Source organism: Chelonia mydas, chromosome 11 (genome assembly GCF_015237465.2).
Source record: "Chelonia mydas isolate rCheMyd1 chromosome 11, rCheMyd1.pri.v2, whole genome shotgun sequence".
NCBI classification, from domain to species: domain Eukaryota; kingdom Metazoa; phylum Chordata; order Testudines; family Cheloniidae; genus Chelonia; species Chelonia mydas.
In genome coordinates this window covers 62,054,910-62,343,267 of record NC_051251.2, presented here as the reverse complement: position 1 = coordinate 62,343,267, position 288,358 = coordinate 62,054,910, and the positions used below count along the sequence as shown (strand labels likewise).

Here is a 288,358-nt window from a genome sequence, read left to right as displayed (position 1 = left end):
CAAATAGCTTCTCCAAAACAAAAACAAAGACTGCACAAAACATAAAGGGACAAACCTGCCCTGACATACGCCCTCTCCAACACCAATAACTTGAAAATAGCTGATATAGGGATTGCTTTTGTAATCTAATTAATAAGACCCATAGCAACTACTACAAAAAACAGCAGTTCTTCGATAATGATAATTCCTAGCCCTTTTCAAAAGAGGTCAGCATCATTATCTACATTTTACAGACGGGGAAACTGAGACACAGGGAGGTGACTTTCCAAAGTCACCCAGCACGCCAGTGGCAGAGCTGGGAATAGAACCTGAGTCCCACTCCAGTGTGCTATCCTCTAGGCAACACTGCCTCTCACTTTTAAAGTGCAATATGATTGGTTTATGGCCAGATCATAGAACCGTAGGGTTAGAAGGGACCGCAATGGTCACCTAATCTAACCCTCTGCCAAGAGGCAGGATTTGTTGTGTCTAAACCATCCCAAGACAGATGGCTATCCAGCCTCCTTTTGAAAATCTCCGGTGAAGAAGCTTCCACACAACCTCCCTAGGCAGTCTGTTCCATTGTCCTACCGTTCTTACAGTTAGCAAGTTTTTTCTGAGATTTAATCTCGATCTGCTATAATGTAGTTTGAACCCATTGCCTCTGGTCCTGCCCTCTGTGGCAAAAGGGAACAACTTTTCTCCATCTTTTTAATGGCAGCCTTTCAAGTATTTGAAGACCGCTATCATCTCTCCCCTTAATCTCCTTTGTCAAGCTTAAACATACAGTTCCTTCAGCCTTTGCTCATATGGCTCGCATTCCATCCCTTTGATCATCTTTGTTGCTCAGCTCTGGATCTTTTCCAGTTTCTCTACATCCTTTCTATACATTGGTGATAAAAACGGGACACAGTACTCCAGCTGAGGCCTAACCCAGTAGAGCAGTACTATCACCTCCCGTGACTTGCATGCTATGTCTCTATTAACGCAACCTAAAACTGCATTTGCCTTTTTTACAACAGCATTGCATTGCTGACTTACGTTGAGGCTGTGATCCACCACAACTCCCAGATCCTTCTCAGCAGCACTGCTGCCAAGCCAGTTTTCCCCCATTCTGCATTTGTACATTTGGCTTTTCTTCCCTAAGTGTAGCATTTACGTGTCTTTGCTGAATTTCATTTTGTTGTCTCTAGCCCAGTTCTCCAAATTATCAAGGTCCCTCTGAGTTTTAGCTCTATCCTCCAAAGTATTGGCAACCCCCCCTCTTCCCGCCCTACACCTTTGTATCATCTGCAAACTTGATAAGTATGCTCTCTATATCAACATCCAGGTCATTAATAAAGATGTTAAACAACTGGACCCAGAACAGATCCATGTGGAACCCCACTTGAGACCTCCCTCCAATCTGACATTCCATTAATAGTTACTCTTTGTTTGAGAAAAAAGAAAAGGAGTACTAGTGGCACCTTAGAGACTTTGTTTGAGGTTGTTTAACCAATTATTTATCCACTTAATGGTAGTTCTGTTGAGTCTGCATTTCTCCAGCTTACTGATCAGAATGTCACGTGGGACTGTGTCAAAAGCCTTGCTGAAGGCCTGGTATATTATGTCCACCGCGTTCCTCCATCCACCAGATCAGTTACCCTGCCAAAGAAGGAAATCAAGCGGGTTTGGCACAATTTGTTCTTGGTAAATCCATGCTGCCTGCTCGTGATCACCCCTTCATCCTCCAGCTATTTGCAAACAGAATGTTTTATACATTTCTCTAGTAGCTTCCCAGGTATCGAAGTCAGGCTGACTGATCTATAGCTCCCCAGCTCCTCCTTTTCCACCCTCCTTTAAAGATGAGCACCATGATAGCCCTTCTCCAGTCTTCTGCGACCTCTCCTGTCATCCATGAGTTTGTAAATGTTATTACCAGTGGCTCCCAGAGTTCTTCAGCTAATTCCTTCAGTACCCTCAGGTGAACAGCATCCAAATCCCACTGATTTGAATTCATTCAAATTGGTCAGAAGATCTCTGACTTGTTCTTTACTAATCCCAATCTGCATCCCTTCCTCTTTATTGTCTATGGTAACTTCTCTAGTAATCCGATCACGTTATTTTTTGTGAGAAGACTGAAGTAAAGTAGGCATGGAGCAGCTCTGCCTTCCTATCATGTTACCAGCTCACTCTCTCCGCTAAGCAGCGGACCCACACCATCCTTGATCTTTCTTTTTTGTCTGCCATATTTGAAGAACCCCTTCATGTTGTCTCCAGCATTCTTTGCCTTGGCTTTTCTGATTTTGTCCCTACATGCTCATGCTATTCCCATGTATACTTCCTTGGCGACATGCCTCTCCTTCCATTTCCTGTATGTATCCCATTTGGTTTTTAGATCGCTAAAAAGCTCCTTGTGCAGCCACATTGGCCTCCTGCAGATCTTCTTATCTTTCCTCTGCGTTGGAACAGCATGATGTTGAGTCTCCAGTACTGCATCTTTTAAGAACTGCCAGCCCCCTTCGACTCCTTTTCTTCCTAATTGGTCTAGCCATGGGACCTTGCCTACTATTTCTCTGAGTCGGTTGAAATCTGCCTTTCTGAAATCCAGTGTCCTTGTTTTGCTGTTCTCATGTCCTCCTTTCTTGAATTCTATCAGATCATGATCACTTCCTCCCAAGTTCCCAATCACCTTCACATTTGCAACTAATTCATCCCCACTGGTCAAAACCAGATCCAAAATGGAAGACACCCTAGTTGTTTCCTCAACTGTCTGAATCAGAAAGCTATCCCCTCTCTTGCTCCTATCCTATTTAAGTCAATGGTGAAACTCCCATGGTCTAGAACGAGAGGTGGCTCTTAAAGCAACTGTTTTTCTCAGGAGAATGAAATTGGCTCCCTATCAGATTCTGAATCCCAATGTTCCATTTCCTGGGGCTTTTGATAGTTCACCTTGTTTTACAGAGTTGGGGGGGGGGTTAGGGTCAGGGCCCGATCCAACTCCCATTGAAGTCAACGGGTGTTTTCCCCTTGACTTGCACAGGAGCCAGATCAGACTCTCTATGGTGTTGCATTGAGTGCAAATCAAAGAGAATCAATATATTTCTCCTCCCAGCCAGAAAGGTTTGTTTTTACAGGTTGCTTTTACCTCCAGCCCACCTGAGTGAGATATCATGATGTGTTGCCCTGGAGAGTAAAATGATGTCAGAGATAAAAGCAACCACAAGGTCACCTGTTTCCACGAATCTAGGAGAATATATATGAGGTGACACGTCTCTCTCTGTTCTCTCCTGGACTCTGCCTCACTTTATCTCGGATTTCAAAAATCAATATGAATCCACTGCGCACACAGAGATCTCTCTCGTGCTTTATAGAGCTCCAGTGGGAATGATTACACAACAGGTCTAGCCTCACTTCTGTAAACTCACTCTCAAGTCAGGGAAGTGCAGAGCAAGAATGGGCTCATGGCTACCACATACCGCTTGCATTACCTCTTTTCCTCTGAAAGAACAATCGTCAGGCTAACATATTTACCTCCTGTTAAAGAGCAGGAGGGAAGCTGGTGACCTGCATTTTATAAAATGATTTCCTGCCCCCCCCCTTTCCTTGTAAAATAATCTCATAACATTCCCTGTGGCTTTAATAGTAATAACCAATTACTCACTGATGGCAGCAATTGCTACTGGTAGAAAGGGCAGGGATGACAAACTGCAAGCTACCCTTCTGAGCATCGCGCCGGAGGAAATGACAGCTCAGCCGAGTTCCACCAACTGGCAAATTGACATTAGAAGTCAAGAGTCTACCCCCATCAGAGAGTGAATGGGAGCCTGAGGCTCCAGGTGAAGGAGGCGCAAAACAGGTGTAGTCCAATGGCTGGGGCACCGGTTAGGACTTGGTCAAGCTGGGTATTATTCCTGGCTCTACCGGCGACCTTGGGTAAGGCTCCATTTCTTCTCCCAGTGTTTGTCCATTTAGAAGGCAAAGCCCTGGTCCTCAAAGGAATGTGGGCATCGAACTCCCATTGATTCCCATGGCAACTAGGTGCCTAAATACCAGGGCTTATGGTCTTTGTGGCCAGGCCTGTCTCTTATTCTGTGTTTGGACAGTGCCCAGCACAATGAGGCCCCAATCCTAGCAGAAGTGTCTAGGTACTACTCTCGTTCTACTACTCCTGATGTATCCATCAGCCTACTCAGACCCGTCCCCTCCACTTAAACAGGGGCTTAAACAGGGGCAATACATTCTCCTGAGAGTGCTTTACGCTCAAGGCAGAGTTTCCGCCCACAGGTGCAAGGGAGTGTAAAATAAGGCACTGAATACGTGAGTTTGCAAACGAGGCTGCCGGAGGTTGCACTGGGGGGTGTGGGGGAGCTCTGCCGCTGCTCTGTAGCTTGAAAGGGAGATGCTCTCTCTCTCCGCCCCCCTGCCCGCTACACACCATTGAAGAACGCTACATTTGAGCTGAGTGCTGGGCTCTATATGTAGTGGGCAGAGGATAGGTGAGGACAGGTCCATCAATGGCTATTAGCCCAGACTGTCAGGGATGCAACTCCATGATCTGGGTTTCCCTAGCCTCTGATTGCCAGAAGCTGGGAATGGGCGACAGGGGATGGTTACCTGTTCTGTTCATTCCCTCTGGGGCACCAGGCATTGGCCACTGTCAGAAGACAGGATACTGGGCTAGATGGACCTTTGGTCTGACCCAGTATAGCCGTTCTTATGTTCTGACCCTACATACAGGACAAAATCAGAGCAAAACAAACCATATAAACACATGTTCCAGCCTGGGGCGCTCCAGGCAGACAGACACACAGATCCATCCTCTTTTCAGTGCTGGTAATTAGCCACCTCAATGTGGCCTGCTAGGTACAAGGGGCAGAATGCAGCTTGCTCCTTACACTTGGAATGACACTTCCGAAATATGGACTTTAATGGCAAGCTGGCACTTTGAGAAATGCCACCCTGTTACCCCACAGCACAGAGCCTCCAGATCCTCAGAGCACCCAGTGGAGCTACGCTGCTTTACACCAGCTGAGGATCTGGCCTGTGGCATGAATAAACGAATGTGGATTTCCCCTTTCCTCCCTACACATCTCCCCCTTGATCTTGTTACTGGGCTGGCACCCTCATCAAGTGTGCATTTTTGGCCAGGTTGGGTATTTTATTTGCTGTACCTCTCTATCAGGAAGTCTGAAGAAAGACTTTATAGGCTAGTGCCACGTCTATTAAACCTGTGTGCATCCAGCGTGACTTCCTCTGACAGACAAGCCCGGAGCCTCTACTTTCTTTGTCGCACTCGAAAATCTCCTCATTAATTCTCACATCCATGCTGCACCGTGAGAGCCATGTCTTCAGCAGCTTGTTATAAGGGACAGCAGAGGAGAGAAACCCCCCCAGAGGATGTGGAAACAGCTCAGTAATAGACTCTGGCAGCTCCGGACTGGAAGGCAGGTTTTAGTCTGAACACTTTGCATATCCTTCATCTCAGAGTTGTTTAGAAAAAACCAGCAGCGTTGTTTTAACCTCTGCTTCCTTGAGAATTCCAGCCTTTCAGCAGGCAGCGAGCGGCATACTGATGCTTACTGTCTCGCCGTGGTGAGAGCAGCACACATCAAACATTGGTCGGTGTGTATCCTATCTATGGAGTAATGCCACCACTTTACATAAGGCCGGGGCTGGTGATCAAAAAAGTGTGACCCACCAGAGGCGCTGTCCCGTGACACCATCCGCTGGGACCTGCCAATGTTCCTTGATTTTACTGCAATATTTCCTATAAGTTATCTGTGAGTCAACTGGCTTGGTTGTTAAACGTATGAAATCACAGGCATGCACCATGTAAACAATTCTACTTCCTCTTTGATAACGACCTTACAGTACCTCCTAATGCATTATTTCCCACCACCTTTGCCACATGGGAATGAGGGGCCAGGAAAGTTGCCAGGGGACTTGATCTGGCTTCCACTGAATTCAATAGTGACCCAAACAGCGAGAGCAGGATCAGCCCAGCAGTAAGACAACTACTGTTTATGAGCCTATCACAGCATTGCCATATCAGACACCATATGTTACCTAGATTGTAAGCTCTTTTGGGGCAAGGACCATCTATTCATTATGTGCCTAGCACGATGGGGCCCTAATTGCTGATGGGGGCTTCCAGGCACAGCTACAATACCAATGATCACAGTGACTCTGCAGCGGGGATGGCTGAACCAAAGAGCTGAAATAAGAGCCAATCAGAACCATCCCCCAAAACTCAAACACAACTGTTTTTGCGGGTTATTATTATTTATTGTTCGTATGGCAGTAGCGCCTACAGGGCCTAAGGAAGTGCTCCAAGCCCCACTGAGCTTGGCACTGGACACATGTAGAACAAAGACCGCTGCTACCTCTCCCAGGGAGAGCCAGAAACATTCAGATAACTTGGATAAACAGTTTTAGTTCTGGTTTCAGAGTAGCAGCCGTGTTAGTCTGTATCCGCAAAAAGAAGAGGAGGACTTGTGGCACCTTAGAGACTAACAAATTTATTTGATTATAAGCTTTCGTGAGCTACAGCTCACTTCATCGGATGCATACAGTGGAAAATACAGTGGGGAGATTTTATATACACAGAGAACATGAAACAATGGGTGTTACCGTACACACGGTAACGAGAGTGATCAGGTAAGGTGATCTATTACCAGCAGGAGAGAAAAACCCCAAAACAAAAAAACCCCAACCTTTTGTAGTGATGGTGAAGGTGGGCCATTTCCAGCAGTTGACAAGAACATGTGAGGAACAGTGAGGGGGGGGGAAGGGGGGAAATAAACATGGGGAAATAGTTTTACTTTGTGTAATGACACATCCACTCCCAGTCTTTATTCAAGCCTAAATTAATGGTGTCCAGTTTGCAAATTAATTCCAATTCAGCAGTCTCTCGTTGGAGTCTGTTTCTGAAGTTTTTTTGTTGAAGAATTGCCACTTTTAGGTCTGTAATTGAGTGACCAGAGACACTGAAGTGTTCTCCGACTGGTTTTTGAATGTTATAATTCTTGACGTCTGATTTGTTCCATTTATTCTTTTACGTAGAGACTGTCCAGTTTGGCCAATGTACATGGCAGAGGGGCATTGCTGGCACATGATGGCATATATCACATTGGTAGATGTGCAGGTGAACAAGCCTCTGCATGCATCCGATGAAGTGGGCTGTAGCTCACGAAAGCTTATGCTCAAATAAATTTGTTAGTCTCTAAGGTGCCACAAGTACACCTTTAGGTTTTAGTTCTGACTTTTTTGCTCACCCTTGTACTTCCTAGTGTTGCATTGGGCTGGAGGTAGACGTATGGCAAGGAAGGACGTTCTTGCAGTATTTCTGGTCTGGCGGGAATCAGGAAGTACTTGATATCTCTGGAGAAAGCCTGCCCTTACCTGGTTTACAGACTGGTCTACAGACCCAAGTGGTCTGGATAGTAAGACAAGGTTCAGATAAGTGAGTGAACCTTTTGGTGGGGAAGAATGGATCAGTGGTTAAAAGCTCAGGACTGAGGCCCTCAAGTAAGCCATATAAGCTCTCTGTGCTTCAGTTTCCCCAGTTGCAAAATAGAATAACGCCATGTTACTGATGGACAGATTCAATCCATCACAAATCAGTGTTGTAAAGTGCTCTGAGATGACTGGATGGAGGATGCTGTATATGTGCAAAGTATTATTATATTATTATTCTAACCCATTTTTTGAATCTCATCCGTTGGTTGCCTGCATTCATTTCTAAAACCAAAACCACAGAATGACTGTGCCAAAGCCCACTGCAGTTAATGGAAAGACCCTCACTGAATTCCATGGGCACTGGAATTAACCCGTATTAAGGAGTTTATAATTTAACATAATGGACCAGATTCACTGCTAACTTACACCTCCACTGAGACAAAATCGGCAAGGTAGTATCTTTTATTGGACCAACTTCTGTTGGTAGAAGAGACAAGCTTTTGAGCTCCACAGAGCTCTTCTTCACCTCTGGGAAAGGCAGTCAGAGGGTACATCTACACTGCAATTAGACACCTGCAGCTGACCCTTGTCAGCTGACTTTGGCTCCTGGGGCTCAAGCAAAGGGCTGTTTAATTGTGGTATAGACGTCCAGGCTTGGATGCAACCTGAGCTCTGGGGTCCTCCCACCTCACAGGATCCTAAGTCCCAGGCTGAGTCTGAATGTCTACACTGCAATTTAAACAGCCTCTTAGCCCGAGCCCTGCGAGCTGGAGTCAGCTGGCATGGGCCAGCTGTGTGTTTTTAATTGCAGTGTAGACATATACAGAGCGTCACAGCTAAATACAAAATGGAACAGATTGTTTAGCATAAGTAGTTAATGCATATTCTAAGTGATATTTCAAAGTGAAGTGGCCCATTAATGTCTGCAGTCATAAGTAAAAAAAAAAAAAGCTTGAAAGCTTGTCTCTTTCACCGACAGAAATTGGTCCAATGAACCTCACCCACCTTGTCTCTCTAATATCCTGAGACTAACATGGCTACAACAACATTGCAACCTCCACTGAGGTCAGTGGGCTTATAAATCAGCATCAAATCTGGCCCAAATCAGCAAAATTCCAACTAAGAATTTGTTAAACTCAACAGGTGTTTTGGGATTGACTTTGATGCGATCAGGATCAGGCCAATCCTGAAGTCAATCCTTCCTTCCTTCCTTCCAGGATGCCACTTGGTTCACACATTTTACTTAGGAGTCAATGTCACTGCAAGTGATCTAAAAACCCAAGAGCAAACTAAGTAGGAAACCCGCTCCAGCCTGGCTAAAAGTTTTAAAAGGGGCAGAAATCCCTTTTTTCATCCACCCCACCAGAGAGAGTTTCAAACCCTTGTGATAGCCTCCATCGTCCTGTCTACCTCACATAAAATATCAGGCCAGATTTCCAGCTGGTGTCAATCCATTGCAGTCAAAGCAGCGGCACCTCCACCTATATCAGCTAAGGATCTGGCCCAAGGTGCGTTAGCTGAATCCGTTATTTAGTAACACAGGCCTAAGACGCTTGCCCGGTCAGGGTGGACAAGTCAAATATCTGTTAAACATGTTTTACCAAAATAGCGCAAAGCCATGCTACAGAGCAGATGCAAAATGAAGACTACTGAATCCAACTGAAGTGAAAGGGGGGAACCTTAGGGTGTAGGAACATCATTAGCTGAGCTGGAATTTGGCCAAGACGCTGGGGTAGTGAAAAGCAGTTCTCCAAAAGTGGCTGTATTTTAGCTCCTGCCTAGACTAAGAAATTAGAACCCATAATTCCCCAGAGGTGCAAGTCCTGTCGGCCCCCAGAGTGAAGGAGGAAGCCTAGCCAGGGATCAGTTTTATTGCTACCACCATGTCACCTAACACAGTGGTAAGAGCATCTGAGTCACATCGACTTTGCGCCATGTTCTGATGTCCCTGATACAAATGCAGCCACAGAGACGCAGGCTGATCTTAATATGAATAACGAGAACAGTTACAATTAGATGAGCTAAAAAGCAATTATAAGGCATATAAACACTTTAGGGCATATAATCCAACCATTAATAGATGGCAAAGTTATTCTGTCAGAGCTCAATCCTATGAGGAGCTCAGCACCCTCCACTCCCATTGACGACAGTGGGAGTCAAAGGAACTCATCACCTTCCAGGATCAAGCCCACACTGTATGGTTGGTTTTAACCTTACATTGAATCATCTGTGCCAGGCCTCTGTCAGAGACAGAGGGCACTGAGCTAGATGGACTCCTGCTCTGGTCTGGGCTGTACCTCCTAGGGGCACACTCAATGATTTGTGATTAGTTTGCAAAGTCTGTTAAGCTCTTTGGATGAACTGAGCTAAGATTACGGGGTTAAGTGCGTTCAGTCTTACCTCTGAAGGGTGCTCATTTCCTGCATAGCAATTAGAGCCTTAATGTTATTTTGCCATTTCATTTTCCATGGTTCAATGATCTGAAAGGTACAGAAAACCAATTATGCCCATTTTAGGAATTAGGGAAAACAGGGGAACCTCATTATGCCACAGAATGGAAGTGACCTGCAGTCTGGGAAGGATTCTGCCAACCATTTTGGTCCCTACACATCATGTGGCAGCATGTAGGGGTGACAGACTGGTCACAAGGGGTTGGGAAGCAAGGCCCAGCTCAGAGGAAATACCGTAGGTGGAGCTGGGGCAGAAGAAAGTGGATTCTGGTGGGAGCGGGGGCAGCTCCTGATTGCTCCAATTTATACTGAAGGTCACACCAAGTACTAGAGCAGCCAAGCATCCCAGGGCACAAAGGTGACTGAAAGCTACCTTTCACCTTCTTTGCCTTGGGCTGTGCCCTCTGGGCAGCACCTGCTGGAAGGGGAGGACAGACTCTCAGCCTTCGTTTGTTGACAAGTCTCCAGTTGGGACCCGATCTCTCAGCAAAGTAGAACAGAGGGTCAACACACCAAGATTTCAACCTCACTGTCTCTCTCCCTCTCCTATCTCCGCCTTTGTTCAGCACAGCCGAGTAGGCCCTTTTCTCCCTGGGAGAGCAAAGGCAAAACAGCTACCTAGGCACTGGGTCAGAACATGTACTTTCGGTTAGGGAAATCAGGGGCTGGCAAAGAGGAGCTTATGCAAAGTGGAACCCGTTTGTTTTCCAACGAAAGGTTGTGCCCCAGGGTGTGCACTAATCCTTTTAAAGAGTTATCGCTCCGGCAATTTAGCAAAGACTGAAGCAAGGATACAAAACATACCCTCAAGAAAAGAACCCTGGAGAATAGCAGATGAAAGTCTCCATATCCGCAGAACAATTCCAGAGATTAAACAGAAGGGGCAACGAAAGGTATATGGAGAACACACGCACGCACACAAATACATGCAAAGCAAGCAAACTCCTAGAACCAAAGCCAAGCTATACAAAGGAAAAAGCTGTTTTCAAAGAGGAAAGAAGAAACTGCAGCCTCTCATCCCATCAAATCCAGGCCCCTTTGCAAGGTGAAACACCGGCGGTGTGTGTTGATTGAGTGAGGCTGGATGCACCATACAAAGAAGAGGCAACAGTTTACCTCCATGCTGCAAAAACACCTTCACTTATGGCTCCCAGAGACCCAGAAGGTAGCAGGCTGCCAGTAGCCATAGCAACTAGCTCAGACATGAAAGGGATCTCATGCAAAAGCCCAGTGGCAGTGGATGGCAGGGGGTAAAGCTGGTAGAGAGGCAGTGCAAGTGAGGAAAGCGAGTGGCCAATAGGAATGCAGTCCCAAATCCCATGGGAGAGGACAATTCATTTACAAAGTGTCCTGCTCATAGTTAAAACTGTCTGAAATTTTTCCACTAAAGCAAGCAAAGCAACCCTCCCGCCCCAAATTGATAACAAAAGCATAGTTAGTCAAAAGCCTGATTAAACTAACAGCCTGGGGCTCTACCAGGGGACGTGAGCTCCAAAGGTGGGATCTTTCAGCTGCAAATATCCTGCTTCTACCATCCTCGAAATTCTAGGATCACGTGTATCACAGTGGACTTCCACTGTGACGGCGGATCACGGAGGAACAATCCTTTTAGTAACCAGATCCCAGACAAGAGGGTTTTAAGGATTGTCACCTGCACCTTTAACTGCATCAGGAACAGAACTGGTAGCCAGCGAAGAACAAAGAACACAGGTGTTGTGAGTGCTCACAGCAACCCAACCCACTGCGTTCAGCTGTTAGAGGGTCCGTGAGGGCCACCCCAAGGAAAGCATGTTCCAGTTCCCCAATCTGAAAGTGGCAAAGTCATGCTGCAAAAGATCACAGTCTGCTGGCAAGCTGCACACGAGATGAAGACACTATCAGCCACCACGGCTGCCCACCTGTGAAGCAGCAGGGAGGCACCCTCAAGAACCACCAGCCTGGAAAATCCTAGAAAAGGGTAGCCGTTCTACAGTGCGATTCCCTACAAAGTTGTGCATAGAGAAGAGTGCTAACTGCACCCCTTGGAACTGCCCAGATACGACATATTCTGGATGAATTCATGTGTGCGTGCCCCACGATGAGCCCAATCCAGAAGTCTATACTATTAATTATTATTATTATTAATAGTAACACCCAAACACCTGGTGCTAGGCACAGTACAAACACATAGTAAGAGACAGTCTCTGCTCCAAAGAGATTTCAACCTACAAAGACAAGACAAAGGGCAGGAGGGAAAACAGAGACCTGCCCAAGCTCACACAGCAGATCAGCGCTAGGGATAGAACCCAGGTCTCCTGATTCCTAAGCCACGGCTCCATCCAGTGGGCCCAACTGTTTCCTAATTTTCCTCTGATTAGGCAAAATTCCCACTGATGTTCATTTGAGATGCTCCCCAGTCAGGACTGCGAGACTGGCCCTTCTGGGTTACAAACAAGCGAGACGACACATGCACACAGAGACATATGTCCAGCCTGCATGCTTTGTTCTTCAGAGGAGCTGTCCAAAGGAAGCCCCGCATTCCCTGCGGACGTTGGAAAGTTCAGGGGCCCTTTCGGACACAGAACGAGGGCCCAATCAGATTCCTCTCTCATACAATCTCACCTTCCACCAATCTGAATGGGGACAGGGCCATCTGAAGAGGACACAATGGTATTTAAAGAGCTATCCTGGAGAAATACCTTCAATTAAAAAGCAGAAGGTTAAAATTATGGGCCAACAAGGATTTCCCTGCCGTAGAAAACCAGATTTCTCGCAGTGCCCCCTCTGCCTCCACCCTACCATCTGTCCCAAAGACAAGGGTCAGAAAAGAAGAGCGTGAATTGTATCCCAGCACTCAACATTGCTAACTCCCTCTTGGTCCGGTCTAGCTCAGCTGTGCAGTCATTCAAATCATCACACATTTTAAGAGAACGTGTTAGGAAACTTGACATACCAAACTACCCTCCCATTCACCGAAATGCTAAGGGGTGGGGGCGGGAACTATAAAGTCCATCAATAAAGCCCTTCTGACAAGAAGGGGAAAGCTATCAAAACTTAGAGGAAATTAGGGACTTCAAGGGCCTGAAGAAAACTGCTTGGTTCTGGGAAAGGAAATTGTCTCTTTTATGGCTCTTTACTGTTTATTAGTATTTTGGTAAAAACTGCAGCTGTTCAGATGAGATTTAGAGACGTGGAACACACCCGCGCTGCAATCAGATAGCACTTAATCAAAACAGCAATGCCTTCCCAGGGTCTGATCCTCTCTCCAGCACCTTGGGCAGCCACTTACACTGTGCAAAGATGCTGTAAACAGCTGCCAGATCAGAATTCTCCACTCACACTGACTGATGACAGCATTTTACACCCGCTTTGCACAACAAGAAATGACTGCACCAGCGGAGAATCAAGCTCATAGTGTATGCAGAGTGCTTTTTATCCTAATGGGCCCCCAATGGCCCTCAGTCCTGGAAAGGCGGTCCACACATGCAGACCCATGCGAAGATTCACTGACTTCAGGCAATAAGCGCTTGTGGGTCCCTTTGCAGTATCAGGGCCGATATACATAGAGCATCTCTGAATTGCAGCCACTTCTGGGATGGAGGGGGGCATTGGAGAAGATTAATGATGCAGACAGCAGCCCTGCATATGTGGAGGAAGGGCAAATTTTGGCCAAGACACGTGGGCAAACTCTTACTTGTGTGGAAAGTGCCATGGGATCATTTCTGGCCACGTAGAGCAGACAAGATCTCAGGCTTTAAAATATCATCATGAAAACTCACACAGTGTAAATGCACAGAATTCAGTTTATTTCTTAGGAATGATGCACAGCTAAGTGAGAGCAGCCAGGATTCAAAAGGGCCATCCCAATGTAATGATTAGATCTCCAAGAATTGAAACCTAAACTGGTAACAAAACCAATATCCCATCCAGGAGCTTATACCATACTCCTCAACATAACATCCCGGTTCTTTATCTTCATGAACCAAATCACACTGCACCCTTGCTAATCCAGAGTAATACAACATAGGTGCAAATGTCAAAGAGCCTCACAAACTGGAATTTCATAGCATCCAACTGAAACATACCCCAGTGCTGCTCCAGGGCTCAGCAATGCCAGGCTCCAATGTGCATGAAAGATCAGCCTGAATAAAACACCAGGAGCCTGAAGAGAGCTAGAGAAATAAGAATTATTATTATTTGTGTTACAGGAGCAAGCCAAGCTTGCCAAGCTCAGGGCACTGTTGAGGAGGCGCCATGGCTTAGACCCAGATCCTCACAAGTAATGAAGTGCCCAACTCCCACTGAAATCAATGGAAGTAAGGCACCTAAATACCTCTGAGGATCAGTGAATAGGGCACTGGGCAGGGACTCAGGGGCTGGATTCAATGTCCAAATCTACCACTGGTTTCCTGGGCGATCTTAGGCTAGTCACATCCCCTCACTGTGGCTCAGTTTCCCCATGTGTAAAATGGGGATAATGATACTGGCCTTCTTTGTAAAGCACTTCAAGCTAGACTGACGAAAAGCGCTCCGTAAGAGCGCGGGATTCTTATTATGGTACAAATAGTAAGAGGCAGCCCATTCTTGTTATAGTGTCAGAGGTTGGGGTGGGGCCAGTAGTTGCTGCCTGAGGTGCCAGAATGGGAGATGAGGCCTTCAAGTCGCCCTCTGTCCTTACCCAAAAAACCAGAGGCACCAAGGAAACACCACCCCCCCCTTCAGGACTAAAAGCCACCGTTGCTCTTGGGTGCCAAAAATGCAAACCCTTGGCTGTTGCATGCCCAGCTGTCCCTACCTTCTGTTTTCCTCCTGACACAGTTTTCAATATAGAAGTCTGTGGGATATTGAAAATGTAGGGGCAGCATAAACTACAATGACTTTTCCATCAAAATCAACGGCGCAAACCGCTCCCATTGCCAAAGCGGTCATCCGATTCGCTGAGGATCAGACAACGCAGCTGGGCAGGGGCGCAAGGGGTCATGGGATGTGCCCTAAACTCCTGAGCAGCCCCCTGGACCTTGGGTCTCCATAAGGGTATGGAGGCACTGTGGCCCAGAGCCCCAAATGTATTGCACCTAAATACCTTTGGGGCTCTGGGCCTGTGAGCCCACTAATTCCACATCCACAAGCAAGGCTTGGTGGAGGCAGTGAGGCCTAGTGCATAGAACACTGGGCTAAGACTCAGGAGACCTGGGATCTTTCCCAGTTCTGCTACTAGACAGCTGGATGACCTTGGGCAAGTCATGTTCCCCTCTCTGTGCCTCAGTTTCTCCATCTGAATACTGCCTCCTTTGCTGAGCACTTTGCGATCTACCGATGAAAACTCGTCTGTTAGAGTTAGGTGTCACTCAGAGTGCTGGGAAGTGTGGCTGGATCATGGGAGGAGCAGTTACACTTTGCTAATGGTAGTGGCCGGTAGCAGATTACCACCCCTGAAGCTAGGGTGGAGCAGGAAATGACTCCTTCCTTCACTGCTCCTGAGTCAGTACTTTGCTGGTGCATTTTACACAGGGAAGGTTGTGTAGGCTAAATGGAGTAGCGTTAGTTCCAGGTTCAGACATTTCCAACACTGTCAAAGGATAACCCCCATCCAGCTTTAAGAGAAAGCTTTCGGAACCAACGTCTAAACAGAATATCCACAATGCTGCAGACAATAAAAATTAAACACCTTCCTGGAAACCGTGGAGTGATGCCCTTTGAATCATTTCCAGGCAGGTGGCCAGAATCTTAGCACAGATCTTCACATTAAGGCTTAAGGCCAAATTCTGCCTTCAGTGACAAGCATGCAGTCCTTCTGAAACTCACAGGAGCTGCATGCCTGTATCTGATGGTAAAGTCTGGCCTTTAGTAACCATACAGCCTGACAAAAGACTGCATGCTAGATTCTCAGCTGGTGTCCAGCAGTGTAGTGCCCTACTTGAGAGCAGCCTTTTCCAGGAGAATGGAGATATAGTCATTTTTCCATGCACGGCGTTAGCCAGAGAAGTTTGAAAGAAATAAAATCAAAACAAATAATGACGATCCAAAGCAGAAATCCCTGACGAAAGGTAGGGCAAGAAAGTGAAACTGATCATTACCGTATCACAGGAGACTCCTATAAGGTCATCTGTCAGTAGGGATTGACAGCCTGGAGCTTAGAGCAATTTATCCCCAAGCCATAAAGGCCAAATTCTGCTCTCACACCAGTATAAATCTGGAGTACCCCAGTGCAAATCTGCAATGGAGTTAAGTCAAAATGGAAATCGTCCCTTTCTGAAATCAATGGTATTACTCCAGATGGGCATGGGTGTAGGTGAGAACTGAAACTGGTCTAAATGGAGGCCTGGAATACAGAAAAGATCCTCCCTTCCTTTTAGAAATGGAAAGTGCTGAAACAAAACCACAGGTTAATCATTGTGAAAGAGGAAGTCCTTAGCTCTGGGGGGTCCAACTGCTGAGCACCTTGCTTGTTATTAAAATTGTAGATACGCACGATTATTAAAAAGCCACACCTGATTCAAGGCTCGAGTGTAAAATGTAAAGTGCTTTTTCAGCCCTGGAAACTCTTAAATCAGTAGATAGAAATGGAGACTTGAATAGTCCAAATTCTGCAAATTCAGTAGTCTTCATCTTCTGTACCCTTAAACAGGCCACGTACAGCCTCATTACAAGTTTCTTGCTCTGAAATCGTTTTCCAAAGATGATCCGTGAAGGACAAATGCTCACTGAAAGCTTTTCTAAAACAGGTTTTTCTTGGTACAGTAGCCGTGGAACAATTGCCTTGTCTTGTTTCCTACCATATTTGACCCTCTTGGGTTGGGATTCTTTCTTTTCTTGTCCTTTCATTAGGATCTTTACCTGACATGTCATTCCATGCGCTCAGAAAATCTGTCACTACTCTGGGAGACCAAAGAAACCCTGGAAACTGATGACTTCTATCCTCAGAACACCTCCAGCACAGATACAGCCAGTGCAAAGCTTTTCTTCTCCTCTGCCAAATGGGGTGGTTCTTTCACAATGGGCTAGTGAATGGAGAGAGAAAGGCAATGCTTCTTTTCCCACACAGGCCTTTGAACTATCAAACTATCAAACTGCTATCAAACAGTAACTCACCATCACCAATGAACTGTGCAGGCTGCAGAGGTGAAAGACTGAGCACTCTTTGATCAACTCCACAAACCATCCAACGATTTTTCAAAACGAACCCACAATCTAAAAGCAGTGTGTACTTTTGCAGTGCCAAAGACATTTATTTGTATACAGTCCCCCAAGCCCACCATTGCTCCTGGTTATTATTTATAGAACCCAAAGTTACATCTCCTCCAAACATAAATTTCAGCTACAGAATTATTGCATTTCATGTGAAGTCAGAGCTAGAAAACAGCATTCCCCATAATTTGGCCCTGATGGAGACAAAACGCATGCGAAATTAATTACTGCCAGACAGCTTACTTTATACCTAAACATTACTGTGAATTACACTTAAGGGGCCAGATTCTCAGTTGGTGTAAATCAGCACAGCTCCACTACAGTCCATGCAGCTATTCTAATTTACATCATCTGATAATCTGGCCCAGGAACTGGTGTTGGGTTGCAGAGATAGATGGTGGCTAAATGTGTTCATCTTATTCATGTAGGGGCAGAAAAGTGGTGATGCAACTGTTGCAAAACCAGATGGCCTGAGAGCACAGGGCAGCATCTGTGGCAAAATCTGTTTATGTTGAGAACCATTCCAACTCCCAACTCAAAGGTCCCTCACAAAAGGGCACTGGAGGGAGCTCTGCCCGCTGACTGATGGTGGGATATGGCCCTGGCTGTGCATCTGATGGGACTCACGGGCCCTTTGAATTTAAGAGAGACAAAGAGAACATATTTCTTCTATTACTGGAAAAAACCCATCATCTTTAAATTAGCACAGTCACACTTCTGCAATCATTCCAAAAGCAGAAATGCAACTCTGCCCAGCTCCAAGAGCAATTTGGGGAAGCTGCCATCACACTAACCATTTACGGTCAAATAGCTCACTGGCTAACCCAAACTAGTATGCAAGGGAGATCAGGTAACAGCTAAGCCTGGTTAAATGCTTTGATGAATCTCTAATAAATACATGTACATTTATGGAGGGATTCCAGCCTTATTAACATTCAGCACTCCTTCCTTCTCAAGAGGCTGCGTTATCCTTGTCTGGGCTAGATACGCACAATATACACAGGCACTGGGCACGTGTCTAAAACTCACTCCCAAGTCCTTCATATTCCAACAGATTTCACACACCGGCTGTAACGCTGTTTAGTCTTCCCCTCTCACCCCTTACAATTTACACGTCGGTTTGATGCGCCCTCGCTCAATCAACTGTTGACTGGGAATTTTTTTTGACAGATCCTCCCCCTTCAGCGATCAACAGGGGAAGGAGACGCGCAGGGGCGCTCACCTGGTGCTCCAGGCAGCGCGGAGTTAGCCAGCTGGTGAGCAGCACCGCAGATGTAGTTAGACCTACGGGACAGGGTTAATCAGAGAGCCTGGATTTAACCGCCTGCTTTTCTTCTCTGATTGCACTGAATGTCTCTCTTCCACTCTCTGCACCATGTTCTCCCCTTGCCCCGGGAAAAGGTCCCCCCCCCGGTGGCACGATCCAGAGAAATGCTGACAGCCAGCCCCCCCCCCCCCCCCCCGGGGGCGGACTAAAAGAAACCAGCTCCTGCTTCCCTCGGCGCAGGGAGTTTTGCCCTCCCCTGCCGGCTGCGCCTTGTGTCTGAAAGGGCAGCGTTTTTCCGCTTGCAATGGTCACTAACGAGCAAGTCCTTCTCCCCGAAACCTTTGTGGCTTTGCCATTAAGATGCCACGCTAGGCTGCGGATTGCAGAGCCCCTTTGTGGGACGGGGAGCGAGGGGGAGGGCGGGTCACGCCTCTGTTGTGGGTCCTTGTGTGTGCACGCTGCTTGCCTAGCTCGCTGGGGAGCCGGGCACCGGGAGAGCTCCGACCCGCCGCGCCGCTTTACGGGCTGCCCGTAGCGTGCGGGGCTCGCTTCGCGAACCTCCCAGAGCCAGGGCCCCCGGCCCTCCGCCACCCCCTCTCCGGTCCCCAGGCAGGCGCGCGCAGCCGTGCGCCCCTTATATAGCCCTCTAAAAATAGCTCGCCTTACACTGCCTTGTAGGGCAGCGGGGAGATCAGCCCCCATCCAATCCGCAGGGCCCTTCCGTGCCAGGCTCCGCCTCCGGCCCCTTCTCTTTGGCCCTCATTGGGCTTCAGTGACTTCATGAGCTCCCCCCACCACTCCCTCTTCGCCTTACATGGTCACGCGTTGTCTTAATGGACAGCTTCCTTCAAGAGCTGACGGCTGCGCGGAGAAAAGATGGGAGGGGAGGGGGACGAAGAGAAGGGGGGGGCTCTGAGCTTGCAGGATTGAGGGGGGGGGATTGGCTTTGAAAGGGGGGGGACAATGGGGGCTGAGAAAAAAAGCGATCGCGAGAAAAAAAAATGCAACCTCCCAAAAATAAAGAGCAAAGATTGCATTGAGCAGCGAGCAGCAATGCAGAAATAGATGGCAGTTTCGTGTCAGGGAGTTTGCATTCCCCCTTCCTGGTCCAAGAAGTGGAGTGATTAAACCCCTGGAAGGGACTTGCATTTACTACAAGTGGAAGAGTACCCCCGCTTTTGCTGGCTGCTGTTTGCACTGTACATATTGGGTGCATCTAGCCATTCTCACTGAGGGTTTTTTTTTCCTCCCCTCTCTTTCCTGAATTGATTTTTTTTTTTTACAGTGTGACAGAAACAAAACAAAACAAAAAAAGGGACATTGGATCTATTGTTGTTTTTTATGATCACAAACAAAACCCCACCACAAACAAACAAACACAAAACAAAACAAAAGGGTTTTGCTCAGCAGCAGCATGGATGTGTTGGCTAGTTATAGTATATTCCAGGAACTACAGCTTGTCCACGACACCGGCTACTTCTCAGCTTTGCCATCCTTGGAGGAAAACTGGCAGCAGGTGAACCATTTAAATTACTCCTGTAAATCTTTTAAGTGCAGACAGTCGGTGCGTCGAGGCTGCATTTCTGATTTTATTTTATTTTTCTTTAATACTTAATTTGGAGGTTTTTTTCTGTGCGGGGCTAACACCTTAATATTTTTTTTTTTTTTGCAATTAGAGACAGAGCCGTCCATTCAAAGCTGTCTGCATTCAATCATATAAACACACCAGGCAGTATCTCAGATCCGGTGAAATTCTTTGGGTTTTGTTTTTTATGATTATCTGTAAAGCTTAGTGATTTTTTTTTTGTTCTTTGCTCACTTGTTCCAGCCAGTGTTGACAACTGGCAGCTGGTGGAAGCTGAATAGATCATTCTTTTTTTCAGGTAATTAGTATATGTCAATAAAAATCCTACCTTAATTTAGAGATGCGCTGGGGGTGGAAATGGTATCAATAGCAAAATACAGTCAGTGAAATCTGGAGTAAGAAAGATGACTTCTTTTTGAATTGTTCTGGACAGATGAAACTTGTTTTTGTATCTTAAACTGGCTTAAGACAATAACACTTCAGGCTGGTTTCAGCCACCAGGGTGCATTGAGACACTATAGGGTTAATATGCAGAAGGAACTGGAGTACTTCTGAAGGTGGCAATCTGGTATTATGGATACATTAAAAGTGATGGGTGACATGTCTAAATAATATCAAGGGGAAGAGTAGTTTGTAGAGAAATGGGCAAGATGTGTAAAAGTCATGACCAGCCCAAATGCAAACCGACCCTAAATAACTATCCACTGGGATACTGGAGGAAAAAATAGGGGACTCCTCATTATAGCAGGAGAAGAGCTAAGCTACTGTTTTGCTGGATGTGATTACAGGTTAGTCAGATTGTCAACATTCTGTAAATTAGTGTCTCTTAAAAAAATCGACAAGTCTATATGAATGGTCAGGTGTGGGCAGAATGGCATGTGGCGCTAATGTAACTTACATACCCCACAACAGAAGCAGGTTAAGACTAATGAGGGCTGGATTTCATTTTGCATTGATCCAATGCAATATTTGCCAGCACAAGGCTAGTGTGTGTTAGTTCTCTAGTAAGTGGGCGGTAGGATTTTTTGTTTTTGTTTCTGGGTGGATGATAGGACTCCAGGACAATCTGTGGCACTGCTACCTACTTGGCTGTGCTTGGATACTTGGGAGATTTACCTAGTAAAATTATTTTGGCTTCAGCTTTCTTTTATGAAAGGCTTACTGGCAGCCACAGGGCAAACATTTTCAGATTTCATTCGCAACTGGACTGTCCAACTTTGCTTAATACTCCAAAGGGGGAAACACTTTTTTGTTATTAATATTCAGTCTGCACTTCAGTGATGGTCACATCTGGTTTCCTTTAGACTTTTAACATGCTAAATTAAACTGAAGCGGTTAATATGATTTCATTTTAGAATCCCCATTTAATTCTGCATTGTCCTTGCTGTTGAATCAGTTGCATATTAATAACAGTCTAGACAGTTCAATGTGAGATAATCTGTTGACATAGCCAGCATGCCTAAGGCAGATACTGTATGTGATACTTTGTCTACTGCTGCCTGACTTCATACAAGGAAGGGAAGCATTTCACTTTCTGCAATAGTGTATCAAAGCAATCCTCTTGTGAGAGCTACATTTTAAAGGAACACCATCACTTAAAAAATCTAGCCAATTTTTAGGAAAGGAGCTAAAACCTTTTTCACGTGCTACCTCTTCCCCCCAGTCCCCTGGCCAATTCTTGTTGTTTTATAGTACATCCTATTTTTATAATGTTTTTCCTCCCCTGTTGCTGTGTGAAGTCTCCACGCAAGCAACTGGGGGAAACCTGGCTGACACAGGGAACAGTGAAACTGAGTGGCGCACAAGGTGTAAAAATGTACAAAGTAAACCAACTGAAAAAGGGAGGTGTTTTTTCTTCCTAATCTCTTTCAGGGGTAATCTCTTTCAGTCATAATCTTAGGTTAAAAAGCTTTCGTGTGTGTGTGTGTGTTTTCCATTTGTTTCCCTTTAAAAGTGGTAATCTGGAGACCTTGATTTTGGGAGACAGCTAACTAGTAAAGTCTGTCTTTTCCTCTCCTCTTCCTGGGCAGTAATCCATTCCATGGAGCCCCCCAAGAATGTAAAGTAGCAGCCTTAATTTTAAATGAAAGCTCTTGAATTGATCATTCTAACATCTTCAAATGAAAATCCGGTGCGATATAAATACTACAGTAACGATCCAGAATATTACCTCTTCCACCAGCAGTGCAGCAGTGTTTTGGAAGATTATTCTAGTATCGTTTAAGAGGGCAACAGTATGGTTGTGAGGGTGAAGGGCAAGATTCTTTATCACATTGTCAGCAAAAGTTGTTTCTTGTTTAACATTCTTATAACACTCGTGGTAGAGAGGTTAGCTTAGAGGGTGCCAGTTTAAAAACTCCTTGTGAGTGATATCTCCTTCTATACTATAAAGACACATCTGGGCTGTTGATAGTGTTACCCTAAAGCTACCTGAAATTGTTGACACAGCCTTCTTCCTTTTGTCCCTAGTTTGGCCTAGTGTTTTGTGGCTGCTTGATGAAGTGTACAGTAGGGACAGTTGCATGCAACTGCTAGTGTTTCCGATTATGAAATGTGCATCACTAATTGCAGTGACAGCTCAGGCTGGTTGCTAAACACTTGCATGCACTCAACTGATCTCCCCTCCTCCTCCCCCGCAACAGAAGTGAGAGGAAGTTTCGTATCTGTGCTTCTCTTAATTAGTGTTGGAAGTTAAAATAGGACAGTCATTAGACAGCCCAACCTGTAAGTGCAAAGTGAACAGATTTTTGGTAGGAGGCGATTAAAAATGTATTTATATGTGTGGATTTCAAGGGGGGGAGAACATAGCTTGAACTGTAAACATGGGAAGGCTTGTGTGTTTGAAATTTAAGATGGAATCTGAAGATACTGTGTGTTTAGGTGATTTTCATGTACATTTTTATGTGGGGGTGTAATCTTTGGTACCTAATTCTTGTTAACTAATGTTGCAGTTCCTTAAGGCCTGATCTTTTGGTCAGGCAAAACTCCCCTCAGATCAATGGGAATTTTGCCTGAGCAAGGAATGCAGGATCTGGACCACCAGTTACCATGATATTGCTATTGCACCGACAATAGATCTGGTAGGGGCTCAGAATGTTTAAAAATCAGGCCCAGGGTGTCTTTCAACTGCCTGGTAGCTCAGACGGATTCTGTAAATAGCCCGCTAGTGTGTCGCTGTGGCTCTCATTTGAACCCTCTTCCTTGGTATCCATTCCTATGACTTAGGAGCCTGTTCAGAGGGGGAAGCCTGAGCCGGCATGAATCCTCCCTGCCTGTCCTATGCTGTAAAGAACGCTGGGTTCACGTGCACTGTTACGATGAGGTATTCACCAGCTGTGGCACTCTTGGAATAGCGAATGAGAGCTGCAGAGGGTGTGAAAAGTGTGTTTCAAACAATAAAAGGCCAGGAGGTGCCTTTGATCCACAGCATGTTACCCCCAGTGGAGGGAAGGGGTTCGGAAGGATCTGCCTGATCCTGTGAAGACAAAGGACTAGGTGAGCTGTGTGCAGAGGGGATCATCCACTAGCAGATGTGCACCTCCATAGGAAGGAGGCATCCGCTGCCCCATGACAACCACCCCTTCCTTCTTTGGGCCTTAGGAAGAACTTCCCAGGGCGCAGGATCCACTAGTGGGGAAAGAGTCAGGGAACAGCCTGGGGCTGCATTCCTTTTTCTACAAGGCCCCTCATCCCCTTAAAGGAGCACCCCAAGGGATAGCCTCTGGCGTGGAAGACTTTGGTAATGCGACTAAAGTGGACCCCTGCTGTCAGAGATGGGGAGCCTGGAGGATGGGCTGAGGCACAGGGTCTCCATGCTTATGGCCTCACGCTTCCAGGAGAATTCTGCAATTAGCAGAGTTTGGGTGTCAAGCCCTTCCCATTCTCCCAGGTTTTGTCAGGGGTGGGGTCATAGATCCTGTTGGCCAGGAGGACTGGAAACAGGATCTCTTCTTCTGATAAAAAGAAATATGGTTCCAAACATAGGGGCTGATGCTTATACTCTGATTTGAATTCCTTCTCTCTGGGATGATTCATTAGTTCTTAGACGAATTAAGTTTTGGTTCCTCTTACACTAGAACAGGAAGAAAGGATGAGTTGAGACATAGGACTGGGACTCAAGAGATCTGGGGGGAGGGTTGGCTCTGCTGTAGACACCCTTCCTCTGTCCCCCAGTGTGTCCTTGAGCAAATCTTTGTGCCAATGTTTTCCTCTCTGTTAAATGAGTGATGATAATACTTAATAATACTCACTGGGGCATTGTGAGGCTAAATAGTTTAATACCAGGAAAGTGCTTTGAGATCCTTGTGCTGTGTAAGTGCAGTATTTTATTATGATGTGACTAATCTAGCAGAACTCTGTTAGTTGTTGATTCTGATTTATATTTGGCAGATGGGGTCAGTTTCAGGCCTGAAGGAAAAACTTCCACTGCTACTGGAAAGGAATAAATTACATTGTAGAATGTTCCTACCTCCCCACTGTCCTCATTGTTCTAGTTTAATGGCCACTGCATAAACTAAACCATCTCTTCTAATATTGCTATTTCATCTTGGTTCCAGTCACAGTGAAACACATTTCTAAGTGCTTATAGTACATCAGGCCTCCTGAGGATAACTTGCAGAAATGGTTGACTTCCAAGAACAGCCATATGTGTGATGCAATGTATTTGGACTGTGAGCCATGTTCAATACCGGTATACAGGCTCACTGTCTGCTAAATGAACTGAAAACAGGATCCTGTAACCCCCCCCCGCAAAAAAAAATTACAAAAAATCAAATCAGCAAACTGGAGCCACTGTTCATATCATTTTCTGCGTCCCTTAGTTACAGAAAACATTGTTTTATGTTATTACTTCTTGGCATTTAGTATTGCTGGTATAAATGTGTAGAGACACAAAGGAGACCTGCAAACCCCATAAAAAGGGTAAAATAGCTGATTTAATGTGTGACTTGGGTGTGATCTTCACATTGGGTAAATGTATTTCTTTTAATAGTGTAAGTACTAAATAAGAAAATATTTTCTATTATTTAGTATAGTTAAAAAGATACAATTACAAAATGCATATTTTTTTTAAAGTGGAAGCTCATGGTCATGAAATCAAATGAGTATTTGTGCTTTTAAAAAAAATAATATGGAAACTATATATACATATATATACACGTACACACATACGCATACACACACACACACACACATATATATAAGGAGTACTTGTGGCACCGTAGAGACTAACAAATTTATTTGAGCATAAGCTTTCGTGAGCTACAGCTCACTTCATCGGATGCTTGCAGTGGAAAATACAGTGGGGAGATTTTATATACACAGAGAACATGAAACAGTGGGTGTTACCATAGACACTTTAACAAGAGTGATCAGGTAAGGTGAGCTATTACCAGCAGGAGAGAAAAAAAACTCCAACGAGAGATTGCTGGATTGGAATTAATTTGCAAACTGGACACCATTACATTAGGCTTGAATAAAGACTGGGAGTGGATGTGTCATTACACAAAGTAAAACTATTTCCCCATGTTTGTTTCCCCTCCCTACTGTTCCTCACACGTTCTTGTCAACTGCTGGAAATGGCCCACCTTGATTATCACTACAAAAGGCTTTTTTTCTCTCCTGCTGGTAATAGCTCACCTTACCTGATCACTCTTGTTACAGTGTGTACGGTAACACCCATTGTTTCATGTTCTCTGTGTATACAAAATCTCCCCACTGTATTTTCCACTGCATGCATCCGATGAAGTGAGCTATAGCTCACGAAAGCTTATGCTCAAATAAATTTGTTAGTCTCTAAGGTGCCACAAGTCCTCCTTTTGTTTTTGCGGATACAGACTAACACGGCTGCTACTCTGAAACACATATATATATGTAACCTATTGTAATATGAGATTGTGTATATATACATACCCATCTCTTTCTCTCACTCTCAATACACACACGCGCACATACACAATAAACACAGACTACAAAGAGGTACTATCATTTTGAAATGGCAGCAGATTATCAGTTCCATGCAGTTATAGCTTCACATTTTGGCTTTTCAGGCTGGAGGTGAATTGTCTTTAATATTTTTCTGTATATTGTTGAATCCTTTGAGGCCTTATTACATGGTTCTCCATTGAGGGGAACCCTATTCTCTATTAGCACATATTTCACAGGGACATGGGGAGGAAGCAGCTTCCATTTAAATCTGTAACTATATAAAGTTATTTTAAATTCTTTGTTATAGAGAAGAAGGCAGCTTGTTCATCTTCTCAGGAGAGTACGGCATTGGGGTTCAGTAAATTAAGTGACAGAGTAGAAGATACAGATTTTATTCCAGGTTAAGTCTGTCGCACTTGGACAGTTGGCCGTCACCCACAAAGGGGGTAATTCAAAGCCAGTTGGAGTCCATGAGAGTTTTTCCATGGACTGCAATGGACACTGGATCAGGACCATAAAGCCAAACCAAACAGGTGATAATGGAGCTTTGTAAGAATGGTGGTGCTCTCACTCTCTCTCTCTCCTTAACACACACCGTCCCCCCGGTACTTACAGGTGCCTTATGACTATCATCCTATGCTACAGCTTCTTCTATAAACCTGCAAAACATACCCACTCCATCCTTTCTAATAGGAGGGGGCAGGCACGGCCTGGGAACAACGAGCGTCATTTCTGTGATTTCTACCCCCTGCCTTGAAACTTAAAGTGCTCCCAGAAAGTGTCCATTTCCTAAGCCTCCATTAGTGTCTGCTAATGATATCAGCCGTCATCTTGGTTAGAATGAGTGTGTATTTGGGGTCAGGACTAAGGAGTTCAGTTGGCCCAGTAACTAAAATCTGTTGAGGAAAGAGCTCCTTCTCTCCCCCACCCTCCCCTGATTTTGACTTAGTTGGAGAATGCGTGTGTTTAACCCAAATGTTTTGTAAAGGGGCGCTATGCCCTTGACCCTACAGTGTTGAAGTTAACTGCCTTTCTGTCGTGGGCTTAATTTTTTATACATTCTTTGCACACTGAGATTCTCAGATAATTACATGATTCCACGAGCTGGAGCTTTAAGAAAACACACCACGTGTTCTGAGACTCAGTGAAGTTACCCAAGTTGGCAACATGGCAAGAGACAGGTTGTAAGCCCTTGGGGCAGTGCCTACAACCTACGGAAGAGGGAGTGGCAGCAGATCAGGCCCTGTGTAGACTATCAGCCATTATATGCCCAACATTAGCTTGTAAGGAAGGATGGTCCAGTGGTGAGTGTGAGAGCCTGTGTGAGGCCTGTGTTCAATTTCTGCTCCACCACAGGCTTTCTGTGTGACCTTCGGCAAGTCACTTAATCTCTCTGTGCCTCAGTTCCCCATCTGTACAGTGGAGATAACAGCACTGCCCTAGCGCCCAGGGGGGTTGTGAGGATAAAGACTGGGAGGTGCACAGACACTGCAGTGATGCAGACCTGAGATAGCTAGCTCCTTCTGAGACGTACTACACTATATGTCCGGTGTTTAATTTTCTATGTCACTGATATCTGCTGAAACTGTGGGACAGCTCCCCGTCTCTAATAGCTCTCAGCAGTGCTCACAATCTTGCCTCTGGTTAAAAAATTGTTCTTACATGTAAGCTTAATACCCCACCTCCACTGCCCCACCTCCCAGAATTTATGTAATTAGTCTATGACATCTTAGAGGAAACAGCAGGTAGAATAACTTGACATAAATTTTGCAGAGAGGTTGAGCTATAAAGGAAGGTGGTGAGTAGGAAACTTATGTCAGACCCCCAAAAAAACCAGTCTATTGATCTTTCAACATGCTGTGGTATTTAAAGTTTTTGATTGGGATGGGTGCTTACTTTCCCCCTTTCTGTAAATCTAAGGTACCCCCTTCTAATCCAGAACGGTTCCACACCTCGACACTCTTGTATGTAATTGTCTGTGCACTGCATATATTGCTTAGAGAGAGCCATAAGGGCACATATGGCATTCTCTAAAACATGCAAAAAGATAAAGGATGTAATTTTCAAAAGCGCTTAAGTCACTGAGGCTTCTAAGTCTCATTGAAAGTCAACAGTAATTAAGCACCTTTAAAAATTAGGACTTTGGGTAAATACTTAAATCACCCAAGTCACAGATTCCAAGGCCAGAAGGGACCACTGTGATCACCTACTCTGCCCTCCTGTCTAACACAGGCCACAGAACTTCCCTGAAATAATTCCTGTTTGAACCAGAGCTTCTCTCTTAGAAAAACATCCAATCCTGATTTAGAAATTCCATGCCTTGAAGAGTTTAAAGCTCCGGACCCGCAGCTGAATCGCCAAAGCTCTGGGCAGCCTTGGATCCAACTGCAGAACAGGGGCCTAAAAATCATAAAAAAAGGATACACAGGGGAACAGTTCTGACAGAAACCCGAATTGAAGAGTAGTGGCAGAGCATAGAAGGGCCTTGTGGACAAAATGGATTTTCAGGAGGGATGTGAAGGAAAAGGATATTGGCACACAGAAAATTGTTCCAAGATGTTCCAATAACTATCCGGATTTATAAATTCTTCTCTTATGTACAAGTATCCCAAGGTCAGTGTCAAAGGGGCAATGCCATCAAGTCTGTATGGCCACGAATTTAGACTTAGCAAATAAGTATAGCTCTTACAAAGCCTACTATCAATAGAAATATTCCCATAGGAAGCAGCCTTTTAAAGAAAAACAAAACAAAACAAAGAACCCAGCCCAGCTGCTGTTCTTGCAGGGCCAATGCGGCAGTGTTCCAGCCATGTTAACTGAAAGTGAAAGTGACTACTGATGAAAGTGAAAGTGCCTTGGCTGGTTTTTGATTGCCCTGCTGGGAGAAATGTACCGAGCATGACAAGTAAATTAGATTTTCAAAAATGCTTCCGCTTCTAATAAGCTAATGCGCTGTTAGGAGTTTGGTTTTAATCATGTGACATTTAAATGGACAATGCCCCTTTCCATGTGCAAGCAACCATGTGGAGCCCTGCTCTTTTGGGCTCCCCGTCCCTGCCAGGTTCTGCAGTCCACTGACCGTTCCTCACCCCCACGCTAGATCGCCAGGAATCAACTCCCCATCCGATTTTCTGCTGCTAGTGGGAACGAAGAGGGAGGCTGCTGATTGTCTCACTTGACTCCCTACCCCTTTTCCTGGAGGCTTGGGCCCAGTTGTCTGTTGCCCTGCAAAGTGTAAGGCTTGGCTCTGCGTGAGGCTTCCACTTTCATGCCAGTTCCTTCTTGTCCCTAATTTAGGAACCTGCTGTCCCTGAATGGTTTGAGGTTACTTAGAACCTTCATGCTGGTTCTCTTTCAACCGTGCAGCGGGAGATGAAAAGCTCCCGGTTTTCGTTCTTCTCCTGCAACTGCACAGTTGTTTTACCAATGCATTGGCCAAAGCATAGCTGGCCCTACAAGGCTTTAATTCAGCCACTGAACTGGTTAAAACTTGTTTGTAACGATATATTGCCTTCCATGTCAGGCTGGAAAACGCACACTGCTCTGCAAAACCATCCCCCTCAACTACAGCTACTAAGAGCTGCCATGTGAGTAAGGAAGTATGAAAAAGGGTGGTTGGAGGTGAGGGAAGGAAGATATGGAAAGCATCAAATCAGAAACTGCTTTGTCTCTGATACGTTACCAGTGGAGAGGCTGCCTTCACTGTCTAATGGAATTCCTATGTAGTGCTTGTTTGGCGAAACCTTTTGCATTGTTGTGTGGATTGGATGGGTAGAAAGGTGTGCTGTGAATGGCTTTTGTTCTCTCTTTTTTTGTGCATTTGAAAACAAGTAATTGGGGAAGCAAAGTGCAGTGGTCAGAGTGAATAAGATTGCTTCAGGGTATATAAAAACTGAGCAAGACTGGTTAAACCACTGTCCCTGCCTAGGGCTTAGAGGAGATTAATACCAGTTTAGAGAACTCTATACCTTGCTACTCTTACCAGAAACTTACCTCCCACTCCAATACTGTATCATGTGTCAGGGCCCCCCAAAGTCATGAGATTAAAAATGGGAGGTTCTTCTGCTTCGGAGCCCTTTGTGTGTAACTGGGTCATGTTTGCAGGCTTTTCTGCACAGCCATGAAAGCTAGAATTGTATTCGTTTCTTAGAAACATGAAAGCTGATATTCTCACATAACCACATACCTCTAAGAGCTGGCACTTCAAGAGAAATATCACATAGTGTGAGATAAGCAATAAAATTGCCCGAGTTGGCAATACTGCATGTCTGCGCAGTACGAGAGCAATGGAGCTGCGACGCAACTTAGAGGTTGCCTGTGTCTCGGCTTGCGGGGGTGGGGTGAGAGGTGGATGGGTATGGGGTCAGTGTGACAGTGATTTAGGTGCCGACTGAAATAGCTTATAAAAGCCCTTTTAATGGCTTCTGTGGCTGGGAGCTTTGGGATAAGTGGATGTCACATGGTTCTGTACAAACTAAATCTAAAGAGGAATCTACCTAGTTTCCTATGAAAAAATATGGCATATGGGAAAGTCCTATAGAATAGGAAGTGATAAGCTTCCTATAGGTTCTCTTTAAACTACGCGGTTGAATTTAAGTGCCATATTCTTTCTCTAGAAGTTTATTTTTAAAAAGGTGATTACTCCGTAGGCTTTTCGAGTCATATCTAGAGAACCCTTCAGGTTTCACCTCTGTGTGGTTCTACAGGATCTTTCCATACAGAGTCAGTCTCTTAGCCTAGGTACTGATCCCGCACAGTTAAAGTTAATGGGAGCTTTGCTATTGGCCTCAGTGAATGTATGATCAGCCCTTTAGGTCCCAGGTCAGTAAAACACTTAAACATTTGCTTAACTCCACTGACTTCAGTGGGAGTTAAAGCATGTGCCTCAGTGCTTTCCTGAATAGAGATGTTTCCCTGAATTGGAGCTCTAGGAATTATGATACTTCCAGGTGAAAGAATTCTGTCCACACAGAGCCATGTGAGGAGGCTATGCTAATTGCCTCAAATTCAGTTTGGGCTATTCTACAGCAATTCTTTCTGGTCCTTCTTTGGCTAGGATGACATTCTCTATGTTCAGTCAGCCCTGGTTTTCCACTTTCACGAGACTGCTTTATGGTCTCAAAGAGTGACTCCTGTATTGATCTTTCTTGAATGATAGCAGATAGGTTTCAGGGTACCCTGATTAAATATTCTGTGTTAGATGTGCTGGCTTGCCGTAGGTGTTTCTGTTTTGTTTTTATATCTGATATAAGCCACAAGTGTTTTGAGAAAGAGCAGAGAAATCAAAACGCCAAGTTGAATTCTGATGTGAGGAGTTCACCACTCCAAATATATAGTCTCTAGGTTACTGAAGGAAAGGCAAAGGGTGCTTACTGATCTACATAAAGTGGTATTTGAAATATTTTTTTCCTAATACTGGCCAATGAAGAAGGGTATTACAAATGCCTTGTTCTTTTTAAAGAAAAGAATTTGGTGGGGGAGGATGATGGGAAGACAGGCTGAGGTTTTCATCTTGAAACACCTCAAAGGTCCGTTGTTTTTATAAAGGGCTGAACCACCCACCCACTTTCTGAAAGTGGGAGCCATTTTTAAGTGGTCTCCAGTTGGGTATTGACAAAAATCACTAATGTCTTTGGAAAACCACAGCCATAATATTTAGGAGCTGACTGAGTGTGGAAAGCCCACTGCAGTATTAGACACAGAAATTATCAAGAACTTCATTGCAAAATGTTGCTACCTGAGCTTTTTGTCCAGTCAGCTTCAGCCTTGATTTGCAGGGATCCTCAACTCAAATCCCATTTACCTTTTCAGCTAATCTGTATCTTCTCTTGAATCAAATTTAGAGTGTAAATCTGGCTAGTTACACAGGTGGGACCATTAAACTGAATGCATATTCGTCTTTACACTCGGCTTTTGACTGCAGTGGCCCAAGGTGCAGGCCGAATGCCATGAAGCTAAATTATCCATTGGGTTACCTCACCTCCCTACTGTAATCGTGTAAACTATTCTACTGTGCTTTAGCAGGAGAGTACATCTTGTAGTAAAACTCCATTTTTTGCTATTCTTAAAAGTATATGCTTAGTTTTGAGACCATATCCTTCTTTAATGTCCACTGCCACCATTGGGACATTTCATCTTAGTGTCTTGAACACTGCTTTCAAGAGTGAATAGGACGTTGTCATTTAGAGACCCTCAACTTTGGGACACTTTCTCTTGCTGACTCCCCATCTTCAATGGTGAGCTCTGCCACATTGCACATCCTCTTTCGTTCGTTCAGGTTTTTGCCACTACATTGTTGTTACAGTTTGTTCAACATTTTAGGCCAGAAGAAACTTTAATAAAGGGTGGCACATTTTCATCTCTTTTCCCCTTCTATATATTTGAGGGGAAGTAGTCTCACGCAGTCAAGAGACCTTGGACTGGTCAGTTATGTATCATTCCTTCCCCCCCCCCCCCCCACACACATAAAATAGAATATTAATACCTACTCTGCATTGGGGTTTTGTCTGTATGACTCAGTCAGATCCTCAACTAAGAGCTTGTCTACATGGACTAGATGGGTGTGAATTCTAAAGTGTACCAACATGCTAGCTGGCCCATGTAGACCATGGTCATTGCTGCCCCACATAGACAAGCCCTGATCGATTTCTGTGGCTCTACATCAATTTCCATGGACCTAGGCTGATTTACATTAGGCCAGATCCTCACCTAATGTCTGTCAAGTCATTTGAGACCTCTCTGTAGAAGGTTCTATAGAAAAGCAAAGTATAATTAATCACAGCACAGCAACTAGGTGCATTCATTCTACACACTATACAAGACACTGCGTAAATAAAAATGGGGCAAAAATAATATGCCCATTTTAATGATTGTTTATAAAGAATATAGAAGTTCCTGGTCTTCCATAAGTATTATTTCCAGTGGCATTTTGGAAGGAAATAGAGAATGAGAGAATAACTTAATGTTGTCCATTGACCTTTAAGTCACATCTGACCGTTTTGGCTTATTTCTAGTGAGTATGGCCTTAGGAATTCTACAATCATCATCCGCACCCTTTTAGCTAACAAATAATGGGAAGAAATATATACAAGCAAGGAATTTTCCTTCCAGGAAAAAGTGGTAGCTCGTGAACTTCCCTCTGTAAAACAAATAGTGTAGTATGTTTTTCTTCCTGTGATGAAAATATGGGGGGAAAGGGATCACATACACACAGCATACCCATGTCCTTCTCCCACGTTGGAAGGGTGGGGAGTTATCTGAGGTGTACATTGCATCACTTTTGAAAGGGATACATTTTTGTGCAATCAAAACCAAATCCCAAAGTGCAGAACTTGTTTCTTCTCTCTCCCTATGCCCTTCTAATTGGTGCTTCCTTTCTCTACAGTCATCACCCAGCTCCTTCCCCAGCTGGGTTTCAGCTTTATTTAAACCTGGCCCACTGTCCAGATGCAGCCAGGTAGCATAACAAGGCCCACCTTAACCCTTTCCTTGCCTGTGTGGGGTACACACCTCATCATGGGCCTTACTGCAATTCTCTGGCAGGATGTGCAGGACAGTAGGTGAGTCAGGCCCACTTGGAGGCACCTCTGCACTCTGCGAGTGTGGTGCAAAGGGGCCTTGGTGTAAATGAGAATCAGGATTTGGATTTATTCCAGGGTGGATAAAAATCAATGATTTTTTTAAAAAAAAATCAAAAATCAGATTTTTTTAAATTTAAATCGGGATTTTTTTGATTTTGATAAAATGCATCAGCAGTCATCCCTCCATAATGCCAACTATAACCAACTTAGAGCTAAGGGTGAACCATTCAAGAAATATACATTTGCTGCTGATATTTTAAAGAAAGTCACACCAGTGAACTGGTGGAAGTCACTTAGGCACTTGGATTCAGAGACTGTTGAAGTGGTAATCTCACTTTTAACAGCAGAAGCTTCTTGTGCCGGTGTAAAAAGAATATTTTCTTACGTTGGACCAATTCATGCCAAATTGAGAAATCGTCTGGGACCTGAAAAAGCAGGAAAGCTTGTTTTTCTTTTCCAGATTATGAACAAACAGGAAAAAGAAGATGAAGACGACTGAGTTAGCTGCAGAAGGCAATATTTTAAGTTTCTCATGTTGACCTGGCTGACAGTTGATTTAAATTTTTTTTTTTAATATTTCCATGGGAAACATTTAACTATTTTAGTTAAAAACAATTTTAACAAAAACAAACCTGATTTTAAAAAACTTGAATTTTTAAATTCAAAAATTTCTATGCTTGTTTTGTTAAAATATGATATGTTTGCTGTTGAAGAAAAAAATCCAGAATACAATGCTGTTGTTTTAGTTAAATAAAACAATTTAAATGCCTGTCTGGTGATGTTCTCTTCCTAATACAGCATGGCAAGAAAATCCTCCAAATATTAATGATTAACCTGTTGAATTGGAGATAGTTCACCTCCCAATGACTTCACAAATATCTGCTTCAATTACCTTTGGTAAATGAATTAACCAAATAATCATTCATTTTCTGATATAGATGTAAAACTAATCTGAAAAGTTTTCAAAATAAATCACTTTAAAAATGTATAGTGTGTATCTTCTAAAAATGAAACCTACATCTATCTCTGAGTTGTGAAGAATCTGTATTAAGGTTATAACAACCAACAAGAATGCACTTTTACATAGAAATCCATGATTAAATCGAGTCTTCCTGACTAGTGATTTAAATCATGATTTAAATCAAATCCACCCTGATTTATTCTCAGAAGATGTAGGGGATGGTGGGTGTGCGCACGTGCGTGTCCACACCCAATGTTTCATTTATAAAATCAGTGTCAAGAGAGTACATTGTATAAAGCATCTGAAGTGGATCTAGAAGAAAACCTTTTAAGGAAAACCCATGTTTATATCCAGTGGGTTTCGGATTAAATCCTGATTCTTTAAAGTCAATAGGGAGTCTTGCCACTGATCACAGTGGGCTTTGGTTCAGGCCTGAGGGCCTCTTCTGCCAATGGTTAGAGTTTGGCCCAGACGATGAATACGTATCTGGAATAGGCGAGGGTTCAGCCTGGCTGATTCTGAAGGCAAATGAGCCGGGAGCATGCAATGTGAAGGCCATATTGTCCACTGCCTTTAGCCAAAACTAGCGAACAGCGTACCCACCCGTAGGTCATGTGTGTCAGGGCTGCAGGATTGGGCCCATAAACAGTGGTGCACATGTATAATTTTTTTATTCAGATCACAGAAATTGAGCTGGAAAATCCCTGTTACAATCATCTAGTCTTCCTGCCAATGTGCCATTCCTTGCTGTACACAGACAATACTTCATCCGATCTAATAGACCTCATTGTTACAGGCTGAATATCAGAAAAGACTACTTCCCTTTCCTAAATTGAATCAAATTTCTCCTATTTATATTTCCTTTTACTTCTCTAAAGAATTCCACTGCCTCCTTGCAGTTCAGACCGTTCAAATCTTTATAGACTTATGTCTCCATTCTATTAGCTGTTGCTATACATAAATTAGCTCTCTCAGAGACCATCTTCTTGTTAAAGGACTGTGCAGTTCTTAGCACCATTGGGACCCTGATCCCTGACTGGTGACTCTAGTAGCTATTGCAATACAAAGAATAAAGTGTCCCCCCAGCTTCCTAATAATTCCTGTTGCACTTCTCTGGGCACCCTGCAATTTGCCTATATACCTGGCTTGTATTGAGGGTCACAGAAGTGAATGTAATATTTCCAGGTGACGTTGTACTAGAGATGGCTCCTGCTTCATAACGTGTGTATGAGAATGCATCCCAAAAATTAAACGGACCTTTTTATTGCCATCTCCCATTGTAATCTCACATCTTTTTGGCTTTTAGGTCTCTTTCAGCATTACTACTGACTGGCTCTCTCCTTCCCCTTGAATATGCGTGGCTCAGATTCGCCGAGTCTCCTCCTAAATGTATTAGTCTGCATTTTTCATAACTGAATCTCACCTACTTATTTTCTGCTCATATCTCTGCTCACTCTGTGGATCCCTTTCTATAATCCCTTCACAGGCATCATTTAAAGACAACGCTTGCTTTTAAAATTTTTCTCTGCTTTCTTTGTTTTCAAAGAGAGCTTTATATTAGCTTCCTTTGGTTTTTAATTTGCGTGGAGCATTAGACGCTCATGTGTTCTCCGTTTGTTTGTTGTTTGTTTTAAATTTAGGGATGTGGACTAAAGTAACTGATCTTTTTTTTTAAATGTCAATTGCTTCCCCCCCCCCCCCCTTAAGACAGAAAGGATCATGAGGAGGGCAAAGTCACATCTAGTACAGATGATATCACTTGTAACGTCCTTGCAAGTAGCCAGTTCTGAATGCTGACCACTGATAGCAGATAGTGGACAATCTCAGGGCCTAAAAATGTGACTTGTGCTGGTTGACAGTCACTTGTGCTGGTTGACAGTAGAGGAGCAGGGTTCCTGGTGCTAGAATTTTTGTTCCTCCCATACCAACATCAGCAAGTTGACACTGGACGTACCCCACTGCTTTGCATGTTTCTGCTTGGCCTTTTTGACAGGTGCAATAATGCGTGTGTGTATATATATATATATATAACTAGACCATTGAGTAGGATACCTGAATCTCCGTGCCAGGATTGAGCGGATCTGCCTTCTTACTTTATCTAGAGGGTGGAGGTGGGGTGCAGTTTTTAATTCTGCTACAGTGCCCTCCTAGCTGACCAGAGAGCAGAGGAGAGATGCCAGTATAAAGGTGGTAGCTGATGGCTGGGATTGCCAGAAAATCCAGACCCGGGAGCTGAGGATGTTGTGTGACCTTTGCCTGAATATTAAACCTCCAGAGTCCTAGACCACTAAGGCCCCGAGAAAGCATTGGGCAACTGTTGTTTCCGAGAGTGCTGCTCCTGCATGAACTACTAAAGGCTCCCTGCATGGCACTGCTAAGCCTAAAATACGGTAAGATGCAAACAGAATACAATAAAGACTCTGTTTCAAGCTAGCGCTTTGGATGTCATTGCTGGGCAGGCATTATGGACCTGATCCAGAGGCTGCTGAAGTCAGTGGAAATCTTGGGCTTTGGATCAGGCCTGACAGAGATGGGACTAATCCTGATCCAGCGGCCCTAAGGAAACATCTGAGTTTGCCAACAGCATAAAGTGCCAGATGTTTTGAGCTTTGAGCCACTCTTTGTTGAGGCTGGCTACTAACTGCAGGCAGTAGAATCTCCTGCCACACTAGTCTGTCTGTTCCTCTCGAGGAATTTGGGCTGGTTGCTATGGGGGCTTGCAAAAGATCTTCCCTGTTTTTAGGAAGATGTAGTACCAGTCTATCCTGTGTGAGGTGCAACCAGATAACACAGGGGTTGGCATCTTAGACTTGTGACAAAGCAGCAGGACCTCACTGAATAATTAGTGCACACCTTTGGCTAGATCAGTGGAGTGATGCAGATTTACATTAGCTAAGGATTTGGCCATATCTAATTTGGACACACAAACTGTGGTCTGTCCCCTCTTCTCAGCAAAGCTTTGAGAGCAAGTCCTCTGTTCTAGGGAGATCTCAAGGATACTGGTATATCGGGAAGTATTATCAGAATCAAAGCTAAAGTACAGCTGGCAAAGTACATCCTGTGACGGATTATCCTTTTGGGTTTGTTTTGTTTGCATTCCCCTACTAACCTGCAAACTTCAGCCCTCTTCAGTGGGTCTCCTGCTGATGAGGGAAAATTAATGCAGGTCTAATATGAAATACTTATACTTGAGATGTTAATTTAACAGAAAGCTCTTTCAGGGAATGATCTTGTAATCATGCAGAGCATCTACACTGGATTTTTATCTGTGCCAGGCACAGGGATTCTGTGAATACAATTCGTGAAAGACATGCCATGTGTAGGAATTACCTAACAGTCAAAGCTACCGTTCCTATAGACCAGGACCATCGTGCAAACAATAATGCAAAATGATTTTGTTAGCACTAAGGATGCCAAACAAGTGGCTTAAACACAGAGGGAGCGTGTGTCATCCTCATAACTGATTGGCATGACTGCCCTGGTCCGCATACTGGGTGTTTCTTACTATTTAACTACTGACTGGGAGAGATGAAGACCCAAGGAGATGCTATAGGTCCAATAATCCAGCCAGTCAGTAACTACTGTACTAAGAAAGGCCAGATCCAAAGGTAAAATGCAAAGAACATAATTGTGGTTGAAAGTTAAGATGCACGTTGGCCTGGATGCATAGCTCAGTTTACAGCAGTTAAAGACCTGTAGCAAAGCAAAATTTCATCATCGCTGATCCATTAGATTTATGGTTTGGTTCAAGAATGCAAAGCAATGAAATCATGTGATCGCCTCATGTGACAATCTGGTACCCGCTTACCACAGAGAGCACACAGGGGTGCTGGAATAGTTTTTATAGGCAGGGTGCTAAGAGCCATTGAACCAAAGTGGAAACCCTGTGTAAAACAGAAACCACTTCAATCCCGGGGATGCGGCAGCACCCGTAGTTCCAGCACCTATGCCTTTTACCCTGTAATCTTGCAAATCAAGCTTGGCTGGAATGCTCTTGCTGTCAGTTCTGCAATCAAATTTTCCAGGACCAGTGACAGCTGTCTCAGGAGAGATCCCCTTCCCCCACTGAACGCGCTTTTGGAAATGGCTTCTCCAGTGCCCAGGTTTGACCGCATTCAGATGCCAAGCATTCTTGTCTAATATAGAGATCATGCTTAGCATTCGCATCATGTTTTTCATTCACTGATCTCAAAGCATTGGGAAAGCTTCATTATGCCCATTTTACAGGTGGGGACACTGGGGCAAGTCATGAACCTCTATGTCCTGTTGTCACACAGTGAGTCAGTGATACAGCTGGGAATAGATCACAGTCTCCTGACTCCCAGTTGTAATTAAATTATTTTTGTAATGGTCACTCTTGGCAATTTGGTTCCTGAAGCGTGGGCTAGCGGCTGAAATTGTGGCTGCAGTTTTGGCAGTAGGTTATGGGCCAGATCCCCAGGCAGCAGAAATCAACATAGCTTCATTGACTTCAGTGGAGCTCTGCTGATTCACACCAGCTAAGGATCCGGCCCTAATTTATAAACTGTGGGCAGCTTCGTATAATTGGTTTAATTTTTGTCTGTCTAGACACTTCTGAAGCCCCCATCGCTGGAGTAACCATGTCCCAGCAGCTGCATGAGAGAACCATGTGGGTCTAGTGAAAGGTGCTTAATGAACGTGTTGCATAGAGGCAGGGCTAGGCATGTATGCGTGCACACACTAGCTAGACTTTTTACTTTCTCGTTTGGGTTTTGAAAGTCTTCTCTGGGGAGGGGTCTCCGGTAAGAACCAGTTCCCTATAGGAGGCAAATGAATATCACAGCCCCCTTGTAGTTTTTATCCAAGTTAGTCTGAAGCAAGGAGGGCTGGTGCATAGCTAGCGCTTTCTGACGTCTGGCGTGAGGCCTCTTTCCAGCAGCAGATGAAATACTTCCCTGGTTTTGTCTTTAAGGCTCTTCACACCTTGCTGATCTGATAATTTACCATGACCCTGACCCCTACCTTCACTCCACCAGCGGTCCCACTACTCACCGCCCACCAGTCAGCTTCCTCCTACACTGACCCTTGTGTCTAGGGGCAGGCACAAGAGGAGGGCAATTCCCTGGTATAATCTGTACAGCCACTTCCTTATCCTCCTTTAGAGACTTGCCAGGGCCCTGAAGCCTACAAAACCTTTATGTCTACTGCTGATTATGAGGGATTGTCTCTCTTCCCGTGCCATACTCTTACTAATTTCTCCATTCCTCTCCCTACCTGCAGTTATGAAGTGTAAAAACAACAACAAGACATGTAACTTACAAAGCTGTGCCGTTTTTCCAACATATTCATTTGCTTGTATGATGTCACCATCAGCTGTTTTGTGTCTTTTAGGCTGTAAGCCCTCTCGGACAGGGCCTGTCGTTTATCTTTGTGCAGTGCCCACCACAATCCAGGTTGGCACTATTTGAGCGCTACCATAATATGTTTACTGCTAATAATAATCCCCGTTGCATTTGACCCAAGCCCTCCAGAATAATGGGAGTTGTTGTCAACTGTCATGATCTTATTGTGAGTCTAGTGATATTTGGTATGTCGTAAAGCGTCAGCTCCTGGAATCATGTGATTCCTCAAGACTCTCAGTCTTACTTTTTGTAGGTGTGGAGGAAATGTGTAAGTTCTTAGCTGTCATGGTTGCAAAAAAACAAACCCACCACTTAAAAACATGGTCGCCCAAGCCTCAGAAGGCAAATTAAAAAAACCCACAATGTTATTATTTACAGTGCTGTGATAGCCGTGTTGGTCCCCACATACACCAAGAGAACCTGCCTCAATCCAGGAAAAAAACCTCAGACTGCACACCCCTAGTTGCCACACACACCCCCTTTCCCCCCAGAACCCATACAGGGTATCATTAAACATTTACAAGCAATATTCAATGGGGGCCACATCCTGAAAGATATCTTTCCCTCTCCGGCTTTAAAACAACCCCCCCACCCATTCATGCTCAGAGGCAAGCTCCCCACTGACCAAGACGCACCACGTCAAAGCAGCACCAGCCAGAGCCATAACATGCAAAAGCTGCAGACATATCTTCACCATTACAATGATCAATACCCTCTCCCCAGCCCACCTTTCAATGTCCCGGGGTCCTAAACCTGCCTGTCATAGATGGTGTACCTCATCCAATGCTCTAAATGCCCAAACAACAACTATGCGAGTGACAGACAATCACTACACACAGACTAATAAAAAGACAAGAACACCACATCACCCAGGGGTAAACACTTTTCACAAAGCGGTCACTCTATATCTGACCTCTCAGCCCTTGTCCTCAAAGGAAACCTGCAAACCACAGAGGGATAGCTCAGTGGTTTGAGTATTGGCCTGCGAAACCCAGGGTTGTGAGTGCAATCCCTGAGGGGGCCATTTAGGGATCTGGGGCAAAAAAAAATTGGGGATTGGTCCTGCTTTGAGCAGGGGGTTGGACTAGATGATCTCCTGAGGTCCCTTCCAACTCTGATAGTCTATGATTCTGGTGCACCTTCAGGTATGAGCCTGGGCACTTAAATTCATAATTTTGCTCGACATTCAAAACCAGGGCCTCAAAGACACTGGATTTATGGCTTATTATACCAATATGTATGCCACTAATCTCCCCCCCCGTCCCCACTTTTTTTGTCCTACAGCTGCGGAAGTGTTAACTGCCCATTCCACCTTGAATGGTCTTTTGCAACGTGTTAACGCCTTATGCTAAATAGTCTGTTCCACCTTGTATTTAGCTGTGAGACACTGATTAAAATCGTAGAATCATAGGACTGGAAGGGACCTTGAGAGGTTGTCTAGTCCAGTCCCCTGCACTCATGGCAGAACTAAGTATTATCTAGACCATCCCTGACATGACTACATTTCCCAGACCTGAAGAGTTCTGTGGAGCTCAAAAGCTTGTCTCTTCCCCCAACAGAAGTTGGTCCAATACAAGATATTACCTCTCCCAGCTTGTCTCTCTGACAACAATATAATTTTTAAAGCCCTGGTGATTTTTACGCCAGCGTTGTGATATTTGGTGGACCTGACTCAAGATTTCGGAGCCCTTGGAGCTTAGCAGTATTGGCAAAATTGGGCTCTCCCAAAAAGGAGCTTGCGTATGGAGGAGGGGAGGGAAATGTCATTATGAAAAACCGAACAATTTAAAAATGCTTTTTCCTTGGAGACTAGCCATAGTAATTTTCTTCCCCTCTTCCCAGGTTCAGCACCAGCAAGCACTCCTGTCCTCTCTCCTAGTATTGCAGTGTTAATGTTGCTGCTGTATTGATTGAGTCGGTCTCCACTGCCACTGGGGACTGTGGCGGGGGGGGGAGGGGGGAGGAATTGTTTTTAGTCTTAGCCCTGTGCTTCCTCAAATGCATTTTTTAGCCTTTTCTTGGCAAAAGGGCATTTTGAGCTTTTATTTTTTTTAATTGGGTGGGGGTGCCCCATTGTCCGTCGGACGTCTCATCCACACTTTCAGGTAACTCCCGAGGCTGCTCCCACTTGAATTGGCCAGGTCTCAACTTGAGGACCGCTTTAAAACCAGCTCTGATTCTGTGCCCTTGAGAAGCTCCTCAAGGAGCCTGTTAGTGAGCACTGTCGGCTGCTGGAATGTGGATAAACACCGAGTTACGGGAACAGGAGAGGTTTCCTCTTTGTTGTTTTGCTCCCTTTCGAAGCAGTCAGAAAAGCAGAGTGCAAGAAAAACATGCCCAGGGTGGGGTTTTCCCTCCTCTCCCCAGGCTGCTATTCATGACCTTGTTAAGCAGCTTGGTCTGCCTCAGACAGCGTAAGTGGTAATTTTAAGTGTATGGAGAAACCAAATGTGGCTTTTATTTTTCCATATGACAAATTGCCCATCGCTGGTTTTACTTGCAGTACATTTTGAGTTGTCTCTGGAGAACGCAGTCACCTTGAGGGGGTATTTATGAGGAAAAATGACATGAGAATTAAAGTTCTTAACACTCACATAAAAATAGCTTTATCGCAGATTTTCGACTCCAGCCGGGATCTTGCTTCCAGGAATGGATGATTTTGTAAGGGGAGGCTGGCACAAGACAACTCTTGATGCTGCTTTGGCAGATGAAGTGAGGGGCGGGGGTAGAAGGGAGGAAGGGAAGGGAAAGTATGGCTGAGACATTAAAAATGAAGGTGATGCGCTCCACATGCACATTGCGGATTCCATGGCTCTTCTCATACGAGCAGATGTTTTCTCTCCTACTCTTTGGCCAAAATCCTCCCCCAGGCTACCTGTTTCCTTCCCGTAAAAGATATGTAACTTCCTAGCCAGGGAATGTATTTGTCCCCTGCTCATTATTAATGATTATATATTTCTGGGGTTTTCCTTAGCTAAGTACATCATGATGCTGTTTGCCTCACAGTGCAACTCCAAGGCTTTCTGTGGCTCCCACATTCTCTGCTAAATATATCAGTGAAGCAGGGTTCATGGAAATATTTTATAAGAAAATCTGACCTTTGTGTGGTAGTTTCCAGACCAACCACCCCCTAGTGGGAAAGTCCCGTGAGTAGAACAGTGGATAAGGAGGTGGGAGACCTGGGTTCTGTTCTCTGGTATCCCCATTTGGTCTTAGGAAAGTCACTTAAGCCAACGTTTAAGACTGGGCACCCAGCTTGAGGCACTTGGACCCTGACTTTTGTAGGTGCTGAGCACCCACCATTCCAGTTGGAGTTAAGGTGCGGTGCTCCTTACTTGTGAAAAATCAAGCTCTTCTGGGTGCCCCAAGTTAGCCACCTAAAACTAGAGGCACCCAAAATTAGACTCATTCCAAACATTCCAAAAATGGCCATTATCCATGTCTCACTTTACCCATCTGTAAAATAGGGATAATTACAATTGTTCCACCCTGGAAGGTCCTTGATGTCTACAGAGAGACAGTGTTGTAAATTATTGTTGCTGCCACTTTTAACATGCTGCCTTAGGGAGCCTGAGAACAGATGTGAAGTCTCTTGTAACACACAGGAGGGCTGGATAGTGACAGATATTTATTTCTGGCCCCCATTATATGAAGTAGGCAAGGTTAGGAGTCTAGTGGCGACTGTGGCATCTCTTACCTTAGAAGAGCGGAGATAAATGGAGCAAGGCAACTTAGTTGCAGGCCTAACTAGGCCTATGGTCTGGTTTGTGCCTCCTGCCCCTAATATGAGCTTTCAGCTGTGCCATAGCCAATCTAACAGCTTGCAGAAGCTGCAACTAAGCGATTTCCCCTATGTACAGGGACATTGATGTTGACACTCTCTGGGTGAAATCCTGGCCCACTGCAGTCACTGGCAAAACTCCTATGGACTCAGTGGGTCCAGGATTTCACGCTCCGACTCCTACTGGATTCTGTGCGGATTCAGGCTAAATTCATTGCTGTTCCCTGCCATGAGTTAGGGATAGCTTGTCCCTGGCTCTTGTGCGTGACGGCCACCATGGCTTGAACTGGGACCTCGAGAGCAGGAAGCACGAGCCGCTACAGATCGAGCTAGAGAGCCAGACTCTCATCCTCTGTGGATCAGGCACAAAGGGGAACATGTAACACACACTGACCAGGGGGCGACATGAGGACGGCGCAAGGAAATCTCACCTCCTTTGGATGCCTCCGTTGATGGGGCTGGGCACAATTACAGGCCCTGTGTTCTCCTGAGTGTAGGAGCTGCGGTCCTCATAGCACCCTCTGAGGGTATGTCTACAATATGTGCTGGATGGACGGGCAGCGATCGATCCAGTGGGGAATCGATTGATCACGTCTAGTCTAGACGCGATAAATCGACCACCGAGCGCTCTCCCGTCGACTCTGGTACTCCACTGAGCGAGAAGCGTAGGCGGAGTCGACGGGGGAGCGTCAGCGGTCGACCTACTGCAGTGACGACACCGCGGTAAGTAGATCTCAGTACGTTATTCACGTAGCTGAAGTTGCGTAACTTAGATCGATCCCCGGCCCTAGTGTAGACCAGGCCTCGAGTTTCTGCACTGCCTCTTACGCGGATCTGTGCCTATCAGTCCTGGTGCTCAGATTGTAAGCTCTCTTTTTGTTCTGTGTTTGTACAGCACCTAGCACAATGGGGTCCTGGTCAGTGACTGGGTACGGCAATACAAATAAATAATTATGATGGATGCCCAGATGGATGAAATAGATGGATCAGCAGGAAGCCAAGATTTTCAACAGTGACGGGACAGTGGGAGGCTCTGTATTTGGATGCTCAACTGGAGACACCTTAAAGAAACTGCCCTTTGAAAGGGTCTCAGGTTGGGCACCCAGAGTCACTCATCTCTCTTGAAAATCTTGGCCCGAGCACATAGGACAATGATAGCTAGAGGAACCCGTGAACTCTGATCTTGGCCTTTCATTTTAAAATGCATTTATTTTATTTGCAATTCTGGGGCTTCCCACACCTCCTGTGCCTAATTTGGTTACTTCATTCCTATTTGGGTAGTGGAATATTTAAGAACTTCAATTCTTCCATAGTACTCTGACATTGTAATGGTGTTTTTGGAAGCTGGGCCCAGTTAATATTAAAGTATTAAGGGCTTCCAGAAATTTTACATGCCAAGGATAGTGCTTGTCCTGTGGTCCCTGTGCTGTGCGTCTGCTGGAGTCAAGGTAACTTTCGTATGTTTATATCCAAAATAAAATTGCAGCTCTTGAAAGCTGCAGTTTGTACTTGGGGAAAATGATGTTTGTGTTTAGCGGGGCTGTACAAGAGCGTGCTACCAGGAGTCTGAAAATGTTTGTGATGACAACAGAGTCCGCTTTGGGGGCTATTAAAAATGGCTTTAACTGGGCAGTACTGGTGATAAACAGAGTGTCAGAGAAATATATCTTGCCAAAGAGGTCCCCCCACCCCAAACTATAGACTAGATCTGTTTAGAGAGAGAGAGAGAATACACTTCCACTCTTCCCCTTGTAATAAGAAAACACAATTTGCAGATATTCCTTCTCACAATTACATCAGGGGCTTCGGCCCTGTCTCAGAAAGATAAAGAGGGGAGGAGTAAGCAAAACTAAAAGAGGGAAAAGCCAGCTTCGTGTAGTGGAGAAATAAACAGAGGTACATGGAAAACTAGGGGAAATGCAGAATTTAGTAGGAAGTTTACAACAATTGGAAGGACTAGAACTATACAGAGTATGATGTATGTATATTTTAATAACACATATACAACACACTCTCTCTCTTTCCCTTGATCATAAGTAAGAGAAGTGGGTTGCCTTTGCTTGCTTTCTGGGGGGGGGTGAGGGAGCACCCGTGGACGGTAGAACAAGGCAGCCATCCCCATCTGCACAGGGTCAACGGTTAGCGACGATGCTCCTGCACATAAAAAATGAATTCAGTATCAGAGGGGAAGATTTAATTGCCTAAGCAGCAAGCTGCAAGATTTTGGATTCCCAAGAGCAACATGTTCAAATTCCAGCAGCATCAGCTCAGCCTTTTGTCTCCGAAAGAGAGACTCTGAGTTCCAGGCCGTTCGCAGGGAGCAGGTTTCTTAGGGACCTGAGTGACAGAGAATCTTTGTGCTCTGCATGGACATTAAAGAGCCTGTGATACTGATGTAAGAGTTGAGATTTGCCTTTGGCCAGACCCTCCTCCCCACAGTGTCTCCGTGCTATCCAGGGGCTGCGGCTGCATTTCCATTTTCAGAGGGTGGTGTTTTGTGACGTATTCTGGGATCCTTTGGGATGAAAGGCACTATTGTGCGCGGCTGTGTCGTTTTGTAATATATTTTGCAGGTATATTCCGCAATAAGCATAAGAACAAGCAAAGGTGGCAGGGTTTAAGAGATGCAGTGACCCTCACCTAGACATACTTCTTCCAGTAGGGCAGCATCTGAGAAATGGTCATTCCTACAAGGGAAGATTCATGATGGGAGCGGCCAGTGGGGAGGGGGAGGAGGTGGTAAATAAGATCAGAGAGGTAGAACAGAGCAAGACTTTGTGGGGGGGGGGGGGGGGGGTCATGAAAACGCAGGGGGAAAAAAAGCTTCTGACTTGGAGACAGACAGTCAGCCCCCCCCCCATTGACTTGGCTGTGCTCATTAGGAGAGAAATCTCTAAAATCTTAGTGTCAGAGCTCCTTTCATCCTGGATACGCCACCACCCGGCCTTCCTTTCCTTGGTCTCTCTCCTAGGCATCCTGCTTCCAATAAACCCAAGGACTCCGTGTGCTAGTCTGCTGCCTCTCCTACTGTATTTCTTATAGGGGCAGAGAAAGCGGGGAGCGTTCCTGGGGCAGGCACGTAATAATAGGTTTATCACAATGACATGACAAAGCCCCAGCACATCAAGATGTCTTGTCTTAACCACAGGAGGGTATGCAACATGGGCACCAGGAAGTGCTGGCTTCCAGCAACAAGACGTTGCATCCCTTCTAGATTCTGTTTTTACTGACTGCTGCTATTCATGTTGCACTTAAACAGCACTCTCTCATTGGTAGATCTCAAAATGCTTTATAAACGTGGGTAAGGCCCCACAGGCCCATTTCACCAATAGCATATGGAGCTGCACTAATTTACATCAGCTGATGATATGGCCCAGATTGCTGAAGTGGCTTGTTCAAAGTCATCCAGAAAATGAGTGGCAGAGCTGGCAAATGGAACATGGGTCTCCTGACTCCAAGTCCCATGCTTTAGCCACTGGCTGCAGTGCCTGCTAGACAGTACATTAACAGAATAGCGATGAGGCACAACTGAGAATTAAGCAATCCCTAGTTAAATGCTTGGCAGGCCAGTCCTGCATTGTGGGTGCACCACCGCCAGGATTTAATAATTGGGCTCAATTCACAGAGGGCTGGAACTCGGGAGCAAAATTCTTTATAAAGCAGTTTTAAAAGAGAACTACTTGGAAAACAAACCTGTACAACAACTAGCATCAAATGCCATACAAAGAGAAGGAAGAATCAGTTAGACGGTGGCCACGCACAGGTGATGAAATCTATGACTGGCAAGTGACAGTGGATGACGTGCATGTGCAGGTCACCTTGTGAAATCAGGACGTGCAAACTGGTCCCTGTGTCTGTAGTTGTGGCAGGGGAGGGAGGGAGGGAGGTTGGGGGGTAGAAGGGAGCCATAACATTCAAAACCAGTGTGTGGCTGCTTTTATGTATTTCCTGTTTTCCCTTTTTGGTAACACTGGCATTAGTAAAATATGGGAGATTTACCATCAAATAGAATCATTTGTTCTTTTACAGGACATGCCAAATTCTGCCTTCACTTAGATCCACCCAACCACAGTGACTTTTTATGTGTCTAACCAAAGGCAGGATCTGGTTTGGAATGACTAGAGGCCACATGCTTGGCTGGTGTAGGTGGGAGCAACTGGAAGCAGTGGGGTGTTGCCCAGTTACACCAGCTAAGGATCTGGCTACCTTTTCCATCCTTTAAAAAACAAAATCTGATTTTTTTGCTCAGTGTAAACAAGTTGGAAGCTTGAAACTGTAATCTGCTTTTTCTGCACCGAGATTTGTGTTTTATCCCCATGGAATACACATTGTCTTGCATTTGTGAGATAGCTAATGGCTTTAAAAAAAAATTACCACCACAAATTACCCAACAGATAAAACCAAAAAAAGGCAAATCATTAGCTTTTTTATTGATTTTGATCTAAGAGTTGTTGGGCTGTTTGAATCTCTAAGCTGAATTCAGACCATTGATCTTAGTGTAACTGGGGTCATAGTTTGGCTCCTATGTGTTTGTTATGATTTAGAAATGGTATAAATGCTCTTCATTCTATTTGTCCTGACTGTGTTCCACAACACATTCCTCTCCTTCCCCCTGCTTCCTGTTTCCCAGGCAGGTCCCCCCACCTCTTCCTCTCAGCAGCCAAAAATAATACAGAAGTGAACAATTTTTTGAGCTGAAAGATTTAACAGTGAATGGGCATTGTAGGAAGAGAGGACTCACCTAGTGGCTAAGTTGGTGTAGCAGCTCTGTCTGCTGTAGCGCCCCCTGCTGACAGTAATGCCATCCTGCGGTAGGTTGCCTCATCTTGCGACTCAGCCCTCCAGTCGGGTCACATTTTAGTTCCACATTCTTTCGTGGTAACAGAAAGTCCAAACAACTCCACAAGACCTCGTGTCAGGTCTCCGGCCCCTGACTCTGGGTGCAGCAGTCCTTACACCCCTCTCTCTCCAGGCTCTGAATTGTCCCCCTTACATCAGGGGGCTTCATACTGCCTTCCCGTGGCTGGTGAGGGAACCCAGGCCCACCCTCTAGGTTCCAGTCCAGGGATGCTAAGAAAGCAGCCAAGGTCCACACCGTTAGACACCTTGCCGCTGCCTCCCTGGACTCCTTCCTACCGTTCGTCTTTCCCTAGGCCTTTCCCCTCAGTCCCTTCCTGGGTGCTTGGTAAGAAGCAGCATCTTCCAGGGTACTCCTCAGGGGTCCAGTTCCTACCCTCGCAGCAGGATCAGCCAGAGGCGCTTACTCCAATCTGTGTCTTCCAGACAGCTCCATTTTCTAGTGCCCAGAGAGGGACTGTAAAGTTCTTCCCTCTCCCTCTACAGCCCCTCAAACTCCAGTCCAGTGGCTCAGGACAATCCACCTCTAGCCCCAGGCTTCACTGCTCCTAGTTTCAGACTTCTATCAGCCTTTAGTTACCTTTCCCCTGGGCCTCCTCCCTTGCCTTTCTTTCCACTGCCCTCTGCTCCTGCCTTCCTGAAGCCCCAGCTGGGTTTGATCACCAATTGTGCCCCACACCCCTCCAGGTGCCACCCAGTGGCCTAATTGGGCTCCGGCTCCTGTTAACCCAAAGTTAAGATTGGAGAAATCAAACCTTTGGGTTAGGAATTTCAACTTAATGCTGCTCCTTGTTGATACACCTTAAAACTAGAGCAGAGGAAATAATTCATATTAATAACTTTAGTTACGCCTCATATTTTGAGTTTATTCATCAAACATCTTCTTGAGTTTTTAGTTTATGGTTTGAGTGTGACTATTCGCAATTTTGAATACAGTGCAGAGTGAAATCTTAATTCGCATATGTATGTTAGTTGATGGGGAGGAAATTTAAGCTACTCATGGATGTTAATTAACCCACTCTAAATAGTACATTCTGAGTCTGTGAGCCAGTCCAGAGCTATCCACCAGCATGGGTTCTTGCCCCACTTGCACCATGTGGGTAAACCCTATTGTGGGATCAGGACCTGGAATATGGCTCTACTTTCTAAAGTTCTCAGCCATCAGCACCATTTTTATTTAATCCACTTCTTACGGCATTTTTACTGTGCTCCCTGGGACCTGATCCATTGAGTACAGTGGGAGCTGGATTGAGCAATTGTTAGAAGCTAACTGTCTCTTCTGACTATTTATAACTCTAAACGAGAGATGGGCCCAAACAGGAAACAACACTGAAATCTAAATATTAACAAATGTAGGTGAAGTTTGCAGCTAGGCCTAATTTTGCAGCTTAAGGCCATGTCTTCCACTGACACCGAACCATTCTGGTTTGTTACACAAATAAGAGGATTCTTCAACAAAAGTCTAACACTGTATTTCCTCTCTCTTATATTATCCTTATCTAGCTACCTGCAATCTATATTACCCAGTTGTGCTGGTATGTAAGTTTGTGTAGGAAACTCTTGTTTGTATTGTATATTTCTATGCTGCTATTTGATGGTTTTCCTGGCTTATGCAGAAGGATAGCATTAAGGTTGAATGCTCAGGTGTAACTTTTGGAAGTTCTTTACTTCTGAATGCTTGCTATACTGACATTACTGGTATTTTTTTTTTTTGTTTGTTTTTTGCATGGAATTTTTCTTGTTTTCTTTAAAAAAAAAATCAACAAAAATACCCTTGGCTATTCTGTTTACAGAGTAGCAGCCGTGTTAGTCTGTATCCGCAAAAAGAAAAGGAGTACTTGTGGCACCTTAGAGACTAACAAATTTATTTGAGCATAAGCTTTCGTGAGCTACTGTAGCTCACGAAAGCTTATGCTCAAATAAATTTGTTAGTCTCTAAGGTGCCACAAGTACTCCTTTTCTATTCTGTGTAGAGTCTGTCCATTTCTTTAATCCAAAGATGTTTATCCAGATACCTTTGAAATTCAGCCATCCTTAACCAAAGCATCTTCTAAGCTTGGTCACACCCCAAAGTTATATATATTTTAATGAGCAAAACTGGCGTAGCCATTTGGAACAAGGTTTGTTAGATTGTTAACTCAATGACCAGGTTTTGATATGGCTTGATTTGGGATGGCCTGCATTTGGTAGGATCTAGGTTCTGACTGGTTTCTAATTGAGACACTTGGAGCATCCTGGGTTTAGGACTCATTGGCCAGATTCTCCCCTGGTATAAATTGGTGTAGCTCCATTGAAATCCGTGGAACTTTGCCAACTTATGGCAGCAGAATATCTGGTCCTTTGAGTTTATTAGGATCCTTGGAATCTGGGATATCCTTGGCTACATCCTGAAATTATGTCGCCACAAAAGACAGAAAAACTGTATTGTGAATGTGTAAAATGGTGACTCTCTGTGCATTAATTAAAGCTGCAGAACTGGTTTTATTAAAATTTATCTTGACTGCCTTAAGTGTCAAGGAGATCTTCAAAACAAGCCAAGTTTGAAGTTTCTGGTTTCAGCATCTTTATGTTCTCATAGATGCCAAAAATTCTGTTTGCAACATCTGGGGAAAGTATAGCATTTTAATTGTGATGGGAACAGATCAGTAAAAAAATGTGTTTTTTGCAGTTGAATTACACAGTGGCTATTTTTGCCAAACATATTTCCTTGAAAGTTCACCTTTGGGGTGGAGACCATGCAGGGAAAATTTTCAGCGCAAAAGGAATTTATTGTGAGCAATAAACCCTGTATCCTGAGTGACACATTAGATCTAAACGATGCAGCAGAGATCACAGAATTATCCAGCACTGCCTTTCTCCTCTGACTTTGTTGCCATCTAGCCCAGTCCAATCCAATCAGTGTCATTCACTGTGAGTAGATTATTTTGATCATAGAATATTAGGGTTGGAAGGGACCTCAGGAGGTCATCTAGTCCAACCTCCTGCTCAAAGCAGGACCAATCCCCAACTAAATCATCCCAGCCAGGGCTTTGTCAAGCCTGACCTTAAAAATATTAAATTAAATTTATTTTATGCCCTCTCAAATGTTATGCTTTCAATGGGCTGCAGATTTTTGCATTGATAATTAAGAACTGCACTATAGGAGCTGCCAAGAAGAAAAGCTTGAGGTTTTGGCAGCTGGGTGAGGGACAGATGATGGCTTTTGGAACCCAGGAAGTCATGATCGCCGGTGTTGGCTTATATTATTCAGGAGGTGGTTATGCCTTTTGGTAATAGGGAGGAGAGGCATCTTTTTAACTCCCTCTTTTGGACAGCAGCAGAGGGAGATTTTGCGTTTTGGGAATGGGGGCTTTGCCTAGAATTCCTCATCCCCCACTCCACCCACTGGCTGCCCCACTGTACTCCATTCCAATATCCGCCATTGTGGCCCAGAATGAGAGAGCTACATTAGCTCGATGCTACTGCCAATCTGATCAGCAGTGAAGTAGTGTATGTGGGCACTTTACACTGTTGTGATCAGACTGCAGGGGATTTTACAGGTTTCCAAATGATTGTTTCAGGCTGTCTTCAGATTCAGGCAGATGTCTCCGTTTTCACATTCTGCAGGCTTTCTTTGCAATCATGAGACTTGTGCAGTAGTTTATAGACGAGGCCTTTTTTACATGCAACTGAAAAACAGGAATTAGAAGGGGAGTTGGAAATTGACCTTAACTAGAGCAGGTGCTCTAATAAACTCCCCTACAGGAAGAATCCTTGTAAATAGTGTAAACTGAGTCTGAAGTTCAGACCTGCAGATACAGCACATTCAACATTTTCATTTTCTGTCACAGCCTAATCCAAGTACCAAATTTATTAATTGGTTTTTGGATAACTTCCAGGTTCAGTGCTTGATGTCCCATTATATGTGCAGTAAAATGGCACTTAAAAGTAACTAGCACATTCCAGATAAGAGAACTGCCTATGGTCTGCTAGAAAAATTCAAAATCAAGATGTAATAAAATATAGTGTCAATAAAACAGAAGAATCAGCTGAACAGAGCGAGTAGGTCCCTTATTGAGTTTCTGTCCTAAATTCCTTGTCGGTATTTGGGCTTTTGTTAACCCAGTACTGACCTTTACCCACCCCATCTCCCTTGTGACTCCCACTCCCAAAACAACTCAGACATTTTTAAGTATTATGAAGATTCCACAGATGCTTCTGAACGGAACTTGCTTTCTTTGAGGGCTCAGACATATGGGCCAAATTCTAATGTGTTACCCAGCTGTAAATGTGGAGAAACTCCATTGCCTTCACTGGTGTTATCTGAGATATACGCTGTTGTCACGGAGGTCGTGTCTACGCATGGAAAGTTAATCCGGAGTAAGATAGGGTGTGAACTTAAAGTGGTCCAACCATTCATAATTTAACTCCAGGTGTGGTTGCTCTTATTATGGAATAAAGATGTCCACAATCAAGAACAGCTCTTCTGGAATAATTGCCCATGTAGACAAGCCCGTAGAGTGCTATTGGGGCAACAGGGTGGGATTTGACAGTGTTCTGAGTTTACCTTACTCTGCTCCCATTGATGTCAGGGGTAAAAGTCCCTTTAACTTCAACAGGAGCAGAGTTAGGCCGGCATGGAGCACTCGTGAAAATGGCACCCATAATATCTCATGTAAGTTCCAACTCAGAGACAAGCACCAGGGCTTTTCTGGCTTTGTGCTGTACAGGCCAGAGTATACTGATGTGTTTCAATAAATAATAATTGTTCTGTATTGAATGAGAGCCAGAGGTAAGGCACTACATAAACTAGGCAGCATATGTTTCTGGATTGATATTGGATCAGTGCTAATACAGCTTTAGGTAGAATCATAAAATACAGACCAGATCCTCTGCTGGTGTAAAATGGTATAGTGAAGTAACTGGAGCTGCATAGGTTTACACCATCTGAGGATCTAGCCCTACACATTCAAATGGAATACCAAAAGTATGCAACACCTGCATTCACTTGGGTGTTATATAGACCACACAGTATTTTAGGATCCGTTTTAAGGAACCAATTGGCACTGGTAGGCATCTGTGTGAGGGCAGGCAGGGTTCTGTCTGGAACGTGAGGGTTCCTAGCATGTGATGTTCAGAAAGTACTTCCCTTGCAATTGTATTTCAATGGAGAAATCGGGCTGAGGTATTTTAGGAAATGGCCACACGCAAGATTGCTGTCCTCTGTAGCCAGCTCCTTGCGTGAGTATGGAGCCTAGTACAATCACATCCTGTTTGTCACCCGTAAATCATCCTTACTTTGAGCTGGCTGAACTGTGAAGCAAGGTGCAAAGAAAACGATCCCTTGTTCATTGGGGCAGGTGGATTGAAGCCTTGGGTCACTTTTTATCCCTAGCCTGAAAAATCACTCTGATGGCAACCACTGGTCTCTGTTCGTATTGCGTACCTGATGTGAGCTATTTTCCTCTTCGAGTGGGAATCTTCAGAGTCTTTATTGCTGTAAATCATATAGATGCTTGCTGATGTTGGCTGCTGAGGTCCAGTAGACTTCCTGCACTTCAGAAACCTGAAGTACACCAGACAGACCTCTCAATGGGCCTTGATTATGGACTGAGTTATTCATTCAGGACCTGAATTCCCCTCTGCCCATAAAAGCATACTCTTGCCATTTAGAGACAGTCTGCTTATCCTAAGGGATTGGCCATCAAAGAGAGGACACTTCACCTATATTATGGGCGGGCAAACTTTTTGGCCTGAGGGCTGCATCGGGTTTGGAAATTGTATGGAGGGCCAGTTAGGGGAGGCTGTGCCTCCCCAAACAGCCGGGCATCGCCCGGCCCCCACCTCCTATCTCCCCCACCCCCGCCTCTCACCTCCCATCCAACCCCCCTGTTCCCTGATGGCTCCCCCAGGACTCCTGCCCCATCCAGCCCCCCGCCCCGCTCCCTGTCCCCTGACCGCCCCCAGAACCCCCACCTCTGACGCTCCCCCCCCCCGCCGCCCCATCCAACCCCTCCTCTCATTCCTGACTGCTCCTCTGGGACTTCTTCCCCATCCAACCACCCCTTCTCCCTGACCGCCCCTGGAACCCCTGCCCCTGACTGCCCCCCGCCACCCCATCCAACCCCCCCCTTCCTGACTGCCCCCCCGGGACCCCTGCCCCATTCAGCCCCCCCGTTCCCCACCCTCTGACCGCCCCGACCCCTATCCCTGCCCCCGCCGCCCCGCTCCAAACTACTCTGTCCTCTATCCAACCCCCCTGCTCCCATGGCGCTGCCTGGCGCACTGGTGGCTGGTAACGCTACAGCCACGCCGCCCAGCTGGAGCCAGCCACACACCGCACAGCACAGAGCACCGGGTCAGGCCCAGCTCTGCAGCTGCCCCAGGAGCTCACAGCCCCGTTGCCAGAGCATTGCATCAGCGGCGCAGTGAGCTGAGGCTGCGGGGCAGGGACCGGGGGGCAGCCTCCTGGGCCAGGAGCTCAGGGGCTGGGCAGGAGGGTCCCGCGGGCTGGACGTGGCCATGGGCCATAGTTTGCCCACTTCTGACCTACATCCTGTCCAACCAAGGTTCAAAATCAGCCCAGCTCGGAAGTGAATGAAAGCCGCCCTCTGATGGCTCTTCAGAAGATGAGTCTGGTAGTCAGTCCAGTTCTCAATGGACGGTCAACATCACACCAGCCACCACCACAAAAATGACAGTAACGGGTGCACTTGCCGGCAGGGCAGCCAAGGACTCAGTGGGCATGGAGACAGAGGTACCCTCTTACCTCGAGAACTGGTCGATAGGATCAGAGCTCGGCATCTGACTCCCTTCAGGCCCTTGGACGATCCCACTGTGTTCATCCAGGTCAAGGCTGAAGGCAGAGGCTGGACTTCATGAGCCTAGCAATTAAGAACAATAACAATGCATTGTGAGGGGGGTGAAGGAAAGTGGCTTGTTGTTTAACAATTCGACAAGCGAGGGCAGCAGCCAGAGCCATGCCTCCTCTAGTGACTTGGGGTAGAGAGGAAAGTCAGGTAAGGTATTCAGCCTGAGCAGAAAAGGGCGTGCGGGGTAAAGAAACTTTGTTCCTGCACCAAAGTACCAGCTCTTAGCAAAGGCAACAGCAAGTAGGACTGTGATTGGGGGTACAGGAAGGAGGATGCTGGAGTTCTCTCTTGTCAGACCCCTTTCTTTTTGTTAACGGCTTTGTCTCTAATGCTGATTAGATGGAGGCCTTTCTTGGCTCAATGTTTTTTTTCCTATTGCCTTGGTGGAGGGATGAGGGTAGGAGTTGGGTTCCCCCCTTTCTTGCCCATTATATTGTTTCTTTTTCCTGTGGTTGTTTTCTTTCCCTCTGTGGGGAGATGGGCTCCTTTGGCTGGTTTTGGATTTCAGAGGCAGAAGGCAAGACATGACCAGCTGGTGTCTTGAACTGACACAGGTGCAAAGACGGCGGGGGGTGGGGAGCCAAGAATAATTACAGGTTTCTGAAGCGTCAGGCCTTGCCTGAAAAGGGCTCGCCGAGAAACTGCTCTTTATGGAAAATTAGTGGTGAAGCTGAAAAACTGTCAGGACCACTATTGTTGTCATGGTGGGGGTAATCCTGCCTTAAAGGGACAGTGCCTTTCTGTTCCCTCTGTGGGAAATGAGAAGAGAGGACACAGCCTTTCCAATGTCAGCGCAATTGAAATTTCATGTGACTTGTCATTGGATTTAATGGCCTTGTGTCTCTGTCAGTGTCTCTTTGCTGGAACCTAAGATTATGCTCTGTCTCTCTCTCCAGAGCTTTTTATTTATTAACCCCTGAATCTCTGTGTCTCTCCCAAGAGACAGTGGGTAGCTGGAAGAGAAAGACAAAATGAAACAAGCAGCAGGGCTGCTGACAAACTTGTTTCTTCTTTCCCTAAGGGGGGAGATTTTTAAAGGAGCCCACCTCATTCAAAGTCAATGGGAGCCGGGTGCCTGACTCCAATGTGTGCCTTTTGAAAATCTGCCCCCACTACCTGTTATTATGCATCTGGAGAGATTTGGGATCCCAAACTGGATCCACTGCCTGCAGTTCCAGGATCCTAGTTTAAATAAAAAACAGGCCTCCTCTTTTCTGAAGGTGCCCTGCCCTCTTATTGTCTAGCAAATGCACGAATAGCCCAGGGACAGTAGCTTTTGTGGTCCGGTGCCGCAGATTCTAATCGTGATTCTTGCTGCCTCGGGTTTCGGTTTGCTGAGAGAAGTGGCAGAGTAGGACTGTGAATGACAGGCTTATAAAATTGTTGCTGGTGCCCACAACAGCAATATCCATGGGATCTGTAACTGGTTCAAGAAACAGTTGTTCATCGTGCAGCTGATCAATGCTCTCTCATTAGTAGTGCACATTTCTGCTGTGGCTTGTATGATTTGTCAGTGAGTGGGAGGGGAAGAGTAAGTGAATGTCCACAGACTGGGGCCTTTCCCGCAAAAGAAATCCTCAGCATTCATTTAAAGGGGGAAGGCTGCAGCAAAAAACCATCTCCGACAATCACACGTAGCCAGGGAAGTTAGGCAACAGCAACATGTGACGCTCTTACAACTTGCCCAAGTGTTTAATGCTGACTCCAGGAGTTTCAAGCTTCCTCTTCTCCTCCACAAGCAGAAAAACCTCAGAGGATGAAATGGGCGGATGTTCCAGGGGCTGATTTGCATTGTGCAGCAGGAAATGGGAACCCTTCCAAAGAAACTAACTGAAGGGGGGGGGGGGAGGGGAAGACAAATAAGCAATTTCTTGACTCCTGAAACAGGACCGTCAGCGGAGCCACACATCACAGAGAGATGACAGAAGTCTCAGGTTCTTAGCATCTGTCTTGTACCAGATTAGCTTTCATAACGTTATTCTTGGATTTTGCAAATTATCAAACCTGAGGGCCTGGTTTCAGCGCTTCCCGGCCACTGTACTTCAAATGCTAACTGAAAAATAAAGGGATCAGGTGATAGTTGCAGTCTCTTCAGTTCCTTGTGGAATGTAGCACCCCCAGTGGCAATAGAAACCGAGACCCCCAGTGTATGCCAGGAGTTACCCTTCCAGTATCTCCAGAGACAGGTGCTCTGAGGTGAGAGCAGTAGCCTGGGACCTGGGAGATTTGGGTTCAATCTCCTGCTGCACCACAGACCACCAGGTGTGACTTTGGACAAGTCATTTGGGGTCTCGGTGTCTCAGATGTCCATGTGATAAATAGGGATAATAGTGCTTCCCTAAAGAAGAGGATAGTTGTGAGGATAAATACATTAAAGATTGTGAGGCACTCACATACTAGTGTAATGCAGCCCATGTAAGCAGATAAATAGACATGTAGAAATAGCCTGTGTCTACACAGGGAATTCGCCCCAGTTTCAGCAGCCAAGGTATCTGTACCAGTGTAGACAAGGAAAGCCTTTGTATGGATGCAATGATTTGCATGGGTGCATGAAATGATTTATATGGGTCCAACTGCAATAGTTGCTCAGATTGGTGCTAATTCCTATAGACCAGGCCTGAGAGAGCTTTATGAATAACTGTGCTTTATCCTCTTCTTTTAACCTTTCCCCCTTACCATCCTACCGGGTGGCAACCAAAGTCAATAGAAGTACAATCATCTCTGTGAAAAGGGCATGTGCTCTTTTTGGAGCAAACCTATGGGATCAGACGTTTACTCAGGGTCCAGGACTCGGCTCAGAGACATGGTGTGCGCGTGACTCGAGCTCCACATACGATTAGCCAGGCCCCTCTGCAGTCAGCAATGAAACAATTGACAAGATTGCTATCTGAACAGTCACTAGAGTCAGCATCCCAGTGAGAGGACAGCATTGGGGCCAGATCCTTGGGCTCATGTAGATTAGTACACATCCATTGACTGCAGTGGAATTACACTGATTGGGGTCAGCCGAGTGTCTGGCTCAGCATTTCTGTTTATTTGCAGATTCAGTGATTGTGTGTACACTAAGCATAATTACAAAGCAGTTCCTGTCAGGGCTACTGGTGGGAGCCTGACCGTGGGCAAGGCTCTGGAGGGCAGTCTCCTTTTTATAATCATTTTTTGTTAGACTTTCTTCAAGGCAGGTTCAGCTAAATGGGGATGTTGACTAGAAACGTATCCAGCTGCAAGAGCCTCATTATGCCAGGGTCCTGTTGGTGCCAAAACCAGTTGGAATATTTTGTTGTAAACCTTGCCCAATATAGACAGGGCTGTAAAGACAGCATTGGATTAGATTTCCTTTGGAAGATGTTATTTTGAACCATTAGACTCTAAACTGTTTGGACCAGCGCCCAGCACCAGGGGGTTCTTATTCATGACCAGGCTCATAGGCACTATGAGAATACAAATAAATAATAATAATAATAATAAGAGAGCCACAAACCCACATTTTAAAAAATGGAAGCTCTGCCTTGTGCCAAAGCTCCTGATGGGGCTGCAGGGAAAGTGTTAGGTACTGGCTCAAACCTTCCCCTATCCTACTGTACACAGCCAGTACAAAATACAGAGTAAGGCCAAGACTTTCAAAAGCAACTAGTGATTCTGGGGTATCTCAGGTTTTGGGTGCCCAGCTTGACACAAGGGTCCCAATTTGCAGAAAGGACTGAGCACCCGGCCTCTCTGCCGTGTCTCAAGTTGGGCACCCGAAATCATTAGTTACTTCTGAAAACCCTGGCCCTCTGTTATTAGTGGCGGACCACACCATGTTCAAACCCGGGAGAATTAGTGCTTAGCACTTCATTCTTCAAAGTGCTTTTACAAACTCTGTAACTCAGAACACCCCAAGTGGTGGATAAGGAAGTAACACCTCCATTTTATAGACTGCAAACCTGAGGCAGAGAGAGAAATGATCTGTTAAAGACTAGGGGGATAGAGGTCAGAACCAACTAAGATTTGATCTGCCGAGCTCGTGGCTCCAGCCCTGTGCACAGAGAGGTAACACAAAACACACAGTTATGTAAATGATATCCATGTGATAGACTGCAGCGCTATGTTACTATTTGTTATGCAGTTTGAATGCTTTACCTGCACTATGCCCATGGCTCCATCTTCAGGCCTCTAAGCTGCTTCATACAGCGACCATTTAAAAACAAATTAAAAATGAATGGCCTGCAAAATATTTCCTCCTTTCCCTAGCCATGACATTTCTCCCACAAAATTATATGTGAAATAGGCAATACCCATTCCTAGATCCATGATGGGTTAAAAGTAACTCAGACACTTCCCAGAACTATCAGTGGGAGCTCTTTATACCCCTGCTGATGAGACCTTTATACCATGAAGCCAAGAGTCTCTCACCTCTCTTCCTGTTTCGGATGGTTTGAGGCTTTTATTTCTGGCCCAGGTGTTGAAAGGTATTGGATTTACAGGCTTAGATTTAATTGGGCCTCCAACTCCCATAGACTCCTTTGAAAAATCTCACACTAATAACCCAGCCTTACCATCTATGGTAAGAAAGGATGTGGACAAACTGGAGAGAGTCCAGCAGAGGGCAACAAAAATGATCAGGGGGTTGGGGCGCATGACTTATGAGGAGAGGTTGAGGGAACTGGGCTTGTTTAGTCTGCAGAAGAGAAGAGTGAGGGGGGATTTGATAGCAGCCTTCAACTACCTGAAGGGGGGTTCCAAAGAGGATGGAGCTCAGCTGGTGGCAGATGACAGAACAAGGAACAATGGTCTCAAGTTGCAGTGGGGGAGGTCTAGGTTGGATATTAGGAAACACTGTTTCACTGGGAGGGTGGTGAAGCACTGGAATGGGTTACCTAGGGAGGTGGTGGAATCTCCATCCTTAGAGGTTTTTAAGGCCCGGCTTGACAAAGCCCTGGCTGGGATGATTTAGTTGGTGTTGGTCCTGCTTTGAGCAGGGGGTTGGACTAGATGACCTCCTGAGGTCTCTTCCAACCCTAATCTTCTATGATTCTATGATATGAACATGCTCTCTCAGGGATAATTTGTAGAGGTTTCAAAAATGAATTAGGTAGATGATTTGTCTCATGCCAACTCTTGTAGATTTAGAATCAAGATGCGAACACGGCCAGGCTTTTCAGGTAGAGGAGTGTGAAAAATAGCACTAATTAAACTCTGTAAAACTTCCCAAACTATTTCTAACTATTTTCTGTAAAAATAAGAATACCTGAGGGTGTGATGTGCTGAAAGGCTTTATTGGCCCTCATTTGGCCCCTTTTAAGTCAGGTGGTCATCCCGACCTCAGGGTGAGAAAGCCTTTGCACCACAGCATTATGTCCATACTCATAGTTTGTAAAAGAAAGGTGATGGCAAGTTTTGTGCAATGGCCACCTTAACTCCACCATAATCAAGTTTTTTGTAAATAATGTGTGTGCTTGTTTAAGTAAAAGCCAGGTGTGCTCCACTGTACAGGGAGCCAGAAAAACCTCTAAAAATGACCTAAAGTAGCTAGAGCAGTGCTTTGGATTGGGATAATTTTGGGGGTGAAATCCCACATTTGTGTGAAGAAAGATTAAGCAATTCTCTGGAAATGTTACTTTTTAAAAAACTGATGGCTACCTGAAGCTGCTCAGAGGTTTGGCTTGTTAGAATAATTCCATGTGCAGACAGATTAGTGGGCAGAGTGCAGGTGAGGCAATCAGAAAGTGCACTGGACACTCTTCCTATGGCTCTGCAGTTTATCACATGCATTGCATCACAACGTAGTTCCAAAGCTGGTCTGTATCGCAGGAGTAGGTTTATCTCGTTTCTTTGTGCATGACCACTTTGGTGTGTATAAATGTTATCTCTGAACTGTTCTGGACACAGAGAGATTACCATGCCTAGCCTCCTGCCACAGCTGGGGGTTAATGCTGAGATGGGTTTTTAATGATGGTTTCTTTCCCTCCCTCCCCGTCCCCCCTGCAGACATGCCTTGAGTTGGAACGTTATCTTCAGACGGAGCCAAGGAAGATCTCAGAGAACTTTGGCGAGGATTTGGACTGTTTCCTTCACACCTCCTCTCCTCCAGGCTCAGAGGACAGTATCCGACGGCTGGACCCCATCCTGTTTCCAGTGGAGACGAGTACATGCGACAAAAGCACCAACATGGACCTTATCCTCTCACGAGACAAACTGCTGTCTGCGACGTGCCTCAGCTTGCAGCCCACCGGTTCTTCCATAGAGGGTTACGCTGCTGTCAACCAGGCCCAACTCAACGCAGTGACCTCATTAACGCCCCCTTCCTCTCCTGAGCTCAGCCGCCATCTGGTAAAAACCCCACAAACTCTCTCCGCAGTGGACGGCACGGTGACGTTGAAGCTGGTGGCCAAGAAGGCATCGCTCAGCTCAGTCAAGGTGGGAGTGGCGGCGGTGGCAACAGCAGGCACGATAAAGAGCGGGCAGAATGACGGTGAGCAAGGAGGGGCAGGGGCCGAGGCATCCCCGGAAAACAAGAAGAGGGTTCATCGCTGTCAATTTAACGGGTGCCGGAAGGTTTATACAAAGAGCTCCCACTTAAAGGCTCATCAGAGGACTCACACAGGTACTGGTGTAGGATGCCTCTCTCTCTCCTTGTTCTCCTGCCACCTAGCCATTACGGTCTCCTTTTATTTCTCTTTTTTAAAAGCCTTCCTCTCTTCCCAAAAGTCAAAGCCTCTAGCTATGAAATGGGGGCCGCGGTGGAAAAATGTTGTAGGCCTGCATCTGTGTCTGAAGAGAAGGGGGAATTCATGATTTACCTGTTGTTGTCTTATGTGTCGCAGAGATCTGCTTACCGGGTTCTGGTGCAAAATCGGTGCAGGTTGCCTAAGGGAATGGGATGCCCAATTCCCATTCAAATGGTTGTTACTGAAATATGGGATTTGGATGCCTCGTTTCCACAGGTGCCTTGTAAAATTTTAATTTCAGTCAAGTCTTATTTGGTTGAAATGGAAAATATTGTAGGTAACTTTAAAAAAAAAATCCAAAGATTGTATTCTAAATCTGAAAAAAAAAATAGAGAGAGAGAGTGTGTGTGTGTGTGTGTAAGAAAACTGGCTGGATACACTCATAAATTCTGGCTCTGTTTGGCTGCTCTAGTGATGCAAAGGAGCCAGAATGTACTGGTGAATCTATCTGAGCGCTGTGTGTGGGTATGGGGAAAAGGGAACAAGAGATTAGGCTGTAAAGAGGGAGATTAGGTGGTTGTTTTGGGGAATATTTAATAATGGGGTGTGTGAGTTTCACTGTGTAAGCTATTTGCAGCATACCAAATTGGCTTAGATTTGGCGATTGAGAACCCACAATCCCCTGTCATCTGTTTATAGTCCCTAGAAGCTTTTTGGTTGGAATATTCATTGACAATAATAACTGTGAAATCGACTAGTATCACTGCTTTGTTCTAAGCTTCACATGTGATAGGCGACAATAAATTCCCATTAGCACTATCTTATCATGTGATTATTCTCGTTTCCAGAGGGATTGCTGTAATCAGTTTCTTCAATTTTACATTAAAATGTGTGGCCTCTTACGATAACTGCACATTTAATTCACGATTGTATCATACAAACGGATTCCTAGACGCTAGGTTGGTCCTGCAACGTGAAAAGAAGCACGTTGGACCAGTGCAGTAAATCAAACAAATCTGTGGATTGTTGAGAGCTGCATCCATCTTGCTCCCAGTAGCATTTAAGAAGTTACATGGTGTAAAACATAAATCGTAATGTAAAAATGGATTTTTTTTATCATCAATATGGGCATTCTGTATGCTCCCAGTGGTGGGAGCCATGTTGCCACAAGTAACCTCACTTGTGACCCAGCCAATGAAGGAGTAGCCCCATCAATGTGCGCTTGAGCAGGAGGGTAAATGTTTTACCACCTCTGGCATTAGGCTCCATTTTGAGAATACTTTGCAGTAAGACAGACACCGTCACCATTGTCAGACTACATATATCAGTCAAAACGCTTACACTGGAGAGAGTGCCCCCACCAGAACCATGAATGTTAAGCATGTGTGTTTCAGATTTGAAACCCTGATCTCTCCAGAGCCAAAGCCACTGTAGCTTCTGCTCTAAAACCAGAAGTGAGCTATCTTCTGGATCCGCTTCAGATGTCACACAGGTTGGCAGAGAATGAGACACATTTCACAAGAAAGGGCTGACCTCATGAAATTTTCATTATTGAAGATTGGGGGGCTTGCAAAAGTTACTGATCTTGTGAAATTTCCACTGTTTGGAATCAAAATCTTGCAAGAACAGCCCACCGCGTTTTTGATGCTTTTGAACTACAATGTCGACCTGGTTCAACATTAAGCCTGAAACTCCAAACCTGTAGCCAACCAAGATCATTGCCTCAGCCCATCTGTATTTCAAATGTTTTATAGTTTATAGGTGGGGAGAAGTGTTTCTCACTATGGCCTTGAATCTGGAGAGCCTTACCTGTGCTGAATAGAGGTCCTAGCCCACAAATCATCCCATTGGCTTCAGTGGGTTTACTTGTGGACTGAAGTACCAACAGGTGTAAACAAAGATATCAGAATAAGATCACAGATTATTTCTTGGCTTTCGGAAGAGGTCCTACTTGGCTTTCACAGAGAAAGGCCAGTGACAGAGGTGGTTCTGAAAGCATGAAGAATACCCAGCTGGGGAACTTTCTCCACGAATGTCCTGCCTATGCTACAGATACAGCCCTAGTGGTGGACTCAGTTACATCACAGCTGTCCCCAGGAACAGCTGCAAAGCACAGTTCTGTTGTGCCGTCGCGGTGGGACGCCTCACTTCATTTTAAGAGCAGTGTGAAAGCAGTGGGCATGGTTTGAACCTTCAGTGCATTGTAACAGGATCTCCTTCCACGACTGCATATGTAGTATGATCAGGAGCTTAAATCCGATCACTCTGAACAACAAAGCTAGTGGTTCTAACACAAGGAGAGAGTCAAACTGCCTCCAAAACAGAGACAGTAAATGTTAGAGGGGAGTGGCTTAGGACATTCTGGGCTATATATTGTACACGGCTCAAGCTGTCTCCTCCCAGCCCCAACACCCAAGATTATAGACAAGAAGCAGTCATCTCGCTTGGTTCTTTGTTTTCGCATGCAGCCTGCTTGGATCTGTCATCGGTATAATGTTGTTGTTGATTGTGAATGTGGCCGACAGTGCCAATGGCCACTAGCCACTTGGCTCAGTCAGTAGCTGAACTAGAGGATCTGAAATGATTGCAAGATATTTTACTTTGGCTGGTAGCTCGCTTGTGAGTAATACAAGAGCCATTTGCCAGTTACTGCGCTGTGCAGAAAGGGCAGGATGGCGCTTACAGACAAAGAGTTCTCAGTATGGGGTTCAGACCAAGCAGAAGGAAGATCACTCAACTCGTGTATAAAGACAACATGCCGGATCAAAAGGATTCACTCCTTTCCATGAAAATTAAAACCATGTCTGTTGGGGGAAGACTTTTATTCCTTTTCGTTTGTATGTAATGCTGACCGGACACTTGGCTGGCTTTCTTTAGTGTGTGATGATCCAAACGGAGCCAGGCATGCTACAAAATGATAGCAACCCACTAGATCTGACTTTTTCTTATATAGTGTGTTTATATAAGCAGTAACATTTAGAGGTTTCCTGTCAGGATCAGGGTCGCAACGTGCTAGGTGCTATACAAACTCCTATTATTCTGCTGCACCATATGTAAGATTCAGGAGATTATTATATGGCACGCTTGATGCAAGATTTTCACTATGAAATCATCAGCCTTTGGAAAGGGATGAACAACTATCTGTATAGAAGAGAACTTAATTTGGAAGGGACAGTATAATCTGAACAAAACAGAGGGGAATGGGAAATACGGAGTAAATGGAGAAATTAAAATGGAGGTTGTACAGACTGAAATGGGGGAAGCCAAGCAGTGGGTAGGCATACGTGTGTGACAGTGAACTTTATACGGCAGGAAAAGGTGAGCTGGGTGTCGGGGAAAGACGTGCAGCTAATGCGGGAGTGAGGTGTGGAATCTAAATGGAATAAATGGAGTCGGGCTGGCTGCAGATGTAATCCAGCCTTAACACATTCAATTGCACTTAATCACATAGCAGACATCAGCGCAACGACAGTTTGTTTCTTTGGGAAACAGGGATTTTAGCCCAGTCTTAAATGCACGGAGCTGAATTACCAATGTAGCGGGGAGCAGAGGGGGAGCTAATTGGAATGCTCAAAAAAAAAAAAAAGTCATCAGCCACCTCCTAAATTAAAAGGCAGGATATTGCTGGCGAGGGTCTGGATGCAAACACATCTAGAAATGAGCTGGCACATGACCTAAAGAAGGGTTAGTCACCACGATTCATTTTGTCCCTAAGCTCAGAGGCCAGTGGAATAGAGGTCCTATAAAGCTTGTCGTATTGGACTTCCTTGTACTAATGTGGGGTGGAGGGGGGAGTATAATGATGGGATGGAGTCTTTCTGGCCAAAAATAAACACCACTGATGGACTTGCAAGGAATATCCTTAAGTTGGGGATTTTATTCAAGATGACCCTCTAATAAGTCCTGCTTGGGACTCCTTTGAGTGTCTTTTGGGATGTTCTGGGGACTTCAGGATTTTTTTTTTCTTTTTAAAATTGGGATCTGGTGAGATCTAACTTCCCAGTGCTTTCATTTCCTCCGGTATCTTAAGGGCTTTAAGCAGTAGCCTTTCTCACATTGTCTTCCCATTTTACTATATAGTGTCTTTTATCCAAAGTGCTGGGTAAGAATAACCAAATCCAAACAAACCAACCACTGGTGGTCCTGCAGGAGAACAAATTATTAGAGTTACAAGAAGAAGAAAAGGGAGACATCAGGTCATTGGAAGCAGCATTAAACAATAGGAAGGGATAAAGGCTTCGAGATGGGATTTAAGATAACAATGGGAAAGAGATTCCAAAGAGGAAAAGTATAGTATTTCGAAATGGCAAGAGAAGAAGGAATAGTGGTAAGAAGAGAGAGAGAGAGAACGGGAAGGAATAGGAAGTCAGGGAATAACTGGGGAAATAAGATGATTTGATAGCAAGACCAGTGATAGCATTAGCGTGTGAAGTAATATCTACATTGTACTAATGAGATAGTGCAAGTGGGCAGGAAGCCAGCCAAGCAAGAGGAGAAAGATATGAATAGCCAAGCAAAGCAAATTGGGGGAAAGAAATTTGGAAGAGCTGCGCAGGCAGCATGGAAGAAATCACGACCGGAGATGGCCTGCCTTTGGCCCAGGATTACTGCTGTGCCAAAAGAAAGAGTCACGGCTTTATGTGATGTTTAGAAGATAATCTGCAGGGGCTAGCAGCATGAGAAGGGGAAGGGCAGGAAGGGAGTCCTTGGTCACAGATAATTCCAGGCTTTCCTATGTGTGACAACAGAAACAGTGGGCGCACTTCGCGGGAGGAAATCCTTTCTGGGTTAGATTTACTTTGGGGTAGTTGGGTGTATTTTTGCATTGCTAAACTTGAAGGGTTTTTTTGTTTTTTTGTAATTTGAAGAGAAGTGAAACTAGAGTTCATCTAGACTGATTAAAATGAGCCTAGTCTGGGTTTTCCCTTTCTGAGTCTGTTTAATGTTCAGCTAGTTTTGGAAAAACTTTGCCATTTCACTTTTGAAAGCGCCCAAGTCTTATGTCTGTGAGAGTTGTGACTGTGGAAATGGGCCCTTCAAAGGTACTAGATCATAGGAGAAGATCTACATAGACGTAAATTACCAATAGATAGTACTTACATTTTAAAACTTTTTCTTTATCTACAGACCAGCTGCAGCACCATGCAAGGTCCCCCATGTGACACGCCAGTCTGCTTCAGGGGCCACCTCTAGTGTCCCTGGGTAGCTATCTCCATAGTCATTCAGTCCTTGGTCTCGGCTGAGGCAGAGCAGACAACGGTGTCAATTACGTGGACAACAATTCTCAAGTAAGGGGACTGAGCCCTTATAATGAGACCCTCGTCTCATTTCACATGGATCTCTATATGACCATTGGCTCATAGTTGTTTTTGGTCACTGCTGTCCTGAGCTGGATTAGGAATGGTGGCTGAGGGGTGAAAGAATTTCTCCTGAGCCAGTGACTTCTCTGAAACACCCGTTCATTCTGAGAGGACCAAATCCTGTTGTCATACAGATGGGCAGTGGGAGGAGCCTTGTGTGGAACTGAGGAGTTTTTTTTCCATAGAAGTCTGGCGACTGGGTGTAGGGAGGTCACTCCCTAGGTTGTGCTTAGCGCAATGCCATGGGGCCTCGTTGTTTGCTGTCACACAGGTCGGCTTGGGACCAGGACCTAGACAAGGAAGATAATTCCTTTGCCCTTCCCTGTGACCTGAGGGGCATGGTGCTGCTGGAGATGCTGACTCTTGGAATAGATGACCTCCAGTGGTAATCTATGGTCCCATGGCACTTTCTGTAAAGGTAGAGATGCTAACCCTGTGTTCCCAGCCATAATGAAGTTCAGGTAATTGCTTTCTGCTTGCCTAAGTTCTCCCTGCAGTTTCAATTCACCTCCCATTGTGTAGTGCGATTATGCATTGTTGAAGAGTTGTGTTTCTCCTGCAGTGTAACTGCATTTCAGTTTGTGGTGCCTCTGTGTTCACATACCCACCTTACGAAGGTGATGGGAAGCTTAATCTGTGAGATCACTGGATGCAAAGATGCTACGGACACAAAAACTAGTTGTGTACTGTTAAGGTTCCACAAGATTCTCTAATATAGGAGCTGGGGGACAGAGCATGATATCTACTGAGGAGATGAAGAGCATTTAATGAAAGTATGTGCCAGTAGTAGGGGATAACTTTGGCTTTGGCAAAAGAAGAGCTGGGGCTGGAGAAGGGGAAGCAATCCTTTGAAGAAGAAACTTCAGCAAAAATAAGGTCACGGAACCAAGTACAGCATCACAAATGGAAAATACAGATACCAACACCAGCAGCTTAAAAGCAGAAGAGATGAGTAAGTGATCCGGCCAGGAGAGAAGGGCTAGATAGCAACAACATTCCTGAACCTAGTAGGAGAAGAGTAATGGGATACAATAACTTCTGCAAAAAGAAAAGGAGTACTAGTGGCACCTTAGAGACTAACCAATTTATCTGAGCATAAGCTTTCGTGAGCTACAGCTCACTTCATCGGATGCATTCAGTGGAAAATAATTTCTGCCTAGACAATCAAATACCTAGCAAAGGGAAGTAATGCACTGTGCAGCAAAGCTAAGGGGGAGATTCTGATACCTGTACTCCCTTTGAGTGGCACCTTACTCCTTGAGCCATCCCACTGAAATCAATGGCACTTCCTGCAGAGTCAGGCGGCATTCAGCAGCAGTAAGGATATTTGAATCTGGCCCTAAACTGTTTCTCTGCATTGTTTTTTCAACAGAGGATGATGGAGAAATCTCTACTCTGGCAATGCTTTTCACACCTAGCAAAGGTGAGGACCAGCCAGAGATGGAAACAACTGAAGTTGTTAAAATGCAGTCACAGTTACATCACTGACTGGATGTGACTGATCTGAGCATTTCAGAGGAAACCAAGGTTGAAGCATCTGAGCCACTAACAAAACGGTGTGCTTGAAAATGTGCCCCATGTATTGTGTCCACACCGAACAGAGGCCTGAGGATGACTGCGGGTAATAGAGAACTGCGCACCTTACGTTAGCACCCATTGGGAAAATTAATTTAAAGACAGATAAAGGACCTGGATAGGACGGGGACAACCAAGCATTGTTTTTGTAAGTTATAATTGTGCCTTTCTAACCTGCTGCAGCTGTTGGAGAGTGCGATCAGGACATAAGGTGACCAGATGTCCCAATTTTATAGGGACAATCCTGATATTTGGGGCTTTTTCTTATATAGGCGCCTATTACCCCCCACACTCTGTCCCAATTTTTCATACTTGCTATCTGATCACCCTATCAGGACAGAGTCTAGAACCAGTGGGGATCATTTTATTTATTTTTCAAGAAGCTTATCCACGTGCAAGGAATTTTGATAAGCTATAATGTACTGTAATGGATTAAAAATGATTCAGAGACAGGGGCTTCCATCTAAGGAGAGTTTAAATAATAGGCTAGTCAGTTTGGAATGGAGAAGGTAGAAGCACAGAGTACAACCCAAATTATCCAGACTTCTCAGAGGGCATGCAAAAACCTTTGTATGACTGGGGAATCAAGCCTAGCAGGCTTAAGTCTTTCTCTGCTCACAGTCATCTTTATATGTTACAAAGAAGCCCAAAGGGCCATAAATCCAATTGTTTTGCTTTGCAAATCAATTTTAAAACAGATGAGAATATTTTTGTTGTTGTTGCTACATCTGATTAACTCGTGCCACTTATTGCTACAAGATCTTGAGGCAAATGGCTGTGTACAAATGAAAAACATTAGATATTTATGGGCTAGAGTTTTAAAGTTTAAATCTGTGTTTAGGCATGTAAGTGCTACTTTAGACAGCTAAACCTTTAGTTAGGCACCTAACTGTTAAACTCATATTTGAAGATTGGGCCCACAATGGAAAACATCTGCAGTTCTACCAGCTAAGATAACCCTTATAAGGGCTCGTGTTTCAAGATAAAAGCTGATCACCAGCTGGGTACAGAACGAACTGTCCCCTCATGGTATAATATTGCACAATTAGAAGTATAATACGGGATTTTACACCTTTCCCTGAAGCATCTGCTCCTTTACCTCTGACAAAAACAGGATATTGGGATAGCTGGACAATTGAGCAGTCCTAGTAGGCCAATTCCCATGTCCATACATGATTATTAATGCAGTAGAGACTTCTGGAAGCAAAATGTTATTTAAAGGTGGATGATTGTATATAAATACTTGTGTATTTAATAGAATGTGTCTATTTTTGTTTAGTTTATTATATGTTGAATTAGCAGTAGACACTATGGCTGCTTGCATAAGCTTTCAGTCACCTTTTAGTTTGCAAAACATTCACCTTTTCAGGTGTTTGGTCTTTACCCAGTGGGAGTGGTTGGTTGTTTTGAAGTTTGGTTGTTTTTGTAAAAGTGGCAGGAGTAATGGGGAGGGACAGGGCAGGAAAATAATTTCCCATTAGAAAACAATTTTTAAAAATTATAGCACTGTAAGGACTGGGGCTGGAAAGTTGGTATTGGTCATGGAAATAGCCCTTGTGTAGAAGACATACCTTTGAGCATACTTAGTGAAAACTGGTTTGGATTTACTGAGTTATGATTCATTGAAAATTGCTCTTCACACATGTGCAATACAATTAGTGCAATTTTATTAGCACTTTGAAGTGTTGTTCAGAGTACATTGAATAGCAGTCTTTTCATTGACTTTGTGGGCTTTGGATCAGGCCCAGCAAGTGGGTATTATCACTATAGATAAATCTCCCCCCCCCACCCCCATCCCATATCATAAGGTCGCCAACCTTAAAGTTTTTAAAGTCATCAAATGATACATATTCTTAGTGCATTTGAGTCGCTACTTATCATAACATAGTTAATTACACTTGATGGAGTTAATTACTCCAGATGATTTATGAGCTGGTGTTCTCATCTCCCTTAGAACTGAAGAGAGTTAACCATGCCTGTTTCCAAAATCCAGATGAAATATTGCAATTCCTGACATAAACTTTCCAGCCAATAGTTTGTTCATGTTGAACTAACCCATCTTAAATTGGCTTGCACAATACACTGTAGCAAAAGACTACAGCATAGCATCATAGTAGAACTATTCAACATGTTTTTTTGTTCATTCAAAAATAGCCTTTTTACTTTTTAAAAAATCAGAATTTTTTTGGACAAAACTGAAAAATGAGAAATTCTGGGGAGTTTTTCATTTTTCCCTGTCTCCTTTTTCCCCCCTTCTCCTTTTTTCCTCCCTGTTTTTCTGAGGCAAAAGTAAAAAAGGGGGTAAAAATGAATACAAAAAAATTTCAAACAAAAAAAATGTTCCTTTTTCAAAACCTGCTGCACAAAAAAAGAATTAAAAACGTTAAATATTTTCACAAAAATATGCTAACCATTTTTCCAGCAGCTCTAATCACTGATAAGTCTTCCTATGTTGCCTGGAATTTCCCAGAGAATCTATATGTACAAAACGAAAGTCCGCAAACTATAGATCTTTGCCACAGAGTTGTGCATTGTGGAAATTTATGGTGCGTGTTATAAATAGCCCTTTTCATTACTTGCTCTTCAGTGTAACTTGCAAAAAAAAAAAAAGTCTATTGTGGGGTCCTGGAAAAATCTTTCAAAGTGAATTGAAATCTTTGAGTTTTTGCCCCCTGTCCCCCTTCATCTGTTTATTTTGCTGTGGTTGCCTCCTCTTGAGCTTTTAGAGCTCAACTGAATTTGAAACTAAAAGCTCTTATTAGAGGAGATTTTTTTCTTAAGTTCTTCCAACCTCTCTGGGGACAAAAATAATGGCAGCTTGAAGCAGCAGAGAATCAGTAATTAGGGCAAACAGCAATGCCTAGCATGACTGGGGGAAAGTATGAGGAAAGGAGGAGAAGAGTGCAACAGACAGATTTGTACAGCCTGTTACTAGGAAACCACATCAGCATTAAATGCAGTGTGCTAATTGGCTAGCAGTCACTGCCAGGGTACCAACCTTGGCCTGCTACACAGCTGTTTCTGCTCTCTGGTTGCTAGGCAACTGCATCCACTCCCCCCTTCCTCCCCCCCACACTTATTCTAGAGCCTAATTGGCTACTTTTGCTGCTGGTGTTGCTGCTGGGTACCAGTCTGGGCCTGCTGCTCTGCTGTTCTCCCGAGGGGTCTGAGGTGGGGGAGGATATGTTGGCAATTAATGGAGCATAAGTGCAAATTCTACACAATGTCTGGCACCTGTGTCCCCAGTCCTGCTCTTTAAACTAAATCCTTCTGCTCTGAGCACACATCAGAACCTGGAGCATCTTTCTTGGCTAAGCTTATTAAAATATATTTAAAAGAAAATCAGAAGTTAGAAGGCTTTATGGATCTTTATGGGAGAATATACATGGTATTCCTTAGGCTGCTTTGTGTTCAGCGTGCATGTCGATGGACAATGGATATTTATTAAATGCTTCTTTGCAAGGAGGGTAGAAAATGGAATGTTTTCCTTTCTTTGAAATTAGTTACATGCTTTGAACCTTGTTGGTTATACACCTGTGTGTGGGGGGGCGGGGGGGAGCGATGTGTATGTATATAGAAAATAAAGTGGAATCAAAATAATTTATTTTCATGCACTGAATGACTACGTGCAGAAAACTGCTACGGGCTTTGTGTGTGAAAGATTCTTATTGGGCCCTTAATTTCTCTTTCCCCACTTCTAAAATGGGCATGAATATACCCACCTTTATACAGGCAATTTGAGCTTTTTGGATGAAAAGATCTATACCACGTACATGTAAATCAGTATTAATTTTAACATGTAATCATCCCTATTGACCTAAAAAGAGTCACAACCTTGTCTCGTGTATTTGACACTCCTATCACATTATAATGTCCGTTTGCTTTGTACCATCACCTTTGAGGCGGTAGTTATCTTTCTGGCTGGTGCCAAAATGGTAATGAATAAAACAATTCTTATATAGGCAGAAAAGAATGATGAAACAGTTAAATACTCTCCAGTACTCTCTAGTCCTTTGTATATTTAAATAAAAAGTTATTTTCCATTTCTCAGTAAAAAAAAAATCAATTAGAGAACGAAAGTACGTTAAGAGAAGCTGAAATTGATTTTATAAGTAGTTTCACTTTTACTTAGTTGAGGAGAGGCACACGAGTTGCAGGACACAGAGGGTGTGTCTGTGTCTTTTCAAGAGACTTTTCCGTCTCAGCTGTGTGAGCCATACAATTGTAACTTGTAACTCCTCACCTGAAACTGTGGTTGGGGAGCCGGCAAAGGATCTTGGACTACTCCAAATCTGTCTCTAGAGAGACTGGGGTTCACAATAGCCCATGCTCCATCATGGCGTAGAGCGCGCACAGTGAAATGAGAGGTGGGTAGTGGTGGTGCATAGGGCACTAAGAGGGTTATTATTAAGCTATGAGTCTTTTGAAGGAGTCCTTGAAATCTGTCATCCTTTCTGCAACATGCTGATGCTGAAGATCACTTGGCATCTTTCATAGAAATAAAGGTTTGACCTAGTGTCCTTGGCCAACAATGTTTCCTATTGTGCAGCGTGCCGGGTATTCTGCCCGATTACTACCCTTGCCCCAGCAAAGGCTCTGTTTCACTGGTACGCTGTGTATGTAGTTTGTAAAGCACTCTGGGATGAAAGCTAAATGTAAGATACATGTAATGTGATTATTGTATTAGGCTTCTTATTGTGATACAATAGGCTTTTGTTATTAAGACAAACTGTGAGCAAAACCAAATTCATGTATTACACATCTCCTCAAGGCAGTGTGGGTCGGGAACCATTCACCACTGAAATCCCAACCCCATCCCACCCCCATCTGGAATTCTCGTGTTACTTCCTGTTTCACTAAAGCAATCCCAGAATGCGTTACTCTGTGACCTATGCCTTGGATTGCCTGGGTTTCACTGACACAGACACTTCTGCTGTGTGATGGCCCATTCTAGGCTACTCTCTGTGAAACAGCAAGTACTAAGGATTTTGCAGAAGAGATGGGAAGGAGAACTATTGAAAGGTTCTCTAAAAAGTCAGTGAGGCTGCTCTGGTCCTGATCCTACTCACATAGCTTCCTGCTGCAGGCTCGTTCTCCTGAATTCTTCCCCGGCCCCCCCCCCCCCCCCCCCCCGAGTGTGCTTAGGGGAAGAATTCAGGAGAACGAGCCTGCATTTAACTCCATATTCAGTTTTGCTTTGCAGTTCACCTTTGACTGTCTCTACAAGGAAGCAAGTGGAACACAAATTTCTAGCAGTGACTCTCAGCCCACGCAATCTCTTAGCAGCTCAGGCTTTTGAAATTGTTTTTTTTCCCCCCCGACACGTAATCTCATTTTATCTCCAATTTGTAAAAAGGGAGGGAAATAGAATTTCCAGTTTTGTACCAGTTACAAAAATGCACAATTGTGGGTCCTGAAACTGTGTGAAAATAAGTTACAGTGGAAGAGCATATGCTGACTTTATGAAGGTTTTCTAATTTTATGTTTTATGTTTATGACTTTACATAGTATTGAAGAATGAAAGTGACTTCATTTTTTTAAAGTTTAAATGAAGTTCAAAATGTACGTCATCAAGGATCTATTTCCCCCTCCCTGCATTCTTAAAATATTTTGGCTGACTCAGCAACACTTGAGGAGAGTCTCCTTATTGTCTCACAGGGGAGAACTGAGAGAAACCATAAGGGACTTATGCCTGGATGTTGCAAAGAGCTCAGTGTGCGTGTGGACCCCATGAACGCAAGGATCTTCCTGCATAGATCGGTGTCTAATACTACTTCAAATAAATGTCATAATTTCACAAAAGACGTTGCAACCAAAATATTTTGACAGTTGCAGTGTTTGGGGCAGGGGAAGAGGGGGTGCACACTCATTCCTGGTGTATTAATTTATTATTTTATAAAGTTACACGGTGAAATCCTAGCCCTGTTGAAGTCATTGGGAGTTTTGCCATTGACTCCCGTAGAGCCAGGATTTCACCATGTACTCTCTTATTCACACGTTTCCTCTATTAAAACAGAAGAGCACATGGAATTCATCCCTCACCATTTTTTTCCACCGTTACCACTAATGAGATCAGAGGGACACCCCACTCCCAGACACCCTTTGTGGGACCAGTAGGCAAGAGAGGCTTTTAATTTTATCTACAATGGGTAAGAGAGTAAAGCAACAATGAAAAGATACAGTTAGTTCTTATCCTTTGTGCACAGAGATGCTCATGGAAATCTCTCCCTATCCCCACCCCCACCCTCCCATTTTCCAAATTGCTATATGGAGGGAGCTAATCTCTTTTAGGTCTGTGGGGCAAGGATCTCTTTTTGACATGGCTTTAAAGGTCACAGGCACTTTTGCCTTTCTGTTATGCCACACGGCTGACTGTAAGCAAGCAGGCTGCCTGGGAGCACAAAGGAGCGCTGTCTGACGTTTGGCAGAACATGGCTAATGTTACGGAGGAAGGGAATCTGAAGACAAAACCGGACTCTATGCTATGCAAAGACAAATTGGGGACAGAGCCCCTGGAGCACAGACAACAGAGATATGTAGCATGCCACCCATACATGTATTCTAGACAGGCCTAACAGAACTACTGCTGGCCTCCAATAAGCTAAATACAGCACTCTACATTCTGAAAGCACTTGGCAAACGTTAATTAGACAAATCCAGCGTCAGTCATAATGCCCACTGATTTCAGGCAAAGACTACAGTATTTGTTAACAACCCTTCTGTTCTGCAGACGAGTGGACGTTAGGCTGTCTGTACCTGCCAGTTTTGAACAAGCGTCAGCATCTCTCACTCTCTCCATAACGTATGCAACAAATGCACAGCCACGCAGAAACACATCTGCCTTGCCGTCTCCATTGCGAGCGAGGCATCTCTTCTCTTGCAGCCACACAAGCTAAATGATTTTCACCATGCACGTTACCCCTCACACACACACACACAAAATTTGTTACTATGGTGTGTATTGCTTTTAAAAACAACATGTTAGTTGTCCAGTAGAGCAGCAGCTGAATGGTCCACCATCAGGGACAAGCCCAGAATATGGGGTGTCATTTCTGGGTGTCCACTTTCTATGCCAGTGGAGACCCAGGGCAGCATGCAAATCTTGCCCTGGATCTCTAGGGGAGAGCATGTAGGCTGTAGTAGACTTGAGGGCAGTGTTTGGGTGAGCCAGCATTGGGGGCAATGCCCGAGCCACGGCTGAGATGGGCATGGGAAGCACCACCTTGCCCGTGATCTAGGCCCTGATGGAAATGAAAACCTTGAATAGCTTTTTGAGCGGAAAATTCCTTTTTAACAAGTTTGCCTCAATGTGTCTAGCTTGTTGCAATCCAGCATGTGCTATGTTTGTTCTGTTTTCTCGTTGTTACCAGCCGGCGGTTTCTTTAGGATTTCTTTTATTTTTACTGTCTAACCAAATATGGCTGGGACAAACACGCTGCTTAGAAGAGAATTAGGGCATCCTACATACTACAGCACATATAACTGTAGGCATGTTTCATTGGCCTCTTTTGCCTAGGTCTTGCAGCACACGAGGGTCCTGCTGTTCCAAGGCCTTGTGCTCTAGAGCTGCGGAGGAATGTTACCTGGACAGTGTGGTGAATGTTCATGATTGGCTTAAGATATCTGGGCTCTGTTATATGCACTCTCATATGGTGTTCGGGGGGAAAAAAACCACCACCACCTGCCTAGATTGAGTTGCAGGGAGAATGTGATTGGAAATGAAAATCCTGCTGCCTCTTCTTTTTTGTTTTTTCCTCGAACCCTCCCCCATCCACTACCTTTTATTCTTTAGGGCCTATAGACCGTGATTGCTTGACTGATGGATCGATCTGTGCCTTGGCATTTCTCCTCCTGCAGTCTCATGTAGGGTTTCCTCTTCTAATAGGAACGATGCAACGCATCCTTTTATGGGTTTTGCTTTTCAAACTTGAGTGGAGGATAAAAGGCTTGAATTGCTGAACTCTGGTAGATATCCCAGCCCATTCTCCTCTCCTCTCCGTGCCAGCTTTCCACTTTATCTTTGGAGCAGCAGAGCCTAGCTTGTAATCAATAATGTTTGGTAAATGACTAGTCACAGAGAAGCTTTTCCTACCCATACTGGGCCAAATCAGTTCCTGGGGTAACTCTGTTGCTGTCAGTGGAGTTACACCAGCAATGAATTTGATCCTCACACTCTGACTTGTCCGGTTTGTGTACTGTGTCGCTCCTAGTTTTGGACTATAAACTATTCAGATCTCTCTCTAGTACCTGCTGAATATACTCTGTGGTAAATACATGACATGGGGAGACCTGACACGCTATATTTGGTATTTAAATCTGCTGAGAGAGATTTAAAGAAATGCCTTCTTAGCAATTTTCAGAATTTAAAAAACAAAAACAAAAAAAAAACAATTTTCCCTCCCTGCTTATAATTCCCCCTTTGAGGCTTAACAATGAAACCTGTTTCCTCCCTGTGTTCTCGCTCATCCCCACCTCCCCTAATGCCGCCAGCCTCTTTTTATTGCTGGGCTGCTCAGGAGGGCTGGGCATGGTGCCATGGCTGCAATGTAGGAGAAGAGCATTCACACATTTATTCTGAGGAGATGTGGTAAACGTATGCACACGCCCACACTTTGCAATCCTGTAGAGAGAGGGGCCGTGGGGGTGGGGGAGTTTTGGACCTTGACAGCATCCATTAGTTGGGGATTGGTCCTGCTTTGGGCGGGGGTTGGACTAGATGACCTCCTAAGGTCCCTTCCAACCCGGATTTCTATGATTCTAAAATGTTAATGGCCTTGGAGTACCGTCCTTGAGGTCAGGGGTGCTACACCAGAGCTGCATTTGACCCCCAGAACCTGGTTTGTGGTATCAGATGGGGAAAGCGAACACAGCGGAGCGGATTCGGCACTGACTTCCCACCCCTGCAGCCCCACTGACTTCAAGGGAATTGTATGAGAGAGAGAGAGTTCCATGTGGGATAACAGCTGATAAACATATGGTCGTAAAGGTGCTAATCAGTCACAATCGCCTGTGGGATTAACAGATTTAAAGAGAACAGTTCTCCTCTTGCAGCACCAAAAATATCATTTGCACTTTATAATCAACTAAGCAGGTGCATCTAAGTGGGGATACAAGACGTGGGGTCTTGGTGGGAGGAAATGCGAGTGCTACCGGGGGGAGGGGGGTGAAAGGCAACTCCTAAAAGCCAGAACTACAGCAATACTTTTTGTTAAATGGTATTTTAAGCACTGTGGGTTTAATTACATGTGCAGTTGTACGCCTATTTGCCTGACATGCATGGGCAATCATGATGTCTGTGCACAGGACTAGCCACTTGCATGGGCAGTAACCAAATTTGTGCACACAACGCTGACTCAAGGAACTGAAAACAAGCCTACGGCAACACAGCTGTGGGGGTGTTTGGGTTTTTTAAAAACAAAAACAAAAAAACACTGACGGGTTTGAAATATTTCTTTCACCAAGGTAGCGTAAGAATGTAAGATGTAATGAAGTTGGGGCCTGATCCAAAGACCATTCAAGTTGATGGAAAGTTTCCTATTGACTTCAGCGGGCCTTGAAACAGGTTCAGAATGGGCAATTGCTTTTGGGAGTCTGCCATAGATTTGAAGAGTCTGAGTGAATATAAGTCATTGGTGCATGCGTGCTTGGCAACCAGGTGTGGGGCAAACGTGTGGGAACGTCAGTGGTGCTCGTGCCCTATGTGGCTAACTGGGAGGCAAAGGCCTGGCTGGCTGGGTGTGGGGCAAAGGGTGGGCAGGTTTAGGCAGCAGTAATTTCATTGCAGTGCTGATTGATCTCTCGTCCCCCTGCAGGTGAGAAGCCTTACAAGTGCTCGTGGGAAGGGTGCGAGTGGCGTTTTGCACGAAGCGACGAGCTCACGAGGCACTACAGGAAACACACAGGGGCAAAACCCTTTAAATGCAACCATTGTGACAGGTAATGCAGCCTTCTAACTCTAGTGTTCAAGCAAATGTACTGCTGGTGAAAGAGAGCACACTGCCAGCTCTCAGGGACCAAAGTCTCTGGCTTTCCACACGGCACACAGCAGCCGTGCCTCTTTTCTTACAGTGCATGGCCCATGTTTTTTTGCCCTGAAACCCCTCTCTTCCTTAGTGGCCAGCAGGAGTGTCAGGCGTGGCGGGGGGTTCTGGGAAGAGGAAGTTTGTCCGCTAGCATCTGGGCTGGGACCAGCAACTAATTTCTGTACCCGGTTTTCCTTATGGATGCCCCTAAAGCAGAAGCATGGACTCGAGGCCAGATTGTGGTCCCATCGAAGTCAGTGGGAGTTTTGCCATTGACTCTGACTGGAGCAGGATTTGGCCCAATGCACAGCTTTATTCAGCAAAATCTCGCTTTAATGTGCGTAAACTCTACCCAGCCTGCTAGCTGCAACAACATCTTGGGCTTTCCCTCTCCGTGATCCCATGGGACTTGGGCAACAACAAAAGCCTGAATTCCCAGCTACCCTCCCTCGCTTACAAAATTGTGGTTGAACTCCACCTCGTGGCTTCCTGGTCCCTGACAAAGAAGTCACCTGAGGACAGTCAAACCTCACAAACCAGTGGGTCAAGGGAGTCAACACAGCCTAAGATGGAGAGTGTGTGATGCTCACAGAGTCTCACATGAATGGCGAAGGTACCCAAGATCTAGAACCAACCCGAGGGGGCTGACAGCATTTTCCCTTTTCTGCGTGTTAAATCTATCACTGGTCCTCCGGTTCAGTTAACTGAGCACACAGCCCTTTGTTTGCCTATAGGAAGGGAGGCAAACAAAGGGCTGTTGTGGGGGCCGGGGGGGGAACGACAGTTCCTGGGGAAACAAAGGGCAACATTTTCAAAAGTGCCTATGTGATTTAAGTACATCTGAAAATTTTACCACAAGGATTTTGGGTGAAATCAAAGGAGCCCTGACTATTCACATTGACTGAGAATCTAGTCCTCTTGTCTTTAAATCACACATGTGTCTTTAAATCACCTCCATTTTATGTGATACTGTAGATTTAATATTTGGTCATCTGTCTTTTTAAGCACCTAGATCCAGGGATAAGTACCCAAAGCCAGATTTTCCAAAGAACTCCCCGTCCAACAGCTCTCATTTGGGCAGCTAAAAGTGAGACGGGACTGGGTTTGCCTAGAGAGCTGTCTGCTCAGCAGCTGTCATCCAGAACAATGGGAGCTGCTAGCTGCTGATTCCTGTTGAAAATCTGGCCTCTTAATTTAGGTGCCTGAATGGAAGCAGAGCTCTTTTGAGAATCTGGTCCCGGTTGTGGTTGCTGAGCATTTTTGAAAATCTGGCTCTTTAAAATAAACACATAATTGGGGTGGAGCAAGAGAGAGACTACACAAGGAATCACATCTGACAGTACTGACATTATCAGACAATAACCCTTCCCCCCCAAAACTGGAGGCTGGCAATGCCCACGGTGAAGGCTGGATCCAGTGTAGGCATAATCAAATAATGTGCTTGCATCTGAACATGTTATCCAGCTAATCCTATTTATATATATTTTTAAGAGGCTTAAGAAAATTACCCGTCTTTTTAATGCAGCACTAAGGTTCTCCGTTATGATAAGAAAATGGTTTGTAATACAATAGAGTTTATAAAGCCTGTGGGCACACCAGACTGGCCAAGAGCAAGCATAGAAAAAGGATACATAGAACATAAACAGGGACACATCCTTTGATGAGAAGGAAATTTGATCATTTGCACATCCTGTCTTTCCAAGATCCTCATCCTCCTCTCTCCCTCCCCCCTGCCCCCAACCAAGGGCTTCCTCTGTCTTTTATCCCTGGATTATCTTTTGTTTGCTCAGAATGATAAAGGATAAACCAAGCACAGACCCTCTGGAGTCTTGCCTTTTTATAAGCATCTCTGTGAAGTAGAAGAACATTGGTGTTCTTTATTTTTATTGTAAGAGGCTGCTTTCTGCTTGTCTTTGCTCTTTAAGAGCCAACCAAGTCCCTTCCCGCCAATCCCTTAACCCCCCAATAAACAAACCACCCTTTTTGGTTTCTGTTGCAAAAAGACAACAGTTGTGATCATTCAGATCCAAGGAGATCTCACCACTCACTATTAACTCAACAATCTCCTTTAGTCATTTGTTACATGTCGAGTTGGAAGAATAATACCTCTCTCTTTTTATCTAAGTGTTTTTTTCTATAGCAGCCACCATCACAGTGTCTATTTGCTGTTTTATTCAATGAATTTGTTCCCTTAAAATTGTCAGTTTTCCCCCCGTTCGACCAAATCTGTGGCTAGGTAAAAAGTATTCAGCAGTTTAAACTGATCATATGTAGTGTAATCTGTCCATCAATTTCCTACCACCCTTTCACTAGGTCTAGTTTGGGAAGCTCAGGGACTCACTGTGTTCAAAGTGGTTCAAAGTGATGGCTCCTTTACTTCACTGGGCCAGCTTTGACTTAACACTTCCTTTCCTTTCTCTTCCTCTTTCCCTCTTCCCAAGTGTGCTCACCGCCCCCTATTCCAGGCCTGTATTCAGGCATGCCCTTAAGCACATACTTCAGTCCATCCGTATTCAGGAAAGCATTTAAGCATGTGCTTCAAGTTAAACAGGTGCTTTCCCGAATTAAGGTCCCAGATAGTGAGAATCCCATTTCTCCACCTCTAAACTGCTCCCTCTTAGATTTCTTTTTAACTTCTTCCTTTTCACCCTCCACTGACGACAGAAGGGTCCTTGCCTACAGTAAACATCCTGGTTTTCTGAGCTTTAAGTAGCCTTAGGTACATCTTTCAGCAGTGTCGGTGTAGTGTAAACCAACTGCATACCACTCTTCAGAGGTGGAGGTGAGTACTTTGGCAATCAGAGCATGAAAATGGTGATCGAACTACTGGTAGGGGGAGCATTTATGTACGTGATCCATCAACGAGTCCATTAAAAACCCCTCTTTCAGGGCTGTGGGTTTACACCACGAGCCTTTTGGACTGTATTCATGCTATCAGCCTAGAGGACAATTTTTAAAACAACCCCTATAGGTCGATTCAGGTGTTATAACTTTTAGTGAGAAAAGGAAGTGGGGGTGGGGAGACAGGAAGCTAGAAGTCTGTCACTTTATTTTCTCCCTCCCCAAGTGCGTACGCATGCGCACTTTCTCCCTTTTTCAAACAACATCGGTGGCTTCTTTTTAAAGCACCAAAATTTCAGGTGCACACAGTCTTTGGTGTAAACGGAGGTGCCGAGGGCACGCTCCAGGACCAATGACTTCAATCAGTTTTGTAGCGGACCTTTGGCCTTGGGTGGAAACACAACTCTCTTTGTCATGAAAGGGGATTAACAGCTGAAGTTCCTTCTGGAAAAACAGGATCCTTTAAAATGAAGTGTTTAGTTTTGCCCCCACGTCTTACAGGACACAGATCGTATTGTTAATTTTGGTTGGCAAACTACCACTGATGTGAGGAGCAGCATATGTACAGCTAGTGGTGTATGCTTTGGAGGCAGCCGGGAAGAAAGCAGAGGGAGCTGAAGTAGCCTAGAAGGAGATGAAAGAGTCCACAGGGTGGTTGAGGCACCATGAACGTGTTGGTTATTAGTGTTGCTGAAGAATTAGTTGAGAAGCTTTTCAGAACCATGGGTGACTTTACATACCCTATATCAGAACACCTGGGTGAGCCATGGCCACAGCTGTCACATGTGTTCAACTGAGGGAAACGTGATGTAAAACTCTTCAATTTTATTTTAATATATATATGGGTATCCTCCTTGACTGCAAGCTAAGAGTCATGTGCTCCTCTCCACACAGCTGGAGGGGTAGGTAGATTGCTAAGAGGACCAAATCTCACTGGGCAGGGATCTGAGCAGAGGAAAAAGATGGCTGAACATTATGTTCTCTTCCCATCCCAGCTGCCTCCTCTTGTTGCTCTGCAGATGCGGAGATGAAACCCACCAGCTTGTTTGGAAGCAGGCAGTTTATGTCCATGCAAGCCCATCAGGAATGATGATATTTTTATGCATCGCAAGCTGTCCATGCTAGGAACAATGCAGGGACACATGCAGCCTTTCTGAATCCTGGGAGGTAGTACGTGCTGGGCGTGGGTACAACATGCAGCAATGCCATAGAGCTGGAAAAGTTGTGGAGACAGAGACCTGTCCTGTAGAAGACCAGAGATCTACAGGATTTATCCCTCATGGATCCCTATTTCCGAACCTATTGAGGACAACTGTCCATTCTGGGCCAACCCTATTGCCAGCACCAGTTCCAAGAAGGGAAAATGTGGCCGGACCTCAGCCACTTAATAGCTGCAGATGCGTCTTGGGCTTTTTGATGGTAGCATTTAGCTGTAATATTTTGTGGGGACTTACATAAGAACAACCCTACTGGGTCAGACCAAAGATCAATCTAGCCCACCTTCCTGTCTTCTGACAGTGGCCCCTGCCAGGATGCTGAGCTAGATGGACCTTTGGTCTGACCCAATGTGGTTGTTCTTACGTAAGTGATCCATTCCCTGTCACCCATTCCCAGCTTCTGGTAAACAGAGGCTAGGGACACCATCCCTGCCCATCCTAGCTAATAGCCATTGATGGACCTCTCCTCCATGAATTTATCTAGTTTTTTTTTTACTTTTTTTTTCCCAGTTGAAACTGTCCTCCGCCTCTAGGAGCCTCCCGAGTAGATGAAGCTAACTGAATTACTAGCTGGGAAAGAGCCTGCAGGATTACTCATGTATCATTTTATGAAGTATAAAAATATATTGGAGCAGAACATAAGGTTATTAATATGAAACAAACTTTTGGTTCGGTTATTAACATTAACAAATCTTGCCATGTCAGTGACTCAGCAGACTTTTAATCAGTATTGCTTCTGGTTATCAGCAGGCATCTGAGAGAAGCAGTGGTCAGGTGGTGGTCTTGTGGCTGGTCATAGTTTAAAATGCCAGCTGGTGCCTGTCTTCCTGGCACCCATACTTGTTTTGGCAGCCGTAATATCCATAACATGCTGCTTTCTCCATTAACCTGATGAGAGAGATAGCTGTCCAAGGACATATTTGGTACCCTTCAGCTGGACAATACTAGCTGCGGTGAGCCTTCTGTATCAGAAGCCCACTGTCCATTTTAAGTCTTTCCTCTCTGTCTCTCCCTCCATTCTTAATGCACATACGTCACCCTGGAACGTGAAAGAATGCCGGATTCCAACTCCATACCATTCTAAAATTATTCTTTTTAAATTTTTCCTACTCTGCTTTGTAAAGAAGCATGGACCAGATCCTCAGCTGGTATGAGTCAACACAGCATCATTGATTACACTGGAGCTATGCTGATTTACACCATTTGAGGATCTGGCCATATATGTGAAGGTAGTCTTCTTGCAGATTTTCTGCTCTTACAATATTTATCATATTTGCTCACCCCTGCATACAAGTAGTAGTAGGCGCACAGAGAATCAGAGAGTAATGGCAAAAGGACAGACGAAGTGCACTACACCAGGCCTTTGCCCTCTGATTTTCATGATTCTTTCTTTGCCTCATGCTGAAGGCACCGATGGGACCTGTTGCTTTTATCATAATTTATTCTGCATAAATCTGTTTGTGTGCACAACAAATTCTAGCAACAAGCTTTAAAAAAAAAAAAAAAGCGTTTGTCAGTGTTTATTTTGTAATGTAGCTTTGTGTGGCACTGCATGAATTTTCAAAGCATCACAGACAGGTTAATTCTGGAAGTGGCCTGCCACAGTGTACACTGGGCTAAGATTCCGGCAACAAGCAGCAAATGTAATTTGTGGTGGATTCTTTTTATCATTACTAAGTATAACTTAGAAAGTATCTTACAGGTTTGGATGTCAAGAGTGAAGGCCAAGATATTCAAAAGTTCCAAGCGATTTTGGGCATCTCAGGTTTTGAGGGCCCAGTCTGAGGCATCTTAAAGGGGCCTTATTTTTCAGAAAGTGCCAAGCACCTGCCCTCTGGAAGCAGTCCTCTTTAAAAGGGATCACTAGGCACTTCTGAAAATCTTGGCCGAAGGCTGCTTTGTATATAGTGGCATTTGGGTGGTCGGTGTGAAAGCAGTTGCTGCTCTCAGTCCAATTCCTAGCATATCACATTTGGCATTTATGTTCTCTCTTCCTTGCTGGAAATGTTAGCAGAAGGGTCAAGGATCGAATGGCCATGAAGAAAGAATTGCCCATTGTCCTCAGAAATTCAGTCACAGTGAATACACTTTGGTGGAGCAAAGCACTGTGTTAATGTTGTGATTGGACAGAGGTTTTCATTCTCTAGGGCTCTCATTCGGAGAGCCTTTCATAAGCACTAACATGCATCTACATTTGTACAAGTGCCAGCATGTTTTGCATGTGGACTAAAGAGAAGATGGCCTTGGGGGATAAAGCCCAGAACTGGGAAGTGAAAGACCTGGATTCTGTTGCTGGGTTTGCCAGACTTCTTGTGGTACCTCGAGCAAATTCCTTATCTCACTGTGCCTCAGTGTCCTAATTTATAAAATGGGGATAATGCCTAGCTTCCTCTCAGGGATGTTGTGAGACTACCTTCATCAATATCTGTATAGCACTCATTCTCAGACAGAAGGCTCTTTGGGCCAGATTTTCAACAGAGCTCTGCTTCGATTTAGCTACCAAAATGAGCAGCTCAGCCCTCAAATCTGGCCTCTTATTTTGATGCCCAAGGGGGTGCTGAGGTCTTTTGAAGATATGGCTACACGTAAGGGTGCTGAGCCCTTGAAAAATCTGACCCTATAAAATATGCAAAATTATTTAGTTTTATTACTACAGCTACTTAGTTAATGAGTTAGCTTGCCCATTCCCCAGTTTCTGACAGTATGAATCTAGTGGGGTTGGGCTGAGGGGAGAATAATCTGCTAATGGATGAGCCAACATAGCTACTTATCTTGAATGGTCACCTTGACTTTGTGACCACATGTGGCAGGTTCCAGGGAACTGCTGTAAACCTGGGTGAACATTGTTCTTGTGCATGATGATAGAGGAGCAGAAAGGCCTGTTTTTAAAATCCTTATTTTGTTTGTTTTGCAGGTGTTTTTCCAGGTCTGACCATCTTGCCCTCCACATGAAGAGACACATCTAAGTACCTAAAATCCATCAGCATGGCATAGATGTCAGCTGAGCTAAAAGACATGGCATGAAGGGTGGAACTCAGTTATAACCCGCTGCCTTGCGGAAGAAGAGAACTTGATCACATGTAAACCTCTGTACACAGACCACACACTCACACTGTCATGCACCCAACTATACTTAAATACATACATCTGTTCTTTATGCCTTGCCCCAGCTGGATGGAAGAAGGTGCAGGAGAGGAGACCGGGTAGAGGTGAAGTCAGTAAGATAGAATAATTGCTTACAGACTTCATCACCCGTGGATTTGTTTCCAGCTATTGCCAGTAGAAATCAAAGTAAAATGGAAGAGGCTTCTCTGCAGGTGGACAGCAAGTAGGAGGGGCTTATTTAACTCGCTTCTCAATGCAACTCCATAGGAGAATAGGTCGTCTTGAAGTTGCATATTTGTAGCACTAACTTTTCTTTTTAAATAGATGGGGGGGGGGGAAAATAATGACCTAGAAAACCAAATCCCAGTTTGGTAGCCAAAATTAACCTCTTGGTTCCTTTGTTCTTTGTCTGAGAATTCCTAATGCTTGACACGTCAAACTTCTCACAGACACTTTGATCTGTCTTGGTTTTGGTTCTTCCTAGAACTGAGCTATTAAGATCCTTTTAAGTCAATACCAATGGCCTTAATGGCAGTTGACTGTGGAGTGACACCTGTGACATATACATCATCTGTTTGGCCTGAGTTTATGTAGACTTCATGGAGGACGATATTTTTGTTTGGGTATTTTTGTGTTAACTTTTTTTTGGCTATTGCATGCCCTATGCACTGATAGGGATTATGGAAGCTGCTGGCATGACTGAAAAGCGGCCAAAGGAAGAGTCCCTGAAACACCACGTTATATCTCCATAGGGATCACCTTATTGCCATAGCTAGGACTTCTTGTTTGTCTAATGAAAACTTGAAAAGCTCATGTGGAAGCTTAGACATTTTATCTTTTCTCCATGAACAAGTGATCTTCAGAACTCCTTTTCTTCACCTGCTTATCTGTCTTGGACTGGACAATCAGGCATGACGACAGATTTCCTTCAGCACCATGTGAGCATGTTGGCTACAATCCACAGTGATTGACAAATTGTGTTGCGTGTTCTTGTTATTCTATTGACCAGTTTAAAACATTGACTTTTAATTTGTTGAAAGAGCACCTGCAAACATTTATTTTCTAAGCCTAACTTTTGGTTAAGCATCTTACAAAAAAAAAAAAAAAAACCCGCCAAAAATACTACTCTAATCCCAGAGTGGGAAGGTGAGAACCTCTTCCAAATAAAGTGGCTTCATTCAGCATTAATCTTTTAAAGGAAAGATCACAGTCCTCCTTTCCCATTCGTCAAGGTGATGGTATAGCCCACGGATATTAAAAAAAATTGTAAGAATATTTAAAGAGTGAATGAAGGGTTGGCTTTTGTGCACAGCACTGAGGATTTTCCAAGTGATTGGTCTGGTATTGGTAGCACGGGTCCTATTCGACCTTCAGTCTGTACCATCCAGGATCAATGGAAGCCTCACGCTCACCCTTGAATCCTGTAGATAATTTGACCGTCTTGGCTCAAAGTGGACTAAATTTCTTGTTAAAAAAAAAAAAAAGTAATATATATATATATATATATAAATACAACTTGCATTTATAGCAAGTTGGCACTGGCCCTAACTCCAAAGACTGCCTTTAGGACCATATAAAATGGCCTATGCAAGCAGGTGGGGTGGTCATTGGACAGGTTGTATATTTTGTATATTCTAGGACCCTCCCTACAAGACATGTCTAGAAATGAAACAAAATGGCATATGGTCCACAAATGGTTGCTGCTCTTTTATACTGTACTAGCCAACTGCCCTCCTTTGACTGTTTTGACTCATTGACTGTTAAATATTTCCCTTTTGGGATGCAAAACTGAACTCTTAACAAAAAAATCCATAGCTGTAAAACGTAAGAGCAGTCAGTGGAATAATTGGTACTTGCGTTCTCCGCATCTGCGCAACCTTTGTTCCAGTCAGAGAATGAATCTACCTGAAAGATGTTTATTTTGCTCACAGTTTTTACAAATACTGACTGTCAGTTGGACACTTTGGTGGGGAATATGATATCTGGTCCATATGGCATGAGATATGGACCAAAATCTAACCATCTTTTTGGGGGGCAATGATGTAAACAGTGAAAAAAGTAAGAAAAAATTGAGTTTTAGTCCAAAGATTTAAAACTAACTATACTATTAAAAAAAATTACTGGAGCACTGCTTGCTGACAATCTCGTAGTTCTCGACTTCTGTGTTTGCATACTTCTTATGGCCATTCCATCCAGGAGTTCAATTGGGTTCTGAGGGCCCTACAACCCAACTTGTGTTTGAATATGTGGAGCATCTTACCAGGATGTCTCATGGGAGCTTGAGGATACTTGAACCTCAGCTGCGTGAAACTATAGAGCATCCATTTAGTGCATTAGATAAAAATTTAGAAAACTCTAGAAGACGTTCCTATAGCATCCTACAGTACATGTGCACATACTCACCACTACATTAGGCTATGAACCTGTATAAATGTTCTCTTCAGAACTCTAGGTAATCCTGCCTCTAGAAATGTTACTAATAGTCCAGAAGACTTAATATTAAGGGCAATTTAAGTACAAGGCTCTATTTTAAAAATGAAAAAAAAATGGAGAGAAAATATTTGCTTCCTCTTGTCACTTGAGGTCTTGTTAACATCTCATTTAAAATATAGCAGAACAAGGGCCCTTTTGATAAATATCAAAAATTTCTGAAATATTTGGAAACTCTTTCGTTTTTACAGATAGGCCTGAATCAAAATACCCCAAAACCACAGGAAAAGGGTTCAGAATCCAAACCAAGACCTGGATTTCTCAGTTGGGCCCTGTCTGTGATGGTCCTCTAACTTTGAAAGAGAAATTTGGGGTTTCGGGACCATCACTGATATTTTTCAGAGACGTTTGTAGTCTGCGTATATTGTGTCTCAGCTCAGTGCACTCTGTCAGTCATTTATAGCAGAAAGTGCACGTTCTAGTCTCAGGGGACAGTGGGTAAAGCAAACAGTTTGGTCATAGTTACGATTTTTCAAAAGCAACTAGGGATTTTGGGTGCCCAACTTGAGACAACTTAAATGGGTCTGATTTCCATGCATTGGTGCTCAGGACTCTGTAGAAAAACCAGGCTCCTTTTAAGTCGAGAGCTCAAAACCTGAGGCACCCAAGATCACTTGCAACTGTAGCAGAAAAACATGGGCTGGGACCCATGAAAAATGGGAAAGAGCTAATCCTCTCTATAAGGCTGCTTTGGGAACCAAGTTATCTAGCAGCTTTTCAAAAGAGCCTTAAAGAGAGGGCTTTACCCTGTTTCCCTTCAAATTGAATTCATGCCCATTTGCAGAACAGAAGACATAAAATGACCAGACATGGCTTCCAAGATCATTGGGGATGGGAACAAATTGAGACACAAGTCCCACAAAAAAACTGATGCCTACAAACTGGTGGAAAAAGAGCACAGAGGAGGAATATGAGTTTCTCTGAATAGTGATGTAGCATTAGTCTGGAGAAGAGCAAGCAGGACACACTTCATATATTAGGACACTGGGGTACCTGAGTTATTCTGGATTTACACTGGTGTAACTGAGCAGAATGTACACCTTAATGGGGTTCTGCTTCAAAAAATGAGTTAAAGTTTCATTATGAGGCTTTATTTTTTCTTTCAGTTATTCCATATCAGATTTTCTTAGTGTAGGTATAAAAGCCGGTTGTCTCATAACTCAGTTTGGGATCGGACATGCAAGTTGGGTTTCCTTCTTTCTTTGGGGTCACCTTTTTGATCTGTATCCTCAGCACTCCTGTCGTGTCTCACTGTTCCCATATCAAGCATGGAGGGCCACAGTGCCATGTTTTTAGTCACTTTTCAGAGTAACAAAAACAACCCTCAAAAGTGTACATATAATATACAAAATGCCAGACAATTCCAGCAATTCGAGTGAGAGCCTAGCAAATACTTCAATCCATTACCCCAGAGGTGCTTTACTCCAGTGACCAGCATTCTGTCTGTTGAACTAGAGAATTACATCCTCAATGGTTAGAAAACAAAAGGTGGATGTCATTTGCTATTAAATTCCATGAATGAAATCCTAGCCCCATGTCAAGACTCCCATTGACTTCACTGGTGCCCAGAATTTCACTTTGTGGGGTTGAGTCTTCGCTCTATTAAACTGGTGTAACAGAATATAGAATCACGCCTAGAGACCTCTATTAGTTTCCTCCTTATTAAATTCTACAGGACTTTTCTATTAGGAGAGAAGTCTTGGAAAAGAAAAAAGTTATGGAAGTCCCAGTATGACTGTCAGCAGACATTACTGTACCATGCAGCCTATGTCTTGGGTCCTTACCCACACATTGGAGTTAAATTACTTTAGATCTAATGTAATTTACATCACTGTGCATATGCACATTAGAATACTATCTTTCTTCTCATTGGCAGCAGGCTTCACTGGAATCTGATTTTATTTTATTTTTTTAAAAGGTAAGCACCATTTTACTTGGTATCCTGAAACCACTGACCAAATATGGGAGAAGAGGGTAAATTGGAATGTAAAAGTGGGACACACTTCGTTGCTTTCAGGATTCTGTGTTTAATTTAAGCTAAAAGCAACTAACCTTTGATGTCCTGCCTAAAACGGAGACGATGGATGAATATGATGGCTAGTGTGACTGAATACACCTTCTCTGTGACTTGATCACTATTTGCAATCTCAGAGGCTCTCTCTCTCTCATTGTTCCCCAATTTTGGGCATTTTTGTTTCTTTAGCATTTTTCAATACAAAGATTGCCCTCCTATTTAAGCTCTTGGGATCTTTGCTTCTCTATGTACCGAAGAGATCATAACAGATGCTTGCAATATAAGAAACAAATCAAGCTTGTTTGTTTCCTTTTCTCCCCTCCACCTTACATGTGTCAAAAAGTATAAAAAAAACATATGAGGGGGAAAAAGTTTGTAAATAATTTCACTTTCACAAGGCCAACCGCCAGTGGCTCCAGGGTTTTTAAATCACACTTTTATTCATGCCTCAACACATCTTGATTCTTGGTATCCCCATGCTGTGCGATTTTGTATTTTTAAGCTTTCATATTTGTGGGCAAAACCTCTAACCCAACACTCCCTTAAAATACATTTTGTTGGTTTCTGGTAGATCATATATTTTAAAAAGAACGTGAAAATAACTCTATTCAGTATTGGCTTGAAAAACAAAAACATGAAAATCCTCTTCTTCCTAAGATTTTACACCCATTGATCGAAGAGCCTTGCCTTCTCTTACTAGCATTATTTCTAGTCCCTTGGAATGATGATTTCACAATGAAGCTAAAGAGGTTAATCTTCCAAGTGTTGCATTAATAATAACAGGGATAACTTCTGCGATCTTCCTCAGCCACAACATCTCAGTGGCTTCAGTGGCAAGTTTTGCCCGTGTAAGAACTGCAGGAGTTGGCCCCCCCACACACACTAAGGTCTCTCTTATGTAGTGAAACTTTTCTCCCTTCTTTGAGAAAGAGGTCAGTATATTCAGAAATGTGGTGACCATCTGCCTTCTGTACCACCTCAAAAGTGGACTTACCTAATCGAAAACATTCAGAAGCAGGTGTTTTCAAACAGGGTTTTGTTTTTGTTTTTTTCCTTAAAGCTTATGAATAGCATTTTTTATGTAAAAATTAAAGTTGGACTGTTCATAATTTTCATAATGAAAGCATTTACTTGTAAGTGTTTGGATTCCAACTTCTGTGTACTGCCAGAAAACAGGTTCTACCCCCTCTCTCTGGGTGTGTATGTATAGCACATACCTACATGGAAGAAGAAATTGAGCTACTGACATTTTCAGTGTGGTAGCCAACTGTGCCTATTGCCTTTGGTTTGGGGAGGGTGCTCACTGTTGCCAGTGCATTTTAGAAATAGCGTGGGTTTACATAGGAAGTTTTCAGCCGTATTTGTTGCTGTGTATTGTGAGCTAGTAAGCTGCAAACTAGGGGGCGGGAAAAGGAGGGCTCAGACTATACCCGGAGAGTAAAACGGAATGGAGAGAGATGACATTTTTAGCCTTTATCTTTGGACTGTAGAGAAAAATAAAAACCAACACACAGTCCCAAAAAAGCCTGTTGGCTGGGGGGCTGATCCTTAGCTTATATTTTAACCCATCTCTCCTGTAGTTTAGAACACGAGCCCTACAGGCCCTGAGAGTAGCTTGAAACACTGGTTTAAACACTACTTTGTTACTGGGGCCTTGTCTCTACCAGACAAGTTGCACCAGTTTTATAAAATCAAGCTAGTTAAACGAATGAAAACGCCGCTACATAGGTGCGCTTAGCCTTTGCTCAAGTCTGTTTAGTTTGCATTGGTAACTTTTAATTAATCAATCTTAACTGATGTAAGAAACAGCTAAGCTATTTTAGGTGCATTTATATTAGAGGCTGGCTCTGGTTTAACTAGATTGATTTTTAAAATCAGTCCGATGAACTGCTGTAACTTTTCTCCCATAAAACAAGGCCTTCGTATTTCTGCTCATTTAAACAGGAAGTAAAAAATAATATGGCCAAGATATTTTTCTTTTATGGCAATGTTCACTTTCTGCCCCTCACTCCTTGGTTAAGCTCTTTCTTGGTCCCTACTGTATCACTTTAACAAACAAACAAACAGTACAAGTGCTCCCCCTTTGAAACAAAAACACCCCTCTCCCCCACAAACAACATAGCTTGAAGGATGTTCATTTTGCACTATAATTTTTCTTTTGCCAGATGTGTCTAACAAGTGCATTTGGAGATGCCCTCGGTCACATTCTCTCAGGCCTACTCTGGTATTTCTAATATATCACAGAAGTACCCAATCTTGTAGCCCTCAGTTCTGCCTTTTTTTGACATTTTATTTTTTTTAAGCTTTTTATAAATATATATATATATAAATATAAATATATTACTTTGTCAGTTTTTTTGCTGTACAAAAAGTCTTTAAGATTTAAAAAATATTATTTGTATTATATGATGGTGGTATGTTAATGTTACAAAATTATTAATGAAGAAAAAATTTATTTTTGTTACTGGTCTGTTTCATAATTCTTTTTTAAATTGGTATATTGTAAGATATCTATGCAAAAATGTTATGTGATGCATTTTTATTTAAGAATGTAATATGTGTAATAAACAGTAGAATGTGTTTGGCCTGAAAATGGTCAGTGTGTCCTGAATGTTATTTCGTTATTGGAACTTTTCTGAATAAAACCTCTCCAGATAATAAGGCCTTAGCACTGCAAACACGTACACAGAATCATAGAACCGGGACTGCAAGGGTCATCTTGTCTAACCACCTGCCAAGAGGCAGGATTTGTTGTGTCTAAATTATCCAAGACAGATGGCTCTCCAGCCTTTTTCTGAAAGCCTCCAGTGAAGGAGATTCCACGACCTCCCTAGGCCGTGTGTTCCATTGTCCTACTGTTCTCACAGTTGGGAAGTTTTTCCACGAGATTTAATCTAAACCAGCCATGCTGTAGTTTGAACCCATTGTCTCTTGTCCTGCCCTCTGGGGCAAGAGAGAACAATTTTTCTCCATCTTTTTTTATGGCAGCCTTAAAGTATATGAGTGGTCCCACTGAAATCAGGATCAGGAACTAAATTATCTACTTTGTTTTTACTTTAGACCAGCTGAGTGTCATTTACATACATGCCCGGTTTGGGAGACTCACCCTAAAGATATTCCCTTGATTAAAAATGTTCCTGATCCTCAGCTGGTATAAGTCAGCATCACTCTGCTGGAGCTATGCCAATTGACACCAGCTGAGGATCTGTCCCATGGCATTTTTATAACATACAGCACTTGCATAGCACTTTACATCTATACCGGTCCAAACATTTTATAAAGGAAAGTAAATATTATGATCCCCTTTTACCAGGGGGTCAGAGTCACAAAGAGATTCAGTGACTTGCTGAAGGTTGAACAGCTCAGTGACGGAGGCGGGGATAGCATTGAGGTCTCCCGAATCCCAGGCCTGTGCTCCTGTCTATGGAGCACATTCCCTCTCAAGGTGCTATAGAGCAAAATTTACATCTCTGCTCTCACTTAGTCTCTCTTTTTTTGTGGCTGCAATTTTGCAGGCACTATTTAGTTCACTTGGATGTCCCAGCCCCTGACTGTACCAACAAATCAAGTTCTTGGATGGCCAACGACAGTAATAGTGGACAACACAAATAATAATTGGCATAAAATAAAGAGGCCAACTTCTTAAAATCGGTCTTGAAATCCTTTATGTTTATGCTGGTGGAAGTGTATATTCAACCCCACCTGCCTCATTGGGAATTGCATGCACTCATCCGATGGGCTGGTTGGGCCCCTATGATGCAATCTATCTGTTTTTCCTCCCTGGGACAGCATAGCTCATTACCCCAGGGAATTGCTAATAGCACGATTAGTGTTAGACACTTTGGACCTGATCATCCAGTCAGTTGCGTGTGAACAACTCCCAATGACTTCTATGAGATCCCAATTGGGCTTCAGATGTTGGTAGTACATCCATGGCTTGGTTTTGATTTCAGTGATATTGATCAAGACTGATGTAAGTCCTCTACAGTCATATCTGGGGGAAGACTAAAGTGGGTAACCACGGTGTTTCCAATACCCATGGGGGGTAACTATTGAATGAGCACTGTATTATAAACCTACATTTTTAATAAGGGCTTCTGGTGAAACATAAAAATGGTGGGTGCTGTGTGTTTTTGGTCAGAGAAAAGCTGTCATTTTAAAGTTCCACATAGACTTATGGGGCTTGTGAAAAGAGGTATTTGGGGGTGGGACTGTTGTAAGCACTCAACACTGATTTAATTCTTTTTCCCATTTAGGTCAATAGTGAAACTCCTAACGACTTTCATGGAAGAAGAGCTAATACTGAGCACTTCTGAAAATCCTGCCAAAGGTTAGGAGACAAAGATTCTCCTGGGTGGATAATCAGCAGGGCTTACTTTGTAATGAAATGGGTGCCAGGGCTCAAGCAATTTTTTCCCATTCATAGCTGATGCACCAAGCCAAAAGATGCTAGGGCTATGGACTGCCAAGCCTAGAGATGCCGGGACTCAGCCCTACCACAAATTAAGGACTGGTAATCAATATGATGGCACAAGTCAATGCTTCATATTTAATGGTGACCACTACATGTCCTATATGGGAGTATATTATTAGTTACACTTCTGCCAACAAAGAATGCAACACTTGTTTAAGTGCTGAGGTTGCGTTCCTTTCTCTCTGCTGATCAAATAGTAAACCTGATGTTGCTTTAAAAAAAGCCATTGTATGTTAAATGAAACATTTTCTTATAGTAAGTGTGAAATAGTCTGAGTACTTTGACATCATGCCACAAAAATACAGAGCTGAAAAACTTGTCCATTTATTATAGGTGGAAATACTTGTATTATGTGGCTATAATTATAGCAGTGTACATAATTATTCCAAATGTCTACAATGTATGGAATTATAACCATATAATAAACATTTTATAGCATCTTTCATACAAACCTTATGCCCAAATCCTTAACCTCTCTCTCTCCCTGGGTGCTGTGGAAGTTTTGGGTTAAGTAAGCGTAACCGTCATCACTAAAACCTTTGGTGCAATTTGACTGACTTCTGCCTGCCTAGCCTGTAATAAAGGACAGAGCCAAGCCTTTGACTAGTTTATCAGATGCAGAACTCTCACTTACAGGTAAACATTTTAATAATTTTGTTCTTTAGGAACTTTCAGAAAATCCTATCCTTTACCTTATCATATTTCATTTCCTTTTAGGAGCCGCTACATACTTACTCTACAAGAATAGCAGTCACACACTTCCCTGGACTTAAGGCCAGGAAAGCTGATCATATAAAGAAACATCTTCCCCCTCAAGCTGTTCAACTAACAGAAAGAGAACAACAGCTTCCACTCCTTCAACAGCTTCCACTGCCATTGCTCTTCCTGCAGAGGGGCAAGTACCAGTACTACATTCTCCCCATTTAAAACAAAAATCTGCATCCACTGATGCTAGGGTCAGTCCCCGCCTTGTTTCCCACCCAGATTAGAAGGGATACCCTCCCTCCAAATACTCCTCCAAGGCACATCAGCTGGAATGGGGTGTGGTGAGAGCTGAACTGGTAAGGCTGTTCCTTCAGGCTAAACGAATCCAATCAGCTCCTGAATAAACTCAGCCTCTTCCTAGTCATGACTCCAAGACTACAAGGCTATCTGGTGGACAGTACAAAGTGTCATAGACGGCTGCCAGCTTGCATTTGTTTTCTAGAAAGAAATTAGTCTAGATCTGGTTGAAACAAAATGTGGGGATCGTTTTGCAAAAGAAAATGAAGAAACTATAAAAATGAGTGTGTTACTTTTTTCTACCTTTTTCCAGTCGAAGGTTTTCCCACCAAAAAAAACAAACAAAAAAAACATTTTGAAGTATTTTGAATTTTTTTTTAAAAGATAAAAAAAAATAAAAAAACCTCCTTTTTCAATGAAAATTGGACCAGGCTCCCTCCCCGGCTTTCCAAAGACCCTCCACATTGCTGAGTTAAGTCAGTTCTCTCTCCAGCCCTGTCTGCTGACACAGCATTGGCATGTGTGTCTTCATCGGAGTGTAGGGAGGCAACTAGAGTCATCAGAGCTGTGAGACATGGGGGCTCTCGAGGGCAAGGGGTTGCCGATTTGCTTCGTTTCCTGATAACGCTATTTTGCTTCAAACCACGTAGGAGGTTTCCTGAGTTCAAAGACCTTTCCTTGGCATCCAACTGAGCAGATTCAAATTCTTTTATTGTTTACACTGGTTGGCTAGTGTCTAAATTACCGTATAGAAGTACCAGCGCAGGTTGTAGTGGGTCTAATCACATGGATTCACAGCTCCTCAGTGTTTGTTTTTTCTTCCGCCAAATGCACTCAGAAACTTGATGACACTCACCAAAAGCTGCTATATTTCATCTGGAAACTATCCCATATCATAAATCCCTATCTACCCTGTGGGGTGGGAAGGAGTAGCCTCAAACTCAGCCCGTGTTCCCAAAGCAGCACGGAGTGTTGACTTCAGGCTGAAAGCCCAAACCAGGCAGATTTCATCTGGTCTGGGGCTCATTATGAAGTTTCTGAACATTATCAGTGTACCTCAGGATTCAGGATACATCCCCCCCTTAGTATCCAGCGGTTCAGAGAGAAATAATTAGGAAACATTAGGAAATTCTCCCCGATATAAGGACATTGATGGAAAGTTGCTTAATGACAGGGCCTACATTTGGTGGCATGATTCTCCTGTCACTCATCCTGGCGTAAATCAGGGGTAACCCCTTTAAAGTCACTGGAGTTAAAGTGGTATAAAACTGGTATGAGCTGGAAAAGAATCTGCTAAGGGGATTTTAGCCCAGTCCTTACTAGGCTGAACAATAGTCCAGTGCAGAGTACGTACTCGAAGGGAAGTATGGTTAGAATAGAAGCCTGAGAGTCAGGAGACCAAGGTTCAGGTTCCTGCTCTCTGCCCCTCCCTCCCCGACAGACACTTCCCCTGGGAACTTAGAAAGTCACTTAAGCCTCTCTGTGCCTCATTTTCCCCTCCTGTACAATGGGGATAATAGCACTGCCCTACCTCACAAGGCGTTGAGAGGACAAATTCACTAAAGACTGTGAGGTGTTCGGACACTATGGTAATAGGGCCACATAAGTACTGCAGATGGAGTGTGCTAAATGAAGCACTATTTAAAAACTGAGGTGGAAAAGTATTTTTGGATGCTCAGGAAGGATTTCTGAAAATAGGCGGCTTCCTACTCTCCAAAAAACTCCACTTAGCTTAGGAAGTAGAAAGCTGGGGCAGAGTTGGGAGTCAAAATCTTAGCAAAAAGGGCCTTGAGTAACAGAATCTCTCTGAAAGGCCAAATGCAAATCTCTCTCCAATGCCTTCCTCAGACCCTGCAAGGATATGGTTAGCGGAGGACACAGGAAGAGATCTGCGATAGCTGAGCTAATCTGGAAAGGGGAAGATAAAGCAGCCCTGGTAATCGGAGCAATGATGCATAGCACTGTGGGAAACGTTTATGAACTCTCCGAGCGCTGTAGGGGAGGAGTAAGGGTTCCTTTTACCTCTCCATCTAAATTCAAGGTAGTAGCTCCCGGACAACTCCATCAACACACACAAAACCCAGATCACCTCAGTCATCACTTTATCCTCGGGTGAGCAGATTAGAATGCTTTGCTTGTCTACATCTGGTCTTCTCAATGTTTCTCAGCTTCAAGTTTACCGTGTTGGTCTCAGGATATTAGAGAGAGACAAGGTGGGTTAGGTAATATCTCTTATTGGACCACTTACTATTGATGAGAGAGGACAAGCTTTTGCGCTCCACAGAGCTCTGGATAGCTCGAAAGCTTGTCATTTTCACCAGCAGAAGTTGGCCCAATAAATGTTATTAACTCACGCACCTTGTCTCTCGAATTCATCTTAATCTCACTTGGACGTGGCTCATCCCTTGCTGCCATTGAGTGAATTTCAGGTTTTTAATATTGCCTGGAGAAAGAATACGTTGGTACTTCTGCCTGACCTCTTCAATAGGCTGTTTCCTTCAAGTTTAAGGGGCTCTTCTTACAGGGAGCACATGGGCTACCAAGAAACAATGAGCACGATGACCTGGTCACAGTCTCCACAGCTCAACAAAGAGAATGATGCATTGGTGAGTCAGTGTGACGAGAGCCAAAGTGTGTATGTGTGTCAGGTAAAGCAGAAGACTTAGCTGCTTTGTCCTAAAAATAAAGAATGAAGGAGGGGCAGATTTTCACAATACGTGTACTGTATCATTGGGCCATTAATGAATGGTGAGTTCTTCTAAGTGCCTGGGTAATTAGACATCACTAGAAGGAACTTCCCTATGGGGACACTATCCATCTATGTATTTATATGGCCTTCATCCTCATCATAGTATCTGATTACCTCACAGTCACTAATGGACGTTACCCTCAAAACACCTGTTTCAGGTAGGGAAGTATCATCCCCCTCTATAGGATGGGGAACCAAGGCACAGTGTAGATTAAGTGAACCGTTCAAGGTCGCACAGGAAACCCATCGCTGAGCTGGAAATTGAACCCTGGTATCAGTCCAGTGTTTTATCCACTGGACCAGCCTTGCTCAGGTGTGGTACAGCTGTCAATCTTCTCTCCTCCTCCTCAGCATTCCTCCCTCTCTCCACACTGAAGGGCACACACTTCCCTTCATTCCCACCATAACTAGCGCTCAGTGTCGCGAGTTAAAATTCTTTTGTTGCTCAGAGATCCCTTCTCTATAAAGTTAATTGTTTTCTTGGCAAGCCAAATAGCATTGCCTCTCCTGGGTGGAAATGTTTACAATTTTCTTTGCTAAGCGCTGGGGTTATTTTTTCCACATTAGAAACCTAATTTCCTGTGATTCTTGGAGAGTACAGGCAGGAAGAGGGGTCAGGAAGCTCAGCACAGAGTGAGGCAGTGATTAAGAGAGAGGGCTCGTTTGCTTTCTCTCCATCCACAACTACTGGAAGGAGTTTTGTATGTTCCTGACCCGATAGCATTTTGCATTTCCCCAGTTAAGGGCACCACTTTGTAGCCCCTCACATAGCAGGGCCTGGGCAAAGGCAGAGAAAACAAAATACTAAATCGCACCCCTCAAAATTTAAAAGCAAGAGGTGGGAGAGGGCACGTATTATCACCCCCATTTCACGGACAGGGAACTGAGACACCAAGATCCTGAAATTTATTTCGGCATGTATCTGCCTCTTTAGGAAGCAAAGTCCACCATTTAGGCCCCACTGACATTTTCAAAACCGCCCCGCACGCTACCTAACCCCATAGAGGCCTGAAAGTTTCTGCTGGTGAACTTTTGCAAAGGCTGCTAAACCCCTATGCCGTCCCACAGCTAACGAGCAGCTCTAAGCCCTTGCTCGCCCTGAAGCAGGATTCTCGGGGGAACACCTTTCTTGCCAGCAGAGCCCAATCCTAGAGGTATGTTCAGAGCATACCTAAGGCCCAATATCTGTCAGACCCAGCAGCAGGAGGGCCAGATGTAGCCGGGGGAGGCAGCAACACAGCATGGACACAAAAGAGACAGTTGGACAATGCAGGGAGAGAGCGAGAAAAGTATCGAGCAGAAGACGGAGGTTGTTTCAGATGCTAGGACATGGGCTTCCTAAGCAGCTGGCCTGGCTTAGGTGCCTAACTCCAGGAGAGTGTGTGTGGCGGAGGATTCCAAGTGAAAGGAGGCGCCTCTCTCGGTCCCATCAGACGGGCACCCGAGGTCGGCCGCTGAGGCGCCTCTCCCCACCCCCCTCCTCGCCACCTCAGGGAACTCCCTGTTCAGCTTGCTGGCTTCTGAGGATCCCTTTCTTGGGCACCTAATTCTCCCCACATATTCTATGGGGAGCCTGGGCACCTGGCTGAGGATTCCACTCTGGGTTAAGTGTTGCAATGCTGAGCAGAACAATCCCTCAGTACCTTTGGGGATCTGGGCCAGAGAGATTAAACGACCTGCCCAACACCACACAGGGAGTTTGTAGCAGAACTGGGTGGACTGAACCCAAGGTCAGTGCCTTAACCACCAGACCTCTCTTCCTCCAGCAGGAAAGCTATTGAATTTGCGGGTGGAGGGAAATTACTACGTGGTACATTGAGTCTTGGGGGGGTCTGATCTTGCCTCTCTTGTACAACCAACACTCCCTCACTTCAAACGCAGGAGCTGGCCCTGATCGTGCTGGCTGGTTTGGGGAAAAGCCTGAACTACTCTTCTTAAACTAACTGGAAATCTCTGCAGAGGAAGCAAGACCTGTGACGCAGAAGGGGAAACAGGAAACACAGGTGAAGCCAATCTTTTCACGGAACGTGGAAATCATGCCGTTCTCTCCCTGCGCAGCCATTTGTTGACCTTCCCCCCCCCACTTCAGTTTCTTGCAGTCCCTTCCTGCTGCAAAGCCAGCTGCGCTTGTTGCCGAGTCTCGAGTTTCTCTTGCAGGGTTGGTTACTAAATAAATTATAAAAATGCTGCAGTTGGAAATATTCTTCTCGGCCGTGATTGTTTTCAACCCCTTAGCTGCTGGTCTCTTCGTCATGCTGACATGCCGGCGCTTTACAATGGACACAGCTGCTATCTCCAGCAACACAACCTGGCATACCAGTTGCTAGTGAAAGGCCGGCACATACAGACACTGGCGGACTGCACGGCTCCCACAGGCTTGCCGTTATTCTTACAATTGGAAGCAATTGTTGGCCTTTTAATGGGGACCACTGCATGTGAGGGAGGACACAAGAGGTGTATGGGGAGCTCAGCCAGAGAGAGCAGGTGTTACCCTTAGTACCTGTTGCCCCAGGGTTGAAAGGTGACCTGTCAGGGCCCCTGATACACTCAGAAATGCGGCTCTGGCCTCCATGCATGGGGTCCTCTATAAGCTAGCTGTGCCAGACCCCAGCAGTCAGGCTTGGGATTGTCTCCTTCTTTGTCTTGTGCTTTGAATTAAGAGGCAAAGAGGAGGGAAATCCAGAAGGAGGTGTGGGAAAGAGTGGGGGCAATTACAACAGGAGGGCAAACAAAACATCCGGAGGCAGCGCAATGTGTTATCAAGAGACAGAAGCAGCCCCTGGGCAGTTGCTGCTTAGCCAGCCTAAGGGGGCTGTTCTCCCTTTGATGTTAGTAGGAATTGTATCACGCACATACCAAGGGGAGAACATATCCCTAATTAATCAGTAATCGCTGGCAGCAAGTCCATATGTCAAAAGGGGTTTGGCCAACCCCCTCTAAAAGACTTAATTTCCAGTTGGAAAAGAAACCAGGAGGAAGCTACAAGTAAACTGCTTATATGTTTGTGTCAGAACAGGTTGTCCAGCATGCTTTCAACACTGGGCACTCTATTTTAAAAGAGAAATAGACACAGCTCAGACTCCAACAGCTTCAGGATTTTTTGCAGCTGTTGGGCCAGGGAGAGGAACGAAGTGAAAATTAGAGAGAAAAGATCATGCACAGATTTAGAGACAATGAGACCTCTGCAGAATTTTGTGGTGAAAGAGTGGATTAGGACTCTGGAGAAACGAGTTCAAATTCCTAGCTCTGCCACAGATACCCTGTGTGACCTTTGGCAAGTCACTTAATCTTTCATTGCCTCAGTTCCCCATGCCCTCCTCCATTTATGTGCTCAAACTCAGCTAAATGAAATAATTCCCCTCATATTTACAACTCCAAAGTCACAAGCTGGTAATATTTGCCTGAGACACCTCACCTGCTAGCAGATTAGTGGGTTCCATTGCCTCACTAAAGTAGGTTGCTTGTCACCTCACCAGAATATAAGGTGGAATGACTTGCTAGAACAAGAAGATCTAGGGTGAGGGTTGAGCAATAGAGAGGGAGGAACCCTAGGAGGAACCATGCCTGGAAAGAAGTTCTGAGCTCTTATTTGTTGTTATTTATTTCCGTGTTAACAAATCCAAAATTCCAGGAAGGGTAAGTTTGGAGTCTACCTGGCATGCGAGTTGTATTTGACAGCAGTTTGGGAAAGGCACCTCTCACTACCCACTCCAATTCAATGTATTTAAAACATGTATTAGAATGCTATTCATTGTTTACATAGCCGCCTCTGACACTATTTTGGAGGAGAAATTTCAGTCATTCCTGTATGTTTTTTTCTAAAGAGATCTTGTAAATAATCACAGAGAACTCACTGTTCCAATTGAAGGATGTTTTCCTTCATGCACCTCTGCTCTTTTTCTGTCTCTTATGATGAACTGACATTGAAAACAAGAGCTAACTGTTGCCCATACACCCTCCCTCTTGTGAGGTTTTGTTTTTGTTTCGTGTGTGTGAATTTATTGCTGGTGAAAATGCGAAGAGTCCCTGTCCAGAGAAAAGAACCTTCCTGATACCTCCCCACCAATGTGCATCTGCCTTGACCCAGAGCCACCTCCTCTAGGATTGAAAGGATGATTTAATCTCCATTTCTAGTCAGTCCTTGTCTTTGCTGCTTTGACTGCCTAACTATGCCAAGCAATGCCAATTGCGAAGGTAGATCCACATCCAGTAAGGGTAGGTTTACTCTTCTGGTGGTGTGCAGAGTACTTATACTAGAGGCCCAGCTAGCTCAGGTATAAACAGCAGTGTAGCACTGCTTAGGTGGGCAGAGTGCCCTACACACCTGAACCTCAGGGTGTGTGCCCTACATGGCTCTCTACATTCTCAGGCAGTACCTCTGATGGTCATACTCATAGAATATCAGGGTTGGAAGGGACCTCAGGAGGTCATCTAGTCCAACCCCCTGCTCAAAGCAGGACCAATCCCCAATTTTTGCCCCAGATCCCTAAATGGCCCCTTCAAGGATTGAACTCACAACCCTGGGTTTAGCAGGCCAATGCTCAAACCACTGAGCTATCCCTCCCCCCAGTTCTTAGCAGTGTAGCGTTCCATTGCCGACTCATGGCCAGAGCCTTTCCCCACTGCCCCTCCCCTGCCAGCAGTGAAAGGTTCCAGCAGCAGGAACCTGCCATTGCTTTTCTACTCTGCCTCCCCAAGCCAGAGCCTTTCACTGCCAGTTGTAGCTACACACAGGGTAGCCATGCAGAGAGCATGGACACAGCCTGGCTTTCACTGTGGCATGTAGCTAAATGTACCCTACACGCCGACAGAAGTATAGGCAAGCGTAGACAAGGTCTAAGAAACAGTCTGGAGTTACCAATCCATTTCATGTGTGTAGGACACCAATCAGCTATCAGATAGTTTACAGATGGTCACAACCGTCAGACTCTAGATTCAGCCTGGAGACGTGGTTGTGAAAATCCCTGTCCCCTTTTACCTCTCCTCCGGGGCTGCCATCTGTCCTAACATTTACAGGACAGTACAGATAAGATTATGAACTCATACAACATCCTGGCCTCCTCGGGCAACGTCACACCATCAAAATGTTGCCCTGGATGATATCAAGAGAGGTGAGATGGCAACACCATCTCTAGCCTGGTTTCCTGTCTCATTCTCCCACCTCCACTCCTACCTGCAGCAAATGAAGAAGGATGGTACAGTGGTTATATTAGTCTAGGACTTATGAGTTGGATTCAATTTTCTGCTGTACCAGAGACTTCCCACATGGCCTTGGGAAAGTCAGGTGCCTCAGTTTCCCACCAGGACAATGGGGATAATGCGACTGTCTTACCTCACAGGAGTGTCATGAGGATAAACACCTTACAACGTGAACATGCTACAGTAAGGGGAGCCATATAAATATACTGGACAGAATGATACCCCACCTCTGACTTTTTCCATGCCCGCAACACCCTCCCCCAAGACCGGCTTCATTCATATCCCTCCTAAACACCTACTCCTTTGTTGACTAGAGAAACAACTTAATTTACCATAAAATAAGATTAAAGTTAATGGAAACATCAGGATATGCAAATACGACAACTCAACAACCCTATTCCTTCCCCATTTCATGCTCTCTATTGTTTGTTACTGTCACTTGTTGCATCACATCTAAAAGCTTTGCTGGGCAGTGACAGTATCTTCGTGTGTGTTCTGTGAAGTGCTTAGCACGCTCTCACAAACTGTGTACATGATAATAAACCTACTTGTGCACTATCCTTTCATATGACAGCTACAGACAGCAGGGAGCAGTGGATTGATTTTGGGGCTGGGAGCTCTTGAGTTTCAATCCCAGCTCCTGCCACCAATCTGCTGCATGGTCTTGGGCCAGTCATGTGGCCTCTATACCTCACCTACAACATGGGGATGAATATCTGCTTAACAGCAGTATTTTAATGTCTATACAACGCTTAGATGATGCTTTACAAGTGTAGAATCATGATTCCTAAGCCTAGCTTCGATGCCTATTTGTTTGTAGCTGTAATCTATAAGTAGATCTTTGCAGAATTCACAAATCTCAATCTGCACCAGAAACAAAACATGCACCCTGCTGCTTCCATGAAAAGCTTGGAGATCAACAACTAATGCATCTTGTCCCTCCTAGGTAACAAAGAAGATTAATCGCTCCTCACATATGTGTCACTTTCCGCAGCATGTGTGCGGCACATACTTGCCTCAGGAGTGCTTGAGCACATCAGTGTATGCTTCAATCTTTCTCTTTCCTAGAGCATCCTGGGTAGCAAGTATTAAAGCTCATGGGCATTCCACGCATATGGGAGAGGAAGAGGAAGGCGGAGGACTTTGGCAGCTATTACTATGTTGGGTTTTTTGGGGGTGGGGGCTGGGGGAGGAAGTGTGAAACCATCTCCAAGGAGAGGGAGAGAGAAGTTCAATTATTGCATCTCTGAGCAGCTAGATACAGTTTTCAGGTGCGAATCAGAAGCAGAGCTCCCATCTCTAAGAATTGTTGCTAACCTGGAACCTGATCCAAAACCCACTGACAACAAAACGAACCAATGGAAAGTCTCCAACTGACTTCAATTGATTTTTGATCAGGCCCATAATTCTTGATGCTGAATACTGAGATTTTCCTTCCTCGTACCAAGCTTTTCCAGCTTTTTTGGGGGCATAAAATAAAAACAAAGAGCAGATAATTTGACTTAACTCTCTCTGTATGCACCCATGATCCTGGTCCCCCAAGCAGCAAGTTCTTGTGAAGACTCTGCTCTTCTGCACAATTCTGATTTTAATAAGAACAGCTGGAGACAGAAAGCAATGTTTTCTACAGGGACCACGCAGGGCTCAGCATTAATAATGTAGCAAATTAACAACATCCTCCAAGTACTTCTCCCTTGGGTGATGGTGACCCAGTGCGCTGAACTGCCTACAAAATTATGGTTTATGGCTAGAGTTAGATTCCTTCCAAGTGTATTTATAGCAAATGCTCCAAAATGGTGCTGAACATACTTTTATTCCACATATTTCCATGTGGCAATAATGAAGGACATCTTTTCCAAGCATTACAATGACTAGGACATGTTTTTTAATTCACTCTACCGTGAGTGGTTTTCTTCTCAGCTTGTGGGTCACTAATCCCCCCTGCCAGTGAAGCTGTGTGAAATCTTTCGGGCAAAACCCAAAGCCATGATATTCTCCTGGAATTCATGTAGATTCTCAAGCTGAGAGAGGCCTTGGGACAGAGCAGTGGTTCTCAACCTGTGGCCCAATCAACACAGAGCTGCGGCCCATGTGACATCCTCAGGGCCATACAGGTAGTATTGGATGCGGCCCACAATGGTAAATAGGTTGAGAACCACTGGGATAGAGTGAGGCACTGACAGAGTGGCCACAAGGAAGTTTGGAGTGCGTGGGCATTCAGAACTGAGCGAATGGGGCTGCTCAATTAGTTGTTAATGGAACTAAAGAAACTGCCATTTTTTGTGTGAAATTAAAAAATAAAGTCTGTTTTTCAATTTAAAAAACAAACAAACAAAACAAACAAACAAACAAACAACAAAAACAAAAACCCAAAACTGAAAAATGTTAGTTTCTAAAAACCATTCTGGTTAAAAAAAATAAAATAGTTTATTTTAAAAATGTTTGAATTTCAGCTTCAGCTCAGGGCTGATAGGCTAGCCTTCTGGGAAATGCTTTCAATTTCACCCACAGGGTCAGCTTAGACACAGGGGAAAATGAGAGGTAAAGTGCATGGATGAGAAGATAATTCAATTTCCCCCTCCACCTTTTGAGTGGAACAGTGGAAAAAGGAGGGGGGGGGGGGAAGAGAATAAAGAGAGACCCCCCCCCCCCCACACACACACACACTTTCAAAATTCCTTTTTTAATGAAAAATGTTGAATACACTGAAAAAGCATTCCTTTTTGCAGAAAAAAATAATAATAATAATAATAATTTCAATGTTTTCCAGATTTGTTTCCACAAAAACTCTACCACTTTCCAACCAGCTTCATGGAGATGTCAATAATAGCATTAGTCAAAACATTTCACATCTGAAACATTTTTAATTTTAAAAAGTCCTATATTTTGACCAGCTCTAGGCTATCGCTGCTCAAAAAAAATGGTTTCAAAATTCATGGATGATAAAGGGAAAGCATTACTGTGTGTCCCCATTTTCAACAGCTTTAGTCAGTAATATAAAGGCAACCGTGTACCCAGTAATGAGGGATAGGAACAAGAATGGCAGCTGACCTTGAAAAGGGAGAGGTGGACTGAGACCATATTGTGGAAAAGTAATAAGGAGCCAGACAAACATAGTTGTTTAAAAATAGATACATAGTCAAAAACAAATATTGTACATGTCTATAAATCAGAAACATAAAACTGTTAACAGGTTAAGTAGTGTGCCTGGCAATGGAAGAGGAATTTGACATAACGGGCATTTCTGAAAAATGGTGAAATGACAAAAATCAATAAGCTATTGTAAGACTTGTCTAAACTGGACACCAAGGACAGATTAGGTCATAGAGGTGGGAGAATAATGCTAGAACTGAAAGATGCCATAGGAGATAGCATTTCTGAGTGGTAAGACTAGACAGTTGAATGTGTATCTGAATCATGTTCAAAGTACTAACTCTCACTGAGCCACTAAATAAAACAAAAGCGTAACTCTGTTTGACGTCCACTGGGGAAAAGTCATGCCAAGATTTAGCATGATGATACTCAACTTTGGTAAGAGGAATCTAAAAACGTAGATGCTAGTCAGAAAGATCTTACAATTTCAAGTGCGAACATTCACTTCCGTAGGCTCATGTTGGAGGCTATTTAAGTACCCCCCCCCCCCCCCACAGTCATAGGCCACAGGAAAAAAAAATTAAAAAATCAAGAGTGCAAGGCCTGTCTTTTCAGAGCTCTGGCTCTATCTCCACTGATTCCCTCCAGACATGGGGAGCCATTATTTACATCTGCATCAAGGGCAGCACATAGCCTGTTGTTTGCATCTTGTATTGACTTGGGCTGTAGAGGGTTAAAGTGAGCAGGCACTAGGCTCCCACCCCCGCATTACAAATGAGATTTTGTTAGAAGGGATTCTTCCTACCCTCGTTCCCATTATGTGGCCCCTGAACCAGAACACTATCCCATTAGTGATAGTCCAGCTGTCTCCCAGATGCTGGCTGAGAGTGTATAAAAGAGTTCCATGCCATCAGGAGGTATATACAAACTACATCCACCATCCTACAAAGTCTCACTCACGATTAACTCACTCTGAGCAATCCTACTGCAGCCGATGAGTCCTATTGAAGTCAGTGCGGCTACTCACAAATGAGTCAGGTTAAGCCTTTACAGGACCAGGGCCTGTAAGGGTAAGTCCGCACTGCAACAATTCCACCCCTCCCCACCGACATGGCACCAAGCCTCAGAGCCTGGGTCAGGTGATTTTGGCTCACAGGGCTTGGGCTCTGGGGCTAAAAATAGCAGTGTAGACACTCAGGCTAGAGCCCAGGCTCTAAGACCTACCACCTCCCCTTGCAGGTTCTCAGAGCCTGGGCTCCTGCCCTGAGCCTGAATGTGAACACTACCAATTTTATAGCCCCCCAGCCCCAGCCCGAGCCTGCTGACCTGGGCTCCGAGACTCGGTACAGCAGGTTTTATTAGTGCAGTGTAGACATTCTCGTAGAGTACATACAATAATCAATGGGATTAGTCACCTAGGTCAGTGCTTGACAGCTGTGCAATATGGTCCCAAATCTTCAAATTAAACTAAAAGAACGTCAAGTAAAATCCCACAGCATGAGCTATAACCGCCTTCTCTCAGCTCAGCCCCTGAGTAAACAGATGCACTGGGCACTCTCCGGCAGGTGGCCAGCAGACTTGGGCTCTATCAGGCCACATGGGGAAGCAAATTTCAGAGTTAAGGTCATTGTAGCCAACTCATATGAGTAATGATTGCAGGTGATATACACAAACCAAGTGGGGACTAGTGAGTACTTGTGCTATGTATAGACTTCCAGGAAGTTTAATATCTTTTGTAAAAAAAGAAAGTAAGACAGGAAGAACAGAAATAGAAGTAGCAAAAGTTTAAATTAAAAAATCCTGTAAAATTACTTTCCCCCATTCTAGAGGTTCCACTATTAGTTTCTATCAAAGTGACACACAGACAGGGGCAATATTTTCAAAAGTGACTAGTGTTCTGGATGTCTCGTTTTGGGTTCCAAGCATAGGTGCTGGAACCAGGGGTGGAGGTGTGGCTGCACCCCGGCTTGAAGTGGTTTCCATCATATACAGTCTGATTCAATGGCTCTCAGCACCCCCACTATACAAATTGTCCCTGGTTCCAAGTGAGATTCTCCTGGATTCATGTGGATTCTCAGCCACGTGCCCAGTGAGTAAGCCATTATCTCCAACCTGAGACACCCTGAAGAGTGACTTTTACAAAGAGCTGAGCATCTGCCCTTTCCTAATCAGTCTCCTTTAAGGTGGCTCAAGTTGGGCACCTCAAAAAAAATAATTTGAGAAACTCAAAATCACTAGGCACTTTTGAAAATCTTGGCCCCAGAAATTTGAATCTAAAATAGTCATTTTCCTCCAATGATCATAGGGAGTGATCATGCTTCTTTGAAAATCAGAGGCAAATCTAACAGTGACTCATTGTCAATAGGAGCAGGCTCTTGATGTGCAATTAAAGAAAAGCCTTCCTTTTTATTAAGTGTATTAAAAAGCACTGGAAACATTTTCCCACACTTTAAAAATGTCCAGAAGAAATGTACTGTGGCAAGTGTCCAAACGATGGCCAAAACCACCCAGAGATGATTCAACTTTAAAAAAAAAATGCCATGCAAAAATGTATTATTTGTTAGTCTCTTTGGTGCTAATTTATGGCTTTCCAAAACATACTACGCTGGTGTATTTATAGAAAAAGAACATCCATACCAAACTCAGATCCTGGGTCAGTATGTATGCATATTTAGTTCTCAAGGTTACAGTGAACTTGAAATGATTTAGAAACACAAATTCCTCTTTAAAAAGCTGGGAACGTGCTCTTGTTATTATAACCTATTCCCTAACTTACTCTTTGAATCAGTTGTCTCCACTGGTCATCCACCCACCCACCCACCGTATTTAGCAATGTGAAAAGAGAAACTTTTCAGAGATCCATTGTACACAATGGGGGAGGGGGGAGAAGCTCTATAGAGCTAGAGAATGGAAAAAGCACTTAAGGCTCCACTTCAGGAAGGCATTCCTATTCTCCAAGGGCACTAAGACATGTGCTTAAAATTAAGCACATGCTTAAGGGCTTCCCAGATTCAGGGCCTTAAATGGGATCTAGAAGGAAATGGCATCCCTAGTAGATAATCCTGTTTCTATTTTCTGAAGTTTCTTCTAGTTAAGTTCTTGTTAATTTCCTCCTTCTGTCTTTGCTATTGGACAACAAAGCCCATAGCCATAGGAAAGGACAGATCTAGGCTCTGGTAGCCAACTGTTGGTAGCACATCTGAAATTTTCCTGCAACTGGTTAGCTTTTTGCTACAATTCCCCTATTACTGAGGAATCCAGAAGGAAGGGTCTTTGTCGCACAGGAGCTGGTCTTTATGTTTCTGATTTTATAAATGCAATGAAAGAGATTAAGAACAGACCATCATTTTATGCAGTCATTTTTGCTTACAAGCATTTGGTGATACAAAATAGTCATTAAGGGCCTGATTCTCATTTACATAAAGGCCTTTTTACATTGCTCTGGCAGTATAAAGGGCCTTATACTCACTTTAAGTGACGAATTACATCAATTTACCAATTCCATCAAATTATGGAGGGGTGTAAAGGGACCTTAGTGGCAATGACAACCAGGCCATGAATCTCTTATATTAGGGCTGCTAGAGTTAAACAGCACATTAAAACAACCAAGGTGGCGCAGGATTCTAGTGTAGCTCCCAGAAATTCTTTCTGAGATGTCTTCATTATTCAAGTCAGAGTCTAGATAAAAGTCAACAAGGAAGACCAACCAGTTGATTTTGACAGTCAATCTGGACCTTATTCTGATCTCATTTATCCTGGGGTAAACCAAAAATAACTTCACTGAAGTCCATGCAGTTAGTTACACTAGTGTAAAACTTGGGTCAGATCAAAATTTGTCCCAGAGACAAATCTGCAAGGGTTGCTACTGGAAGTGTTATCAGCTGCAGCAAGGTCCAGGTGAACATGTAGCAGAAAAAGACATGACAGGCAGGAGGGCTGAGAGGGAGAATGTGCGATGACTCAGATAAATAGTTTATCAGCTGGGGAGCTGTTCAAATTCAGATGATTTTGTTGGTTAATGCTGGACCATCAACTTGACTGTAAGAGGAAGCTTTGGCAGAAATGAAGAACAAAAGGAAAGTTGCTGAGTGCAGCTATGATCTTGGCTAACATATTGGGGACCAAACCGGGGACCTCCAGAGCTAAAAGTGTGAGCGGCTACAGCTTAAAACGAATGCTCTCCCATTGGAGCTCTATAAGACTCATACCCTCAGTGGCTTGGGCACAGAGAGGGACCCGTAGCCCACACTGACCAGTGTGTCACAATGATCATCATTTTAATTGGCAAGATGAGTTCTTGGTCAGCAGGATCTTGGTAATGTCTCATATAAAATGTAAGTTTTTGCCCAGATCTGGCAAAACTCTTCTCAGATCCACACTTTGGATTTTAACTCCAATATTCTGGATGGGGTTTCCATTCATGCAACTTGAATTTCCATGCATGTAAGGAGAAATGAATATTGGACTCAAGGCTTCCTCTCAGATCAGCTTGCAGAGGAGTGACCTATTTTAATTGCCCATGGAAAAATGCCCCCCCTCCCCTTTTTACACACACAAGACCAAATTCAGCCCTTTGGAACACAGAACATTACAGTAAGCAAAGCAAAGCAGGAATTGTGAATAACCTGTAGTAAATCCTATCCTTTCAGAATTGCAGCTTCTACGTTCAGATCTGGCTGTGGGAAGACCTTGGTGTGGGTGTCTAACTCTGTACATCTGAAATAGATGAACACTGTTCCACCAATACCTAGTCCTATATTGGGGTCTAACACCCAAAGTACTGATTTCTCACAATGTTCTTTAGTTCTGGCTTCCTTCCAGACACAGAAGGGACTCCCTAGCCATTTCATTACCATAAATTACAGTGATCATCTGTCAAACTGGGAATAGCATTATCTGAAACACAATTACGTATATACAAAAGACCAAGGGACCAATGGAATAATCTGAAGTACTATTCCATGGTGGTGCATCCCAGACAACATATCAAAAATACCCTATTGCAAGTAGGATAAATACCATGGAGATCCCGTGCTGTGGTTTGCATGACGTTTAGGGTCAATTCAGACAACTTGACCAAACTTGCAGGCATAGGAAGTCTCCAAGGATGCACCCAGCAGTAGCAGGTGGTTTACTGCTCATGCTCTAGGGTTACATGGCAGAGCCGTGTAGTAATTAAAAAGATAAGCCTTTTAGGAATAGGTAAGTCTCATTTATCCCTGGCTAGAGCTTATAGCTTCTCCCTCCTCCTGTTCGATAGGAAACCTCCATCCACTATCCTCTTCATTCCCTCCACAATAAAATCAGGCAGATCTGTGTGTATTGTTTATTCTTTCTCTTGCAGGCAATGGAACCCCCACAGCCAGCATAAAAGTTTGGGGCACATTTGTCGTTTATTTGTTTACGTTACAGTAGTGCCAGGAGAGACAAATCAGGATGGAGGTCCCCGTTGTGTGAGGTGCCGTGCAAACACATAGTAAGAGACAGTCCCTACTCTAAAGAGCTTACCAGAGTCAAGACAAAAATGCTGCAAGTGGCTGGAACAGTCAGAGCAGATGGAGATGGGCATGAGAAGACGAAGGACCAACATGGTTATGCAGCCTCTCTCTGGCAGTGTAAAAGGGCCTCTAAGTGGGTATGAATTCTGAGCCACCACCTTTGAAAATCCAGACCCCTTTCAAAGGTATCTTCAGTAGGGTAAGAATAAAAAAGAGGCACCCAAATCAGTAGTCACTTTTGAACATCTTGGCCTTCAGTCTTAGCAATGAAGTTACAACGGTTTTCACTGCAAAGTATTTAAAAAAAAGAAAAGAAAAAGCAGGTTAATTTGCCAGATACTTTCCACGTGTATTAAATACAAAACTACTACAGCATTGTCCCAAATGAATTATAGCCTCTCAGACAATGAGAGCTCTAGGAAAAAAGAGCAAATATTGACACTGCAATAATGTTTGCCCAGCAATCAGAGAGCTGTATACAGCACTCAGTGCATCTTTGTTACAGGAATCAATTAGGAAAATGGAGAATTTATATCCTCCAATTAGAAATATATAGTAAATGCTGCCATTACTGAAAATGTCCACTCTGCACCTCATTTTGAAGCCACACATTTATCTGATGCTTAGACAGATCTCTGTGTTAATGAGTGTCTAATCTACAGCATCTCAACACCCACACCTTATATCTGAATATGTTCTCCAAATCTGAACATAGAAAGTACCTTACTGGGCCAAACCCACTAGTTCAGTATCCTGCCTCCAACAAGAGCCAATACCAGCTTCTCCAAAGAGAGAAATCCTGCATTAGGAAGATCTGGAATCACCTGCCCCCAGGAGTTGTTTGCTTGTATCCCCAATAGCTAGAGACTGACACATGAAATGGGCTCTCACATTCATTCTCCTCCTTCCAGCTATGATTTCCCTCTCTGGGTACTTGCTGACTAGTGTAAAAGGATCCATTCCATAGACAGGTTTCAGAGTAGCAGCCGTATTAGTCTGTATCCGCAAAAAGAAAAGGAGGACTTGTGGCACCTTAGAGACTAACAAATTTATTTGAGCATAAGCTCACGAAAGCTTATGCTCAAATAAATTTGTGTTAGTCTCTAAGGTGCCACAAGTCCTCCTTTTCTTATTCCATAGACAAGAATTTTGCCATTTAAAAGTTAAGGGCTAGATTCACGAACACACACCAGCTGTTTTATACTGCTCTGGCAATGCAAAGTCGTCACTCACAAGCTCACTTTAACGGACCAGCAAACTGGGTTTATCACTGGTTGGTGTTGCTGGAGTGGCTCAAAGCAGCTAGAGCGAGCTGGTAAATTTGACTCCAAATATCCAATGAATGAAACCTGGTTACAGTAGTTCACACCTAGTCTGCAGATTGCTCATTATAGACTAGATGAGATTCAAATTCCTCTCCTTTTCACCTGCGTACAGTAGTTACTCTGGATTTATAGTGGTGGATCTGAGAGCAGACTTTGGCCAAATGAGAACCGCCAAGTGAAACTGAGCCATTTTTACCAAGTCAAATCTTAGTGACACAGGAGTCAATTGACTTCAGCAGGACTAGAATTTTGATCTATTGACTGTATATTGCTGATTGATTCTCTCAGTATCCTCAGGTATCACGACTTCTATAATTCTTCTACTGCATCTTCTGTAGTTTGTCTCTACTCTTCATAGAGCAAACATTTACTGAGAAAAATGAATCTAGCGGGGCTGTTTTTTAGACCATAGTTCTTTACTGATAGCATCGTTACTGTTTTTGGCAGCTGATTCACTGGGAGATGTTACACAAGGGGTATTTACAGTATAATGAGATTCAATGGAGTTGAAAGATAAAGTTCATTAGCCTCACATTTAAGACTATTAGAGCAGAGATGCGGTAGTGAAACATTCGGTCTGTCATTTACACACTGTGTCTGGAAAGCAAACAGCCTGGGTTCTCTGGCCAGTTAATGGCTGCCTTTTGAGCCTCCCAGCTTGCTTTCATTTGCAATGGGGTCCGACTTTGCAGAATGGAGATTGATGGAATCGTTTGGCAGCGTGTCAGCAAGTGTGCATAACCTCTGCTCTGACCAAAGTTACTAGGAGAATGACTAAGAAAGGATTTGAGCTAGGGATGGTGCCAGTACCGTAGTGACCAAGCAGTTGCTAAGGATGTGATTAGCATTCGGATTGCAGGAACTGGAGAGTTAATTGCTATGTCCTCATTCCATTTCTCAGGGGGTTGGGGGAGGGCGGAGAGGAAGATACCTGTTTGCCAATTATACAAGGGGGGGCGGGGGAGGGAAGAGGGAGATTTTTTTTAATGGCATCTGAAGCCAGCAGTACAACACTGAACATCCCATTTGTGAAAGCTAAAATACGTTATTTATCCAGCGACAGCAGTGCACAAAATGTTAATGAGCCTCTATTATTTTAAAATTTTCATTGCTCTTTCTCACACACTTACTTCCCTTTAGATGTCTGAGGGGTTTATTGTTAAATCTGAAATTCAGCCATTAAGATGAAGAAGGCTCACGGAAATGAACTGAGATGTCTAGTAAGAAGAAAAATGGTAACACGAAGATGAGGAGGTTGGGGGAAAGAAAGAGTACGCCCAGGGTAATAGAGATTAATCTATCTACGGCCTCAAATAAAACTGATTGAATTTAACACGTTAGGTTACCGTTAAAAAGCCAAGTAGTTTCAGCCAGTGTAATAGAATTTCAGATTATCATGGGGAGCCATTTATTTATTTTTGCATTTGAGAGTCATTTAGTCAGTCCCTTATGTGAGTGAGAATACATTGATTTTCCCACTCCCTGCTGTTGTGTGTTCTATTAATACCACACTCGTTGAAATAGATGGGGGCACTAGAAACTATTTGGCGCTGAATTGGTTTTCCAGATTTTTGATGCAGCTGTTTTTATGAACCAGTCCAAAAACCCTCAGGCAATTTTAATACAACTTCTAGTTCTACTCCCCCACTTTTAACAGGTTGGGCTTAACTCGGCAAACAACCACCTCAAGTATATAAGCGTCCATGTAACTCATAGGATGCCTTTTAAACTTCATGTGAAATGGAGGTGATGTATTTCTGAAACCTGCCTAATCAAATAATAGGCTGCTCAGAAATGACCCAGCTCATACTGCTCTTCTCAAGCACAGAAGCGAGGAACAATTTTAAGACAATGTAGATAGACTATGAAAGGGAAGTGAGTCTAAAATAATAATATAATTTATTGTTTGTACTGCAGTCAGGAACCAGGGCTATATAAACACAATACATTAAATTAAAAAACAAACAGGCCCTGCTCCAAAATGCTAACAGTCTAACCATACGAGACACACTATGTTAGGAAAACACAGACAGGCGGGAGGTCAAAGTACCCATGAAATGATCCTAGTTGGTATAGTAAAGGGAGGCAGCACCATTTAGCCAATATAGCATGGGACTGGGAGTCAGGAGGCCCAAGTTGTACCTGGCTCTACCGTTGGTTTCCTGGATGACCTTAGCTACATTAAGTAACCAAGCCTCTCACACCCATTTCTAATTTCTGGGTGTCTAGGAGCAACACGAAGGAGAAAACCTGGAATCGTGTCTGCCCCCGGAAGAACTCCAGCCTATACTATTCGCTTCCCTCTTTTGTCAACACTAAATTTACACATGCTTATGTTTAACCCACAAAAGCATGTGCCTCTCCCCGCTCCCTGCCTGCCCAGCAGAGATGCTGAAAAGCCACTAAAGGCGTGGAAGGACTCATACTGGAGGACTGCCTCCCAACTCTTCAGTCGGAGCTATTAGAGACATTGGGGCAGATTTTCAGAGATAGTCAGGCACCTTGGAAAATCCGGCTGTGCTGTATGTACTATGCTTATCTGAGGCGAGGGTGTTCTATGGGTAACCAATTGCTGTAGAAAGCTACCTAACGTAAATCACCCAAGAGTGAGTACTTCTAAGGGGCTTGAACTCACACAAGTTGCTGTATGCCAAAGACTCCAATGGGAGCAGGACTGAGTCCAAAAGGAGTACCTTTTCTCACATTAGCAGAACTAGCAGGCACAACCCTATTAGCTCTTAGAATAGGCACACAAAAATAAAAAAATGTGGTCCTCCATCGGTGACTGACTCCATAGCTCAGGAGGACTTTGACTCTGTTCAGTGCACCCGTCTCTGCTATTACCTTGCCTTCCCATCCTTCCCCCGGCCACGGGTCGGCTTATTCTCCAGCTGCGTATTGTCTGTATCCTAGACTGGGAGCTCTCTGGGACATGGACTGGCTGTGTGCTATATGTTTGTACATGCCTTGTACAACGAGGCCCTGACTTCTGCATAGGGCCCTCAGGAGCTAGGTCAATAGAAATATATAAATCCACACACCCATCTCTCTAGCCACCCCAGAACCCACCACCCTTCCATTTAAAAAGAAGAGAATGGCAGGAGGTCACAACTCTTATGTGTAACACCCAAGTTGACAACCCATGATGTAACACACTGCTATGTTTCCAATACACCATTATATGCTTTAGCCCTGTTGGAAAGTGTTTTCTATCTTTCTGCTTTTGCTTGATCATATTATTGGATACCTACTGTTTTAGTGTGCTCTCTATCAATGGAATGGGAGCATTTTTGGAAGTACAATAATAACTATTTTACACAATGCAGACAAATCAATAAAAGTGTTGGTTGTTTTCAAAAATGTGGACAACTACTGGATTGTAAGCAGATGTTCTATAAAGGGTAACTACAGATAAAAAGCCACAGAGGCTTTTGTGCTGGCTTAAGCAAATAGATAAGCAGACACAGACTTCCTGGAGAGAGGAAATAAAAAAAGAACAATCACAGGTGGCAAAAGAAAGTAGCTAGAGATTTGCAGGGAAAGCAGGAAATTAGGGACAGATATGCTGGGACCAATCCTGCTTCTCTTAAAGTCAATGGGAGTTTTGTCACCGCTTATAATGAGGGCAGGATCAAGACCATAAAACATAAACCTATACAGCATACTTGTGATGTGCGTGTATTATCTGGTTTCTTCAGTGCTTTATTAAAGTCTAGAAAGTGCGACCGGTAGATTATTTCATAGTTCTTCACTAGAAATTTAGCGAGCATGTTTATTTTGACCTTTGGTGCTATTAGCAAAACCACAAACATCACCTTACTGAATTATTTGGTTGAGGGGGCCAATATTTTTTTAAAGAAGTTCTGCTTCCTAATGCCACGTCTTGTTCTTAAAGCCTCCTCCCTAGTTCTCAGGCTGCCCCCAAGACTCCAGCCATTGTCAGAGTGTGAGACAAAGAGCAACACACCAAGAATTTAAAAATGGGGGATTAAAATTAGGCACCTAAACCCTTAGCTAGCTGCCTAATAAGTGATTTTCAGACATGTGAAACACCCAAGAGCTCCCATTGAAGTCAATGTATTTGGGCCTTTTGAAACAATCAGGCCTCAGTAAGAAACACCATCACTGTAGAGGAGGAAGCTTCAAATGATAGGGTGGGGAGGGTATTTTTTAAGCTGCATAATGTTTGGTTTTGTCTTTCCAACAACCTCAGGGTTTTACTCTTGGTTTCTCTTCAGAGAAGTGTAGTCCAGTGGATAGGGCAACAGACTGGGACTCAGAAGCTGTATTCCCAGCTCTGGCACTGGACTACTGGGTAAGCTTGGGGAAGTCAGGGCACCTCTTTGCCTCAGTTTATCCATCTGTAAAATGGGGATAATTGTACTGGCCTCCTTTGTAAAGCACTTTTAGATCCACTGTTGAAAAGTGCTACTGTAAGTGTTAGGTATTACTTATTAATTACTATATTATACTTTGATGTTAACATCAGGTGCCAAATTCAGAAGTGATGGTGAGTATGGGTAAGTTAGATTCATGCCGATCTCTCCCATACAGTAACTTAGACTCTCTTTACACACCTTTTGACATCAGGAGTGGGTGTAAGTAGCGCTAAGCTGATGTTTGTTACAAGCCAAGCAGCCAAAAGAAGCTGTAAATTAAACTAGGCTCCATCCCACCTTAACTCACACCTTCCTCTAGCTCCTCAATGCATATGTTATACCAGCTTAGACTCCCTTACACAGGGGTAGAGTGGCTCTCAATAGGCCTAAGGGCGTTTCACTGTGAGTGAGAGCGCCTACATCACCGTCAGGGTGTTTAACTTACAGGTCATCTCTGAATTTGTCACTCTACCTACAGATCTGTGGCCACTGTTACAAGACAGCTCTGGCTGTACATCTCTACAAATATTTAACAAAAACTGCCAATAGATGGCATTAACGACTACGTAGCATAGTTCCTGGGTTTTGTAGACCAACATACTTGTTACATGCCCGGCAAATGGCTTTCTTCGCACAGCTCTGCACCGTAACGAGGGATGTTCTTTCCAAAAGGCTGGCTTGTAGGAAGTGCTGAGTGATCTCACCTCCCCCCACGAGAGTGCTCAGCACTTCATGACTCAGACCCATGCTGACAGGATTGGGTCTTTTTTAAAATTCTGTGTTATAATGAGCAATCTCCCAGCAGCAAAGCAGGTAGGAAAGAAGAAAAAAAATCCAGCAAGGCTAATACTGAAACAAGAGGAAATCCCCGTGTGAGTCAGTATTGGAAAGGGAGTTTTCTATCCTCTTAAGCCACATGATACTTACTCAACCAAATAAGCTGATCAAGACTGTTAGGTATGATCCTGTAATCTACTGTAGGCCTAGGATATAGGACAGGTCTGAAGCTGAAACCATAAGAGAGCTTTGCTATAATTTGCTGTGAACACAAGGCAGTTTCATGGTTGCAATGGGATGGCTCTGTTTTTAGGGGCTGGCAGATACACGCTCAGACCTGATTCTGATTTTACGCTGCAGTAACTCCAAGGACATTTCCAGCCTGGCTCCTGCTTTACAATGGGTGTAAACAAGAGCAGAATCAGGCCTACAACATTTTAGTCATTCTATAATGGCCGCAGCGGTTTGGTTTATTGCCCCCTATTTGTTTGTTATGGTTTCCTATTGTCTCTCCCATCATGTGAAAACTGTGAGCTCTTCTTCACTACACAGAGGAATAATGTCTAGCGCAACAAGGGACTGATCTCTGGTTGGAGCCCCGTTGTGTTACTGCAATACAAACTAGTACTATAGTGTAACAATGTAATAAACACCCTCCAAGCGTTAAGTTTCCATGAACACAGACTGCTGGAGGGTCATTATGCTAGTGTAAGGGTGGGCAAATTTTTGGCCTGAGGGGCACATCTGGGTATGGAAATTGTATGGCAGGCTATGAATGCTCACGAAAGTGGGGGTTGGGGTGTAGGGTGGTAGTGGGGAGGGTTCCGGCTGGGGATGAAGGGTTGGGGGTGCAGGAGGGTGATCCAGGCTGGGACTGAGGGGTTCGGAGGAAGGGGTGCAGGTGGGGGTCAGGGGTGCAGGCTCCGGGCAGCACTTACCTCAAACAGCTCCCAGAAGCAGCAGCATTTCTCGCCTCCCCCCCACCCCCCGGCTTCTACGTGGAGGCACGGCCAGACGGTTCTGCACGCCGCCCTGTCCGCAGGCGCCGCCCCTGCAGCTCCTACGTACAGGAGCAGGAGGGGGGACATGCCACTGCTTCTGAGAGCTGTGCAGAGCAGGGCAAGCCCCGGACCCCATTTCCCAGCTGGAGCGCAAGCGCTGGATTAAAACATCTGGAGGGCTGGATGCGGCCCCCAGGCCGTAGTTTGCCCACCCGTGCCAGTGGCTGGATGACCGTATGGAAGAGCCATCAGGTACATCCCAGTGCACACAGCATCTCTATCACTACATTTTTGTGTCAGTTGCCTTCCATGGATGACATATCTTCACAGCAAAACTTTTCTAAATCATCACCTGAAGGACTGAGACCTTATGTTATGCTGAGAAAGATTTGTGCGGGACAGAAGATTGTGTCTTTGCTGAAACGGCTTAGAGCAATTTGTCTGCGCTGAACTGGGGGGACATAAAACAATATTCAGGTTACAATCTGTTTGTCCTGGCATCCTTTAGAGCCTTGCCAAAGACCTATGGATCTTCACAGAGGGCCCAGTCTAATGACCACTGAAATTAATGGGAGACTTTCCCTTGACTTCTGTGGGCATTGGTCAGGCCTGGATTCCCCTGTTCCCTCCCCTCTAAACTGGCATGTGTGGTAATCATTCCCTACTGCCTGAGAAATGGATGGGAACAGCCTCCTGTCAATTTGTTGGCCTAGTTCCTTCAGTCAGGGGATTAACTAATGATAGAAGGCACTCTCCCTCAAATGGCTTTCTGATTGGATGGTCCACCCTGTGTCCCCAGCCCAGGCTGCACTGAGAAACTGGGTAGTAAATTATTAGGAACCAAACTCAGCAGCACTCTGAATAGTAGATGAATATTCTGAGTTTGTCATTATAATAGGTTTAACATTGCCTGTTCTAGTTACAATCATTATCCTGCTTTTGCTATTTTTAAAAAAAATCTTGAATTCGGTATTTGGTTACCATTCAATACTCAAAGTACATTTGCTTGCAAACAAAACAACAACAACAACATCAAGCACACCTGTCCGTTTTTTAAAAAAAATATTAGCATTTGATAAAGTTGCCTGGTTTGATAAATATCAGAAGTTTCACTCAATTTAATAAAATCTCCAGAAAACAACATGTCCTGGGTAGTGTAAAGAGACTCACTCTACAATATGACAGCTTTCAGAGTAGCAGCCGTGTTAGTCTGTATCCGCAAAAAGAAAAGGAGGACTTGTGGCACCTTAGAGACTAACAAATTTATTTGAGCATAAGCTTTTGTGAGCTACAGCTAGCTCATGAAAGCTTATGCTCAAATAAATTTGTTAGTCTCTAAGGTGCCACAAGTCCTCCTTTTCTTTTTGCACTCTACAATATAACTCCCTTTTAAATAGACAGAGCTGACAATTATATTACTGTATAAATATTTCTCTAAACAAAAGTCCTCTGTTGTAATGATTATCATTTTGTCCCGGATATGCACATAGCAATGTTTTGTAAGCCTGCAAATACCTCCTAAATATATAAATAGGTTAAAACAATGTTAGAAACAGCTACCTGGTGCCTCTTTTTTTTTTTTTTTTTTTTTTTTTTTTTTAAGGTCTCTGTTTCTTTCAAATAAAAACCTGAATTTTCATCAAACTTAGTGGACAATATCCCTTTAAGCAGTTTCTATGTCACAGCTCATCTTGGTGTTTGGAAAACGCTGTTCTTCAGGGAAGAGCCCGCTGAGACGCCAGCCTTCTCTGAGGTCAAACCTCCTGCAAGACTTGTTGCAGTCTGTTCCTGGCCCATGATGATATTAAAGTTCATTGTGGGTTTTGCCGAACTCTGTGTGTTTTGAAGCCAGGTATTAAGTATCAGTGGAGATTTTACAGAGGGGGGTCCAGGATTTCATACAGCACTATACCAGGACATCATTTTTTGGAATCCTGAGACTAAGGCAAAAAACTACGTGAATAATGCTACATACAAATGTGAGTATAAGACCTGCCTCACTTTTTGTCTGGAAATCTAAGCTCTTGATTTGGAAATGTGACCTTTAAATAGTATTTATTTACTACAGTCCCTCTCACGGTTATTGTGAGAGCTTCTCATGGTTTTCTTTGTAACAATGAGATGAGAAGTGACTAAAATATTAAGTAAGAGAACTGTGCTATACAAAAAAAAAAATAGATTCGAACTGGAATGCTGTGATATTCAGAAAGTACATCTGGTGCTGGAAAGCTAGTATTTACTCCTAAATGCTATTGTAAAAATTTGAAGTTGTAAAGATTTGTTTTAAGCTTTATTTGTGACTAAATATTAATACTGTTACTATTAATGTTAGCAAGGCGGGGTCATTTAGAGGATTGAGCCCTGGAATGAGATTCAGGAGACCTGTGTTCTAGTCCAAGCTCTGACAGTCATTGGTGGGCAAGCACCTTTCCCTGTTTGTTTCTTCTCCTGCCCTGTGTCTTGTCCATTTTGATAAGCCCTTCTAAAAATAGGGACTCTCTTTTGCTATGTGTTGGCACAAGGCTGCCCCAATCTAGGTGCTCTTGTAATGCAAATAATACTATTGGTGCTCCAAAATATGTACTCGAAAACGCATAAACAGCTGTTTGTGCCTGAAATCAACTGGTTACATTTTTCAAAGTTGTTACTGGCATGACTGCAGGGCTTCAGAACCCTATTCATGAACCACGCCTCCATTGCGCTGGGTGCTGTACAAATGCAGAAGAAACCGTTGCTCGTCCCAAAGACCTTACAGACTAAGAAAATACCAGGCTTTCAGCCTTTCTAGAGCACAGATGACATCATCTATCCCAGCTACACTGCATCTAAACAGCCTCTCAGTGCAGGCCCTTCTGCATGAGCTACCCAGGAATGAAACGGCCAGATCTGCAAGATTTACAAGCCTGCCAGCATTCTACTCTGGGGCTTCCTGAGCACAGCATAGAGTGAAGGACAATACCAGCTTAGCCTCAGCCATGCTGTTGGGCTACAGGTCCGAGGGGGCGTTTCCAGTCTTCCAAGCAGCTCTATAGACTTGAAGAGCCAGAGCCTCGGCTAGTGCAATCAGAACATTTAGGATAAATATCAAGGAAAACATCCTCACCATGAATGGATTATGCCAGTGATTTGCCACCTTTCACATCCCATGAGCCCTTGTTACAACAGAAGGCGGCCCTGGGACCTCCCAGTTCCTATCCATCCTGCCACAAGGAAAGGGAAGAAGGTCCCGACCTTTGAAACCTGTTCACCATCCTTCCTCCCAGGGGTGATTATGACCTCCAGACTGAGAGCCCATGGACTGAGCTATAAGAACAGCCACCAACTGGGGGAGGTCATGGAAGAAGAAACCTCATCACTTGGGGCTTTTATGAGTCATCTGGACATTAAATATGCAATAGGGAGAAATACTGGATTAGGTGGGCTGGTGATGAGTCTCTCCCATCTCTAATTCTGCATCCTGTGGAGTCCTTTAAAAAGAACAGAGGTCCCACAAATCTCTGAGTCTATTCTCATGGAGCGCACAATGGCAATCTGCTGTGTACCTGGTGTCCGATAAGTTTTATTGGCTGTTTTAACTAGTACAAGCTGCTTTTGGATTCACCGCTCCCCACCACCCCCATTCCATATATTCAGCCATTTCTTAATTGCTTATATTTCTTGCCTTTCCCCGCTTGCAAGATATATGTTTTAATTTTGTAATGTTTCTCATGCACGAAAACAAGTACTAAGTCAAGCAGTTATCAGGACTAGAGGATCGAACCCTCCTCCAGTCAGCCTGGCTGTGGTGTAATAGCCATCATGTTAACTTTAAAGTATAGATTATTATTATTATTGAGCTTGTATTACCCTTGGCTGTTTGCCCAGCATGTCCTTGATAACTCAGGGTCACACACACAAAAAAAGGAGTAATACTCTGGTCCTACTCAATAAGACACAGGATAAGTATGATTAAAATGGCTTTAGTATTCAAGAATCCTTAAATATTGGACTTCAAATTAAATTAAAAATGATTTAGATTGCTTTCCATGAATAATTACTATTAACTTTTACTACTGTTTTTGCCCCTTTCCAGAGCCCTTATTGATTCCCTGTTGCTCACAAACTAAGAATATCCTTGGGTCATGTTTTGGAGATTGCAGGTACTAACAAGAGTTTGTAAAATTAATGGGATTCTGAAGTACGAGGCAAAAGAAAATTGGATTGATTTCTTGTGTGTGACTAATTGGATACCTGCCTGGTGAGCTGGACGCAAATACCAAATGATGCATTTCAGTAGCAAAGCTATCATGCAATCATTTGCTCCATGGGATCATATCCTGTTGGCACTGGGGGTTGTTACCCAGGCCCATTCTGAACCCTTCCCAGTTAGAAGTTTGACAGGGAACTGGCCCTCCCAGTCATTCACCTCCATGAAGCGCTAGCCCATGTTATTCATGATAATAATTAAATCTCCCTTTAAAATGGGTCTGCAATCGTCGTCGCAGGTCAGTATCACAAGCAGTTGCTGAAGAGAGTAAGACTGCCCTTCAATACTGAATCCCATTTCACAACTCATTCATTACTTCACCTGGATGCTGTTAAGGACCTTGCTGAGCGCAGGCAAGTCCAGCTTTCAGATTAATTAAGCTACAGACACTTTGTTAAACTGTAAAAATCCTAGGAAAAAAAAATATCCCAGTTTCCTCTCCCTGGGATAGTTACTGAAAAAAAAATCTTGAAATCTTAACTCTGTGCAGTGAATGGAGTGAGGAGGAGAATCAAGATACTGGATTGTTAATTATAGACTGAATATGGTGATATTTTCCCTATATTCTGGATTCTCCATTAGATTTTAGAGCCTCTCTCTCTTACTTACCACAAACCTCCCAGTAGGAACAGAGACATCAGATGACCATTTCTTTTTTGAGTGCCAATCATCTGCAACCTAATGCTGCAGCTTGTGAGAGCGCTAGACAGTCAATTGTAATATGAGTGACCTATCTTGGCATTAAATGCCATCAAACCTGCTCTGCTTTCTCAAGATGGGCACTGTTACAAGACTCACCACCTCAGAGTGTCCCATCACAGCAAGACCCAGCATTGTAGCACTCTGCCTCAGTTTCCCCATAAATATCTTCAGCAGCCAACCCATTTTAAATCATTCAACCCTCTGCAGGGTTACAGGGTAACAAAGTCCCTTAGTCCAAGTCTAACACAACATCATAGCAAGAGAGTCTTCAGCCCCACTGGGTTCAGCCTTTAGCCCCCTTCCATATAGGTGGGCTCCCAGCAGCAACGGCCCGCCTCACTGTCTAACTGCCTACTCCTTCCTGAGCTCCAATCACCTGGATCGGGACTACCTCCTACCACGTGTCAGGCCACAGCCCTCAACCAGTTCCTAGCCCGAGCCCAGCTTCCTCCCCTCCCCAGCCAGCTCTCTGGCTGCCTCTCCTCTCTGGGCCAGGCACAGGAGACTCCCCCTACATCTCTTTTCCCTCAGCTGGTCTAGACCGCCTCCCCTGACCAGGGGATTCCAGCTGCTTTTCTCCATAGACCTCCCACACCTGCTTCCTCTTCATCCTTTTAAATCCCGCCCCCTGCCCAAGTGCAGTGGGGCAGAGCTAACTGAACAGGGCTGGCTGGCCCAAGACCTCCTGGCCCTTAAAGGAAGGGGCTGCACTGTTAGAGACTTTTTGTTACATGGATCTGGACATTGGTCTTTTATAGCTAATCACCACCAGGGATGTCACCCAAACAGATCTTGGATGCTGGGTGATTCTTCTCATGTTCAGTCTCTCCTGCACTGGTTCCATTCCTTCCTTCAGTCCTTTTCCCCACCAGTCAGTCAACCAACATTCATTTTTCATTCTTTTACATCCTAGCAATATCACCAGTTCCCCAGTAAGGGTTCATGGATATTTTAGGCCCAGGATAGGTAAAGCTTTCCTACACAAAAGTCTGCTGTTTTAACATATTTACACACTGACCGCTAACGCTAGACAAGACAATTATGAACTTGTATATCACACGTTTCCTCTTTCCCACTGGCCAATCCAGTGTTTAACTCTTCTTCTTAAACTCCATGAACATCCTTCTCTTTCCTGTATTATATACTTCCTCTAAGCACCTTCTAATAGCATTGCCAAATTTATACCAGTATGAAACCCAAGCCACTTCTCGCAAGAACCCATGATTTGTCAAGGTCTTCCCCAGGGTGAGAGCAGGGTACATCATTTGCTCATTCTGATTACCCATTGTAGCCTTGCTAATAGCACAATCAGGTTCTTCAATGCTTTTTGAGAGAGAAGCCAGTAGCAGGGATGGCTGCTGTGCATACATAGGGGCTCCACGAAAGCTGGTATATACAAGATAGCTCTGTCCATATATTTTATACCAGCAACCATGCAATAATCATTCATATGATGTAGGGATCATGCATGAAACATGCAAGAATGTCCTTAACTGGGCATGATCTTTACATGTTCCTTGCACTGAACTTTGAATAATGGATATTTGCATGCCTTGACTCATCCATGAGTGCTCCTTGCCCTTCTGTCTATATGGAACGAAGACATTTCTGTTTCTTACAATACTGTGGGATTAGAATGATGTAATGCACTTTAATAATGAGCATTCCTGATATTCCACTCCGGGATCTCTCATGAGCAGGGAATGCCAATCATTTTCAAATTATGTGGGGGCCTGCAGCTGAGGCCAAACATCCAGAAAGGAGACTGCTGAGGTTAACAAAGTTGTCCTGTCATGGCTCATTGCATGGCAAATTCACTTATGAATTTATGACTTATTCACTTATGACTACTGAGACATCATCCTATACTTACATAGGAATGACAAGGTGGGTTAGCAAACAGGGTGTGGCGGGGGCGAAGAGAGTGTAACAAAAACAAAGGAAATAGAAACATACTTTGATACCAGATGCAAACTGGAGATATCAGAGCAACAGACAATCAACAGCAGAGCTTATGAAGAGCACCATTAGCAACCTAGAGGCTAGGCCCCCATAGCCAGCCCAAAGTCTCACAAGGCAATGGTGGTTATTTCAATACAACATGATATAGCAGAGAAATAGGAAACAAATACAGGAAACAAAATACCCACTAATTAAACTGACCCCTGCAATGTGAAGAACATTCAAAACTCATATGTGAGTAAGTAGTAGAGACCTGTGCATGGGACACGCTAGCATGGCTGGGACCATACCAGCTCGACCCAGAAGCTTCCGGATTCCATATATCTCTCAGCTGCAATCCTCCTTCACGTCCTGCTTTCAGAGTTTACCACCAAGAACAACAGTTCCTTTTTTACTAGCCTTTACAATATATTTCCCCAAGCAACTCTGCAGCAAATTTTGCTTCCAATTTCTCCCCTTAGCCCCCTATTTCACTTACTTCCCCAATTCTGGGGAGGACCTGTATAGGGCAGAACTTAAATCAACTGGTGCTTCCTGAGGCTTGCTTCCTACAGCAGAGCTTGAAGGTTTGCCAGTGTATTATTACTGATCATGTTTATTACAGCAGAGACTATAGGCCAACCCAAAATAGGGACCCATTATACTAGGCACCACACAAACACAGAATAGTAAAGGGTCCCTGCATTTGTAAAGAAACTGCTTAGTTCAGCAAAACTACCACTCTACTCACAGTACTGCAGGCTGGGAACTTGCTGCTTTATTCACCTGCATCACAACAGAGTTTGTAGAGTGTAGCAGGGCACTCCCACTTACAAAACAAGCAGTAAGGAAGGGAGTGGAGCATGGCTCCATCCCATAATACATTGGGTAACCAAATTAACCCTAAAATGACCACTTTCCTACACCTGCCCCAAGAGCATAGTTTAGGAGTTAGGGACCTAAAAGCCTTTGAGGATCTGGGTCTTACTACTTCTAGAGGATAATGTCACAAATCAGGGCTATCTGAGGAGGTTGCTAGAGATCTGAAAGACATACCCTATTTTAAGAAGTAACAAAGGATTAAAAAAAGAAAAGGAGTACTTGTGGCACCTTAGAGACCAACCAATTTATTTGAGCATAAGCTTTCATGAGCTACAGCTCACTTCATTGGATGCATCAAATAAATTTGTTAGTCTCTAAGGTGCCACAAGTACTCCTTTTCTTTTTGCAAATACAGACTAACACGGCTGCTACTCTAAAAGGATTAAAGAAATCAGCCACCCCAAGAAAGGAAGAGATACTAATAGGAAAAACTCAACCCATTCTTCCCTGGGACCAGGAGTCTAAAGGATTTGTGGTCCAATCTGTCCACTAGCTCTGATTTTTATCGTGAGTACAGTCCGTATGCTACTAGTGGAAGCGTTTTTGTTGTGGCACCTATGCTCAAAACCAAGACCACCTAAGCACACATGAATACTAAAGAGTGTCCTTAGCACATGACTAAACCGAGGTCTCCAGAAATGAGAGACTAGTGCAAAAACTCACTGACTCCCAACCTAATGCAAATCCCAGATCCAAACATTCAGGGGTCCTATCAGAACTTTGTAACCAAGCTGGGTTTTGTAGCAATTCTAGAGTCTCCATTTTGGATGTGATCTCAATTTCTTTCACTCTCTGTCACTGTTCCCTCCCCAGCTTTGTGGCAATGAAAATAAATTGGCTTTGGCCTGTCATATCCATAGAAGGAAATCATAGGCACAGCATGTCTTGTAGAAGCAATATGCTCCATTTTATTTTTTATTTATGTTATAATTGGACTCCCCATCTGGTCAAGAAAAGCACTAAGCTCCGAAGAAGCCAAAAGAAAGCAAAGGAGAGGAGACGAGACAGTGTTCTTGAGTTGTGCTACTGTCTACAAGCACCAGGAGAACCCAAAATGGACTCAGAGCAGTTTATTCTCCAGGTCCATTCAGCCCTTTGCCCTTCTGTCTGGAATTCCAAGAGTATATCACACAAGCAGTTTAGGGGAGGGAGAATTTGAACTAGATGGGGCTGAGACACAAAGAGCCAGATCCTCAGCGAGTGTAAATCCACACAGTTCCATTGAAATCAATGCAGCTATGCTGATTTACAACAGCTGAAGCGCTGGCTCAAAGTCTGGATACAATCTGGATCCAAAGCCTGATGTGTTCAGATCCAGGGTGTGAGGTCCAACCTTAGGTATTCACTTATGATGGAACCTCTGGGTTACGCAAATGAATAAGAGGTGAGTGGAGTTGAGGGCCCAAGTGGTGTAATGGAAAATAGCTGCTGACAATCTGAATAGCTCTGGAAAATGGACAGAGATGTTTTTCACAAACTCTCAAGAAACTAATTTTCCATCTTCTCCTGCTGCCCTCAGGAAGCGGGCAGAACACTGTATTATTACTCATTTCATATTATGCTGCCCCTGAGACAGTTTAACTTTTCTGAACAAGGGCCATATTGGAAACTTGCTGGCAACCTTTGGGTTGCACTAATTTATATAGCATGGAGCAGAAAACAAGAGGGTGCTTGGATGAAAATGGAGTATCACATGATTGGGCCTGTAGTTTGTTCAATCTACTTATATATTAAAAATGGGTGTTATCAAGTATGTTGTCGAACTCCATCAGTCAAATTTTGGCCACCCTGTTATAACCCAATGATCATAATTACAAATAAATTACTTCAGTGAGTCTACATATGTGAATAAGGCACCCAGGATTTGCCTGCAGAATGTGTCAGAAAGCAAGTGGCTGAGTGTAAAAATGATCCTGAGGACCACAATAAAGAATAACACCTTCTATTTTTTAATTAAGCCGGGACACTCTGATTCACTTACATGGGTGTAAAGCAAAAGTAACCCCACCAATTTCAGTGCCATTACGCCAGGCTTACCCCAGCGTAAATGAGATCAAAATGTATCCCCACACCACTAAGCACTCAAAGAGAATCAAAGAAAAAGCAACAAAGGAATACAAGACAAAGCCATGGAGAGGATTCAGGGAGCAGGCGGAGGAGGGGAGTTAGAGGAGAGATGTTAAGGTCGGAGAGTTTGTTTTCATTTACAATTTCCATTTGTAAACGGTGGTTGACTTAGTAGCTCCTGCATAATACAGTCCTCGATGTAGCTCTCCAATGTATATAAGGATTCTGTTAAAGGCACAGAAAACAAAGGAAAAAATCAGTAATGGCAGGTGGAGATGAAATATAAACCCTCACATAACGCTGTTACAGATCAGTTTTCTGCAGCCCTAGCTGACTCTTGCCATGAGGAGCCCTAAATGCGTTGTGAACACTTGGGGTGCAACACGGGACTCTTCCCCACAGCCTTCAGTGGTCTCTTTACACTGCACAGTGTGCGAGGCATCACTGGAACAACAGAAGGACCAGCACTGCGCTGACAGGAATGCAACAGAAGGGATACATTATCATAGCCAGGCAATGGCTCCGAAGCTTTGCTTGTGCCTTACCCTCCTCCCCCCCTTGCATATTGGAAATGCTGTGGTTGAATTCCATGGCCCATGCCTTTCGCTGGGTTCTTCTTCCTGTGCAGGTGGTTATTAGTTTTAATCTCAGTGAAGATAATGAAGCACCCTGAGTGGATGCTGGTAAACCTGCTAATTAAACTTTGGACAACACAGCCATTTTTAAAAAGAAAAGGAGTACTTGTGGCACCTTAGAGACTAACAAATTTCTTTGAGCATAAGCTTTCGTGAGCTACAGCTCACTTCATCGGATGCATTCAGCAGAAAATACAGTGGGGAGATGTATAGCTCACGAAAGCTTATGCTCAAAGAAATTTGTTAGTCTCTAAGGTGCCACAAGTCCTCCTTTTCTTTTTGCAGATACAGACTAACACGGCTGCTACTCTGAAACAACCATTTTTATTTGTCTTTTGAAGTGAATTGCTGGTTAACACACATCTGACTATTACATTTGCAAAGATGCCAAACGTTGGCAGCTTAAATTTCCCTTTTAGTTTTCAGGACCTTATAATGACTTTGAATCTGATAAGAAGCGTTTACGGGGAACATCAAAATATCTGTGAAATCTTGGGTTCATTTTAGAATATGCCTCTGTAATAACTGGCAGAAGCCAGCTCATTTAGGCATCTCTTCCTATGGGGCAGCGCCATCTGCTGGCAGTGGCAATTGCATTGGATGCATTTCGAACGGTGCTAAATCTTGCATACTAAAGGTTATGGATTGCTTATGATCAGACCTCAATAGTATAAGCCCAGATCATGATGATGGGCCACATGGGGGCTTTTCCTGACTCTTAATGTTCTGAAGACACAATTTACAAACAAAATGTAAAGACTTACAAGTCCCACCTTAAAACAAATGTAAGTTTGGGGAGCGGCGTTCCTATGGGGAAAAGAGCTAATTAGTGCCACCTTCTGCTGCTGAGCCTGGTGACAGACGCGTCTCACTGTAAATTAATGCCTGACATTGGAAGGGCTGTGCTCTAGGGAACCCGCAGGAGTCAGTCTTACTTACACCATTTGGTGATGGACTTCAGGAACCAAACACAGGAGTGAGGACTGATTGGCTGGTAATGAAGACAAACTTACAATAAAATTACATTGATGTGCTCTGGAAAAATGGCAACAAAGTCTGATTTTAAAATGCTTATAAATGTGGTGTGGAGGAAAGGCTCTGGGATCTCTCTGATCGGCCTTGTGATTAAGAGAGAGGAATGGTTTTGTGGTTAAGGACAGTGAAGGACTAGGACTCAAGATATCTGAGTTCTATTCTTGGTTCTGCCACAGATTTCCTGTGTGACCTTGGAGAAGTCACTTAGCTTCTCTGGGCCTCAGTTCCCCACCTGTAAGGTGGGGCTAACATTATTCCCATTCTCCTATCCTTTGTCTGTTTCCACTGTAAACTCTTTAGGCAGAAACTCTTTTCTTACCGAGTGTTTGCATGGGACTAAGCACTGAAGGTGGTCAGAAAGTTCAGTTTTCTTCCACAGAAATGTTTTTTAAACAAAAAGTTAAAATGAAAATTTTCAGTTTTCATCCAAAACATTTTCCACTTTCAAGAAAAACTTGAAATTTTTTCATGGAAAATAGCCCCGCCCCCTCCAAAATGTGTTTGCCAAAACCCCATTTTCTGTCAAAAAAAATAAAAGAAAAATTTTGACCAGCCCTACTTATCTTACAAGTGGTTCTGATCTACACGGGGCCTCTGAATACTGCAAGCAATCAGCTTACCTAAATGACTAAAACAGGTATTTATTCCACCCCACCCCAACTTTTTCACCCTGCAGTCAACACCGCTGAACAAGAGGGAGCTAGAGCCTGCTCTGGTTCTACAGATTTGTTCAACTGCAGAAACAGTTACTGGTGATGAAGAGACTGAGACTGAAAGACTCCGCTTGGCTTCAAATCTCAGCGAGAGTTTGCAGGACTGTCAGAAATCAATGGAGTTACATTGATTTACGTCTGCTGGGAATCTGACCCATGTACTTGTTCACTGAGAATGGTATGGCGTGACCAAGAAGCCAAGTTGGAAGCCCAAAATGGTTTTTAAGAAAGTTGCTTTTGCAGAGTATACCTCTTTAAATACTGCACTTTAAGGGATTTCATCGCAACCCGCTCTGTAGAGAAATATTTTTAACCCATATTGTTGAGCAGGAAAATACCACTGCAGGTTGATAAAAGTAAGGAAGTCCCCTTCTAGCCTGGTTTGAGGAGATAGGAATATCCCATAATTTTTCCCTTCACTCTTGTAGGTATGTACCAAGAATGCTGGATTTCCGTCTTTCGTTTATTTGCCTACATGCCTAAAAAAGAATGACAGAACCAAGTTTCTCCCACCCCCACAGCACCCCTTATGCTTGCTTGTGACCATCTTTGGTTTCTGATTTCCATCTGGTTTTAAGGCACCACAGCTTCTTGTAACACCCTTCCCCTCCCCCCGCACTCTCTTTAGGCCAGGAAGACAACAAGAATCAGAGCAGCAGCACCCCTTGCTGAAGTGAGAACAGAGACAGCAGTCAGAGATCTCAATCTCTCATACAGCCTGCTGGTGCCAACCATGGGTGGGAAATGAGGGTTCTGGCTGGTGGGTCCAGTGTGGTGTGGGGACCATGAGAAGAAGAAGGCTATGCCTGGCAGAAAGGGAAGCGTAGATGTAAGGCAGTCACTGAGACCATGTCTAAGAATGCAGTTTCCTCCCCATGCATATTCAATCTGGCCTTGCAGAGACAGAGAGCAAGGTTTTTGAAGTTAATATGGGCTTGCCTTAATTTAAACAAAGGAATGGAACCTAACCTTCTACAACTGGTTTTGATGAGCAGGGCTTGATTTTATAGCCTGTTCTTTATCCTTTCCTCCTTCTCCAAAAAACCCTCAGAACGCTGTAGAAATCTTTGCATTTACTGTATTGGTCGTTTATTTAAACACTATGCCATTTAGCTCCCCGGTAACGTCAATTTTTCCTTTGCATGCAATTTTTCACTGCATGTGAGTTTCCTGCTGAGCTCTGTAGGGCTTACTTAGGACAAGGTCCATGTGAATAGGACATTAAGCCATAGCCACAGGCTGCCAGAGGTCATTGCCGCTGCACTGTTTGGGAAATACTTCTGATTTACATATTCTATGATGGTCATCACAGCTGTGGTAGTCTCCTCACATGTGGGCTGGATCTGGTCTGGCAGTAGAATAAATCCATAGGCACCCGTGTCTCTCAGCTCAAAAGTGTAGGAGAATGGAATGCCAATCATGTGAGCCCAGTCCCGTGAGGAGCCAGAGTTCTTGTCTATTAATTTAAAAATACAGGTGAGACAAATGTATTAGGCACCATTCTTTATAGATGGCCCTGGCCGTAGTGCTACAAGATCCCTGTACCAAGCAGTATAATCATACCATAGATAGCCATATTTCACAGAAGGAAAACTTGTTCTAGATGAAGTACTTGATTGCATTAAATATCTTTCTATAGAACTTGCATACGGAAAATACCCCTTCATATGAGAGTATTATCCAATAACCAGAGATGCATTAAAGGGATCATATACCTTCTTCTGAAGCCTTTGGCCTTAGCTACTATTGGAGACAAGACATGGGGCTAGATGGACCATGGTTTGTTCTAGTTTTGCATTTCCTTCATTGATACCATTTGGAATTTCCTGCTATATTCATTTTAGTGCCAGCCTGAAAAATTCCTGACTGTTCTTTGTGGCCAGACCTCATTGTTCCTCTGCCTTGTGGAGCTCTCTCTCCTGACACTTTCCATGTAACAACAAACACTGGCCCTAGAGCACACTAATTTCTAAACATGCCAGCGTTGCACAAGCAAAACACCTTGTCTGTATACTCAAGACAGTGCAAGGCATGCACTAAAGCACATGCAACTCAAGGTCTGATTAATGCAGGCATTGTGCCTGTGCAATTTACAAACACAAGTGTGTGTGTGTGTGTATGTGTGTGTTCGCTAGAGCCAGTCAATTTACTCATTGTGAACATTATCCATTACACCACCCCACCAATGTGACTCAACCCTTATTTGGAAGGAATACCTCTCTGGGTCAGGGGTTACTTGAGTCTCCATGATTTCTACTGAAACTGTCAATCAGAGTGCCAGCCATCATCATCTAGTGCTCTCTGTGGTATGGACACCTGTCCACTGGGAACTAGATTGAGACCAACTTATTTCACACAGAACATCAAACCACCACCAGATGATAATGGCCGATAGTTACTGTAGACCTGATCTAGATTTGAACTGCTGACTGATAGGTATGGTGAAATCACTTCAGTAAAGTCAATAGGAGTTTTGCCATTGATTCCAAAGGGACCAGGATTTCACCTTATATCACATACCAATCCCCTCGTGTGCCCTGTGATACTCTCATGATGAGTTCTATATAAGAATTAGCATCTAATTGACCCTCCATGCTGTCAGCTGTTTAATGAATGAAAGGGCTCCACAAAGTATCCCACATTCAAATGGCTGCAACTTAGATACTCATCTAACTCAGCTCCTCCATTATTACTCAACGTGGAAACGCAATGAAACAGCAATGTCGAGGAACAAGGCACATGGACTACCTTGCTCGCCCCATGAAAATAGAGAAATCTCAAAACACAAACTTACACAAAACCAAAGAGTTTGGTCCCACTGTAAAATTGGTCCCATGCTTTCCCTTCAGTGCGACTGCTGCTTTCTCTGCAGCTCCCACCGGTACGTTTGAAAGGGAAAGAAAGTCTTAATTGGTTCTGGTAACCACATGAACTATTTGGAGTTTCAGGCTTGATTCTGTAGCTCACTGGGTTCAGGTTTGGGCATCAATTATTAGTTCAACATTAGAGCTTGTGGGAAAATGTGTCCAGCTAAAAAACACTCCTTTTTTATTGAAATGGTAGGAACCTGTACTACTGGAGAAAACGGATTGGAGTAATATACTTCCACTGTCAACAGAGGTCTGAGTGGTTATGGCATGGATAGATAGATCACTATCTATCTACCACTCTATGGTACATATAGGGCCCCCATTACCACAGTATCTGACCTCCGCACAGTCTGTAATATATTTATCCTCACCACACCCTGGGATGGTAGGGCAGTGCTATTATCCTCACGCTAGAGGGGAAACTGAGGCACAGAGAGGCTAAGTGACTTGCCCAAGGTTGCTGAGAAAGCCTGTGGCAGAAGATGGACTCGAACCAGCTCTCCCAAGTCCAAGGTTAGTGCCATAAATGCTGGACTGTTTTATAAACACACATTTTAACTGAGTATGTAGGGCCTGATTTTAAAACACTGAGGGTATCTCTGCACTGCAATTAAAAACCCGAGGCTGGCCCATGCCAGCTGGCTCAGGCTAAAGGGCTGTTTGATGGCAGTGTAGATGTTCTGGCTCAGGCTGCAGCCCGAGCTCTGGGACCCTCCCACCTTGCTCCGGCCTGAGCCTGAACCTCAGTCATGAGACACTAGGCATTTGTGGAAATCATGCAGACAAATGCATTTGCACATAAAACCGGAGGCACATTTTTTGCATGTGGCACTGGATTTTGATGTTTTGAAAAACAGTAACATCCTGGCGACCCCTCTGTAATCAGATCCCTAATAATCAATTGCTAATTAGTTATGATGAAGGATCAGGATTAGTTCAGCCAAAAAAGACGTGCAGTCACCACACAGCAATGTATAAGGCTGTGAGATGAGAAGAGAATGCAGACCTAGCTACCCCCTCCCTGCACCCTGAGCTACCCCCTCCCCGCACCCTGAGCTATCCCCCTGCCCGCACACAGCCCCTAGCTACCCCCGGCCTGTACCCTAAGCTGTTTTCAAACTTTTTGAGCTAAGCCCCTGCCTTGAGTTATAATTTTTGTTTGTGCTGCCCCGCCCCAACCCAGACAGGCTGGACGGCCTGCTGAGGTGAGTCAGGAGGTGGAGGTGGCGCTCCCTCCCTGGACCCTGCCATGCGGAGATGGCCCCTGCCCCCCGCAAAATAGAAGTCAAACTATGCCTATGCCCAAGGCCCCTGTCCCTGCACCCTGTTGGGCCCTGGAGTTTTTATATCATGTTGAGGGGGGGCCTCAGAGAGAAGAAGGTTGAGAACCCCTGTGATAGCAGGTACGCCTTTAGTTCACATCCCTGCATGCCTAGTAACACTTGCATTCAATGCAACTACTGTGTGTGGTATATTTCTAGATGTCGATCATGCCAGGTCATAGGACTTCTTCCCAGGCACTCCCCTACATTAGTGCAGGGGTCCCAGCTTAAAAGACAGCCTCAGATTTAGGGGGTACCTCAGTGTCCAAGTATGATTATAATGGAATCCAGGTTGTGGCTCAGATTCAAAAAAACTCAGCTGATTTTTTTATTGTTCTCAGCCCATCTCCTCGTTACACTTCAGTTCTGTGCCTCCCACCCCCAGGTAGTGCTCTTGTCCAGTTTAGCAGCTGAGTTCAAACTCACACTATGCACTGCCTGTGTGCACTTCTCCACTGACTAACCAGGGCGAGGGAGTACAAGAACTGGAACTCTCCAAATCCTGATGTTGCCTGATCTGGTGACATTCGATTTGTTAGGCACCAGGCTTAATGCAGACTCAACTCAACAGGGAGACAGACGGTTATGACAGGGAGGCAGCTGGGTCTACAGGGCCTCATTAGGGTCCCAACAGTATCTCCATGCTGATGTAATGGGGAGAGGGGGAAGTGGCTGTGACGCAGATGCCAGTGATTGGTCTGTGTTTTCTCCTGCTAGTGTTACTGAAGCATGAGTTGGCATACAAAGAAGTGAGGGGTGAAGATTCCAACATAGTGTGTTCTTTTCCCCGTGCACTTAAGCTCACGACTAAGGAAAAAACACTGTAGAAGAACTGAACATTTCTGGTGGAGGGCAGGACACCTACCCAGCGTACAGACATTAACCTTTGTTTTCTGAAAAAATGCCTTGTGCCTGGAAGCCCATCCTAATCCAGAAGAGAAGATCCTGGTATCTTCGACAGCATCCCCTGACAACTGTCCGATCAGCGCATAGCTTCAGCCTGAAAGAGAATACTGACTGAACTTCCAGGGAGTCACTGGGGCTGATCAGCAACAAATGCCTTTACACTGCAAAGGTGCTTGATGCTGAAGTCTGCCCAGGAAGCTGGGTTGGAGTTCTAGTCAACAGCCTCCTGGGTAGCCAAAAAGCCGATAGATGGGTGGGATGTTGCAGGAGGCCACACTGAGCTCTTAGGTCATTTTTATCAGTGGAAAATTGCGGGTGACAAGTAAAAACCACCCTGTACTGTTTGGCAGTAGATTCTCTTGAAAACTTTGAGATGTTAATTTAAGACCTGCTGAGGCCCCAGTAAAGATTACTTGGAAAAAATGCAGGATTAGAAGGAGCTTCCAGAACTCAAAGTGGTATTAAAGATAGTGGTACAATGTGACACTGTCCAAGGTACTCCTTCAAAGAAGTGAAGGACTCTTAAAAGAACTGCAGTCCGGAGCACTGAAGACCAGCAGCCTTGGCCTCTGAATAGTTTTGGTGCTAGAAAGATGAGGATTTTTTCCTCAGAAAAACTACCTTCCCTTCCTAGCAAAGGAAGCTGCAAAATTCACATTTGGGTACCATTATTGTGCCAGAAATTAATATAAATACAGTGCACATCTATCTTTATAATCCCGTTACTGGGTTTTCATAACTTACAGTTTTCCAGGAATAGATATAACCATCAATACTGAGAACTGGCAGGATACATATGTCCAAGTTCTGCAGGAAGCTTTTTATCTTTGGGTCAGTTTTGTAATTTTGTAAAATCTGAGAAGAAAAAATGCAAAAGAACAGCACCAGATCGTCTGGTACAAAACAATCACTGGACATGACTTCATTTAGAATTAGCATAGACTGGTTGGTCATCCTAGAATACTTCCTTTGGAAGAGACTGTACCTGCCCACCAAGTGTATCGAGATATCTACCGCACCTTCAAAGGCATTTCAAAAGTGATAATATATCAGATTACATTTATAATGCAGTCTACATTGGTACTATGCATCTTACAACGATGCAAGATAGATTCTGCAGGGAGAGACACAGTAGGAGAGATAGATCCTATACATATGGAACACCACTGTACAGAACCCTCTAGTTCTTTACCTTTGGGATCAGAAATGAAAAATTGTTCCAGATTTCATGGTGGCTTTGTGATGCACCAAGAGCATGATTCAAAATGCACTGTCTTCAAGGGCAGGCTTCTCACTGACTTCAGTGGGCTTTGTATCAGGTCCAAGTTGAGGATGCAATGTGCCAAATATTTTCATTTGTTACATCCCAAGCCCTGGTTTGAACTTGGGTCTCCAGAAGTGATCGTGTAATGCACTTCAAGGTATAATCTGTCTCTAAAGAAATAGCTTAACAATTTCTTATAAGTAGAGGAAGAGAACTGAGGAATCCAAAGCTATCTGCAAGTTGTATACTGAAATGGGAAAAGGACTCACTTCTTTCACAAACCACTGGCAAAAGGCAGAAGAGATCCATTCTCTGGCATGAATCCCATAGTCCATCCAAATAATCTTCTTGGCCTTATTTGATGGTTGACTTATCTGGGGAGTGTAAAAGTGATCAGTAGGAAAACTGTTATGTTAAAATAAAAGAGCCTAGCATATTATAATATGTGAAGTATGATCCTTGATATACTGCTTAGCCATGTGAGATGCTTACTATTACAGACTTCATTATGACCAGCTTTCCTCTCTAATAATCCAGTCTCTGCATCATCCCAGGCCAAGAATCTTAAAGTGTGCATTGAACAAAGAGTACCAATAAAGCAGCTTCTAATTCTTATATGGTTGCCCTCACTTATATGAGTCATTCCCTGGGCTGATCTAATTTTGAGGTTCTTTTCTTTGGAAGGGAACAAGCAGAAAGAAAGATAAACCAATTTTTCTCAGCAGTGGAGACAGATCTTATAAGAATTGTCATGAAATAGTCAAGATAGAAAGGTCACAGATTATAGAGAATAGTGAAAAACAGAAACCCTTCAACACACACAACTATAGCAAACATAGTTACACCAGGTTGACTATGGTATATTATTAGGCCTGTCCATTATTTGCAGTTAACTCCAGTGATTAACTCAAAACAAATTAACTTGATTAAAAAAAGTAATCCTGATTAATCGCAGTTTTAATCACACTGTTAAAAATAATAGAATGCCAAATGAGATTTATTAAATATTATTTTTCAAAACAGGATTTTAACCAAATCTGGTGTCTTCACAATAGAAGAGTGGTATCAAAGACTGATGGCAATTGTCGATACAAAAGACAGCACATTTCTGTAGTGTTTTGTCTAGGAGCTAAAACCTCTCCTGTTATTTCAACCTTATGTCACCTTGACATTTTCCCTCATCATTTTATGGAGATGCTCTTTATTTATCTAAACAACACTTTCCCCACTCACCTTCAGATAATACATTGGCTGGTTCCCATATGTCACTCCTAGATAATGCTGTGCCACCAGCTCACTGTTGCTCTCCTTTATCTGGTACATCCAGTAATAAATCTGAAATAGTCATGGGGAATAGTTGCTCTAAACAGGGAGTTCCCTTCTTTCCCCCACCCACCCACTTCCAAATAGCAAATGTTTTATGTTTCTTAGATACACAGTACATGCCTCTGAGATATTTCAGGCTGTGATATTACTTAGCACTGTTCAAGACCAAATAATGGGGCAAGACATTTCACTTACATCAAATTAAATACAAAGTAATACATTGCAAAGGTGGGCATCAAAAAACATTGCCTAGGACTCCTTCGGGAGCCCATTCAATGCTCCAACCCCATCAGGAGCCTTTCTGTTGACTTCACTAGGATTTGGATGATGCAGTCAAATCCTAAAACTATCACTGGGCTGGATCCATCAGCCGGATGATTATTAGTTTTTCCACATTTCAGGTCAATAGCAATATACAAATGCTTACAGTAAACACATCATATGCCTAGAAGAAAAAATACCACAAAGCTCTCTCTTTGAGCGTGTCCTCTAAATCGACTGCGGAAGATATAAATGAGAACAACAGTCCAGCTGTCTTGGCTCTCCACTCTCACCACATTCAAGCCTCTTCTAAAGGCTCACTTCTTCCATAGAAGGGAACCCAACCAAAAAAAAAAAAAATTCAAGTTATTCATTCCTCTGGCCTTCCCAGGGTGTCCCATCTTCTCCGTTTCTATCTGTTATGTTATAAGCTTACCGGGATGGTCATCATTTCATGTCTTGGTTAGTGCTTAGCACAATGTCAATGCTTACATAAATAACAGTGAAGAGGCATAATAACTGCATATTCAACTACTCAAAATATGAATTAAAAGCAGCAAACAATGGGTTGAAGCCTATAGATGCTACCTGGAAGGGAAGAGATCATGTTCAACACGGGGAAAAAAGAGTCCACAGAAGGGCAGTAGCTAAATGCATGAATCCTTCACACAGAGCATTTACATTATAGAGATTAAGAAATAAAGGGTGAAATTCTGGCTTGACTGACGTCAAGGACAAAACTCCCATTAAATTCAACGGGCCAGGATTTCATGCAAAGGACTTGAAGAAAGCCAGATCCTGCAATGAGCTCCAAGCAGGCAGACCACTAAGCCACACTGACTTCAGGGGAGCTCTCTGCAAACACAGTAGCGTTCGCATAGAACTCACTGCAGGAGTAACACCTAAATGACAGACTTGGTTTCCTTCTTACCTCTTCCATTGGATGATATACAGTTTAGGAATAGCCCTCTGGAACCCTCCAGTGACTTTTTTGGGGGATGAGGTGGGATCCTCCCTTGGTCTGCTACTGTCCAGCTGTTTTTGTACGTCACATATTAGGACCCTGAAGAAAAAACAAGAGAAAGATTAAAGTTCCCTAAACAACAACTGAAGAATGACTTTAGCAATATCCTTAAATCAAAAACATGGCCTTTACACCATGGTCTACCTCAAACCTCTTGCTCATCAGGCCACTAGATACAGCAATAATAATAATTGTAATAGAACAGGCCAACGTGTTCTGAATATTGAGATTTTTAAATTTTTAATTAAAAATTCACGTTTTGAGCACTCCCCCATCTTGAAGCCCCCCACCCCACCCCCCAAAAAATAGCCCTGAAAATGTTCAGGTTTTTTCATCACCAGCTGTAAGCACTGGTTAAAATTTTTCCATGATCAAAAAAATCAAGGTAAAGGTTTGTCATGGAGGGGGGGGAACAGTAAAAATTTTCAAAAAACTTCACACTCTAAAAAAATATTTTTGGAAGATTTCCCAATGGTGCTTTATTTGTAGGTTTGCAAAAATTGTCTTTGTCCTGGAAAATAGATGCTCCAGCAGGTTAGCCACAAATTAATTCTGAATCTGCTTCATCATGGGCCTGCTTCAGTGACTGCTGAAGTCAATGAAAGACTTCCATTGGCTCCACTGGGCATTGGCTCCGGCCCTGTGCTTTTAGTAGAATTCTTTGAAAGACAACACAGCCATGTGCAACACTGTTCTAAATCTGTGCTTGAAGTACATGCTCAGAATAAGAGAACTGCGAAAGCAGTGCAAGTTCACATGTTAATGTCATGCTTTGAGAGCACTAATAGGCTACTCTGCTGTCTCAAGCACTGACCGGCATTTCTGGAAGGCTGCCCTTTTAACTTTTGAGAGTGCTCTCAGCTGAATTTCAATATGAGCTTTCTCACCTCTGTGTCTCAAGGTAAAATGTAAGCAGTGCAAACTCACATGAACGGACACCAACAAAAAGGAGCTCATCACAGCTCCTGTGAACTGAAATCTCTGAGTTTAATGCAGCTTGAATATTTGATGACCCTAATATAATATGCCATTTATGTCTCCATCATTACATGGCTCAAGTTGTCATATTGCCTTCCTTGTATGCCACCCACCTTCTTAGAGGGGCTTCTCCTCAAAGTCTGTATACAGAAATTAACTATCATTCTGTTTTTCACCTCTAAAGGACAGAGAATCAAATTTTCAGTCTGCCTTTCCACTTGGCCTCCCTTTTGTGCACCCCACACAACAGAGGCACAAATCATTATGAGTGCAAACACGGAGTCCAGTTTTAGAAAATCTGAACCACAATATTATTTCAGTTAGACGGTAAACACCGATCCCAGATGCTAGATAGTTATATACTGGCATCCCTATCCCACATCTCTCCACTTGTTGTTGACAGGGCATCAACATTAATTACTACTAAAGAGAATTCATTAGGGAGGAGATCAGATATCAGCTTTAACTGTGAATGGTCTTGCTTGTCATAGCTTCAGAATGGACTTTAATCCTCTTTCAAGGTATCTTTTATTAGTGAATGTCACTACAGCTGGGCTGTATTCAATATGTCTATTAGTCATTTGCCATCCTAGCACTGGATGGCTGCAGAACTGTAATTTTCATATGAAACATTAGAGCTGGTGGGTTGGGTTTTTAAATATTTTATGTGATGTGTGACAATTTGGGGACTATATCTTTGCCCAATTATGAATACCATTTGGTTTTATGAACACTAGTTGTACAGGTAACAGTCATTGTGACTAGGGGTATGTCTACACAGCAATTAGACAACTGCACCTGGCCTGTGCCAGTGGACATGGGCTCACGGGGCTTGGCTGTGAGGCAGTTTAATTGCAGTGTAGACTTCAAGGCTTGGGGCTGAAGCCCAGGCTCTAGGACCATGGGAGGGTTGCAGCTGGCACAGGCCACCTATGGGTTTTTAATTGCAGTATAGATATACTTTAGATCATCCATTTGGTGGCAGGAACCTGGCACATAGTGAGGAGCGATGTCTGGAAAGATATGACCAGGCAATCAAGGCAGCATCAGCATTGAACGGCTCTCACCTACTTGAACAATGGAGTTTTTCCCAGAAGGGCCTTTGCTTTTGAATGTATCATCTCTTCACAGATATCTGTTTGGGGAGAAGGAACGTGGCGGGATTCCTGCTCGGTCTGATCACATCACTGAGGGATCTGCAGTTTCTTCCACTGACCACCTGGCCCATAGCCAAAGGGAGCCAGTCCATCACACAAAACAAAAGGCATAGCTGGAGAAGTGGAGGCAGGAGGGACATTGTCTGCCTTCAAGGACAATAACCAACCCCAAGGACTGTCCGGAGTGGAGAGGTCCCTGATGGGGGAAGATTGCATTCAGGGGTTTATGGTTTTGCATAGATCTGTAACTCTCCTGTGCTGTCTAAGAGTAAAGTGTGTGCATTTAAGAAGTTCCCTTGCAAAGACCATGTTCCTTACTTTACCTACCACACTGTTGCCGGGGATGTAAACTAGAAATTAGAGTGCCCACAGGAGTGAAGCTCTGGAGGAGTGTGCACAGGCCATTGGGGAGGCTTAGGAGGTCAGATCACTGGATTCAGGGCCTAGGTCAGCTGGACCACAGACTCCCTCATCCCAAGGAAAGGAGGGCAGACAGGGAATTTGCAACCCAGGAGTGTGAAGACGCAGAGGAAGAGACAGTATCTGGACTTTGCCTAGACCCAGCTGGCTTGGACACACACAGGATCCAAAGGCTGGATCCAATTAACACAGTCTGGTGACCACGGGGTGGATTGGGGGAAATTTGCCATTTCCATGATAGGGAGGATGGTCATTGAAGCCAATGGAGTCATTCAGTATGCAAGGGGATCCCTATCAGGCAATTAGTGGACATAGTCATAAGATATCAAATGCTGATTTAAACAGCCTTTCAGCTCCTGTAAACTGGAGGCTGGAGCCCTGACATGCAGTTCTTCTCCAGCCTGAATGTCTTCAGGCAGCAGTGGCTTCCACAAATCCAGCTGGAGAGAAAGAATGGGAACACAAATAACATTTCTGTTTCCATTGCTAAAAAATCTAAATAAGATATGCTAGCTATGGATAAATAAGAGGAAGCAATCATTCCTAATGCTCTCCGTCCATGCCTCCCCAATCATCAGCTCTCTACCCAGTTGCTCCCAGAGCATACATCTGGGACATCAATTGTGGCCAGTTGTTTCACAGACCACGCATGGGAGGATGGGAAATCTCATAATTTCCTATGACCGCATAAGGGCAAGGCTCATCCCAGCCCTTTATTAGTAAAGTTCTTAGGTATAAGCTTTTTCAGGCTTGCTTTTTCCTTAATTTCTATACGAAGTTAAATACAAATCTGTTTCATAGAACTAACTTTGCATCAGGTTTCTTGTAAACATTGTTAGCGTCACTCACCAGCAAGGTGTCACAAAGATGCTCAAGTTGCTTTACGTGCTCAGATGTTTGTGGCAAGACTCGCAAAACCTGGTCCCTGGAAATTAAGAGTAAAAAAATCAGCCCAGCATCTGTTGAAAATTTCCTTTCCCCTAGGTCTAAAGAGTTGTTTTGTTATGCAGAAGGGAGTTAGCTCATCTAACTGAGTCCCATTTCACTGAGAACATGACTGACTGATGAATTAATGGAATACTTTAGATATAGATAGGATCAAGTTCTGTAGATTCTCTGGGTACCTCAGTAGGGCCCTACATTACCTTTACTTATTTGCCAGTGCCCTGATCTTTCAAACACTTAAGCACATGAGCAATTTTATTTCATCTTATCAGCCTCTTTGAAGCCAATGACATTGCTTACATGATTAAACCTGTGCATGTACTTAAATATGTGCAGGACTGGGGCCTAATAAAGTTGGTAATAATATACAGTGCGCTATTTCATCAACTTTGACCTTTTTCTGGTCATGAACCATCCACAAATAGACTTAGTGTTTTGCATATTTATTCATTATTCAAAATTGCTTGACAAAAATTTTATGCAAACCTTTTTTTAGCCAATAAGATTTCACAAACTACTTGCTGTATGTTTGACTATTCACTATTTGTGGCCTTTGACAGGTCACCTAAATTACATGGTAGTGCTCCTGCTCCCTGATTGGTAGACTGAAATTTATAAACACGAATACCTAATTTAAAAAAAATCACAGTGATTTCAAGATGGCTGGATGAAAACTTCCTGTCTGGAGATGTATTTAACCGAGTATTCCTGAGACTTTCACCTTCTGAAAATTTTTATCTGAAAAAAAATATTGAAGGTTTACACAGAACAAATAAAAAAGGCTGCAAACACAGTTGACGCAAACGTGTGGTTTCTACAAACAAATCTTCCTAAATACTTTTTTCTGGAGTATTAATGAAGCTCAGCTTTGTAGTCCTGTAGCAAGCAGATGTGGAACTTCAAAATGGATAAGAGTTTTTAAAAGCAATAAATGAAAGGTTGCGACGTGAGAATGTGCCATCATCACTGGGAGTGGACTTTCATGATTACATTGCATTAGATATCCGAAGGTGAGTTAGTATCTTTAGAAGAGAGCTGTTGCCACTGATACGAAATCAGAGCGGTACCAGAAATATTTCTATTTCTTAGCAACCACTGGTTTACAATCGTCTCCCCTGATTTCAATGGGCTTTGGATCAAGTTCTTATAGTACATGTATGGTCAGGAAAGAATTTAAATGCAAAGATTCTACTATAATGGAAACTTATCACAAGAGCTTTGTGTAGCAAACCATTAATGATCACCAATATCATGTATGCTCATTGCATGAGCAATAATTGCTAACTGGGCATTTGCACTCCCATCGCAAATGTACAATATCAGCTCAATATACTTGCGAATAGAATTAGCTAACTCTCCCATTAGCCACTGGAAAAAATATAGGAAACTTTTAAAAATCTCTGATCTTTTAAAAATATGATGCTTGCTGATTAGCTGAAACACAAAACAGGTCCATTTTCTCTGACAATTGGAATTAGCTGTTTATTACCCATACCAGTGTCACGCTGTTGCACTTTTGTCCATTAGGCAAAATGATAACACTTGCATTGCTAATTATTTGATATAACCACAGTAAATGGCGATGCAACAGAACCTCGTAGATATAGGATAAATGCCTCCCTGTCTGAAAATGAATCTCTCAGCTGCAGTTGGGAGTTTATTTTCCATAAATGCCTGGGCTTGCTTTGCTCTTTGTCTGTCAGAAAAGAAACAATATCCTGTAATGCTTTTCTGTCCCCATTGACATTATGTCTTAATTACACCAAATGAAAGAAATGTCAGACAATCAGATTGCTGCCAGATGGCCAGCTCTTATTTACTGATAAAACCTTTTACAATGGCCAACATGGAGGCAGATAATTTTTAACAGTATGCTAATATTACGAAGATTGTGCCCATTTATGATTATGGACTAGGTTTCTCAATTATAGAAGTGCAAAGTCGATCCACCCAGCCAATCAAGAACAGTTTTTCAATAATAAAAACACAATGAAGCATCCTCATTATGCTAAATAATAGTGTCAGTGTAAGCTGTGTTCTGATTGGCTGGTCAGAATTTCTACTTTTTATAGATAGTATGTGGCAAATTAAGATGAAGTAACATATCCTTGTTGGTCTTTTCCAGAGTCATTTCAAATAATGTCCCTTTATTTAAGTAGCATCCTGCTCCCAACTCAAAACACAGGTTGGCTGGGCTGAGCTAGCTTTAATAATTCTATTCAAAGACTGGGGCCAGACCCAAACCCAGTTTAGCCGGGAGCTCAGTCCCAGCCAGCAATTAGACCCCAAGGTGCTAGGTCCATTGCCAAAGAGCCAAGCACACTGAGTGCTATGGGAGGCTTTCCACTGAATTCAATAGGCCCTGGGCCTGGAGATATATAGATCGTCTCTAAAAGGGGAAGAAGGATCTGTGCCGACTGTGCTGGAGGTTTTATACAGCTAATGGGGGAGGCAGGAACCTATTTAAACAAACTGCCCATTGGTTCCACCCCCTGAACAGATCCAAATCTTCTGACAGTGCCAGTTGGGGCATCCCTGGGCTATACTTACTGTGGTAATTTCCGGCACTAGGCTCAGTCTCCAATCGTATCAGTGTAATTTAGTTATGGAATAAGACACTCATATGTTGCTCTCATCACATCACACCCCTAGCCCAAACCCACAGCAAATCCCAACCTGCTGTAAATCAAGCTGTTGTTATTTACATAGGGCCAGATTTTCAAAGGTCTTTAGGTGCCTAAAGCTGCAGATAGGATTTCAATGGTAGTTAGGTGCCTACCCCACTTAGGCACTTTTGAAATCCCACTAGGGCACATAAATACCTTTAAAAATCTGACCCTAGTAGCTAAAGTGTGCTGGGTTCTTGCCAGAACAATAGAAGATTCAGTCGTGGACCCAAAGAATCTAGATTTTCAACATGAAAATGATGAGAACAGCGAATAAAATGGGGGTTGGCCAGGGGATTTAGGAGTGAGAATTAGTCCTGCAACTGCACTCCCCAGTTGGGGAGGACATGTGTCCCTCATTCCCCCCGTGCAGGAACGGGGAATATGATACAATGGATAATGAGGGCAATGAGAAGAGGATTGTGCAGTTGTTTAGGTTTGTTATGAATGGGTCTCTGATTTTTTGGTAAATTGAGATTAGATTCTATGCTGATTTATACCACGTGAAAACCCCTTTTAGTTTCTATGCGTTTGTAAAGGGTGTAAAAAAGTACAGCATTTTCCCTCTAGCATTTAGAAGCAAATGCTTCTGAGGCAGCATTAATTTAGGCACTTCCACCTCCCACTGTGCTACCTTCTCTCCTCCCTAGGGGAAATTCCAGCAGGGGACTTGCAGGCACTCTGTGTTTATATTCTGCCTAGCACAATGGCGCAACTCTTGGTTGGACCTTAGGCATCACTGTAATAAACAATAATAAATAATAAGTTCCATGGATTACTGGGAACTTTCTGTCCCCTGTAGGAGCAAATTCCACATAGGATACAATTTGGCCCTCTGCAGGAAATTTTCCTTCTTAGTTTAAGCCCAGTTCTTCTAGCTATCACCCACAGGTGTGTTTTCGATAATTTTACCTGAGTTATGAGATGGCATTTCAAAGCTGTATTTCATTCTGTTAGTGTCCGCCTTTATAGGCCCTTGCAATTATTTCTCTCTGCTCACAAAGGCGATCCAGGTGAGGTTCTGAAACCTCCAACCCTTCCTCTTAAGGGAACCACAGCTTGTCTCTTTCACATCCCATCTTCTAATGGCTGCAACTCCAGCACTCTACTAGGAGGTCAGGCCAGCGTGTCAACTACGATGCTTTCCCGTGGGTGATGGGCTAAACCACTCCCCAGAGCTCCTTCATTCCCCCTCCTGCGCAAGCACCCACCATCTCTCACAACCCAATGCAAGACAACACTCCTGAGGTTGTAAAGGTGAATTTTCTCAGAATGTTACAAACTTTCACGGTATTCACAGGCAAAGTTTTTCTCGGTTTCTGTGGACTTCGCCATGCCATTTTTGTAAAGACAATAAATGGCATGTATTAAAAATATCTACCTTCTTCTAGGAAATACTGCTGTGAAGGAAATCATGCCCGTTTTAGTGGGGGAGGGGGAAGAAAAGACTGAGGAAAGTTCATACTTTTTCAAAAATAATTGTCGATAGTACAACAACTTCATGATCTAATTCCCTTAATACTCTAGGTTTGGATCACTGGTATTTGCAGATTTGCATATTTTCAGATTTTTCCAAATTTTTCATTCCCTGAATTTTATCTGCTATTTTTACAGGGATTCCTTTGCTCCCTGATTGTCCAGTCCTCTTCTTTTCACTTCTCTTGATACAGATTTTTAATAGGAGTTCAGTGTCTCAAAAGCATTTTCGTCCCATAAAGCCTAACCTTGGTGCTGCACCAACTGGATTTTAGCCAATGGGAGCTTAGCACACTGAGTAGCCCAAAGGAGGCACTGTGAACCTTTCACGATTGAGTCCGCAACTTATTTGACTAGAATTAACTCATTCACCCTTTTTCTTGCTCTATATTTTCTCTACAAGCCTTAACCATATCTGAGTATTTGGATTTGGTGACCCTCATTTTCCATTTCCAGTACAGGACTGTAACCTCCTGTGTTTCAGCAATCTGTGGCAGACATGCCCCACTTACAGCTCCTTGTTCCTTTCATTACACTGTCTCAGAGGTACTGTAATCTGTTGTGCCTTCCTTATGGTGTTTTAGAGTACAGCCCTAAACTGCAGCTCCCTGCCAGGTTTTATACTCATCCATCATATTGCAACGTCAGGCCAGACCTCCCTGGGATCAGGACTCCCAGGAGGCAGAAGATCCCAAGAGATAACTTCATGCTTCTGCAAAGAACCTGACTCTCAGCAGCACAGAGCCATAGAGCATATGTCGACTCCAGTATCAACTGTGGATCAAACTGACGCTCGCACAGAAGATGAACCTATTTATAAATGAGCTCAGCAGAAATTTACCACAGTTAAATAATTAACTCAGTATCCCATGTTATCATTTTCTCTGATGAAATATGTAAGTTCCCATATAGAGATAGTACATCTTCGGAGATTGGAAAAAGCTGGAATTATCTGCTCAACCCTTCTTTCCCCTGACCTCCGCTCATCTCTGTTAGAAACAAAGATATTGTCCTAAACTGAAATTTACCAGCCGACTAACCCTTCTAGTCCTGAACTTCGTTGCCTCAGATTAAATGAGGCCCAGATGTGAACTAAACTTTTGCAAAATCAACACCACCCAGAGTTTTGCCCTTCTTTGTTGCACTACTAAGTAAATTATACTCTCTCCTACATTTCCCCCACTCCTTCACCCAAAAACTGGCATGAGTTCCTCCAAAGCAGAATTGCATAGGCAGGAACAGACATTTTTATGCACATCATTTTGTCATTACAAACATCATGTGGCAAAATCTACAGAAACTGAAGAAAATTTTGCCTGTGAACTCCATGAAAGTTTGCACTATTATATAAAAATTAACTTGGAACAATTGAAGGAGGGTTATCTTGTCTTTGGTTATGAGAGAAATGCTTGTGAGGCGAGGGGGAATGAGGGAACTCCGAGAACATGAGCTATACTGTTCTGATTCCAATGCTCAGCCCATCAACCCACAAAGCCCATCAACCCACATCTGTACCAGCGGTGACATAACATGCTTGCCTTACCTCCTAGCTGAGTGCTTAAGTTGTAACCTCAGAAGAGGGTAGGCGAAGATTCTAGAGTAGGTAGCACCTTCTTTTACAGCTCTGCAGAGGAAGCAGACTGAATACCGCAGATTGCAGTAGTATCGCTTATTTCATATTCCAGCTCTCTGCTAATATAACCTACTATGCATGTCTTTTCTCCACAGCTGTGTACTGGGCTGGTGCTGTCAGGGTCTTCTCCACAATAACTCCCAAGACCTTTTCCTCATGGTATCAGACCTGTGAAGCCTCAAATCTGCAACACTGGGCCATGTGATAGGGGGTCCAAATTAGGGACAAGACAAACAGGTTCAGAGGGAAAAGGCTGAACTGAGGCAATCTTGTTTTCCTCCTGCTTAAATAAAAAACAAAATACTAATGATGTAAACCATGAGATTTTCTGAAAGTAAATTTCTGCTGAAAGCTGAGGTGTTGTCAAGGTTCCTTCCCCACTCTGAACTCTAGGGTACAGATGCGGGGAGCTGCATGAAAGACCCCTTAAGCTTATTCTTACCAACTTAGGTTAAAAACTTCCCCAAGGCACAACCTTTGCCTTGTCCTTGAACAGTATGCTGCCACCACCAAGCATTTTAAACAAAGAACAGGGAAAGAGCCCACTTGGAGACGTCTTTCCGCAAAATATCCCCCCAAGCCCTACACCCACTTTCCTGGGGAAGGCTTGATAATAATCCTCACCAACTGGTACAGGTGAACACAGACCCAAACCCTTGGATCTTAAGAACAATGAAAAATCAATCAGGTTCTTAGAAGAAAAATTTTAATTAAAGAAAAGGTAAAAGAATCACCTCTGTAAACTCAGGATGGTAAATATCTTACAGGGTAATCAGATTCAAAACATAGAGAATCCCTCTGGGCAAAACCTTAAGTTACAAAAAGACACAAAAACAGAAATATACATTCCATCCACCACAGCTTATTTTACAAGCCATTAAACAAAAGAAAAATCTAACGCATTTTCTAGCTAGATTACTTACTAACTTTACAGGAGTTGTAAGGCTTACATTCCTGATCTGTTCCCAGCAAAAGCATCACACAGACAGACCAAACCTTTTGTTCCCCCCCGCTCCAGATTTGAAAGAATCTTGTCCCCTCATTGGCCATTTTGGGTCAGGTGCCAGCAGGGTTACCTTAGCTTCTTAACCATTTACAGGTGAAATGATTTTGCCTCTGGCCAGGAGGGATTTTATAGCACTATATACAGAAAGGTGGTTACCCTTCCCTTTATATTTATGACAGGTGTCTACCTTTAAAATGGGTTATATTTATTCTTTGGTGACATTATTTCTGTAATGTCAACAACTTATCAAGCTAGATGTCATCACTTTGCCTAACACGGTAGTAGAGTAGTAGTAATAGGGTATGCAGTGTAGTGGTCGCCATGTCAATCCCAGAAGAAGAGCTCTGTGTGGCTTGAAAGCTTGTCTTTCTTACCAACAGAAGCTGGTTCAATACAAGGGTAGCAGAGTGCCAGTTCCTCACTATCGTTTTGATTCAAATGCCATTGAAGTCAATGGAAAAAACTGTTGAATTCAATGGGCACCTGTACCAGTAATGATGAACAGCCCTTTACAACTGATATAGAAAATGGACTTTGGTCTGGGCTTTGGCACAAAACTTATTTATAAAAGAGGAGACTTTGTGTTCACTGTACTTTACTTGCTAACAGGGCCTGGTAAAGCTGCAGTTCAGCAAGGTACTTAAGTCTGTGCCTAAATAAGACTATGAGTAGCACCACTGAAGTTGGAATAAAGATCTTTTGCAAAATGATTCTTCTGCAGATGTAAAAATAGTCACAGGATGAACAAGTAACTTCATTATGTCTGTTGCCCTCTTGGGCATAAACAAAACTCTTGCCTTATGAAGTCAGTTCTTTAGTGTGGTTCTCACTGGCAGTTGCTTATCTTTCTAGCACAGCTGGAAGGCAGCTTAAGCCACTTATTCCCATCTTGAGTACTAGGTACAATAAGACATGGGATGCTCTGGTTTTAGAAAGAGTCATGAATAAGAACATGCAGTATGAAATACTAGCGTCTCCTTTCGTCCAGTATAATACTTTAGACTTCTTAAGCACTTTACTTCTTCAGATCACAAAGCAATTTTTCAAAATGAATTTAGCTTCACAACACCCCTTTGAGACGGATATTGCTGCCCCTGCTTTAAGGATGAGGAAAAGGAGAGAGAGAAAGAGAGAGCGCGCGATAGCAAGTAGCTTGCCCAAGGTCATAGAGGTATTCTGCAGCAAAGCTAGGAATAAAACCCAAATCTCCTGACTCCCTGTCACGTACAACCTTAAATATAAGAACCACCTGCTCTTGAGTTGTGGATACAATATATGCCAACTCCAACCAGCTGGCTGCTAAGCCTGTTAGTTTTCCCATACTGATATCATCTCATGATAAGCTTTTGGCCCAGAGTCAAAGTGATTTTCAGGGTTTGAATGATTCAACCTGCTTGTTATTGTTTCAACCTGGTACTATTCATATGCTCAGCTATTTTCCACTGGGATCTGCATACAGTCTGTTGAGAAACAGCTCAAAAGTTACATATTAATTAAACAGAATAACACAGATAGAGGGCTTGATCCTGCAAGCCTTCTGTGCCCAGATTCTGCTGAACTGCACGAGAGTTCTGGGCACTGGGGACTTTAGGTAAAACATTCTCTACACATCCCCCTCCTCAAACACTCATTCGTCAGGAGTTTCCCCGGTTCCACAGCTTAATCTAACACTGATCTCACCTGAACTGAAAATCAAACAAGAACTACATGGAATTCGGTGTGTTTGACATTTTTCTCTTTCTTTCTTTCTTTCTCGTCATCATCTAGACTGACTGAATCCTTCTCCAGTAAATGCCCCTGCATTGTTGCTGTATAGCACTCCTGATTTGTATCTGGCATGGAATCCTCACTCACCGGGATCAGTACAGCAGACTGCTGACTAGTGTGGCTTAAATCCTGCTCTCACTGCAGCAAGAAACTAGACTGGGTCTCTCACCTCTGCTTCCTCAAACGGACGGTAGGAGCTTCTAAGTACTTTATTTAAATTACACAATTTTTAAAGAAACTTAAAAAAGACTGTTTTACTGCATTAAAAGCCCATTTTTACTAGTTTTTTTAAAATAATTAACTCTAAGTAAGCCAAGAATTATATTATTACCACAAGCTAAACTGTAAGAGACAACAAATAAGTCATTACTACTGTTTAATGGCTAGGAAACAGCTTACTGCACTGCATTTTAGGATATCCAGCTACATTCATTTTTATGGGTTTTATTACAAGCAGTAAAATAATTTATTAACCATTTAACCATAGCTCAAATTATTAGATGCACATATGCTTGAATAGAAAATAGGGACAAAATCAGAAAGGCTAAGGCACAAAATGAGTTACACCTAGTGAGGAACATAAAAAGCAAGAAGAAGAGGTTCCATAAATATATTGGGAAGAAGAGAAAGATGAAGGAAAGCATACATTCATTACTTAGCGGGGAAGGAGAGCTAATAACTGATGCCATCAAGAAGGCTGAGGTTTTTTATACCTATTTTGTTTCAGTCTTCAATAAAAAGATTAATTGTGGCCAGATGCTTAACACGATTAGTATTAATAACAAGGGGGAAGGAACACAAGCCAGAATGGGGGGGGGGGGGGAGAAACAGGTTAAAGAATATTTAGATAAGTTAGATCAGTGGTTTTCAAACTTTTTAGGCTGCGTACCCCCTTCTAGATAACAGTCTATGGCAGGGGTTCTCAGGACAAATTTTTTGGTGGCCTCCCTTTTTCCTAAAATACTTAATTTGCTTTAGGAAAATCAAATAAATATGCACACAGACACATCCAAATTATTATAATTTATTTATGGCTAGCTAGTAAGTCTGTTGTGAACAGTGATATAAACAAACATGCAAGTATCACTTTTCAAAGCAGAGTTACTCAGCTCTGGCAAGCCTGGGGACAAATTCAGCCCTGGGGGAGGGCCAGGGAAGATGGGGTGTGGGGCTGGGGGAGGCAGCAAGAGCTGGAGCCTGAAGACCTGCGGCAGGAGCCCAAAGTCCCACAACCGGAGGACGGGGCCCAAGGATGGAGCCCGAAGCCATGTGGCCGGACCCTGGGGCCTGCAGCCACACAGCCAGGACCCAGGGCTGGAGCCCAAAGCCCCGCAGCCAGAGCTTGCTGCCCTGCCACCCCCGAGCTGAAGGCCAAAGCCTGAGCCCCACCATCCCTGGGAAGGTGGGGAACTCACCGGCTGCCTACACCTACGTTGTGCCCCAGGTTACTCCAGAGAGGGGCAGGGCTCAACCCCTGCTGGTGGCCCCAGCAACCAATACTAAGGCAGTGCATACAGGAGAGAGGGAGGGGGAGCATTCCTTTGCCCTCCCCACCCCTCCCAATCACAGCCCAGGAGGCTGTGGTAGCAAGAAAAGCCCCTGGTGGCCGCATGCGGCCACATTGGCCACATTTGAGAAACACTGGTCTATGGCATACCCCCCTCTGAAATAGGTATCTCATAACATACCTACGAAAACACAAGAAAAGGTCTGCAAGGGATAAGATGATGCAACACAGTGCACAAGCCCTGGAGTGTGTTGTCCCTGATACAATTATTACGAACAATTTTATTATATATACACATAGCGTTAACCTCACACAACAAAAAGGAAACGTGTATGCTTATGAAATTTGTGGGTGACATGAAGCTGGGAGTAGTTGCAAGCACTTTGGAAGACAGCAGGGTTAGACTTCAAAATGACCTTGACAAATTGGAGAATTGGTCTGAAATCAATAAGATGAAATTTAATATAGGCAAGTACAAAGTACTACACTTAGGAAGGAAAAATCAAACGCAAATACAAAATGGGGAACAACTGGCTAGGCAGTAGAACTGGTGAAAAGGATCTGGGAATTATAGTGGATCACAAACTAAATATGAGATAATGAGACGCAATTGCAGGTGAATATCATTCTCGGGTGTACTAATTGGAGTGTCCTATGTGATATCAGACACAAAGATGTACACGATTTGTTGGGGAAGAGTCAACATGGTTTTTGTAAAGGGAAACCATGCCTCACCAATTTATTATAATTCTTTGAGGGGACCAACCAGCGTGGACAAGGGTGATCCAGTGGATGTAGTGTACTTGGACTTTCAGAAAGCCTTTGACAAGGTCCCTCACTAAAGGCTCTTAAACAAAGTAAGCAGTCATGGGCTAAAAGGGAAGGTCGTCTCATGGATCAGTAACTGGTTAAAAGACAGGATACAAAGGATAGGAATAAACGGTCAGTTTTCAGAATGGAGAGAGGTAAATAGTGGTGTCCACCAGTGGTCTATTCTAGGACCAGTGCTGTTCAACATGTTCATAAATGATCTGGAAAAGGGGTAAACAGGGAGGCGGCAACATTTGCAGACGATACAAAATTACTCAAGATAGTTAAGTCCAAAACTGACTGAGAAGAGTTACAAAGGGATCTCACAAAATGGGGTGACTGAGCAACAAAAGGGCAGAGGAAATTCAATGTTGATTTATGCAAAATAATGCACACTGGAAAACATAATCCCAACGACTCATACAATTAGTTGTTCTCTCTCAAGAAAGAGATCTTGGCATCATTGTGGATAGTTCTCTGAAAACAGCTGCTCAATGTGCAGTAGCTGTCAAAAAAGCTAACAGAATATTAGGAACCATTAGGAAAGGGATAGATAGATAATAAGACAGAAAATATCATAATGCCACTATATAAATCCATGATACATCCACACCTTGAACACTGCATGCAGTTCTGGTTGCCCCATCTCAAAAAGAGATATATTTGAATTGAAAAAGGGACACAGAAAGGCAATAAAAATGGTTAAGGATATGGAACAGCTTCCATATGAGGAGAGATTAATAAGACTGGGACTTTTCAGCTTGGAAAAGAGATGACTAAGGGGGGGATGTGATTGAGGTCTATAAAATCATGACTGGTGTGGAGAAAGTTAATAAGGACGTGTTGTTTACTACTTCTCATAACACAAGAACTAGGGGTCACCACATGAAATTAATAGGCAGCAGGTTTAAAACAAACAACAGGAAATATTTTTTTCACACAATGCAGTCAACCTGTGGAACTCCTTGGCAGAGGATGTTGTGAAGGCCAAGACTATAACAGGGTTCAAAAAAGAACTAGGTAAATTAATGGAGAATAAGTCCATCAATGGCTATTAGCCAGAATGGGCAGGAATGGTGTCCCTAGCCTCTGTTTGCCAGAAGCTGGGAATAAGCAACAGGGGATGGCTCACTTGATGATTACCTGTTCTGTTCATTCCCTCTGGGGCACCTGGCATTGGCCACTGTTGGAAGACAGGATACTGGGCTAGATGGACCATTGGTCTCACCCAGTATGGCCGTTCTTATGTTCTTAACTGAGGCTTTTAGGGATTAGCTGAATAAGGGCCCATTCCTGCATCATTGAAATTAATAGGAGATTTTGGTGGGTTTTGGAATCAGGCCCTTAACGCTTTAACCAGGCATGTTTTAAATATCTGTAGGTATGCGTGTATGGGTTTAAGTGCGTTAGAAACAGCTAATTTTTTTAGCCTGTGATTTTGTAAACCTTCATTGCTGTTAATAGCTGGAGAAACAGTGCTGAAGGCATTGGCTGGGTTGAAAAGCTTTATCAACAGTATCTTAGTTAGTCTGGCTTTACCTCTGTTCAGGCCTGTTGATTTTGCTTGTGGTTGGGGGTGGATAATTAGAGCCCTTTTCTAGTAATTAGCCAAAACCTTTCCTCCACCACCCAGGCAGGCACAGCTGTGATTGGCATGGCAGTGGGGGAGTGTATTACTAGTAAGTATTATTTATAAAGCTGTCACGCCTTGGCATGCCAGCCAGGATCCCAGCTCCTGGTGAGCTGCACAAACATGTAGTAAGTCAGAGACAGACGTTGCCTGAAGAGCTTACAATCCAAATAGAGAAGAAAGACAAAGGGTGGGAGAAAAGATGTTCTATTATTTCCACTGTACAGATGGTAACTGGGGCACAGTTGGGAGTTAGGTGCATAAATGGCTTTAAAAATCTGGCCCTAACTGACTTGCCCAAGGTAACACACAGCCTGTGGCCAAGCTAGGAATTGAGAAAGTTTTACTATTTTTGGTACTTTTATATTTAACCTGTCACTTTTCCTCCCTCCAACTGAAGCTGAAGCGATCACTCTTTACCCTGAAGCTTCAGGGATTGCTGTGGGAAGGTCCAATGACCAGCTTGTCTAGAGGTAAGTCGTGGCCTTATGGTTTCTGCTGGACTAGTCATCCCAGAGGGGGCCTGGCTATGGCCTCAGTCACCCCCTTGTGCTCCAGCTGCTCCCCCAGAGGTTCTATCACTACAGAGGAGCAAGGTAGGGGGACCTGGCCCACCTACTCCACCAGATCCCAACCCATTACCAGAGAGAGAGGTTTATGAAGTGTCTAGCCCAGTTATTGAGCTACCCCAAATTATGTTTTCCCCTAGATCACTTCCTGCCAGTCCAAGTGCCTCAGTTTAGGGCCTGGTTGCTGGCTTAGCAGACTGTCCTCTGTTTTTTAGTGCCTTGTTCAGTCAATCTCTTTTAGGGCTTTCAACTCCCAAAGCGTGGATCAGGGAAATCTAAGTCACTGCTGCTAGAGCAGCCCTTACAAAGCTGTTGCAACCTCAGGCACAGCTCTTGGCATGAGCCACACTCCCTGATGCTGCATGCAGCTCTTTTCCTGGGCTACCAGTGTCCTCTTAAACTGTCTCTCCACAGGGAATGTGCCCTGTTCCTGTTCAGGGGCAGGGCCTCCGTAGCCCAGTATTCTACTCCCAGCACTGGTTGTGTGGAACCTGAAGACCAGTGGTTCTCAAACTTTTGTACTGGTGACCCCTTTCACACAGCAAGCCTCTCAGTGTTTCCCCCCTTATAAATTAAAAACACTTTTTTATACATTTAACACCATTATAAATGTTGGATGCAAAGTGGGGTTGGGGTGTAGCCCCCCCCTGTAATAACCTCGTGACCCTCTGAGGGGTCCCAACCCCCAGTTTGAGAACCCCTGCTGTAGACCCCATCACAGGGACCAAGCTTTGCGAATCATACGACAACCATTTTGGGATATCCATTATGGTATAATGTAGCCACACAGTGGAAAGACTGTACCTATGCTGAAAGGGAGTCTGTTTGCCAACAGCACTGAGGCATCTGCCATTTTTTACTTTGTTTTGGGTACAGAACATTACAGAGCAAATCCCAAGTGCTGTCTCTTTCTTGGTACTTTACATAACATCCAGCACGTATATTATCCATGTGACACTGCAGCTGAATGAGACTAATCACATTCTAACTAAGGGCAAGTCTACACAGCCAATGTTAAACGTGGTTAACGTTAAACGTGGCTAACGTGGCTGTGTAGTTGCAGCTCCTGCGGTGGGAGAGAGCTCTCCTGGCGCTATAATAAAACCACCTCTGTGAGAGGAATAGCTACCAGTGCTGGGAGTGCGGCTGATTTACCTCAGTTTCCTTGAGATCAGAATCAGGCCCAATAGCCATTACTGCTGAAGAAAGAGAAAATGGTGTTTGCGTAACAATCCAAAAGTTTTCTTCTTTGAAGACTTAGTACCAGAGCCTCAGCTGGTATAAATTGGTGTAGCTCCGCTGACTTTAATTTACATCAGCTGAGCATATGGTCCCTAGTTTAACATGAGGCATAATTCAGATGAAGCTATGTACAAGGTGATCTGTGCAACCAAACCAAAATAAATACAGAAATCTTAACAAGCACACTTTGCAGCATGGATTGAGGAGTCTAAGATGTGGCATATGGTTGTAAAAGGTAAATTGAACAAATTTATTGACTACTATCTCTTTGTCCGAAGGCATCAGTAGAATCCAATACCTTAAACAGTGACAAATGAAAGAAAATTATCCTAGTTATTGGAATTTGCATCTCACAAGACAAGGCTAGAGCAGATCTGGCACTTGATGGGTGCTATGGTAATCATGCTACTGTAGCATCGTATGGGAGTGTTCTCATAAAGGTGGAGCAAAGTAGAATGACAGCCTATGTGCTACCTGGAAAAAGGCGGACTTTATATAAATGCCTGCTGCAGACACGCTGGAACCAATTTGCTACTGCCTTGCCCACTGGTGCTTTTTTATACCTCTGCAAAGTAGGTGCAAAAAGGTAGCCTTTTACACCCACCTTGAAGACCTGAGTATGAAGATGTAAAAGGGATCAGAGCGCTAAGAATTAAATTGTTGTTCCTGAAATGACAGATCTTGAACACCTGGCTCAAATATCAACTATCATTGCAGCACTCAAAGGTAGGACAACATAGCTGTCTTGGTGCTTTTATAGCTGCTAGCAAAAAATGGAAACACAAGGCATGTTTACATTGCGCATTCCTTATGGCAGCATGTAGATGGCATACCCTGCATTCTCTCCTAGTACGGGTATAATCAGCAGAGGCACTTAGGTGAGTAAAGATACGCCTGAATCCTGTAAGTATGTACCCGACATGACTCTCCATGCACTCAAGCAGTGCCTCCTCTGTCTACGCTGCTGTTTTTATCAGTGTAGGGCCCAACTGCCTCCCTGCTGCCAGAGTCTTTCCCCATCGCAGGGAAGCTCCCAGCAGTGGATAAAGGCTCCAACAGCTCCCTTGCTGGCCAAGCCTTTCTCTGCCACAGGGAGCTGCCTGAGCTTTTCCTGCCTGCCGCCTCTCTGACACGTGTAGCTACACTACACAGCGGTGTCCCACAATGGACACAGCCTGCTTTTCACTGTGGCATGTGGCTACGCACACCCTACACACCGCCTACAGTGGTGTGCAGTCTAGACATAGCCACAGAGTTATACTCTGAGCAAAATTACTACTGTAAGTGTTTGAATTTGGAGGGAATGCTAAAATGCTTTCTTAACGAGTTTGTTATTGATTCACAACCAGTGTTGCTCCATTGGATTTTCTATCCACAGAAAGAGGTGCCTGACAGCTGCTTCTTAACATACACCTCTGCTCAGCCTGCCAGATCCCTTCATGTTTTCCCCACAAATTGTGTTTTGGGGAACTTTGTTTTTGCACTTTAAATCCACTTAGGGCCTTAAAGTAGCTTAAACTGATCTAAAGCCTTGCATTAGTATAAACTACAAAAAATAAAATTTGAGGGGTTGGGAGACCTTTTTTTTTTTTTTTCACTCTATGAACATGGAATGCTCTAAACAAGGACCAGGCTGATTACTGGCAAAAGAAGAATGTTCAAAACGTCACATGTTCAACATCAGTATTTTACTGTCTCCAGACATAACTTAATAATTCGTCACATGAAATGCTGCACATTTTGCCTCTGCTGTTGTTGATACTTACAAAACATCTGTAAATTCTTCTCAAATGCTGATCTTCCATTGCCAAGAAATAAAGAAGTAAACTTGATATCTTATTCAAGCAAGGTTATTTGCTCTGCAATTTGCTTGGAGAGATGAGAACAGCTTAGCATTAATAAATAATAATCTAAAACAATACCAATTAAAGTAGCCTGGGAACAGAACTCAGACTAGGGAAGAGTCAGGTCAGTCTTTGTAGCACTCTTGGCTACTACAGTTCCCTTCTCTTTTGCAATTGCCAAGTCCTAATTCTCTAGACTCCAGCACATGCAGGATACTCGCGTACAGCCCCTTTACACAGATCCATAACCACATCACTCCCCCAGAAACACGTTTTTGTACCCTCATTCTAGGATCCACTTATTTAATTTCTATTTTCAACCCTTCCACGCTACCTCACTCCTTCTGCTCATCTGGTACTGGCCCCATTCCTTCACACCAGCCACCTGTCGCACGAGCCTTCTCCTTTGCAGCATGTCTTCTCACTTCCTGTCTCTTGCTTCATTGCCTCTCTGCCCACTTTTAGACCTCACCTGGCTTGCCTATCCTAGTGCCAGTTATCACTTTTTCTGTGCTTTCGATCACTGAACTTTATTATATTATTTAAGTCAAAACCTTTTTAGCAGTTTATATCAAAGATTATGCACAAAAGGGACCTAATCCTGCCACCCTTTTCCATGAGAGTTTTTGTTTCTCATGTGAAAGGGGCAGTTAAATTCAATGGGACTAGTGTCTAACGCTTTGCCTGCTACGGGACATAGCCTGGAATAGCTATTCCACAATAGCTCCCCATGTGAATGCTTAACCACATTTAACACTGGTCTACACTGGGAACTTACATCAGCATAGCTAGGTCTCTTAGGGGTGTGGCTTTGTCACACCCCTGAGATGTAGCTATGCCAACCTAACCCCCAGTGTAGACAGCTCTGGGAGAACCCCTTCCGTCATTGTAGGGAGTGTCTACACTGAAGCACTGCAGCTGTAGTGTTTTAAGTGTAGACATAGGCACTTTTAGGGCTTGGTTACACTTGCAGATGTAGAGCACTGGGAGTTAAACCAGCCTTTGGAGATCGCAGCGGGGAAAACGCTGCCATGTGTTTACGCTATCAGCTGGAAGCGCACTGGCATGGCCACATTAGCAGCTCTTGCAATGCCACAGAGAGCAGTGCATTGTGGTAGCTACCCCAGTGTGTAAGTGGCTGCAGCATGCTTTTCAAATGGGGGGCGGGGGGAGAGTGTGACAGGAGTGTATGTGGAGGAGGGGGGGAGAGTGTGTCAGCATGCTATCTTGTAAGTTCAGACAGGAGGAGACACCCCCCCACACACACACACTCACAACAGCAGCATTTCACACTAATGGTTTGCTTTGTCCCAGAGCAGATAAGCATGCTGGCTGCCAGAAACGGAGCTTTGAAAGGGGATATCCGCATGCCCCCAGCCGATTTCAAAACAATGACAAGAGTGACCACTTGACTTCAGGGGATTATGGGACGTTTTCGGAGGCCAATCACAGCGCAGTAATGCAACACCTCATCCACACTGATGCCTGGGTGTTTCAGCCGGGGTGCAGCATGGAGGTGGATTACCAGGAGCGCTCCAGCTGCAGAGTCCAGATGCTCTATGTGCCTTACCAGTGTGGACACCTCAGGAGTTAGGGTGCCCAAGGGTGCTTTAATGTGCTCTAACTTGCAAGTATAGCCATGCCCTTAGGGTATTTGGGTTTAGCTTACTCCACTTCTTTGAAACCACACAAAGGCACTCTTAATTTGAAATATCTATTGCACTTTAAATTCACTCCCTAGCTTATTTTGCAATAGGTTCCCTGTGTAGACAAACCCCTAGTTAATACTTCACAAATTCATAATGGGGGAACAGAATGTTACATGGGTCCTCTATTCAGATTTCCTTGTGGCCCAGGGAATAAAACATGTTGCCCCCTTCATGGATCTGGCAAAATCTATGTCAGCTCTAAGAAGAATATTCTGCTCTCTTCTTTGAAAAGAAAGTTACAGCTTCATCTCAAGTGGGATAGATCCAGAACTGCTATAACAACAGCACCAATGAAAAGGGTACTATTTATCACTTCACAGCTTGCATGACATTCACTTTGTGCAAAATCTCAGCTTTCATTTCAGAAAGAAGTTTCTAACTATCACTAGAAAGAAAACCTTCCAAATGTGAACCAAGGGTAAATGGACACAAGGCTGCCTTCCTGAGTCTGCAGCCAGCCTGAAACAATGGCTCAGAGAGGTGTGAACTCCTCTCTCCCCTATGAATCTCACTTGAGTGAGAACTAAAACAAACCCTTTAGGGTCAACATTAACTTTATTGCTGATCATTTAATAGATGGAATGGGTGGGAGAAAAACCAAGGGTACTGAGAAATTACGAATTGCTGTGAGGAAAGAAATGCAGAGGGAAGAAAGGAGGAGAGAATGAAAAGGAAGAGGGACAGAAAGAGAAATGAAAGTGAAAAGTGGGTGGTGGTCCCATGAGGGGGCCATATGCTTTCCCCCTAAGCAATACTGAATGGAAAAACAAAGTACTTAATAAAGAATAGTAACTAATAAGTTGAGTTACTGTCAAATTCTATACTTGATCTATGTAAAAATTTTCCATTGACATCAGTGGGAGCATGTTATCCGAAATATATACTCTGGCCCAGGAATCATGCCTAAAAATGGAATTTGGCCTTCGATGATTGACACCTGAAAATCTTGTGGTATTTTAGATGCCATGGCATGGTCGCAACTGTACAATGAATGATATTCACACTCAAGCTAGAGGGAAACGCTAGGAGGCAAACACAGTGGGTGCCACTTAATAGGAATCCTGATATCAACTTCCTGTGGGTAGCAACATTTTCTAATCCCGCCCCACTGACTTTAATGTTAATAGGATTTGGATATTGGCAACAGGCATGCTGCTGACAACTTTTTGATGTGCCTCCCGTCTGCAGCCCTGCCTGTGGCTGGGAGGGGAGGTTGCAGGCAGGACAGCAGCAGGGAGGTTTGCGGGGCTGCAGCCAGGGGAGGAAGAACTGGGACGTGCCAAGCCCAGGCTCCTGTACTGTGCAGCCCCGCAACCCCCAAACACCCATATGGAAAGCCCCAGCATCTGGGCTGCATCCCCCCTGCTACTCTGCATGTAGCTGCCCCTCCCAGATGTAGGCAGGTTTGTGGGCAGGGAAAGGTACCACGCATGTCCCAGTGCTTCATTCCCTAGCTGCACCCCTACGGACTAACTTTCTGCTTACTGGCAACCTTTAGATAATAGCAACTTTTTGCTGGGATCTGAGAGGTTGCTAACAAGCAGAATCCACAGTAGGAGGGAAAGAATAGGGTAAAAGACTCAGAAAATCTGAAGAAAGACCGAAGTCCTCAGTGGGAACAAATATCTTTCATAACTATTCTATAGCTGAGTGTTTATAGCACAGTATTTATAAGATGCAAGAATAATACAAACAGCTAGTGATACAGCAGGAGCAAGGTACTATCACATTGCATATGGCATGAAATATGCCTTCTATTCGGGCCTATTACATTATAACTAGTGTAATGAGGTGGGTCATTGGTTCCACCCACTACTGTTTTTTCCAGTGGTCACTCATTCAGTGCAGTGGTCATGAGTACTCTACACCTTTAACGTAGTGTTGACAAAAGAAAATCGCTTGCATGCCATCTTGGCTAGAAGAAAAGGAAAGGTTAATTCAGATAATCGGTATTTCTTGGTGCATCTGATCCAGAAAAAGGGAAATCCCATCAACGAGCAAATCGCTTTGGTCTGAAAATCCAGTTTTAAATCTCACAAGTTCAGGCTTTCTGGCAGAATTTCCATGCTTCAGGATTTCAGCCAGTCTGAAAACCAGCAAGGACAGCTCTTCTTGTGGTATGTTACCAGTCATAACTCTGTACATATCTTTACTAGCAAGTTCTCTCCACAAATATATATCATATTCAGCTGACCTACTCCGTGAAGGGTACGGCAGCAAATTAAAATAATGCCTCATTTCTTCTTTTCACCTTAATTCTTTTACCACATCACTGCAAAGCTTCAGCCAAATCCTCAGCCGAATACAGAGACAAAGAAGCGTGCAGTTCACAGCTCACCATGATGCGAAGCAAGAGCACCGCCATTTGGTTGAATAAGGTTACTGCCAAAGGCTCTAACATATATTTACTTGTTCTGGTTGAACAATCTCATTATCACAGGACTGACCATAATGCAGAAATGGGTAACAGATTTGTAAGGGGGGTGATAGCTCAGTGGTTTGAGCATTGGCCTGCTAAACCCAGGGTTGTGAGTTCAATCCCTGAGGGGGCCATTTCAGGATCTGGTGCAAAAACTGGAGATTGGTCCTGCTTTGAGCAAGGGGTTGGACGAGATGACCTCCTGAGGTCCCTTCCAACCCTGATATTCTATGAAGACCACAAGTTTCAATGCTGTTACTAAGTAAATGTCCAAAATACCCCTATTCAAAATTGCACTTCATTAAAACAAAAAAATAACTTGACAAAAAAATGCAAGTGTTTCATTGACTGACTCTTGAAGGCAAGTACTAATGAGTATTTTCAAGAACAGGATGGAAGAGCTATGTCTGCCTCTTCCACTCCTTCAACTTAGAGCATTCTTTGAACTTCACATTTACATCAGTAGGCAATACCACCATGATTCTGATTTATCCTCTATTACGTAGTGGGCCAATGGATGTTGTGTTGCATCATAGAATCACAGAACTGGAAGGGACCTTGAGAAGTCATCCAGTCCAGTCCCCTGCACTCGCAGCAGGACTATATATTCTCTAGACCATCCCTGACAGGTGTCTGTCTAACCTGCTCTTAAAAATCTCCAAAGATGGAGATTCCACAACATCCCTAAGCAGTTTATTCCAGTGCTTAACTGCCCTGACAGTTGGAAAGTTTTTCCTAATGTCCAACCTAAACCTCCCTTGCTGCAATTTAAGTCCACTGCCTCTTGTCCTATTCTCAGAGGTTAAGAAAAACAATTTTTCTTCTTCCTCCTTGCAACAACCTTTTACATATTTGAAAACTGTTATGTCCCCTCTCAGTCTTCTCTTTTCCAGACTAAACCCAATTTTTTCAATCTTCCCTCATAGGTCACGTTTTCTAGACCTTTAAATCATTTTTGTTGCTCTTCTCTAGACTCTCTCCAATTTGTCCATATCCTTCGTGAAATGTGGTGCCCAGAACTGGACACAATACTCCAGTTGAGGCCTAATCAGTGCAGAGTTGAGTGGAAGAATTACTTCTCATGTCTTGCTTACAACACTCCTGCTAATACATCCCAGAAGGATATTTGCTTTTTTTGCAACAGCATTACACTGTTGACTCATTTAGCTTGTGGTCCACTATGACCCCCACATCCCTTTCTGCAGTACTCCTTCCTAAGTATTGTGCAATAGCTGTGAGTAGTCTTGGAAGAGCTAATACTGAAACACAAGAAGACATCACAAGGCAATTTATACGAGGACAGGATCTTATAGCTATGACTCTCAGAGTGCTTTATAACAGGGGGAAAGGCTTCAGACTGAAGAAAAAGCATGGAGAATAAAGAATCATTTGCTGTCCCAGACTTCTGAAAACGAGACTAGAAAGTTATTTTCTGAGTTACAAACTTATCAAGAGATTTGGGAGTTTTGATTTCCACTCCAGTCAATATGTAATGATTTACTGCTTTTCTGGCTGGAGTTCTTACTGAAAGCTAAAGACAGATTGACTTGTTATCCCATTCTCACTACAGTGAGAGCAGTCATGGTCCCAACTGCTCTGAAAGACTGTCACACTCCCCCAGTTCAAGAACACATGAAAAGTTTGGCCCACTGGAGTAGCCTAGATGTAGTTTAAAAAAAAAAAAAAAAAAAAGATACATTTGAGATAGTTTCAACATTAAATGCAGGATGTTTTTTTTTGTTTGTTTTTAAATGAAGTCAATTATTGTTTAAGGAGCCTTAGCTATAACATTCTGGAACACAGGTTTGAAAGGAACTGCTTCTATTGCTAAAGAACTCCTTCAGTAGATATAGTTGAATTTACAAACTTTCTACAGGGTATAATGTCTTGAGGCATTTTTCCGGAACATATGAAACTGCTTCCGTCTTCTTGTGAATGGCTGTGATGGGAAAAAAGCAGGAGATCCGAAGTTCTCAGTCCATTTTAAATATTATCCTGCAAATTCACATCGGAAAAAGGAAAAGCATTTGCTGAATAGATTTCTCCCTTCAAACACTCAATTGCTTCTTCTTTCTTCAGTTTTTTAAACTCCTGGTAGTGGACCTTAGTGGACAGGAGAAGAAGGGAAAGGGTGCATTAGTTCTGCTGCTAAATAACAAACTCACATTGTCTTGTGAACCAACGCACTTAATGAAAGGAAACAGATGTAGAGAATCCCTGCATTCCAGAAAGTGATCAGTTCAGATCTGCAATTCCACATGAAAACAGGTGAATGAGTCAATATCTGATCAAATTCATGCAAGGTTCTTAGGTACTGGAATGCAGCAACTCAGTTTTAGCTTTTGGCGAATTATGGTGTAGTTCAGGGGTAGGCAACCTATGGCACGCGAGCTGATTTTCAGTGGCATTCACGCTGCCGGGGTCCTGGCCACTGGTCCGGGGGGCTCTGCATTTTAATTTAATTTTAAATGAAGCTTCTTAAACATTTTAAAAACCTTATTTACTTTACATACAACAATAGTTTAGTTATATATTATAGACTAGAAAGAGACCTTCTAAAAACGTTAAAATGTATTACTGGCACGCGAAACCTTAAATTAGAGTGAATAAACGAAGACTCGGCACACCACTTCTGAAAGGTTGCTGACCCCTGGTGTAGTTCATGACAAAAAAGGATCAAACTCCACCTGGACATAGTTTACCATAGTGGAGTCCCTTTGCCCAACACCACAGAATACCATCACTGATCAAGAAGTTTTTCCAGCAGTGTCAATTTAGGTTAAGCTTACCACTCCCAGTACTCTGTTCTTCACCTATCATACACATCATATATGTCATCATACTGATAAGATTTGCATTTAGACTTCTTACCAGTATCACATGATAGCCCAGTGCTTTCAGATGCCTCATCTTCATTGCCAGCTTGCCTCGGGGGTGTCTTGTGCCAAAACAGAAAGCAGATGGAGGAGCACAGAGAACAGCCACTCTAAAGCCAAAAACAGTAATAATTTCTTAGGGAGCTGGCAAACAGCATTATGTTGGTGCAATTTAAGTATTCTTCACAGTTAACCGTTCAGAGAATGCTTTTAATATTAAGGAATAGCATTGCTGTGTTAGTTTATTGCTAATATTTTTGTCCACTCCTAATTTAATCATTCTTTTGCTTCTCCAGACTTAAGCAACTTAAACCCCTCTCTCCTGCAATGTGTTTTAGCTTCGTGCCAAGGTCTGCCCATACAGTACTTATGTGAAAGATTGAATTCTTAGGCCTCAAATCATTCTGCAACTAAGGCTGGAGAAGTTCAGAATGGTGCATTATGTGAAACAGAAGCATCCAAAATATGGGATTGCATCAGAGACTGCCAGATGCTGGAGGATAGGGATGGATCACTCGATAACTGCCCTGTTCTGTTCATTCCCTATAAAGCATCTGGCATTGGCTACTGTTGGAAGACAGGATACTGGGATAGATGGATCATTGGTCTGACCCAGTATGGCTGTTCCTATGTTCTTACGCATGTAACATTTATTTCCTTCTTTCTTCCATTATCTACTGTGCAAATCCCTAACCTGCTTGGAAGGTTCAGAAAAGTCCAGTGCTTTGGTAGCCTGACAAGCAGTATTGGTACAGAGTAACTAGTTCCTTTTTTCCCCGACAGACAGATAGAAATTCATCTGCGCAAGGCCATGCATCACTTAGATCCCACCTAAACCCTCAGAATCTGACTTCAGTGGTGCACAGATCTTTTGCTGAATTTGGTCAACAAGGGACACGTTATTGTTAGAGATACAAAATCTGCAGTATTGTGGTCTCAAAGTCACAATTTAGGTTTCCTAGTTTGTAACATGGTCCAAAAATTGGGTCATTGGATTTAGACATATCTCATTACTAAAAAAAAAAGAGAACATTCCTTAGCATACAGTTGAATTGGTCTCTCCATTCTAACACGGAATAGAGATATAGTTTTTCACTCAATGCATAATTAGACTGGAACTCATTGCCACAGGATCCTATTGAGGTCAACTTTAGTAAGTGTCACAGAGGGATTTAACATTTATATAGATAACAAGAATATTCAGTTGTAGTTAATGCAAACATTTTTTTGGAAGGGAATCAAAATCTCATGTTTCAGGATTTATACCAAACTCTAATTATTAGGGGAGGAGGCCCTGTTTCGGTGTCCACAATTTAAAAATGATGTTGATAAATTGGAGAGGGTTCAGAGACACGGGAATGATTAAGGATTGGAAAAGACATCTTATAGCGACAGATTAAAATACTTCAATCTGTTCAGTTTAACATAGAGAGGGTTAAGGGGTGACTTGATCACAGGCTATAAGTACCTACATATGGGGAACAGAAATTTGATAATTGCGGGGGGGAAAGGGGACTCTTCAATCTAGTGGACGAAGGTATAACAAGATCCAATGGCTGGAAGTTGAAGCTAGACAAATTCAGACTGGAAATAATGTGTAATGTTTTAACAGTGAGGGTAATTAACCATTGGAACAATTTATCAAGAGTCGTGGTGGATTCTCCATCACTGGCAATTTTTAAATCAAGACTGGATGTTTTTCTAAGAGACACGCTCTAGTTCAAACAGGAGTTAATTCAGGGAAGTTCTATGACCTGTGTTAGGCAGGATGTCAGACTACATGATCAAAGTGATCCCCCTCTTCTGGCCTTATAACCTAGGAGACCTTTATGAGGGCAGATTATCCCACAGCTACCCACTGTGGAGTTTCTTCCACCTGCCTCTGAAACATCCAGTGCTGGCCCCAGTTGGAGGCAGGATACTGGATGAGGCCCAGGTCTGATCCAGTGTGGCAATTCTTATACCCTTGTGAGAGCATAGAGAAAGTGAATTACTTGCTTTGCAGATCAATGAGCCAGAGAGGCACAGGAAGAGCCTCGCATAAAAAGGGCCTGGTAAAGAAAACTTGTAACCAAATAAAGGTACCGTTGAACATTTGGAACATCAGCAGGATCATCTACTTCAGTTACTGGAAGCACTTTTTTTCTGTCTGCATCCATTTTGATTTCAAAATCTGAAAGCAAAGCAGTAGAATATTAAATGCCACAAGAGGCTTTGACCATTCCAATATATTTTATGGAGTCGATAGAAAAGAAACAGCTATAATTATTGCATTTGTGTGACAGTTTGCACAATATATTGCTGTTCCTTCGAGAGCAACAAATAGATTCAGCTGGCGCTTTGACACAGTCAGAAAAAGTACTTGTTATCACAAATCATAGATACAGTATGAATAGGCGTATCAATTCAGGATTTAAAGAAAAAAATTGCTGTCTGAGGTTTCATAGACCCATACATAGTCCCTTGTCTTTTATCACTGGGATTGATAAATTTAGGAATAAAAATACCAGAAGTATAATAAGTGAATCAGGTAATGAGAGTACCTTGCAAATGATATAATCATAGAAGTGTAAACCCTGCATACAAAAGAAACCATACACCATGGAACTTTACTAAATTTATAAATGGTTTCTCAATGAAGCTCATATCCTGTTCTTTAAATCAAAGAAAAAGGAAAACTGTTCCACAGCTAAAACAATCACATTGAAGTTTCATATTTTGCCATTTTATATTGTTTCTTTAATCCAAAGATTAAAAAAATATGTTAGCATTGAAAGGTCAGTGTTGTTTAATATAGTTATTGCCTATTGGGTTTATGTAGGATTAGTTGCATCAAAAGTCAGATTTTAACCACAAAAAGCCCACCGCAATTTTACAAACCAGAGCAGTAACAATATTTTAGTCAACTGTCCAACTATTTTAACGTGAATGTCATAGAAAATACATCCATAAAGGCATAGTTGTCAAATAGACCTTCTCACCAGAAATTTATATTTTAAACCCCTTATATTATATGTAATAGTTGCCAGTCCATTTCTTTACCACTATAAATCAATATTCAAAGGCACATGACAATGAATTGGTCCCATACCAATGCTGTAACCATGTGGCAGTTGGATGTTTTGCTGAACCATACGCTCATCTCCCAGAAGTTTCAGGAGAGCCTCCTGTACCTCAGGGAGATCAGAAACCAAAGGTGATGAGGGTTTATTTATAAACACAGTTGCTGGCTTAGTGAATGAAGGAGGACTATCAAGTTCCAGACACATGTTCACACAGTGCAGCATCATTTCATTCTGCTCCTTGTTAAGGCCATCTGAAAAAAGGATAGAAAGGTAGCATTATAGTGGACTCGTTATATTTATATTGTATCGTTTTATCTCATCAAATCCACAGTTTCACTGGCTACCTTGCAGTAAGAACAGATTTCAGCTTTGCTGAGCAGTAGATTCATTCCAAATTAGGCATAATAAAACTAATTGTTTCTTGAAAAGATGCCATCAAGACACTGTTAAAACCTTCTTGTTCTATATAGCTATCTAAGCAATTTACAAGACACACATTACTGTAGAATCAGCCTCCTAGTGAGGTAAAGCAATGCTACTATACAGATGGAGAACTGAGGCACAGAGAGGCTAAGAGACTTATCCAAGGTCACTGAGGAAGTCTGTGACAGAGCAGGGAGTTGAACCCTGGGCTCCCAGGTCCTAGGTTACCACCCTAACCACTGGACCATCCACTCTTGAAAGTCTGAAATCTGTTCATTTAACCACTCCCCCCCCCCCCATAGTGCACAGCTACACATGTTACCCTGTTACAGCTGGGTTACTAATAAGTGAAATACACTGATGTACACATGGAGGCTGTTTTTAACAAACAAAAACAAAATACCCCAATACTTTAATGGATATTGATAAAACACAAGAAGTCAAGTCACATTTTGGATGTCATTTTGAGAACATGCTTTAACAGTACCAAACTGTAGAGCTGGGCAAAATTTTTCAGCTGAAAAGTAAATTCTCTGATAAAATGCAGGTTTGGAGGTGGGGGAAACTATTTGCAAATTTGGGTCAAATTCAGCAAATAGTTTCAGACCAAAAAAATGAGGGGAAAAATTGTGAAAAATATTTTTTCAAAACAATATGGAAACATTTCATTTGACCAGAATGGAACTTTTTCATTTCAGTGGGAAAAGCCTAAATAAATAAAAATCAATTTCAGTTCAAAATAAACTGATTTTCTCTCCCCTTTGATTCAGCCAGTGAATGGAAGGGTCAATTATTCACTCAGCTGCACTGAACTATTCAGGTTCCAAGTAGACAGGCTGTTTTGTTGAAGCGTAGGGGCTTACAGAACTTCAAGCAACGTATACACTTACACCCTGACTCAGTGCCAAACTAAGCGATTAGCTGTAGAGCATTATAACACAAAGCTGAACAACTACCTTGAACCATTTCAGTCAGGGTCCTTCATCCTAAAGCAAAACAGTCAAGCAACTTCTAACCACAAGTTGTATTTTGAGCTAAACTTTGATTTAGCTGAAAAACATACATCACTTTGGTTATTTTTTTGAAAGGTTCTTGGAAAATCTTGAATGTGCATCACAGACATAAGAATCCACAATTTGTTCACATTTGACTTTCTACAACAAATCTTGCATTTACTGTCTTTCACACACACAGTTACCTAGGAAACACTTTCCTCATTACTGAAGTGTCTTATCTGAAAATGGTACCTCCAACAGCTCAACACATCGCCACGATGAGGGCACTGGTTCAGTGCTGAGTCTGAGGACAGAGTCACCTGAATCACTAACAAGTAACAACAGCTTGCTGAACTCCATTTTTTATATTAACCAGTCTGCCCCACTTAGCTTGTGAGCTTCAATGCAACCACACCCTAAAGAGTGATTGTGTTGAAGCTACTACTACTCTTCTCTACACGCTACTCTGCATTCAATGGCATAACACACATGAATACATTAATGCCTGACCTGATTTTAGTAACTCATTGAGGTTGTCCCCTTGCAGGAGCTGACTAAGTGCAGGCTGGGGCAGATACTTTAAAATGCAAAATGAATACACTGCCTTCAGCAGATCCACATTAGAAATCCTGGTGAGGTACTTATTCAAGGCACTGTTGAGAGACTCCAGGAACCTTCAAAAGAAAAAAAAAAAATATATATCTTTACGTACCAGTTTATAAATAAACTCAGACTTTCCTAAAAATCTCTGTAAAATATAAATCAGTACTTTTGAAATAAAACCGCAGACAGATATTCCAATTTATTTGGATAACCAGAACCCAAGTCCAGCACCTAAGCTTACCACTAGCTACAACCTGTTCACCACTTTTATCAGGCTATAACTTAAGTGATGGGCACCCACTCTCTATTACATCTTGTGCATTCTCTATTACATTGCTTTACTGTTTAGAAAAAATGTATATATATTTTTTATAATAGTGACAGGTATAGCAAGTTTATCTCACAGATGTAGTAAAACAGACAAAGTGAGAAGTATTTCACAACTGGAATCCAAGATCAGTAGCAGGTACTCTTTAGGGTGCCTCTTCAGACACCCACATAACAACTATGTAATTTAATACAAGGCTTTCTAAGCCAGAACCTACTCCTGATTTTGGCATTTGGGAACGTGGTTGAGAAGTGAATACACCCGGAGAATACTTAGAATATCCTTCAGGTTCAGGGATTCAGGATGACTTGTCACCTTCTCAGCCAAAATATCCATCAGCTCAACAGGTCGAAAGCGAAGTCCCTCAAAGGCAGACAAAAACAGGACAATCTAAAATGCGCAAAAAAAAAAAGTATATGAAGAAAAACATTTTTAAGGCTAAAAACCAGAGTACAGGCCTCAATATGGAAATTTACTTAATTGTCTGGTGTCATAGCATCAGAGAAGTTTTTAAAAATGAAAATAAACTTTTGAAAATTAATATATTATGAGCATGACTAACTGTATTCTTTATTACTATACTGCAATAAATAGGAGAACAATGGACTGTTAAACTTCCAAACACTTATTAAAATATTTAAGCCAATATTGTCTCATTGTTTCCCTCTGATCCACCATCTGTATGTCTGTATCCCTGTTGTTTCTTCTCTTACACTTAGATTGAAGCTCTTTGGGGCAGGGACTGCCTTTTGGTTCTAGCGCTGAGCACAGGGTTCAGGTCCATGATGAGGACTTGTCGGTGCTACGCTTATACAAATTAAACGACAGACAATGTACCAGTTTTACTGAAGATTTCCCCTCAATCAATCTGTATAAATACACCCTGTTGTTTCAAAGATATACATCAAGAAAGAGAAGTTTGAAACTGACAAATTTTTCAGCCACGGACTAATTTCTACCAAGTTATTCCTATTAAACTTTCATGAAAAGAAACCAGAGAAAAACTGCATTGTTTTTTATTCCCTTTGAATTTTCTAACATTGTGTAGTTGCTCTACGTGTAGAGCCAAACTGGAACTTATGCCCCATTTTAAGCCCATTTCAGAATGCAAACTGAAGTACTGAGTCGTAACTAGCAGCTCCGTAAACAGTGTTTCTGTGCACCTGGGCACAGCTTTGTACTGGCAGTTCTAGTGGTGTCACTATAGAGCTTGTGGTCACTACCTCACCTGTTTAGTGTCCCACATGTAGATGGCTGAAGTCACGTAGTTTGCTATTGCTGAATACAAAACTACATTGCGGTACCGGAGGATGCTGCATGATCTCAGAACATGGATTAACTGCCAAAATGGAGTACCATGGATACTCTCTGTAACAGAACAACAAGAAAAAGAACAGTGACTGTGAGCGGCGCGTTGTGGGATATGACTGGGACCAGCAGCCAGTGGGGGGTGATGTGAAAAATCAGATGGGGAGCCATGGAAGAGACTGTGACTGGCTGGGCAAAGGAGACCGAGATGAAAAGTTTGGGGATACAGGCTGGGACTGACTAGGAGCATACAGGGGGATGTTGGGACTAATTGGGCAAGAGACTGGAACTAGGATGAGAACCCTGAGGAGTGGAGATAGACTGGTTTGGTAAGGAGAACAAGACTGGGACAAGGAGCTGAGGGTGGGGGAAGAGACATAGCTGGGACAGCGCAGAAGGGACGAAGCTAGAGAGGAATGGGCAGAAAAGTCTATGCCCACCAGAGAACACTCCCCTCCAAAGCCTGGAATGGAACCCAAACATCCTGAGTCTTACCATTCCCCTGCCTATGGGTTTCATAGCTATTTGCAGACAGAAACGTGTTTCATCCTCCTCTAGTGCTGGTCCATATTGAGGATCACCAACTATTATTGCAATAAGTTACTCCCTTAGATGTAGAGGCAGAGGTATATGAGCTGGATCTAAAGCAGTGGTTTTCAATCTTTTTTCATTTGTGGACCTCTAAAATTTTTTTGAATGGAGGTGCAGACCCCTTTGGAAATCATAGACATCATCTGTGGACCCCCAGAGGTGCACAGACCACAGGTTGAAAACCACTTGTCTAAAGGTTCCAGTCCTGCTGATGACCTTTATGTGGGTGTCAGTATGATACCAGCGGATGGAATTTGTTTTTTTCAGTTTCCTTTTAAAACCCTAGGAAATCATACGTGTGGATGCACGCACACACACAAACTGCAAAACAATTTGTATTAAAAGAAAAGTAGCAAAGTTGAACACTCAAAAGTTAGGAAATGCAAGAATGAAGGCTTCCTGTGTACCCTTAATTCAGTTCCCCTACTGCATATGCATTATGAGACAGTCTGTAATTTCATGATCACATTCTATTTTTTCCACAAGACCTGTGCCTCATTCAGTGCACAGGATGGACATGATCAGGTGGATCATCAGGGTTGCGTAATAAAGGAGGCTATTGTCTAGGACCCCCTGCTTCATTTGTTGCAGTAGTTGGAAGGTGTATATCGAACAAGACAGATGACTGCAGAAATAGGAAGGATGGTCTCGGCTACTTGAATGTCATCCTGAATTCTATCCTGGCCTAGCCTTGTCTTCTATCCTTCAATCCTATGCAATGCTGGGCAAATCACTTAACCCAATGTGTTCCTCATTTTCTGGGTGCCCAAGCTGAGACCCTTGAATCTGATCTGCAGAACTGCTGAGCGCTCACAGCTGCAAGTTAAATCAAGAGGAGCTGTGCTTCAAACACATGAAGTGCCAAATAATGCTGAGTGCTCTGAAAAAATCAGGTCCAATGCATTTCAGATTAGGCACTCAATCAGTGGACACTTCTGACCTTAATATCTGTGTGCTTCAGTTCTGCATATTTACTTACACATTGTAAGGAGAGTGATCACTTTAGATAAGCTATTACCAGCAGGAGAGTGGGGTGGGGAGCGAGAAAACCTTTTGTAGTGGTAAACACCCATTTTTTCATGCTTTGTGTGTATAAAAAGATCTTCTGTACTTTCCACAGTATGCATCCGATGAAGTGAGCTGTAGCCCACGAAAGCTTAAGCTCAAATAAATTGGTTAGTCTCTAAGGTGCCACAAGTACTCCTTTTCTTTTTGCATATTTAAAATGCAGATACCACCACCTCACTCTTTGGTGTTATGAAAATAAATCCATGTTTGTGAAGCACTCAGATATTATAGTGATAAATGCCACAGAAAAGCAAACTGGGAAATAAATAATGCTGTCTTCAGAGCAGGATTTGAATCACCTGCAGTAAATAAGACCTATGGCTGTACACTAAACAATGAGGATACAACAAAGTATTCAATAGCTTCATACTATGAATACCATCCATCCTGTACATTAATGAAGCAGGGGTCCCGTGGGAGAAAATAGTTTGTTGCCATATAATTAAAGATTGTATCATAAGGTGTATGCACAAGGAGACCAAATTAAGGTTGCACAGGCAACCTGAATTTTTACATTTCCTACCTTTTGAGGGCTTGACTTTGCAACATTAATGTTCTTTTACCATAGTTTTGGATGCAAGAGTATATATAAATACTTATTGATCAATTATGTCTACAATACTTATTGCACGGGTCTGAGTAAAGGTCAGAGTATTAACCCTCATTTTAAGTTCCTTTGGGCTCAATTGGGCCATCAATTATTAAGCAGAACTCAATAACGAAATCCACTTAATCAGTGAACATGTCCCCTTTTGCTTACTCCCTAAACAGTTGTCAATTCATACTAGGAGATGCAAATTTTCAGTTCAGAAACAGTTTTAAAAGCACATCTGAAATCACTAATTTTTCTTCCTGGCCTTTAGTTTTCTTTTCCCCAAATTCTATAAATAGGGAAAATGCTAATAGAATTTTAACTTCAGAGATATGAAGAATGCCATTATAATCCACAGAGATGACATTTCATGGTATTAATGAGGGCAGAGACCATTAGAACTACTTTCTTTGATCATCCATCAGTCCTCCAAAAATTTTTGTACTGTATTTTGTCTAATGGATCTGCATTGTTAGACTACAAAACAATCATGTTTTCTGGGCTTAAAAGGAAATTGGAATAAGACATTTTCATTAGGAAGAGTCAGAGTAAAGGAGAGGGGAAGTTTAAAAATTCACTTTAACTCACCAATGATTTTGTTACTGCAGGCATCCAGGATTGGCATGGAGCAGTGATTCATCGCAGCCAGAGCACTAAACATGTGTTGAGCATTCAGAGGAGTCAAGTGGTCCAGCTCTTTCAAAACTCTATTCTAAAATGAATTCAATTTGATTAGACTCTTCATTCTCGGCATTGGCAGTCCAAATTATCTCTGCCGAAGGATGAAGTGAGTCGGGAAGATCAAAACTACGCCAATCCAGTAACCTCACCAGATTCGCACTGAAGGAAAGGTTGGAAGCAGTGGAAGGAGCTTAAAATAACTCCTTCCAATCACTTTTCTTATAAAAACAACTACAGCTAATCTAATGTTTAGTGTGAGCTGTCCTTAAAAAGTTCTCAGGCCCTCCTGTTTCTTTCTTGAATAAAATCAATACAAGATGGCCTTACAATACTTATTTCTGGTTACTATGTATATAGTTTTCCTACCCGTGCTTGAAAGAACGGTGGATTGCTACTTAGCATGGATGGCATATTTACCAATATTGTACAGTCAGGATGATAGTCTTTGCCATGTGCAAAAGCTCTAAGTTATTCTAAATCCTTAGTAAATGACTCACTATTTTCTATTGCCCTTTGTGATACACCTTTGGCAGATGTACACTAATTTAAACAAGATTTAAAAAACTGGTGAAGCTAAAGTTAGTGGACCCACTTCTGATGTCACTTAAGCCACAGTAAATCAGGAGTGACTACGTTTGCATGGTTAGAGTTACATTGACGCAACCAACAGCAAAAATCAGGCCCACTAATTTCAGTTTCCCCAGCTCTTAAAATATAGTTTCACCCAGTACATTCTCAAAGACATATATAAAGGGCAATGAAAAAATTTTATCAATAGAAAAAAAAAAAGTCAAAACGATGTTTAAAAATACTATATCAACCCCAGCTCCTTCCACTGGATTGAGAAAACATTTTAAGAATCCCTTTCTATTGGGACTAGGGCAGATGTAGTTAGTTACTTGCCTCTCAATAGCATGATTCATTACACAGAAAGCCCTGTTACAATGAAGCTCACAGATAGCATCTTATATTTTACGCTACCAATTTCTTACATAAACACCTCCACGCTTTCTATCCCTATGCGCGGTTTGACCTTTGCACCCTCTACCTATTTAAGTCCCTCCTGCAGAAATACCTCTGTTGGGCAGACTTAATTGACATGTATAGTCATTAAAAAAATGTTTTCCCTTCCTCAAACCACTGTTTACTTGCTTAAATGTCCCTGGAGGATGAGCAACTTAGGGAAATTACCATCCATTTTCAATGTCTGGAAACTGCCTAGCATACAACAGATGCTACCATAAACAACGAATAAATAGCAACACAGGAGCAGTAGCTATGCAGGAATAATAGAAGGCCCCACCAATTATTTTAATCTTTTACCTCAAATTTCCTTTTGAGAGAGAGTGGGGCATCTTTTCCAATGCATTTCATCATGCTTTGCAACATAAAAATGTTACTGATCTTTGGAATTCGCTGCTCCACCAGTAACCTGATAAGGAAAGAAATGGAATTGGTTTAAGGAGGCTTGCCTACACACACAAGTTGAACCAGTAAAGCTCTGCTTATTTTGGTGGAAGCAGGCACACATCTGTCTCCCATGGACGAATCCTGAGATAAACTGGTGTAGCTCTTCACACCTCTTCCACGCCCCCTCCCCTTTTTTTTTTAAATTAAACTGGCGCAGCTCTACATTGACATAATTAAATTGACTTAATAGCAATGTGGCCACCTCCTGACACTGAAGTAACTACACTGGTGTGAGATATCAGTAGGACTTCTCCCCCCTATGTGCCGTGATCTGTCCGGCAACCTTTCTAAACTCCACTGCCCAAGCAGCACAGAGGACCCTGGAATGCCCGCCCAACCACACTGCACCATGCTTACACTGATGCAGAATGCTGCTGTGTGGACACAGTGCTGCAACATTGCAACATACACCAATGCAAGAGCAACAGAGTGAACATACTGCAGGGAAATAGAGGTATCAGTTTAACTAAACTGATGTAACTTATCCCAGTGCAATTTCTCTGTGGAGACAAGCCCCCAGGACCCGTGAAATTCGGGAAAGCCTTGTACAGGACACAGAAAATGGAGCAGATGGAAAGGAGAACAAGTGATACTATAGTCTGTAGGAGAAGAACAGGATCTGAATATAGCAGAAGGCAAAGCATCACACAGAGAAGGACTCTGATGTGGTGTATCTGTGGTTGCCATTTTGGCTCAGTAGGAAACAAAAAGGCTAAAGAAACCAAAAAAAACCCCAACTCTCTTTAAAACAGTATATTTTTTTAAATCAAATATCAGAGCATAATTTTGGAAATTTCAGTGCCTGTATGGCAGTGGAAGGCTCTGAAATTGATCCACTGAGATTGACATTTCCCTGAGAACAGGGAAGTTTGATCAATCAAGATAGAGTCAAAGTCTTTTAAATGGAAAATGGAGAGGGATAACCTACTTTCCCCCAAACCGTGCACCTGAACTTCTAACAGAATATGTTGTTGTTATTTAACCAACATGCCCATCCTCTTGTAGCTGGAGCTGAAATAGAATTGATACATACAATATAAATCCACTAATATGTTCTGTTAGAAGCTCAGAAACACCAGGTCCCTGAAGGGGTAAGCAGATGAGGCTTTGTAGACCGACAATCTGCGTATAAAAACACCACCCACAAACAAGTTATTCTGAAACAAGATTAGATGTAATGCTTCTCCCGCCCCTACATTTGAATACAGGCGGAATATAAGCTAAAATGGTATTCCAACTCAATGGCATTTCCTACTGAAATCAAGAATAACAACAACACCTAGCTGAAACATAGGGCTTTTCACTAATAGATATCAAAGCACTATACAAAGGAGGGCAGTTTTATCCTCACTTTACAAATGGGGAAACTAAGGTACAGAGAGGTGGAGTGACTTGCCCAAGGTCACCGAGCAGGCCTGTAGCAGAAATCAGGTCTCCTCTGCCCCGGACCAGTGTTTTATCCTATCTCCACCCTTTCTGCTGAGAATGCCAACAATGGTGCCAAAGAGAGCTATTTGTTTCAGCTACTATCTGATGGTAATTACTTGGGTCCCAATCCCACAATGAGCTTCTCCAAGTGGACCCTGCACAGAGCTGTCATACAGAGGTAAACATAGGATTACAGCCATGGTCACTACAGAGTGTCCCTGATTGTCTAAGACCGTGTAAAGTTACTTAAAAGTTCAAGTGTCTTCTTGCTTTGGACATTTCTACCATATTTTAGATATGAGCACATTGCAGTGATTACTAAAATGTTCTAATGCAATATATCATTAAATAATCCTGAAGAAAATGCTAAAAATGTAAGCCAGAAAATATCAAAGTGTATTTTGGGCAAAAGGGTAAAGATGGTCACTCTCCTTTCATGCCATATTTATTTTCCTCCAACAGAAAAAAATGGTCATATGACAAGACTTGTAAGTAAGGAAACCATTAAAAAAAAAGTAATTGTTCTCACTGTAATCCAGCTTGAAGAGCATCCACATTTCTGCTTTTTTCCATGGTTGCCAAGGTGGTTGACACAACAGAGAGACATCGGTCATCAAATTCATTGAGGCGCTCCTATTAAAGATATATTTTCACAATGTTAGAAAGTTCTTAAGACGAAGTGGCAGAAAGCTGGCAAAAATTGACCTATCTTACCCCCACCACCTTCCCCGAGAACAAAGACAAAATCACTAGGGTTGATTCTACTTTGACCTACATACTGGTATAATTCTACTGACTTCTGTGGAGTTAACTCCCAATTTACCCTGAGAAAATGAGAAATCAGGCCAAAAATAAAAATCATATTAAGGACCAAAGGAAGAAACTGTGTAATGTACTATACATAGTATGATACAAGCTGGAGAATGTCGTACTGGTCATGTTCAAGATTTCCTCTCTAAAGTGTTTTGTAAACATTTACCAGAGTTTTGATGTGCAGGTTCAAGCACATCTGGGGTCCAACTGTGGCCACACCTGGTGGGGAAACTTCCCCTCCATGTAATAAATCAGTGCCCTCTTTCCCTCTGAAAGTTGCATGCTGCTTTATTAAAACACATACAGCTCTACAAAGTAGGATGGGTTGGCTAGGTGCAGAGTTAGGAGGTGGTGGCGGTAGGGATGAGGACAGACTGGTTTAGGAGAAGAAACAGGGAGAAGAAGTTGCACACAGTGGGTGGCGGGAGTAGTTGGTGGGGGGCTCTGAAGAAAGTCAAGAAAGAAACTACCAGGGCAACAGCAGGTCCAGAAATGGAGAAACCCTCACCTAGCACAGCATGAAATAGTCATATGATGCTCAGAGGAAGTCCCTGGTTCCATCAGCAGGTGGGGAAGATCCTGCAAAAATCCCCAAGACAAGGGGAGCATAATACAGCTAATAGTGGGTAGACCAAAGAAAGCTCCCAGAGCCAGCAGGTAAAACAACTGGGAGTCAAGGAGGACATTGGCCTCTGCCCTCCAATCAAAATATCAAAAATACCTTTCCTCACGACTGCTCACTCTCAAACTTGCCTCATATCATGTGAGGAGAAAGGAGAGGGGGAAGTGAGGGTGGAGGGAGAAGAGAGTTTTTCTATGCCTTAAGCTGATCTAAAGCTTTGGCACAGCCTGAAGCACAAGTATTCTTTGATCCCTCTCTTTGTATGGTGTGGTGTGTGCAAAGGAATGAAAAGAAAGCCTGGGCAGAACTCAAACCACAGGTGTTCATGTGGAGACCCTCTGAGGCTGTAGCCTCTATAACCTGTAAGAACTGGCGCTGGAATTTTATTCCCATCTTTAAAAGATTCCAATACTTACCTGAGAGACCCTCAGCAAAGTCTGAACCAGTCGAGTGTTCTGGGATACCCCTAGCTTCACCACAGCATGCAGACTGTATACCAAGTCATCACACCACATGCTCCTAGACTCTTGCATCAGACGCTGACATAGCTGCATGAATGCAGGATGCTCCACCATCAGTTGTTTCTCATAACGCTTCTGGTCTTCAGACAACTTTTTGGTGAGCACCCACATAGTAGTAAAACAGTTACTACAATGCTTCTCAGAAATAGCAGACTTTGAAACTAGGTCTAATACATCACAGGGAGATGTGCATTTTTGAAGGTCATCAAAGAACTGCTGTGATTGACTCCTTTCGCTCTTCACTACCAGATTCTCTTCAACAACACTTCTATCTTCTTCTAGAGGGTCCAAGGCACTAGATGAACTTTGCATATGTTCATCTAATAGAGACTTTGCAGCTTTCTGTTCTTGTACAGTGGCATCTCCTTTACTATAAACAGGCGCCCCATGAGACAGCAATCGGAGAGATGATTCAAGCCGGTGAGGAGGAACATTTAACAGGAATCTTCTCAGGTTCACACTTTGTATGGCACTCTTATGTCTACTGATCCCTAATGTGTATGTCCTCATCGCCATTCTAAAGCTGGGACCCAGTTTAGAACCAGATACATGCAAATGTCTCATTGTCCTTATCAAACAACCAACTTTATTGTTCATTTTTGCTACCGTTTTATAAACAGCTTTCAAATGCCAGCTCAGAAGACAGGGCCTTAATGAGGTTCAAGCCCATAGAAACAGGTCTTTGGACACCAGGTAAAATGCATTATCTGTGAAATCAATTGAAAATTATAAAATCATTAACAAGCTTTTGGTTTAAAAGTTAAAATACCACATCTACTAACACATCTTTTACAGAGAGAACCTGAAACAGCTCTGGAAATAGTTCATTTTCATTTGTAATCCGTCATTAATTTATGAGTGTCTTCTGCTCCCGATTCCGCAATTCCACAGGGTCTCAGTCACAAAACTGTTGCAATTCCACAGTATAATTGAAGAGGCATAGGATTTGAAGAGAAATTGGGTAGACTTAAGCCCTGAACTTGCATCTACACTGGTAAATTGATTTCAGTGGGTCTCCACACACACTGGCACAGAGGTCTGTCCTCATGGGTGCACCTACAGGACTGAGTCCAGAGTCTGTACTGTGTACCTTCACTTTCCTGATTTCCTTTTCCCCAAGCCTCCTGGAGCCATGCAGCACTCCTGATTTACCACAAGTGATAAAATTCTGACACTTGCAACAAATTCTACAGTCAGGCAACATAGAGATAGGAGCGTCTAGAAATGCCTACGACAGATAGAAGACCTATATTATGAGACTAAATAAGACCAAGTAAAAGATAATGACATAATTTAGCTATTAAGGGCTTCCTGCACCTTTCTTTGCACAACCCAAGGGCTTCTATCAAAGGTTGCATCCATTTTTGTGGTGCAGACAGAAGTTATGGATCCAGTTAACTAATGGGGAGTCATGGGTGTTCAAGAAATGTATGATCAGGGCCTGATGTTATAATTTTCATAATAATTACAAATGTTAAGAAGAGAAATTAAAGCTCACAATTCATGGAACAATCTGATGTACTGAGACCAGACAGGATTCTGTTCCTCTCATGAACAGCATGCCACAAATGGAAGACACATTTTGGTACCAGCATCTTCAGGGATTTTACTTGCAGACCTGCAGAATTTCTGAAGGGAGATGGACAATTTTTTATTTTTCAATCCACTTAAGTCAATCATGTTTTAACGAGATATAATTGAAGGTATAATTGTAAGCAGAATTCTGTGTATTTTAGGGCAGAAAAGGAGTCCATGTTGTAGCCCTTTGTGGTGGAAGACTAACAATTCTGCAGCAACTTCAAGCAAAATATAACTTAAAGATTTGCTATCATTAAATATGAAGATTAAGAGCAATTAGCATTGTTTTTCTTTTCTAAGTTTTGATTTTACACTATTGACAAATTTTTAATGATCAACATGCTAAAAATTGTGCAGAAACTACAGTTGCAGATTAGAAGTTGTATGGCAAAAATCTGGAGGTTTTGGCATACAGATAGCAGTTGAGCATTTCTGGGGTGGCACTTCTTCCTTTTCCATTTGCAGATGCGGGGAGGGGTGGGGGTTGTTTAAGATTAAGGGGAGGCTCCAACACCGACTTTCATATCCCAGCAACCACCAGCCCCATTAACTGCATGTTTCTGTTAACACACTCGGCAGCAAAAGAGATAACAACGGTGTCTTTTAAACAGTTATCTTTAGGTTTCAACCGCGGACCAGAGAGCGGATCACACACATATCAGAGGTGCAGTTTCAGGCTGCCTGCAGACTCAGGCAGACACCCCTGCTTCAGCCACGTGCCATTCACAATGCTAAACGTAGGCCTTCGCGGTCACAGGGCTTACGACCTTCCTGAAAAGAAACCTCAGGGCCCGGAGCACCATGGCACGGCCGGGGTGGATCCTGCGGTGCAGGATACACGGGCCCTGGTCGTCACAGACCAGCAGAGACACCTGTGAACTCCCCGTGGCTTCCTGGCCTGAGCCCACGGACGCCGCCCACGGGGACCCCCTCCCACCCTGGCTACGACCGGGGACGGGGACCCGCACCGTGGGGACTCACAAGCCCCCTGGCCCCCGCCGCGGCCGGAGGCAGCCGGTCAGTCCCGGGGCCCTTCATGATTCCAGGGCAGCAGCCAGGCTGATTCGCCGGGGGCGACCCCGCCAGCCACTCACCGGACACTGGACCGACCCGGCTACGCCTCATGGGACCGGCCTACGCGAGCCGCCATGATGCCTTCCTCACGTGCCCTCTCTAAATCGCGCGAGAGTACGGGGCGGCCCAGGGGACAACGTCTCGCGCTCTCCCTCGCGCGGTGAGGTTGCCTGGAGGCAGCGTCGCCACGTTGCTAAGCGACAGCCAGGAGCCGCTGCCCAAGGGTCTCGTGCCCCGCCGCCGGCCGCCTCATGGCGAAGTTCGTGCTGGCTGGTGAGAGACCCGCCCGCGCCCCCAGGGACTCCCCGCGGGCCGGGGACTCGAGGAGTCGGAGCGGAGGGTTCTGAGCTAGTTAGCGGGGACAGGGACACGGACACGGTGTGGGAGCAGTTGGAGGGGCCAGGAAGGGGTGAAGAGGGGGGGAAGTTAGAGGGACAGGGAGGGGATATGGGGGCAGTTAGAGGGGTAAGGAGGGGGCAGTTAGAGGGGCCAGGGAGGCCTATGGGGGCAGTTGGAGGGGATATGGGGGGCAGAGAGGGGTACAGGGCATTTGGAGGGGCATGGGGGAAGTTAGAGTGCGGGGGCAGTTAGAGGGACCAGGGAGGCCTATGGGGACAGTTGGAGGGGAGGGGGAGGGGATATGGGGGCCAGAGAGGGGTATAGGGTAGTTGGAGGGGCATGGGGGAAGTTAGAGTATGGGGGCAGTTAGAGGGGTAAGGAGGGGGCAGTTAGAGGGATCAGGGAGGCCTATGGGGGCAGCTAGAGGGGCCAGGGAGGCTTATGGGGGCAGTTAGAGGGAGGGGGAAGGGATATGGGGGGCAGAGGGGTATAGGGCAGTCAGAGGGGTAGGGAGGGGTTATGGGGCTAGTTAGAGGGGACAGGGAGGGGATATGGGGGCAGTTAGAGGGGTAAGGAGGGGGCAGTTAGAGGGGCCAGGGAGGCCTATGGGAGCAGTTAGAGGGAGGGGGAGGGAATATGGTGGGCAGAGAGGGGTATAGGGTAGTTGGAGGGGCATGGGGGAAGTTAGAGCATGGGGGCAGTTAGAGGGATCAGGGAGGCTTATGGGGGCAGTTAGGGGGTAAGAAGGGGGCAGTTAGAGGGGCTAGGGAGGCTTATGGGGGCAGTTAGAGGGAGGGGGAGGGGATATGGGGGGTAGAGGGGTATAGGGCAGTTAGAGGGGTAAGGAGGGGTTATGGGGCTAGTTAGAGGGGACAGGGAGGGGTATGGGGGCAGTTAGGGTAGGGAGGGGATTTGCGGGCAGCTCCATGCTCACTCAATTCATATCCTTCGGGGCCCATATAGGCATCTTTCACATTCTGTAGTGTTTTGCCCAGCCTGGTTGTAAGGGATGAGGCCTCACGTGCTCTCCCTGGGAGCCTGATACATCTCAGTGCCAGGAAAATTTCCCTTACACTCAGACTAAATGTTGCCCTTCAGCACACTCATTATTGCAGGCCTTAGTATTCCAAGAGTGGTCCATGATTACAGCACAGAGTGCCTATCTAATTGCCCTGTTCAGTTACACATGCATTTTGTATTTGCTGTCACATCATGTTGCAAATACAGCTGATTTGCTGTCTATTATCAGACCTTGTCTTCATTCCATATTATTGGGTTTGGTTTCCTTTCTTCCATGGTTTACTAGTATTTTTGATTATTTTATATATTACTTCTTATTTTCTCAAATGAAATTTCATTTTGTTATGTTCTGGCTGTTTTTTTAAATTACTCTGTGTCCAGGGGTAGCAGTAGCGTGAGGAGTATAAATCATAGAACTCTCAACTTGGTCTTGTTTGGAAATTACATATTTTTTTCTGTTGTCTCTCATTAATGAAGATATTAAGATAACAGTAAATATTACATCTTTGTCATTACACTTGCTTTATGGTTCATTAGCCAGTGTTCAGGACCAATAGCACAGTTCCTAGCTGAACTGATCTGAATATAGTTGAAGAGTAAGATTTCACAAGAAACTTTACCAAAATGGTTCACTAAAATTCAATATAGTACCTCTAACTCTTTCCCGCTCATTCATTAAGGTAATTGACTTCAATGGGATATAAAGTTAAGCAGGCACTTAAATGCAATCCTGAATTGGGATGCTTTCCTGACTGATGTTCAAGCATGTATATCATCCAGAAAGACTGATCTGTTCACATTTTTCAAGTCTTAGCTGTTCTTTACCAATACAGTAGAATATTGCTATTCTGCAGACTTATAATTTTTACAAGTAATGGTGTTGTCTTCCCATCTCAGCTAAAATTTAATAGCACAGAGAGAGCTGTAGTGATGTCACATATCACTACATCTTCATTACATTTACAAAATATGCTACAGAGTATTTAGAGAAGGTCTACACTGTAATTAAACACCCATGGCTTACCCCTGTTAGCTGACTCAGGCTACAGGGCTGAAAAATCGCAGTGTAGAAGTTTGGGTTTGGTCTGGAGCTTGGGCTCTGGGACCCTCCCTCCTCGTGGGATCCCAGAGCCCAGGCTCCATCCCAAGCCCGGATGTCTACACTGCAGTTTTATAGCTCTGCAGCCCAAGCCGTGCAAGCTCAAGTCAGCTGACACAGGCTAGCTGCGGGTGTTTAATTGCAGTATAGACATACCCTCAGTAGTATATCATGGAGTATAGTCATACATAATCAAAATGGCACTTGACATATAAATGAACAGCATGCACTTTAATTCTGTATCCTTGCATTTTAAAAAACTGCTTTGTCACTTAGGTCCCTATCCTGTAAAGTTTCCCATGTGGGTAGACCCATATTGACTTCACTGGCGCTCCATGCAAGTGCAGTGAGTTCTACCTGTGCAGTGCACCTTGAAGGATTGTAGCCTAACTTATAAAATTCAATTATCCTGATTAGGGTCTCCCAGTCATTAGTGTGAGTTAGTTAGGTTCTGCTTTTTAAAGAGACTCTCTTTCTTCTGGATTTTCCAAGCTTCTTTTATTTTCTTGTTAAAGGCAGATTTTTTTTAAAAAAGAAAAAAAAAAAGAATTACAGTATCTTAGCTATTTCTGAGTCATCGTTAATTTCACCTCCCTCTTCATTTATTAATGGACCTTCTTCCTACTGCTACTGTCACCCCCACTATATCTGCCTTATCCCCTTTAGAATTAAGCATGTGAATAAGTACTTTTCTTGAACTGGAGTTTAGATGTCTTAGGTCCCTAAAATTTTCTTTCCTGGTATTTAATATCCTTATACTACTACTGTTCCTGAGCCCATAGAAAACTGGTCCTGTAAAGTCCCCTCTCTTATTCCTTCTTTTGAATCAGAAGGACTTGTTTTTTCAAAATGTGTATCTTATGATGCTTTCAATCAATCGGATTAATAAATTCTTAGAGTTATGCTAATTCCCTTATTTTCAGGTAAGGCAGACTGTCCATACTTTGTAAAGGCAGAACTTCTGGCTGACTATCTGCAGATTAATTTGCCTAATTTCAAAATACACAAGATTACTCAGCATCCTGACAAGTGGGAGGTAAGGGTATTTAATTCAGTTCATTAATAGATGCCCATGTGCTTCAGGCTGAGTATGGAATGTACCTCTGATCTGTACTGTGCTTCCTTTGTTGCGCATATTAGCACCACTTTCTGGCTCTGAAAACTACATGAGTGTCAGACACCACATTACTATTGTAGATAGTCTGGTAATCATTCTGCCATCATATTTTGTATTATGATTTGCAAATGTCCCAGACTAAGATTGTATTTTGATATTAAAATGTTAAAGAAGTTATTTCCTTCAGTGTACAAGTGCCTGCTTAGCCTATTATATACTACTAATATGTGCATATTTCAAATACAGTATATATTCCTTCTTATTAATTATTTGCCAATAAATCTGTGGAAAAGGAATTCTAGACTTCAACAACTTTATGTTACAATGCCTGAAAGTATTGAAACTGAAAGCCCCATTCTCATTTACTCTAAGTTCCCTTTACAACACTTTTGTGGTGTCACATAGTACTGTCAGAGTAAGGTGATCTTCTCATTGTTTCCTTGTGCTTACCTCTCCGTCTGTTAGTATCCATCTGTTGTCTCTTGACTTAGACTGAAGTTTTTTTGGGGTATGTTTGTACAGTGCCTCGCCCAATGGGGTCCTGGTCCATACTTCTAAGTTCTATAGTAATACAACAAATACATTGTTGTAATAGCAGCATGCTGTAAAGTATTGTTAGTGTAAATGAGAATCTGTCACTAAGTGTGTGACTGTGCAATGGATAGTATCAGAAATGTCCAGCTGAAGATAATTTCCTTTTTATTGTGGCTGTAATATTCTAGATCATATCTAGAGTAAGTCAAACTCATTAAGAGTCAGTATTATCAAACTATTTGATGACTTATTAAATTGATTTCCGCGAATGCTTCCAATAACCAATTAAACTAAATTGGTATGCACCTAGTAGAGTGCAGCATAGTAAGTAGTAGCTGTAGTTGTATGGATGACAGTAGTTACAAAATAACATTTGATAAAATGCTGTACATTACAGAAGCTACAGTGAACAACTAGACAACTCTTTCAGCCCATCTGTAAACCAGCTTGCATCATCTATTTCAAAGCAGATGAAATAATATTTATTAATAAAAAGAGCTACCAAAAAGACAATGGAAAAAGAGTTGCCTCCTTCAAGTTCTTCCTTAATGAAATGGGGTTTCTTGCATGTGTTACAGAAGAATTAAATCTCTTAGATGTAATTTCCTTTATTATCTAACTGCTGGTAGCTATTCAGGGTAATGTAATATCTCACCTGCAACAGAGAGACTAGGGGAAGTTACTAGAAAAAAATCCCAGAACTATCTCATGAGGCAGACAAAGCTGTAAGAGAGGTTTTACTAATGGTATCACCTCTTAGAATTTACCAAGTTCACTGCTAAACCACCTGAGCAATACTTTTCACAATGATCTGATTAAGGAGACACAAGTAGGATATTTTGTTCTCATGCTAATTAATTCCTTGCACAATACATCACATCCATCTGGTTGGTAAGATTCCTCTGTTTTTCAAATATTCACATTTGGGAGACCTGTGAAATATCCCACAGCTGTGCATTTAGATAAGAATTACTATTTTACATTGGAAAGTACCAGCAATAATACATAAATATTGTCTTTCTGCATGTGAAAAAAATTATTAAAACTGTTTTGGGTGTGTTGCCTATAGCAGTGGCTTCATGACATCTGTGAAAAGAATGGATGGAAACACAAACGCTCGCCGATTGTTTGGAGGGAATTATTGGATCGGGGAGGGAAGGGCCTGCTTCTGGGAGGATTTAACGATTTTATGGAGCATGCCCAGGTAACAAAACTCTCAGTACTGCTAATCCACATTTTGCAGTCTTTTCTCATTCCTTCCTCCTTTTTGAGTTGCTACATAGCATTATTTTATGTGGTAAAACTTAGTGGTGTTTGGGGCCACGCTCTGATTACTGAATATTCTTTCTTCATTGTGAGCATTACTATGGCATCAGCTCGGACATGCTGAGTGAGCAGATGCTGAGAATTGCTGAGGAGAATTTGCAGACCCATATAGAAATTGAGAAAGAGGAGGAATATATTAAAAGTCTTATCAAACCCTTGCAGATCTGGATCAGCAGGTGAGAAAGCAAAAGCACAGTAATATTCATTCAGCTTTAGAATATGCATTTCTTCTCAGTCTTCCTTCAGCTGATTAAATGAATGTGGGGCTTGCACATATACATTTTGTTGATATTTACTGAGGTACATAGAATTTACAAAAAGAGATAAATTTGTAAAGTGTTCCTTTAAAATCCTAAGCCTTAAAACACATAACACCAACTTCTGATGTCCCTTTTAACTAAATTTTAATGTAAATTAAAAAGCTTTTTTTGTAAAACATTGTCCATAGCTGTAGCAGTTTATTTTAAAAAAATACTATAAATAAAGCACTAAATTGTTCAAATACTTGCTGATTCGTTTACTTGGAATAGGTTGTATATATTTAGTCATTTTTACTGCACTCATCACTATTGTTTATGGGCAGTCAGTAAATATTCCAGAAGGTATTTATGTTTTGTTTGCAGCTTCTAACCTACCCACCCCCAAACCCAATCTTTCTTGTGCCCTCTTCCTCCCCCCCCCCCCAAAAAAAAAAAAAAAAAAAAAACCTGGTAAGGTGATATGAACTTAAAGGGACACTGTTGGGCCAAATTTAGCCCCCAAATGACCTTTGGAAAAGGTTTACATATTTACAGTAGCAGAACCCAATAGAAATATTTTGAAATGTTTTATTTTAAAAGAGGAAATTTTTACATGAATAAATATTCCCATAGAGTGTTGGTAATCCAAACATTGCAACATTATGCTAATACATGAATAGCAAAAATGAAGTTTACTAGAAACAAAAGAAAAACTGATTAGTTTATTTACATTGTCCTCCATAACGGAAATGCAAAAAGGAAACAAGCAGCATACAAGAGTAAATTAGACTTAAAAATTCTTGCACATTTATTAATTTGTTGGATTTTTTTAAATATGATTTTTAAACCTGACAGTATACCTTTAAGTGAAGGGAAGCCTGATCTGTATTAATTTTTAACTTTTTGTTATGAAAGCAAGACTGAAATGATCTAAGGTAATAGATCATTTGAATATCAATCAACTACAAGACTGAGTTCTTTGTACTGTAAAATGTATTCTAAAAATGGATGACAAACGGCAGCATTTACTGGTTAACAAAGATTTTCCATATCTAAATTTTCTCATCAGTGCATCAGCTCCTGCCTGCTACAACCTGATTCCATTATTGGCCAATGGAGAAGTGTTTGGGATGGCAACAGAAGTTAGCATCCATCTGCTCGACAGTAGCCATTACAAGGAAATTCTGCACGGTATTGTAATGGAGGCTCAAGACTTAGCATTCCCTCTCCTTCGCAGTGTCTCAATGCACACTGAATTAGATGATGCCTTTGTTCAGGCTGATATTGTTATTTTGCTTGATGATATCCTCTTACAACACAAGATCCCATCGCTTGAAGACTGCATCAGACAGGTGACTGAGCAATGTAAGGTGTATGGTTCCCTGATTGAGAAGAATGCCAACAGCAGTGTCAAAGTTATTGTGTCAGGAAAAACCTTTGTGAACCTTCGGGCATTAATGATTATGACATTTGCCCCATCCATTGACGGCCAGAATATTATCGCCATGGCAATGTTCTTGGAAAGCGCAGCTAAAGCTATGCTGGCCAGGAAGCTGAATATGAATTCAGCAGGTGAGTAATTTGTACTCTTCAATATCAGTCACAATCTGGGAACTTCAAATCAGGATGCAGTTGGAGTATATGTAAAAACACAAGTACACCTATTACACCTGCAAATGTGGGATTCTACATAAGACAAATGTAGACATTTATAAGTACAATGGGTGCACACTCATTTTTGCAGGTGCAATCACAGCCTCTTTGAAGTCAATATGTTAAATATCCTATTATTTGGGGAATTGACCAGGTATTTCTTATTTTGGTGTTCACCAAAGCAGTTTGATATTTTATATAGTTATCTTTTACATGTCACCATTAAGACTAGGTGTCTAAGGCTTTAAAAGTAACATTACCATGTTTGCGATTTGTTAAATAGGCACTACAATATACACTAATGTATACAATAGCATTAGATATGTTAGAGTTCCTTCTTCAGTTTTTGTCTGGGTTTCATACATGAAGTTCTTTTTTGTTGTTGTAGCAATTTTGAGTAAAATGACTCCTGCTACTAGGCAGTAGGCATTTAAAACACAGTATCTTTCTGTTCACTTGTCATTATATATTCTTCTTTGTTACAGGAGTCAAAGATGTGATTGTTTGGGGTAATATCAGTGGCAATAACTACATTGATCTGTCTAAAACAAAAGTTTACAGATATGACAGTGCTATCTGGGGTCCACCTAACTTTTCACGCCATTTGCTGGACATGATCTATGATGGGTACAGTATACATTTATTTTTCATTTTGATCATTTAAATGTTACCCTTTTAAAATCCATATCAACCTGAGGCCACTCATGAATACATTGAGATTAGTATAATTAAAGATGATACTTTCTAGCATAATACTAAAGGGACACAAATCAACTTGAAATAGTCATTTCCCAAAAATGAGTGAAAGTAGTTTCATGAACTACATTTCTCTATTCCCTGCCAATTTTTGTGATTAAAAAGTAGGAAAATTGATTGTATAATTTTTTTTTCTCTCCCACGTTACCACGTAAAGGACTAGAGAAACAAGGAAAACTCAGTATGGGCCAGATTTTCAAAGGTATTTAGGCACCTAAAGAAGCAGATGGGCACCTAGTGGGATTTTCAAAAGTGCCCAAGTGAGGTAGGCACCTAGGTCCGGATCCACAAAGGTGCTTAGGCACCTAAGTCCATTTTTACAAACCACAGCAGTCCACAGCATCCTGCTCAACCCTGTAGACACCTAAACTCACGCAGTGAGTATGTTTTTGCAGTTAACATTCTGAAAGTGCCTAGGTTTCTGCCTCTGGGTATGCACACTGCTGCCTGACTCTAGGCATCCATGTGTGGACCTCCCACTTAAGCCCCAATACAATCCACAAACTGGGAGAAGATAGGCCCTCCTCCACCTAACTGACATGTGGGGCCTCATTCAGTACGTATGCTCAGAGGCTGTCTAACTCCACACAAGACAGCTGGGGTAGAGAGGGAAGGACTTCCCTTAGACCCTAGCCATCTCAGTTAAAGGTTATTAATCTGGGATGTGAGGAGATGAGATTTGAACATGGATCTACCACCTCTCAGGAAAGTACTCGCACCACTGGGCTACAGGAGATTCTGATGTGGGGCGCCCTTAATCTCTCCTGTTGAAATTATTCCACTTTAAATTAAAAAATTGACTATTAAATGGGCCAGAGAGTGTGAGACTGACTCTGAAGCCCAATGGTCAGGACACTCACCTAGGAAATGGCAAATTCCTGTTCAGACCCCTTCTCCGCAGACAGAAGAGGGACTTGAACTGGTGGTCTCTCACAGCCCAGGAATGGTCTAACCTCTGGGCTAAAGGTTATAAGAGGGAGCCTACTCCACTAGCTACTTTGTAGGGAGTTAGTCTCTAAGCTCACCTATCAAATAGGCCCTGCACTTGAATTAGGCAAAGGAGCACCTATCTTTCCTTGGTTCATGGATCACTAGAAGAAATAGGCAGCTATCTCCATGAGAGGGGAGTGACGCTTAGGCTATACCAGTCTCCTTCACATCTCCCACTGGTTAGGTTAGGCAGCTCCCTACCTAGCATACTAGGTTTGTGGAGCTCATGCTTATTGGGATAGCCTCCAAGACTTCTTGGGGGAACCGAGTACAAGAGCTCAGACACCAGTCTCATCACTCAGGTTTTGTGAAGTTTTTTTTGTTTGTTTTTTTTAAATTTGGCATACAGCAAAGCTACACTGAGTTGATCAGACAAATGCAGCCGGTGGGTACAGGGTATATCATGCATCCAAAGTTACACAGAAACCCCCCTTCCTTTACATACACATTTACACATCACATTAATTTACTATACATACCCTGTTTTGGTATTGGCTTTATTACTTTGCAGGAACCACTCACTGTACAGCATGCTCGGTCCGTGTGCTGTCAGTGTTTGACTTACTCTTTACCTCACCTTACATTCCAGGCTTATTTTATACATTGTTGTCTTGTCCATTGTAAATGATTCCCTGGATGTTCCCCCTTATCTTAGTTAGTACAGACATGGATTAGCAGGCTGGAAACAATTTACCTCCCTCGTTTCTTGGGAGACAGAATTAGGCCTCGCCTCTGTCCAGCTACTCATGTCAAGTGAGGCCTACAATGCTAAGGTGCCGTCTCCCCTCATGCATTGTACAGGGAGTCTTGGCACCTAACCCAGGCTTTGCGGATCACAGTGCTGTTCCTGTGATTTTCTAGGTGCCTAAAAGTTAGAGGCTTTGATGATCGTTGTCGCAACATCAAAGTCTCTTTGTGGATCCAGGCCCTAATCTCTATTGACAAACCAGCTAAGGCACCTGTCTATATCTTTATGTGCCTAAATCCCTTTGAAAACCTGGCTTTATTAACTTGACAGCACTAGTCAAACAATCTGTGTTCTGAGGGGATCCTGCAGCCACAAGGGAGCAGCGGAGATGTTATGATCAAGGTTTTGCAGATTCAACACATTCCCCTGGTTACCTCCACCAAAAGGGCCTTATGGAGTCCCCACTACAGTTTAGAATGCTGAAAGAAGGCATTTGAATAAATGACCTGCACCACTCTTCACCTCTGACAACCATGTCACTTCTATCTTTGTGCTTTTATCTATAGCTGCAGGTGACTAGCTTTAAGCACTCAAGATTGAATTAGTCCAGCGGTTCTCAAACTGTGGGTTGGGACCCCAGAGTGGGGCATGACCCCATTTTAATGGGGTCCCCAGAGCTAGCTTACATTTGCTGGGGCTTGGGGCTGAAGCCCGGGGTCAAAGCCAAAGCCCAAGGGATTCATCCCTGGGCATCGGGGCTCAGCTTACAGGCCCCCTGGCTGGGGCTGAAGCCCTTGGGCTTCGGCTTTGACCCCTACCTTGGCAATGGGACTTTGTCTTTGGCTCCCCACCCAGGGCAGTGGAAGTCAGGCAGACTCAGGCTTTGGTACCTTCTCCTGGGGTCGTGTAGTAATTTTGTTGTCAGAAGGGGGTCGTGGTGCAGTGAAGTTTGAGAACCCGTTTGAGAACTGTATTGGTCCATACTGACATCTCCCACTGTCTTTAATTCTTATTTAATCTAGAAGACTACCTGATCTTGAGTCTTCCATAGTTATATTGAAAATCTCTCCTTTCTTGATGGCAGCAACTGGGTGCGTTCAGAATTTGCATCTGTACTGAGTTCCCCGAGTTCCCGGGAGCATCACTGCTTAGGCATGTCACCTGCTCATGTAATAGCTACTGTGCTGAGATACTGGTATCAAGACTCTCCTCCCGGGGAGATTGTCTCAATGGGAATACTCAGCAAAGGTAAATTTCTATTTGTAGTTCACATATACTGTGAAGATTTCTCTTTATTCTTTAGCTTCCTTCAATAAGTGTAGTAGTAATTTTTGTATTCAGATCTTTAACAATTTTCAATTAAATCATGATTCTCTGAGTATAACAACTTATTTTCTTAATACAAGAGCTTCCAAATTTAAGAAATGATTCTACCAAGAACCTAGAATGTTGTATGTAATTTTGTGAGATGCATGTAAAAAGTACTCAGGTGTTTTTGTGGTTTCATTTTCTTTTCCCTCTATTTTAACCCACTAATTCAATTGATTTTATGTAGTCACTGCTTTGTAGAAAGGATTTTTATATTCTTTATTGATTCTTTGGGCTACATTTTGAAAGAATGTCCTTTAACTGTGATTATGAGTCCAAATACATTTTAGTATTTTCATAAGTGCCATTTAAAGCACAGATGGAAATAAGGAATTTTGCATACCTAGTGTTAAGTAAGGTACACAATGATTTTGTGGATTTCTAATTAAAACTTGCAGTCATGATAAATCAGGGAGTTCAGTGTTCTTTGTATTGTAAATTGAGAAAGGCAATAATCTGTCTATTTTAGGGTTTTACACTGCTACTCACCACTATCGTATTTGAGCACATCATTGTGTGTTTTAATCAGAAAGAAACATGTTTTGGGGGCATTTTTTCTTTAGGTCAATTTTGTATCCCTGAAGGGATTATCTTCTCCATGCCTGTGAGGTTCCAGGATGGTAGCTGGGAGGTCATTACAGAAACAGAAATTAATGAAGAAACTCAAGAAACTCTGAAGCATTTAGCCCATGATCTGATACAGGTGATGTCACTCTCCATCTAGTATTATTTCCATTCAACAATCTATGGGCGTGTCACAGGGTGCTCTGCTTACTGCTTGGAAGCGCCTCCTCCTGGCTTCTTCTGGGATTAACACTGACAGGCCAATGCCCCTTCCTGCGGTTGCACTCTGCAGCCTCTCTCTCCAGCTTCCTCTTCGTGACTCAGTCCTCCAGTCAGGTCACTAAGTGGTTCACATTCTGGACTATCAAAATCTTTCCATACCAACAGTCTCAGGAAGTTCCCCAGTGGCTAGTAAGGGAACCCAGGCCCGCCGACTACTTTGGATTCCAGTCCAGGGACCTATCTCTAGCAACACTTCCAGACCATGTTGCTCTTTCCCAGACTCCTTCTTACATCTTTCTACTTCTCAGCTCTACCTTATGGCTCCCTCCTCCCAGGGAGTAACTGTAGGCTATATAGCATTGTAGCCTTAAATACACCTCCCTACTCCCAGGGAGTGACAGCAGACTACTCCCCTGCAGCCCCTTTCTGCTGCCAGCTTCCTGGCTTTATCCTAGCCCCTCCTTTTCCTTTTCAGATGGGTGCAGTCATCATTCAGGGTTTTAATTAGGCCACCTAATTCCCCTCAGCTGTGGCCTAGCTGGTTAATTGGCCCTTTCTCGGCCTCATTAACACTTTCCAGGCTGGTGTGGGGTGAACACCCGATCAAAGGCTGTATTATAGTTTTGGATACTGAGACCCATCTGCCAAACGAGACCCCTACAAAATGCACACACACTGTTGAATATACAAAAATCTCATAGTGGCATGTGTAAACTAGCATTTATGTATGCAGATTGGGCAACTGAGCAACTAATTGCCTATTAGCACATATTAATAATAGTTAACATGAGCCAATACAGATTTTGCACCCACAAGTTTGTGTATTTTGTACTGTGCAGGACAGAAAATTATGCCTTAATTTTCCAGTTGCATTCTGAGTGGCTGATTGGACCATTTTGTTTTGGCTTTACCATATTTATGATAGTACCATGGCACACTGACTGTCCGCTGGTATGACTGTGGTGTGCCGTATGTGCAAATACTGAAAGTTTTTTCAAATACTGGGTTTTTTCAAAGCCTCGAATTTCTCATAAAACACAAAATAAGCTAACAGCAATTTATTTTCAGTGTGTCATTCACAATAAGTTGAAAATTTTTATTAATATTGAATACAAGAGGACTGATCTCAAACACTTCACTTTAACATCATTCATTTTTTTTCCTTTTTAGTCATGTTAATAGTATATAGGGGGTATCTTCATCGCAACATTTTAAATTCGTGCTAGAAATTGTATTTGTTGTAAATAGTATATGATAATAAAGCTCTCTTTCTCATGTAGGAAAAACAAGTTGCACTAGGAGAAATATCTGAAATGCGTCCATATAAAGGTAAAACCATTAATAGTAAATATTGGTTTAAAGCTGTGTCATATAACAGAGGACATAAAATAAGATTTTGAGGGGGATTTAAAGTAATGGGTGTGATGATTGGGTTGTATGATTTTTTTTCTTTTTCAATGGATTAAAATTCTGCCTTCTGGATTCCTGAAGTTATTTTAAGTGCTGGTATTAAGGGTCCTGATCCTACCATACTGTTGTAATCTCATAGCCCTTAGAGAGTGCAAGACTGGATGGTGGCAGTCATGTTTTGGTTTGTTGATCTTCTAGCATTCAGAGACTATGAACATCATCACTTGAGTTGGGATGTAGAATTTATATCTTGTCATTGTTTAATATTGAACATTAAGCCTCTTTCCATATTGACTAATTGGAAAATACTTTTGCCATATGTCTTGGTTAATGTTTTTGAAGCCACTCTGGTATATCATGGGCTCTTTTGGCCTCTTTGTTAACCACCTGCCATTTAAAAAAAAAGGGGGGGAACCTCAGATGCAGAAAGGGCTGTTGTAAATGTGAATTTGAATCTTTTCATTTGGATGTTTTTTACAGAAACTGCATTTAATGGCTTCAATCTGCTAGCGCTTCTAGAAGAGGAAAACTTTCAAACATCTCCAAAGGGTAGGCTAATAAACATGATAGTAGCCCCAATTATTTCAGGGAAGTTAAATCCAATATTTCACTGTTACATCTTGTCACTTCCTCAGGAGGTCCCAATTACAAGAAAGGAGAGATCTTTTATACCAGCACTAAATTATTGATCCACTTGGCTTCACTTAAAGTAAAATTCCTAGGTTACCATGACAGAGTTCAAGTGCATAACCACATAAACCGAACCCTATCAATACTTACAGAAAATCCAGTATCTCTTCTCTACTTTGGGAGTTTGAGAGATGAACAGGATTCGTTTGGCGGGACCTGCAAACCACATCACAATGCCATGACAAACTCTTGAGCCTTCCCCAATCTATTTTTCCCATCCACAATACAAGGCCAAGTCCTAATCCACTTCTTCCAATGCTTCATTTCCCACCAGTTTTGCTACTTGGATTCTCTGCCCTGTCACTTCAGGATGATTACATTAGGGAAAAAAGAAAGAGCATCCATTAAATTGAAAATTTCCTAACCTGAAAGCTGTGTGTTCTTGGGGTTTATTCTGTTTTCCCATTTTTTTTCTCCCCTTCCTTCCACTCCAAGTTTTATTTTCTTAGCTACATTCCATGTTCTCTTTTTTCATCTTTTTAAACTACAATTCTCTCTCAATTTTAGTTTTTACTCTTTCCATGTCTCCCTCCCTCTTCCTTTTGTGTCATTTCCCTTTCTCACAATCCCTCTCTCCCTGGATTCTTCTCATTTCCACTGAGTTTCTCCTATCTTATTTCTCAGTCCCCCAAATCTCTTTCCTCTTGGGCCTAGTCTACACTACGAGTTTAGGTCGAATTTAGCAGTGTTATCTTGATTTAACCCTGCACCCGTCCACAAGACGAAGCCCTTTTTTTTCGACTTAAAAGGCTCTTAAAGTCGATTTCTTTACTCCACCCCTGACAAGGGGATTAGCGCTGAAATTGGCCTTGCCAGGTCGAATTTGGAATACCGTGGACACAATTCGACAGTATTGGCCTCCGGGAGTTATCCCAGAGTGCTCAGTTGTGACCGCTCTGGACAGTGCTCTCAACTCAGATGCACTGGCCAGGTACACAGGAAAAGGCCTGCAAACTTTTGAATCTCATTTCCTGTTTGGCCAGCGAGGCGAGCTCACCTGCACAGGTCACCATACAGAGCTCATCATCACAGGAGACCATTCAGTCCCAGAATCACCGAAGAGCTCCAGCATGGACCGAACGGGAGGTACGGGATCTGATCGCTGTATGGGGAGACAAATCCATTCTGGCAGAACTCCGTTCGAAAAGACGAAATGCCAAAATATTTGAAAAAATCTCCAGTGGCTATAACAGGGACCCGCAGCAGTGCGGTGTGAAAATTAAGGAGCTCAGGCAAGCCTACCAAAAAACCTGAGAGGCAAATGGCCACTCCAGTTCAGAGCCCCAGACATGCTGCTTCTATGATGAGCTGCATGCCATTCTAGGGGGTGCAGCCACCACTACCCCAACCCTGTGCTTTGACTCCGTCCAAGGAGTGGGAGGCAACAGGGAAGCAGGTTTTGGGGGCAAGGAAGATGATAGCTCACAGCAAGGAAGTGGAGAAACTGGTTTCCCCAACAGCCAGGATCTGTGTATCACCCTGGACCCATTATCCCCCGAACTCACCCAAGGCAGGCTCCCGGACCCTGAAGGTGGAGAAGGGACCTCTGGTGAGTGTACCTTTGTAAATATTATACGTGGTTTAAAAGCAAGCGTGTTAAATGATTAATTTGCCCTGGCATTCGCGGCCAGTACAGCTACTGGAAAAGTCTGTTAACATGTCTGGGGATGGAGCGGAAATCCTCCAGGGACATCTCCATAAAGCTCTCCTGGATGTATTCCCAAAGCCTTTGCAAAAGGTTTCTGGGGAGGGCAGCCTTATTCTGTCCTCCATGGTAGGACACTTTACCATGCCAGGCCAGTAGCACGTAGTCGGGAATCATTGCAGAACAAAGCATTGCAGCGTATGGTCCCGGTGTTTGCTGGCATTCAAACAACATCCGTTCTTTATCTCTCTGTGTTACCCTCAGGAGAGTGATATCATTCATGGTCACCTGGTTGAAATAGGGTGATTTTAGTAAGCGGACATTCAGAGGTGCCCATTCCTGCTGGGCTGTTTGCCTGTGGCTGAACAGAAATCATCCCTGCTGTTAGCCATGCGGTGGGGGGAGGGGTAAAGCAATCATCCCAGGGTGTGTGTGTTTGTGTGGGAGGGTTAGTTGGGTTGCTGCTGCACGTGAACCCGGAAACCGCAGTCCCTCGTTTTAAATTGCCAACCCATTTTTAATGGCCAACCCAATGGCTACTTTGTATGGGAAATGAGGGCACTGCTGTTTGAAACCATTCCCACATGTTATGAAGGTTAAAGAAGCCAAAAGACTGTGACTTACCATGGCTGCCTGCAAGGCGAATTCTGTTGCCCGGCCCTGCGTGAGTGATCTCTCACACCAAACTGGCATATCCTCAATAAGAGGCAAAATGTGACCTTGTAATGAAAGCACATGTGCTATGTAATGTTAACAGCAAAGTTTACTTTGAAAGAGTGTACCCATTGTTCTATAAAATGTCTTTTTAACTACCACTCTCCCTTTTTTTTTCCTCTACCAGCTGCGTATGTTTCTCCTTCCCAGAGGCTAGCAAAGATTAGAAGGCGAAAAAAACACACTCGTGATGAAATGTTCTCTGACCTCATGCTGTCCTCCCACACTGACAGAGCACAGCAAAATAAGTGGCGGCAGACAATCTCAGAGTGCAAGAAAACACAATATGACCACGAGGAGAGGTGGCGGGCTGAAGATGGTAGGTGGTGTCAGCTTGCTGAAAGAAGGCAGGAGTCAATGCTCAGGCTGCTGGAGGATCAAACTCATATGCTCCAGCGTATGGTTGAGCTGCAGGAAAGGCAGCAGGAGCACAGACCGCCTCTACAGCCCCTGTGTAACCAACTGCCCTCCTCCCCAAGTTCCATAGCCTCCTCACCCAGATGCCCAAGAATGCGGTGCGGGGGGGGGGCCTACGGCCACCCAGCCACTCCACCCCAGAGGATTGCCCAAGCAACAGAAGGCTGGCATTTAATAAGTTGTAAAGTTTTAAAGTGCTGTGTGGCCTTGTCCTTCCCTCCTCCACCACCCCACCCGGTGCTTCCCTCCTCCACCACCCCTCCCGGGCTACCTTGGCAGTTATCCCCCTATTTGTGTGATGAATAAATGAAGAATGCATGAATGTGTAGCAACAATGACTTTATTGCCTCTGCAAGCGGTGATCGAAGCGGGGAGGGGAGGGTGCTTAGCTTACAGGAAAGTAGAGTGAACCCAGGGGGGATTTCCATCAAGGAGAAACAAACAGAATTTTCACACCGTAGCCTGGTCATTCCTGAAACTGGTTTTCAAAGCTTCTCTGATGCACACCACGCCCTCCTGTACTCTTCTAACCACCCCGGTGTCTGGCTGTGCGTAATCAGCAGCCAGGCGATTTGCCTTAACCTCCCACCCCGCCATAAATGTCTCCCCCTTACTCTCACAGATATTGTGAGCGCACAGCAAGCAGTAATAACAGTGGGAATATTGGTTTCGCTGAGGTCTAACCGAGTCAGTAAACTGCGCCAGTGCGCTTTTAAATGTCCAAATGCACATTCTACCACCATTCTGCACTTGCTCAGCCTGTAGTTGAACAGCTCCTGACTACTGTGCAGGGTGCCTGTGTACAGCTTCATGAGCCATGGCGTTAAGGGGCAGGCTGGGTCCCCAAGGATAACTATAGGCATTTCAACATCCCCAACAGTTATTTTCTGGTCTGGAAAGTAAGTCCCTTGCTACAGCTGTTGAAACAGACCTGAGTTCCTGAAGATGCGAGCATCATGTACCTTTACCAGCCATCACAGGTTGATGTTGGTGAAACGTCCCTTGTGATCCACCAGTGCTTGCAGCACCATTGAAAAGTACCCCTTGCAGTTTATGTACTCGCTGCCTTGGTGCTCCGGTGCCAAGATAGGGATATGGGTTCCATCTATCGCCCCATCACAGTTCGGGAATCCCATTGCAGCAAAGCCATCCACTATGACCTGCACATTTCCCAGAGTGACTTCCCTTGATATCAGCAGCTCAGTGATAGTATTGGCTACTTGCATCACAGCAGCCCCCACAGTAGATTTGCCCACTCCAAATTGACTCCCGACTGACCGGTAGCTGTCTGGTGGTGCAAGCTTCCACAGGGCTATCGCCACTCACTTGTGAACTGTGAGGGCTGCTCTCATCTTGGTGTTCTTGTGCTTCAGGCAGGGGAAAGCAAGTCACAAAGTTCCATGGAACTGCCCTTACACATGCGAAAGTTTCGCAACCACTGGGAATCGTCCCAGACCTGCAACACTATGCGGTCCCACCACTCTGTGCTTGTTTCCCGGGCCCAGAATCGGCATTCCACACCATGAAACTGCCCAATTGACACCATGATGTGCACATTGCAGGGGCCCGTACTTTGTGAGAAGTCTATGTCTATGTCCTCATCACTCTCGTCACCGCGCTGCAGTAGCCTCCTCCTCGCCTGGTTTCACTTTTCTTGCAGATTATGGTTCTGCATATCCTGCTGGATAATGCGCGCGGTGTTTATAGTGCTCATAATTGCCGCGGTGATCTGAGTGGGCTCCTTGTTCCCAGTGCTACGGCGTCTGCACTGAAAAAAGGCGCGAAACGATTGTCTGCCGTTGTTCTGACGGAGGAAGGGGCAACTGACAACATGGCTTACAGGGAATTAAAATCAACCAAGGGGCTGGCTTTGCATCAAGGAGAAACAGAATAGCCCCCTCAAGGATAGAACTCAGAATCCTGGGTTTAGCAGGCCATTGATTTCACGGAGGGAGGGAGGAAGAAAATGAATACAAAACAAATCTGGTCTATTTCTTGTTTTGATTCACTTCATCTATCTTTATACATCTTGCTGGCAGCAGACGGTGCAGTATGACTGCTGGCCATCGTCATCTCCTGGGTGCTCATTAGAAGACGGTGCAGTACAACTGCTGGCAGGACTGAATTGCCATGAGACGAAACTTAAAAGGAAAATGACCTGGCTGAGTCACTCCCATGTTTGCCCAGGCACCCCTGGCCGACCTAAGAGCATCCTGGAGTATGGTGACGATGGCTACTAGTCATACTGCACTGTCTGCTGCCAAAAGGCAATGAGCTGCTGTTGTGTAGCAATATTAGTACCACGTCTGCCAGCACGCAGGAGACATATGGTGATGGTGAGCTGAGCGGGCTCCATGCTTGCCGTGCTATGGCGTCTGCACAGGTAACCCAGGAAAAAAGGCACGAAAGGATTGTCTGCCGTTGCTTTCACGGAGGGAAGGAAGTGGGGGGCTGACGATATGTACCCAGAACCACCCGTGACAATGTTTTTGCCCCATCAGGCATTGGGATTTCTACCCAGAATTCAAATGGGCGGCAGAGACTGTGGGAACTGTGGGATAGCTACCCACAGTGCAACGCTCTGGAAGTCGACGGTTGCCTCGGTACTGTGGATGCACTCTGCCGACTAAATGCACTTAGAGCATTTGTGTGGGGACACAACAATCGACTGTATAAAAACGCTTTCTACAAAACCGACTTCTATAAATTCAACCTAATTTCGTAGTGTAGGCATAGCCTTGTTCTCATAATGCCCCAGCTATCTCCTTTCCCTTATGCAGGTGCTGCTATTTCTCCTGGTCCTAAATTGCTTTCCCTCTCTCAGATGCCCTCAGATTCCTTCTCTTTCAGGTCATATCAACTCTCTTTTCCCTGAAAACTTTTCTTCTTTACCATCCACTTTATAGATGCACATACTGGGAAACAGGAAGAGGAATGGGAGTGGTATCTCTGCAGCTCCACACCTCCAGTGAGCACCTGAGTATTCTGGTCTCTCATCATAGTCCACAGCCCCAGTGATGAATTCTTGATTTATGAAGGGCTCAGTGGTCCGCTCTGGCCACATCCTGGTGCTCTCAGAGATAGACTTAAAGTGAGAACAGGACTCTTCCTACCTGGCTGCCACCTTTTGCAAAACTTCCTCGTCCTTTGTGGCAAGAGAGGGCACACTGGCAGCTCAGCAGAGGAGCAACTCAGCTACAGGCAGTCAGCTAGCTAGTAGTAACCTAAATACTCAATTGGTGGAGAACCCTGCAAGTCAAGTTTCCCTGAGGCTTTGGGGGTCTTAGAATCAAATCTTCATAGCATCATATTATTCAGATAATAGCAAACATATCAAAATTCTTTCCCTATAGCCCTGCATATTTAAATATGAGGAGATGTGTGTTTTAAAATACACAGCATTCTATTATTTTGTTTGTTACAGACCTGGACACCTTATCCAATGGCTTACTTCAGCCAGAGACCCAGGAAGGAGAAAAAGTCCAAACAACCACTGATGGTGAACCATATTTTCCAGAATATTATAGTTTCTACAACATTTCCCTGATTGATAACATCTGAAGGCTGGAGCTCTTTATGCAGAAGCAGGTTGAAAAACAAAAACAATGCAAATGTGACATTCCCAGACAAGAGGGCAAAACGTCTTGTGTGAAATCCTGGTCCCACTGAAGTCAGTGAGACCAGGATTTCACCTTTTATGTTTAATGATTTGTAGCCATGTAGGCCAAAAAACTATTAAAAACTTTCCTTTGTTGTCCAAAATATTCACATTCGGGTTATACTGAACAATGGTATTCATGGATAAAAAGAAGTGTTTCACAGCCCCAAGCTACTGCCTCCTGAGGAGGCCAGATATAATACATGACAACTCCTTTGTAAGAATATATATATAAACAAAAGGGCATAGTTAAGGTTGAGCTTTCTTTGTCCTTTCTCTGTGAAGGTTTTATGTACCCAATTTTAGGTTTTTTGGTGAAATACATACTTACAAGCACACTCACCTGAAAACATTCAAGAAAATATGTATAAAATCAATTTCCAATACCTGTAGGTCCTCCTGAGAAATTGGTCCTTAGGATGGTCATTCCAATCCAACTGCAAATTGTTAACTAAAGTTGTCTTACTGCTTTGTAATTTATCATTCGTGATCATAAAACAAGTGATGATATCCAAAAGCTCAACTTGACATAACGTATATAAAGGTGAAACATGAGACTACACTATCATAACTGATCACATTTTCAAAAATCTCCACATCCTCTTGAAACCCTCCCTGCTAAGCAGAATATCATCAGTATCTTCCTTATATTAAATACCACTAAAGAGAAGTAGCTTGTTCCACCAACCAAGAAATATATGTAAATGAAAACAAATGTTGCGTCTATTGCTGTATCCTATTAGGATCTGAACCAAAGTCCAATGGGAGTCTTTTTCCTTGATTTCAATGGGCTATTTGGGGCCTTTAATGAAGAGAGAGAGGCTTATTGAGCAAAAAAAATACATATACTGTTTAATATCGATGAGGCCAAGGGGACTCCTCACTGAAATGCTGAAAGACCCTTCTAATACCCTTTTCTCCTCCTCAATACTATTAGACACAAACCAGGCAAATCAGAGAATAGGGGAAGAGCATGAAAAATGAGAATTAACTCACTCATGAATGTAAAGCAGTTCATCCTCTAATTCTGTTTACTGTGGAAGCTGAAGCTTCTTCCAGTGACTTATTTCAGCCAGGGACCCTAGAAGGAGAAAAATTCCAAACTCCCACCAAGGATATGCCAAGAGGCTTAATTAAAAATGATCCTTTATTTGTCCATGGTCAAAAGAATGTCACAATCTACTGTCACATTTCCTTCTTGCTTGCACCTGCGCCCGATACCTTTTCTTTCAGTTTCTCTGTCTCTCCACATACTGCTTCCCTTATGTACATCATAGTGCATAAACTGTGAACTTGGTTCTTCAATTAATGAATGCACGTTTTTAGCCGACAGATACCTAAACTCATTACGGCTTTGGAGTTCCTTACAAGCAGAATTATAAACCCTTATAGCTAAAACAGTGTGGTCTAGTTGCTAAAAAATTAGATTGAGAGTTCTGCTCCTGTGCTCTTACACTGACTCGGTCTATGGTTTTTGACAAATCACTGAGGCCAGCATTTTCAAAAGTGGTCACTGATTTGGGGTGCCCACCTTTAGACACGGGGGCCTGATTTCCAGAATTTTTGAACATCCATCACTCCCATTAACTTCAGTTAGAATTGTGAATGCTCAGCACTTCTAAAAATCAGACCCAAGAAATCTCAAATTGGGCACCTAAGAACCAAGGCTCCAAAAATCACTGACTGCTTTTGGAGAAATGGGCCTTTCCCTCACTGTATCATCAGTTTTTTCATGTATAAAATGATAGTTAGCCACATTTGTAAAGCATTGTGACTACACAAGTATTAAGTATTATTATTTATTATTCACATAGAGGCTATTGGCAAGCCAGCCTGTTTCTAAACATTGTTCAGTATTTAGACTAGACACCTAGCTATCTAAAAATGACTGTCTTCTCAGGAAGTTCTAAGTGCAATTGATATCCATTTATACATTTTAGGACCAAGTGTCACAAATAACATGTGTTTGGGTAACACATCGCATGACAAAAGTCAAATGATGATCCTCTATTTTATTCAAAGAATGTCAGTTTTTCTGAAGGGTTTTCCATATCTAAGCACCTCATATGCATTATTGATTGAATGGCCAAGGCAAGGTCACGCAGGAAGTCTGTACCAGAAATAGGATCGGAATCCCTATCTACTGAGTCCCTGCCCAGTGCATTAGCCGCAGTTAGCCTTCCTCTCTTCATTCAGTTCTAATCTGTTCCACATCTCATCTTCCTGAAGCCCCAGCCCAGGTCTACACTACAAACTTATGTAGGTATAACTACATTGCTCAGGGGTGTGGTTTTCCCATTTAGTCTTTTCATTTTGTTTATTACAGAACCTGAAGCTCCACCCAATGCGTTACTTCAGTCAGAGACGCTGGAAGAAGAAAAAGTCCAAGTGCCCATAGATGGTAGGCCAAGATGCCTAAATACAATTTTTTTTATTGTTCATAATGTTCAAATTGTAGCTCTTAACACCTTTTGACACACCTGAATACAAATCCTCAACTTTTCACAGGGGGCCAGAAACAAAATAATGGAAAACTTTTGTAAGTAAACAGGATAGCAAAATACCAGGTCTAAATAGTTTATTCAATCACTGACCCAGTTTGTTTAATTTAGAACAGAATATAAAGATTTATCCATTCAGTTAAATGGAAAATGTATCATAAACAAGCAAAGCAGGTATTAATAGCTTCTCAGTGGGGATTGTTGGTAGCTGAGCACTTTTGAAAGTCTGGCCACATCATTTAGGTGCCTATCTGGGAGATGAGCTCTTTGGAAAACCTGGCCAGTGAATTTTACTTGCCCCCTAAGGGAATGTCTACGCATCAGTTGGGAGATGTGATTCCCAGCTCAGGTAGACATACATGTACTGGCTACTTTAAGATGGAAATTTCCACGGAGAGCGTGATCTGGCTCCTACAGACCATCAGAAAACCAAGAACAAATAGGGAGAAACTCCAAAAAAGAGAACGTCTTGTAAACCTAAAATATTTTAAATCTGTTTTTACAGATCCTGAAACTTCATCTGAGGGCTTAAATCAATCAGAGACCAGTCTGAGCAATGCAGAAAACAATGAAAACCCTTAAATAATTTCTGATCAGGTAAACTACAGCAAGGGATATGCTATAGTCCCTGGAACATATTACTTCTGTGATCTGGCAGAGACTGATTCACGGCTTTGAACCTTCACAGGTTTTCTTTTGTGGTAGTTATGAAAGAATGTATAGGAACTGGCACATTTGAAAAAAAAAAACCACACCCCCCCCTCATGTTAATTGATTCTACAGGGCTGAAAATTTAAACACAAATTCAATAAATGAAAATGTTAAAATTATTTTATCAATAATTCATTCACATTGCATGTGTTGTATATCAAAGTAAATATTTAACAGCCTAAGCAAAAATCTTAGGCCAAAATTGTCAAAAATGAGAGTCTAACTTTAAGCCAGGATTTTAAAAAAGGGATGCTTTCTTTTATTTGCTTTCTGATACCTGTATGTTTGAATTAGTAATATTAATACTGTATTAAAATAAGAAATTAAAATGTAAGTGTAGCATTAATGTTACATATTTAAAGTGTAGTTTTACTCTGAGAAGTAACAGTAAAAATGGCATCTCTTTGCTCAGCAAATATGACTCTATATGCACAACAGTAATGTATTTGCTCACTTTAGTGACAAAAATATTCTTAGCCTTACAGAGCCAACAGAACAAAGATGGAATAGAATCTGCATCTTATTCAATCTTGCACAGCCTCAGGTGATTGTTTACTGAGTTCCAGTCAGTTACACCTGTGCAAACCCATTGAGGAAAATGTTGTTGCACAGATAAAGCTGAGTCCCAGTTTGTCTTACAGAAGCTTTATCAAAGATGCTGATGCAGAGAGTGAAAAAGCGCAGATTGATCCTCAGAATCCAGAAGGAGGTGGTAGTTAGGAAACAAATCTTTTACTTAAGTACTGAGCACATTTGACACAAAAATTAGTAATACAACAAACATGGAAGCCATGATATCGACTTTGCAAAGTCACTTTTCAGACTAGAACTTGACATAGAACAGAAAAGAATCAGAGAATGAAAAAAAACCAAGCATTTAAAAATATTGAGGCGCTAAAGCAGTAATTGCCTTTTTTTAAAAAAAATTTGTGCTGGAGAAGTCACGATACAATAAAGAAAAGCACCTTAGCTGTACACTGTAGAGTTGCACTGTTGTGCTTTTTTTTTTTTTTTTTTGCAGCTTCATAGGTTTTAAACTCACCCTCTCCTTAGGTGCACCCAGCCAAAAGGACCTTTAGTGCATCTGTCCAGATGTAGCCATAACTTGGCTTCAGTACCTGGGGAGAATTAGTAGAGGCCAGTTAGCACTGCTGGCAGCACTATTGGTCCTAAGAGACTCACATCTGGGCAGGGTCATGGAATCAGTAGGAATACTCGTGAATAAGGGTTGCAGGATCTGGCACTTGATAAATGAATGAATCAAAGGGTTATAATGGAAACTTTTATGCAATTTATAGGAAACGCAGACTGGTTTTGCATATCCAAAGAATCATTTGAAAGGTTCACAAAGCCTTAATCGTGACAAAGTTTGCTCAACCCAAGATAATACACAAAATACATTTTCAAGGGTCATTATTGTCACTTACTAGAGAGGAGGTACTAAGGGAAAAATTCCATCCATATTTATTACATAAGGTAAATGTAGTGGTGCCAAGACCACTCCCTTTATAAAGGGAACAGATTTGAACAAAATGGTACTGAGAGGTGTTCTCTGCTGCTTATGGACCAACACACAACTCCCATTACAGTTAATGAAAGTTTTGCCAGGGTAAGTACTTCAGGATTTGGCCTTAATTTCTTGACACAGCCATTGAAAGCATTTTCTTTCTGAATGTAAATTCTGCATAGCACACTCTGATCAGCACAGCAAAAGTATGTTTTGCTCCCTGGATTGGCTCTAGAAAATATAAGTAATAATAAAATGGGAGACTTAATAGACAGTCAACCCTGTGTGACAAGCTCTGGTGCGTGACGTCCCCGATTAAGCTACAGGACAACAGTGTTATGGTCAGGGCAAGAATTCTCTTTAATCACAAAAGATCATTTCATTGCTTCTTAGTGCTTCATCTTAAAAGGAAGAAAAGTTGATATTTTTTCTTTCATTTTTCCTCCATTAATTATTTCATTCATTCCGTTAGTTTCAAAAGGCAATACTCGTATGCTTAAAGGTAAGCAGATGCTTAAGTCCTTGCCTAAATCAGGGCATTGGATAGCTGCAGTAGACCTTTTCATGTGTACTCAGTGGAAGTTGGTTGTACACCAGCTCCTTTCTTTTGTTAGTCTACATATTTTAATAGACAACCTTAAAAATAAATTAAATGCCATTGTGCATTCTTAATTTCCTTTTTCTGTGAAGTTTGGAATCAGGATAAACATTTTTGCTGTTATCTGCAACAAATAAAGAGTGTTTGAATAAACTAATTTCTGTTCAGATGGAGGCTCCATTTGACAAGGGAGGAAACTAAGATGAGTTCTTTAGTTCTTTGCCAGTTGAGATGGACTAAATGGGGAGAGGGAGTCTTGTGAGTCAAAGGAAAGGGAGTTTATGAGAAGAGTGCTCAGGTGGCCCAAAGGAGGGTGGGAGCTTGGGTGGGATTTGGAAATGGAAGTTGAGTGTTTTATAGAAGGAATAGCACAGATGGGAAGAGTGTCATGGAGGCAGCAAGTTGTTGTACCAATAAAATAAAAACCAGCAGGATCTTATTAAAGGGAAAAAGGCAAAATACCACATTTATTGTGAATACAGAAAGAATCATAGTAAGCAGTTAGTTACAGCTGTAACATTCCATTCAATCTCATCTTTATTCACACATTCATTCATACACACACACACACACAGGTTCTGCAAGGTTGTTATCATAGTAAGCAGTTAGTTATAGCTATAACATTCCATTCAATCTCATATTTATTCACACATTCACTCATACACACACACACACACACAGGTTCTGCAAAGTTGTTATCATAGTTACCAGCCTTAGAGTTGCTCATGCCAAGCCACTGGCCAGGTGGCCTGGACATGAGGAGGGAGCAGGGCCTTGTCAGATGCTCATCTGATGCTCCTGGAAGTTGGTTTGCAGAATCAGACTCCAAAGTTCTGACTTTTTAGAGTCTATTTTTATAGGAATTTCTTCCTATGCCAGTCTATGGGAATTGCTTCATCATGCTGTTGCTGAATCAATCAGCAGATAGCACATTCCTGACGGCTCCTAGATGTTATCTTGTTCTTTGGTTCTCCCATTCTTGAGGCTGTTGGGTGGATTCCAGTCTGCCCTCCGGGGGTCCTCTGGTTATTTCCACTTGACGCCTTCTTCAGCCGATGGACACTGGATTCTTAGGCTGGCACCTCCCTGATCATTCAGTTATTATCCACACCAAGCATCCATCCACATACATCCTCTATCTCTATTTTAATCACAATTGTTAATACAACAAAAGGGCGGGGAGTCTCTGGGTGCTGTTTCTATTGTTAGAGTATTGCTTTGAGTCTCTGTGAATTGCTTTGAGAACAGACTCTGTCTTAGAATGTACTAACACAACTAGCAGCTTGCAAGTTTCACACACAGAGGGAGAGAAACAGTACCAAAAACCAAGAGACCTCTTAATTAGTAATACCCTGGAATTTAAACTATGGGGAATCAAACTCGTTTGTGATTTTAATACAGAACTTCTTTAATATGATCCAACAAAGTGAGGGACCTAAGTTTATTATGGGGGCAACTGTCTCCTGCGTAGAGGTCATACTGGAATCAAGAGTCTCCTGGGTGTCTTAGGGAAATCATGTAGGAGTCAGATGATTCCTGGGGCAAGGGTGCTTCAATGGGGGCACTGGTTTCAGGGAATAGATGTGGCTCTACTCAAAACCAGTTTGTCACATTTTCTTCAAACTTTGTAAGTATGTTCTCCTTGGCCTTCAGAGTATTTCTACCAGTTTTTAGACCAGACCAATTTTCTAAACCTAAATTATAGGATAGTTAAAATCTGACATTGTAACAGCCTCTTTGTAAGATATTTGTTCATACATTCTCAGATTTAGTATCTTTTAAGCCATAAATAATTTCCAGTGCATACTTTATGAGCTATTATTTAATGCTGCATATGCTGGGAATGTGTAGAATATGTGAGTTCTGATATACTGCCTGTCAGAATAACTGGAAAAGCTTAATTTTAAAACTTCTTTAAATAAATGAATTTCTCTTGACAATTTTAGCACATGCATTGCACATACTGTACCATTTGGCTGTACTGTAAAATGTGTAAGCTTTCTCGTTACACTAAAACTGCTTTACCTAGGGGGTTACATTACCAGTTCGGCTTATTACTGTCCCTGTTTGAGTTGTCAGACTAGTGGGTTGTCACAGGACACTTTGCTTCCTGCCTGAGAGAGAATGACTTCCTCCAGTGTCCATAGCAACATCATGTTTCTCAGCAACCGGGAGATGCTTGTTTGTGTTTCCCCATTCTAGACCTGTTACCTCGCAGTAGAAGAAAAATGGCCCTTTGAAACAACGATCAAGGAAGTTCTGTATTTAATTATTCAGAATATTTATTACTCTTCTGTGTTTTGACTGCTGAGACAATGTACAGTGTCTTGAGCCGAGCCTTTCCTGTGTATTACTGTGAACAGCATTCATTTTAAAGCAAAATCTTTTAGAGTTGTGTCTTGAAATCAGCTTTTAACTACTGAACAGCTTCCACAATACCTTGTGACTTCCAGGCCTTTGAAGGTAATCGAGAAAGGTAAGAACCGTTACTGTATTTGAGAAGAGATTGTATTTACAATTACAGCATGAGAATAAGTCCCTTTCGCCCCTCCCCCCAAAAAAGTATAAGAAAATGTTTTATATTGCTATGGCTTCTTCAGGGTATTTAAGTACAGATCACCCTGAATATCTCACTTGACTCGGTTTTGCCTGACTAAAGACTGCAGGATTGGTCCTGGTGATCTACTGTAGATATCTTTGCCTTCCAGAATCTTAGTTAGCCTATGTTTTAAAAAAAAAAAAAACCAATGCAAGACCCAATACTGGAAACACTCATGCAAATGAGTAACTTTAATGCATGTGACTATTCCCACTAGTTTCAATGGAACTACTTATGTGAGTAATGTTACTTATACCTTGCACTTCTGTTGTTACTTTTGTTCGCTGGATTAGTCCCTAAGGTTGTACGAGTTCTGTCATGTCTATTCATGATTTATCTTATACTACTAGTTTGTTCGGATAAGGCCTATTGAATTATTAAATAAGCATTTAGACATTGTTACTGACATGCTATACTGTGCATCAAGTATAGTACATCAGATCCCACTGAAATTGAGAAGAGGTGTTAATGCAGCAATTAGTTGCTACCTGGATAAATATTACTTTTTATTTTGCTTACTTTATGTACAGAACAGATACTAACCTTGGGCTAAATCCTGTTCACCTCACGAGTAATCCCCATTAAAGGCAATCACGTTAGTTACCTCCCTCTTTAAAACACAAAAGTTTATAAGTTCATCATGTGAGTGGGTGTGATAATGTAATAATGCCTTTAAAACACTTTGAGCCAAATGCATTGCTAATGCACATGGATGCAACTTCATTGGTATCTGAGGGCTCCATCCTGCAAGATGGTGAGCACTCTAGTCCAACCCAGAGCACCTGTTTCACTTTAAGCACTTGAATAGTCCCATTTACTTCAACAGGACTACATCTATACTTAACTTTTAGGATATACATAAATGTTTTGGTGGACCAAGCTAAAATGTTCAACATCTTGCAGGATCAAGCCTTAACAGATTTGCACTCACTGCATAACTTCATTGAAGTCAGTGGAACTGTTTCCATTTATGTTAACGCCCAGTTTGCCCCATGTACCTTTATATACAATGTCACCTCTTGCTTTATTTTGTATACCTTTGTTGGGAAAAAAAAGTAAGAGGTAATTATTGTAGCAGGCTGCATCTATATAAGTCTATGTCTTATAAGAAAAGTGAGGCAGCCTTTAGGTAACTACACCTTTAATAACAACGTATACCCTGATTCACTGGCATGGAACCCTGCTGTTCTGGGGTCCCACTGATTTCCCTGGGACTGCACTAGTACATCAGTATGCACCTGCTTAAGAACTTTTGAGAATTGGGGCTATCAGAGCTAGTGGAGAATCAGGCCCATAAACTGTAATAAGGAAGAAAGTAAAGGAAAGGAGAATTTTTAAAAAGTGATATTCCTTTCAAAGCAAGAGTTTTGAGAGAGTCTACAAATGAACAAAAATAACTGTAGGTTCCTCTATTTAAAATATTAATGTGGGAGTAAGATTGGGACCCAAAGTCACAGCTTTCACACAATAAAATGGTAATCAATACATCTATAGTAGACATCATTTTTCAGACCCACTAATAACTATAGGTCATCGAATTTCTATGCTGTGGAATTGGCATATGTACTATCATGTTTATTTGATAAGTAGTGGTCAATGGCTGTGAGTGGAAAAATACAATATGATGCAAGTTTGGGTAAGTTCAGCTTTAATGTCATATTTCAGAGTAACAGCCGTGTTAGTCTGTATTCGCAAAAAGAAAAGGAGGACTTGTGGCACCTTAGAGACTAACCAATTTATTTGAGCATGAGCTTTCGTGAGCTACAGCTCACTTCATCGGATGCATGCTGTGGAAAACCCACAGCATGCATCCGATGAAGTGAGCTGTAGCTCACGAAAGCTCATGCTCAAATAAATTGGTTAGTCTCTAAGGTGCCACAAGTCCTCCTTTTCTTTTAATGTCATATTTACTATTAATGTTTCAGATCATTTTCAACTCTGACTGACTAGGTTACTCATTTCTTGTTCAATTGAACATCAGGATTTTTCACTGAGCCCTACATAATGCATTTAGAACCTCATAACTGTTCCATTGTGCCCTATGTTGCTAAAGGTGAGTGCATAACTAGAAGATAAACTTCACAGGAATTTTTACAGCAGCTAATAATAGAATTTAATTTAATGCATTTCTGACATGTAAGCTGAGAGCAGGGCTTGAAGTCTCCACTGTTCTCAGTGGTATAAGGACTTCTATTTTCCAGAGCAGGAGTGGGTTACAGATGTTAGTTGAGTGTATGTTTTCCCTTCTACCATTCCATATTCACCTCTGAAAAGAAATAATAGCACCTTAGTTGAAGAATCTTACTCCGCTTGGAACAATCTAAAAAGTTGAATTATTAAAGCAAGTGCACTTGCTAAGTGGCTAGCAGACTTCAAGACATGCTTTCTTCTCTGGGATTATTTTCTCTTGAATGGGTGGTAATATTGTACATGCACACTGGATCACTGAATAGCAAAGGATCCCATCCTACCACATACCTGCATTTAAATGCCCATTCGTCCTGATTCTCCTCTCACACCAATTTACAATTACTCCTGTTTCACACTGACTGGGAGAGGGGAGTCAGGCCCATTTAATGGAATTTATGCACTTGGAACTGCAATACGAAGGGGTCCATTTTAAAGTAAAGACTTGTTATATGTAATTTTTAATTTCATCTTGAAATATACCCAGTAAATGATGCAGATTAAGATGTCCAGTTTAAAGAGCTTGCACATATCCTGGCTGGGAGCTGTGATTTAATACCATGGTTTGTTTGGTTACAGGAAGTCCAGTGGCATCCGCCAATTCTAAGCCTTTCTGTTATGGATCCAGACCAGCAAGGTAAGTACTGTTGTCAAGTGCTTCCCAAATTTCACAAGAGAATTCCCAGTGTCCAAACTAGTGAACTTAACTGTTGTTCCATCTTCAGAATCTTTTGTTATAAGGCAGGAGACAAGATCAAATGCTATGGCAGATCAGTCTGTTGCTTTAGATCATGCAGCCTGGAAGAAGGATTTCCAGGTTGTGTTATTCTTACAGTGCTCCCTGTATTATATGTAAAATAGTATCTGTTCTCCTATCTTACCTGCCATTCAAGTCAGTAAGATGCAAAACTACTGGATAATTAGATGTGAGGTGTAAGGAAACGAGGATAAAAATATGTAACTTAAAACAATTTAATCATAGGACTGGAAGGGACTGTCCCCTGCACTCATGGCAGGACTAAGTCTTATCTAGTCCATTCCTGACAGATGTGTATCTAACCTGCTCTTAAAAATTTCCAATGATGGAGATTCCACAACCTCCCTAGGCAATTTATTCCAGTGCTTAACCACTATGACAGTCAGGAAGTTTTTCCTATTGTCCAGCCTAAACTGCCCTTGCTGCAATTTAAGCCCATTGCTTCTTGTCCTATCCTCAGAGTTTAAGGAGAACAATGTTTCTCCCTCCTCTTTGTAACAAACTCATATACTTGAAAACAGTTATGTCCCCTCTCATTAATGCAAGTTAATCAGCAAACTATTATAAAAGCAAGAGTTTTACATCAAGGACCATCAATTACTTGGCCTATGCCATTTTCATGAGTTTTACATTTGAGGGCCAGCAGCAACATCCTGGCCAACCTAGTCTAATTGAAGTTCAGGAGGTCCTCAGCCCAGTTTCAGCTGTCTGGTGTAGCCCCAAACTGAATTCAATGTATTAATAAACCCTTCTGTTCAGTAATAACCTATTTACTGCCAGGTAACATGGAGAGAAAGTCTACTGTAATATTGGTGCTCTGTGTGCTATTTTTCTCTTCTTGGTTTTGATTCTCAGTCTCTAAAACCCTCCCAACTATAAATTAATGACTCCTGAGTTATGTTTTTTTTAAAACCTAGTGGTTTTGGGGTACAATTCACCCTCTGCAGAGAGTCAGCACAAGGTCTAGCACCACATAAGGGCCATTTAAGGCCTGGACCCGCACAAGGTTATGCCCCAGTTAAGTCCCACAAAAGAAGTCCATCTAGGGAGGATGTGGAATTCAGTGGTGCATAGGCCTCCTGCTGGGTCTCTGCACAGGGGTGAATTTCACCCCAGTTTGAAATTAGATATTTAGTTTGTGTCTTGTAAAATGTCTTCTCATCAATAGTAATTCTGACTGATATGTAATTTAGGTTAATTTCTTTTTTGCTTGGACACCTTGCAGATTAGTTTTGATAATCTAAATCCTAATCCTAAAGTATGAGCAATCGGTGACCTAATGTTTGTTAAGGACTGACTTAAAAGTTAAAAATATGGTGTAATGTTTCCAAAGCAGACCACTAGCAGATGGGTTACTTGTGCCCTCTGCAAGTGAGCCTGAGAATGTCAGATGATAGCATGAAATTCCCTCATCTTAGAGAATCTTATTCATGGAAGAATTTCCTGTTGGGTCACATAGAATCATAGAATATAAGGGTTGGAAGGGACCTCAGAAGGTCATCTAGTCCAACCCCCTGCTCAAAGCAGGACCAATCCCCAACTAAATCATCCCAGCCAGGGCTTTGTCAAGCCTGACCTTAAAAACTTCTAAGGAAAGAGATTCCACCACCTCCCTAGGTAACGCATTCCAGTGTTTCACCACCCTCCTAGTGAAAAAGTTTTTCCTAATATCCAACCTAAACCTCCCCCACTGCAACTTGAGACCATTACTCATTGTTCTGTCATCAGCTACCACTGAGAACAGTCTAGATCCATCCTCTTTGGAACCCCCTTTCAGGTAGTCGAAAGCAGCTATCAAATCCCCCCTCATTCTTCTCTTCCGCAGACTAAACAATCCCAGTTCCCTCAGCCTCTCCGCATAAGTCATGTGTTCCAGTCCCCTAATCATTTCTGTTGCCCTCCGCTGGACGTTTTCCAATTTTTCCACATCCTTTTTGTAGTGTGGGGCCCAAAACTGGACACAGTACTCCAGATGAGGCCTCACCAGTGTCGAATAGAGGGGAACAATCACGTCCCTCGATCTGCTGGCAATGCCCCTACTTATACATCCCAAAATGCCATTGGCCTTCTTGGCAACAATGGCACACTGTTGACTCATATCCAGCTTCTCGTCCACTGTAACCCCTAGGTCACATGATACCTTACATTCATGTTTCTTGTTCCTCTTCTGGAAGACAGACTTGGGACTGGATCCACAGCCTATTAAAATCAGTGGGAATCTTTCAATTGGCTTTAATGTGCTTTGGATCAGGCCCTTGAAGAAAAGAAAAAAAAAAATCACTAGTACTGCAAGCCAGCAAAACCAAACTTTTTCCATATGGCATTACTTGCTACAGTGCATTATGCTGCATAACTTCTCCAAAAAACAGGCAGCAACATAACCTGACAAAACCAAGACTGGACAGGTGGCATAGCAGACAAGGGTTACTGCTATATCATAGGAAGCAACTGAGAACCAGCAGAGTCCATAATTTGCTGACTATTAGCATTAGACTGGTTTGTATGTGAGGAACCACAAATTGGTCCATTTCCACAGGAAACAAGTGGAGAGTTTTGTGACCTATTTCCACTCAGTTATGCATGTCTGCAGTTTATCTACACCCTTCATCATCTGTATTTGCCTCCTATTTGAACTGCAGGGATATATATGGCTCACCAGAGAAAGCAATGAGCTAATAAGTCCCGTGATAGCTTCTAAAGATACTGTATATAAGCATTTTTTAAATACAAAGTCTACATGTATGTCTGTAAAGCGCCAGGAATATTTTTGGTGCTGTTTAAATAACAGGTCAAGTCACAAAACCCCTTACTCAGTTCCTACTGAAACTCCCGTTGACTTGAGCGGAGTGAAAGGAGTGAGCAGAAGTAGTAATGACACGGGATTTAACCCAAGAACTTCAGTGAGATTGCCAAGGGGAGGTATTCATGCTGACAAATTGTTTGATTCTAACAGAGCCACAGATGCAAGACCCAAACATTGTTTTCACAGTATAAAGTACAACTGGTTGAGAAATTGTTTTTCCTGGCAAAAGGCTACAAAAATGAAATTGTTTTGGTTTTCATCCATTTTCCTTCAAAGTTTTAGATTTTTGTTGAAGTCGAGTTGTTGGGTTGTTTTTGTTGTTGTTGTTGTTTTTTTAAAGTCTGCAGAAGTTTCCATTTTGTTGTAAAGCTATTTTCTGTCAAAAAAACTATTTCAGTGGACATTTTTGACCAGCTGTAGTATAGCGTGAGCTCTGTCAGTGTGTAGTACCTTCCCAAAATGGCACCCTCCTGTCTTGTGGCTCCAGTGATGGACTGGCTAGTCCCTCTAGCATTATTTATGGAGAGGGTCTAAAATAGTGATCAAACTTCTAGGCTGGTCTCTCTCTGAAACATTTACATCAGGAGAGCATTATGTTTTTCTGTACCAGGTGTACTCTATACTGTAAAAATAACACGTGGGTCTTGCAGTTCTGGAACACAAACCTATTAACTTCTCTGGGCATTGGCTCTGTTTATGGAGCAGAGTACGGATAAGCACTGTGCATGCCTTTTGCCAAATTAATAATGAAATGATATTTCTAAAACAGTGCACCTTCTTTATCAGTGCAGAGGTGCTGTTTCTGTAAGAGCCTGTTGAGTTACTCTCACACCCAGCCGGGCTATAGTGTTCTATGCACTGGGCAAATTCTATGTTAAAACAAACATCTGTGGCCCTCTTAGAATCAAGCAATTTATCAGCTTTAATGCTTTCCCTTGACTATCTCACTGAAGTTCTTGGATTAAATCCTGTGTCCTTAGTCGTTTTTTACTCACTAATTGTAACTGAGTCCAGACTGGGATCAGGTGTGAACAGGACAGTTTGAGAAACCCTGGTCTCAGACGTCAGGTTTTGGAGACTCCTTTCATGTTTTTCCGTGTTCTCTTAAGTGTTCCACCATCCCTTCCCTTCATAACTAGCACAAGAGAATCTATGGTAATTTATATTTGTTTTCCTTTACAGAAGCTCTAAATGCCATTCAGAATTCTGTCTATAGAACAGCCCTGAAACTACGCTCAGTGCAAACCCTGTGCCAGTGTAAGTAGCTCAAAGGAGTCCTGTGGGAGGAGAACCTGGAAGAGTGCTGGCTCTGAGTTGCAATCATAAATACTGCTACTTGTTTTTCTCTAATGCTTTCCATCTGATGATCTCAAAGATTATCAACAACATTAATGAATGAATAAATAATACTTCATACATGTATTTGCTTCCTTTGAGATTCTCAGTCAAATGGCGCTAAGTAGCATTATCCCCATTTTACTGATTGAAAAACTCAAGCTCAAAAGGGGTGAAATGACTTGCCCAAAATGACAGTTTAGTCAATTAGTTGGGGGTAGAGCTCAGATTCTACCTGTTCTAATAACTAAATGATTTCCCAAAGCCTTACAACACACATTTGACATGGATAAATATCATTATCTCCATTTGTGTTATAAAATAAGAACATATAGAACTGCTCAAAGTATTTTCAACAGCAAAAAAAAAAAAGTAATCAAAAGTGGGGTTTCACTTTAAAAAAGATTTTCTGGAGAAAGTTTTGATTTGATTAAATGTTTTCTGTTTGAAAAAATTTCAAAAGGAATGAGAAGATTGAAAATTTGTTTTAAAATAGCAGGAAAATACTTATATTTCCTTTTTTCCTTCTCCATTGGAAAAAGCTAAGTGAGGAAAAATAGGTATTTAATTCTTTTTCAATGGAAAATAAAAAAGAATAAAAGTGAAGAAAAACCTACTTTCTCCTTTCACCCTCCCACTGGACCAGTGTGTGTGTAGGGGAGGGGAGGGGGGACAGTGCAAATATTTATAAAAAGAGAGAGCATAACAAGTGAAACAAACACTTTCTCCAATTTTTTTAAAAGTAGGGAAAAACCTAAAATTGAAGTGAAATATTTTTAAACAAAACCAAGCATTGCTTTGTTTAAAATATTGTTTAATTTTCAATGTGAAAGTTTCATTTTTCCCCGAAGAATCTTTTGTTATATCCCTTCCCTTCTCCACCCCCAATTTTGACCAGCTTTAGTAGTAAGAAAGAAGCGTATTGGGTCATAGTAGCAATAGTTTATGTAAATTTGGCGTGAATCTGGTGCTATGTATACAAACTTTTGATAGCAGAAACCATGCTCAAGGCCCTTAGCATGGTTTTTGCTATCAAAAGCAATCAGAGCCTCACCTCTGCTTAGGACTCTGCATGGAGCTAAAGTAGCCAAGAAGTGGACTGAATGGGCCCGGGAAGGGATGTGGCTAAGTTGGATCCACCAGTTCAGCATATCCCTTTCGTAGTTTAGCTTTCATCGGAAGGGCTTTATTGAAGCTCAGAGGCTAAAACTACCTCTGTCCAGAGGACTCCCCAAGGAACAGAAGCAAATACAACCTTCTCGTCCTTAGAGTAAAGCCCAGATCCTCAAAAGGTATTTAGGCACCTTACTCTCACTGGCAGTTAAGTGCCTAAATACCTGTGAAGATCTGGGCCTCAATCCTCAGTGTAGTATGGGCCTCACTAGTGCAAACTGTACCTTCTGCTGCTAGGTGGGGTGAATCGGACTCAAACTGTAAAAAAAAAAATAAAAAAAAAAAGTTTTTTGCCCTACTTGCTTCATCTGCTTGGCTCATTCTCTATAAATTAAAATAAAAGAAAAATGAGGAGAAAGTTAAATAGCTTCTAAAACTTGAAGCCAGACTAACTAAAATAAAGTCTAGACCTATAAACCTACTCCTCAGTGAGTGAAGTATTTGATGTGGGAGAACCACAGTGACCAGGCAAACAACAGTATTCTTGCAAACAGATTGTACCCTGTAGGATGGCAGACTCACCCCAGAAAGAGAAGCAGATGTTCTCCATTTTGCCTTGGAGCCCAGCTTTCCCCTGCCCACACTTACATGCATCGATGAAGTGGGTACTCACCCACAAAAGCTTATGTTCCAATACGTCTGTTAGTCTATAAGGTGCCACAGGACTCTCCGCCGCACTTACTACTGAGTAATTCCCGGACACCACAATCAGCGTCAGCTATGGAACCCTGCAGACAACTATGGTACAAGAAACCCACAGATTACCACAATTACCTTCACAGATCCAGTAACTACCCAAAACAACACCAAAAACTTATCTACAGCCAGGCACCCGTCAGATACCACAGAATATGCTCTAAGGAGTAAGTCTGGGATTCACACAACACACTAAAACCACCTTCAGCAAACAAGAACTCTCTACCAAAGTAGATGGCATCATGGAATTGGCCATCCAAGTACCCCAAGGGAACTTACTTCAATACAGGAAAACACACCCTCTGACCATCCACACCTAGTTGTCACCTACAGCCCTACACTGGAACCCATACAGGGTATCATTAAACAATTACAATCCATACTCAATGGGGACTACATCCTGAAAGAAGTCTTTCCTGGACCCACCCCCCTTCTGCCCTTCAAATAACCTCCCACCGCCACCCCAACCTCACCAAGCTCATCATCAGAAGCAAGCTTCCCGCAGACCTGGACACACCAGCTCAAAGTGGCACCAGACCCTGCCAGAACAGATGCAAAACCTGCAGACATATCTCCACTGCTAAGATGACCAGTACCACCCCCACACCCAAACACACCTTTCAAGATCCACAGGTCCTCCACATGCCATCACAACATATGGTATACCTCATCCTTTGCACCAATGCCCCAACAACTATGTGGGTGAAAAACAGACAATCACTACACTCTTGAATGAAGTCGTGTGTGCGCACACACACACACATCACCCTTGGGCAAACGCTTTTCACAAAATGATCACTCCATATCTGACCTCTCAGTCCTTGTCCTCAAAGGAAATCTGCACAAGACAAACTCCCAGGCTTGTCTTTTAAAAGTCATAATTTTGCTAGACACTAAAAATCATGGTCTTAATAAAGGCATTGGATTTATGGTTTATTACAATAATCTGTAACCCACTAACCTACCCCTTATCTTTTCCCCTATGACTGAAGGGGTGTTAAAGGACCACTTCACCTTGAGTGGTCCATTAGAATGGGTGTTAACTACTTATGCTAAACAATCTGTTCCACCTTGTATTTAGCTGTGACACTTTGGGTATGTCTATTCTACACTGCATTGTAAACCCAGGGTTTGAACTCAGCCTCAAGCTTAATCCCCCTTCTGTCTACACACAAATTGCGCTAACCCAGGGCTAGGATTCAATGGGAGAGGAGGGTCGGAGCCGGAGTCAAACTGGGACCCAGGATTCAAGCTCTATTGCTTTGCAGCATGAACACAGCCCCTCTGGACTCAGACTCTGGGAGTCTGCCAAAAGTAGTCCACAACCTCACAGGCCAACTTTCCTTGTCCTCTAGACCGTCAAGCTTTCCCACACTGCACCATGAACAAAGGTAAAGTGGCCATCTTTTGGGAGGGCACTAGGAAGTCTGGGATGTGTGTGGCTGGACTTGGGCCTGCATAATACAGTGCAGATGGTGGAGCCCCAGTTTGGGACTCAGGGTTCAACAGTTCCTAACCTGTGGTTACAGATAAATGGTTAACAAAACCAAAGACTGCTAACTCAAGTTCTACTAATCCTGGGTTTCCATTGCAGTGTAGACATACTCTCAGAGTACCTTTCCCAGACCTGAAGGAGAGTTCTGTGTAGCTTAAAAGCTTGTCTCTTTCACCAACAGAAATTCATTCAGAGGAAGGATATTACCTCTCCGACCTTGTCTCTCTCACAGCTCCAACATTGCAAACTACAATGTAAAATGTCAAAGTTAGACATTCACCCCCTATGCTAAACCAGATGGTAACAAGCCCCTTTTCACAACTAGTATTTGCCAGTGTATTTGGGGTTAAGGGACTGGTCACTCAGTAGCTACTTAGCACAGATCATCATGACTATCTCAGCTCTCTAATGGAAAGAGTGGTGAAGGTTGAGGAGGACACTCAATGCTATTACAGAAAAAGCAGATCTGCTATAATGGCAGTAGTAGATTGTTCACTGCACCCCTGAAATTCAAAAGAACTCTCCCTTTAATAGATCTTTGTAAACAGTTCTACTCACTGCCTTAGCATAGCACTGCAGAGATATTTGCCTCTAACAGCCCCTGTTGACCACCAATTTGGTCCTACGATGAACCATTTCCGTCCACAACTTGCCTCTAAGTCACATTTAGTTCAGATATCTTCTGGAGTAACAGAAAGGCCAGCTAGAAGTCCACACGTCCCAACAAGAGATCCTTTCACCCCACTGGGGCTACTCCTAAATCCATGTTCTGGGCTCAGTCCTGAGCCCCACTCTGGGCTCAATAGTCCTTGTGATAGAGTTTTTACATCCTTTTCCCAGCTGGTAGGGAAACCCCAATTTCTCCCCCCTCCTCCACTGTGGTTTCTTGAGCAGCTAGGTTTTCCCCTTTAGATCTGCTCCTGTTTCCCTGGGCCACTTCTTACCTCCACGTCCTAATAGCTTACGGATAATACAGCCTCTCCTCTGGCTCCAAAGCTTCTCCCAAGGTCCGCCCAGTTCTTTGTTCCTACCCTGGAACACCAACCCACAAGGCTGCCTCCCTGGACCTTTCTCCTTTTCCAGCTCCCACCACAAGGACTTAATTCTGTCTCCATAGCCCTGCTCAGTCTGTCTTCACCAGGCCCTTCCCAGAGAGCAAGAACACCCCTTTCTCCTGGATTTCCTCCTGTGTCTGTTCTCTCCCTTCTCTAGGTAGTCTCCCTGACCCTTCCGCAGCTGGGATCACCAATTGTAATGGAGTCCAGATCACTATGAGCTCGGGGTTAACTGCTAAATCACAAGCTAGATTGAAACCAGCTCCCCTAGAAGGCCGGCCAGCCTGAGACAGCAGAGATTTTAAAAAAGTTTTGCAAGCTAAGGAATGTTTGCATAATTGTTACAATGTATTACATTGCTAACATAGCGTAAAAGTTGCCAGCAATTATGGAACTCCATATATGGTCTTGTTAAATGTCAGAATCTGATGTGTTGCTTAGGAATTGATTTATTGGAAATAGACATAGATCATCAAAAAGGCATGGGCAATTTGCAAACAATATTATTAATGCTATTAACATTAACAACAACAAAATAAATTAGACTATAAAGGATCTAGTCAGTACTGCTTATCTAGGCAAAATTCTCACTGAAATCAGTGGGACTTTTGTTTTAGTAAGGTGTTACTGATTAGAGTTCTGAGCATTTATTTTGCTCTCTAATTCTGGATGCAAGCTTAACACTGAGTGGAAGCATATGTAATTGGTTGTCTTTGTGTCACTTTCAAGGAGGGGTATGCCCCAGCATCCTCACTTGAAACAGTCTGTTCCTGAGGATGTACAAAAATAACAGTCATTGCCTTTAAGGCAAAAGGCCCCATGAAGAGGAAGACTAGCCTTGTGTTAAGGCCCTAGCCTGGGATACAGGAAACCTGGGTTCAGTTCTGTCACAGACTTTCTATGTGTTGGCAAGTCATTTTGGGTGGGAATTTCAAAATATTTAAGTCATTTGAAAGTCAATAGACCCTCTGTTCCTAAACCACTTAGGTTTTCAAAATCCTACCCTTAATCTGTCTGTGCCTCAGTTCCCTTTTTCTAAGAGGGGGATAATAATACTTTCTTTCTCCCATCCCTTATCCATTTAGATTGTGAACTCTTAGTGGCAAAGACTGTCTCACAGTATGTATATACTACACCTGGCACTATGGGGCCCTGATCTCAGCTGGAGCCCATTGCTTCTACTGTAATAATAAATAATAATCAAAACCAAATTAAGGCTTGGATTTAGTAAAGTAAAATATCCCATAAATACCTTTATAGGGGGACAGACTAGACCATCACAGGGGTCCCTTTGGGCCTTATAATCTATGAAAAAAATCTTTTCAGACTCTTTGGAGCATATGTAAAAGTTGTCACAAAATCATTGACGAAATAGGACTTCCTAGATGATTTTCAGATCATATGTCCAGTTGGTTCAGTGGATGTTCCTATTTTGGAATCTATTCTCTGATCAATATGTGTGCAGGACATGCTCATATTAATGGTCTCAGTTCTTGAGTGAACTCCAAGGATATATTCCTGCTGTTTACTTTGGTTTTGTTCATCTTTTCTCTCTTTCCAGTCACTTTCCATGCACTTTTCCCTCTACTTAGATACAGTTAGTTCTATGCTGTTTACTCTGGCTTGTGGTCTTTTGGATGTGATCTTTAAAAAAAAAATCAGAGTTCTGTCTGCACTCTGTGGACATTAACTATCCCATGGCACTTTTTTATAATAGGGTGGTTGCCCCAGTGTTCTTGGTCAAACCATTTCCCATGCTCCTTCAGTCTAGCGGACATTGTATGGAAACCTACAGTAGAGGGTAAGGAAACCTGAAGTCCCACTTAAGCCTTATATTGAGGTTGTAAGTGGTGCATAGGCTTTGTGTTCTCTCTCTGCACAGGGGTGAATTGCATCCCATATACAAAAGTTACATGTGCAGTTTGGATGAACAATTGCTCCTGCACTTTTCCTGTATCACCATTTTAAAATCAGGCCTATGAAAGCCCAATTGATCTTTTCCTTCTTTGGACTCTCAGAAAATTAGCTGAATATGAAAACCCAGCACAAGAGCCCTTGCAGGGTATTTCCCCATTCAGTTTTATATCAAGTCTTGCTTTCCAGACAGGTCTTAGTTATGTATTTTCACGAAATGTTCAGCTTCCATTTATGATAAAGACATAGGGACTGATTAATTTCTCCCATTGTTTTCCCACAGTGAGTTTGACTGATGTCTCCCTGATTCAGCACCTCCTGCCGAGCCACCAGTGTCAGAAGGAGAAGCAGAGCTCCCTGACAACACAGCAGCTATTGCAGTTGCTGAAGGAGCTATTCCAGAAAGCCAGATTAGATAAGCCAGGCCAGGTAGAGCCACAAGCCCCTGAGCTCACCCGGAGCCTGCTAACTGCCATGTATGACAGGTGAGAGCAAGTGCACCAGTGACTTCATCATCACTATAGCAACACCCATTTCCATCCTCTCCTGCTTTTACATGCCACTTCAGTGAAAGTGCCTCCCCCCACCCCGAGCTCAAAAGGCATGTGTTATTTAAATTATACATAGTCAGAGGGGTTTAGCTTCAGATCTGAATTAAGCTTAGTCTAAGGTTTGAGGTTCAGGTCAAAGCTCAAAGCAGGGCTAAGGTTCAGGTTAGATAGCACCAAAATCTTGCAGGCTTGTTCTCATGAGCTTTCAGGCCAACTTGGTGGAAATCTCACGAACTATGCTGCTTTTCGAACATATTTGCTTATGGCAATCTCAGACAAGGGGCTCAGAACTGAAAGCGTGGGGAAGGTGAATGACCTCTTCAACCTTAGAAGCAATGCTTTCAGCTGAGGGTTGAGGCATGTTGGCAGAGCAGTGCAGGAAGCTTGCATGATGGCTTCCCATTCTGCAGCTATTCAGTCTGACAGAGTAATTCAGTCTCCAGGTCTGGTGAGCTTCACCCACCAATCCCAGTTATCAAATAGAATGAGCACTAAGTTCACAGACAACAACAACAGCAAAGGGAAATGTACAAGTGGGTTTTGTTGGTAACAACAAGACCTGGAGAAGCTTTGTTGTCTTGTGAACAACCTCACTCATGCTACAAAAGAGCAGTAATGATGTACAACAAGGGTTGAATCTATGGCGGCTTTCCGTGCCCTGAAAAAATACAGTGCTAGGTTACATGGCATGAACTGTGAATGCTCTGTGCAGCTCTTACCTGAGAAACCAAGTGATGGTGAATTGGAAAGGTGTATGAACCTGATTTGCTGTTGAACAATGCAGAGGATAAACCCCTTCCCTGAACTGAAAAGAAATGCCCAAACTATAGGGTGACAAGCAGAAAGAGTGTGCGCTGAGAGCCGCGGCCCATTAGGCAGTGAAAGGGTGGTGCTGACTGCTGGGGTTTTACTAACAAGGAAGCCACAAAGATGAACTAGTTTTAATCATGGTGGGAAATTTTTGCAAAATTTCACTAGTGAACACAAGGCTTATCAGACAGTTTTGCCAAAATTCATTTGAACCCTACTCAGTCGTTCAGTTTGACAGTCTGCTAACACCTGCATTACTATCCATCATTCTCCAGTTTAAAAAGTTAGTCATCCATTCATAAGCAGAATCAATCAGGAACAAAAGAAAAAAGTGAAGTTCATTGTTTAATTTATTCACAATGGATGGAATTTACCCCGCATAAAGAGCCAGAACAAAACCTATGTACCACTTAAGCCCTCAAAAGCAGAACTTAAGTGATTCATTGTACTTTTACCATCCCCCTTGAATTTCCCATAATGAATAAGTTGATCTGCTGTTTGCAATTCCATGTGATGAACTGAACTGCTTACAGAAATCACTTAAAGGTTAAATATAAACTAGTGCATTTTGGAACAAAACGAGAAATATCAGGAGTATTTTCTAAGCTTCATATTCTAAGTACATACAACCCAAGGGAAATTGCATAGAAGAATCTCCATTACAAGACTGACTTGGTCCCTTTTTGCAAGCCATTTTCTGTCTTCCTAAGGCCAGGCATCATTGTCCGCTTGCTGGATATTTGATTTTGCCAGTGAATTTCTTGCCATGCATGCACTGTAGGAAAAGCTTCACATGTAATTGTGGTTTCATCCAGTGATCATTTTACTTCCATCTATATTTTCTTCCCCACTATCTGAAGCTCAAACATTTTTTCCTAACAGGGACACACCAGAACCTTTTGTGTATCCATGCGTTAGTTTACTTGTATGCCTACTGAGAATATCACAAAGGCTTTTCTGTGGACAGTAGGAGTTCAAGAGTGATTTCACTGGTATCTTTTCTGCACATTTCATCAGACAGCAGTGTCTGGTGAACATTCTGTTTACATCTTCACCTTTTTCCCAGCTGATTGATCTTAGTTTGGTCTCAGGGCACTGCTGATGACTCAGTTCACTAGTCCATTCAGTTTAAGTGAATTTCTAATCTTCTGTAGTTTCCTTTCCAGTAGTACAGCACAATTTTATTCTTCCCTTCAAAACTCTTGCCACTGATGTTCTGAAGAGAATGATAAGTTTCCAAGTCTAGAAACCCTTGTTTGACTGAAACTCCCACCAAGGTATATATTACTGCTATATCTCAATCCTTCCCATAATAAAATAAGATATATGGACACTTCTGAAGATGATTTTGATGCACCAAAGTAATTAAAATTCTTTAAAGTGCTACCCTACTCTGAAAAATGACTCTGTTAAAATAGCATTGCAGTGTTCCACATTTATGGTCTCTCAGATTCCAGATCAAATCTTCCCTGTTTTCAGGTTTAAAAAAAAAAAATTATTAACTGCCCACCTTGCAAACTGCAGTTGATCTGAAAGTTAAGCTGGGTCCTTTCTGGCCTGCACTTCAACAGTTAGAGCTTAGGCCCTGATCCCGCCTATCCATAAGCCTATCCAGACTCCCAATGAAGTTGGTGGGGATTTGCTCAGTCACTGGGATTTGCCCATGCAGAGCCCACTGCTGGACTGGGGACCAAGTTAATTCTTTTGATGATACATAAGACATAGTAAAACCCAGCTTTCTCTCCCACAGCTGTACTGGCTCCACAGGAGTCAGAGATAGTAAAAACTTAGGGAGAGAGTTCAGTGACATAAAGCAGATCAAAAGCAGGTCTACTGAGTAAGAAAATGCCATTTTATAAGGTAGCTTTCAGAACAGAGTCACATTTTAACACAGGGTTTCAGATGGGACATAATCTTGTTACAGTTTGTGATAACACAGTGCAAAATCCAAGGCTAAAAATTTACTTAGATTGTAATCTTTTTCTTTTGTGTTTGTACAGAGCCTGGCACAATGGAGCTCTGGTCCATGACTGCGGCTCCTAAGCACTACCCAATACAAAATAAATAAAATGGTATATCAAAGCATGTACATATAAAAGGAACTGGATTCTTATGAGGTTGTCTTCCAATATAACAATGGTTTTTGCACTAGTAGCTTTAGCTTTCACATTCCTAGCTTTATTTTTATCTTGTTCTAGGACTGGAACAGGTTTTATCAAAGCCAGATCGGCTGCAGCTGCCCTAATTGCTCTCTCAGGAGACAGTCTGCTTACTAAATACAAAGGTGGGAAAAACAGATCTTTACACACTACTTAAGGTACTATGTACTGAGTGTTGACCAAATCTCCAATCTATTTTATTTCTACACAAAAAGAAAACAGGGTCCTAATGTGCACAAATGTAAGTACCTGGAACCAAAATCTACGGCTTTATGGTAGGAAAAAGGTGGATGCAGAAGAGTAATATCCATCTATCAGTGATTATTATATAGTACGGTTTGTGTAAGCATCTCAGAACAAGTCACAGAAAATACGATGGTGGTAATAGCTTTCTTGATAGTGGTGTATTGATGAGACACACCCAATTGTTGCCATGGCAGCTCTTATTGGAAATAAGTTGCATTCAGAATCTTCAGGCTCTGCCAGGATTGTAAAGCTGTCTTCTCCTGTCCTTTGCAGCTTTGTTTCAACTCTATGCTGACCCCAATGGGAAGGGGACCCTGATCACTCGGAGTGCCATGAGGAGCCTGTTGACAGACTTACATCAGGTGATGTCACTGCTACTCCACACATGGAATGGCTAAGTGTAGTAAAGTGGTTGTGAAAGGGCTAACTGGGTTACCCCAAATATTATGGGATGGAGCCTTGCTCCACCCTTCCCTTCCTATTTTGTAAGGTGCAGGGCTTTCCTTCACTCTGTTGTGCTACAGGTGAATAAAGGAGCAAATTCCCAGCCTGCAGCACTGTGAGTAGAGAGTTTGTTTTGTTGAAATGAGCAGTCCCTTTACAAAACTGACTGAAGTCATTGGGGCTCCATGTAAGCACAGGGATCTGCCATGCAGACCAGTTGTTGGATCAGGGCTTCAGTGTCAAATCCTGTTGTCTTCACTCAGTCAAAATTCCCATTCATATCAGTGCCTCTGCAGCTTGAGTTCTGGCTAAATTTATGGTAGCCATATACTTTCAGTAGTTCCAAGAGAATGGAGTTGCACCTATGCAGAATCCTGTTGTTGTCACAAGGGGCTCCAGCTGCTTGCTGGATCAGGCCATAGCTACTTAGATTGTAAGCTTCTTGGGGAAAGGGAGGAGGAGGTTTTGGAACAAATTGATAAACTAAACAGTAATAAGTCACCAGGACCAGATGGTATTCACCCAAGAGTTCTGAAGAAACTCAAATGTGAAATTACAGAACTACTAACTGTAGCCTGTAACCTATCATTTAAATCAGCTTCTATACCAAATGACTGGAGGATAGCTAACGTGACACCAATTTTTAAAAAGGGCTCCAGAGGTGATCCCGGCAATTACAGGCCGGTAAGCCTGACTTCAGTACCGGGCAAACTGGTTGAAACTATAGTAAAGAACAAAATTGTCAGACACATAGATGAACATAATTTGTTGGGGAAGAGATTTCCCTTTTGTAAAGGGAAATCATACCTCACCAATCTACTAGAATTCTTTGCAGGGGTCAACAAGCATGTGGACAAAGGGGATCCAGTGAATATAGTGTACCTAGATTTTCAGAAAGCGTTTGACAAGGTCCCTCACCAAAGGCTCTTAAGCAAAGTAAGCTGTCATGGGATAAGAGGGAAGGTCCTCTCATGGATCGGTAACTGGTTAAAAGATAGGAAACAAGAGTAGGAATAAACTGTCAGTTTTCAAAATGGAGAGAGATAAATAGTGATGTCCCCCACGGATCTGTACTGGGCCCAGTCCTATTCAATATATTCATAAATAATCTGGAAAAAGGGGTAAACAATGAGGTGGCAAAATTTGCAGACGATACAAAATTGCTCAAGATAGTTGAGTCCCAGGCAGACTGCAAAGAGCTACGAAAGGATCTCTCAAAACTGGGTGACTGAGTAACAAAATGGCAGATGAAGTTCAATGTTGATAAATGCAAAGTAATGCACATTGGAAAACATAATCCCAATTATACATATAAAATGATGAGTTCTAAATTGGCTGTCACCACTCAAGAAAGCGATCTTGGAGTCGTTGTGGATAAGTTTCTGAAAACATCCACTCAATGTGCAATGGCAGTCAGAAAAGCAAACAGTGTTGGGAATCAGTAAGAAAGGGATAGATGATAAGACAGAAAATATCATATTGTCTCTATATAAATCCACAGTACACCCACATCTTGAATACTGTGTGCAGCTGTGGTCGCCCCATCTCAAAAAAGATATATTGAAATTGAAAAATGTTCAGAAAAGAGCAACAAAAATTATTAGGGGTATGGAACGGCTGCTGTATGAGGCAAGATTAATAAGACTGGGACTTTTCAGCTTGGAAAAGAGACAACTAAGGGGGGATATGATAAGAGGTCTATAAAATCATGACTGGCATGGAGAAAGTAAATAAGGAAGTGTTATTTACTCCTTCTCATAACACAAGAACTAGGGGTCAACCAATGAAATTAATAGGCAGCAGGTTTAAAACAAACAAAAGGAAGTGTTTTTTCATACAACGCAAAGTCAACCTGTGGAACTCCTTGGCAGAGGATGTTGTGAAGGCCAAGACTATGACAGGGTTCAAAAATTAACTAGATAAGTTCATGGAGAATAGGTCTATCAATAGCTATTAGCCAGGATGGACAGGAATGGTGTCCTGACCCAGTATGGCCGTTCTGATGTTCAGGCCGTTCTGACGTTCTTTTTGTTCTGTTTGTCCAGGGCCTAGCATAATGGGGTCTTGGTCCATGACTGGGGCTCCTATGGGGCTATGATAATACAAATAATAAACAGCAGCAGCAGCCAGGCATTACTCATTGGCATGGCTCTGAGAATGGCCTTCAAGAAGCTCTCAGCCAGCAGCTGCTATAAGGTGTGGAGGTTGAGGTGGGAGTTTTCTCATTTCACTGTGTTTAGGAAAACACGGAATAAGTCTATGCTGGAAAAAAAAAGTCTGTCCCACTACTGGGATCAGTGCTTTAACCCAACAGCACAATCTGTTGATTCATATCTAATTACTGGGCCAGAGGCATCATTCGGACACATACTCAGGTTTAGAATTACACTCGTGTCATGTGTCTAAATTTAAACAGTCTTTCCCCCACTATAAGAAGTAAATGGCTTTTCCTTTGACACTTCACCATCTGTGCTCTGTCACTACATCGGTATAGCCTGGTGGTGATAGCTGTCTTATAATGGTGGTTCTGAACAGTTGTCTGTCTTCCTGATGTAGATCCCAGCCATTGTGGGAGAAAGCTGTGCTCAATCTTGTGTGGAAATTGCTATTCGAAGCTGCTTCCATGGGGTGAGTAGAATTCAGATGACCCTAGGAAGTGACCATGAATGTTGCTGACTGATTGAAATTGCCAGTGTATCACATTACAACAATTAACGTTACCTCATTTTAAGGGACAAGCTTGCTTCCCAATTCCACATGGTAAACATCGGACACCAATAAAGAAGAATACTCAATAAGGTACTAGCATGGACCCCTGCACTCGTGTGGAGACCCTTTGAAGCCGGTGGCATTCTACATGGGTGGAGGAGTCTGTGTTAGCATATCCTGATTTAGGATCAGGGCTTATATTATGAGGTGTGACAGAGGCAATATTCTATTTAAATAAGTGATTGAACCAGAGATTGATATTCTTTTCCAGGTTCTGAACTCAGCAATCGGTGAAGAGAAATTCCTATCTTGGCTACAGTCTGAACCTGGCCTTCTTCTGTGGCTTCCTACCTGTTATAGATTATCAGCCACTGAAATGGTTATGCATCACGTTAGATGTAGCATCTGTAAGAATTTCCCCATCACTGGACTAAGGTACAGCATACTTACTATAAAGTATTATTTGTAGCATGTAGAGATCAGCACCCCATTGCGCTAGGCATTTTACATGGACGTAGTGAGAGATAGCTTCAGCCTCAAAGAGCTTACAGTATAACTAGACAAGACAAGACAGATGGGGAAATAGAAACACAAAAAGGGAAAGTGACATGCCTGAGATCACACAGCAAGCCAGTGGCAGAGCTGGGTATAGAACTCAGGTTTCCTGAGTCCTGGCCATTATGCAATGCTGCCTTGTAGCAAAACTTAACAGCAACATCTACTTCCTGAGCAAATGCAAGAAACAAAACATCATCCCCAGAGGTCTCACCATCTATAACCCTCAGAACACTACATACGACAGTTACCTCACCTGTGTTGTCTCTGTAATATCCTGGGACCGACCCGGCTACAAGTACATTGCATACATTGTAGCCATGGTGTCTTTTTGTTATTAAATCTTGTTTTGCCTTCTCCAGTTGGTTAGCTACGATATCCCTTACGTCAGCGGTTCTCAAACTGTGGGTCAGCAGTTCTCAAACTAAAGGGGTCACCAGGGCTGGCTTAGATTTGCTGGGGCTTGGGGCCCAAGCCAAAACCCGAGGGATTCAGCCCTGGGTGGCGGGGCTCAGGTTTCGGTCCCTCCTCCTGGGGTCATGTAGTAATTTTTGTTGTCAGAAGGGGGTTGCAGTGCAATGAAGTCTGAGAACCTCTGCTTTACATCCAGGCAACTAAAAAAATACCTCAGAGTATTAAAGGAATGCTACCAGGTAGCTAGGGCCCAAAATAAAAAGCAAATGAAAAGCAAATATCAAAAGCTTAATATTAATGTAAATGTTTTCATGAAACTAGATCATGATCTGGTTTTGAATATTCTCCGGCAGTGTTTGCCTACATCTATTTTACAAAACTCCTCTACAAAGACCGAACAAGCTCTGTGAGGGAACAAGGGTCTCAAGAGCTGTACAAGTATTCAAAGTCCAGTGAAGGCTACACAGGGAGCAGTCAGTTCTCCATCCTAGTCTAGCTGTAATCAAGACCTCTAGTTTTGAATTCAGTATCTCACACCTGGTTTAATAAAAATGGAACAGGGCTCAGGGCACTGCCTGGTTAAACTGTGAATAACTGCTTTTTCAGTTCAGTGGCTGAACTAAATCATCAGTAGGGAAAATTGTTTTGAGTTGACTCCATTCAAAACAAATTTTCAGCAAACCAAAAAAAATTAAAGTTTTACACTTTGGGTTAAATGAAACATTTCCTTTAGTTTTTTGGGGGAGGTTCGCCTTTTTAAAAATAAAATTGCCGTAAAATGTGAAACAAAGGCTTTTTGAATTGAAAAATCATAACATTTCAAAAATCTTGAAATAAACATTTCAGATTCTGATTTTTTGAATGAAACAATTGGACCCTAATTCTCAAAAAGTTTCAGTTGACTCAAATCTGCATTTTTAATTGAAAAAAGTTTCAGCTGAAAAGCTTCACCCTGCTCTATTGCCTGGTCTCCAGCAAACCAGGAATTAACTGCAGCTTCTCTTTCCCCATCTCTTGGACAGGTGCTATGAGAAGGGTGAAGGGAGGACGTCTGAGAAAAGACGGGACTAGGCGAGAGGACAGTGATGAACCTAGGACAGGGAGTTTTACTATTATACTTTTGTGGCAATGTTAGCTTGCATTATTGACTTAAGATTTTCCAAACTCATAGGTCCCACTTTGCTCTGATGCCCCAGCAGTCATCATTCTGGGATGTTACAGCCCACAATGAACTGTATATAGAGATAAACTGAAGCATGCAAAATACGAAGATACCACAACAGGACCAAAAATGGTATCATCGGCAACTATGGCTCCACTATATGAAGTTCAGTGCATCAGTTATTAACTATAAAAATAAAGCTGTTCTAAGGATTAGAACATTGTCAGCTGATCAATTACTCTTGTTTTGATAATGAACTCCTTGGCTCTCCCCTAGCTGTGGGAAACCATTACTACATTGATAATATCATCAGTAAAGCTGGGTTTTTTGATTAACTGATTTTTCACTGAAAAATGCCAAATTTGATGATCAAGGTTGGTTTCAACAAAGTGTCAGACTTCAAAAAGTTTTTGGAAAAGAAAACGGACATTTTCAAAAGAGAAAGTTTCAGTTTTGAGTGAAAACAACTTTTTGTTTCAAAGTTTCAGTAAATTTAGTCTAAAAAGTCAAAAAAACAAACAAACAAACAAAAAACCCCAACTCCAAAATAAACAAAGGTCAAAATCAAAAACCAAAACATTTCAAAATCATCAGAATGAAATGTTTCACTTGACCCAAACCAAAACCTTTTTCAGATTTTCAGTTTGTGAAAATTCAAGATTTTGACTTTTCATCCTTATTTCAGACAGAAAAATTTTCAATATCTCAAATTTTCTTGGACCAGAAAAACTGTTGCCTGCCCAGCTCTGTCTAGATTATCAAACATTCATGGGTGCTGATTTCTAAGATCCCAATTCACTTGCATGAATTTGCCAGTCCTTGAAGGTTAATCTTATCCTTTCTGTTTTCCCTGACAGGTATCGCTGTCTGAAGTGCCTGAATTTTGATCTTTGCCAAGTCTGCTTCTTCACTGAGCGTCAGAGCAAACCACACAAGAGGTCACACCCTGTGATGGAGTACTGTGTGAAGGTACCATCCCATTTTACTGACTCATCTGCTTGCTTGGCCTATTGGTATGGATAGGTAGGCTCATGGCTATGATGATTAGAGAGAGAGAGCGTGTGTGTGATCACCCCCATGAAATATATCCGCACTAGCTGCTGAGCAATGTTAGGTGAGAGAACGAATGAAGTGGGGTTTTAAGTATAGAATTTTCACTCTGCTTTGAGATAAAGACACAGTCCAGTCACATGGGACACCGAGGAGTAAATCCTGCCCCGTCCTGTGTGTGTGGTATGTCACGTCACCACGCACGGGCATCCACCATCCCATTTTTAGACCTGTGGAAGGGGCCCTCCATGGCACCAGACTTTTGTGTGTGCAGACTGGTTGGGGAGGGGGAAGGAGGGAAGGGAGCTTGGCATATGGCTGTAGGAGGCATGCATCATTCCCCCTCCCTTCTACCCCACCCTGTGTCCATTCAGGAGCTAATTCAGTGTAAAGCTGCGAAAACTCCTCAGTAAAGCGTCTTCTAGTTGGTTTATCAACCTTTGCGAGGTGGCCCCAGGGGCTGTGTGTGTGAAAAGAGAATTCCTTTTTCATCATGGCTTCACATAGCAGTATGGCAGCACGGACACCAAGGAGATCACCCCTCGGTTAAAAGAGGACTCCAGTCCTACAAACCACCACATCCAGAAGACGACTGTATTAAATGGAATAGATTGTTGCAGTAGCACCTAGAAGTCACTTTGCTAGGCACTGTGCAAACATACAGTAAATGAGAGTCTGTGCCGGGCCACAGAGCTTATAGACCTTGGAAAAAAATGGAGACATAACAGGTGAATGAGACAAACAAGCCAGTCAGTGTGGGAGGGCAGTGAGGAAGAAACTCTGCAAGGGGAATCCCAGAGTTTTCATCTGCTTGCTGCAAGCTGATCCAAAGGGAAACCCCTGCACTAAACCCTTCTGAAATCAATGGGGTTCCAGGAAGCCAGAGGACTCCACCCACAAGGATCAGCTTGCAGAATGAGGGTCTGAAGGTGTGTTGACATTAGAAAATGAACTGTGTTTGAAAGCAGTTGACAAACACACTTACTTTCTAAGCCAAACTGAGCACAGGCCAAACTGAGCACAGTGCCCAACAGCTAATTCAGAAAGTATTGTATAGCTCAGGTGAAAGTGGCAACTGCCCATGATATAGCCTATCCTTTAAATCAGTGGTTCTCAACCTGGGATCCAGGGCCCCCTGGGGGGCTGCAAGCAGGTTTCAGGGGGGCTGCCAAGCAGAGCCAGTGTTAGACTTGCTGGGGCCCAGGGCAGAAAGCTGAAGCCCCACCACATGAGGCTGAAGCCCGGGGCCCTGAACCCTGCCACCCAGGGCTGAAGCCGAAGCGCGAGCAGCTGAGCTTCACGCAGGCTCTGTGGCATGGGGCCCCAGGCAACTACCCTGCTTGCTACCCCCTAATGCGGGCCCTGGCTTTTATATGCAGAAACCAGTTGTTGTGGCACAGGTGGGCTGTGGAGTTTTTATAGCGTGTGTGTGTGTGTGTTTGTGTTTTTGGGGGGTGGGGTGGGGCCTCAAAAAGAAAAAGGTTGAAAATCCCTGGTCTACATTGTCTTTCTCTAGCCCCCACGCCAATGTTTATAATGACAATGCTGTTTTTCTTTACCACAGTGACACCTTGTGGTAGTTTTATCATCAATGTAAGAAATGAGTAGAACGTACAATGGTTGCATTATTTTTTCCTGTTTGCTCTTTCACAATTCCCCATGTAGATGCACTAGATGCATAATGAGCATCAAATGCTCCCAGCTAGGAAAGGCAGCATTTTACACCCACTTTTCACAGCAGGAAGTAACTGGGCCCTTTGTTGTCTTTCCAGCACATTCTTAAAAACCACCTCAAAAAGGACATTAGGTTCACCCCCATCTACAAAACAAAATCATATTAAAGATGAGGGTTCTATTAAGCTCCAGGCAAACTAGGGAAGAGCAACTAAAGTTAGCCAGCATCCACAAAAGTCTGGAGTTACATTAGCTTTCTTGTGGGTAGAGGGGAGAAGATAGCAACACTCAGCTTTATCTGGGATTGTGTTGACCGACTGACTGCTTGCTGCTTCAGAGCAGTGCTGGTTTTAAATCCACTCCTTTCTCTGTTGCATGTCGTTCCAGCAGATGTCAGCAAAGGAGAATGCAAAGATCTTTTTTCGCACTGTCAGAAATAACCTGCTTCAAGAGCGCTGCAGAAGGAAGGAGGCTCAGAGAAGGCAGACACTGGAAACGATGGAGGGAGGGGACTTCCCAGAACATGAGCAAGCACTGTGAGTGTGAGTCCCAGGGTATTTATACCACCTGAGTGGTGAATTTGAAGAGACCAGATACTTCCAAGCTGTAGCACATTCACCACCTGCATTTAACAGTGCTAAAATAGAAGCAGTTTTGAATATAAGCTACTTGACTGTGCTCACACAGTAAATGACTTTGATTTGACAGATGAAATGTGGTCAGTGATCAGTCCATAAAACACAAATTAAGATTACAAAATGGAAGGGTTGAAACTGTACAGTAAAAGCAGCTTCTTTCCATGCTTTTTAAAAAATACCAGTCATCTGAAATAAGCCTTTGCATGATATATTGATACTGTGCCCACAAAGTAGCCATTACAGTCTATGGTGGTCAGTGACTGAGAACCTTTTCCATGCCGTGACTTCATATTATGGCAGAAAGAGGAGCAGGAATCTGCAAAGCTCTCACTCTAGAGAATGTGAAGGCGGTCGCAATCGCCCCCATACTGAGAACCTATCTAACACACTTCCATAAAAGAAATTTTAAAACATTCTATCAGGCCTTGGTCCTATATAGTAACTGCAGAACTCAGCCTTGCTGACAAGTAGAAAGGAGGGCTGGTCGTGTGGTTATGGCCCTGGCCCTGGGTTAAATCAGAAGCTCTGGGTTTAGTTCCCAGCTCTGCTACTGATGTGACACCTTGGACAAGTCACTTAACTTATCTGAACCTCAGTGTCCCATCTGAAGGTGGGGACAACAATGCTTCCTTTGTCTATTTAGAATGTAAATGCTTTAGGAAAGGCGCCATGGTTTTCTAGGTATTTGTACAGACGTAACACAATAGGCCCTGATCTCAGGTGGATTCACTAGGTATTACCATAATACAAATAAGCAAGCAGTTTTGGATGAGTCAGTTACTCTATAACACATACTCTCCTTTAGGGGGTGTCATGAGTGTTGTAGTCCATCAGCTCTTTAGGATGCTTGGCAGCAGAGTAGGTGAACAATGAATTTGAAGGCATGTGACTTCTTACGTCAACCTTCTACAGGGGTTTGAATATTATGGTGCTGGGGGCCATACTAATAACTACCTAAATAAAACAACAAAGATGGAATTAGAATTATGAGCACCATTCACAAACAAGCACACATTTATTTTGTTTTCTCTTCTTAACGTCAGGTCTGTGTGCCATGTTTTGTCACACCTAATCTCGGGCCCAGCTTTGCAATACTTACTACCAGACAGTACCTCCCACTGTGGGTAACACCACTGATGTCAAGGAGACTGCTCTGTGCCCTTTAGACTCAGGTAACTGACTTAAGTCTGTTACCTCCATTCCTGAATGACCCATGTCCCTTTACGTCATCCAGGTGTGAGAAAAGGCTCCTCTTAGGTTCACTGCAATACTCTATATCTGTGAGTTGTTTTAGCATCTTGTTATGCTTGTCCTTCATTTGACCCATTCTTGCACTTTGTCTACAGGGGACTTGAATGAGACTGAAGAGGTCTCTTAACCATGTGCTGGTCCTTAGCACAAGTTCTGAGTGTTTGTCTTGCCTAATTGGTCTGTTCAGTTTGTAGACTTAAATATCTGCCAAACAGGGCTTAAGTAAAATTGAGTGATGGTATTCATCCTTTTGAACAGGGGTGAATTTCATCCTTCCCAACAGGAAGGAAGTGGAAAATGTATTTACTAAACTTTACAGTGCAATATCACTGAGTAGTGTTATTGCTATTAGAAACCAATTTTAAATACAGTCAGACTAATCAAGGACCATAGCTACAGTATGAATAATTTGCTGGAATTTCAACCTTGTCAACAAGCTATTTGATCACTGAGATGTTGCTTAAGTGTTTGTTCCTTAGCATGGAATGTAAGCTTTCGTGAGCTTCACTTCATCCAATGAAGTGAGCTGTAGCTCACGAAAGCTTATGCTCAAATAAATTGGTTAGTCTCTAAGGTGCCACAAGTACTCCTTTTCTTTTTGCGAACACAGACTAACACGGCTGTTACTCTGAAACTTAGCATGGAATGTGATTGAATGCAACTTGCCCATTAATTCTTTCATGACTGATATTTCCTTACTTTCATTTAGCAACAAAAGCTCCCTTCTTTACATGAACTTTACCGTAATCTTTCTCCAAGTCCACAAGGTCATTTGATGACTTGAGGGGTTTTTGCTTTTATCACATTTGGGCAAGATAAGCCATGAGTGAGAGCAGAATTTTGAGTTGCTATTCCAGGTGTCGTTAAAAGGATCATTGGTACCTCAGCCTAGCACAGATTGGGCCACAGGATTTCTGGCTTTCTAAAACTTTCCTTAGTTGAATTGCCTAGTTTAGTTGGCCCTCTACTGCCAATGGCTAAGAAACAGGGGAAGTTGAAAAGGGAGAGCAGCTGTACTGTTGCTAAATGAAGGGGAACTGGAATTCTGTGCTAGAGACTTTATGGTCTCTATTCAATAAACAAAATGACATCCACTGTCAGTTATCCATTTTACAGCCAAATATAGTGCTAGCTAACAGTGGTCATAACTATTCCGTAATTCCTACTCAGGCATGACAGTTATTACTCTGTTGAAAACAGAAGTTTTATTTATGATGATTCTAGATTCTAGGGAAAGGAACCTAAGAGTTCGACTGTTGAGCTTCTCATTTCATCCTCTCTTTATTTTTGCTTTCTTTCCTGGTGTACAGGCCCTCTACAGAGCTCAGCATCTCCCCACAGCCTGCCCATCATTACCTATCCTCCCCAGAAAACAGACTGGCACCAGAGTCATCCAAGCACTTAGCTGAAAAGGGGTCTGCAGTGCAGCAGATTGAGAATGACAACAGGGCACCAGCACAAGACAAGACATCAGCTCAGGTGAGCAAAAACAAGATATAGCCACACTGAACAAATCAGGGTGAGTATTGAAGCGTGCAGGGAGACCCAGACCAATTCTCAATCAGCTTTCAGACTGCCTATTAAATACTGATCCTAAGATTTTCCCTTGGTTAACTTCAACTCTGTTAATTTCTCATGTTGGAGGGAGGGAAGTGGGCAGGAGAAAGTAGAAGGAAACAAATCAGGAACCTGGAAACTTCGTAGTCATCCCTTAAAGAGCTTGACCACATTTCAATATTGGTGACTGCAGAAGAGGTGACTCACCATTGGCAAGTCCCCGGATGGCGGAGCTTGAGATAGCAGCTCTTTCTTGCCTAACGCTGTCAATAGTTTCTCCGGCCCTGTGATGATCTGTCTCATCTTGCAACTCAGCCCTCTAGCCACATTACATTTTAGTTCCCCACTTTTGAGGTAACAGAGTCTAACAAATAACAGTCCCAGTGTCCTTACGAAAGGTCTTCATACTCCTTCTCTCAGGGCTTCCAGTCATCCTTATTCCCCTCTCAGGGGGCTTCATGCCACCTTTCCTGTGGCTGGTAAGGAAACCCAGATCCTCCCACTCCGCTAGGTTCCAGAGCGGATATCATGAAACAAACAGCAGTAGTCTGCTCCATGAGACTCCTTGCTGCTACATCCCTGGACCTCTTCTGACTAACTACAACCATTATGTCAGGACTCCTGCTGTGATCTACACTCCAGGCCCTATTCAGTACCTCCAGCCTCTCCCTGCTTCTTACAGACTCTGCCTCAGGGTCTCCCACAGGACCTGCTTGTTCTCTGTAGCCCTTGCAGCTGTATCCCCTCAAACTTCAGTCCAAATGCCCCTTAGGCCCTAACTTCTCTTTGGCTTTAGTTCAGCTAAACTTTCTAGCTATCTCTCACTTGGGTCTTCTGCCTGCCTACCTTCCTATTGCTCTGTGCTCCTTAGTCCTTCCTTTATGAAGGCCCCGTTCCTCCCCCCTGGGTATGATCATCAGTTATGCCTGACACCCAGAGGCTTAATTGGGCTCAGGCTCTATTAACTGCTGGTTAACAAGTCTGGGGTGTATACACCCAATCATAGTGGCTAGGCCCAGATTCACAAAGGGACTTAGGTGCCTAAAGCCTAGATTTAGGCACTTAAGTCCCAGCTTTTAGTCACCACTGCAATTCACAAGACTCCCACTGACCCTGTAGGCACTTACACTTAATTAGCCTGAAAATTTTCAAGAGTAAAATTTCCTTAGGTGCTTAAGTTTCTACCTCAGGTCATGTGCACTGCTGCTCCATGCTAGGGACCTGAACACTTACCTTGCACCTCAGCCCAGAGCAATTCAAGAACCCAGGGAATATAGACATTCCTTTGCTTAACTTGCCTGCAGAGCCCTATCCAGTCAGCATGCTCAGAGCATACCTTCCAGGTTGGGCGCCGTCGGCAAGCTCACACAAAATGGCTGGGGCGAGGAGGAGGATCTGCTCCCTCATAACTTTTAGCCTAGTGGTGATGTGGGAACTTCAGGTGTCCCAAGCTCCACCAAACTAGGCTCTAGCCCCCTGCATCAGAGATGTCTCAAGGCAGTGCTTCTTCACAGCTTATGAAGGCCCTACATAACTTTTTAGCTGAGTGGTTAGGGCCATCACCTGGGATGTGAGAGCCCAGGGTCCAGTCCCCCTGCTCCAATTACTCTTTATTTATACACAGTGGAATATCTTGAACAGGAGAGATTGAGGGAGCCCATGTCAGAATATCCTATTGCCCAATGATTAGTGTGCTCACCTGGGAGGTAGCAGATTCCCAGTCAAATCCCTTCTCTTCATCTGGTGGAGGGGGCACTTGAACCAGGGCATCCCAGCTGAGTACCCTCCTCTCCCCAGCAATTAGCAAAAACCACTTTGGGCCCCTAACTCCAGAAAAGGGTTCACAGCTGAGAATCACTAGCAGAGATAGGGACTAGCACATACCCCCCTTGTCAGCATCTCCCATTGGCTAGCTTAGGCAGCTCCCTACTTAGTTGCTGGCTTTGTAAATCACAGTCTGGCTCTGCTCATTGTGCAGGAAGCCTAGCCCGCAACTCAGGATTTGTGGATCACAGTGTTGTTCCTGTGATTTGTTATGTGCCTAAAAGTCAGGCATAGTAACACTGAGCACCACAACTCCTATGTCCCTTTGTGAATCTGGACCTCGTTACCTGAATGTGGTAGCACACACGGCTATTTGCACTGCAGGGTTATTTGTTCTGTTATTAATTTTTATTTGCATTACAGTAGCACATGACAGGCTCCACTGAGATTGTGGTCAAAATACCATCACCTCTCCCTTCTGAAAGCAACAGTTCAAGGAAAGACATCATAGGCCTGAATCTCAATTAGGCTTGGGCCATTCTGTGCCATCATGACAGCATAAAGGCAGCAGAAATAGTCCCCCTGAAGATATGTCCAGAGTAGTGATTCTCTCCAGCCAATGTAGAAGGGGCATAAAGGCTCTAAACCAACTCTGCTCCCTGCCCAGCAGCCATGTTAGGGGCATACTGGGAGTGGGTGGAGGTAAATGCATTGCACAGCAGTATTGCTTTATTTTCCAGGGGCCATGGGAATCAGAATGTAAGTTAGAGTAGCCTCAGGTTAGGCAGCCTCTGCATAGCCCTAGACTATGGGGAGCCCAAAAGAGGTCAAGGCCAATTTTGCCTCCCCACCCCTCTGTCTCTTCCCCAGCTCCAGAATGGAGTAATTGAGAATCAGTCCCCGTATATCAGCTCATCTATTTTGCCATCACACCCGTGCCTCTCTTCAGGAGCTGTACTTCCATGGAGAACATGAGACACTGTCAGCCACCATGTACCAGCAGTAGCAGCTGTGAGCATCTGCAGATGTTCAAGTCAAGAGCACTTCACCTCATTGTCAGGCATGCATTCATTTCAGAAGAGAGAGAGACAGGACTGCTGCCTTTGGGTTCCTGCAGTGTATTCTTTTTCCATCTGGTGAGGTAGCCTGGGGTTTTGTCATGCTGGCTATTGACTTGTTTAGTTTCTCCATGAGCTGAGAATTCTTTCTGAGGAGCTTTATCCTTCTTTTTTGTTCTACACTGACATCATGCTGGTTTTTCAGTGCTGCTTTAAAAGACACAGATTGGAAGTCCTAGAGTCCTGTTTTGTCAGAAGGTAGATATAGGATGTACCAGAACTGTACCAGACATGCGCTAAATCAAGATGCTTAGGGGTTCCTGAGGATCTGCTTCCAGGCACAGTGGAAAAGTGTGATCCATAGAGAAGTATCCAGACTGTTAGAAATGTGCTAATACCTCAAGTTAATGGCAGTCAAATAACTCAAGACAAAAACTGTAATGTAGACATATCCTAAATGTGATATTACTTGCTTACAGCAAGGTTTACACAGCAAATATGATTACAAGCACCACACTGGTAAAATTCAAAACAGAATCTTCTCTCTTTCTTCCATAGGCAATAGCCTCTATTAAGGCAGAATTGTTAAAAGCTCATGAATCCATCAAAGCCCTTCACAGTGAGAAGAGGTAGGTAAGTGTGTTAAAACCAAAGCTGAAGCCAAATGGAGATAAGTGTTTTAATATTAAAACCAGACAACTTGAATAAACATTACTGCTTCTTTCCTTCCAGTCCCAACCCTTCATTTCCAACCCTAAACCAGACCAAAGCAAGAGAAAGGTTTTTATCCTTGTGCAGTGTGTGTGTGTGTGTGTGTGTGTGTGTGTCCGTCCGTCCGTCCATCAGATTTTTTCTATCTGTCAAATGCTGGGATACAGCTCTCGTGTGCATTGTTCAGTGAGACAGCTTGCAAGTCTTAATTCTGTCATGTGGGCATCAATTTAATGAGCCAAATTTTCTGCTGGTGTCAATTGGCATGGTTCCATTTAAGTCAAAGAAACTGTGCCAGTTTACACCAGGGAAGAGTTTGGCCTTACACATGGGTCAGTAATATATACCATTAAATGCAGTATATGTTAATTGTGGCCTCTTATTCTCTTTTTCATGTTCTCAAGAGCCATGTCAGAGAACCTCATTAATATGTGTTGTCACTTACTAATTTCTCTTTAAATATTGTTACAAGAATTAAGCTGTTTTTATTGGCTCCTCACGAACACAGCAAGATAGTTCAGCTCCTATCATCCCTGCAAAAGAACAAAAAAAAGTACAAATAATTTTCCAAGTCCTTTTTTATATTATTATTATATTATCATTTAAATTTACTACTAATACAAGCAAAATCTTCTGCCTTTTCCAGAACACAAGTTGGAAATAACCCCTAGAATGCAGCTTTATTATCCCAAATCATGATTGCATGATGTGATGCATTGATAACAATAAACTTTTTTGAAAACATGAAGCATATTATTTGTAAACAAGTCTTAAAATAGCAAAACACTCAAACAATGTTGGTCAGACCAGCTGCCTTAACAAAACCACACACACACAATCACACACACACACAAAATACTTAATACCTGACACAATCCCCATGCCACTACATGTTCTCTCGCCCCATGTTCTCCTTTCCCTTCTTTACACATTTTCCCTTCACTTGGCAGTGGGGTAGGGAGGTGGATGTTTCCATTAGAGAAGAGTTGAAGAAGGAAGGCTGCATGGAGTTTAGTTGTCCTGTCCCACTGCTTTTGAATCCTGTATGAATCTGAGGTATGTTGCAGGATGATCGTGCTGTGGTGTGGGGGAGGCAACAGGAGATGGTATTCTGGCAGCCATTATGGACAGGAGTCGCTGAAACAGTTCCCTGTTGAGCTCTGTCTCCCTCCCTAAGCCACCATTCCTGTTCCAGGAACTGCTTTCCAAGTGCCAGCCCCCTCGCTGAAACCCTGTTCTCTACCTGGGTGGTGAGCCCCAGCCTTTCCTCTTGCCTGTCAGTATGCTGTTGTTTCAGTCTTTCATCCCTCTTCTTCTGGTACCAGACCCGCTGGTCTGCCCTCTTAAGATCATCAACCATAATTTTGTCATGGAAACTCTTCCTTTTGGAATGGTTTGTGAAGGTACCTTGGGCCAGGGATCGAATTCCTGAAGAACAGCAGGCAGTAGAGGTTGAGGGTCCTGAAAAAGGACAAGAAAAAGGATTGTTGTCTAAAGTAGCTCAGCGGAGGAGCACAGAATTAATTATGGTGAAATCTCAAGAACATAAAATGTAACATTTCTAAAGTGAACACAAATTGTGACGGGAAGGCTTCAGTCCTCATGCTGTCTCTGAACACAGCCTTGTTAGTCACAGTTACAGAAGTGTGAAGACAATGGTAAGTTTAAAATTGTAACTTTTTTCTGTTTCATAAAGATTTCGTAACTAATTGTCATGCAGGGGAGGAGGAGAGGTGTGTATATTGCCCTTGCTGCAAAAGGCTTTTTCTGTCATTTCAGGTCTTTCATATTTTGGAAGATGACATAAGTGTTCTTGTGGTGCTCTATTGGCAGAGGGACATGTTATTCCAAGCTGCTGGAGGGAAACATACAGTGTATGCAGCTGAAGTATTCAAACATATAGTGACCAAACAGCATATCTGAGAGTGGGGTGGACTAGTCAGCTATATGGGGGGGGGGGGAGGTGTCCTGGAAAATATACCCTTCCCCACAATGTGATTATCTATGTGGAGCTCCTGCTTCAGGAAAAGCATGCAGCTATCAGCAGCCAGGATTGGGTCAGAATCCATGAAGGAATTAACCTTAAGAGCTGACACAGCATCTTTGGCTTACCCTGTTACTGTTGCATACAAATATGCTAAAATCTGCAGTTTTTCTCCACCCTGCGCCTGGCGAAAAACTGAGTTCTGGGGAAAAACTGATGCCCCACTCGTACTTTGGAGAAATGAATTTGGGACCCGCAGACTGCATGGATTACGCTTAACAGAAATGAGCTAGATTTGGAAATAGAAGACTTTTCCCCAAACACACATGCTCAGTTCGCTGTTCAGGCAGCTGTATAGACCCAGGAGGAATGATTACAGCGTGGGATATTTCTTATTGCTGAAGGGAAATCATGAATGACCCTAGCAAACATCTGTGACTTAACAGCTACAATAACCTTTACAGCTGTTTATGAATCTTTGAAATTTCAGGTTGCCATTTTGAACTAAACAAGTGGGGGGAAGGGAAGGCAAACACCACGGTGCTGTGCTACAATCCACCATTATTGGCCACACGCTGATAGCTGGGTCTTATTTTTACGTTGCTTCTTAGAGCAGAAATCCCTTCCATTACTGTAATAATAAACTGTAAATTTGAATCATACACTTACTGGGCTTTGGGGCCGCTTCAGACTGCACCGTGTTTGTTGCAAATTTTGGCAGTGGGCTGTTCCTCGGGCAGGGGGATCAAACAGCTCTTCCAAGTAGGGACCAAGAACTCGCTGTTGATGCTGATCCACAGCCTGCTCTGGGACTGGTTTCATTAAGAGAGTCACTTCATGCCCTTCACTTGGAGCCTGCTGCTGGCTGCCTTCAGTCCTCATGGTGGATTCAGGGGCCAACATAGAATCATAGAAGATTAGGGTTGGAAGAGACCTCAAGAGGTCATCTAGTCCAACCCCCTGCTCAAAGCAGGACCAACACCAACTAAATCATCCCAGCCAGGGCTTTGTCAAGCCAGGCCTTAAAAACCTCTAAGGATGGAGATTCCACCACTTCCCTAAGTAACCCATTCCAGTGCTTCACCACCCTCCTAGTGAAATAGTGTTTCCTAATATCCAACCTAGACCTCTCCTACTGCAACTTGAGACCATTGCTCCTTGTTCCGTCATCTGCCACCACTGAGAACAGCCTAGCTTCATCCTCTTTGGAACCCCCCTTCAGGAAGTTGAAGGCTGCTATCAAATCCCCTCTCACTCTTCTTTTCTGAAGACTATATAAGCTGAATTCCCTCAGTGTCTCCTCATAAGTCATGTGCCCCAGCCCCGTAATCATTTTTGCTGCCCTCTGCTAGACTCTCTCCAATTTGTCCACATCCTTTCTATAGCAGGGGTCCCAAAACTGGACGCAATACTCCAGGTATGGCCTCACCAATGCTGAATAGAGGGGAATAATCACTTTCCTTGATCTGCTGCCAGTGCTCCTACTAATGCAGCCCAATATGCCATTAGCCTTCTTGGCAACAAGGGCACACTGCTGACTCATATCCAGCTTCTCATCCACTGTAATCCCCAGGTCCTTTTCTGCAGAACTGCTGCTTAGCCTGTTGGTCCCCAGCCTGTAGTGGTGCATGGGATTCTTCCCTCCTCAGTGCAGGACTCTGCACTTGTCCTTGTTGAACCTCATCAGATTTCTTTTGGCTCAATCCTTCAATTTGTCTAGGTCACTCTGGACCCTATCCCTACCATCCAGCATGTCTACCTCTCCCCCCATCTTAGTGTCATCTGCAAACTTGCTGAGGGTGCAATCCATTCCATCATCCAGATCATTAATGAAGATGCTGAACAAAACTGGCCCCAGGACCGACCACTGGGGCACGCCGCTTGATGCTGGCTACCAACTAGATATCGAGCCATTGATCACTACCCATTGATCCCGATGATCTAGCTTTCTATCCACTTTATAGTCCATTCATCTAATCGATACTTTTTTAACTTGCTGGAAAGAACACAGTGGGAGACTGTACCAAAAGCTTTGCTTACGGCAAGATATGGGGAAGGTGGTAGATGTGATATATCAACAAAGCCAGTTATCTCATCATAGAGGTAATCAGCTTGGTCAGGCATGACTTGCCCTTGGTGAATCCATGTTGACCGTTCCTGATCACCTTCCTCTCCTCCATTTGCTTAGACCCTGCAGCCCTGCGGGGTCCTGGGACTGAGTCCTGCGTTAGAGCAATTGCAGTGTAGATGCAAGGGGTGTTAGGCTGGAGCCCAAGATCAAGCTCAGGCTTACATTGCAATGTAGATATACCCATAGGGGCCAGTCCTGTGAGATGCTGAACATCTTCAGCTCCCACTGAAGTTAATGGTAGCTGAGATGATGCATATGAAGCCTGCTGCTTCGGAAACGTACTCTGTCCTGACTCAAGACTATACTTGCCGAGTCTCCAGGAATTAAAGATGAATCTTTAAAGATTGTGTCATGTGGTGAAACCTCCAAGAATGCATCCAACCAAAGTTGGCAACCCTGCTCAAGACCCGATCCCGTAAACAGGAAAATGAGTAACTTTGCTCCCAGGAGCAGTCCCTTTCATTCCTAGTCAGTGGAAATACTCGCACAGGTTAAGTTACTCAGGTGAACGTTTGCTGACAGGAATGGGCACAGAAATAAAGTTTGCGGATGATACAAAGCTGGGAGATATTGCCAATTTAGAGAAGGACAGGGATATCCTACAGGAGGATCTGGATGACCTTGTAAACTGGAGTAATAGTAATAGGATGAAATTTAATAGTGAGAAGTGTAACGTCATGCATTTTATTAATAACAAGAATTTTAGTTATAAGCTAGGGACGCATCAATTAGAAGTAACAGAGAAGTAACGGAGGAGGAGAAGGACCTTGGAGTATTGGTTGATCATAGGATGACTATGAGCTGCCAATGTGATATGGCCGTGAAAAAAGCTAATGCGGTCTTGGGATGCATCAGGAGAGGTATTTCCAGTAGGGATAAGGAGGTTTTAGTACCGTTATACAAGGCAGTGGTGAGACCTCACCTGGAATACTGTGTGCAGTTCTGGTCTCCCATGTTTAAGAAGGATGAATTCAAACTGGAACAGGTACAGAGAAGGGCCACTAGGATGATCCGAGGAATGGAAAACTTGTCTTATGAAAGGAGGCTCAAGGAGCTTGGCTTGTTTAGCCTAACTAAAAGAAGGTTGAGGGGAGATATGATTGCTCTCTATAAATATATCAGAGGGATAAATACCGGAGAGGGAGAGGAATTATTTAAGCTCAGTACCAATGTGGACACAAGAACAAATGGATATAAACTGGCCACCAGGAAATTTAGACTAGAAATTAGACGAAGGTTTCTAACCATCAGAGGAGTGAAGTTTTGGAATAGCCTTCCAAGGGAAGCAGTGGGGGCAAAAGATCTATCTGGCTTTAAGATTAAACTCGATAAGTTTATGGAGGAGATGGTATGATGGGATAACATGGTTTTGGTAATTAAATATTCATGGTAAATAGGCCCAATGGCCTGTGATGGGATATTAGATGGGGTGGGATCCAAGTTACTACAGAAAATTCTTTCCTGGGTATCTGGCTGATGAATCTTGCCCATATGCTCAGGGTTTAACTGATCGCCATATTTGGGGTCGGGAAGGAATTTTCCTTCAGGGCAGATTGGAAGAGGCCCTGGAGGTTTTTCGCCTTCCTCTGTAGCATGGGGCACGGGTCACTTGCTGGAGGATTCTCTGCTCCTTGAAGTCTTTAAACTACTATTTGAGGACTTCAATAGCACAGATATAGGTGTCAGGTTTTTTGCAGGAGTGGTGGGTGAAATTCTGTGGCCTGCATTGTGCAGGACGTCAGACTAGATGATCATAATGGTCCCTTCTGACCTAAATATCTATGGAAAAAAAAATAGCTAAAGATGCTCAGAACCGCACAGGACAGAGCCATTAAATGCTGAAATATAAGGACTATTAAAAGGACTAGTAGAGCTGGTCAAGAATTTTCCAATGAAACATTTTTCCAATCAGGAAATGTTGATCTGTTCATTTTCTGATTCAAAATGACTTTTTGCTTAGAAATTTTAATTTGTACTAAAATAAGTTTTAAAAAAATTTGAAAGGTCGGTATCAAAATGAGATGTTTCAATTGATCTGATCCAAAAAAGTTTTCAGACCATTGGTTCACAAAAAAAATTTGAGATTGACTTTTTATCCCATTTCAGGGTGGGAAAAAATTTCAAAAATCTGAAAAAAAGACTCTCGCAAGGACAGGAAAACCTTTTCTAAACCCAGATCCAAATACTAGTGTTAACTTTGCATGTCCAGACTTCTTACAAGCCTTATGGCTAAATCTTGCTCAGCTGTCATGTATAATCCCATTGAAGGGGTCAGTGGGGCTACTGGCATGAGGAAAGTGAGCAGATGAGTTCTGTCTTTACCCCTAGTGTGGGTTTTTCTGAGTACATACTGATTAATGTATTTCTTTTTTCAAAAATAGAGCTGGAAGAAACCATTTAGTAAAAGACTGATTTATAACACCATTGCTTCTTGCTTATGTGAACCAACACATTATCCAATGGAAAGTTAATAAACTAGAACTCTTGGATGTAATAGAAGAGTGGGGATAACTATTTCAATTGAGCAATATACAGCAGCTGTCTTATTGCTCCAGTGCTAACCAGCTTTTATATCTCTCGCTCCGCCTCAGCAGTGGGCAAGACAAAGCTGTGGGCAGCACTTCTCCGTAAGAGTCTGCCTCTAGGTTAGGGAAATGGGTGGTATTTATGTATTGTCTGCCCTGAGTAGATGTTATGTGCATAGTCTCTAATTATCCTGCTCTAGTATGTGTGGGGGTAGCATTTTTGATTGCAATAACCTCATCTTTCCAAGGACAGTGGCCTCTATAGAAACTTTCTGTGCAATCAGTGGAGGCCATACAGAAGGTCCTTAGCAAGAAGGATCATCATCAAGGAACAATGGGGCAGATTCATCCCTGTGCTGGGGCCAGGACAGACAGCTTGCACTTCCCCACTTTGAGAGCTAGCAGGAGCTGGCTTGACCCCAGGCACAGAGGAGGGCAGCCCTTCTCTTGTCTCTGTTGTGACAGCCCCATGGGCCATTCCAGGAATGTTGAATCACCAGAGCCCAGGACCATCCTGGCCACACCTTCTCCATCCTCCCCATGTCCTGGGCTTCCTGGAATGTCCCTGTGTATAGGCTGCTGTGGAGACAGCTCAGCTCCTGGAGTACTGACCCCTGCACCCTGGGTGGGAAGGTTCTTACACCTGCGCTATAGCCCCTTTGCACTAGCCAAGCTGCAATATTTGTCCTCTCTTGTGCTGTACATTAAGGAGTGTGCATGGAAGATAATTTAGTCCAGTAACTCCCCTGTCCCCCTGTTGCCTGGCAGGTACCTGAGAAAGCAGTTAAACAAATGGAAAGACAAGGTGCTGCTCCTCCACAACTCCCAGGAAGACAAAAGCTGCAGACTAGAAGCAAAGCTCCAAGTCCTGATAGCAAACCATGAGAGTGTGCAGATGGAGCTGCAGCAAATGAGGCAGGAAATAAAGGTACAGAGAACAGTGTACCAAGAATCTTGACAACAATTTGGCTTTGACATGTTCTGACCACTGCGCACCAGCATTGTCTCATTGTTACTTTGTGCTCCCCCTCTTGTCTCTTATTGATAGATGGATAGAAAGCAGGGGCTCTTTTTGTTCTGTTTGAACAGCACCTAGCACAATGGGGCTCGTAGGCACTACCACAGTACGAATAAATAAATAAGAGTAATAATTAATAATAAATAGCTGAGTGAGAGTGAAAACACCCTTTCTGTGCAAATTCCAACCATAAAAAAGGCTCCAAAGAGAATTGCTCAATGCATCTTAAGCAAGACTGGACACATCACTAGACGGTGCAGTCTAAAGAACAATCTTATCTTGTCAGATGATAAGAATTAGAGATCTAGTCTGATAATTAAAGGAAAATCTTTCCTTGCTGCGGATCAATATCTTATTTTGCCTTTTTCTTTTGGAATATTTTAATTCTGATTCATTTAAAGTAACCTTTGGTTTCTAAAGTTCAAATGATGTTCTCACTCTAAAATATTAGTCCATATGCTATGCAAATACATACAGCTGAATATACATGCAATTTGTTTGCATGAGTCATATGTACATACACACACACATTGCATGGGTGTGGGTGTGCGTGTATATATACTCTGCCTATATTTTTAGTTAAATTCTTTTAGAATAATTTTCCAGCAAATTAAATCTTGGGCTACTGTGATGTCCCCTTTTTACTGGCACAATAAGATACAATATCTTGAGACTGAAGTTGCAATAAATCGAGACATAGAAAATTGTGGAAGGAAACCTATGTACAATAAAATTAGACCCAAGACACTGAAAATCAGGCAGGAGTCACTAGAAGAAGAAAAAGGCAGAGATGGTGTTTCGTGATAGACACCAAACTTTTATGGGCCTGATCCAAAATCGACTGAAGTCAATGGAATAACTCCTGTTGATTTGTTGTTATATTGCAGTAGTGTCTAAAGTCCCCAGCCATGATCAGGACTCCATGGGGCTAAGTGCTGTACAAACACATGAAGAGAAAGTCCCTGTCCTGAAAAGCTACAACCTGATTAATCAAGACCGACAAGGGAAGCATTACTATCCTCTTTTTAGGGGTGGAGAAACTGAGTCATGGAGATTCACTGATTTGCCCGAGGTCATACAGGATGTCTGTGGTAGGGAGGGAAGGAACTGAAACCACATCTCTTGAGTCTCATTTCAGTTCTTTAACTACAAAACCATCCTACCTCTTTAACAGGTTTCCATTGGCTTTGTATCAAGCTTTATAAGCAAGAGGTTTCCTGTGTTGTGTTCATTTCAGGCAATGTTACAACCACCAAACCATCCTTCATTTGTACTGTGTCAAAATATGATGCCAAAAAGTGAGGACCCCTGGAAGGAAAGAAAGCTTCACAATGGATCAGATTCAGCTCTGGCAAAACCCATCCCCACTAGCTTCACTGAGTTGAAATCCCTGGATCCCTCCTCCTCTGCAGAAAAAAGGCAGCTACTACAGACTCAGACTGATCCAGCTGCAATGAACCTGAGATCATCAGGTACCACTTTGGGGTCGATATTCCTGCAGAATGGCAATCCCCTAATGAGACAGCATGAAAAATCAAAAGAGAAGGGAATTCCTCAGACAGATCAGGAGGGGATATCACAACCTGAAAGGACCAGGAACCTTCCCCAGGAAATTATGACCACAGCTTCTAGTCCCACTGCAGCAGAATTGCCATTTAATGAGAAGGAGGTGAATGAAGAGAAGGAACTGCAGCAGCTAGTGCTGAAGCTGAAGGATGCTTTATCTCTCCAACTGCAACCAGGTAAGAGTTCTAAAGTCACAGATAGTAGGTCTGATTGTCTTCTGACCTACATCCAATTTAATCCAGCATAGCTCTATAGACTTCATTGGCGCTACGCCGGACACATATGTGAGTGAGTGGAAAATCAGACCTGATGGACCAAACTCTATTCTGGTGTAAATGAGTGAAGCATCACTGACTTAAAGTGTCACCCTTTGGCACCAACAGAGAATTTAGTCCATTGAGTCTAGCATGAGGTGCCTTTATATTTACACTTTGAGTCAGTCAGGTGCTGCACTTATTTGCACCCTTCTCTACAAATTTGAGATCTCATTTGAATTTCTTTCGCTGGTTCAAAATTACTCTAAAAAGGATGCCCACAGAGTTCACATCCATTCTTTAAACATCAGGGATGTGTCCTTCGTATCTCCTCTTCACAGAAGTCGCAGAGTATGTAATGATGGCACCTGCTGTTTTTCATCAATTTGAATATAATTTGGTGAGACAGTATATTAACAACTAGATAATTTGTGTTACATAAGTGTCTTTTACTTCTAGATGTGCAGTAACTAAACCTCACTGCATCCCTTGACATTAGCAGAAAGCTTTTATATGGAAATCTGAAATACATGGGAGACAATAGGTCTCAGGATATTTGCGTTAGATGTGCTTCCTGGCACTGTAAATTACTAAGGAGAGAGTGACATGGCATTCTGAGGAACCTGTAGTTCTTCAAGTGATTACTCATTACAATTCCAAGTAGGTGTGTGCACTCTGCGTGCACAATTGTCTAAAGGTTTTTCCCCTAGTGGTACCTGTCGGGTCGGCTGTGGAGCCCCCTGGAGTGGCGCCCTTATGGCAGTGAATATAGGTCCCTGCCGACCTGCTGCCTCTTCAGTTACTTCTTACCACCAGTGACGGTCTTTGAAGCTACTTTGTTCTCTTGCCTTGGGCAAGCTCTTCTCCTAATGAACAGTTATTCTTGTATTGTATATAGTTCTACTTAGTTCTTTCTAGTATTTTAGTTAATTAGTTCGTAGATAAGTTTCTGTTGGGGGATACCCCCTCCCCGTTATCCTACTACCCTCCAGGGACTGGGGTATGCTTTGGTCTTCAAAACTTGTGAGTCTTGCCAGAAGCCTATGCCCAGGGGAGACCCTCACGACTCCTGCTTAAAGTGCTTGGTGGAAACCCACAAAACTGACAAGTGCAAAATCTGCAGGAGTTTCTGCCCAAGGACTAAAGGAGAGAGACTTTAGACTTAAGCTTGTCCTTATGGAGTCAGCTCTCCATCCCCAGCTGGCTCAGACCGCGTCAGGATCCAAGCCCAGCACTTCGATGCGGAGCGCACCAGCCTCAGTAAGGAAGGCTGCGGTGGCAGCGAAGGATTTGGGGCCCATAGACCTGCAGCACCACCACTCTCTGGCACTGAAGACAAGTTTGTCGACTTCTCGGCACCAATTTCACTCACCGGTGCCGCATAAGAAGCTGAGAAGAGCTGAAAGGGGGCACCTGCTGACTGTCCGAGCAGTGGAGCACGATGGTGCCCGTGGAGTGCGTCCCACATCGGGACACTCAACTCCTGCTCAGGGACAGCCGGTATTGTTGACTCTGACCATCCAGGCAGAACTGTTGACTCTGATTCTGTTGGACCCCCCCAGGACGAGAAAGCCAAATTGGGGAGTTTGACATGTGTCCACTCCTGACACGTTCGAGGCTGCCAGGAACTTCATAGAGATGGCAACCCAGCAGTCCCCAGCACCGGCAAAGCCAGCAGCACCAACACTGCACAGGGGGGCTGGACTGTCCAAAGCAAACCAGCCATGCTGCGGCACCGGTCGTCCTCGCCTCAGCACTGAACACTGGCACCAGCCCACACGGCGCCGCCATGGAGCCCGAGATCAGACTCGTCCTCAGAGTTAGAACCAGAATTGTACGTCTCCAGATGCAGCCAGCACCAGTCTCGTTGCTCCAGATATAACGAGATGCAACAACTTCCAATGATGTCCTGGCCACCACAGTGGCAGGCACCCGCTCATTGGCCATTCTGGACTCCCTGGGCGTATCATCAAGCCCAGGGGCCAAGCTTCACGTCCCTTTCAGTCACCTCGGACAGATGGGGGACCTCTGTCTGCCTCAATGGTGAGAGAACCTCCAAGGGATTCGGAGCCCAGTGCCCAGGACAACACCGAACCCGGCACCGAGTTGGCATCTAGCAACACATCTGCACTGCGCAGGAAGCACCTGCACGGGAGGACCTCCATGAGTTGGAAGGTCAGGAGAATCCCATGCCTATGAGGGATTCTTCATTCTCCTCCCCGGATGAGGCAGTACCTGGATGGTCTGCCTCCTTACCGGCTTTGGACAATAGAGCCCATCAGGAGCTGCTCAGAAGAGTAGCCCAAGATCTGGGCCTGAAAGCGGAGGAGGTGTCAGAAGAAATGGACCCTATGATGAACATTCTGAGGCCAGAAGACCTTTCCAGGGTGGCCTTGCCATTGATCAAGACCATCCACAATACTACCAAGACCCTCTGGCACATTCCTGCTTCCATTCCTCCCACGGCTAAAGGGGTGAAAAGGAAGTACTTTGTACCCTCTAACGGGTATGAATACCTTTTCACCCTCCCTCAGCTGGATATGCTGGTCGTGGATGCAGCCACGGCCAAGGAAAGGCAGGGTCACCAGGGCCCCACTCTAAAGTCTAAAGAGGCAAAGAAGCTAGACCTCTTCGGCCATAAGGTCTATTCCACCGGGGGACTCCTGCTTCAAATTGTCAATCAGCAGGCGGTTCTTAGCTGCTACCCTTTTAACTCTTAGAATTCCCTGTCCAGGGAGAACTACTTCCATCTGACTCCCGCTGTGACTCTGGGGCTGCCCTGGAGGAAGGCAAGACCATTGCAAGGACTTCCTTGCAGGCTGCATTAGACTCAGCGGACTCGACCACCCGTACAATGTCTACAGCCATTGTCATGCGGCACAGCTTGTGGCTACAAGTCTCGGGCTTCCCCACAGAGGTCCAACAGACTATACAGGACCTGCCCTTTGATGGTGTGGGTCTCTTCACTGAGCAGACGGACTCTAGGCTCCATAATCTCAAGGACTCTAGAGTGACCTTAAAGTCCTTGGGGCTTCATACGTGGCCGCGCAAAGAAAGCATTTTAAGCCTCAGCCCCTGCCTCGCTTCAACCCCTCTCAGCTGAGGCAAGACTATAAACAGGAGACAGGGTAGGAGTAATAGGAGAAGGCCTCTGCAGTCCTCTTCTACCCAGGGCCAAGGCTCGGTGAGACAGTCGCCAGCTCCCAAGAAAAACTTTTGAAGGTGCGCCCGGGGCCAGCGCACCAGTCCATATCCCGGATCCTTCTCCTTCCTTTGTGAACCATCTATCCTATTTCTACCATGCTTGGGCTCAAACAACATCAGATCGCTGGGTCTTGAGCACGGTAGAATTGGGATATTCTCTCCAATTCTGTACCTGTCCACCCACTTTCCCCATCCCTCTTCAGGGACCCTTCTCACGAGCAACTTCTAGTGCAAGAGGTGTAAATGCTCCTGCAACTCAGAGCAGTAGAAGAGGTACCTATGGAGTTCAGGGGAAGGGGATTCTATTCCCGTTACTTCCTAGTCCCCATGGTCAACGGTGGGCTCTGGCCTATTCTAGCCCTCGAAACATCAACAGATTCATGAAGAAGCTGAAGTTCTGCATGGTCTCCTTGGCTTCCATCATGCCCTCTCTGGATGCAGCGGACTGGTGCGCCGCCCTCAACGTGAAGGATACGTACTTCCATGTGCCCATAGTCCCGTCCCACAGACGTTTCCTTCAAATCGTTGTCAACAACACCCACTGTCAGTTCATGGTCCTCCCCTTCGTCCTCTTGGCAGCTGCTTGGGTGTTCACGAAGTGCATGGCGGTTGTGGCAGCCTTCCTGCGAAAGCGGCAGGTGCAAGTTTTCCTGTATCTGGACAACTGGTTGATCAAGGGTCAATCATGGGCCCAAGTGGAGGACCATGTGAGCCTGGTGCACATGACATTCCTCAGGCTCAGTCTCATTCTAAATGTGGAAAAAAGTCAACTATAACTCCTACGCAGAGGATAGAGTTCATCAGGGCCCTCCTGGACTCCATCCAGGCCAGGGCTTTTCTCCAGGAAGCTCATTTCCTCGCAATGAACGCTATCATAGAGGATCTCAAGATGGCGCAAACTTGTCTGAAGTTGCTCCGGCATATGGCTGCCTGCACGTATGTGGTACAGCATGCCAGGTTGTGGCTACTCCCTCTTCAGGAATGGTTAGCCCGAGTTTACAGGCCTAACAGAGATCACATAGACAGACTGGTCACTCTTACTCCTCAGGTTCTTGAATCCCTCCGACGGTGGCTTGACCTGCAAGCAGTATGTGTGGGAGTGCTCTTCTCCGTACCTCAGACGTTGCTGTCTCTAGTCACAGATGCGTCAGCGATGGGATGGGGGGGTGCACCTGAGTGAACTCAAGACACAGGGCCTCTTGGTACCAGGCAGAACTTTTGCTGCACATCAACATCAGGGAGCTGCGGTCGGTTCGCCTCACTTGCCAGACATTTCAAACCCATCTACAGGGAAGATGTGTATCCGTACTGACAGACAATACCACAGCAGTGTTTTATATAAACCGACAGGGTGGTGCTAGCTCCTCTCCCTGTACCAGAAAGCCCTCAAGCTGTGGGACTTCTGCATCCCCCACTTGATACAATTGGAGGCCTCATACCTTCCCGGTTCACAGAATGAACTGGCCGATCACCTCAGCAGGTTGTTTCACAGCCACGAGTGGTCTCTGCACCTGGATGTCACCATCAACACCTTCCAAAAGTGGGGATCTTCCCAGACAGACGTGTTTGCGACATAGTGCAGCAGGAAGCGTCAACAGTTCTGCTCCTTCCTGAACCAAAGCCTGGGCTTGCTCACGGATGCCTTCTTCCTGTCCTGAAAAGGGCACCTGCTGAATGCATTCCCGCCCTTCCCACTCATCCACACGGTCCTCCTCAAGGTCCAGTGAGAGAAAGCGTAGTTGATTTTAATAGCACCAGCGTGGCCACATCAGTACTGGTTCACCATGCTGCTGGGCCTGTCAGTGGGTACGCCCATTACTTTGCCGTTGGTTCCAGACTTGATCACCCAGGACCATAGCTGCTTCCAGCACCCTAACCTAGAGTCCCTCCATCTCACAGCATGGAAACTCCATGACTGAATCCACTAGAACTTACCTACTCAGACTCGGTTAGGGAGGTTCTCCTCAACAGCAGGAAGCCTTCCACTTGTGCCACTTATCTGGCAAAGTGTAAGAGATTTTCCATTTGGTCTCTCCACAAAGGTATTCCTCCATTGCAGTCCTTGATTCCCTTTTTCCTGGACTACTGCTTTACCTGAAGCAACAGAGGTTGTCAGTTTCATCAATAAAGGTGCACCTGGCAGCAGTTTCAGCTTTCCATCCCAGCTCAACGGGATGCTCAGTGTTTGCTAACCCTGGGGTTGGCCGTTTCCTCAAGGGGCTGGACAAACTGTACCCCCAAGTAAAACAACCAATCCCTCCAGGGGAGTTTAACCCTCCCTTTGAGCCCCTAGCAACGAGTTTGCTGTTCCACCTGTCTTGGAAAGTGGTGTTCCTAGTGGCTATAACATCAGCCAGAAGGGTGTCTGAGCTCAAGGTTTTGATGTCCGAGCCCCCTTATACTGTGTTTTATAAGGACAAGGTACGATTGTGGCCGCACCCAGGTTCCCTCCTGAAGGTAGATTCACAATTTCCCGCAAATCGGGAAATCTTTCTGCCAGTGTTCTATCCTAAGCTGCACGCCAACGACAGGGAATGCATGCTCCATTCCCTGCATGTCAGACGGGCATTAGCCTTTTACATCGAGTGAACAAAGCCATTTAGGAAGTTGATGGAGCTCTTCATTGCTATTGCAGAAAGAATGAAAGGTCTCCCTATTTCGTCTCAGAGAATCTCTTCTTGGATCACGGCCTGCATCAGTACATGCTATGACTTAGCAAAGATTCCAGCCCCAGCATCGACAGCGCACTCCACAAGAGCACAGGCTTCATCTGCAGCATTCCTGGCACAGGTCCCCATTCATGACATCGGCAGGGCAGTGACGTGGTCGTCTATTCACACCTTTACGTCGCACTATGCCATCACTCAGCAGGCGAGAGACGATGCCGCGTTTGGTAGACACATGCTACAGTCGGCAACTCAGTGAACTCCGACCCCTCCTCCAGGGGACTGCTTGGGAGTCACCTACTTGGAATTGACATGAGCAATCACTCAAAGAAGAAAAAATGGTTACCTACCGTTCGTAACTGTTGTTCTTCAAGATGTGTTGCTCACGTCCATTCCAAGACCCACCCACCTCCCCTCTTTCAGAGTATCCGGCAAGAAGAAACTGAAGAGGCGGCAGGTCAGCAGGGACCTATTTCACCACCATAAGGGTTCCATTCCAGGAGGCTCCACAGCCAACCTGAAGGGTACCACTAGGCGAAAAACCTTCCAACAATTGTGCATGTGGCGCGCACACACCCGCTTGGAATGGACATGAGCAACACATCTTGAAGAGCAATAGTTATGAAAGGTAGGTAGCCAGTTTTTGTATGTCTCTCACTGACAGGAAGTGGCTAGATTCATAGGTCACCTGTGTTATGCTGGATGGATTTTCAAGGCGGGAGGGACCAACCAGTTCTAGCCTCCATTCCCCTCCCTGACTTCCAGTCCCACCTCTTTGCCTAGCGAGTCCCAGGTTCCACCCCTCACCCCAGGTTCCAGTCGCAGTTTCTTTTCCCCCTGCTCCACTTCCAGTCTCACCAGACACCTTGTCCCAATCTACTCTTCCCTGCTCCACAGTCCAGTTTTTGTTACCGCTGTATTCAAATGAGACAGCTTTTCCTCTGTGCTAGCTGACTGCCAGTAGCAGGTCACTGACAGCACAGGAGAGACAAGCTCACTGCTCTCAAGTTCTAGTGCCAACTCCGTCCTGGACCAGAGCAGCCATTATAGGGAAAGTTTGACTTTGCCCTTGTAGCCTTATGGAGGAGGAGCATGCTCACAGTTGCTATGTGGGGATAGCACATGTGCAGTCCTGGCCCGTGTAGAAGCTGTGAGGGGATGGAGCATGCTCATTGAGGATGGATTCTTCGGAGATTTTAGGTTTTAAGCTCTAACACATCTCTACTGAGCATGTGCAACCTGCGATTCTTCAAAGCCTTATAGGATGGTCAAATTTGGGCAGATTTTCCAAGGGATAGAAGGAGGCACATCCCTGCCACAAAGGTCACTGCCTGATGAATTTCTACTCCCTGCTTCAAAACATGGGGGTGTTAAAAAATTCTGGTGACCTTTTCTTTGAAATACTCTAACATGGTCAAAACAATATTTTCCCTCTCCTTGTTCTGAGAAATGGCTGGGCCATTTTGGCTGAAATTGTCCAGACAAGTTCATGGGGAAAAATTAGCAGGTGCTCCACATCCACTGGCAACCAAGCTCCCCCCTCCTCGCTTCCTTCCCCACTCTCCCCGCCCCCCGCAAGCGTGGCAAGTTCCCACTCCTCGCCCTCCCTCCCAGCGCTTCCCGCCCTCCTGCCACCTAACAGCTGTCTGGCAGTGCTTAGGACTTTCCGGGAGGGAGGGGAAGGAGCAGGGATGCGGCACACTGAGAGGAGGAGGCAGAGAACAGGCAGGGCAGGGGACTTGGGCGAGGGCAGTGCAGGGGTGGGGTCAGGAGATCAAGCACCCACTGGGCAAAGGGGAAGTCAGTGCCTATGCATATAAGTCACAGAGCAAAGACCAACTCAACATGAGTAGAGATATAATCTGACAACTCTCTTCATAGTTTATAAATAGCATATTAGACATGTGGCAGACCCAAGCATTGAACCCAGATCTCCTAATTGCCACTACAGTGCTGTCACCACAACACTAGCCTTCCTCTCTCAGCTTGCAATCACTCTAGAATTACTCCAGATTTGCACTCATGCAAGATCAGCATTTGATCCTCAATGCTTGAGTGATTTAAAACTGGAGAAGACCTAGTACTGTAGAGGAACAGGTTTCAGAGTAGCAGCCATGTTAGTCTGTATTCACAAAAAGAAAAGGAGTACTTGTGGCACCTTAGAGACCAACAAATTTATTTGCATCCGATGAAGTGAGCTGTAGCTCACAAAAGCTTATGCTCAAATAAATTTGTTAGTCTCTAAGGTGCCACAAATACTCCTTTTCTTTTTACTGTAGAGGAAGTCACTCTCAGCAGTCAATATGGAACAAACTTGCATTGGTGGTCTTCTCTATCTCCAATTTCTATGACTGTGTAATTGGTTGACCCCACAACCAGTCTCCCAGTCACATAAAATCCCCTTATAATCCACCGTCTTATTACAGCATAGCTTTGTTGAGCTCCTAGAATGCCTCTTTTTCATTAATAAGAATGTAATAATGAAAGACAGCAGATAAAACTTTTGTTTCTACAGAGCTACCTTGAATTGGAGTCATATAAAGAGTTATACAGGGAGTTTGCTGCATTCAGGTGCTGTGAAAGAATCTCTTTTCTTTCCAGCTCAGCAGTCTGCTATAAAGCAGGAGTTGGTCTCCACAGCTGAGCATGTTTGCAGGTCCTTCTCTGACCTCATCAGCCAGGTGACTTTGCCAGCTTGGAAGTAATGGAACGCCGGTATTAGCCTTACTACTTCATTGCACTATTGCCCAGGTAATTACAGCCATGTGTCATCTCTAAAGGTGGTCAGATATTGAACTGTAATAATCTAACATAATGGAGTTCTGTCTCTGGGGTCTTTATCAGAGTCTTCTGTGGTGTTAGAGAAGGAATTTTCCTTTATATTAGAACCATGTATTCCTAGCCTATTCCTAACCTGAAGAAAATATAGGGCCAGATCTTGGCCAATACATATCAATATAGTTCTGTTGACTTCAGTGAGGCTATGCTAACATATACAGTTAATGATCTGGCCCATACTGTCTTCTCATTACTATAGTACCTGATAATTGCTTGTGTTTCAGGAAACAGAGGATTTTTTTCCCCCTACATGCACACGTGGAGATGACTTTAGCTAACCAGTCTCATTGATAAGTTGTCTGACATTGTATCATAGTTCAAGAAGCACTGAATAGAAGGAGTAAATCTTTAGTTGTCTTCTCCAAGTTGTCCATTGTCTCCAACATCTGACAGTCGGGTATTTGCATTTTATTAAATTAGCTACTAAATTGGTGAGAAGGAAGAGCTATGAACAATTAGAGGCATTGTATTGCTTTAGAAGCCCCTTCCCTTACTATATCTATATACGTATGGAACTGTTAAAGAGCTTAATATTACTTGAAGGTCTTACAACATCAGAAAAGAAACTTTTATTTTGTTGCTAGCACAGCATAGTCACAGAGTCAGCTGAAAACAAATTATGAAAACATTTCCAACGCAGCACTGAAAATACTTAAGGATGGTGTTTATATATGGAAGATTTGTATGGTATTGAGAGATATTGGAATGCTTATAAGAGTTTAGATGGTTATTTAGGTTATTGCTAGCTGACCACCAGATCCTGTGCCCATTGAAGCCAATGGCAAAGCTTCTATTGACTTCAGCAGTGCAAGCTTTCAGCCTTGGATGCTTTGGAGGGGAGTAAGATAGTGGACAAAAGAAGAAGAATATAATCACTTCTGATTCATCTATAAGAGGTGCCACATTCCACTTTCTCTCCTTCTGGTACATAGAGAGATCTGGAAGGAAAGGACTGAACTCGCACTTAGAAGAAAAGCCACTTGCATTATATGCTGTTCTTTAATGTCCTGGCCTTGGGCCTGATTCTCCATGGTTACATCTGTTTTACACCAATATAACTCCCGTGATTTCAGTGGAGTTATATTGACATAAAATTGAGGTAACAGAAGAGAATCACGCCCATGACAGTTTTGTTATGGAATAGCAATGCTGAAGATTGAGACAATGGTGAGTAGGCTAGGCAGTCATGTTTAGACTATTAATTGTGGTGTTATCACCAGACCGGATATTTTTGTGCGTAACTGTGACCAAAAGCATCCCTGTGTTCACACTCTACATACTATTGTAATCTTTGTATGAAATATGCCGTGTGAGATTTCATCTGAAAATAATAAATAACTTGCTGGTCAATAATACGGTGAAATGTATGAGAGTATTATATGTGAAGTTACAAATTCACTCTATATGATATTAACACATGCTCACAACCAGACAGGCCTGTCTAGGCAAAAGTTGTTAAACAGGCATATCCTAAATAAAGGCATGTATGTTTACCCCTCAATGTACATATAAGTAGTAAATAGGGTCCTCGAGACAGCAGGGGAAGAGATGACTAGAAACAGAACAAGTTGGATTTCATCTAAGACAAAGGGAGGGGGAAAAAAAGAGCATGGAGCCTCCTTCATCACCAGACTCCATGTTGCCTTCTTTACTGCTTGAATAAACTTTACTTTGAAGCAGGGGTGGGCAAACTGCAGCCCGCGGGCCACATCCAACCCACCAGCTGATTTAATTCGGCCCTCGAACTCCTTCTGGGGAGCAGGGTCTGGGGCTTGCCCTGCTCCTGCACTCCAGCTGGGGAGCAGGGTCTGGGGCTGCTCCACAGCTTCCGGAAGCAGCAGCATGTACCCACTCTGGCTCCTATGTTTAGGGGCAGCCAGGGGGCTCCGCGCACTGCCCCTGCCCCAAGTGCTGCCCCCACAGCTCCCACTGGCTGGGAACTGCAGCCAATGGGAGCTGCAGGGCAGCGCCTGCAGACGGGGCAGCGTGCAGAGCTACTTGGCTATGCCTCCATGTAGGAGCTGGAGGGGGGACATATCGCTGCTTCCCTGAGCCCCACCCATGTCCCAACCCCCTGCCCTGACCCCCCCCCCCCACCCTCCGAACCCCTTGAGCCCAGCCTGGAGCACCCTTCTGCACCCCAAACCCCTCATCCCCAGACCCACTCCAGAGCCTGCACCCTCAGCCAGAGCCCTCATCCCCCACCCCTTGCCCCAACCTCCTGCCTCAGCCCTGATCCCCCTCCTGCCCTCTGAACTGCCAGGGCCAGCCTGGAGCACCTTCCTATACTCCAAATCCCTCATCCCCAGCCCCACCCCAGAGCCTGTACCCCCAGCCAGAGCCCTGACCCCCTCCTGCACCCCAACCCCACTTTTGTGAGCATTCATGGCCCACCATACAATTTCCATACCCAGATGCCAAAAAATTTGCCCACCCCTGCTTTGAAGGGTAACCCTCAGAAGAATCCACCAAAGAAAGGGCAGAGAACCCCAAGTTCTCTCTCTTTCTCCTAAGAAGACTAAGACACCAGCACCTTTGGGACTCTGGGAGAGATCTTAACCAAGGAAACTGTCAGCCTCCATCTTGCTGGAAGACTGTGGATAAGAAAGGCCATCTTGAAAAAAGCATTGAGAAAAAACTTGCTAGAATAAGTTTGACTTTTAGATGCATTTTCACAGGTAACCATTTCTAACTCTCTCTCTCTTATACTTGCATTCACTTAAAATCCTAACTTCTTTGTTAATACTTAATAAACTTGTTTTATTTTTAATCTAAATTAATCCAGTACTTTATTTAAACTGAACTGTTTGGTAAGTCCAGTTGAAGTAAACTATTGAATATCAACTCTTTACAGGAGCAAGGAACCTTAATATCTGAACTTTCCAGAAAAGGGCTGGACAGTGCAGAACACCCATTTGGGGGGAAAATCCAGGACTGGGAGTATGTTGGGGTTACCCTGCAAGTCGTATCCAAGGGTGGTGGAAGCCAGAGTGGAGCTGTAGACAGGCTGGCGGGATCAGAGCTGCTGAATCAGGATTGTCTAGCACACACATACTCAGGGTGCAGCCTGCATGCTGGTAGGCTAACTGTGAGCAGTCCAGGTTGGGAACTACAACAGAGATGGATTGTGAGGCACCCATGGTTACAGGGAAGGCAGTGACACAACCCCCTTGCTGGTCTGGGCTGCACCCCAGACTGTGACAAGGACTCACTGTATTGGAAGCAGATACTTTGTTGAATGAGAGGATGAACTAAAGTCTTCTGACTTGGCTTTTCACCAGTGCTGACTATTGCGAATTTCGCTCTTTGTCAGCCCATTCTTGCTCTGCGATATGTTATTATTTGATACATTATTTCCATCAAATTGAGATGTATGTTTCTAGTTGATGACACAAATGAGGAATCAATTACTCTGAAGTACAAATGTACTTTAATGAATAAGAAATGGACGTGATTCAGTTTCCCTTCAGACAGTGGAATTACAGATCACTCAACCTGCTATCAATGTTCTGCAAGAGTACACAGGAGACTTAGTGAACAGAGTACAGAGACATGGATTTGCACAAATCATGAGAGCAGACATAATTCCAAAAATAATGTACCTAAACTAGATCACTTATAGGTGAAGTTAAGGTGCTACACCGATTGACACCAGCTGAGAATCTAGCCCCCAAAAATGAAACTTCTAAGGACAACCAGAGGCTGTTCATGGCTTTAAGGACTAGAAAAAGAACTCGACTTGGGGGAAAATTAATGCACTGATGGAAAAAGATAAAGTGAAGAAGGTCATATGCTGAAACAGAGCTCCATAAATAGGGCAGCAACATTTACGCAGATTGAAACATGGCGTTTAACAAGGAGACGCAGTCTCAGCGGACAGCTTTCTTTTCTGCCTAGAAAAGTTCTGTTTTTTAGAAGTCTTGATGGGATTATAAGGCATCAAGATAAAGGGAGCTATCTGACTCGAATCAAGATGAATAGAAGGCTTTTCTTTGGCAAGACCTCAGCCACCCACTCAAGAAACCTTTAAAGTAGTGATCACGGTAATAAACATTCCTAACTCTTCATATAGACTTTGGTCACAGAAGCCCCAAATCATGCTTAACACAGATGTCAAAGAATACATATGACAAATGAAGGGAAGGAGCTAGATGCTAACAAGACTTTATCTACAAATGAAGAGACATTAAAGAAGGTAAAATGCTAGTTGGCTGGTGATAATACAAGAAGAAATGGAACAAATGGCAGGGCAATAGGGACCAGTGGGAAGCAGGTACGGCTATATCCCCATAAAGAGACACAGAAGCCCGGGGGAATAAGATCTGGATGGGAACTTAGTAGCCTTGGCAGTAGCAACAGTATAGTACATAGTCCCATTTGCCTAGGACACTATGCTTGATGGCCCCAGCCTGTGACATAAGGAAGTACGTTTTCATATGGTGCATAGCTATTTGGCTGCCCATTTCCCAATAAATAAAAGGGACTAAATCCTGAAGCCTTAACATTGTTTTTATTCAGGTTTGCCTCAGGCCAGCTCATGCTGAAGTCTGAGAGTTGGCCCAAGAAAGACCTGAGTGAGGACTTCAAGGTTTGCACTTGCAGGTTTCATATGGATGAATCCCACTGCACCGTACTGATACTTCACCCCCAGAAGACGATAACGATCCTCTCTGAGAACAGAGCAAAGTGGTGGTACAGAATTCTGTTTTAACAAAAATATGGTCCAAAATAGCCTGACCTTGATGCCCTTCCATGCATGGTGTAAAAGCAAATTATTTGATAAGTATTTGGAGGTGGGGGCGGGAAAAAGCTGGGGGTATGTTCCTGGTGTGCTAAAAGTGCAGATTTTCTGCACTGATTGGCTGAATTCAGTCATTGTTTGCACATTTTCTGCTGGGTGTTAATGATTTCAGATTATAAATCTAATTGTTAGGGCACGTGTTGCTTCTTGTCTGGGCTTTATTTGTATTATTTAAATATAAATAAATGACAGTATTTTCCATTGAACCAGCTGATCTAAATACTACAGATATTGGGCTAAATCCTCAGAACAGCTAAGGGTGGAGGAGAAAGGTGGCTCTAACTCACCTTTCCATTCTGACGCTCTTGTAGACAGCAAGGGCCAAAATATCCTCCAACATCCCCTAGAGACTGCTCCACCAACTGAGGATCATCCAGAGTGCCGTGAATTCCCACTCTGTCCTGACATCCTCTGTGATGTTGGGAGTGGGTAATAGAGCTGACTATGCCAGCTTTATACCACCTAGGAATTCCCTTATAGCGGAGAATCCTTGACTGCCCCTTTATAGTAACCCAGACAAAGGGCCACAGCTGTGGCTCATAGTTTGCACTTGCCAAAGGAGATGGTTTCCCCTTACACAGCCATCTCTACCAGTGGTGTCCAGATGACACAAGAAGAAATAGAACACATAGTGGAACGGGGGACCCACAGAAGGCAGCCACCTCTAGTCTATTAAAATATGGTTAAAGGGCCACAGTCCCTACTTGTGGGCAGCTCTTACGTTCTGTTAGACTCCCTTTATGGTGCTCAGGCTGAGGAATAGTAAGGAAGGGGCAGCAGTACACTTGGCTCACATCAGAGCGACTCTTAAGGTTGCCGGGGGTGGTGGTGGTGTCAGGCAGCTGGGGAGATGAGCCTGAGCAATGAGCCTGATTCCAGGAATTGAGTTTTAAGATTTCAGGGCAGGGCCCTGTGAATGCACACAGTTGCAATTCATAATCAAGTACATACTTTCTTCTTAACAGTTGTCCTTGAGAGCCTGTAAGCAGTTCCACTCACTGCTGTAGAGTTAGAGCATCACGCTGAAGGTGTCTGCATCTAGCACCTCGGTTGTCAGCCACTTTGGTCCCACAGTGGCCTGTTTCCATCCAAACTTGCCCTGTGGCTAAGCCACATCTAGTCCAGGCCCCTTCTGGGGTAACAGCAGTCCTGGTAGAAGTTCACAAGTCCCAATAAGAGATCCTTCCGCCTCTCTTGGGATACTTCTCAGCCTATCCTATGGGCTCAGACCAAGGTGGGCTTGAGCGGCTAGCCTGAGCCTCGGCTATTGCCACAGGAACATCCACACAGCTATTTTTAGCATACTAGTGGGAGGCAAGCAGGCCTCACTTCCAGCTGCAATATAGACATACCCTCAGCCTTCTCCCTAGGTCTGCCTAGCTCCTTGTTCCTCCTCTAGAACACTAGCCCACAGAACTACCTTTCCTTTTTCCTTGGCGCACTCTTGATAGACAGACATATATTACTCACTATGACTCCCTTCAGCAACCTACTCCAGGAGCTCTGTTCTATGGCTGAATTCTTTCTTTCTGCTTGCTTGTTCGCTCTCTATAGTCCACCCTGACCCTTTCACAGCCCGGGCTACTGGGTGTCATTAAATCACTACATCAGGGTCAGCTGGTGCATGGCTATTACCTCACAGGCAAGGCTGAGCCCAGCTCCCCTTAAAGCGCCAGCCAGCCTGTGACAGGGTCCCAGTTTAGAGTCAGTGAATTTACAGCAAGCATCAACGTCATCATTTTCATGCCAAGCAATTGAGCTCCAGTCAAAAACAAACAAGGTCTATGCTATGAAATGGAATTAGGCTCTGAGGTCTTCAGACAGGAGAAAATGCCTGAGGTAACAGTTCCTTCAGGAATGTTATTACTTGCAAGTTTACATTTAATTGCCTCACTCTTTTATTTCAGCAAAATTAATACCATGAATGGTTTCCCTTACAGCAGCAGCTTCCAGACCTCTTTGTAATACTATGACCTTTTGTTATAAACTAAACTATTCTTTCAACCCCACGCCCACACACACACCTTTCCCTGCCCATTTCCTCAAAGGTCAAATGGCTGCTGTAGTTTCTTAATGAAGGAAAAGAGCTGATGCAGAGCTGTATGGTGGATTGGTCCAAAGCTGAATGTTGTCTTGGCCAGGAATTACTTTTCACCAATAATCCTGCTATTCAACAGGAGAAAGGAGGATGCAGGGTCCTGTTGTTCGAGAGGGAAAGTATATACAGTTACAGGCCTGGTCTACACTACCGTTGCCGGTCGATCTAAGCTACACAATTTGAGTTACGTTAGTAGTGTAACTGAAGTCGACGTAGCTTAGATCTACTTACCACGGGGTCCACGCTACACTATGTTGATGGGAGACGCTCTCCTGCCGACATTGCTTCCACCACTCATTGAGGTGGAGTACAGAAATTGATGGGAGCTGTCTTCACTACACCTGCTAAATCGATGCTGCTGCGTTGATTGCAGCAGTGCTGATCTAGCTCCGTAGCGAAAACAAGCCCATAGTAGTAGCCTCTTCCTGAAGGCCCCTCCTAAAGCATGTCAGAGACAGAAAACAGTGTCTTCTGAGAATCTCTCTGCTGCTACTGACTAGTGAAATCTTGGGAGACAGTGCCAGCTCTCCCCATCTATCAATTGTCTATCCATAGTAATAACAATTGCAAGTGTACATATGTGTATACTGAATTGTATTCTTCTTCCCCATAATCTTTGTCTATCACTTGTCTTCATAGACGGTGAGTTCTTTGGGTCAGGAATTGTTCCTTTGTGTGTGTTTGTACACCACCTAGCACCATGAGGCCCGAATACCAATTGGTATTGCAACTTAGTGCAAGAATGGTTCTGGCAACACTCCCAAGCAAGTACTGGGGACACACTAGTAGGCACAGCCTGAGACAGTTAAAGCTGGTGAAAGTTGCAAAATATTTGAAAATAAAGTTTCTGTCCCTGTGTTCATGCTCCTGTTGGGGTTGTTTCCCCAGATATTTTAGACACAAGCTTAACTTTAAGTACATATGTAGTCCCATTGAAGTCAATGGGTGAAATCCTGGCCATACAGAGACCAATGGGAGTTTTGTCATCGACTTTAATAGGTCCAGAATTTCCCCAAAGGGAATACGTGCATGCTTTAAGTCAACTATATGCTTATTTGTTTTTCTGGATTGGGGCAGAGTTCCTAGCTCCTATCAGGACTGAGTCCATCAGTAAATGAGTTTTCTGGCAGATACATTTGCCAGAATAAAAAATATTGCAGAATATTCAAGGAAAGTCACTTAAAATTTGTAACTTGAAGTCTGGAAACCGGACTCTAAGACGATGGCAACTCTGCGAGCTAGGGTGTGATGTCCCTACTTGCGTACACATACTCAGCCTAGCTCTCATTGAGCTATAGCACAGGTAGTGGCAGTGGAGTACACCAGTGGGTATGTACTTGACCCAGCTCAGCTGGGCCTTCACTGCGGACACCCATGGCATTGTGGCTACGCTGCTATTTATATTCCTGCTAGCTTGCTGAGAGCTAGTATGAGTATGCGTACACAGGAAAATCACACTCCCAGCTTGTCGTGTAGACGTAGCTTAAGAGTTACATTCATTCAGCCAGGTAATAGAAACATGCCCTCTGACCTAGGCATCCACTAAAAACAGCCACAATTTTGAATATTAAATTCTTGCAATGAATGGCACATTTAATCAGTTTCCTGAAGTCAACATATCATTCAATGGTAATAGTTTTGAATAATTCTTTAAACTGAATTATGTTAGTTTGAAGAAACTGTGATTTATCTGCAGACAATCTGCAAACAGAAAAGGCAGCAAAATTTGTCAAATATCCAGATTATGTCACACATAGCTAATGGAAACATTTCCATCAACAAAATATTTGAAATGTAATGACTCCCCCCCCCCCCCCAAAAGATGATGATTGTATGGGGGAAGTATTCACTTGGTTTAAATTTTCCAATTTTTTTCCAATGGAAAACCAAAACAATTTTTCGGGGAGAGGGAAGGAATTGGTAATATGTTTGGGGTTTTTTGATCTTCACATTTTTTCTGAAAAATCTAGGAACGTTCCATGAAATTTGTTTTAACTTTTTGCAGAAAATATTTACTATTTTCCAACCAGCTCTAGTAATGAGTTACTCACCCTGTTCTACAATGTATCTATGAGCTCTCCATTCCTGATAAGAATTTGAGGCTCAAGCTGCATTGTGATCTGCAGGGGTCAAGTCAGCTGGGCTCTATACAGGGGAAGCAGCCTGCCTGCCTGGGTCACAGTACAGCATTTAACTTTATTCTAGCATCCCTTTGATCTGCTTAGCCTTGGGAATTGAAAGGTAACCATGTACTGATTGAAACTGACACAGAAAACATTTGTATGTGTGCTTTCTTTCAGAATATATTTGTTTCTTACTTTTGACTTTTATTTCATTTTGGTTTTTCAGGGCCCATCCTGCTCCCAGTGAAATCAATGGCAAAACACCTATTGACTGCAGTGGAGCAGGATCAGGTGCTACCTGAGGGAAACAGCTGCCCTTGTACATCATCAAAATGAATATGCACGTGCGTGTTGTTTATGGACACTCTTCCTGGAAAATTAACTTTGAGAACTTAAGGTGTGGAGAATGTTTGGGTTTTATTAACCTATGAGAAAAAACTGGAAGCTTGAAGTTTGGAGGTCCTGGATTTTTTAACTCTTTACATTTTCTTTTTAAATAGAATGATGTTTTGGCTGCTGTTTGTGCTGTGTTATATGCATAAAAATATAGTTAAAACAGAGCAAGTACAGCTACTTGACTCCAATCCTGCAATTGAATCCATACAGGCAAAACTGTTGACTTCAGTGGAGCTCCGTGTTGGTTCCCTGCTCTGCCTGTATAAGTCCAGTTGCATGACTGGGCCTTATTCTCCAGCATCCCCCCCAGACACAGTTTCAGTAGCTCATGCACATGATAAGGTGCTAACACTTTATAAATCATGCAGTTTATTAAAGAGACTGAATTCATGGGCATCATTTAAAAAAAAAAAAGCCACAACAGTCCAAAAAGTCAAAGCTAACCCAAAGGTACAATGTTGATAGGTACAGACATTCCCCCTCCACCTAGAGCAGCTTTCCAAGGAAAATTAAAAACAAAAACCAAAAGGAAATTGTTTAAAAAATATCCACTGTACAGATAAACCTCAGACTAGACAAATTGTTTCCTCTTTATCCCTAGCCCCCCAATAACTCTTCGGAGTAATGCAGATCCGCTCTTGTGCACATGGATGCTTATTAAGTCTTCAATCAGCTCTTTCTTGTTCAGCACTCGTGTCCTCTGATTGTGAGCAAATGTCCCTAGAAATTAGGGAGAAAAAAAAAAAAAAGAAAGGGACATGAAAACATGTCTGAGGAAATCGGGGTCAGCTTCCAAACAATGTAAAGCTGGCAGCCTATGTAGCTTTCATCCTCCATGTTTTGCCAGTCTGATATTTAAGATAAATGTTGTATCCAACTAATCAGAGCCAATCATTGGCATCAGATGCAGTCTTACAATGGGCAAAACTAAGCAAGTGTCCCTAGTTAGCAATTACTTTGAAATCCAGAATAGGGTCCAAATTACATTATGGACCCTATCCTGGAACCTTAGTATGAGCCATACAAGACAATAATAGGTTTTCTCCTGGTAAGAAATGCAGAATCATAATCTTGTCTGTTGCTGTCAGTCACAATCAGAACCTGATCCAAATCCTGTCAAAGTCAATGGACTCTCAATTTCACTAGGCTTCAGACCAGTTCTATAGTGATCCTTTACCATTTAATTCACTGGGAATCTTGCTCTTTATTTGAATGACTGCAGGATGAGGCCCAAAAGCCAGCAAGCTGATTTGTTAAGTGTAGTTCTAGTCTGAAAAGTAGAACCCACCAAGTCAAAGCAGCACCATACCCTGGCATAACAGATGTAAAACCTGCAGTCATACCGCCACTGCTAAGATGACCAACCCCCCAGGGACCTACACATGCCTATCACAATGTGATGTACCTCATCGAGTGCACTAAATGCCCCACTAACAACGACGCGGGTGAAACCAGACAATTACCATGCTCTCAAATGAATTCACACAGAAAAACAATAAAAGACAAAAACACTATCACCCATGGGCAAACACGTTTCACAAAACGACCACTCCATATCTGGCCTTTCAGTCCTCATCCTCAAAGAAAACATGCACAAGACCTTCAAAAACAAGTCTGGGAGCTTAAATTGATAACTTTGCTAGATGCTAAAAGTCATGGTCTAAATAAAGACACTTGCAACAATCTGTAACCCACTAACCCCCCGTTTTTTGTCCAATGAGTGTAAAGGTATTAATGGACCACCTCACCTTGAATGGTCACTTAGAATATGTGTTAACTATTTATGCTAAACAATCTGTTGTACCTTGTATTTAGCTGTGACACTGAGTACATATCCCATACCTGAAGAAGAAATTGAACCAAAAGAAATTGGTCCAATAGAAGATATTATCTCACCTACCTTGTCTCTCTAGGTAAAAATAGCAACAGACCTGCTCCCTATTTTTATTACAATCATAGCTGCTTATTTTAGGGACATAAGTAAGCTTTTACTGCATTTCACTCCTGTTAGCCCTGCAGAGCCAACACAGCTAAGAGAGAACAAGCTTGATTATTTTCCTTCTCTTGTGCACAGTCAGCAGGATTGCATGCTAAAAATCTAATTACAGGTTCAATTAGTTACACCTGTACAAACTCACTGTGGGAGTTGCACAGGTGGATAGTGGAGGTAGAATCTGACCTCATGCAATAGTGTGAGAAAGAAAGAAAGCCAGTGCATGTTGAATTTGTAGGGCTATGAAAGGCCATCTCTGGACTTGTGAATGAAGCATGTTTGCCTTGGAACTTTGGAGACAGAATAAGCACCTCATTTGAGAGTATTCCTTTTACAGAGCCACTGGTGAAAGCAGAGGCAAATTAAGTGAAAACCTGAAGGGAGCCCTGAGGGCTGATTCTGTTGGACATTTCATTGTCTGATTTTTACAGGGCTTGTAAAATAGTTCCCTATATCTATATGTAAGATCATACCATATCAGATATGCTATGTGAAACCCTTACCAACAAGCCACTCTGGTTTCATGGGGGAGGAGAGAAAAATGTGAGAGTTGGTGTGATTTCAGTAGTTAGGCAATGTAAAAAACAGTGTTTGTTTGAAGGACTCTTAAGGGATTCAGCTTAAAGTTTAATTAATAATTCCTTAAAGGCAAGCAATATGCTCAAGTTGTAGCTTGGTCAACTAGTACTTCAGTGGGTATGAATTATTTATCATATCATTTGGTATATTTGATGTGGAAAGTGATGGCTTTTTTTCTGTGACTGATATTGAACTTTAAGGTGCTTATTAAAAAGCACCTTTTAGACTGACTCTACCCTGAGGATTCACCATCAGGAGGCAGTATGGCATAGCAAACAGGACATGGAAATGTGATTTGGGTACCTGAGTGTTATGCTTAGTTCTGTCACTGACGTGTGACATGACCCTGGGCAAGACACTCAACCTTTCTGCACCTAAGTTTCCCTATCTGTGAAATACAGATAATGTTTTCTCCACTTTGAGATGTATAAGAGAACAGTGCTAAGTGGAGCTATATATTTCTACAGCTCTTACAAGAACTTTAGTTAGTCCTTCATTGCATAAAAGCCCACTCTCTAGTATTTGCTACTAATGATAAACAGATATATTGATAAAATTAGTGAAACTGATGAGACTTACCTTTTGGTTCCAAAATCAGATGTGCTGATAATACCTAGCTCTCTTGACCCCTACAACTCAAGGCACGTTATTAAGGAGGTAGCATTAGTCTCATTTTCTAGCTGGGGAAACTGAGGCACTGTGAAGTGACTTACCCAAGGTCACACAGCAGATTCATGGCAGAACTGGGACTAGTACTCAGGTCTGCAGCCTCCCAGCCCACTTTCTCTAGCCAGTGGGCCTGAGAGCTGAGCTGCATTGATTCAGGGTTTTGCCTAGTCTGACTAATACCGCTATAGTGGGGTATCCTAAATATTACTGTGACTAAGGCTCGGAGGCTGCTTCAGATATTACATATTGTTGTATGTTAGGTTTAAACAGTGTAAGCCATCATTAAATAATTTCAAAAGGTAAGACCAGGACCATTTCAGTTTGTAGCAACTGAGTCTGAAAAGATACAATAGAAGTATGAAGGGAGAAACTTGGAATATTGTTTTATATTCCAAGTAACCCACTGAAAGTTGCCTTGGCTCTCCCATCTAGACCCAGAATTGGTCCATGAAATCATTCAAATGCTAATAGTTCAGCTCAAACTAAAGAATCAGGCTTGCACAGTTTGTTATGCTTAAGAAATGGCGATTCAATTCCTCATATCATTTGCAGATAGCAATCTCCTTCTAGCAATTGACTTTTGGTTTCACTGACTAAGCAAGGCAGATATGAACAATCTGGTTTTAAGATGCTACAAGACCTTGGATGAGAGCTTAGATAGTTCTACAACAACAAAAATTAGGTTGTCACTGTAGCAGTCTGACCAGTACCAGCTGACCACTACAGCATTAAGAAATTAGATGGACTGATTACAACTCACAAAACAGAGTAGAAGTAAGAACAGAAGTAAAATATCCCTCCTTTTTTAAGAGTGTGCGTGCACTGGATTGTGTCTAAAAAATCTCTTCATCCTACCTAGTGTCATGATGTATGGTATCAGTCTTAAGCAGAAAGTATGTATTTTAAAAGAATCTGTGCACACTAACAGCCTCTACACAGCCTGATTTCCAGCTTTACCTGCATGATCTACCAGTAATCAGACCCTGGCCGCAACTTGGAGACAGCTAGTGGCTGAAAACTTTACTCACAGTATATTAATTCTTTGTGCTCATGTTTAGTATCATACTCCACAAAGGTTCCAGTTGGACTGCTCAAGGAGTAGGATACTACTGCATATGAGTAAGGCTGGCCTAGACCACGCATTACCCAGTAACACTGTTAATGAGGCAGTATATCTTCATGTGTTTGGTTACTAATCTATCTTCCCTACCTGTACCCACACATGTTTCAAGTGGTTCACTTCTACCTCCTCTTATGATCCCTGTGGGAAAAGTCAATCATATATGGGCCTGATCTGCAGCTGTTTCTCAGGCAAAACTCCCATTCAGAAGTTTCTGAGCATGATTAAGCTTTTTTATTGAACATATTAATCTTTGACTTGTACAGCACCAAGCACTCAGTTGTTTTAATGCTAATCGTACGCTTGCTTGGTTCTCACTCTCCAATTTAAACTTGTTTCTCTACTGGTGTCTGATTTTTATGTACACTACTGCTGTTTCTCCACCACAAGGTGTACATGTATTGGATAGAGAAGTAATAACCTTGCTTTCTCTCTGTGAGCTGAGAATGCAGAGCTATGATTTTCTGTTCAGCCTCTGCCAGTTGCCTCCTCCCTAGGCCATGGGTTCTGGAGAGCACACAGTCTACATAGATATCCCAGAAGAGCTGAGCCAGGTCCCAGAACAGAGCCCCATGCTTCAAGTTCTCTGATGACTTCAGGAAGATCATAAAGTCCCAAAAACCATTGACAGACTCAGAAATATGTGGCTTCCTCATCTCCAGCAAGGCAGCTGTGGAGAACGCCCAGCACTGGGGATCAGCTCGGCCAAGGGCCAGTGGATCATTTTGGCTCTGGCAGAAGAAAGGAGTCACACAAAACACTCCCATGATTAACAGACAGCAGATAAGTCTCACATTGGAGTGAATTCTTCCTCTGTTCCCAGGATCCATTGTGTCACTGAAACTTCACAAAAACAAAAGAAGTTGAAAAATCATCTAACCTTCATATGTTGCTGGGCTAAATGAAGGAATGGGATGGGTGAAATTAAATCCTACAGCCTGTGTTATCTGTGTTAGGGGGTTGGCCTAGATGATAGCATTGGTCCCTTCTGGCCTTAAGCCTGGTGTGTACTTTATTTGTTAATCCAATTCCATTACATTTGATATAAACATCCAAGTTTATTACCCAAAGGCTAAATCCGCTAACCTCATTCAAGATTTCTTCTTATCTAAAACAGCAGTTTGTCCCCTGATGTAAATTGGCCAAGAACATCCCCTTCAATAGGACTATTTTACATAGTATATTTCTTTCAGAACATTTCCAAAATAATGTATAACTGTGTGTATATATTAATTTTGGAAAGGCTCTGGAATGCAGTGTGCACATCATATTAAATACACACCCTTGTAACAGATGACTCAGTGACACTCTCCTGTTGAGCTAGAATCATGAAATTTACTTGTTTACTTGATACTTGTTTATAGGCTACAAAGAGAAAATATCTGAAATCTGACCTTCCCATTAGCTGTCACCACAAGATCACCACTCTAGTGAATTTTATCCACTAAATGCTCTTGCTCCTGTATTAGGTGATAACAGTTTACCAAAAAGAAAAATCCTTATAACTTCTACTGTGAGTTGATCATGCTGCTAGAGGTCAACATTTCTATCTCAGACTTTGGCCATGAAATAGTCCATAAATGTTTTTTTGGATGGGTGACCAAAGCTGCCTTTCCAAGTATAGCAGCTTGTTATGTCACTTGCCCAGATTGCTGTAGGGAACAATTGGATATTTTATTTCAGGGAGCCAAAGCTAACTTCTGAAACTATATCTAGGTACAGCATAGCTTTGTATAGCTAGGCCTCTTCCATGCCTTTGAGGGCACAGAGGGTCCCTGGGCAATATAAACAGTGCTGTTCTGCTGTGCAAGGGGAATGGATGGAATCAGGACTGGTCATGCAAGGAGATATACACTCCCTGCCTAGCATGCAGCTTTAGCCTCAGCAGGGTGCAGGGCAAGAACACCTGCCTCCACTGGAGGGAGTCTGCGAAGGACCTCTTAGGAGAAGTTCCATGTCTTGGGAGTAAGATTCCTCCCCAGCATTCAGCCCTGCTACTTGGTTTGGATACAGGAGGATGTGGGGGGGGAGAGGAGAAGGGGTATTTACACCCTAATGAGACTTAACATTTTAGAGATTTACAGCAATTTATAAAGTGAATTAGGTGCCCATAAAAAACTCTAGCTTGACAACCCTGGATCTGAAGTCCTACATTTTATCAACAGAAAAAGGGCAACACAAGCTTTCCCACACTGCCCTACAGCTGTAAGAAACCCTGCCCTCAATGAAGTGCCAGGCCAGCTCACACCACAGTGATGGTAGTTTTATGAAGTTGATACCTCTTCGGTCACTACCACCCTGGGCTAATTTTAATTGGTGACTTAGAGGCAAAAGGCTTTAATCTATTCCCAAAAGCCAGACCCATCCAGATGATGGATGTAAAACTAAGAGATATGAGTCTTAGTAGCTTCATTTGTTTGGAAAAAAGGGTGAATATTTTTACAAGTTTTCAGAAATGTTCATGGAAAATTTCAACCAGCTCTAAAAATAACTGGAGGAAAATTCCCTGAAGTTGAGTCTTTACATGGAGTTCTGATTACCCTCCACCCGAAACATGCTGTTTGCAACCTCTAGGACTTTCTTTCAAATTCTTCCATTATTTTTAAATTTAGAAAACTTTTAGGAAGAGAAAATGATTTTTGCTATATATTTCAGCCTATTAACTTATAGCATCCATATCATATGGTTCAGATAGAAGGATCACAGTTCTTTTATCAGCCTAGACACTGAACATAACAAATACACTTAATAAAATCTCATAAAATGAAAATATTGAGAAAACAATCCCTAGTGATGACAGGGAAATATTTACCAAATACTCTCTTGACAAAGTCTGCTGGTAGCTACATCTCATTGAGGAGCTAGATGCTTTCATCAGGAGAAGATGCCCTCTTCCAAAATGGAAAGATTTGGGGCCAAATGTTATAGTAGCATAAATCCCCATAGCTATTGCAGCTTAACTGGAGTTAAGCTGCCTGTCATAGAATATCAGGGTTGGAAGGAACCTCAGGAAGTCATCTAGTCCAACCCCCTGCTCAAAGCAGGAAATCCCCTGCTCAAAGTTGTTCCCAGAGTAATTGCTCTTTTGGCCCTTTGGCGTTAAAGATATATATGAGGTGATCGCTTGTTCTGGCTTCTATCCAGAGTATGCATTTACTTGTACTGAAGTAGCACCCAGAGGCCCCAATGAGGGATTGGGGGCCCATTGTGCTAGGTGCTGTACACCATATAATGAAGAGGGTCTTTGCCTCAAGAGCAGAGTACTCTGCCTTCTCCATAAACAGCAAAGGGGTTGAGTATTGACTTGTCAGCCAAGTAACAAGAGTTATATGCAAGTTGAGTAGTGGAGGCTGCAACTTCTCATTGGTGTGTTTATTTTCCCATGAATGGTCAAACAGTGCTGCTCAAACGGTTCCTATCGACCTATACAGTAAAGATGTCGGGCCAGCAGTGGTGGCTGTCTCCACTGCAGTCGCCTTTTGTAATAGTTCAATATTTGAAGACCCCAGAGCCCGAGGTCAATAAATCTAAACAGAAGGGACCAGACTGTACCGGCCCCCGGGGTGGCGATGGGACAAACACCCAGCTCTGGAGCGTCGCGAGCTGCAGGTGGCGGGGCGGGGCGCGGCGCGGGGTGCGCACGGGGGTGTCCCGCGCGTGTCCCCTTTACCATAACGCCGAGCACGAGAACACCAGGGGCGCTCTGAGAGCGGGCCAAGGGCAGACGTCCTGCCCCGGGGCAACGAGTTGCTTCCGCGGCAGGATTTGTCCCATATTTCCCGTCCCCCGGGGGGTGAAGGGGGGGGGGTGGCGGTAAAGCTGTGAACAGCAGCCCCCTGTCCCGGCGGAGCTCTCGGTGCCGCGCCTTTGCGGGGCTGCCCGTCCCACGCCGGGGGAGCCCGGGTGCCGCTCGCCGGGCTTCCGGGCGTGTTTGCAGCCGCGGCACCGCCCCGCAGCGCCGAGCTGGAGGGGAGGCGTGAGGGCAGCCCCGCGCCTCCCCCGGCCCCGCTCGCCTCCAGCGGGGAACGCCCCGGAGCCCGGCGCCCGCAGCGCCCCGGGGCTCCCGTCCCCTCCGGCGCGCGCCGCCCGAGCTCAGCCCGGCCCGGCCGGGCGCTGTCCGGGGTGCTGGAGCCTGTCCCGCGCCGGCTGCCCCGAGCCCCGCCTTACCTCCGCCAGCTGCCGCGTCCGACTCCCGCCCGGTGGCCCCCGGCTCCCGTCGCTGCCCGGGCGTGTGGCGGCTCCCGCCGCTCCTTAAGAAGCGGGGCGCGCGGTCCCTCTAGGTTACGTCAAGGCTCCTGGGTGAAGCCCCCACCCATTCCGAGACATGCTCCGGTCAGCTGCTGCTTCGGACCCCCCCCCCCCCCGCCGGCCCTCCCAGCCGCCCCCGCCGCCGCGGGACTCGCGCCACACCGGCGGCCCCTCAGAACTCCCGCCCGCGCCGGCAGGGGGTGGGGGAGGGGCAGGCTGGCGGCCCGCGCCGCGCCTGAGGGAAGGGAACCCCCGCGGCTCCGGCGCCGATGGAGTCCGGCTGGTCCCCCCACTAGCCCCGCGGGCCACCGCTCGCCGCGTGGCCGAGCCCCACGCCTGGTAGGGTGTGTGTGTGGGGGGGAGAGAGAGAGAGAGCGGGCTAGGCCCCCAGTGGGGGGACTTATTTTGAACACTGGTAAAGGATTAATTTTTTCTTTAAAGTTTTCCCGCCCCTGCTTTCCCCCCCGGGTTTTGGAAGGTCCTGGCGAAGCAGACTGCTGGTTTGCACCGTGGCTGAAATAAAGGACGTAGAAAAATTAAAGAGAAAAGTCCGAGGCTGAGCTGAGGTGGTTCTGTGACCTGACCTCCATTCTCAGCCCCTGGCTAATGACCTAGTTCTGAGCAGTGAAGGGCGGGAAGAGAGGGCCTGCCCTTGGAAGGGGCAAAAACAAAGGCTGCCCGAAAATAAAATGGAAAAACCATTTGGCAGAATTGGAGCTATGTTTGACTTCACCAGGAGAACTCTTGTTCTGCAGCGGAGAACATGAGGTTGCAGTGAAGTGTCAAGTGACTAGTATGTACTGTACTTAGATAGATCTCTAGGGACCAGATCCCTCCGATGGTGTAAATTGGCCTACATCCATGGAGCTATGCTGAGTTGGCCTCCACAATAACCCCATTTGTATTCAGTAGCCCAGTTGTCAGATAAAAGTGAGTAATATATCCTGCCTTGTCCCGCATGGTTGGTGCATTATGTTTGCACTAGAATAAACCGTTTAGGCAAAATATCTGAGAAACTGCTAAATAAGTGTTTTGAACCCATAAATATGACCACACTAAGTCAGCAAGTTTTTCCTTCCTGTTAGTTTCTCAGCTTGTGCAAATCTGCATAGTTCCACTGAAGTCAATGGAAATGCACAAGTTTACACCAATTGAGAAACTATCCCATTCTTTACAGAGACTTTGTCCTGGCCCACTACACATCCCTCAGCTGCTGCTGCTTTGCACTTGGAGAGTGCAATCATCTCTTTTTGTTATCATCTTGTTTCAGACAGATCCTCACCAGATATAAATCAACACCACTCAGTTGAAGTCACAACAGCCATCACACCAGCTCATGTAAGCTGAAGAACTGACTCTAAATGCTCATCTTCAAGTTACTAGTTTTGGGGGAATTCTGCACCAAAAAATTAAAAATTCTGTGCACAATATTTTAAAGTTCTGCAAAATTCAACATATTTTGTCAAATTAACACAATATAATCATGCCAAATTCAATTATTTTGGTAATTTATTTAAAAATATCTGTCAGCAACTATGTCTGTATCAATACAGACAACAACAACAAAAGATTCAGGAAATGTTTTTTTTTGTTTGTTTGTTTGTTTGTTTTACAAAGGTTGCTTACTAGGCATATTCATACAAACTTTGAGTAATTAATTTAAACCAGGTTTCAGAGTAGCAGCCGTGTTAGTCTGTATTCGCAAAAAGAAAAGGAGTACTAGTGGCACCTTAGAGACTAACCAATTTATTTGAGCATAAGCTTTTGTGAGCTACAGCTCACTTCATCGGATGCATCCAATGAAGTGAGCTGCAGCTCATGAAAGCTTATGCTCAGATAAATTGGTTAGTCTCTAAGGTGCCACTAGTACTCCTTTTCTTTTTAATTTAAACCAGTGGCTCTCAAACTTCCCAGACTACTATACACTCCTTTCAGGGTCTGATTTGTCTTGCGTATTCCCAAGTTCCATCTCACTTCAACTACCTGCTTACAAAATCAGACATAAAAATAGTGTGCTGTGACACTTCTGTATTACTCAAAAATTGGTTACTTATTTTTACTATAGAACTATAAATCAATTGGAATATATATATATATAGTACTTACATTTCAATATATAGTATATAGAGCAGTTGTATGAAATTTTAGTTTGTACTGACTTCACGAATGCTTTTTATGTAGCCTATTGTAAAACTAGGCAAGTATCTAGATGAGTTGATGTACTCCAAGGAAGACCTCTGCATACCCCCAAGGGGTATGTGTACCCCTGGTTGAGAATCACTGATTTAAACTACAATACAAAACTGTATTTCCTGCACCCCCCAGAAGCAGTGCAAAGGCTTGTGGGAGTCAGAGGTAACAGAGGAGTTAAGGAAGAGGAAAAGAGCCTGGGAATGAACGTGGAGGGTTGCTGGGTGTGGGTGGGAGAAGTATGGAACAGGTGTTTTAGGGGTGGGGGATTATTGGGGAGCTTCCCCCATGCAGACCCTGGCTGACCCTTAGCCTCTCCCATTCAGTCAGGCACATTTGCCCCATTCCCCCTACAGCCCCCTCCCCTTCATCCCCATGTGACCCTGCAGCCCCACTCCCATTCAGCCTCCATCCCAGTCTATCCCCCCACTAGCCCTTCTGAACCCCAGTTTGTGATCCCCCCAGCAGCCCCATGTGCCCCACTCTGTCTGTTATCCCCCACCCCCACCCCCCCATATGTGCCTCTGCACTGTGAGGAACGCACCTCCTCTTCCTTCCTTCTGCTGTAGCTCACCGCTGTGGCCCCTGAGCTGGCTTCACTCTGTTCTGGCACCACAGCGACCCCTAGTGGGTGAAATATGTAACTGCAATGCCTCTCTATAGAAAATACATTCTGACTGAGAAAAAGAATCTGCAAGGGGACACAAATTCTGCAGTGACGCAGAATTCCCCCAGGAGTCAATTATTACACATTCTGCTTGTCACATCTCCCAGCATACCAAAGTAGTTTTTGTTTTTTTTTAAATTCTATTCTGTCTGAGATGTGTCCAAAACATGCTACCTGGTCATTCTTTTATATTGTGAAGGAACAAAGTGGATACATTTCATGAATCCCTTTTATAAGTAACAGTATCTAAATAGATCTCAGATTATTATATCCTGTCTGATCGACACACACATATTCCAGGATTTCTTTGGCACATGGATGCGTATGTTGTACATCCAGATATATGGAATTCTTACTGAATTCAAAATATTCATTGTATGTGTTGTGACACAGGGTTTGAGCCCTGTGTGGTGCTCAGCAATCTCCACTGCTATAGGTTTTAATAGGAGCTGAGTAGACTCTGCACCTTGCAAGATGCACTCAGCATGGCAGGATAAAACCAATTTTGCCCAGGAAATTTCTATTTCCCCCCTCCCTCAATCAAGGTTTCCTCCTTTTCTCTACCTCATCTCCCTCCCTCCCTCCCTCCTCGAATTTGGTGCATGATCAGAGACAATCACTGGGCATATTTTTGATTAAAGGCAGTTCTCTAAATTTTGGTTCTTAGATTAGACTGGGGCTGATTCCAGGAGTGGCATACATAGGCTGTAAAGGAACTGCAATAGGCTGGGGTGGGGAAGCATTTGTCCAGTACAGGAGCAGCATAAGACAACACAAAGCAGCCCTATTCTGTCTCCCCTCTCAAGCCCTGGTATAGGGAGTGTGTTGGGGGCAGGACTGGCAGTGAGAGGGGGTGGATTAAGGAAGGAAGGAGGCATGCCCATAGCATGCAGCAATGGCATTGCTGGGATTCTGGGCTGTGGTGCAGCCCATGGGCAGCTGTGAAAAGGATGCCAGTCCCAGGGGCTGCTCTAACTTACACCAGGGCCCTTTTCAGAGCCAGAATCCTGATGGCACTAAAATGACCTTTGCTTCTCACTCCCAACCCCCACACTGCAGCACTTTTGCTATGTCTCTCCAGAGCTGCAGCAGGGACTGTGCCCCATTCTATCGAAGCCAGAGGAGTTCTGAAGGTTAGAAGTGAAAGTAAAAATCTCTGGTAAATTGATAGACTAGGAGAGATTCAATTTAATATGAAGTCTTCACAGATTTGTTCAATAAGCAAGTTTGTTTGCTGTCTTTCAGTGGAGTGTTGGCTCAAGTATAATGGTAGTTTCATACCGACAGAAAATAATCTTCCATATTTGAGGATGGCTAACCAGGGGATCTGATGGAAATAAGTCAGTCAATGCTCAGAGAGAGAGAGAGAGAGAATAAGTGTTACAACTAAGGCCTTGTCTACACTGGCAAGTTTTTCTGCAGTAAAGCAGCTTTCTGTGGTGTAAAACTGCGCAGTTGCATTGCTGTTAAAAAAACACACCCCGACGAGAGGTGTACAGCTTTCTGCGCTGGGGCTACAGCACCGTGGTGCCAGTGTAGACACCCTGGTCGATTACAGTGCTGTGATTGGCTGCTGGGAGGTGTCCCACAATGCCTGGTCTCACCTCTCTGGTCATTGGTTTGAACTCTACTGCCCTGCCCTCAGGTGACCAACCATGAGCCCAACCCCTTAAATTCCTTGGGAATTTTGGAAGTCCCCTTCCTGTTTGCTCAGTGATGTGTGCAGTGGTCTCAGTGCATCTTTTCAGGTGATCATGCCTGCTCCACGCACCAGGTGATCCCCCACTTGGAGCAATGCTGAGCTGCTGGATCTCATCAGCATTTGGGGAGAGGAGGCTGTCCAGTCCCAGCTGTGCTCCAGCCATAGGAATTGTGATACCTATGGACAGATTTCACTATGCATGACAGAAAGGGGCCTTGACTGGGACACACTGCAGTGCAAGGTCAAAGTGAAGGAGCTGCGGAATGCCTACCACAAGGCACGGGAGGCTAACTGCTGCTCCAGTGCTTTGCCCATGAGCTGCCGGTTCTACAAAGAGCTGGACGTGATATTCGGTGGTGACCCCACCTCCACTGTGAAGGCCACCGTGCATACTTCAGTGGCTCACATACCAGTCGAGAGTGGACCGAGCCAGGAAGAAATCTTGGACGAGGATGTGGAGGGGGATCCAGAGGCAGAGGACGACTCGGAGGTCAGAGACGCATGCAGCGAGGAGCTCTTCTCTACCCCAGAGGAGTCTAGCCGGTTACAGCTGTCAGAGCTTGGCAAAGTGCAAACAGGAAAGGAGGCCCCAGTAAGTGGTTTTGATTTTGGGAATAGCTGAAGTGAGTTGCTGGGGCAGGAAGGTTGCAGAACGCAGGCTTGTGTCTGTATGATTCGCGTATCACCACATGCCTAGTCTGAGCAGCAGATCACGGTGTTGATTGACTCCCTCACTTCATGGGAATCTGCTGCAGAGATCGCCATGTAATTCTCATGGAGATACTGGGCAATCTGCTGCTGCAGAGCTGCTTTGTGTCTTACCCGACTTCCCCACTCCAAACTGGTTAGTAACCGATCGGTAGCGGTCTGGAGTAGCCAGCTTCCACAGTGAAATTGCCATGCGCTTCTCCAATGGCAGGGCAGCTCTCATTCTTGTGTCCTTGCACCACAGGGCTGGGGCGAGCTCATCACACAGTCCCATGAATGTGGCTTTCCTCATCCCAAAGTTCTGCAGCCACAGCTCATCATCCCAGAGGTGCATGATTATGTGATCCTACCACTCAGTGCTTGTTTCCCGAGCCCAGAAGCAGCGTTCCACTGTGGTCAGCACCTCCCTGAATGCCACAAGCAATCTCGTGTCATAGCTACTACGCGTGGTGAGATCAATATCAAACTCCTCTTGCCTTTGTAGTTTAAGGAATAACTCCACTGCCACTCGTGACGTGTTAGTGAGAGTGAGCAGAATATGGTCAACAGTTCAGGATCCATTCCTGCAGCCCGAAGAGGCAGAGCGTGCAGTACACAAACCGTTGAAAGATGGTACCAAATGTGGACGGAAGTACAGGGATTGTTGCGAAGCAATGCATCATGGGGCATTGGGACAGGACCCAGGATTCCCCGCGACCCCCTCCACCTTCCCACAACTCGTAGCGGCAGAAGAGGAAGAGGTGCTTTGTGGGATAGCTGCCCAGAGTGCACCGCTCCGAATACCGCTGCAAGTGTGAACATGCTATTGCGCAGGCAGCTGACAGTGTGAACACACAATAGCGGTTTCCCTTCAGCACTCTCTGAGCGGCACTGTAACTCTTCCAGTGTAGACATACCCTAAAATACTGCTGCTCTGTAAAGGCTTTTGTTCCTGGGGGAGGGGCTCATTAACTGGAATAAATGAATATAGTTGGCCAACCCATTTCCTTTTTGTGTTCTTTGGAGTCAAGATGAGTCTTTGTAGAGAGCTCTGTGTAGTGGATGTGTTCCCCCACTTAGGATACGAAAAATTTCTTCCATTGTACAGCATGATTCATCCCCTCGATAATCCTCAGTACACACAGACACTTTGAATGTTTGCCATATCTTGATTTCATTCAGACGGGTGCTAAATTCTATCCAGCTCAAAGAGTCACAAGTGTAGAATTTTGCACAGAAAGAGTTTGTAATCCTTGAGCTACCAGCTGAGATTCAATGCTTATTACATTTTAAATAAGAAGCTTGTTAAACTATTTAGCGAAGCTGGCAAAGTAGTGCAAACAGTGTTCCGCCAATAACTTTGCACTGCTCTGTATTATCA

The 288,358-nt window shown here is 43.5% G+C and overlaps 7 protein-coding genes across 18 annotated transcripts; 3 read left to right on the top strand and 4 right to left on the bottom strand.

Moving 5' to 3' along the window:
• The first annotated feature begins 17,068 nt into the window (after positions 1-17,068).
• On the top strand, positions 17,069-93,073 carry KLF7 (Kruppel like factor 7). 2 transcript variants are annotated; one of them, XM_007071832.4, is made up of 4 exons: positions 17,069-19,819; positions 61,177-61,792; positions 78,604-78,727; positions 85,786-93,073. In XM_007071832.4, exons 1-4 carry the CDS (start codon positions 19,718-19,720, stop codon positions 85,835-85,837), a joined length of 894 nt encoding a protein of 297 aa, XP_007071894.1. In that variant the 5' UTR covers positions 17,069-19,717; the 3' UTR covers positions 85,838-93,073. The 2 variants fall into 2 exon arrangements, with proteins under 2 accessions (XP_007071894.1, XP_007071895.1); XM_007071833.4 differs by having other exon boundaries at positions 19,265-19,819; positions 61,177-61,605; positions 85,786-85,823.
• Positions 93,074-132,826: 39,753 nt separating this feature from the next.
• CPO (carboxypeptidase O) lies at positions 132,827-164,895 on the bottom strand. Its single transcript, XM_043525580.1, is given in 12 exon segments — positions 132,827-133,654; positions 134,993-135,070; positions 137,256-137,364; positions 138,041-138,151; positions 138,830-138,934; positions 139,794-139,895; positions 141,079-141,153; positions 141,156-141,210; positions 144,042-144,166; positions 144,576-144,651; positions 150,520-150,593; positions 164,869-164,895. Coding segments are annotated over 12 exon segments (1,200 nt in total). The 3' UTR covers positions 132,827-133,391.
• Positions 163,067-185,123, bottom strand: FASTKD2 (FAST kinase domains 2). 5 transcript variants are annotated; one of them, XM_037912325.2, is made up of 13 exons: positions 185,006-185,123; positions 183,832-183,962; positions 182,229-183,040; positions 180,907-181,010; positions 178,803-178,911; positions 177,387-177,510; positions 174,468-174,607; positions 173,457-173,629; positions 172,819-172,982; positions 170,917-171,141; positions 169,911-169,998; positions 167,821-167,935; positions 163,067-167,052 (listed from the first exon to the last, which is right to left on the bottom strand). In XM_037912325.2, exons 3-13 carry the CDS (start codon positions 182,928-182,930, stop codon positions 166,933-166,935), a joined length of 2,064 nt encoding a protein of 687 aa, XP_037768253.1. In that variant the 5' UTR covers positions 182,931-183,040; positions 183,832-183,962; positions 185,006-185,123; the 3' UTR covers positions 163,067-166,932. The 5 variants fall into 5 exon arrangements, with proteins under 5 accessions (XP_037768253.1, XP_037768254.1, XP_037768256.1 ...); XM_037912326.2 differs by having other exon boundaries at positions 184,893-185,074; XM_037912328.2 differs by having other exon boundaries at positions 184,880-185,073.
• MDH1B (malate dehydrogenase 1B) lies at positions 185,102-208,876 on the top strand. Of its 6 annotated transcripts, none has more exons than XR_006284819.1 (13): positions 185,103-185,258; positions 188,367-188,479; positions 190,164-190,298; positions 190,454-190,596; positions 191,729-192,231; positions 192,798-192,939; positions 195,831-195,994; positions 196,678-196,817; positions 198,181-198,229; positions 198,791-198,859; positions 205,201-205,364; positions 207,761-207,835; positions 208,441-208,456. XR_006284819.1 is itself a non-coding variant. In XM_037912977.2 (13 exons), exons 1-13 carry the CDS (start codon positions 185,237-185,239, stop codon positions 208,515-208,517), a joined length of 1,707 nt encoding a protein of 568 aa, XP_037768905.1. In that variant the 5' UTR covers positions 185,103-185,236; the 3' UTR covers positions 208,518-208,876. The 6 variants fall into 6 exon arrangements, 5 of the variants coding, with proteins under 5 accessions (XP_043381100.1, XP_043381102.1, XP_037768905.1 ...); XM_037912977.2 differs by having other exon boundaries at positions 205,201-205,275; positions 208,441-208,876; XM_043525166.1 differs by lacking the exon at positions 205,201-205,364 and having other exon boundaries at positions 208,441-208,876.
• Positions 208,877-212,203: 3,327 nt separating this feature from the next.
• On the top strand, positions 212,204-273,414 carry DYTN (dystrotelin). The gene is made up of 16 exons (XM_043525574.1): positions 212,204-213,227; positions 216,117-216,174; positions 220,280-220,354; positions 227,049-227,250; positions 230,325-230,410; positions 230,805-230,893; positions 233,532-233,603; positions 233,956-234,119; positions 236,673-236,784; positions 238,930-239,075; positions 241,739-241,907; positions 245,366-245,436; positions 252,927-253,086; positions 254,414-254,918; positions 263,468-263,617; positions 272,953-273,414. The coding sequence occupies exons 2-15, from the start codon at positions 216,156-216,158 to the stop codon at positions 263,569-263,571; spliced, it is 1,974 nt and encodes a 657-aa protein (XP_043381509.1). The 5' UTR covers positions 212,204-213,227; positions 216,117-216,155; the 3' UTR covers positions 263,572-263,617; positions 272,953-273,414.
• On the bottom strand, positions 244,891-263,620 carry LOC122462437. Of its 2 annotated transcripts, XR_006284974.1 has the most exons (3): positions 263,388-263,620; positions 246,385-246,979; positions 244,891-246,051 (listed from the first exon to the last, which is right to left on the bottom strand). XR_006284974.1 is itself a non-coding variant. In XM_043525575.1 (2 exons), the coding sequence occupies exons 1-2, from the start codon at positions 263,431-263,433 to the stop codon at positions 246,405-246,407; spliced, it is 621 nt and encodes a 206-aa protein (XP_043381510.1). In that variant the 5' UTR covers positions 263,434-263,620; the 3' UTR covers positions 244,891-246,404. The 2 variants fall into 2 exon arrangements, 1 of the variants encoding a protein (XP_043381510.1); XM_043525575.1 differs by having other exon boundaries at positions 244,891-246,979.
• A 60-nt stretch (positions 273,415-273,474) lies between the features above and the next one.
• Positions 273,475-281,723, bottom strand: FAM237A (family with sequence similarity 237 member A). The gene is made up of 3 exons (XM_027833983.3): positions 281,651-281,723; positions 277,905-278,326; positions 273,475-273,842 (listed from the first exon to the last, which is right to left on the bottom strand). Exons 2-3 carry the CDS (start codon positions 278,311-278,313, stop codon positions 273,694-273,696), a joined length of 558 nt encoding a protein of 185 aa, XP_027689784.1. The 5' UTR covers positions 278,314-278,326; positions 281,651-281,723; the 3' UTR covers positions 273,475-273,693.
• Positions 281,724-288,358: the final 6,635 nt, after the last annotated feature.

Bases quoted from the DNA above. Each gene is read 5' to 3' on its own strand.
- KLF7 (XM_007071832.4), top strand. From the start codon at position 19,718: ATGGATGTGTTGGCTAGTTATAGTATATTCCAGGAACTACAGCTTGTC. The intron at 61,793-78,603 runs GTACTGGTGTAG...GTCCCCCTGCAG, and splicing joins TCATCAGAGGACTCACACAG to GTGAGAAGCCTTACAAGTGC. The intron at 78,728-85,785 runs GTAATGCAGCCT...TTTGTTTTGCAG, and splicing joins AAATGCAACCATTGTGACAG to GTGTTTTTCCAGGTCTGACC.
- FASTKD2 (XM_037912325.2), bottom strand. From the start codon at position 182,930: ATGAACAATAAAGTTGGTTGTTTGATAAGGACAATGAGACATTTGCAT. The intron at 174,608-177,386 runs GTGAGTTAAAGT...GTTCTGTTACAG, and splicing joins CTGCAGTAACAAAATCATTG to AGAGTATCCATGGTACTCCA. The intron at 167,936-169,910 runs GTACCTTTATTT...TTTTGGCTTTAG, and splicing joins GATGTTCCAAATGTTCAACG to AGTGGCTGTTCTCTGTGCTC.
- MDH1B (XM_043525165.1), top strand. From the start codon at position 185,237: ATGGCGAAGTTCGTGCTGGCTG. The intron at 190,299-190,453 runs GTAACAAAACTC...CTTCATTGTGAG, and splicing joins ATTTTATGGAGCATGCCCAG to CATTACTATGGCATCAGCTC. The intron at 192,232-192,797 runs GTGAGTAATTTG...TCTTTGTTACAG, and splicing joins GCTGAATATGAATTCAGCAG to GAGTCAAAGATGTGATTGTT.
- DYTN (XM_043525574.1), top strand. The intron at 230,411-230,804 runs GTGGGAAAAACA...TGTCCTTTGCAG, and splicing joins TCTGCTTACTAAATACAAAG to CTTTGTTTCAACTCTATGCT. The intron at 233,604-233,955 runs GTGAGTAGAATT...ATTCTTTTCCAG, and splicing joins TTCGAAGCTGCTTCCATGGG to GTTCTGAACTCAGCAATCGG.
- LOC122462437 (XM_043525575.1), bottom strand. From the start codon at position 263,433: ATGCAGCAAACTCCCTGTATAACTCTTTATATGACTCCAATTCAAG. The intron at 246,980-263,387 runs GTAGCTCTGTAG...GTCCTTTTTCAG, and splicing joins TTATATGACTCCAATTCAAG to GACCCTCAACCTCTACTGCC.
- FAM237A (XM_027833983.3), bottom strand. From the start codon at position 278,313: ATGGATCCTGGGAACAGAGGAAGAATTCACTCCAATGTGAGACTTATC. The intron at 273,843-277,904 runs GTTATTACTTCT...CCTAATTTCTAG, and splicing joins GCTCACAGAGAGAAAGCAAG to GGACATTTGCTCACAATCAG.